Source organism: Erpetoichthys calabaricus, chromosome 13 (genome assembly GCF_900747795.2).
Source record: "Erpetoichthys calabaricus chromosome 13, fErpCal1.3, whole genome shotgun sequence".
Taxonomy (NCBI): domain Eukaryota; kingdom Metazoa; phylum Chordata; class Cladistia; order Polypteriformes; family Polypteridae; genus Erpetoichthys; species Erpetoichthys calabaricus.
The window spans coordinates 83,673,279-83,961,636 of NC_041406.2; the positions used below are offsets into that span (position 1 = coordinate 83,673,279).

Consider the following 288,358-nt stretch of genomic DNA (forward strand, 5'->3'; position numbering starts at 1 on the left):
AGTAGAAAAAAAGTTTTCCTTATGAGGAAGGGCACAGATCTTTTTCAAAATTTGAAAACAATGTAATTTTGAATTAGCCCGTTGGCTTATACAACAACAACAACAACATTTATTTATATAGCACATTTTCATACAAAAAGTAGCTCAAAGTGCTTTACATAATGAAGAAAAGAAGAATAAAAGACAAATAAGAAATTAAAATAAGACAACCTTAGTTAACATAAAAAGGAGTAAGGTCCGATGGCCAGGGTGGACAGAAAAAACAAAAAAAAACTCCAGAAGGCTGGAGAAAAAAATAAAATCTGTAGGGGTTCCAGGCCACGAGACCACCCAGTCCCCTTTGGGCATTCTACCTAACATAAATGAAATAGTCCTCTTTGTAGTTAGGGTTCTCATGGAGTCACTTGATGCTGATGGTCTTACAGACTTCTGGCTTTTAATCCATCCATTATTGTTGGAACATCATGGTGCTTTGGGTAGATGGTGGTGGCACAAGCCACCACCAATAGGACACCGGAAAAGGAAACAGAAGAGAGAGTAGGGGTTAGTACAAATTTTGAATGAATAGTTATTATAATGAATTGGATATACAGAGTGTCAGGATTAAATTACAGTGAAGTTATGAGAAAGCCATGTTAAAGTAATGTGTTTTCAGTAGTTTTTTAAAGTGCTCCACTGTATTAGCCTGGCGAATTCCTACTGGCAGGCTATTCCAGATTTTAGGTGCATAACAGCAGAAGGCCGCCTCACCACTTCTTTTAAGTTTTGCTCTTGGAATTCTAAGGAGACACTCAGTTGAGGATCTGAGGTTGTGATTTGGAATATAAGGTGTCAGACATTCCGATATATAAGACGGGGCAAGATTATTTAAAGCTTTATAAACCATAAGCAGAATTTTAAAGTCAATTCTGAATGACACAGGTAACCAGTGTAGTGACATCAAAACTGGAGAAATGTGTTCGGATTTTCTTTTCCTGGTAAGGATTCTAGCAGCTGCATTCTGCACTAACTGCAAACGATTGATGTCTTTTTTGGGTAGTCCTGAGAGGAGTGCATTACAGTAATCTAGCCGACTAAAGACAAACGCATGAACTAATTTCTCTGCATCTTTCGATGATATAAGAGGTCTAACTTTTGCTATGTTCCTTAGGTGAAAAAATGCTGTCCTAGTGATCTTATTAATATGCGATTTAAAATTCAGATTACAATTAACGGTTACCCCTAAGCTTTTTACCTCCGATTTGACTTTTAATCCTAATGCATCCAGTTTATTTCTAATAGCCTCATTGTATCCATTATTGCCAATCACTAAGATTTCGGTTTTTTCTTTATTTAATTTGAGAAAGTTACTATTCATCCATTCTGAGATACAGGTTAGACATTGTGTTAGCGAATCAAGAGATTTGGGGTCATCAGGTGCTATTGATAAATACAGCTGTGTGTCATCAGCATAGCTGTGGTAGCTCACGTTATGTCCCGAGATAATCTGACCTAATGGAAGCATGTAGATTGAGAAGAGCAGCGGACCCAGGATAGAGCCTTGTGGAACACCATATAGAATATCATGTGTCTTTGAGTTATAATTACCACAACTAACAAAGAATTTTCTCCCTGCCAGGTAGGATTCAAACCAGTTTAAGACACTGCCAGAGAGACCCACCCATTGACTAAGGCGATTCTTAAGAATATTATGATCAATGGTGTCAAATGCGGCACTCAAATCTAAGAGGATGAGAACAGATAAATGGCCTCTGTCTGCATTTACCCGCAAGTCATTTACTACTTTAACGAGTGCAGTTTCTGTGCTGTGATTTGTTCTAAAACCTGACTGAAATTTATCAAGAATAGCATGTTTATTGAGGTGCTCATTTAACTGCATAATGACTGCCTTCTCTAGAATTTTACTTAAGAAAGGCAGGTTAGAGATGGGTCTATAATTTTCAAGAGCAGAGGGGTCGAGATTATTTTTCTTAAGTAGGGGTTTAACTACCGCAGTCTTAAGACAGTCTGGGAAGTCCCCCGTATCTAATGACGAATTACCACTGTTTTGTTATCTCTTTGGTGTGTTAATAAAATGGTTTCTGGTCTATTGCGTTCTCTGAGCTGGGTTGGATGGAGTTTAAAATGTTTCTGATGTTTCATAGTATGTTAACTGTCTGGAATCCTGCATTATCTACACTTGTAACTCATTGTTATAGAAGAAAAAACACAAGAGGCAAGGAACTGGTTTTAGAGACACTGATCTCCTTGTTTATTACACAACTGGTTTGTGTGGAGGGTAACAGAAATTCAATCACTTTACTGAATGTACCACCTTTATGGGAAACTCTCTCTTTAGAAGACAGCTAATACAATGAAGCACTATTTAGTTTTGTTTTCTTTCTCTCTTTCCCTTAAGCTACACGTGACCATCTTCACCCTGGTCATTTGTGACAATGGCAGAATGCCCCTTTATGTGTGGGGTTATTCATCATGGGATAGGCATTTCTGTTAAGTGACCCTGCTCCCTTTCGTACCCAAATTAAATGTTTTCCTTTAACAATATCCTTATGAACCCAACTATAACAACACATTTAAATATTATAAGGCTGTCTGCACTGGTCCTTCTTTTACATTAAGGCACTTATAATGAGGGCTGTATAGCAACTTTCAATTATCTGTTACCACGTGATTATTTGTAGTACTAGGGTGTTGTACTGTGTTAGTCATTATGAATGTAGTGAAAAGTCAAGCAAAATGACACCTTTTATTGGCTAACTAAAAAGATTACAATATGCAAGCTTTCGAGGCAACTCAGGTCACTTCTTCAGAATGATTACATCTTGCCTGAAGAAGGAGCCTGAGTTGCCTCGAAAGCTTGCATATTGTAATCTTTTCAGTTAGCCAATAAAAGGTGTCATTTTGCTTGCCTTTTCACTACACGTGACTACTGTATTGGAAATATTTCAGAACAAAAAAAAAAATCACATTTACAGATAATAAAAGACTGATCAGTTCTTCCAGTAAATTGTTTTACAAAGGTAAACATTTTGTATGGTTTCCATTCTCATTGTGTTTTACCCCATTATTATTGTTTTTAACCCCCGTTCCTAAATAACAGTTATATTTCATGTAATTTCTGATTTGTTTCCTTTCCACACTGATCCTCTACAGATCATCTAAAGCATGCCATCATAAAGCATATTCATTTTTACTAAGACCCAGTACTTATGAAAAAAATGTAATGTGTAGAAAATTTAACACAAAATACAAGTGAAGTGATATCTACAATGATTTACTGTAAAGTAATCTTAGCATTCTAGGTAAGAACTGACATCTTTTTAATTCATATTGATTAACAACAGTATCAGTTTTTATACTGTTTACGTAAGTTGACACATACCCTTTTATTACACAGTACATGTTTTAATAGCAAGTACATGCAGGGCAACTGAAAGGTGGATTCCCTTTGTCATGTATCCCAAGCGTACCATATATATTAAAAGTTTTTTCAATGATGTGTACAAATTTATGAACTTTTTCAACACAGAGCTAAGTAACGGTCAATTTACCACATCCTGCTCATATAAACAGTCAACACCCACTCTCCCTCATACACACTGCCTCTAAAAGACTTCCTAAAACAAAATGGAGGCTATTACATATAATTTAAGAACAACCCTTTTTTTTTTTGTTTCTTTTATTTTGTAGGGTAAGTTAAATAAGACAGAAATAACAGAAGAATAGAAGTCTGATGAACCAGTCACATTGTCTTGGTTGATGTTTACTTTGACATTACTTGGAACTGTGATACATAGCAGTGCACATAATATTTAATTTAAAGCATACTGTTATTACGGAATGATGCCAGGGAGGCCAAAATGGAATTAAAAACAAGTGAGCTTGTTACATAAGAAAAACAGAAGTAAGGCATGTACACTTCAAGAATACAAAACGCCAGAGTAAAGAAACAAAGCAACAAATATGCAGCTTCTATGGGCTACTTCAGTTGTGGCTGAACTGATTTGCCCATCACGAAAGTGAACTTCCCTCTGTCCCCGTATGAGTTTTGTATATGTAGTGTAACAACATTTATTTCTGAAACATATATTCATACAGAGGATGTAGTTCAAAGTGCTTTACAAGAAGTCATTAAAAAGTTGCAAGAAAAAAGAAAAACAGAATAAGAATAAATAACCTACCGAAAAAAATAAATAAGAATAAATCGGTATGTAAGTACATAACATAAATAAGAATAAATCGATATGTAAGTACATAACATAAATATGTCTCTCTATGATAATAAAAAAATCCTGGGAGGAGACGAGACTTTTTAGCCTCGGACGAGACGTGACTTTTTCAGAGAGATACTTTCACGTCCGGCGAGACAAAACTTTCTGCCAAGAGATTTAACCATGCCCGGGGCCGGAAATAAAATACAAAGAGTAGATGACAAAATAGAACGTCGTAAAGAATTCAAAAACGTTGGTGCAATAAACATGCAGAGCAGGTTAGAGATAATGAAAGTACTAAAATTCAAAAGTCTCAAAAAAATTATAGTAAAGATCGCATTAGAGCAAACAAACGGAAATTATTACTCAATGAAATAGCGAAAAGAGATCAAATATATTGTTCGGATTTAATCTTTAAGTCGGAGACTTGTAGATCGCCTAATTCGTGTTGCCATCAGGGAAAAGTAGTGTTTCTTCCCAATGAAGAGGCGTATCCGTGAGAATTAAAAGATTTGTTGTTTGGTGAAAGTGAAATCCACATACGCGAGTGGCAGAGATGCAAAGTGGCTGGTGTGTAGCAAATGCCAGGGGGGTTGGCGAGCGAAGTGAGCAGGGGGCAAAGCCCCCTAGTAACTTTAAAAAGATATAAGATATAAAAGATAATTTTTACCTTCAGCAACTAGGTTGTTTAATGAGAACAAGAAACTGGAATACACGTCCATCATTGACATGGCAGATTTATATAAGCCACTATATAGATGAGTTTAATATATGCATACATGTTGATGCTCATACATACGTGGTTCCTTATACTTTATTTTTTCTTCCTTGTCTTTTTATATTTAATATATTTTATATATGTGTTAATTATCATTAATGCACAAACCAAATGAATTTCCCTATATGGGCTAGTAAAGTTAAAGTTAAGTTGAGTTGAATAGAAAGTGTTAAGTCCTTATATAGAAATTAGTTTTTAAATCTCTAATGATAAGTCCAATGTTACGGTCAGAAGGCAGAGATGGACTGACATCCCAGTTGGGATACTGTAGATGTTGTTCCCTTACTTGGCCAATATAATAGGTGAACAGTGGGATTCTGTGTCCCACCCGGTATGCCTGGTGGTAGCATCCCTCCGGTGGACCACCTATTTGGACACCTACCCAAATGCATGCGAGTTGTTAGGGTTCTTTGATGCCAGAGAAGTGAGTTGCTGGGCGGAGGTTCTCCTATCACACAAATTTTCCTTTTAACTTGGAAATGCTTAATGGATCCAATGCTGTCGTATCAGAAAGAGCTCCCCACCTAATAATGTGTTCAGCAGCAGTCAGGCAGATGGGAAATACGAGTTTCCAAGTCAGAAAACCCACATGAACATCCTACGAAGTTGGACAAGAAGAAAACAAAGCTACCTGAATACTCTGAGATGCGGTAATGTAATGCTAACCTTTCACTTTGATTGTATAAAATAAAAAATATATAGCCTGGTCAGACAGAGATGCCATTTTTCGTGGTCAATTTGCATTTGGAGTGAAGTGATACACATTTCCTATTTTAGTTTGCTTCTTATTTTCATGAAAAAATACTTTATTTATCTTGAATTATTTTTTAGCAGACCAAGTAATAAATCAAATTCTACCTCACATTTCTTGGAAAAGTCCTGCCAAAAATCCACATGAATGCACTCAAGTGTGAAAGTAAAACATCATTAGTTGGATATCTGTGAACTCCTGAGCAGTGGACTGCAGCAGCAGCCAGGGAGCTTAGAGTCGAGAGTTTAGGAGCACAATGTTAGGGTTAGGGTTACAAGCACCAACCAAGGGGTACCTGTCACTGGATAATGGTACTGCACTTAAAAGAAAAAACAGGCCTTTTTGGGACTAAAATGTGTGTCACGGTCAGTTGTTTGGGGTGTAGTACACCCCCTACCTGCCACTAAAAAAAATATAAATACTAGGGGGCTTAAACCCCTGCTCGTGACTTAAAGTTTAAATCCAGACAATATATTCGATCTCTTTTCACTGTTCCATTATTTCACCGAGTAATAATTTCCGTTTGTTTGCGCTAATGCAATCTTACTATTGTTTTTTTTGAGACTTTCGAATTTTCATACTTCCATTACCTCTAACCTGCTCTGCATGTGTATCACGCCAACGTTTTTGAATTCTTTACGATGTTCTACTTTGTCATCTACTCTTTGTCTTTTATTTCCGGCCCCGGGCATGGTTCATCTCTTGGCGCAAAGTATCGTCTTGTGGGACGTGAAAGTGTCTCTCTGAGAAAGTCACGTCTCGTCTCTCTTTCCAAGCTTTTTTTATTATAATAGAGAGAAATAAATAAGTAGATGCTTACCAACATGCATAAAAAGATAAGCAAGTAACACTGGTGTGAATACAAAGCTGCTACTTACACCCCACCTAACATCAAGCCAACATAAAAATGAACACGCTACTGGTGTATCCTTCCCAGTATACAGCAGGACTACATAAATAATACATTGTAACAGATTGAGAAACCTAACTGTAGTTGGCAGTTGACCCCTCTGCTGTTGTGGAAAACATCCAGAAAACACACGGCACATAAAATAAAAGCACATCAATATATATAGAAAGTGATTAATCAATATCACTAACATAAAAAATGTATAAAACAGACATAAATGAGAAATTTGAATCCCAGCTCATATCCCTGGCTGAAACACAACACACATAACCTAACTGACACCAGGAACAGGCGATGACTCTAAGGATACACAAAACGATTGGTTTGCAAATGTGTCATCAGGTTATCTGATTTTTTGTTCTCTGCTAATTCAATTGAAATTTTATATTTTGATAATTATTGTTTATCATGGTGCTGTAGAGGGGCGATGAGTTACACATTGGTTGGACATGCAAGTAAGAATTGAGAGTACAGTTACTACTACTACAGCTGAAAGTAGCACCTTCAGGACCATCAGATCTTGTCTTGGTCTTTTGTGGACTCTAGGTTGATCTAAGTTGAACTATTTTGGGCTGAATGACCTAAAAATGTTCATATATCCCTGTGTTCTCCATTTCCCTAAATGGTTTGCCACAATTGTAGCCTTTTGACTCCATCCGAGTAATTTCCAGTACATATTTTATATTTTTTCATTTTATGATGTTTCCACACTGCCATTTTGTGTTTCATTTGGACTGCAGTTGCCACCATTTTGTAGCATTTCCTGTGACTGTGGCAGTTTTGTTGTTAGCAATGCTGTAGCGTCACTGCCACATGACAGCTGGAACTGGCAACACAAGTCATCACACTTATTGAGGTTTTTAAGATGTATAAAAAACAAACCTTGCAGAGCTAACTTATTTAGATTGTTTAGGGATCTGTAACTTTTGCATGTTTTATGACAATGAGTTTTTGGTTAACAGTTTGGTTTTGGTATTTTTGTGTACCTTTTGATCTTTGCTTGTTTTATTTTTCCATTTATTTCCTTGTCCTGGACTTTGCTTTCTTTGTGTCCTGCCATTTTACTTAAAGCAGAACAATCACAGCTTTCTAACAGTGATAACAATTAAATCTCAAGCACTGGTGTCTATGTGGAATTTTGTGTTACACTGTGAACTACAAGAGTTCCCCACAGCAGGGTTTTTAAAACCATTATAAATAAATAGATTACTATAATGAGCAGACTTAATTTATCCACTAACAAGTAAGTTCATCCCAAACAAATTGTTTGCCGAAGTAGGGCAGAATTATGTTAACACTCGAACATAATGATGGGCAATTCAGAATTGAAGCTCATCCATGCATCCATTTATACATTTTCAATCCTGCTTATTGAGTTCAGGGTCACGGGCAGCTGTTTTCTAGCCTGACTGCTAGTCCTAAATAGGTCAGGAACATGGAGAATCTTTTTCCAGAATAATTTCCTAGTGCTTGACAGTCAGAAAGGCTCCAAGACTACACAAAACTTGAAGGTCAAGTACTCTCCTAAAAAGAGCCTCAATCAGCATTTGAGGTCAGCAGCTAAACAGTTGCTAGGTAACAGGCCACCATTTTATAGAAAACAATTGGAGCAGGACATCACTCCCAAGATATTTTTTTTTTGTATTCGCCTCCACACTAAGGTCCTTTCTGTCTGGAGCACCAGAGCATTGCTTGTCCATTTGATTTATTATCACGGATTCATCATAATATCTAGACCCACTAGACACCAAGTTACAATACAGTCCTTGGGCTTCTGGGGTTAACTTATGATGGTGGTGACTTGAATAGCCACAATGCTAATCACTACCTCACAGCTCCAGCAGCTAGTTTCAGTCTGGGTGAACTCACCCACTTGGATATATAAATCATGCATCCGACTCCACCTACAGGCCCAGCAGTCAAAGCCCACCCTGGAACAAGCATGGTAGTCTGATCAAAAGTGCAGTGGTAGGAAGAGATTTGTCATGAGAGAGACAGAAAGGAGAGAAGGGATCCATGTTGCATGTACACTTACTTCAACATTTTTGCCATCTAGTATTTTTTTTAAGTCGGTTAAAAATAAATGGGATCCCACCTCGATGCCCTATTATTTGAGCACTGCTTGACCATCAAATTCTTTTAAAGTACTAGGGGGTTCCACCCCCTGCTCACTTCACTCGCCCACCCCCGGGTTTGGTTAACCGGATATTACATTTTAAGAGATTGTTATTTTCATGGGAATTGTTACATATGCATTATTTTCACTTTTACTTTAAAACTTTAGTAAAAGCAATATTTGGAATTATCTTTTCTTCCAGATTGCACTGAATTTTGATTCCGTGTTTGGACTTACAACGTATAACTGCCTGTGAGTGAATATCGTTTCTTTCTCTCTAATAAATAAAATGACTTTCTCAAATGTTTGTTCATGCTCTTTTTTCTTCGCTTAGTCATCTAGAACGTATCATCTAGAACGTATAACATTATTGTCGTGATAAAATTTGTAAGAGCAGAGAGCGCGGGAAGTGTGTCTGCCAAAAGCATTCACACAACTGAGGTTAGATGACTATGGTCTTGTTTGAAAATAGTTGTAAGTAGGGTGTGACTTGGAAGAATCTCGTGTTAAAAGTCTCCGTCTCATGGGACTTCATACCGCGCCAACTTTTTTGGAATCTTTTAATTCTTGCTGGCAACATGAATTAGACGATCTACAAGTCTCCGACTTAAAGTTTAAATCTGATGTAGCAGTAGAGGTATTGATCCACCTCTTGAACCCTCAGGCACCACTCCAAACACCAGGTAGAAGTACAAGACTCTTATTGTACTGTAATCACACAAAGCACCCTCCACTCCACACTACTCATATACTCAATATTCCCTATAACAAGCACAATTCTCTCTCCTCCTCGCCCAGACACTTAGCCACCCTACCTCCCAGCTCAGCTCAGTGTACTGGGCTTTCCCAGAGTCTTTTATACCCCCTGACCCGGAGGTGTTCCTGTTCCATTACCCACAAGTCCTTATTCCTTCCGGGTCAGGATAGAAGTCCTTTTCTTCAACCTGGAAGTATGTCATCTCTCCTGTTCACGTGACCAGGACGTACTTCCAGGTTATAGGACACATATAAGTCCACGGGCCTCCCGACAGCGACTCCCAGTGGTCCCCAAGGTATCCAGCAGGGCTGTGTATAAAAACTACATAGTCCATGAGGCCCTGCTGGAATTCGGGGCACGTCCATGATGTCGGGAGAGCTCCTCCTGGCGGCCTGGGGGTGAGGGCCGGAATAGAAAGCCGGCAATCCATCACACTGAACGATATTATTTCACTGAGTAATAATTTCAGTTTGTTTGCGCCAATACGATCTTTCCTATCCTTTTTTTTGAGACTTTCGATTTTTTGTACTTCCATTATCTCTAACCTGCCCTGCATGTGTACCGTGCCAACATTTTTGAATTCTTTATGACGTTCTACTTTGTCATCTACTCTTTGTCCTTTATTTCCGGACCCGGGCGTGGACTCGTCTCGCAGGACGTATAAGTGCCTCTCTGAGAAAATCACATCTCGTCTTCTTCCAAGATTTTTTTTTTATAATAGAGAGACAGGTTTACACATACTCTACATGGAAAACTCCATTAAACGGGTTTTCTTTTTTTAAAATATGTGGACATGCCAAGATTTGATGTTCGTTTAAACAGTATCTTTAAATAAAGGTGATAAAAAATAATAAATATCGGGCCACGTTTACATTTTGGAGACCCTCTCTATCTATCTATCTATCTATCTATCTATCTATCTATCTATCTATCTATCTATCTATCTATCTATCTATCTATCTATCTATCTATCTATCATTTCATAGCTTAAAAAAATAAATGCAAATTGTGAATGAAATACGCTGCTACATTTATTTCTAGCTCAAATACATAAAATTAAAATCAGGTACATATGACTAGAACTTCATTAAAGAGAATTTTGGAGGTGCCTGACTTATTTAAATCTCAGACATTTAGTTTGGTTTGCATGACCATGCGCAGACTGAAACATCTCCTTGAGGTCTTCAGAAAGAAAGTTATAGATGCTGTGGGATATGGCTGGCCATTCATCCCGGCCAATACCCCCAGGCCGCTAGATGGAGCCCTCCTTGTAATGTGGAGATGTCCCGAATTCCAGCAGGGCATCATGGACTGTGGAGTTTTAATACACAGCCCTGCTGGATAACGTCGGGGCCGTCAGGGGATGCTGCAGGGAGACACAGACAAGTTTATTTTCCATACAGCCCAGAAGTAAATCCTAGTCACATGGTTGGAAGAAATAAAGTGCTTCTGGGCTGATGAAGAAAAGTTGTTTTCATTTGACCCGGAAGTGCTGGGTAATCACATGGACTGAGGGCTTAGAAGCACTTCCGGGTCACGGACTATAAAAGGATTGTGGGAGATCTCAGACGGCGAGCTGAGCTGGGAGGAAGAGTGGCTAAGTGTCTGGGAGTGAAGGATTGTGTATTGATTATTGATTGTATTGTATTATTGTAGTGTTTGAGTATAGTGGAGTGGAGGGTGCTTGGTGCACATTATTATTATAAAATAAATAATAATTGGACTTTATTCTGGTGTCTGGAACAAGGGTTCAAGAGGACGATTGTGCCCCTATCTGTTACAATGCCTAAGAGTCTGGGCATGGGTTTAAAAAGATTTCTAATAATTGGAAATCAGCCATTCCACTGTACAGTAGATCATCATCAACAAGTACAAAACATCTCAAACAACTTTAAACTTATCCAGGACAAGTTGTCACAGCACGTTCAGCCCAAAAGCAAAATGCAAGATGATGAAAGGAGTCTACAAGAACCACAGAATTTCATCACCGGACTGACAGGTCGTTCTTGCCACGGTTGATGTCAAAGTGCAGGAGTCTACCATTAGAAAGCGGCAAGTGTGTAAGGAGGAAACATATGGTGTCTTTAGAGTACATCAGGGTAAGACTAAAGCTTGCCATGAACACCTACACAAACAAGAGAAGTTCTGGAGCAATGTGCTTTAGACAGACGAGGCAAAGACAGAGTTACTTGACCACAGTACCAGAAGACATATATGCTGAAAATCAAAGACAGCATTACACCAGAAGATCCTGATATGAAATATAAATCATTGGGGTGGGAATGCTATGGTTTGGGGATGCTTTGCTGCACCAGGGCCTGGGCAGTTCACAATTGTAGAATCCATTGTGATTTCTTCATTGTACCAAAGACTGCTGGAAGATAATGTGAGACCATCTGTCAGAAGATTAAAGCTCAGTTGAACATGGACCTTGCAAAAAGACAATGACATGAAACATACCAGTAAATCCAGCAACAAATGACAGAAAACAAACAAGCGGAGAGTTCTGGAATGGCCAAAGCAAAGCCCAGATCTGAATCCCACCAAGATGCTGTGCAGGGATTTAAAATGGGCTGTGCACATAAGACACCCTTCAAACATCACACAGCTGAAAGAATTCTGCATAGAGGAGTGGGAAAAACTTTCTCTCAGCCAATGCCAGAGGCTGCTAGATAGAGGAGGCACAGACTTGAGAGGGAAATACCAGCTATTAGAACCAAGGAGGGGAATGACTTTTTCCATAGCCAGAAATGGCATATCTGTTCATTTTTCATTGAATAAATTATTGCACAGTAAAATTTTCAAATTACATAACCTTCACCTAAAGATAATGTTTAAATGAAGTTCAAAACTTGATACATCTACCTATGTAAAAACAGAAAAAAACATTTTATGCGGTGTACGTACATGTTTATATGACTAGATGTATATACATACTGTACATAAACAGCATGCATACATTACGCAAATATAATGCATTTAAATACTATGTCATAATACATATGGCTAGGGTATACCATTCAGTGTATTACAGTTTATATACAGCAGTGCTAATCCATTTTACTAAGCACTTGTTGTGAAAGTTAACAGTAAATGCCTGTGGGGCACAAAAAAAGTGGAGCAAATGTCGTGCTTTGGCAGTTATAAATGTCTACTGGAACACTGTGGCCTAAATACAGTATGCATAATTCTACAAACAAATGCATTGGTTGGTTTATTTAAATTAACTTTTTTATGAGTAGATCAATGCATTATTCGATTAGGTGAGAATTGGGAAAAAAAAAAAAAAACAAACCACACAAGGTTGAAAGAACAAATGGAAAAAATTCTGTTTATCACACCCAACTGTTCATCAGTCACTGGTTTAGTAGACATAGGAAGGTGTTAAAAATCTTTAAGTCCAGACACCTGGGCAGAACGCTTACTAGGGCTGTGCTAATCACTCAGCACCCCCCGTTCTACTTAATGGGCATACCAGGCTTGAGCACCACCTCTGTAGTGTTCTCAGATTTTCAGTCTTTTCCACTGAGGCACCACCCCCCCCCCCCCCATTATAAACTCATCGGTATCTAATAGCACATACAGTGCCAAAAACAATAAAAATGTAGCTGGTAGATCTTAATTAGCTGAACTTCACCCAGAAAACTTGAAACAAGATATATTTAACTAAAATTCATGTTTTTCAGCTCTAACATAACAGGCCATCTACTATATTGTCATTACGACACCTGAGATCCTCCGGTACTATTCTAAGGTCTTGACATTAAGCTCTTTGTCACTGCTCATTTACCTATTTATTTCTTGTTCTCTGGAATTCTCCACAGGTCACTGATGGTCTCCTTTCAAGAAGCCACTCGTTCACATTAAGATGCCACTATTGGGCTTTTGGATTACAGAAAGGTCTTTCAAGCCACATGCACTAAAGAAGCATACCTTCTACTCTAATAGGTAGGTGGGCTTCTGACATCTAAACTGCATCTGCAAGAGTTACACAGTGGGAAGCGCTCATTCTGTTTCATCCTTTATGTAAAGTAGAAATGGAAATTGGTCAATCCTGACATAATTAACATCACCTTACTGCGCAAAAGTCTACTCGTTTACTTTGTGATTGAGAACCCTGAATAGTCTGTCTGGCAAACTAAAGACACACTTGATAGAAAATTTGAGAAAATAACAGTTAATTGGCATACAACAGTGGAACAGTGGTGCTGCAGTATGTGCCCCTTCCTCACAATTTCTGGACAGTCTATGGAGAGATGCAGTTTTATATTTTATTACAACTGGGCTGTATTGTCAGGTTGTCTTCTCAATTTCCTGTTTCTGTACCAATCATGTGACTTTAGCGTCAACTAGAGGTATACACTGATGAGCCAAAACATTATGACCACCTGCCTAATATGCTATTCCTCCTCTCACTGCCACATAAAAACAGCTCAGACTCACTGAGGCATTGACTCTACAAAACCTGTGAAGATATCTTGTGGTACCTGGCACCAGGACTTTAGCAGCTGATCCTTTAACACCTATAAGGTGCAGCTGCTGCTGAAAGAGGACACTTCTGTCAGGAAATACCATTGCCATGAAAGGGTGCGCCTGATCTGCAGTGATGTTTACGTAGGAGGTATGCATTAAATTAATCTCCACATGAATTGTCAGAGGGCGGCACGGTGACGCAGTGGTAGCTCTGCTGCCTCGCAGTAAGGAGACCCGGGTTTGCTTCCCAGGTCCTCCCTGCGTGGAGTTTGCATGTTCTCCCCGTGTCTGCATGGGTTTCCTCTGGGCGCTCCGGTTTCCTCCCACAGTCCAAAGACATGCAGGTTAAGTCGATTGGAGATTCTAAATTGGCCCTAGTGTGTGCTTGGTGTCTGGGTGTTTGTGTGTGTGTCCTGCGGTGGGTTGGCACCCTGCCCAGGATTGGTTCCCTGCCCTGCGCCCTGTGTTGGCTGGGATTGGCTCCAGCAGACCCCCGTGACCGTGTTCGGATTCAGCATGTTGGAAAATGGATGGATGGATGGTTGAATTGTCAGATATCAGGGTTTCCAAGCAGACCATTACATTCCTTCCATCTCTTTTCTTCCCACAGTAAACCATGATGCAGTCTCTTCTCACACACATACCCAGCCATCCACATTAGGCAACAGATTCATTGGACCATACGGTCTTCTTCCATTCACCAGTTAACAGCTCTAACTGGCTGTTGGGTATGCAGTCACATGTGTGGCAAGGTCAGATGCACGGTTTGCCGTTATATTAAAACTTGCTGTAAATCGTGCCACAGTAGCCATTCTCTTGGTTTCTACCAGAAGAGACAGCCTTCATTAACCCCTTGCATCAATGATTCTTGGCAGCACAACAACTTGTTGGTGGATTGCGGTCCGTTCGCCAATCCTAAACCTTGAACCACTGTCGGTAGGTATAAATCACGGCTGACAGTGAGCACCCCACAAGCCTTGCTGCTGGCCCAGTCTTCTTGCTGTAACAATTTGGCCCTTATCAAAGTCACTCAAGTCTTTACACCTGTCCCTATCTTCTGCATTCAACACATCAATTATGAGTACCTAATATCAAGTTAACATCTAACAGATCACAAGCACCGTTGTCATGAGGTAGTCAATGCCGTCAGCTTCGTATGGGACTGGTGATAATGTTTAAGCTCATCAGTGTAAAGTTGTAGAATAATTGCTGTAACTGGATGGAGGACCTAATCAGGGTCTTCAAAATTCTCAAGACATCTATAAAGTGGATCCAGCAGAATTCTTTCAGTTACGTTGTGTATCATACAGGAGGTATTCACATCCTAATCATTCAGTTGAATTGTCAGATGTCCCTCCTAAAGAGAAAATATATGTAGCATATCCTGAGTAGACAGGTATTTAATGAGAGCAGCAAGAACTTCCAGTTATCTGAAACTGAGGGAAGCCTTGCCAGTTCAGACAAGTGGAGGTTCCAGTCTTGGGTTGGATTCTCATTTGTCAACCATGGGTGATCTTCACCTAGTCAGGGTCAGTTAGTCTTCTTTATGCAAAATCCAACAACTAATCATTATCAATACAATTGTTTTTCTCACGCTGCTTGGCTCATACAAAGGTAATCAGCTGTCAATCTTTTGTTTATAATCACAGTTTGGTGCGGTCTTTTGGAGTTTTTTTTCATGTCATTTTGCAATGCCATTTTGGGAAGAGTCCACCAGATTCAAAATTCAGTGTCCACACCATGTCACATGACACAAAATTGCTACCAATGAACAGAAAGCCACATAGCACAGCAAACTCCACAGTGCAGAATTTGATACAAACATTTGGGTGAATTTTGTTCTTCACACATTTATATGGAAAAAAAGTTTAATATTGAACACGCAATCTGAAAAAAACTGGGAACATTAAAATCTACAGCTGTCACATTCATATTCAAAAATTCAAATATATTTAGATGTGATCTTCATCTATTACTAAGCAAGGTGTCTGTCTTTAATAATAAAAACTTAACTGGAGATTTTTCACAGTACTGCAGATAATGACCTGTGTTCAAATCCTGTGTCCCATCCGGTCTTTGTGCAGCCAACCCATTCCCCCTGTGCCTGCCCGAGTTTTTATTTTACAACTCAAAGACATGAAGACTAGTTCGACCAGCCATTCTAAGTCTGCTTGGTGTGAATGTGGCCTGTGATGACCCCTTTTAGTGTTGGTTCCCATTTTGCTCCTGCTCCCATAACCCTGAGGTAGGTTATACAGATTTGTAAAGTTTTCGTATTTTTGCTCTCACGATAACACCCATTTCTAGAAATGGGGCCATATTGCGTTAAATCAAACATTAACAACATGTATGATTTAAGTTTTTTTTTTTTTTTAAAGCCATAACTGTCAGAAGTCCGTTATTCATCAAGTCTGAAATGTTATAGCACTCCCCAGAGTTACATTTGCCAGGGGGCTGCGACAGTTTTATAGACGATGCCTTATTATTGATTGTTAATTGTGTCTAATAGTACCCCCAAGTGTGTAATTAATCTAATAGTTGACTGACTGTGTATGTTGTCAGAAATGAATTACACCCAAACTGGAGGGGGCAAGCAGCATATTGTTGATTTTTTCCTGTATTAGTATTATTAATAATAATAAAATAGTGTAGAACGTCTTAGTGTAGGTTTAGTGCCGTGGTCAGTAATATCTACAGTAGTCTCTATTATCTTAAATTCAAGTCAGGCCAAGAGGTTTTTTATACAACACATTTAAGGTGATATATACTCACTGACCAAATTATACAAAACCCCACACACCTGCTTATCCATGCAATTACCTAGCCAGCCAATCATATGGCAGCAGAGTAATACATAAAATCCTGCAGGTACTCGTCAGAAGCCTCAGTTAATATTCACATGAAACGATCTTTGTGGTTTTGATTGTGGCAGGATTGTTGGTGCTATACAGGCTGGTTTGAGTATTTCTTTAATTGACGATCTCCTGGGATTTTCACACACAACAGTCTCTCAGAATGGTGCAAAAAAAGATCCAGTGAGCAGCAGTTCTGCATGATAGAAACACCTTGTTGATTGGAAAGGTCAGAGGAGAATGGCCAGACTGGTTAAAGCTGACATAAAAGCTACAGTAACTCAGATAACCACTCTGTACAGCGGTGGTGAGCAGAAAATCATCTCAGCATACAGAATGAGTTGACCCTTGATGTGGATGGGCTACAACAGCTGAAGATCATGTTGGGTTCCAGTGATGTCAGCCAAGAACAGAAAGCTGAGTCTGCAGTGGGCACAGGCTCACTGGACAGCTGAAGACTGTACAAATGTATCCTTGTGTGACATAGGTGTGTCGAGAATTTTGAAAAAGTATAGGTAAACAATTGTTGGCAACTGTAAATAACAGTAATATCCGAGGAACAAGGAGTGAACAGTTTAACTAAAGAAACTAGACACTGGTAAAAGATTTGACTATACTCTGTCTACTGGTAAAAGGTTAATGTTTAAAACAAAAAAAAAATTAGACATAAGTAAACATTAACTACAGTCATATGGTCACAAAGGTTATGAATATCCTCTTGTGGAATGTCAGTCAATGCCCATTCGATCTGGAGGTGCAACTGGTCATGGTTCATTGCCGGCAGGTAGGTCTAGTGCGTGCGTAGGTCAGATGACTTAATGATCATCCTCCAGATAGAACACGTTGAATTACAAAGGCAGAATATGGGCAGGCATTATCTTGCTGGAAGAACATCTCCCATTTCATACAGGGATGGGATCAGGACCAGCTGGATGATGTTCCCTCCACAAAAACCAGAAAAGTTTGAGCACTGATAAGCACTATAACTGTTGCAACCTGCGTCATGATGACTGGTGTGGGCCCTTTGCATTTCAGGCATATAGTTGATGAATGAGGCTGTCCATGAGGTCACCTTCGTACTAAAACTGTCTGCCATTCCTACCTCCAATCAGCCTATTCAAAATACCACTGCAGGTGTGTATGGCAGTCATCCCAGAGGAACGTGTGACTGCAGTCCTACTGTTTGAACACAATTTCATGTGGCCCAACTGGAAAATTCTGGTGCTACAGTAGCTCTGATGCATGACACAGCCTTTCTTGTGTTGCACCACTCCAGACAGGCATTTGTAAGCTTGGTATGTCCACAACCAAGTATCAGGCTGTGGGTGTTCTATTTATTGTCAACACAGATACATCAGACAGTTTCTGCAGTTTGACGGAAAGACTATCCTGCTTTGATAGGCTCTGCACATTTAGGTTTACTAGGCATGAAGAACACTTCACACATTATTATGCAGCACATGACAACACAAACATCAGCTTTTGTAATGCTGTTAGCGCCACCTACTGAAGGCAGAGATGGGACCTTTGCTATACTCTATACAGCCACAGGATCGGTCACCGACGCTGGGACTTTCATCACAACACCACCTTCCATCTCTAGTATATTGTATTACAGTATTTTACACTATTGCTCCTCACCGTTTTGTGATCCACAAATGTATAGTATACTGTGTTATGTTGGGTTGTGTTTTTTGGGGGCACAATGCAGGTAGAAAAATCAAACTGATTCATACAATGTCACATGGTGGTATTTTTACTTCTGAGATTAAAAATAATAAAAATAAATTTAAAAAACTGGCATAAGTCTGAAGCAACACAATCTGAAAAAAGTGAGGGAGTCTGAATACTTTCGGAATGCACTGTACTTTAAAAAAAAAAAAAAAATAAAAATAAAAATAAAAAAAGCATGGTCCCTTCATAAAGGTAGTGGGAACCTTAAAAGTATATTTTTTTCCTCATGGTGCTAAAAATTTCACTTAAACACTTAAATCATGCACATCCTGTATAATATTTGAATACTTTCCAGTTGGACTGGTCATCTAATTGACTATTGCTTGCTTTAGGCACAGTAATCTAAGAAACACTTTCTTCACAACAATACAAGATATATGCAACAGCCCAATCAACACCCAAATTCCTAAAGCACTACTTAAATATTACAGAAATGTTCAATGATTTAACACTAGTATGCAGTTGTGTTACTCAGCTATTTAAGAGGTTAATGGATCAAAAAACAAAAAGTGTCTTTAATGCCATGCCTTGCCTTTGCCCTGCAACTAGTAGTTTTAAAACGTCAACAGGAGTAAATTAAACGAACATGATGAACTAATCTTTCAGTCAGAATGCAACTCACTGCCAATTCCATGATACTGTGCTTAGAAAAGTGACAAGCACTGAACTATTTTAAAACAGCATCCAACTAGAGCAGTTACAATCAGCCAAAGCAGGGCGCCACCTAAAAAGCTTTATAATTGTTTATATGCGGTGCACACACACACACACATACACACAGAGAAACTGATGACATACAAATATAAAAAGGAGAACTAACTTTGGAAAAGACCGAAACTGCCCTATTCCTTTTATTACTTGTGCTCCTTTTTGGGCCAAATACAAGATAGGAAAATGGTAATCACAAAGAATCTTCAAGGCACTAACTACAAATGAAACACTCTTTCATAAGATGATTTTTTAAACAAAATTTATGCTTTTAATAAATTTTGTAACAAAAATATTCTTCTAAATGAGCATGCACTATATGTAATAAGACTTAAAGACTAACAGGACACAAAAATGTTTTAATACTTATTTCTACATAGCATCTTTACATAAAACATTTACCCAAAATTATGAAGAGACAATCTGAACATATCATTAGTGCAAATCCATTTGCTGTTAACATTCTTTAGATGAAACAGCTGATGAAAACCCATGACAGGATCATTATCCACCTAAAAATAAAAAGCAAAATAAAGTGAGCGTTACTCATAATGTAGGTTAAGACACTTTCTTGTAGCTACATGTGAAAATGTAGGGAAAAAATAAGCATAGGTACAGAAGACCTGACAAATCAAAGTGATGGACTTCGCATGAATAAGAAACAGTAGTTCTGTAAAAATAAAACATATGCAGCATTTTCATTGACACTTTCATTAATATGATGTAATTGTTTCAAGAATTAATCACAGAAATTAAACAAGAATTACACTCACAGATTTTGTAAAATATCTTGATGGTAAGCTTCAAAATATCATTTACATTGTACATATTTGCTGTTTTAATACTGCAGAAAACTGTAATGTGCACAAGTAACATTTAAAATAAAAAGTAGGTTTACAGTTGTGAGCACACAAAACAGTTTATTGTTGTATTATTATTTACTTATTAATTATTGTATTATATGCCTTCTTAGTCATCATCTTATTATCACTGTACCATTTGACATTGTTTGAGTTAATAAAATTAATAAAGCTACTGTAACAACAACAGCCTGCATTTCTTTTTCCATACAAACTGTAAACCTACTTTTGCCCAGCCCTGTATAATTAAATGCAAGCCAATATTAAAACATACACAAAAAAACACACAACTCCTGAAACAGGTAGCTCTGTATAGCAAGTAAGGTTGGGAGAGCTACCTTGATTTTTTTAGGTACTGACATCATAATAAAGAGAAAATCTTTAAGCTGGTGCTGGGCGGTATACCGGTTCATACCGAAAACCGTTTTTTTTTTTATTTTATGATATGGATTTTTCTTATACCGCAACACCGGTTTAAATTGCCTAAACGACGTTTGGAACTTGGCGCAGCGGGAAACTGTTCAAGTGGGGACCTTTTTCACTGCTACACCGCTAAACACAGATTTGTTGCACTAGGGCTCTTTTTCACTGCTACACCACCAAATAGTGGGCGGTAGCATAGGAATGCTGCGTGGTGAAAATGGACAGAGAGCCTGGAGATACTTTAGTTTTAAAAGGTCAGATGTGTAAATACTGTTTCTATACTACTGGCTAATACTGCAAGCCAAGTTGTACTTGTTTCATTTGTTTTCAATACAGTGTAATGTACCTGGGTACTGTGTAATAGTGTGACGACATGTTTTCAAACCCCGTCATAAGTTATATAGCACATTAAATGATTTGTGTTAAGTGATTCTTAAACTGACTTCGTCTTGCACTAACAGGAGGCGCCTGCAGCGATCGCCGCACAGAATACATTCACTTCACGATCTTCCTTCTCTCTGAACATTTAGAATGCTAAAATAAATACTTAATATAATTTTCATGGTGAAATGCATTAAAGCATACATTAATCATATGGGGGCACGGCGGCGTGCCTGCCTTGCATTTGCATGTTTTTCTGGTGGGTTTACTCGGCGCTTCAGTTTCCTTTCAAAGTCATTTAGGATGTGGGGTTTTGTTGTGCTATATTGACCCTGCTAGTGTATGTTTTGCTTGTATTTATCCTTCGATGTGCTGGCGACTCGTTCAGAGATGGGCGCAACTCTGAATGGATGGCATAATTAAACATGCATAACGAAGATATTTTTAAAGTTCTGAACACTCCGTGGGCTAAGTTTATAACTAGTTTTAATTTCACAAAGACGTTTATCGTGTGGTGATTGGTTATGTGGAGAAAGAAAAAGGACGGATAGGAACTGGGGTTTTAGTACGTCAGATAGAGACAGCACGCGTGCAATAAAGAAAGCCCGCTCAGAAGAACATGCATTGAATTCTGTGTTCGTGTCTCCGACCACCAGATCACAAACCCAACATTTACACAATATTTAAGTTAAACCTGTGCGATACCCATTCATACATCCAGTTTTTTGGAGCCTCGTCACACCTGCCATAAAGGTCTCTACACTGAACGTACACCTGGGGACCCCTTACTGCCAGGGAGCAGCACTACCGCCTCACTGCCATGCTTGTTTAATACCTGCTTTAATGCATTTCATCATGAAAATGATATCAAGTATTTATCTTAGCATTCTAAATTTTGAGAGAGCAGGAATACCATGAAATGAATGGATTCTGTGCGGTGATTGCTGCCTCCTCTTAGTGCATAGGAAGTCAGTTTAAGAAGCATAGTGATTAACAACTGGGTCGGGGAACACAACACAAAGCATTTAATGTGCTGCATTAACTTATGACGGGGTTTGAGAAAATCAAGTAAATTAAACATTGATTTTAGGATGAAGTTTAGTTTATGACATTCTACTTTAATTATCCCTATAACGCCGAGCGCGACGTTTTAGTAACATTTAATTAAAACGTATCTGGTACAGAAATTCTAAAGCTTTTGGAGCCGACGACGATGTCAACGAAATCGGCGCACTTTGCTATTACAAATGCATACCGCTAGTCAGGCATTTTAGCGGCCAAATGCTTGAATAGTGGCACATGTTTCGACCGATTGTGCGTGTGTGGTTAGGTGCTCGTTGGCGTTCAGTGCATTTCACGATAATTTTCAATCTAGTGAAGTTTTAGTGTTGATATTTTTTGTATATGTTCATAAAACTGTAGTTTTTATGTCAAAGGTGTAATACTCATAAAAAACATTATATTTATTATATATTTCCGCTTTTTCAAAACGTAACGAATTCGTTACGTTCGTCTTTTGATTCGACGGTGACAAAAATTACCACAGCATGGATTGTGGTTTGTTTTATGGAAAACGGCGAATTTATGACCTAGATGGAAGCGGTACAGACTCAGACAAGGAACCAGATGGTAATACGGATGACACTGGTAAATAAAATGTGTATTATATTTAAAAATTTTCATTTTACAATATACAATTTGGGCAGCACGGTGGCACAGTGGGTAGCGCTGCTGCCTTGCAGTTGGGAGACCTGGGGACCTGGGTTTGCTTCTCAGGTCCTCCCTGCGTGGAGTTTGCATGTTCTCCTCATGTCTGCTTGGGTTTCCTCCCACAGTCCAAAGACATGCAGGTTAGATGCATTGGCAATTCTAAATTGTCCCTAGTGTGTGCCCTGCGGTGGGCTGGCACCCTGCCCGGGGTTTGTTTCCTGCCTTGTGCCCTGTGTTGACTGGGATTGGCTCCAGCAGACCCCCGTGATCCTGTGTTCAGATTCAGCGGGTTGAAAAATGGATGGATGGATATAAAATTTTAATTATATTGCTATTCAAACTATTTTGATAACTATTTATTTTTTCCCATGATAGGAAGTGAATATGCGCCCGATTATTTTGATTTGGATGAATTAGAAGACCTCGTAGTTAGTAATGATAATACTAGTGAAGATGAGTTAGAAACTTCAGTTGTTGAAGTTGAAGAATCAATTCCAATAACTACAAGTTCAAAGCCATCTACATCAAGAAATTTCCAATCAAAAAGAATTCCTCTTTGGCGGCACATTTCTGGAGACGGTACAGCTAGACCTATGCCTGAATGGTTAGGACAAATAGATTCTTCTGGGGTAATAAAACGTCCTGTTGAATATTTTAGACATTTTTTCTCGAAGGATATCATTACTCATATTGTCGACCAATCAAATCTTTATGCAATCCAGCAAAATCCTAATAAACCTCTTGCACTGAGTAGGCAGGAACTTGAGCAATTTTTGGGTACACTGCTTGCTATGTCTATGGTGAAGCTCTCAAATTCACGTTTATATTGGAAGAGCAAACTAAACTGTCCTATTGTATCGGAAGTGATAAGTAGAGATAGATGGGAAGAAATAAAGTCCAAGATTCACTTCAATGATAATTCACAAATTCCCTTACCTAATGAGAAAACAGATAAATTATTCAAGATCCGGCCTTTGATAGACCATTTACAAAAAAAGTTTCGGGAAATACCAATGCCCCAAATGCTATGCGTGGATGAACAGATAGTTCCATTCAAAGGTATATCAAGCATGAAACAATATATACCCAGCAAACCACACAAGTGGGGATACAAATTGTTTGTTCTTTGCGATGACAAAGGCATCATGTATGATTTTTTCATATATTCAGAGAAAATTGAACCGGTATTAGGAGAACCCGACTTGGGAGCTAGTTCAAATGTAGTACTGAAATTGGCCCAATCAATTCCTGTTGGATTGAACCATTTATTATATTTTGATAACTGGTTTACGTCACTTCCTTTGATGACAACTTTAGCAAAGAAAAAAATATTTAGCTTGGGAACTGTTAGAATCAATCGTTTGCCTGGCATCAAACTAATCAAGGACAAAGATTTGATGAAAAGAGGCAAAGGGTCCCATCAAGAAGTGACTGCTCTAGTTGAAGATACTGAAGTACGTGTAGTGAAATGGGCAGATAATAGAGTTGTAAACCTTATGTCAACTTTTGCCTCGGCAGAACCAAAGGCCAACTGTAAGCGATATGACAAAAAGACAAAACAAACCATCACAATCGATTGCCCCGCTATTGTGAAAACCTACAATCAGTTTATGGGAGGTGTTGATTTGATGGACTCGCTAATTGCACTGTACAGAATTCACATCAGATCGAAAAAATATTATCACAAATTATTTTTTCATTTTATAGATGTGACTGTTGTGAACTCTTGGCTACTTTATCGTAGAGACTGTGAGAGCCTTCAGTTACCAAAAAAAAAAGATCCAAAGTCTGCAAGAGTTCAAAATGAGCATCACCGAAGCTCTTCTTCTTGAAGAAAAAAGTAATAGACCAACAAAAAGAGGCAGACCTTCAACTAGTTCTACTGATGTTGAGTTTGCTAACAAAAAGAGAAGAGGTCCTGCCACCAAAAGTATCCCTGGAAGTGATATCCGTTTGGATGGTCTTCACCATTACCCTGAGGTCACAAACAGAGGAAGATGCAAAAATGTAAATTGCAAGAGTGCACCAGTATTTTTCTGCAGCAAATGCAAAGTTCATCTTTGTATCACAAAAGAAAAAAATTGTTTTGTTCAATTTCACACTAACTAAAATTATAAACAAATACATTTTGTATTATACTTTATAAATAAAATAAGCTTTCAGTTTGTTTTTTTTATTTAATAATAAAATAAGATGAAAAACAATATAGAAATGAAGGTGCATTTTTTATTCTTGTATTATAGATCCATGGACGAATGTGACAATTTGGTTACATTTAAAAAACATTGCAAATTTTATATTTTTTTAATATATTTTGGTTGTTTTATATATTGATAACTATGAAAGTAAAGAATAAAAACAAAAAAATTTTTTTTTCCTGAAATTAAAAATTCAGGCGTTATAGGGTTATGAAGTAAACTATGAAAATAAAGTGGAAATGTTGACTTTAATCTTGACATAAGCGTCAAAATTAAAGTGGAAATGTCGAGAATAAAGTCAGCATGTCGACTTTATTCTTGACATATACCGGTAGTTTGTTTTTTTTCTTCCCTCTTTACTGTATTTTTTTTTTCTTCACCGTGGCCCTAATGCACTTCTGTAGGGCTATACCACAAATAGCATTATACAGTAAATGCAAGTTGCAGTTATTTTATTTATGTATATAACTTAGCTTGAAGCAAGGCCCATATTAATGCAGTTTGCCTAAATGATGGTACAATTGGTAAGGATGTCATCACAAAGTTGTACTTGTTTTATTTTATTTTAATTTGGTGAATGCTGTGTAATGCACCTGGGCTTGAAGTCTTGAAGTAATAGTGCAGCTATCAGTAATAATACTATTATTTATTTTATTGTTATTATTTATTAGTTTAAATATTATGCAGTTTATTGATGGTAAAGTTGTTTAAAAAGTCACTTTAATGTGTCAGTGGACAGAGATTGTTAACATTAACAGAAAGTGTAGTTGGTTCACAAAAAATATTTACTATTTATTACTTTTCTAAGACATGTTCAGTGCAATACAAGTTTTGACAAGCACCTCTGGATATTTTACTAAGTCTAAATGCCTCTTTGGATGGTTGAAAATATGTTGTCAAAATCATAGTTTAAGTTTTTGCAAAATTTGTTCAATAAAAAGGTTCTATATTTTGACTGCAACTGTCATGCAATGTGATTCCTTCTCTTCATTAGTGTCACCCCCTTGAAAACTATCACTTTATGGGGCCATGCAAACCTGTATTAATACTTGTGTGCACATTAAAATGTTTTTTTGTACAATGTACAATTCTCATAACAGTGGAATAAGTTATTCTTAGCCAGTCTACTGCAGTAATTGCAGTGCAAAATGTGGTTAACATTCACTCATGCATGGGGAAAAAAAATACCGTCCAATACCGTGAAACCGGGATAATTTAGAAAAATACTGTGATATAGAATTTTGGTCATACCGCCCACCCCTACTTTAAGCACTTACAATATTTTATGTCAATGCTATTACATATGAATACTAAACTATAAAATGTATCTGCTTCGTTTTTCTCTCTCTGGAATTTTGTAAACGCAGCCAAGGAACACATTCTGTTACTATTTTAAAATCTTTTGATCAGTAGGCAGTACAAAGACAAGTAACACCTTGGAGCTTGGAGAATAGCTGTGTCAATGTGATATTTCAGTTTTCTATCTACTATTTAATAAAACACCAAGGTTTGTGTGACCAGTCCCTCCGAGCAATCTGATATGTCAGTTTGGTTTTGGTGATGCAACGAAAGAGTAAGTCACATGAGGAGAAGTAAAAGGATATAAGGCACGCTGAGAGAGTTATCTTTAAAGACAGCAAGGATAAAACAAGACAGGAGGCAAGAAAGGTGCCTACAAGATAACGACAGAGTCTGAGAAGCAGGCTTTACAGGAAGACACTCGAGACAGAGTGGCAGTGAAAAGACGTTCACACAAACACAAATATAGAATAAAGGCACTGAAAGTACACATAAGGCAAAAGATATATAATTTCTTTTTTAATTATTCTGTTACCTGTTTCTAATTTCTAATACCATGTTTTTGCTTTCTCATTCTGGGGTACTGAGTATTGCTTGATGTAGGGAAAAACAACTTTAGAAGATTTTATCAAAGGCTAACAAAATGTAACAAAATGTGAAAAAAGTGACTGTCAAGGTGTATTATCACTTTGTGTGTTTTTATAATAATTACTCAACATTATAAACAACAACTTTACCTACATTTACCCTACTGTTTTACAAGGGCAATACTGGTTCTTTCATTGCTTGTATGTTTGGACACATAAAATACACTTCAGTAATACGTCATATAAAATAAAGTCATCAAACTGAAGACAGTTACACCAAAACTGATGCTTTATAGTTCTCTAAATGCACCCTTCCTCTAAAAAACAAAATCTGTAATCTATCTATAAAGCATAACCTTTTAATTTTCCTTTATGCAAAGCTTTGTTTTTCAAAGCGCACATTTCTCACATATAACTGTTGTCATTGACCTTAACATCCCCCAAATCCTGTTTGTAGCTCATGGCCTGACCAAGTGGCCAGAAACACTACCGAGTGAGCTGTTGACAGACAAAACGGCGCCAGAGTGATTCAATGGTTAGCACACCAAGAAATTCTGGATCAATCCCTGCCCATTACATTTAACTGTTTCTTCAAGCAAGCATTTCCCTCACTTTTTTGTCTCATGGAAATGCCAGGTAATTCAGTTAGCATAAAATAAAAAGTCTTCTTCAGAAAGTGTGATGTACTTTAAGTTCAAGGTGGTTTACCAGACCTCCCTTGTTCACTCCATCTAAAAATGTTGTTTAACATATTGTACACTTACTTTAACCTGTCCGACCACCATGCTGATAACACAACTGTCAGGTGTGGGCTGATGATCTTCCGCAGTGATGCTGTGTTGAACTTTCTCAAACGGTAATTGCTACGAAAAAGGCAACTTTTCATTAGTATATCATTATAAAATATTTTTAATAAAAAGCCTAATGGACATGAAAAATATTTAATATACAATATTAATAATCTTTCTCAATTTCAAGTAATTTAAACATTCCGTTAATAAAATGAGAAAAAAAGAAGGCTGAGAAAAAATAGTTTCCTAGCATTTTCATATCAAAAGCACATTCTATTTAATTGAACATGAAATTATTTTAATAATTGCTTACAGCATCAAAAAAAGCACAATTTAAGTTAACATGCTTACTTATTTTGTAAGAATGTCTAAAAGGTAATTCAAATAAGAGCAATTTGTTGTTGTGGGTTAGTTTGCTAAATCATCCAATAAAGCAACAGACCTGTGTCATTACTTTATCCAACAAAACTACAACAATATTTGCACAGGAATCATCATTAAATTTAAAATATGGTAGATTATGTAAACTTTAAAGATGAATTTAAAATGACTTAACTAATGATAATGATACAGTCATCATTACCCACCCTAAAGAATGGCACAATAATGCCAACCTGCAAACGTTGCAATCAAGCTCCGGTCTCACTGGGTCACATGTTTTGGGCCTGCACCAAATTAACATGATTTTGGGCCAAAATCGTTAAATGCCTTTCAGACAGCTTGGTGTCACAATCCCTCCTAATCCACTAACAGCTGTGTTTGGTGTACTTCTAGATGGGCTTAAAGTGGAGAAGGACAAACACTCTGTAATTGCCTTTACTTCATTATTGGTGCATAGACTTATCTTGCTCATTTGGAAGAATCCTAACTCTCCCATTCTAAGTCAGTGGGTAACTGATGTTGTATATTATTTGAAACTGGAAAAAATCCAATTTGCACTTAGAGAATCTGTACAAAACTTTTTCAAAACCTGGCAGGATCTAATCAATAACATTTTAGAATAAGCATTTAAATTGAGGAAGCAGGTACTCTCCCCTCTTTTACTCCATTTATCTTTACTCATTTATTATTTTATCTATTTATTTGTCTTTACTAGCATAATGTTTACACTGCTGGCCTAGCCCTCTTTCTCAGGGGTGGGGGTTGATTTGTTTTGAACCTTTTTCTTTTTTTTTGTAAAACTCAAGTTGTGTATGGAGTGTTATTTGATTTTAATAAAAAAAGAAAATGTACTTATTGGACCTAAATGTAAATTGCACTAAGCAGGCTAGTTTTCTTTTAGTTATTTGTTAGACAACTTTAAATCAACATATGGAGGGCATGGTTTATTTGTCGAATGTGTGTAAGAATACTGATGTCCTAAAAATTTAGGCGTTCTGTAGAAAGTATGAAGCTCAGCAACTTAGGTGACATGATGGATGTGGACAGAGGCCTAAGAACATCAGTGATCACCAGGATGAGAGATGCACAGAAGGAATTCCGAGTGCTGTTTTTCCTTCTAACTTCTAAAGGAACCTCTGGCATTGAAGACAGAAATTTATGAATTTGTACTTACAGTTAACTTTTGAAGTATTGCATTCTTTCCACAAAAACCTTCGCCTTCCCATGTTAAGCAAGAGGAATCAGTCTAAAGGAAAAATCAAAGAATGCTGAAATTGAGGTTTGTGGGCCACAAGCATAGGCTTTGCAATTTATGACAAGGTTTGCTCATTTCAACCTGCAATACAAAAGAAAGACTAGAAGGAGACCCCATCACTTACACAGTGAATCTGTGCCACACACATACACCCAAACATATAGCTTACAAAATGTTGCTGAAACAAAAAATCTTAAAATATAAATGTTAAGAGAGAAAAGTTTGATGTTTGGAGGTCAAATGGCAAGAACATGGAGGAGAACCAGTGCCTTTTTAACATGCGTGACATGCATCTTACTTAAGATCTAGTGGTATCAGAGCTGGTCTGCCAGATTCCAACCTTTGTTGAAAGTAAACTTTTATTGGCAATGACGCTTTTCCGAAGAAAATAAGGATGTTCTGCAGTTTCGGCAAAATACTAAATGCGGATAGGAACATAGGCAAGATATACATTAATCTATCTCCAGCAGCTGTCCACTATCCTGAAATCTAAACATCTTTTCTGGCATAAAAGTTAAGTCTAAGCATATTGTAAGGTGTATAGGAATGCATCGTGACTCACAGAATGAGGCACAAATCACATTTAGAGAGGACTAAGGGCAAAAGGATGAAGTGAAGGATTTGCTTAAAATGGCATGACTGTATTGTCATCAATGACTAGAGAATGGCTAATGTTAAATTGTAATTGCTTAGTAACTGCTCTGAAGTTATGAGGAAAGATCAGTTTAAAACATTTTCAGTGAAAACACTCACACAGGCAATTCAAATGTAAAAAGAGTTCATATCCTAAGTATTAGATGGATTTTGTTTTTAAATGGCTTTAGCCATCATACAAGAGTAAAACACAGAAAATGCATAAAACTTGTATAAAAACCAGAAACTGTTTTCAAGAGTTACTCTTTCTTTCATTGTACAAGCAGACAGCTGTAACCTTTACATGGACTTTTGGGCAACATATCACGATGAAAACCATTTCCACCTACAAAACAGTAGCAGAGTGTCATGTGCAAGTATAGCATGCACTAGAATAGGATGAACGCTTATTTGGTTCAAAACCAAATGAAAAACACATTTTCTAAATTCACTCTGTGTGAATGCTTCATGACTTCCTATCATTAATCAACTAGTCATAAACATACCTCATTTAAACAGGATATGCAAACACGACCAGTTCATCAGTAAAAATGTTTTCGCTAAAACGCAACAACACATTAAAAAGTCAAAAACACATTGTGGGTGAGCTACCCCATGTAAGTTACACGTTAAATAAAAGATTAAGTAACTGATAAGCCCTTATGTATGTAAAACAGTTAAAACAAATGTTTAAAAAAATAAATAGTACCAGTCAAATGTTTAGATAGGCCTACTCATAGAAATGGAAAATAGTAAGAAAAGCCTATCATATATAAACGCCTACATGTAGAAGTGTGTCTGTCTGTCCGGCCCGGAAGTGCGAGGCTACAGCATGAAACTGAAAGAAAGCAACTCTGTTGCCAAAGTGAAACTGCCGAGGAAAGACAAATAAGAGGGAAACTCGCTTAGCCGCTGATAGACAAGGGGTGCCGAGCACATCCACAAAACAAAACCGCCAACTCTGCATTTCAATTTTTTTCTGACGATTTCAATAATTTCTAGGAGCCCGGGCATTTTACAGCTACTTTTACAATAACAGTGAAGAGATCAAAATTAAACACACACAAAATTATGCAGTGAAAAAACTTCTATTTTAGACTCTTCAAAACAGACCCCCTTTACCTTGATGCCAGCTTTGCACACTCTAATCAGACTCTATGCCACCTTAATGGAACAGCCACACAAGATGCTTTTCCAACAGTTATGAATGAAGTTACACAAGGGGTGTGGGGGTGTGCTGGTAGGCTGTCCATCTTATTCAGATAAATAATAAAAATATAGAGGATTTGTAATGTGGATATTTATAACATAGGCGGCACAGTTGTGCTGCTGCTTCATAGTAAGGAGACCCGGGTTTGCTTCCCGAGTCCTCCCTGCGTGGAGTTTGCATGTTCTCCCCATGTCTGCATGGGTTTCCTCCCACAGTCCAAAGACATGCAGGTGAGGTGCACTGGCGATCCTAAATTGTCCCTAGTGTGTGTATGGGTGTGTGTGTGTACGTGCCCTGTGGTGGGCTGGCGCCCTGCCCGGGGTTTGTTTTCTGCCTTGCGCCCTGTGTTGGCTGGGATTGGCTCCAGTGGACCCCACCGTGACCCTGTAGTTGGGATATAGCATGTTGGATAATGGATGGATATTTATAACATATTACTGTGGTAATTTTTTAAAGTAACACCTAATTTAAAAACAGCACTTTTTTTTTTTTTTTTTATAAAATCATAGAAAACATTCGCTACCCATCCCAGACGAGCACAGATATACGGTACTTCTTGCCATTTAAACAGCTTGAACTTTCTATTTAGACAAACTGTTCAACTTTATATGTAAAAAACATCACTGCAAATTGCAGCCTATAAAAACAAACAAAAAGGCTACAAATTATAACTGCTTATAAATATGAAACAAACATTACGCCAAAGATGTGGAAGATGAGTTCATTAACTGAGCAAAAACATTGAGGTGATTGCATTTTAAGTGTGTGCAAATTATTCACACTTGTGAATTTAACTACTTTTTTGAAGCGATGCTGACAAATAGCATCTTATAAATAGTCACTCCTTTATCATTTGGCTTGAAACAGAAATGAGCTTGACTTGCAGAAGTTACAGTTAGCTTTAAAATAATATCCATCTTAACTGTCACCTTTTTTTTTTTTTAATTATTCTTACCTACAGGGCAGTGTCATTTGTTTCAAAAGAACAAAAGGAACAAAGGGTGTAAACTGTCCCATTTTTACTCAGAAGTAGTTACCTAATGAAATACATTTTGAAAAGGTTGCAAGACATGGACACAACTTTGTAGGTACTGACTAGTTCACCTAGATAGCATTTTTAGTACGGCATTTGTGTCCCTTACACATGTACTTTGAAATTAACAATTTAATCACTACTTGCTGTGATTGCTCTGATTCATTATTATTACTAAAAATATGTCAAACCACTTGTAAGACAGACTTTATACAAATAAGGGGTTTGCCTCCATGGAGGGCTTGTTAACAGTTTACTACTACATACATAGTTCCCACATATACCGAGTACATTTTGGCTGGCTGCCTGCCTTTCTTTGACTCTCCAGATAAACACAACCTAAACTATTTCAACTGAGTTTAGGTCTGGCAACTGTTGAGGCCAGATCATGCGCTGCAACACTCCACCACTCTCCATCTTTGCCAAATAGCTCCTACACAGCCAGTGGGTGTGGTTTTAGTTATAATCCTGTTGATAAACAAAGAACAGTCCAGCCACATAAGATGAAATACTGCTGTGGTAGCCGTGCTGATTAAGTTAGTCATTAATTCTAAATAAGTCAATGACAATGTCACCAGCAAAGCGCTAGGCTGTCAGATAGAATGTGCCTATTCAAGTATAATACAAAATTAAAAAAAAAAAAAAAAAAAGTTTGATATTGCTCAAAGGCAAAAACTGAAAATGTTTGTGTTAACCTTTCTTGAGGTATTATCTGATTAAACTCATTGAAACATTTATCATCATCATGATGGGTTGTAACCCAAGTTGAATTAATTGTCAGTTTGTGAGGCTGGTGACTCTAATAAGCTTATCCTCAGCAGAGTTAGCCCTTGATCCACACCTTTGATGAGGCAGTGCTTATAAGACTTGGTTTTATCATAGAGCTTCATGGTTTATATGACTGCACATGGTTCAAGGTTCTTAAAATTTTTCATACTGACTGACCTTGCTTTTGATTTAATCGTCTTTTCTCTTTGGTAAGATGTGCTGTTTTCACCAACACTATGGACTACTACAACAAGGAATAATGGCCTTCTATTACTTCTAAATACAGATATTTATACCTACACTTATTTGTCACAATACAATTAACTATTTAACTTTTCAAGAGTCACACATAATAAATACAGTGCATCCGGAAAGTATTCACAGCGCATCACTTTTTCCACATTTTGTTATGTAACAGCCTTATTCCAAAATGGATTAAATTCATTTTTTTCCTCAGAATTCTACACACAACACCCCATAATGACAACATGAAAAAAGTTTACTTGAGATTTTTGCAAATTTATTAAAAATAAAAAAATTGAGAAAGCACATGTACATAAGTATTCACAGCCTTTACCATGAAGCTCGAAATTGAGCTCAGGTGGATCCGGTTTCCCCTGATCATCCTTGAGATGTTTCTGCAGCTTCATTGGAGTCCACCTGTGGTAAATTACAGTTGGTTGCACATGATTTGGAAAGGCACACACCTGTCTATATAAGGTCCCACAATTGACAGATCATGTCAGAGCACAAACCAAGCATGAAGTCAAAGGAATTGTCTGTAGACCTCCGAGACAGGATTGTCTCGAGGCACAAATCTGGAGAAGGTTACAGAAAAATTTCTGCTGCTTTGATGGTCCCAGTGAGCACAGTGGCCTCCATCATCCATAAGTGGAAGAAGTTTGAAACCACCAGGACTCTTCCTAGAGCTGGCCGGCCATCTAAACTGAGCGATCAGGGGAAAAGGGCCTTAGTCAGGGAGGTGACCAAGAACCCGATGGTCACTCTGTCAGAGCTCCAGAGGTCCTCTGTGGAGAGAGGAGAACCTTCCAGAAGGACAACCATCTCTGCAGCAATCCACCAATCAGGCCTGTATGGTAGAGTGGCCAGACGGAAGCCACTCCTTAGTAAAAGGCACATGGCAGCCTGCCTGGAGTTTACCAAAAGGCACCTGAAGGACTCTCAGACCACGAGAAAGAAAATTCTCTGGTCTGATGAGACAAAGATTGAACTCTTTGGTGTGAATGCCAGGCGTCACGTTTGGAGGAAACCTGGCACCATCCCTACAGCGAAGCATGGTGGTGGCAGCATCATGCTGTGGGGATGTTTTGCAGTGGCAGGAACTGGGAGACTAGTCGGGATAAAGGGAAAGATGACTGCAGCAATGTACAGAGACATCCTGGATGAAAACCTGCTCCAGAGTGCTCTTGACCTCAGACTGGGGTGACAGTTCATCTTTTAGCAGGACAACGACCCTAAGCACACAGCCAAGATATCAAAGGAGTGGCTTCAGGACAACTCTGTGAATGTCCTTGAGTGGCCCAGCCAGAGCCCAGACTTGAATCCGATTGAACATCTCTGGAGAGATCTTAAAATGGCTGTGCACTGACGCTTCCCATCCAACCTGATGGAGCTTGAGAGGTGCTGCAAAGAGGAATGGGCGAAACTGGCCAAGGATAGGTGTGCCAAGCTTGTGGCATCATATCCAAAAAGACTTGAAGCTGTAATTGCTGCCAAAGGTGCATCGACAAAGTATTGAGCAAAGGCTGTGAATACTTATGAACATGGGATTTCTCAGTTTTTTTATTTTTAATAAATTTGCAAAAACCTCAAGTAAACTTTTTTCACGTTGTCATTACGGGGTGTTGTGTGTAGAATTCTGAGGAAAAAAATGAATTTAATCCATTTTGGAATAAGGCTGTAACATAACAAAATGTGGAAAAAGTGATGCGCTGTGAATACTTTCTGGATGCACTGTATGTTAATAACAGCAGCAAAATTTCCAGTTATAAAACCACAAACTTTTTAAATTAAAGCTACTTGTTTCTGGGGGTGTTCTAAAATTGTAAAAGTAAAATATTGGGTTCAAAAGAAATTCATACACGTTTGTCTCAGAAACAAACTTCAAGTATTTAGGCAAAAGCTTTGATATAAAAATATATCTAACACACACACAATCAGATATGGGTGGTATGGCAGTAGCGCTGCAACTAGGAACTACAAATAAACAAGAGTCTGAATTGAGATTTGATGGCAAGATGAGGACTTGTCACCAGATAGTGTTCATCACCAGATCTGAGTGGTTGAGAAGGAGCTTTGGACCTCACACGCGTCTCTTCATACATGGGTAATGAGCCACTGACTAGACTGTAGACATCATCAAGAACTTGAACTTAATACATACTACTCCAGGGTGACAGTGTAATGATCAAAAAAGGGGAATGGCAGGTGCTTGCTTTGGCTAGATGAATGCCAGATGGGCCACTGCATTCTGAATCATCTTCAGTGGCTTGGTAACATATATTGGTACTCCTCAACAGAGAGATGCAGTAGACCAAAGCCTGGACCAGGAGTTATGCTGCTTACTGTCAGATACAGTTTGATCTTGCAAATGTTGTATGGACTGAATATCTCTCTATTAAATATAAAAAAAACTTGGAACGAGACCTGTTCAGGGAGACGAGATGTGACCTTCTCAGAAAGACATTTTCACGTTCCACGAGACTAGACTTAGTGCCAAGAGATTTAACCACAGTCCGTGGTCAGAAAAAGACAAAGAGTAGATGACAAAGTAGAACATCGTAAAGAATTCAAAAACATCAGCGTGATACACATGCAGTGCAGGTTAGAGATTATGAAAGAAAGTACTACAATTTGAAAGTCTCAAAAAATGATAAAGATCGCATCAGCGCAAACAAATGGAAAATATTACTCAGTGAAATAACGGAACAGCGAAAAGAGATCGAATAGAGTTTGTGGACGTCTGGGGGAGAAGAGAGACAAGGCAGTGAGACAAAGGGACAGCTGCTGTACAGGCTTTTAAACATTTGAAGCGCCGCACGAGATGCAGATCACGCGACATGGCAGCAGCCGCCAGAGAGCAGGTTAAAAAAAAAATATATATATATATATATTTATTTCCCATTGTGTCACCGTTGAAGAGGGGTTATGGAGGAATGATTGCATCCCCTTGGGGTGCGTTCAGCCCTCCTATTCACAATGGCGCATAGCTTGATGGGGCAAAGTAGTATAATATATAATACACAGTACCCTAATAAGGCAAATAGGATTATTCGAGACCTCTGGCTGTCTGCACAGTCGCTTTTCCTACTCCTCTGTTCTAGCAAACAGTACAATATTATTGACACTCACAGCAGTGGATTCTATGCACAGGTTAAAAAGTTACTGAACAGTCAATCATGAAAAACAAATACTTGACATCAGGGGTGTCCAACTCCGATCCCGGAGTGCTGGACATTCATTCAAACCCTTTTTTAAGTAGTGACCACTTTCTGTTGCCAATTACCTGCTTTTGCATTATTTGTAATTGACTTGCTATTTAAGACTCAGACCCCTTAATTAGTAGTTAAACATTAAAGAGACACAAACCAGCTAACCTATGTCCACCATACAATATCTGAAAAAAGAGGAGAAGGGCTCTGTAATGTTGATCTGCTCAGGTCTATTATACATTTTTGTGGTTCTCTTACAGAAAAAGAAAAAAACATTCTGGAAATATATGCTGTGGCAGAACGACAGTACCAGCAAGCTATGGCGGTAAGTAATGGGTTTAATTAACAACAAGAATAGTCTTCTACAAGCAATTAAGAAATTGGGTGGAGACAAATAGGGCGAAGTAAGCTGGTCATCTCATCTTCACACCTCATTTTTGTCTGGCTGCTGTGTAAGGGGGGGAAAAAACAATTCAGAGGATGGAGTCTTTAAAAACACTGCAATTAAAACGAAGGGAACTGAAGTGAAAGAACAGCACAAATTAGTCCCTGATGAAGAAAATGTCAGGAAGGAGAATCAACAGCCAGTGTAGTCGTCTAGGGTCAGAGGTGGACACTCCAGCTTTACATACTCCTTCAAAGACATACTGTAATATTATGTGTAATTGTGTATGTATGTTGCATTCTACTTTGGCTGTTGTATCTTTGAGTATTTTATGGTTGTTGTATTACTATTACTTGTCTGATGAATCGGTCAAGAAAGAGTTTTATTATACAACTGTCTAAGGATTTCGCAAGAACTAATTTTTTCGGTACCAATGTCATGAAAAATTTTTTTTTTTTTTTAACCAGTATCGGCAATACAGAGAAAGTTGGTATCATACTCATATGTGACTGCACTTACACAAATTAGTTGGGGCACCACAATAATCTGTGCGAAAATCATAAGTAAAACTTCACATGGAAATTGCCCAGTGGTTGATGATACACCATCACCATCAACACATGTCGAATAGTAAAACAAAAGAACAGTATCTCTGGAAGTACTTTGAGTTTCAGGCAGCAGAATTTCAAGAATCACAGTTTAAAAGAGGCAAGACACACAAAAACTGGCTCATGTTATTGACACTTTTATCCTTTAACATTATTCACTTCTACAACTGAGGTACTTTTAATAAAAAGCCACTGGATGGGATTTCTGTTTCTACCGTGTTGTCGGAAAGTACCGAGTGTTGCAAAAATGTCACCAGGTATTAGTATCGAATACACTTCTTGTCTACCTAGATCCCTACAATAAATATATGACAAAACTGAATTTGAACTTGAGACAGCTGTCGTAAAACTGAAAGATTGAGTGCATAAAGGCTTTTACAGATGTATTTGTTCATCAAACTGTAGGCAAAAGGTACCCTGAAATTGAACATTTCGGATGATCATCAGCCGCACTGCACACGTCAAACGTGAGTGTGTACCTGTCATAACACATGACCCACCGGCAGGGCAGTCTGAGCGCGCGCACACCCACGTGTCAGTCTCTTGGGTGACTGGGCCAAAATGCGCGCGCCCGTGCTGTCCTCTTTCTCGGCTTTTACTGTAGCGATCGTGAACGAGTATACTTACGTAAAGGTCTCCCAGAAGTAATCGGTTCGTGTCGAAACACCGATAGTAGTGCTGCACAAAGCTGGAACCGATCTGCTGCCACACTGGCCCGGTGCCGTCCATCCTCCTCGTGTTTAAACCTGAAAAGGGCACCAGAAAAACGTGTGCACAAACACAAGGACATCCGAGTGCAAAAACGTGACTTCGGCGTAAACAGCATGTCTTAACAAATTTACTCCAATGTATTTCAAACTAATCCTTAACAGCAGACATGCCCTGGGCCGGCCAGCATTTCAACTACGTAACGTCTATCACTTGAATTTCTCCACGCGTTTATCTCGCATATTCCCGTACTTTGGCCACCTCTCGCTTTCACTCCTTACTTTCCCAGAGTGCCGTACGCTCATATCGCACTATGTTCATACCATTCAATCCTTAACCAACACTTTTGGAAAACGATTAACTAAAACGCGGAGGCGGCGTCAGCGTGTCCGTTGTTTTTACCCGTGCACTTTTTCCTGAGTACACACAAATACGACTGGCTTACCTTTCGAAAACTGCAGCCAAACGCTGAAGATAACGTGAATACACCGACTAAATTGACTTTACTTTTCTTCGGGGTGATGCTGCAAATCGCGCTTTCCTTGAACGGAAAGACAAACTGGATGACGCCGTTTTCAAAACTCGCTGAGAGAAACAGCCAATGGGATAGAAGCGGGTTGCACGTGACCATGTCCGTCATCCGTAAAAGACCGAACATTAACGAAATCCTGCGACTTTACGACTGGGTTATAGTGTTGAAACACTCCCCTTTTGCACACGTGGTAAAAGGCAAGCAGCTGTATTCCCTGCTTTTCAGATCTCAATTTTATTTTTTTAATAAAATGTTCGAGTAAATAGTAAGTGCGTTTAGCACTACAAAATCTTAGTTTCGAACGTCGTAGTGGAGTTTTCCTCGTTTATACCTGCATTTACAAGTGAAGTCGCTTTATTGGAATACCATCTATACACGGGGTTGCAGCCTACAGTGGCACGAAATAACGTTCTCTAGGGCCGTGGTGCAACATATACACAAGTGGTACATACCCAACATAATTAGGGTCAGGTTGGGGAGCATGCTGTGGTACACACCCACACCCACCACACAACGAAACAGCTTGGGATCCTGGTTGGCAACCCAAAGGTCCAGTCCAACACCCTGGAGATGACCATCTAATCTGCTCCAGCCAGGTGTTACATGGGAGTCTCCTACGTGACTAGCTTGTTATAGGACCAACCCCGGGACACATCCATTCCTTCCCAGGCCAAAAAAGTTAAAAGCAATAATAAATATATTGTTATGAATTATTATTTTATTAAAATACAAATATAACAAATAAATGTATTAACAAAATATTGGAAATGTATATATTGTTTTGTATTGTTTTTACTTTTTGTTACATACATTTTTTTAAGCAATGGAATAATGGAACCAATCAACAATGGCATATATAGTACAACTAACTTACATTGACTTATTTAGCTGACATCTTTATCCAAGGAGACTTACAACATTCAAGAGACATAATTAGTTACATTTGTTTTGTTTTTCTAAATGGAGCAGAGGCAGGTGAGGTGACTTACTCAGGGTCACACAGTGTTAGTAGTGCGATTGGAACTCACAACCTCATGGGTTGAAGTCCAAGGCCTTCACCACTCTACCACATAATTAATAACATGTTTATGGAAAACAAATATTTTTCTGTGCTCAGATGATACTTCTTAAGTATCAAATATTAGCTCTTGAATTAGTAGATTTTATTCATTATCAATTTTTATTTCAGCCCTTATACTCACACTACATGAGAATGATTCTCTAAAGTAAAATTTAGATAGATAGATAGATAGATAGATAGATAGATAGATAGATAGATAGATAGATATGAAAGGCACTATATACAAAGCATAGATAGAACTTTATTTGGCCCAAGAGGAACTTCGGCTTTTTACAGAAGATCTTCATATAAATAAATAATTAGACAGATATATTACATCTACTAAGGGGGCTTCACTTGCCAGCCACCCCGGTCTGCGCTGGTCTGCTTTATGGTTAATTTTGGAGGCTTCATGTTTGTGACATTTCTGTGCCAACTTGCTCCCTGTCCTGGTAGCTTCTTGAGAAGTGTGCACCCTCCATTTTCAGTGATGTTAAAAGCACTCTAATCCCTGTCACATTTTTGTGTTCTTAAGAACTAGGGGGCTTTGCCCCCTAATCGCTTCGCTTGCGCCAGCCACTTCACATCTCTGCCCCTCGCGTATGTGGATTTCACTTTCACCAAACAACAAATCTTTTAATTCTTGTGGATACGCCTCTTCATTGAGAAGAAACACTACTTTTCCCTGATGGCAACACAAATTAGACGATCTACAAGTCTCCGACTTAAAGTTTAAATCCAAACAATATATTCAATCTCTTTTCACTGTTCCGTTATTTCACAGAGTAATAGTTTCAGTTTTTTTGCACTAATGCGATCTTTACTATCATTTTTTTGAGACCTTCAAATTTTAGTACTTTCATTATCTCTAACCTCTTTACGACGTTCTACTTTGTCATCTACTCTTTGTCTTTTATTTCCAGCCCTGGGTGTGGTTAGATCTCTTGGCACAAAGTCTTGTCTCGTTGGACTTGAAAGTATCTCTCTGAAAAAGTCACAGCTCGTCCCAGGCTAAAAAGTCTTGTCTCAGGATTTTTTATTCTAATAGATAGATAGATAGATAGATAGATAGATAGATAGATAGATAGATAATCTATATACCTATATCTATATATGATAGATAGATAGATACCTCATCAGCAAGAGTGAAAGGAAAGGACTACGGGACGGTAGTGAGACCAGCTATGTTATATGGGTTGAAGACGGTGGCACTGACCAGAAAGCAGGAGACAGAGCTGGAGGTGGCAGAGTTAAATATGCTAAGATTGGCATTGGGTGTGACGAGGATGGACAGGATTAGACATGAGTACATTAGAGGGTCAGCTCAAGTTGGATGGTTGGGAGACAAAGTCAGAGAGGCGAGATTGTGTTGGTTTGAATATGTGCAGTGAAGAGATGCTGAGTATATTGGGAGAAGGATGCTAAGGATAGAGCTGCCAGGGAAGAGGAAAAGAGGAAGGCCAAAGAGAAGGTTTATGGATGTGCTGAGAGAGGACATGCAGGTGATGGGTGTAACAGAACAAAATAATGAGGACAGAAAAATATGGAACAAGATGATCCTCTGTGGCGACCCCTAACGGGAGCAGTCGAAAGAAGAAGATATAGTTACACACCTACTATTGTCTGAATGCACACTAGAATGACTGAAAAGAAAGGAAATTAAAAAGAAAGAAAATGTCTGACTTGGCAGTCCCAGTCCCAGTGACGTGCTTTGCAGGCGTATTGCTGTTGATATAAAGCAGCCCCCCGTTGCTTTTCTTCACACAATTCTGCTGAATTATTCGTTGGCTTAATGTCCTCAGTGTTACGGTGTCAGGGAGAGGATGTGCAGCATTATTCATGATGGCAATCACTTGTGTTTTAATTTCACATTTAAAAATGTCATTTTATGTTTTCAAAAACCATTTTTTGTGTAATATTTGATAAATATACAAGGTGTACTTTTGTATTTACCCATTCTATGAAAAACCTGCATATACCGTAATATTACATTCAAACAACATTCCTGTTTATAAATCCAAAGGTGTTCTCAGCAAAAGTGATCAGAAAGAAATTGTGCATGGAGTGACTGCAGGAGTTCATCCTCTCATGAGACACGAGGGGTCAAAGTTACTCCTTTTCACAATACTTAAAAAAAAAAAAAAATGGGGATCATCCTTTGCTTTTTCGAGGTTGCTGATCACGAATACAATAATATTTTTGATACTGGATTCTTTATTGGACAGTCAAAAATGTCCCATCGGTACTGATTGTGTCTTAGTGCGTCTAGCAGGGAATAATATCTGGCATAGCGCTACACGTTAGCCTCTTTGTGGTTCTGCTGCTCGCGTATGGGGATGCTGGTATACAATTTTAACAGATTTTTATTTTCATGGGAATTGTTACATTTGCATCAACGCAACGTATAACTGCCCATGATTGAATTTTGTTTCTTTCTATTAAATAAAACGATTTTTTTGAATGTTTGGCTCTGAGATTTGTTCATTGTCTTTGCAAAAGCTATTCTAATGGGAAAGTGTGAACTTTTTAATACGAATGGCATATCAAGATCTCCTTTGGTGTTTAATGTTATACCCTGAAGATGGACTACATTACCTTTCTTGGATACATCCTTCTTTCTCCAGTAATTCGTGTGGTGGAAGACCAGATGGTGGGAACAGTTGTAGATATTCTTCGGGATAGTGTAAGTTGATGTATTCATCTTCCGCAGTACAAACTGTTTCAGCATAGTCTATTGAAATTAACCAATTTGCTGTGTAACTGATTGTCATTTTTGGCGTTAATTCATTTGACTTCATCGTTTCTCAGTGCTAGAGGGCCATGGTCTTGTTTGAAAATGTTTGAGAGGAGGGCGTGACTTGAAAAAAGTCTCAAGGCAAAAGTCTTGTCTCGCGGGACTTGAAAAAATCTCTCTTCCAAAAAGTCTCGTCGTGTTGAAGGATTTTTTAATATAATAGATATACAGTATATGTATCTGTCAGATATATCTGTCACAAGGTGTGCAGGGACACTTTACATTCTGTGTGGCTTCCAGAACTGGAAAGGACTAGTAAATGTATGACTCGGAATGAGAAGCAGGTTTGAGGAAGCAGTCCACGATGTACATAATTAACTGTACTGTATATCCTTTTTTTTCTTGTTTGTCTAAAACTACATTTGTGCATCCTTTGAAACTACAGAAAATGTGTGACATGACATGAACAGACCACAACTGGACTGGAATGGAGCATAGATAGATAGATAGATAGATAGATAGATAGATAGATAGATAGATAGATAGATAGATACTTTATTAATCCCACTTAGTCTACCTGACCAAAAAATGTGTGTCAAGGACAACAAGACAGGACTTAAGTTCAGGGCTGAGAGAAAGGCAAAATGTCCTGGTTTCATCAATGTAGAGGGCTATGCTTTCACTACCATTTTCAATCCTGAGGATTTCTGCTGCCTTATGCAGACAGTGTGGTGGGTCAAGCCAGACCAGAAACTAAGACTGAGAGCCAGCAATTAAATGAAGCCTGGCAAGTTAAAGCAAACAATTTGTACAGGTGTCCCAACTTCTGTCAATTACTTAAAAACCCTCTGTCTGTCTTAGAGAACAAAAAACTGGAAAAAATGGAGGTGTTCTAAAACTTTGGACTAATCATGCATATGAACCACCTTTATTTGAGGACTGGAGGTCCACATGTTTGCTAACACATGAATAAATGTGTACGTTTTTCTATTGCCCGTTTTGGTGCTCTGTCTAATTGTCTGGGTTACAGAACATAAACGAAATGGAGAGGTGTTTAACTACAGTGACCAGGCTAGTAAGAATAAAAACATACAAAAGGCTATGGATAGAATTTGAGGCATTTGAGGATTTGAGCGGAGAACAGGGTCACCCTCGGACCCTACCATGACAAAACAGGGCATTAATGTGTTGTCTGAATAGGCTATGCCCACCATAATCATGTAATGTGTTAACAACACGTTAAACAAGAATTCTAACAAACGCTGCATAGAATGAAGGCTTAAATCAAGACCGCAAAAAAAATAAAATAAATAAATAATATGAAAAATCAACTTTTAATAGAAAACCCCTTTGCCGAGCCATTAAATATCATGGTATAGAAATCTCCAAGTGCCACATCAGTTAAATCTTGTTCTAAAAATATTACAGAGCTCAAAGTGAGCAGCTAATTATTCTTTTGCTCTTCCTCCAGCATGTTTTGGATTTCCAGTTCATTGGTTTGGTCAGGCACGTGGACATTCTCTTCATGGAGAAATTCTTTGCTGCTTTTTTGGAACAAGTACTCCTGAGGGGAGATGTCATTATCATCCTTGTAGCCCGACTTGGACTTCTTTTTTTTGTCCCTCTTCTGTTTCCGCAGATCTGCCAACAAATTATTTTGCTGCTCCATTAACTTCAGCCCATTAAGCTCTGGACTTTTTTCTTTGCCCCATTTTTTGTATTCTAAAACCTGTCTTTTCAAAGTCTCATGGTCAGTATCAAACACGTTAAAAGATTTTGAAGGTTTATTCTTTTTAGATTGCACAGGCTGAGGTGGAGATTCCCTGTTAGAATGAAGAATACAAAACCTTTATATAAGTGGTGCTCAAAAATGTTTACAATGTGATCTCATTTTCAATAATACTAAACATAAATAAATTTATACATAAATAAATGGAAACTGGGTGGCACGGTGGCGCAGTGTTAGCGCTGTTGCCTTGCAGTAAGGAGACCTGGGTTCGCTTCCTGGGTCTTCCCTGTGTGGAGTTTGCATGTTCTCCCCGTGCCTGCGTGGGTTTCCCCCGGGTGCCCTGGTTTCCTCCCACCGTCCAAAGACATGCAGGTTAGGTGTATTGGCGATTGTCCCTAGTGTGTGCTAGGTGTGTGTGTGTGTGTGCCCTGCGGTGGGCTGGTGCCCTGCCCAGGATTTGTTCCTGCCTTGCGCCCTGTGTTGTCTGGGATTGGCTCCAGCAGAACCCCATGACCCTGTGTTAGGATATAGTGGGTTGGATAATGACCGACTGACTAAATGGAAACTCCCATTTATAGGTTACTTTCTACTGATAGACTTCCAAATGGATTTCTTTCATATTCTGCAATACTACAAACAAACATTACGAATACCAACAATGACATACCCAACCTGTACATAGAAAAACTGAACATTGTAACAGAAAAGGAGATGGATTCTTTCTCAATAAGACTTTACCATGATATCTACAACTTAACCTGTCCATCAGTCCATGCAGGAGCTCAATGATGTTAACTGAAATCAACACACAGACAAGAACTGGGAGTACAGTATGTAGTTACAAGAAAACATCTGCCCATCCATTTCCTAACCTGCTTATCCAGGGCTGGCTCACGGGGAAGCTGGAGTCTATCCCAGCAAGCACTGGGTGCAAGTCAATCCCTGAAATGGGTGCCAGTCCATCAAAGGGTGGTGTGCCAGTTTAACATGACCACTTCACCTATGCTGCATGTCTTTAGACTGTGGGAGAAAAGAGGAGCACCCAGAGGAAACCGATACGGATATGGATGGGCAAACTACTTGGAAGGAGCCTCAGGAATGTGAACGCTGGTTCCTTTGTAGTGAGACAGCAGCGCTACCATTGCACCACAGGAATACAATTACGGTAATATTAACACTTTAAACATTAATAATATGAAACAAAAACAATGGCACTCTCATACCGACACGGCATAAACAACTGTCTCAGTCTCACTTCTCATGGCCATTTTCTGTCACTAACTCTAAAGTACCCATTTGTGTTGAAATATAAACAGATATGCAGACATATGCAGATATTTCTGAAGAAAGACAAATGTTGTGTTTTTCAAAGTATTCACATGTCTCACTAGACTTTTGCAGCCTTCTTATGGGAAATCTGTTTAGGATGTCGTCTTCAGGTCAAATTTGACCAGGTTTTGGTTTTGAAATCAGTAAAAGAACCCTACATTGCATCTGTTCAGAGTGAAACTGTGACTTTTTCTACATTGTCTCCCAAAAAAATCTAAAGACCCCATAATTTACACAGTCTTTTATTTATTTATTTAACGTGCCATGTCTTATGCATCAGTTTTGACCTACCATCGATTTATTTTTAAACATTTCACTCTTCATTTAGGGTAGTTTGTTTTTTTTTACCACCTATAAACAAATCCTGAAGGGAATCTTTTTAGCTCAGAAATGTGAAAGCTTTTAGTAAAGAACCTCAACTTTACAAAAGGCAAAAAAGTTTCCGGATGTTAACATTTTTGTACAGCCGATACACATTTTGAACACTGCCATGTCTTTTGGGTCAGTTTTGACCCACCACTGACTTTTATAGATTTTACTCTTCACTTATGCTGATTTGTTTATACGCCACTTATCAAAACATTCTGAAAAGAACCTTTTTAGCTCTGAAATGTGAAGTCTTATTGTAAAGTGCCCTAACTTTACAAAAAGCAAAGTTTTCAAATGTCACATCTTGGTACACTATATCTTCCGAGTTCTTTTTTGTGTCATTCGGGTGAATTTTGATCCACCATATGCTTTAGGAGACTTTACACTTCATTTAAGGTTGTCAATAATCCATACAGACATCCTAAATGTAATTTGTTCTTAAAGTTATCAGTGCTATAGGTTAATATGGATAATCAATATAGATGGTTTTGGGATAAAAAAAAAAAATTGATTTCCCGGGTACCTAAAAGAATTAGGTGAAAAAAGACCCATAAGTAGGGTTGCCAGATGTCCCTTATATACAGGACATGTCCCGTATTTGACCATTTTGTCCCCTGTCCCATACTGACCTTTCAGGGACACCCAAATGTCCTGTATTTAGTTCATTTTCAAATTTCGTAATAAAAATATATTTTTACTACCTTCTTACGGTACTCAGTTGTAACTTTTGTAAGTAATTAGACTTTCTTTTCTCAGATTCTCTTGATGAAAATAACCCAAATGTAACAAGGAAACTCGTGTTTGCGGCCTGTTTGCAACTTGTTCAGTTACTATGGTTGGCTGAGGACATGCTGCAACAATCTTACCGTTTTGCTCTCCAGCTGCGCTGCTGTACTGTTCTGGATCAGCATTGCAACATACAGCGTCGACAAAGTGTGTTGTTACTACTTGCCACGGCCCACTTTTTTTCTAACTGCCTGTATTAAATAATAATAATATTTCTCTGTTGTCTGAATTAAATAAATATTTTCAAATGATTTCACTTTTACAGAAATTTTTTTTAGCTTGTATTAAATAATTTTCAAATGATTTTACTTTTGTTTTCCGCATAACCCATTAAAATCCTTGCTTTAGGTTTTTAACTTATGTCTCTACTTTTACAGTATATAATAGTGTATATTGGTCTGGGTGTGTTGGGGGCATGTATAAATTTATATGGATAGTAAAACAGAGAGAGAGATTTTAAGAGTGTCCCGTATTTCTAATTTTCTAATCTGGCAACCTTACCCATAAGGCACTGCATTGAGTCAGCAAAGGAAGACATTGTAAGGGTTAAACAGCTATGCATTACAGCTTGTGTTTCCTCTCATAACCCATATATTTCCACTTGGGGGTGGATCATGTGCTAAAATTCATATTCTTGCTTACTTTTTAAACAATATGAAAAACTCTCACCTCTCACTATTCACAGTTTGTTCACAGTCATCCGTGTCATCTTTTGGGCCGAAGTCCGCATTCTCCAAGAGCCTTTCCACCTATGAAAGCAATCATTGGTAGTCAAGTTACAATTCAGAATATTTATTTCAATTCAGTTTAGCTGTGTATTTCCAGAACCCATTTATTCCATTGATGCACTGAAATCAAAATTCTTGACTGACACCAAAGTTGATAAAACCCTGGCCCAAATGCCAAATAACTTTCTTTGTTTTCTTGCACGTTTGTTTTGCGCCACTGCATATGGCCTAAATTAAATCTATTTCAATTCTGATGTATGCCTTTCAACATAATTAAAGTATAAAACCGCAGGTTGATGAAAAATTTGTTTATTACTGAAGTCCGTGTTTTCAAAGAGGACTTATTAAAAATGAACTGAAATTAAATATAGTAATAAAAGTTCAGTTTTATAATAAACCAGCTGTCCCCCGCAGCTCCGTCCATGTAGTAGTGAAACAGGACAAACTTTAAAAATCAATAAACAAACCGGTATGGCTAGCTAAGTGGAGGCAAGATACGCTCCAAAATGTGGCGACAGGTTAGACCGACTCGAATAGAGGCTGGCATGTGAGTGAGGAGCCCCCAGTCTCCCGGCCCCCCAGCCTTGATTGTCTAAGAAGACAAGTAAAAACTCCCCCAAAAAAATGGAAGAAACCTTGGGAAAGGCAGTTCAAAGAGAGACCCCTTTCCAGGTAGGTTGGGTGTGCAGTGGGTGTCAAATGGAGGGGGGGGGGGGGGGGGGTCAATACAATACAATACACAGAACAGAACACAAGTAATCCTCAATACAATATAATAATAGTAAAATAAAAATATTACAAGTACAGAGCAGAATTCAACAGTAGATGATATCACATAATAGGATTTGGATTTGTTCAGAGTCCTGGAGACCTCGGCCATCAAGCTGCCTCCCCCTATTGGCCAGTTTATCAATGACTCACAACTACAGTCCAAACAATTTCTGTGGACTAAGCTCATTATGTTAAAGTGCTGTCAAATTCACTTCTATATGATGGCGAGTCAATCATTATCCACACTTTTGTGTTTATTTTGCTTGGATTGGCTGTATAAGTGTAAACGAGATATGTCTGTGGCGAAAGCGATAATGTTTCAACATTGATCACTCAGTTTCTTTTATTGTTTTCTAGGACAAACCATGGCTGCCCTGTTCTCTGTTTGCACCAAACAAGAGCATCGAGCAGTAATTTACTTTTCATGGGCTGAAGGTGTACCTTGGGCTGAAGTCTTCGTTGGTTTGTCATAATTAAGGTACACACTTACTTAGTTGCAGTGGATGAGCATCCGGCTACTTCTTGTTGCTGAACACACTTGTCTGACCATTTTTGAATTGATCAGTCTATTTATAAACTCTCCACTGTGGTAAAACACCTCTGAAGGATTTCGACTCCAGGTACACCTTCAGCCCATAGAAACATGAATCAATACTTGGTGTTCTTCTTTGGTGCAAATGGAGAGTGGAGTGGCCATATTTAATCCTATAAAACAATAAGAGAAACTGATTGATCAATGTCAGAACTTTACCACTCTGACCATGCCAGTGGAGAAAGCTGTACAGCCAACCGATAAAAGTCACCACAAAAGTGTGGATAATTATTGACTTCCCCTTATTAAAGGAAATTATAATCATTCAATTAATCGATCTATCTATAAGGTGGAGTGGTGGCTCTGAGGTAGGGATCTGCATTGGTAATCGGAAGGTTGCCAGTTCAAATCCCATTAATGCCCAAAGTGACTGTACTTCGTTGGGCCCTTGATCAAGGCCCTTAACCTGCAATTGCTCCGTCCTGGGTGTGACGTTAATCTGCATCCAGCCCTGCATGTGGGCCCTAAAACCTGCAGGGAAAACCTAGGGGTTGGTGGCAGAATTGGCACTCCAGCCACCATAAAAAACCTCACACTGGTTCCATTCCATCTGAACTGGTGTGGTGCGGAGGTGTCACCTGTTGCATGGCTGCATTTGGGTCCTAGTCTGGGATCCTGAGCTGGTTTGTAATGTGGTAGGTGCGGCAATGCGCCGTATCAGCACGAGCACCTAACTTCTCTCTCCTCTATCTATCTATATATATAATTCACTAAGTCCATGACAAGCAAGACACATGCAAGACAGAGCCACCAACAATTCACTAAGCAGCTGACCATGGCACGCACGACAGAGCCCCGCCTGCCAACTCTAACACTCCTCCCACGTCCATTACCTTCACATTGTTTTCTTTTATTTCTGATCCCATTCAACAACTATATGGAGACATCGACTTCTCAACTGTCACTCTGGAACAACTCAGTACGTGAGCTATATTAAGCATCACCAATGAAGACTCGCTACACCTTAATGAACAAGTACTGAAACTTATCCCTACCGACGAAGTAACTTTCACCAGCGTTGACTCCATCGTCACAGACGATCCCGCATATCAACTTTCATTCCCCAAAGAATTTCTTAGCAGTCTTACTCCCACTGGCATGCCTCCGCATAAACTCATAATTAAAATAGGTTCAGTTGTCATGCTTCTCAGAAACCTCATGCCAGCAAGAAGTCTCTGTGATGGCACTAGACTAACTGTTGCCAGCATTCACCACAATGTACTGGAGTGTAAAACTATCGCAGCTCCTACCTCACAAACTGTCCTTATTCCCCGGATATCCCTGACCCCATCAGATTCAAATTTGCCTTTTACTTTTACACGCAGACAATTTCCTGTTAGATTTGCCTGTGCGATGACAATTAATAAGGCGCAGGGACAAACTTTCAAAACGATATGCCTGTATCTGCCAAAACCAGTTTTCAGTCACAGACAATTGTATATTGCTCTCTCCAGAGTTTCATCTTTTCATTCACTTACTGGTATGCTTGCAGGAACACGTGCAGCGAGCGAGAGAGAGCGAGCGACACACACACGCATACAGGCACGCTAGAGAGAGAGCGCTGAACGCATAAGAATAATAATACTTCATTACATTGATATACCAGTGTTTTCAGTATTCAAAGCGCTATCCACACAGGGAGAAACCGGGAAGCGAACCCAAAATCTTCCACAGTCTCCTTACTGCAAAACAGCAGCACTACCATTGCGCTGCAAGGCAGTTAAAGAATGCACCGGCCTCGATTTTGTTTTCACTGCTGTTTACAGCGATCGGATCGTAGCGTGCATTGTTGCAATGTTAGTTTTCTTGGTGGCTTATTACATTACGGATGTTTCAAATGTTAATTTTTTTCCCTGTGCTTAAAAGACATTAAAAAAGTGTTTCTCAACTGTGACTCCGGAACAACTCAGTACGCAAGCTATATTAAGCGTCAACAACGAAGACTCGCTACACCTTAATGAACAAGTGCTGAAACTTATCCCTACCGACGAAGTAACTTTCACCAGCGTGGCCTCCATCGTCACAGACGATCCCGCTTTCAGTCACGGACAATTGTATGTTGCTCTCTCCAGAGTTCCATCTTTTCATTCACTCATAGTCGTATCCTCAAACCGACCCCATATGGACAACTGTGTCGTTCAGGAAGTGTTCACCCATCAATAAATAATTATGGCGGGTTGACTAGTATTATATAAATAAGTAAAATGTGAACTACTAGGTTTAGAACCTTGATCTCCGTCTTAATCAAAAGATTATCATGAGATACATCCTGGTAATGGAAAAAAAATTGGGTTGTGGTAACTTCCACAAAGTTATCTGGGTTTGCATCTTTTTTATGGCAAACGCCTCGAGGGGGTGACTTGGCAGAAAGGAAAACAGCAGCAGCGACATCTGCCGAGTGTGAAGCTCAATGCTGAGGCTGCTCACAAGAAGTAGAGGAACAGCCGAGTGTTAAGTACAGGAAAGACCAAGAGTGTGAGAGAGGAAATTTTGGGGTAACAGAATTATTGTGTGTTGGTTTGGTTTGCATAAACCCCAACTTTTACATCTTGCCAGTAAGAATGTTAAAGGGAGAGTGAGACACAAGTTTGCATTTTCGATTAGAGAGTCTGTAATAAAAGTCATGCGTGCAGTGAAATATTGAAGTTCAGTGGGAGAAGAGATGGGATTCAGAAAAACACAAAATGTGCTGTTAGGGCCGATCAATGTTTGGGAGGAAGAGAAGCAGATGCAAGACTAGGAGACAGACAATCTTGTGAAATATAGAGATCACTGTACAGGGGCCCAATACAAACGCACTGCAATGGCTCAGGAGGGATGGCTGCAAACGGAGCTATAAAATACACGTGAAGGATAAAGTACAATGTGAGCATTCCATGCACACACAAAAGTACCATGACTGACATTTATAATTCTGCTGTTCATATCACCTTCACCATTGCTTGACGCAAGTTAAAGAAAATAACCAGCGAGTTTGTTTGGAGCGCTCTCTTTGGACTACTGCACAACAATACAACCGTAGGCTATTTCTGGGAATAATTTTTTAACCTACCTCTAGCACGGCTGCATATTCTTTGTCTTTAATAAAAACTATCGGTGGGACACCCCTCAGGACTTGACGAGTTAGAAGAAGATGCCTGCAAGACAAAATTAAAAAAAGAAAACAGTCATACTAGACACAAATGTATTGTCTAACCGTGCAATGACTATTTTCAGAAAGGATGTTTATCCATTTTAAAGGTTGCAGAAGTGCAAAATTTTGGTCAAGATTGATCTACATCAGATGAAACATTTTTCATAATTAATGGAAAATAGTTAATTATACTGTACATCAGGTTCAGTAGCCTATATTTGCATAGCGCAAACAGCTTGTATGTATGTTCTACTTAGAGGAATAATCTGTCCAAAAGTGATTTTAAAAAAAAATACTGTATATTACTTACCTCAGGGGTTTCCAATCAAGGGTAAATACTTAGGGGGTAAATTTAAAAGCTGGAGTTGTGAAGACCTCGATTAGTTCCCTAGGATGAGACTTGCTTTTTCAACAACTGCACCAAGAATATCCAAAGTCGTAGGTGAAAATCAAGAACAAGCGTCACACTGATTGGTGTGCTCTAATCGACTCAACTGTACGTCGTTGTGGTATTGCGGTATCTGCTCATCATTGGTTGTTTTTAAATAAGTGAAATAGCGTTATTATATGCTATTGTTATTTGAATTTAAAACAAAAGTGTTAAAAAAACGGTATCTTAAAAATTTCCCTTTTGTTGATCATAGTAGTATAAACTGAAATTATTGAACAAAACAGGATGCGGGAAAATTTACTTACGAAAAGTTGCCACGGGGTAAACAGAGTGGAAATCCGTAATTACACTGTGGAGTTTGTAGTGATGGCCGAGGCAACATTTTAACTCGCATTTTCATGCAGAATAAAGATAAAGTTTCTGATATAATTGGGATCTATGCTGACCAACGTTTGACAATAGCAAAAAATATCAAAAATATCTCGCACTATTGTGTCACATAATGCACATGTCAAGTCATCCAGTCGTATGCTCACAACATCCCAAACGCATTTATTTTTACTAAAATATTGCTAAATAAACCACCTCTGGGAAGCGATCTTGTGAACGAAAATGGAATACGCTCAGACGCAAAAGGGAATTTGAATTGGGTGGAGTATTCTTTTAAAGATGGATTACTGTGCAAAAACATGGAATGCTTCCTGAGAACCAGTTAAAGACCTTTGCTTTCTCAAATATATTTATCTCAAAGCCTATTCAGACCGGATTAGTTTTACACCAGCAGATGTTGTACAGTATTTATTACCGGGGGACCTCTGTAATTTTAGTACCACCTGAATGGCTCAAATGACAGAATTTTACCTGACATATCAATTTGCACTGTGGCGGGCTGGCGCCCTGCCCGGGGTTTGTTTCCTTCCTTGCGCCCTGTGTTGGCTGGGATTGGCTCCAGCAGACCCCTGTGACCCTGTAGTTGGGATATAGCGGGTTGGATAATGGATGGATATCAATTTGGATAGGACTAATATAGCCTGAGGTTACTTGAATGGGGCATAATCATCAAAAATGTTTCAGGAATGTTTTAACTCAACAAAAACATTTTTTATTGCAGTCACGGCTGTAATTGTTCTTGTACAGCAACGGTTCTCAAGTTTAGCTCATGCAGACTCAATTCCCCCAGTGTAGCATTTTCTGTAGTGTCTAACAAATAAGCAAGGAAGAAAACAATTAAGCCATAAACCTGGCCCAGAAGGTGCTTTACCTTATCAATGAAACTCTGGGGGTAGAAAACAGGTTTGCCAGGCTTCCTGACTCTTAAACGTTACAAATAAAAGACTTACAAAATATTTAGTCAACTTATATGGTAGATCTCACTCATTTTACAGTGGTGTGAAAAACTATTTGCCCCCTTCCTGATTTCTTATTCTTTTGCATGTTTGTCACACAAAATGTTTCTGATCATCAAACACATTTAACCATTAGTCAAATATAACACAAGTAAACACAAAATGCAGTTTTTAAATGATGGTTTTTATTATTTAGGGAGAAAAAAATCCAAACCTACATGGCCCTGTGTGAAAAAGTAATTGCCCCCTTGTTAAAAAATAACCTAACTGTGGTGTATCACACCTGAGTTCAATTTCCGTAGCCACCCCCAGGCCTGATTACTGCCACACCTGTTTCAATCAAGAAATCACTTAAATAGGAGCTGCCTGACACAGAGAAGTAGACCAAAAGCACCTCAAAAGCTAGACATCATGCCAAGATCCAAAGAAATTCAGGAACAAATGAGAACAGAAGTAATTGAGATCTATCAGTCTGGTAAAGGTTATAAAGCCATTTCTAAAGCTTTGGGACTCCAGCGAACCACAGTGAGAGCCATTATCCACAAATGGCAAAAACATGGAACAGTGGTGAACCTTCCCAGGAGTGGCCGGCCGACCAAAATTACCCCAAGAGCGCAGAGACGACTCATCCGAGAGGTCACAAAAGACCCCAGGACAACGTCTAAAGAACTGCAGGCCTCACTTGCCTCAATTAAGGTCAGTGTTCACGACTCCACCATAAGAAAGAGACTGGCAAAAACGGCCTGCATGGCAGATTTCCAAGACGCAAACCACTGTTAAGCAAAAAGAACATTAGGGCTCGTCTCAATTTTGCTAAGAAACATCTCAATGATTGCCAAGACTTTTGGGAAAATACCTTGTGGACTGATGAGACAAAAGTTGAACTTTTTGGAAGGCAAATGTCCCGTTACATCTGGCGTAAAAGGAACACAGCATTTCAGAAAAAGAACATCATACCAACAGTAAAATATGGTGGTGGTAGTGTGATGGTCTGGGGTTGTTTTGCTGCTTCAGGACCTGGAAGGCTTGCTGTGATAGATGGAACCATGAATTCTACTGTCTACCAAAAAATCCTGAAGGAGAATGTCCGGCCATCTGTTCGTCAACTCAAGCTGAAGCGATCTTGGGTGCTGCAACAGGACAATGACCCAAAACACACCAGCAAATCCACCTCTGAATGGCTGAAGAAAAACAAAATGAAGACTTTGGAGTGGCCTAGTCAAAGTCCTGACCTGAATCCAATTGAGATGCTATGGCATGACCTTAAAAAGGCGGTTCATGCTAGAAAACCCTCAAATAAAGCTGAATTACAACAATTTTGCAAAGATGAGTGGGCCAAAATTCCTCCAGAGCGCTGTAATAGACTCATTGCAAGTTATCGCAAACGCTTGATTGCAGTTATTGCTGCTAAGGGTGGCCCAACCAGTTATTAGGTTCAGGGGGCAATTACTTTTTCACACAGGGCCATGTAGGTTTGGATTTTTTTTTCTCCCTAAATAATAAAAACCACCATTTACAAACTGCATTTTGTGTTTACTTGTGTTATATTTGACTAATGGTTAAATGTGTTTGATGATCAGAAACATTTTGTGTGACAAACATGCAAAAGAATAAGAAATCAGGAAGGGGGCAAATAGTTTTTCACACCACTGTACATTCCACTGAAAGGGGAAAAACAAACATAGAATGCTACCTCATACGGGGGGCAGATTTTTTCAATGTATCCTCAATTTCCTGATCCTTATTCTCTAGGCCACTTATTTTCCAGTAGACACGACAACAAGAGAAATCCGACGTTAGTGACACCTGAAAAATAAGAAACACCTCGTTTTAGCACAACACTTTAAAAGGCGGCTTTGTTTTGTTTACATTACCCACGAAGTAAACTAATTTATTTCACACCTAAAAAAGAAAATCTGCTTTGAGACATTCATTGGAGTAATATATGCTTAACAATATCATAAACCATTTTATAAAATTGTTAAAATGAGGCTACGCGACCAGCTTAGTGTTCTTCAAGTGTCAGAAAATGATCTGGAAAGATACCTGACAAAAAAAGATGTGTTAACAGTAGACAAGAAAACTCCACTGACATCATCAGAATAGGGGCCCCTAACAGCCACAGTCAGAAAAGTCAGAGACCTTCAAAGTGCAATTCTTTATTGACGGAAGCACATCAGTACAATGATATTCATGGTCACTATTCAAGGAGTGAATGTAGAGGTGGTCCACATTAATGACAGGCTGGACTGGTCTCGGAACACAGAGCAATTAGAGAAAGAAGGGCAGAGCGGGCTCTCTTTTTCTTAGGAGATAGCGTTCCTTTAATATGGGAGTTCTTCACATTTTCTACAACTCAGTGATGGCCAGCACGATGTGCTAGGCTGGTGTCATCACTTCAAAAGAGGCCCACCGGATCAAATGGCAAATTTAAAGGGCAAGCTCAGTTATGGGATGAACTCTGGACCCCCTGGAGGTTGTAGCAAAGTAGACAGACAGACAGACAGACACTTTATTAATCCCCAAGGGGAAATTCACATACTCCAGCAGCAGCATACTGATAAAAAACAATATTAAAGAGTGATAAAAACACAGTGCAAGTTAAAAAGTGCGAGGCAGGTATAACAGACAGTAACTTTGTATAATGTTAACGTTTACCCCTCCGGGTGGAACTGAAGAGTCGCATAGTGTGGGGAGGAACGATCTCCTCAGTCTGTCAGTGGAGCAGGACGGTGACAGCAGTCTGTCGCTGAAGCTGCTCCTCTGTCTGGAGATGATCCTGTTCAGTGGATTCTCCATGATTGACAGGAGCCTGCTCAGTGCCCGTCGCTCTGCCACAGATGTCAAACTGTTCAGCTCCGTGCCTACAATAGAGCCTGCCTTCCTCACCAGTTTGTCCAGGCATGAGGTGTCCCTCTTCTTTATGCTGCCTCCCCAGCACACCACCGCGTAGAAGAGGGCGCTCGCCACAACCATCTGATAGATCATCTGCAGGATCTTATTGCAAATGTTGAAGGACGCCAGCCTTCTAAGAAAGTATAGTCGGCTCTGTCCTTTCTTACACAGAGCATAAGTATTGGCAGTCCAGTCCAGTTTATCATCCAGCTGCACTTCCAGGTATTTATAGGTCTGCACCCTCTGCACACAGTCACCTCTGATAATCAAGGGGTCCGGGAGGGAGTAGAGAATCAAAATAAAACCGAGTGCCATTATGAACAATGCTGCACATCCTCTCTCTGACACACCAACATTGAGGACTTTCAGCCAACGAATCATTCAGCAGAAGTGTGTCAAGAAAGTACGAGGGGGGTCTCCTTTATACCAACAGCAATACAGCTGTATAGGCCCTCACTGGGACTGGGACAGACAAGTCAGAAGTTTTCTTTCTTTTAAATTTTCTTGCTTTATAGTCATTCTGGGGTGTGTTCAGACCAAAGTAGGTATTTATTTATATATATATATATATATATATATATATATATATATATATATATATATATATATATATATATACATATATAGATATTATATATATATATATATATATACATATATAGATATATATATATATACATATATAGATATATATATATATATATATATATACATATATAGATATATATATATTACATATATAGATATATATATATATATATATATATATATATATATATATATATATATATATATATATATATATATACACATATATAGATATATATATATATATATATATATATATATTATATATATATCTATACTAATAAAAGGCAAAGCCCTCACTGACTGACTGACTCACTCACTCACTGACTCACTCATCACTAATTCTCCAACTTCCCGTGTAGGTATAAGGCTGAAATTTGGCAGGCTCATTCCTTACAGCTTACTTATAAAAGTTAGGCAGGTTTCATTTCGAAATTCAAAGCGTAATGGTCATAACTGGAACATATTTTTTGTCCATACACTGTAATGGAGGAGGCGGAGTCACGTATCGCGTCATCACGCCTCCTACGTAATCACGTGAACTAAAAACAAGGAAGACATTTACAGCACGAGTCACACGCGGGAACGAAGGTAAATGACGTTAATTTTTGACTGTCTTTTAATACTGTGTAAGCATACATATTAACACATGTGCAATTAAACGTGTGCATTTACGGGGTGATTTCTCAGGCTTAAAAGCTCACCTTTTATCAAACGCGGGAAGAAAGGTAACTGACGTTGTTCACTGTCTTTTAATACTGTGTAACCATACATATTAACACATGTCCAATTAAACGTGTGCATTTACGGGGTGATTTCTCAGGCTTAAAAGCTCGCCTTTTACTAAAAAGGTAAATGCAAAACTATTTTCAATCAGTTTATTGAAACGCTCCCGTTAAGGATTGCAATAACATATTCGCGAGATAAAAGAACGAAGTAGGGGGAAATGGAGGAACAGCCGCAAACAGCGAAGAGCAAAAAATTAATTAAAACAATTGAGAACGGAGCGAGTTAAGCATACAAGCATGTTCATAAGGGAAACAAAGCACGGTGTAAAACGTAAGTTTAAATTAAGTTTATAGAAACGCTCCCGCTGCGGATTGCAATAACATATTCGCGAGATAAAAGTTTAATGAGAAGACACGAGGTATAAACGAACCACACGCCGTGGCGCAACGTTAGGGGCAACAGTTTCAACCATTCTATGATCTGCTTCTCGCAACTGAAAGACGGCACATGGCGAATGTTAGCCGACTTGCTGACCGCAACGTTAGGGGCTTCAACTATGGCGCTGACGCCACATCTCAGTGCCAACACTTTGCAGACTGTACTTAAAAGACACGCCCTCCTCACTGGACAGTTAAAAACACCAATCAAACTAACGATGACATCAAGTATTACCCAATCAAAAGTAGGAAAGGAGGCATCTTCATAAAATGCGTGTGGGATGATTTGCATGAGACGCTGCTTTAAAAAAAAAATGATAAAAAAAATACGGGATAAATCCCGTCCAGTATTGATTCAAAACGGGACGCGCAATTTCATTCTCAAACGCGGCACGATTCCGTATTTTAAAGGACGGGTGGCAACCCTACAGTGCCAGGTAACCACCCATACAATCAGATTGTGATTCAGACTAGGAATGCAATGAATGTAATTACCCCGATCTACATACAAGGCGAAAGTCTTGCAACATTCAAAGATGATGGTTTGGGATAAGTACACCATACAACATAAAAGAGCTTATGAAGCCTTGAACCGAAAAAAGCAAGATCTCAGAGATCGTAAAAAAAAAAAAAAAGGAGGTAATGTCGTTTTACTCGCTGTAGATTTTAGTCAAACATTACCAGTTATTCCACGAGGGAGACCAGCAGATGAACTCAACGCGTGTTTAAAATCCATGCTTCTCCCACGCTCGGTTATATGTCGCGTGTTCTCGGGTAGGTGCACCAAAAAATGTATACATTTAAGCATGTAATGGGCAAACAAAAAATGAGGTATACCCGAAGGCACTGCAGTAGTACTTAATGTAACTTTACTTCTTAAATGTTAATGTTTTACTGTTTAATAATTTATACGCTTCTTATATGTTGTTCAAATTCTTTTATCAAAATACCACTGACAGCGCAATGCACGATAACATGGAGTGAATACACCATACGCATCCGCCCACGGCTGCCCTGTTGTGCGCAGATAGGAGTTGATTCTACAATAAAATAAAATAAAGATAAAAAGAGTAAAACAATCATCACCCATAAAGCGTGTGTGTGTGTATATATGTGTATATATATATGTTGATATGTGGAAGTGTATATATATATATATATATATATATATATATATATATATATATATATATATATATGTAGATATGTATATATATGTGTATATGTATATATATGTTTATATGTGTGTGTGTGTATTTTATATATATAAAACACAGCAACACTCATAACAATGACAACACAATTACATTGACAATCATGTTACGTTATTTTTAAAATGTTCCCTTTTTTTTTCATAACCTCTTTAACACACTACTTCTCCGCTGCGAAGCGCGGGTATTTTGCTAGTATTATATATATATATATATATATATATATATATATTAGATAGATAGATAGATAGATAGATAGATAGATAGATAGATAGATAGATAGATAGATAGATAGATATTTTGTTTATTTCCGTACTTACTTATCTACCTGGTTATTTATTTAAAAAGCTTCTGTAAAAAGCCAAATTTCCCCCTAGGGACAAAGACAGCTTGCCTGAAGAAGGGGCCTGAGTTGCCTCGAAAGCTTGCATATTGCAATCTTTTTAGTTACCCAATAAAAGGTGTCATTTTGCTTGGCTTTTCTCTACATTCATAATGGCTAACACGGTACAACACCCTAGTACTTCCCCTAGGGACAAATAAAGTTCACTCTGCTTATCTAATATTTAGACACAGCATGAGTAGCAAAGCGCAATGCAAGGCTGTAGTGGTTAACACCTGGGCTTGAATTGTCCAGCACCGTGAGTTTGATTCCTGTGTCAGGCCACAATGGTTTCCTGTCCTCAGCACAAACTGGTGTGTCAAAGCTGCTGCTGTGTGAGCCCCGTGGACCATTGGTGCTCTCTACATTGTGCCTTATGCTGTCATGTGAGTTTCAGCCCCTTGCAACCCTAAGCGGCAATAGAAGAGTCTGATAATGTTAGGCTATGCATAATGAAGTTGTAACAATCCTTGCAATCTACCGGGCAGCACACCGATTTATCACACTTTTCTTGGTATTCCATTTTCCTTCTATTGGGGTCCTTTGCAAACACTAAAGTAATCAGTTTGCATGCATTTCTGCAGAGTGTTTTATCAAGATTAGATTAGATAAACTTTATTAATCCCATGATACCTACAGATTCTAAAGTAGTGAAGTGTGATTTAAAAAACATTTGCACTGCCCTCAAAAGGAGACTTCCTGAAATGCATAGGCATTGACAACACAGTCTTTGCAGGATTTACTCCTTCATTTTAATGAAAATAGTTTCACTACACAGTACATCAGTTCAGTGGTCTAGATTTGCATTGTAGAGTGCAAACAGCTCTTATTTGAGGGATACTCCGCCCAAAATTTATTTTTTTTATGTATATTACTTTGCCCATGTCAGCATGGTTGGCGCTGTGGTAGCGCTGCTGCCTCGCAGTTTGGAGACCCGGGTTCACTTCCTGGGTCCTCCCTGCATGGAGTTTGCATGTTCTCCCTGTGTCTGTATGGGTTTTCTCCCACAGTCCAAAGACATGCAGGTTAGGTGCATTGGCGATAAGAAATTGTCCCTAGTGTGTGCTTGGTGTGTGGGTGTGTGTGCCCTGCGTTGACTGGGATTGGCTCCAGCAGACCCCCGTGACCCCGTGTTAGGATACAGCGGGTTGGACACTGACTGACCGACTGACTTAGCCCATGTGCTTTGTAGTGATGGCCGAGACCAAGCTTTAACTCAAGTTTTCATGCAGAGCTAAGATAACAATGTTTCTGACATAACAGGGGTCTGTGGTGTCCAACACAGGACAACAACAAACAATATCAAAAATGTACATGATAAAGAGAGTCATGTTACTGTGTGTCACATAATTAATTTGTCAATTCATCCAGTTGTATGTTCACAGCCTCCGAAACACGTGTTATTTTTATTAAAATACTGTTAAATAAACCACTTCTGGGAAACACTCGTGAGCGAAATGTGCTCAGACTCGAATGAGCATTTAAATTGGGTAGAGAACTCTTTTAAAGATGGATTATTGAACCAAGATTTTGCTAAAATATTGCTAAATAAACCACCTCTGGAAACGTTCTGGCGAATGAAAATAGCATGCAGCCATACCAGCTGTGCTGCACAAGATGTCATCTACCTGAAGCTAAGCCTGTTCGGGCCCAGCCAGTACTTGGATGGGAGACCATCTAGGACAGGGGTGGGCAGTGTCAGTCCTGAAGAGCCGCAGTGGCTGCAGGTTTTTGTTCCAGCCCAGTTTCATAATGAGAACTCAATTATTGCTGATGATGCACTTATTGCTTAAGTGACATTTTGATGCTTCATTTTAGTGGTCTCGCTTGTTAAGGTTCTCCACTGCTTATTTCAATCTTAAACTGCTGCATTCAGTGTTTTAATGGCTCCTTATTAGCAATAAAATGTAAAAGACAAAGCAGCCAGCAGTTCTCCAGCTAACGTTTTTCCAATTACATCTGTATGTCTTCATTGTAGACTGTTTGATTTAATACAACACTTAACAGAAAAATGTGACAGACTGAAAAGTATCCTTTTTAGGCTTCAAATCATTTGGATGATATCTTTGGAAAGGAAAAAATCTACGATATAACAGCCTTACATGGCGCAGACTAACAAGCCATAAAATTAAATAAGGTCTGAGATTGGCAAGGATTGGTTTCTAATTAAGCAATTGGGTTGGAATGAAAACCTGCAGCCACTGCGGCTCTCCAGGACCGACATTACCCACCCTTCATCTAGGAAAAGCTTGGGGTACTGCTGGAAGAGGTGTTGGTGAGGCCAGCAGGGGGCGCTTAAACCGGTGGTCTAAATGTGGATCCCAATGGCTTAGTGCTGTGACAGGGGGAGACATTGTGCTGTAAAAAATGGCACCATCCTTCAAATCAGACATAAAACTGAGGAGCGGACCCTCTGTGGTCATAAAAGATCCCTGGGCATCCTTCATAAAGAAGCAGGGTGTTTCCCGATGTCCTGGCTAAATTGCCCACCACGGTCTAGTCATTCCGACCCCCTAATCATCCCCCATTTTTAATTGGCCCCCCTCTCTCACCTCATCACCACCTAATAGCTAATGTGCATTGAGCCTACTGGTGCAAAAATGGCTGCCGTCGCAACATCCAGGTGAATGTTACACTGAAGTGCTTTTGAGTAGTAAAAAAAGTGCTATATAAATATAAAAAAATATTATTCTAATGAGCTGACACAAATGAGCATGTGAACTGGGTGGGAAAAAAAAAAAAAAAAAAAAAACAGAAATAAAACACGAAACACGCCTGCCGGTCCATGAATTATCTGTGTAAGCCATGGCAATGAACAACTTCCAGTTATTCTTTCATTTCTATTCTATTTTATTGTTCCAAGACTGAAGTTTGGTTGGTCAAACAGGTTTTACAGAGAGACCACAACATAACTTTAAAAACACATCACAAAGAACACGGCCATCACACCTGATCTCTGTACAAATAAATAAAATACAATAAATACAACAACATCTATATATATATATAAAATTCTTTTCGTGTTTGAAATAGAAATTACGTATGACCACGCGATATGGAAATTACGTATGAAACGGAAATTATGTATGACCACGTGATATGGAAATTACGTATGAAACGGAAATTACATATGACCACGTGATATAGAAATTACGTATGACCACAGAACATAATATAATACAGGAACTAATCACTTCGTTTGTGGACGCCATTTTTACTTCGCCTTTACGAACTGTTATTATTTGTAGGAGAGTTATTTTACCGATATTGAAAAGAAGTAAACACAAACACGCCGATCTATCCCATAGAAGTGCGCCCCGCGTCGCCCTCTCCCAGCCCTCCTCTCTGCTACAGCGCCGAGCTGTCCGCCGCCAGGCGCATTCTGACAGAGAAGTTTTATTTATTCGTCCACGTGACTGTCGCGGAAACTGCCACATTGTAACTTTTTTTTAGTTGGCAGTACTTGATAGTAGAAGAGATGAGGAAAACAGCTTTGCGTCTTTCTACTTTTTAACTGCGCCGAGCTGTAAACAATGTGAAGACGAGACCGCCTTCAGCTGCGAGGCGTCGTGAGAACAAAGTGGATGCTGGGAGGTGGGAATGTCTGGCTGCTCCGTGGGGTTGAGAGCTTCGCAGTTTCGGGCAGCGTCCTCTCTTCTCGCACTGTTTGTGACACTTCAAGTTCCCCGTCAGCTCCTGGGAGAGTGGAAATCTTTGCGAATGAGTGTAATCGGCACCATCGAAGCAGGACTCTGTTTGTAAATTGCCCTGCACGACTACTTACGGTCTCTTAAGGTGAGTTTGGGTAACTAAAACCCCGCAACATTCAAGGTTGCTTTTGTGATCAATTATTTTAAGAAGATGGAGAGTTTGCATCTAAGACCTCTTCATGTAAAGTGTTGGACATGGGAATTGTTTGGACCTTCTGCCCGTTAAGCACGGAAGGGCAGCGTCCACATTTATCAGAATTATTTTTCTCTTAAATCACAGGCACGTAGTGCAAGGTTCCATCCATCCATCCATTGTCTCCCGCTTATCCGAGGTCGGGTCGCGGGGGCAGCAGCTTGAGCAGAGATGCCCAGACTTCCCTCTCCCCCGGCCACTTCTTCTAGCTCTTCCGGGAGAATCCCAAGGCGTTCCCAGGCCAGTCGAGAGACATAGTCCCTCCAACGTGTCCTGGGTCTTCCCTGGGGCCTCCTCCCGGTTGGACGTGCCCGGAACACCTCACCAGGGAGGCGTCCAGGAGGCATCCTGATCAGATGCCCAAGCCACCTCATCTGACTCCTCTCGATGCGGAGGAGCAGCGGCTCTACTCTGAGCCCCTCCCGGATGACTGAGCTTCTCACCCTATCTTTAAGGGAAAGCCCAGACACCCTGCGGAGGAAACTCATTTCAGCCACTTGTATTCGCGATCTCGTTCTTTCGGTCACTACCCATAGTTCATGACCATAGGTGAGGGTAGGAACATAGATTGACTGGTAAATTGAGAGCTTCGCCTTGCGGCTCAGCTCCTTTTTCACCACGACAGACCGATGCAGCGCCCGCATTACTGCAGATGCCGCACCGATCCGCCTGTCGATCTCACGCTCCATTCTTCCCTCACTCGTGAACAAGATCCCGAGATACTTGAACTCCTCCACTTGAGGCAGGATCTCGCTACCAACCCTGAGAGGGCACTCCACCCTTTTCCGGCTGAGGACCATAGTCTCGGATTTGGAGGTGCTGATTCTCATCCCAGCCGCTTCACACTCAGCTGCGAACCGATCCAGAGAGAGCTGAAGATCACGGTCTGATGAAGCAAACAGGACAACATCATCTGCAAAAAGCAGTGACCCAATCCTGAGCCCACCAAACCGGACCCCCTCAACGCCCTGGCTGCGCCTAGAAATTCTGTCCATAAAAGTTATGAACAGAATCGGTGACAAAGGGCAGCCCTGGCGGAGTCCAACTCTCACTGGAAACGGGTTCGACTTACTGCCGGCAATGCGGACCAAGCTCTGGCACCGATCGTACAGGGACCGAACAGCCCTTATCAGGGGGGCCGGTACCCCATACTCTCGGAGTACCCCCCACAGGATTCCCCGAGGGACACGGTCGAATGCCTTTTCCAAGTCCACAAAACACATGTAGACTGGTTGGGCAAACTCCCATGCACCCTCCAGGACCCTGCTAAGGGTATAGAGCTGGTCCACTGTTCCGCGACCAGGACGAAAACCACACTGTTCCTCCTGAATCCGAGGCTCGACTATCCGATGGACCCTCCTCTCCAGGACCCCTGAATAGACTTTTCCAGGGAGGCTGAGGAGTGTGATCCCTCTGTAGTTGGAACACACCCTCCGATCCCCCTTCTTAAAGAGGGGGATCACCACCCCGGTCTGCCAATCCAGAGGCACTGTCCCTGATGTCCATGTGATGTTGCAGAGGCGTGTCAACCAAGACAGTCCTACAACATCCAGAGCCTTGAGGAACTCCGGGCGTATCTCATCCACCCCCGGGGCCCTGCCACCAAGGAGTTTTTTGACCACCTCGGTGACCTCAGTCCCAGAGATGGGGGAGCCCACCTCTGAGTCCCCAGGCTCTGCTTCCTCATTGGAAGGCATGTTAATGGGATTGAGGAGGTCTTCGAAGTACTCCCCCCACCGACCCACAACGTCCCAAGTCGAGGTCAGCAGCGCACCATCCCCACCATATACAGTGTTGACACTGCACTGCTTCCCCTTCCTGAGACGCCGGATGGTGGACCAGAATCTCCTCGAAGCCGTCCGAAAGTCGTTCTCCATGGCCTCCCCAAACTCCTCCCACGCCCGAGTTTTTGCCTCAGCAACCACCAAAGCCGCATTCCGCTTGGCCTGCCGGTACCTATCAGCTGCCTCCAGGGTCCCACAGGACAAAAGGGTCCTGTAGGACTCCTTCTTCAGCTTGACGGCATCCTTCACCACCGGTGTCCACCAACGGGTTCGGGGATTGCCGCCATGACAGGCACCGACCACCTTACGGCCACAGCTCCAGTCAGCCGCCTCAACAATAGAGGCACGGAACATGGCCCATTCGGACTCAATGTCCCCCACCTCCCTCGGGACATGGTCGAAGTTCTGTCGGAGGTGGGAGTTGAAGCTACTTCTGACAGGGGGCTCTGCCAGACGTTCCCAGCAGACCCTCACAACACGTTTGGGCCTACCACGCCTGACCGGCATCCTCCCCCACCATCGAAGCCAACTCACCACCAGGTGGTGATCAGTTGATAGCTCCGCCCCTCTCTTCACCCGAGTGTCCAAGACATGTGGCCGCAAGTCCGACGACACGACCACAAAGTCGATCATCGAACTGAGGCCTAGGGTGTCCTGGTGCCAAGTGCACATATGAACACCCCTATGCTTGAACATGGTGTTCGTTATGGACAATCCGTGACGAGCACAGAAGTCCAATAACAAAACACCGATCGGGGGGGCCATTCCTCCCAATCACGCCCTTCCAGGTCTCACTGTCATTGCCCACGTGAGCATTGAAGTCTCCCAGCAGAACGAGGGAGTCCCCAGAAGGTATGCCCTCTAGCACCCCCTCCAGGGACTCCAAAATGGGTGGGTACTCCGAACTGCTGTTCGGTGCATACGCACAAACAACAGTTAGGACCCATCCCCCCACCCGAAGGCGAAGGGAGGCTACCCTCTCGTCCACCGGGGTAAACCCCAATGTACAGGCTCCAAGTCGGGGGGCAATAAGTATACCCACACCCGCTCGGCGCCTCTCACCGGGGGCAACTCCAGAGTGGTACAGAGTCCAGCCCCTCTCAAGGAGATTGGTTCCAGAGTCCAAGCTGTGCGTCGAGGTGAGTCCGACTATATCTAGCCGGAACCTCTCAACTTCGCGCACTAGCTCAGGCTCCTTCCCCTTCAGAGAGGTGACATTCCACGTCCCAAGAGCCAGCTTCTGTAGCCGAGGATCGGACCGCCAAGGTCCCCGCCTTCGGCCACCACCCAACTCACACTGCACCCGACCTCCTTGGCCCCTCCCATAGGTGGTGAGCCCATGGGAAGGGGGACCCACGTTGCCTCTTCGGGCTGTGCCCGGCCGAGCCCCATGGGTGCAGGCCCAGCCACCAGGCGCTCGCCATCGAGCCCCACCTCCAGGCCTGGCTCCAGAGTGGGGCCCCGGTGACCCGCGTCCGGGCAAGGGAAAACGGCGTCCAAAGTTTTCATTCATCATAGAAGGTTTGAACCGCTCTTTGTCTCATCCCTCACCTAGGACCAGTTTGCCTTGGGTGGCCCTACCAGGGGCATAAAGCCCCGGACAACAGAGCTCCTAGGATCATTGGGACACGCAAACCCCTCCACCACGATAAGGTGGCGGTTAAAGGAGGGGTAGTGCAAGGTTGTCAGGCAGAAATTTGGACGATCACATAGAAAATGTAACTTCTATACCACAGCGGTCGTGTAGAGCCTTCCACAAGGGATCTACTACTGAGAGATGATCCAAATACATTTTAGCTGCTGTTAGTACAACTTACTTGTTGTGTTATACCGCCCTTAAAATGTAGTTTACTCGAAACCACTCCAGTGGTGCTCAATGTATCTTTACTTCTTAAATGTTAATGTTTTACTGTTTAATAATTTACAGACTACACTTTATTTTTTTCCCTTGCACTCAGTGAGCGAAGCCACTGGGTAATCAGCTAGTCATCTATAAAAAAATTAAACCATCATTAAGGCTTGAATCGCAAAGCACAAATTACAAAAACAAATCTGACAAATAAGCTGGTGTCCTGGAAAGTCTTCACATATAAGGCTGTTCCAGATACTTGTATAGTGTCATTTAGAATCATGTGTCCTGTTCCTCAAAGGCTGTAAACGGTTAATAATAACTCTTTTGAAATAAACAATTAATAGGATAATATTTACATCATCTAAAACGTAAAGAACCTATCCATAAAACGTTGGAAGTCCAGACTGTAAACAGACAGGCCACAAGTTCAAGTACAACACCAGCGCCTTTCTATGAATACACTGACCTTTGAAATCTCAATGCCCAGGTCGCAGATCTGTGGACTGATGTCGTGCGAATTCAGCAGCTCCCAGATGCCTCGATACAGAATTCTGTTCAGAGTCCTCATTTGAAGGCTTTCCTCTCTGCTGCTTTTCTGTGGAGATGATACCCCCCACTTCATGACTTTTTCAAGGCTGGACGGCTTGTGCATCTACCAATAAAAAGAAAAGATGACACTGAGGCCACAAATAAATAATAACGAAAACGTTAAAAACAAAACAAAAAAAAAAATGCAAGAACTTACCAGTTTCGAGCCAACTGTCGGACTTTCATACCAAAGCTTCTTTCTGTAAATTTGGAAAATTTGAAAACAAGAGACAGAAGTTTTGAAACATCAATACAAAGCATAAACACATCCACTCTCTCTCTATATAAAATCCTAAGCCTAAAAGTGCAACGATTTTAGGTGACGTTTTGAACAGGGCTGTGGAGTCGGGAGTCGAGGAGTCGGAGACAATTTTGGGTACCTGGAGTCGGGGTCGGCAAAAATGTACCAACTCCGACTCCTAATAAATTTAAATTGTAATGAAAAAAAAATACAGCAAGTTCAAATGTTCCATTTCACAAACAACAGTCCTAATGAAGTACTTCTCTGATGTAAGAATAAAGCTCAGTGCATAGTTGTGTGTGAAGTTCAGATGAGCGATTATACAACCTGCCATTCACATATCGTAATCTGGATTATGGTACATTACAAAAAGTGTTTTCATGTTATTTCAGATATAATGTGATAAACAAGTTCATATGAGTGTGAATAAGTGTGATGATGTAGGTGGAGGTGTGTGCTGTGGCCTGATGTCTTTTGTTTAAACTGGCCAATACGGTGGAGAGTCAGCTTCCTAGCCAGTAGTTCTGTGGTTAAATGACGACGTGTATGTTGCCTTCCTTCAATCAAAATGGAAAATACATTAGAATATTAAATACAGAGGAGTCGGAGTCAGAAGTATCGGAAACTAAGGAGTTAGAGTCAAAGGATTTATCTACCGACTCCACAGCCCTGGTTTTTATGTCATTTTTTTGTCAAGCTTTAAATCAGGCTTATTTTAAAACCTACATATATATTTTTGGTATCATTCTTGTCAGAATTTATCAAACTTTAATGTGATTTTGTTAGATTTTCAGATTCTTATTCTGTTTTTAAATTAAAAACTAAAAAAATATCAAGAACTCATGTCTTGTGAGACGAGACTTTGTGCCAAGAGATTTAACCACACTCGGGGCTGGAAATAAAAGACAAAGAGTAGGACAGCTGCTGTACAGGCTTTTAAATGTTTGGAGCGCTGCGTGAGATGCAGATCACACGGCACGGCAGCAGCAGCTGATCGAGCAGAGAGGAAGTTAAAAAAAAAAAAAAACAACTATTTGTTTCCCATTGTATCATCATTTAAGAGGGGGTTTCAGAGCAGTGACCGCATCTCCTTGGAGTGCGTTCAGCCCTCCTCTTCACAATGCCAGCGGCAGAGACGCAAAGTGGCTGGCACGTAGTGCAGAAAAGGGGGGTTGGCTAGCGAAACGAGCAGGGGTAGGCCCCCCCTAGTACATTCTATACAATGAAAACTGCTTGAACAAAGTCACCTGCATTGACCCATTGTGGACAGTTGGGTATTCCTCAGGTACACCTTGCGAGTCTAGCAGGTCTCCATGTCTGTCAGCACCGACTTCAACACTAATTTTGATTGATGTAATTGTTCATGCTGCCCATGTTTAGATAAAGCGACAAATTATGTCTTCACTTGAACTTATTAAAAAAAAAACTAGCTGTACTACCCAACTAAGACATGATGAAATCCAAGTGATTAACATGGACCTCAGTGTTAACGTTTGCAGTGCGCCATCTACTGGAAGACATTTTGTAACGCATGTAGTAATAACATGGATTTAGTATGGGACTTGTAAAAGCAATGTTAATATTTGCGATTCGCTTTCTGTTGGAATTACAAATGCAATGAAGTTTATTACTGCAAATGTGTGTGATGTGCCATCTGTTGGAATTACAAAATACAATACATTTTAGTGGTACAAATGTTTGTAATGTTCTCTCAGTTGGAGTGACAGAGACATAGCAGCCAGACGGTCACACAGATACTTATCCTTTTATTAAGGGTGTGCTATCCGTGTCAGATGTGTTGAAATCTAAGAAATCAACATAGATCTCATTGTTAACACTTACGATGTACAACACAATGAGTGTGTCTCTGTTATATGTCATTTGGTATGGGATTTGTAAAAGCAGTGCTATTGCTTGTGATGCACCAACTGTTGGAATTAAAGTCCAACTGAGAGTAACTGTTAGAGGAGCAGAAATCAGCATCTTAGATTTCAGCTCATCCTTAGACAGGTAGCACTGCTTATATCTTTACTTAATACTTTTGTTATATTTTACCCAAGGTTCCTTCCCTGACTGGAGTTCAAATCCATGGTTTATAACATAAAATATATCAACTGGACGGACACACAGATAAACGGATACTTCTCCTTTTATTAAGATGGGCCATAACTATTCTTAGCACTAACTTTTTAGTATTTGGCCTTTTTTGCTCTGACTGCACTTTAAAATTAGTTTGCCAAGAGCGCAGTTAACCGAGCAGTGTGGTAATTTCTCAGTGACTACAGGCTGCCTGCGTATAAACGTCAGGGTCTCCATTGTTATTGGTTTTGATAGAATGGACAGAAGAGGTGGACGGACGTCTGGCAAAGGTTCGCCCTTACCTGGCTTTGGCAGCAAATTTCCTCAAGAGATTTTTGCCACGGAGTTGCGTTGCAGTATGAAAACTGCTGGTCCGAAGTCGCTCGATTTGGCACATTGGGGGACAATCAGGTATTCCTCTTCCGCAAACGATGGCTGCGCTGACACCATGGGGGTCCAGCAGAAATCTGCATATGTTAGCACCGACTCGGCTAAGCAGCATCGTTCTGACTGATAACGCATTCAACTACCGCAACCCGCATTAAATTGAAATGAATCAATGTGCTCCGGCGGCGTAAACGGCGACTGCTACTGTCTGTCTGAAGGAAGACTGAAATAATCGAGCGCGAGCGAATCCATCTGTCTAGACTGCTTTCATACAGCGGGCGTTATAAAGATTGCCGCTGTCGCTTGTCCTCATTCCGGTGTCGCAACTACATTAACGCCGCTGGGACACACTTGAGACTTATGAGGTTGAAAAAAAAAGTATTTTGATGTTGTAAAACATATTAGAAGCCAGTCTCTTCATTTTAAGTCACCTTCCTTCTTCACCACCTGGTACTGAATAATTTATGAACGAAGTCACAGTAAAACATTAATGTACATGTTAACGCGTACTTAGTCATTAGAAGTTTAAATGACATGATGGTTGGCATTTATGGAATGGCATAATATATATGAAATCAGGAATATAAGATTACACAGTGGCAATCAGATTTTCATGTTTTGTTTACGAATGGGTACATTTTTTATCAAGATACCATTAAATTGATTTTAAATACAACCAAGACATTACTAGTGTTGCAAATGGCTATTACTGCTCGAAATGACTGATTTTTAATTCATTATTCAAATATGGCTGCAACCCCCATTTTCAGCAGCCATTCGCTTCAGTTTCTTAATGGTCAACTCCAGGAGCTTATCGTTAATTACTCCTGTTTAAATGCTAATGGATTTAGAGAAACCTTTGTGATCGCATTAGCACTGCTGAAACCTGTTATTCTGGTCACCTGCTTTGCAAGGTCCTGGCATTCTTAAAGTTTTTTTCTGGGTTCAAAAATGGCCAAAATGAAGCGACTTTCTCAAAAAATAGGTTAGTCTGTTGGTTTCTTGCAGGTTATCTATCTATTTGACAGATTACTAAAAAACTGAAGATTTCATACAAAACTTTCTAGAGCAGGGGTAGGCAACGTCGGTCCTGGTGAGCCGCAGTATGTGCAGGTTTTTGTTCCAACCCAGTTCCTTAACGAGAACTCAATTATTGCTGATGAAGCACATATTGCTTAAGTGACATTTTGATGCTTCATTTTAGTGGTCTTGCTTGTTAAGGTTCTCCAACCTTAATTGCTTATTTCAATCTTAAACTGCTGCATTCAGTGTTTTAATTGCTCCTTATTAGCAATAAGATGTAAAAGACAAAGCAGCCAGCAGTTCTCCAGCTAGCTTTTTTCCAATTACATCTGTGTGTGTTCATCATGCACTGTTTGATTTAATAAAACACTTAATAGAAAAATGTGACAGACTGAAAATGATCTGTTTTAGGCTTCATATCATTTGGATGATATCCTTGGAAAGGAAAAAAAATCTACGATATAAGAGCCTTACATTGCACAGACTAACAAGCCATAAAATTAAATAAGGTCTGAGATTGGCAATGATTGGTTTCTAATTAAGCAATTGGGTTGGAATGAAAACCTGTAGCCACTGCGGCTCACCAGGACCGACGTTGCCTACCCCTGGTCTAGAGAGAGGAGGGCAAACTGGATCTAATCAGGGTAGAAAAATAAGGGAAAGGCCCAGGTGCACAACTCCTTATGTGGAGAAGGATATGAGAGTTCGTAGTGTGAAAAACAAACGCCTTACAGGTCCTCAATTGGCTTCTTCATTAAATAAACACAAAATCCCAGTGTCTTCAGCAACAGAGAAAAGACGACTCTATTGATGCCGTCGAATGCCAATATATAATGTGACGTTACATAAAGTTTTTTTCACCCACTTTTAAGCGATATTCACTCTTGGTTGTTTCCGGACGACATATAGATTATACGTCTGACTTCAGCGAGACTCGTCAAACAGAGAAAGGTAATGTCAAAAGTAAAAGTAAGACGGCTCTTGTACCTGATTGCTTGTTTTTTCCACACCCTTCAGCGATGTAATTAGTTTGGTCAAAAAATGTGTTTGACAGATTCTCCGCCCAGATGCTACTACTCCCGGACTAGAATGAATCCATGCTGCCATCTGTTGACAATAATGTGTACTACAGCAGGCTTGTCGCTCCCGAGTGTTCCTATTGCGGTTTGCACACACGAGTCGTTACTCCTACAGTCTGCTGCTAGAAGAACAGGAGCTGAAGAGGTTCATTCAGCGGGTGTCGCGTGTTCTGTGTAAGCAGAACGCTCGTTCGGTTCTGTTTGAAAAAGGTAAGTCCCTTCTCTGTTGATAATGTTGAACTTTACGTTTGTTTTAAAATAGTTAACATGTATCAAGGTTGGTAGTTTTAAAATAAATTCACCCATTGTGAACTCAACGACAACTTCAGCGTTATTGCTATTCAAAAATAAACCGAAGATGTGAAAAGCTGAGAAAGTTCGGCCATGTAGCTGATGTTTTTCTCCACGTTTGCTGTTTTGTTTAGTATTCGGTGAATGACCGTTTATAGTACTAAACGCAGGCCGCCACAAAGCCTCGGCCTGGATTTAAAACATACACGGGCCTAAACTGTAACGAAGAGAGGGGTGAATTCTAAAATTGTTTCCATGCATCGGTGAAGGATACGATTTGCCTCACGACGTCTTCTGTTAAACGTTGAATGAAACGTTTTAAAGTGCACTTTTTAAAAAGGTGTCGATTTGATGTGGGGTAGTTTATTGTGATTATTTGGTGTCTCGTATAGTAAATAAAAATGTGAACTAGAAATGCTGGCACCGGTCGTGAGGGCACAGTGTCATTTAGCGGGTGTCTGCCTCGACGAACTTTCTAGATTTTTCCAGTTCTCGCTTACGACCGGACAGTCCATTTTATTTTCTTTTGTAGGTTACATTTAAGAAATGGATTTATTCTGAAGAAAGCGTTTAATCGACACAATGTACAGATAAAGTTAAAGAGCGCTTGATTTATTAACTGCTCCAATGGGCTACATTGCTGCTGCTGAGATCGGCACTCCGACTGGGCTCCTGCAGTTCACTCTCTTTTTTTCCTCATTTTAATTAAATATTTGGTCCCTCCATCGGGTTCTTTTCAGTCAATTGCACATTATTTCTTGAAAATCGGAACGCTTTCTGCAGTTGGGACAGTTGCAAGACTCAACAATTCACCCCGCGATGGGCTGACAACGTCCCGGCTAGGGAATAGCGGGGTTTTGGTAAATGGCTGGCTGGAATATTCTGGAAAGGTGTGGAGAATCAGGAAAATGAATTAATTTCATGGCCTTTATTTGAAAAGTGATACACATTTTTGCAAGGAAGTTTCAGCAAATATTTCCATACTATTTAGTATTTCCTCTCACAGATTATATGAAGTTTATAACTTAATGTGCACTTCCACCCCCTTGCTAGAATTAGGCAGTCACGTGCTATTCGTTATACCAGCACCCTAATAAAATGAAAAATGCCAATTTTGTTGCCGTTGAGTGAAAAAAACCCAAGTGAATAAAATGAAGACATCTCTATTGAACATTTTTAAGTATTATCTGCACCTGTATAGCATGTTAATATTACTTTGTTTTTATTAAGGAAAATGAGCCCACAGTCCAAAATAGGTGCAGGTTAGGTGGATTGGGGAAGCTAAGCGTGTCTGTAGATTGGTGTCCTGTCCAGAGACTGTTCCTGCTTTATGCCCTGTGCGCCCCCATGACGTTGCTGCTCTGGATAAAGTGGGCACCACACCCATCATGTGTGGTACATGCTGCTTTAAATACTGTGAGGATGTTTCTGTGGAGCGGTGTCTTATTAGATGAGTAGCCTGTTAAAATAGGGACAGTTATTTAGCTTGAAATGGGACTGTCCCTGTCGCCTGGACCACTGGCCACCCTAGTGAATCGTTATAATCTGCAGATGATGGAGCTGCAAGCTTGGTTTTGTGTAAGTTAAAGAGGACTCTGTCAGTGTTTATTTGCTCGGTGCACAGCTTCCTTCATATCTGGATAACCCTTTGCTTTTCTTGGATGCATTTTAGACTTTTACACTTGGTAAGATCATTATGACTTTTGTATGGGGAGGAGGGAAGATGCATGCAGAGGTTTCCCCGTGCCCTCAGCTGGACACATATAGGCAGTTGACTGGTGACTGGGAGTTCCTAACCCCCGCACAGTGTCTGCTGGCGTTTCATTAACTTGTATCGGGGATCTATTTGCCTTCAGCTATCAGAGGAGAAATCTACAAAATATACAAGTTGGCGTAACCACCGTGAAGGTAATTTTTGAAACCGCAAACAAATTTGTAGTTGAATTGCACGAAACGTGTCTCTGTTCGCAAATTTGCCAACGCTTTGCAATAGAAGATTTTGAAATTTTAAAACTTGTACAGGTTGAAGTGTTTTAAGATATCTTGATGGAAATCGAATTGTCTTGAGAAATTCCTTGAAGAATAAGTCTGCTACTTTTCAACAAAATTGCTTCCTGGGGGGGCTGAGTTGTTTCATGCAGACAGACAGATCTATATGGCTATCGCAATACATGCTTTGCACATTATATGGGAACACACCCCAAAAAATAATAAACCACGGGCCGCCCCGGCTCCATCAGGCAGCACACTATTTGTTATCACAAAAAGGGGTGAGCACAAGTTTGCAGGAAGGTCACCATGTAGTCACCAAATTTGACAAATTTCAGTTGTGTACTCGACATGGTCTGGCAATGAGATTGGCTACTGCAGTCAGCAAGCCTCACGACTAGACGTCATGTAATGTGTCTTTGGTTTAGTTTTAATTCACAATTTCAAGGAGATGTAGAGCAGTTGCATTCTGAAATTGATGTGGTTTTAGACTTTTTAAATCCTTGACTGTATCTTTTTGTTTATCCCATATTGTAGGATATTCTGATCTTGGTTATTGTACAACTTCCCCAATAAAATTTAAACATGTCTTGATAAATTCAAATGTCCTATTGATGTACTAGTTACTTTCCACATGCCTGTAACTTATTGTGATTTGTGTTTAATCTGTTTACTTTTTTCATTTAGGACACGCTCTATTTTTCAAGATGTCGTATATGCTTCCTCATCTACACAATGGTTGGCAGGTGGACCAAGCAATTCTATCAGAAGAGGACAGAGTAGTGGTGATTCGATTTGGCCATGATTGGGATCCTACCTGCATGAAAATGGATGAGGTGTTGTATAATATTGCAGAGAAGGTAGGTGTCTCTAGTGATCAAGCTCCATTCTATTTTCTCGTGTGCGCAGTACAATGAGATTCTTACTTGCATATCTCCCACACACCATTGAGAGAAGTGTAATACAGTCGACTCCACTTAAGTGCATGTTTCCGCTTAGCTGCATGTGATTTGTATAAAGTCAAGTAAATGGGCAATAACTTTGGATAACTGCACAATCCACTTAACTCTTTGAGGGCTGAATATTTTTTCCAAAAAACAGTTTCTGAAAAGCAATGGTTGCACACAGAAATCAACAAAAAACATCTGTTGCTGCATGCTGTGCCTGCCAGTTTGCCAAGAATGTGCTGCAGGCTTGCTGCCAGGCTGTCTTCGCATGGCTGGGGCAGCTGCAGCAGCGATCATGGTCGCAGTGTATTGCAATGTGGTTTCTACTTCCTATCATTGCTAAGTGGCAGTCCTACCTGGCGAAACATTGTCAGTGCCACGATCAGCTGGGGACCAATCAGCTGAACCTGAAACCTCACATTCGTTTTCGATCACTTGTATCAAAATCGGAGTCCAACAAGTCATAGTCCAGTTCAGAGATAATAGGCAAAATGTCGTCTGCGGAGTATTTTGATTTACGCATCCGCTTTGATCTCTTGCCAGATGTCAGTCCCATTTTTACCATTGTTTGTGCCTTGCTACTCACACGAGTGCAAGAAATCTCAGTCAAACCAATGAATCTAACTTTCCTTCAGGCAACGAGAGTCCAACTAAAACATAACAGTTGTTTTTTTCACAATTTACAGTTGACTACCATTGTCAACTCCTCCTTTTGACAAAAGTCAACATCAGCCTTGAAAGAGTTAAGCGTGCGTACATTTTTAATCCCTTTGCTATTCTCTCCAGCGAAATTCACTCCTGTTAACTGCACGGTCTCTTCACGTCCTCTAGTCAAACAACGATATTGATTGATATGCTCAAATAACGTAATCGGCATGCGACCGATGTAAGCAGCCTGGCTCTTGTGACTGGCTGAAGGTGGATCGTTCAGGACACTGCCGACAACCAAGACTCCGATGGAGACAAGGATACTACTGCTGCCAGCGCGATTAATGAGCCACCTGCAGAGACTGTTTCCTTCATGGACACGCTGAAGTCCCTACCATGCTGTGTTGTTATCTGGAGATAAACGGCTGTCCGGACTGTGGACAGTTTTACAGCCCTGTGCAAACAGGGTGCAGAAAACAATGACTAATTATTTTCGTAAAATGTAGGCCTGACTGATTGACACTTGGACACATGCAACTACTTGTATTATGAATTGCCAGTAAAGTACTGGTACAGTACGTCTGTGTGTATGTATTATACACAAGCTGAATGGTCCGCTTTCAGGACTGACATGTTGCACTCCTGTTAAGCGCACGCTCCACGTAGGCGCACATGGCGATGTCATCTGGAGGCTGTGCATTTAAACAGAGTCGACTGTAAAGCCATAAATAACAAATGCCAGTCCATCAGTGATCGAAATCAAGGAGAAATGCATTTAAGACCAAAGCCAGATGGCATTTATCTGCTCAAAAGAATTGTGGGAATGAGGAACAAACTACTGAGTCATAGGGTTGAAGTGGAGGCCTTGATACCCTTTAGGCTGACTATTTCTGGATTATGGAGCATACCAGTGACTCTTAAAGATTGTTTCAGTAAATGTCTGAATGTCTTTAACAAATATGAATCGAATTAGGTAAATTATGAAAGCTCATAGGCATCGGAGTTAATTATTTTCAGTCTGATCACTTAGCGTTTATTGGTTAACCAAATTGGTTAATTTTGATTATTTTGCACTTTTCAGGTGAAAAATTTTGCAGTTATTTATTTGGTGGATATAACAGAGGTGCCCGACTTTAACAAGATGTATGAATTGTATGACCCTTGTACAGTAATGTTTTTCTTTAGGTAAGAACTTTTTGTTACCTTGACATTTTTTGTTATCGGAAGCATTTTTATTCTCTTATGTTTGAAATTCGAGTGTAAGTATTAATCTGTTCATGTCAGGTTTTGCAAACATAAGCAGAGTTAACTATTTTTAATTTCTTTATTTCAAAAGAAACATTAATAATACATTTGTCAAATTGTATTTAATAACAGCCCACATACAGACGCAATATCAGTGGTGGATTGTTGCAGGCATGACAGATTCCAAATGACCAAGGCTGTAGACGGCTGATAAGAGTTTTTATTCGCCAATAAACCAGCAGTATGTAGTGATGAAACAAAAGGAGCAAAAAAAAATGTAATGAACTCTAAAGATTTATACTTTGTGCTTGGCACTGATGAGGATGTGGCTAACACACCATAAAACACTTGAAGTGCAGTTCCTTCATGGAGTAGCCAGACCCCTTCACTTTTTCACATTTTCTTATGCTGCAGCCTTATGCTAAAATCATTTACATTTTTTCCTTCATCTCACACACACAATACCCCAAAAATGACAAAGCGAAAAAAGAATTTTAGGATATTTTGCAAATTTATTAAAAATAAAAACTGAAATATAACTTTGGACCTTTACTCCATACTTAGTTGAAGCCCATTTGGCAGCGGTTATAGCCCTGGAGTCTTCCCGGGAATGACGTGATAAGCTTCACACGCCTGCCTGGATTTGGGAATTGTCTGCCATTCTTTTCTGCAGTTCTTCTCAAGCTTTGTCGGGCTGGATGGAGACTGTTGGTTGACAGCTGATTTTCAGGTCTCTCCAGAGATGTTCGATTGGGTTCAAGTCCTGGACATTCTCTAGGCCGTTCAGAGTTGTCCCTAAGTGATTCCTGTGTTGTATTTGTTTTATAGTCTGGGCCATTGACATGTTGGAAAGGGAACCTTTGGCCAAGTCAGAGGTCCAGAACTCTCTCCAGCAGGTTTTCGTAAAGCATCTCTCTGTACTTTGGTCTGTTTCAGCTTTTCCTCAACCCTCACTATTCTCAGAGTCCTTGATGCTGCTGTCACGGTGCTTCACTTTTTGGATTGGAAGTGCGTGGGTGATGAGTGCTAGGTTTCCCCCAGACATGATGCTTACACTTGAAGTCAAACAGTTCAGTCTTGGCTTCAGCAGACTAATTCTATTGTATTGAGATATTGTATTACAGTAATCCCTCCTCCATCGCTGGGGTTGCGTTCCAGAACCCCCCCACGAAAGGTAAAAATCCGCGAAGTAGAAACCATATGTTCATATGGTTCTTTTTATATATTTTAAGCCCTTATAAACTCTCCCACACTATTATAAACATTTCCCGCACAATTATACAGCATAAACCCTTTGTATTCTCTTAGATATTAAGTAAGATTCGTTGAAATTATGTATGTAAACACAGTTTATATACAGTAAAACCTAAAGATTATTTTAAAGATATCGAGCGTCTCCGATATCACATATGTTACAGCCATTATGACAGACAGGCAACCAGCAATAAATACGTACAATGCAAGAAAAATTGTATACAGTAAAATGTGTGTACAGTGACACTAAACTATGTACATGTAATAAGTACTGTACGTAGATAATTAATTATGGTTACTCACCAACAATGACACGATGACTTGTCCGATAACAATGAGTTTAATTTTACTGCACAACAAAGGATACGTTACAGCTCTTCTAAAGGAGCCTCTTCAGGCGACTGTGTAGCACCGCCGTTGTTCTCCTTCCGGCAGTCTTCAATCCAGATCCCTAAAGCAGATTCCATCCAGACTACTGCCTTATCACGTCCACTTGCAACTCGTTTTGCGCCCTGGTTAAAGTACACTGTGGCCGTAGATCTTATATGCTTTTCCTCCTTTTTAAATAAAAAGAATCGTGGACTCATTGATGCTGTAATGGTGTCCTGCAGCATTGTAGCTGTTCCCTTCCTTCAACATGTCGAAAAATTTTACCTTTTCTGCAATCATTTGCATCTTCTGTTGGCGCTTGGACATAGCCCCTGAAGCAGTAGCAGAAGCACGTTAATGCTGAATGAGTGAGATGAGACTTCCTGGTTAATGCAACACTCCGTTGCTGAGCCAATCAGCAGCACACAGGAATTTAACTGTGTGCTCTGATTGGGTAGCTTCTCAGTCATCCGCCAATAGCGTCCCTTGTATGAAATCAACTGGGCAAACCAACTGAGGAAGCAAGTACCAGAAGTAAAAAGACCCATTGTCCGCAGAAACTCGCGAAGCAGCGAAAAATCCGCGTTACATATTTACATATGCTTACATATAAAATCCGTGATACAGTGAAGCCGCGAAAGTCGAAGCGCGATATAGCGAGGGATTACTGTACTTCTCTTCTGTGTATTGACCCCATTTTTTTGACACCCACTGCACGTCCAACCTACCTGGAAGGGGGTCTCTCTTTGAACTGCCTTTCCCAAGGTTTCTTCCATTTTTTTTTTTCCCTACTAGGGTTTTTTTTTTTTTTTTGGGAGTTTTTCCTCTTGTCGTCTTAGAGAGTCAAGGCTGGGGGGGCTGTCAAAAGGCAGGGCCTGTTAAAGGCCATTGCGGCACTTCTTGTGTGGGCTATACAAAAATGAATTGTAATTTGCTAGATTAACCAAAGGCCGGTAATTGCTTTCTGTTAAGAGCTAGAGCTGTTACTGTACCCTGGACCAGTTACCCAAGAAGATAAAGACCAGCACTTATGTCATCAGGGTGGTTATTTTTGTTGTGACTGTAAGACAAAGGTAACTTAAGATTTCTTTTTCTGACAGCACTATGGTACAAATTAGTCTGACACACCTTGGTTGATAGAGAATTTCTCTTCCTGCTGTTGCCCTTTCAGTCTTGAATACTTTTCACCAAATATAGCTCAAAACATAAACTGTTTAAAAAAATAACTTCAGGGGTTAAACATCGATGCTGCTTAATTAATTTTCTGTAAAGACTATAATGTGGAAGACTACTGATTGTGTTGCCTTTTGAGGCTCTTTGTTTTTTGCACCGTACTCTGCTCCCCTACAATATTGTAAGTGGCCAAAACAAAAATTGAAGGTCAGTTTGTTTTTTTTTTTAAAAAAAAAAAAAAAAAAAATGCTGCCACCGATTACTGAAACTTAGTTAAATTCACCCCACAGGGTAATAATGCATGGCCAGGTCATTTCCTGGGTTGTTTTCATTCAAGCACTAAGATTTTTACTCGCATGCCTTGCTATGCATGTTAGATTAACCTGACATAAGTATGGACTCTGTGATGGACTGACATCCTGTCCAGTGTCGCTTCCTACCTCAAGCTTGATGCTACCCGGGTAGCTTTGATCCTGTCCAACTCTGAAATGGAACAAGAATAAATGGGTATATATGGTGTCAACTAGAGTGAAATGTTTGTTCAACCCCCTGTCTGTTTAGAAGTACAGTACTTTGCCTTCCTTCATTAATAACATACAAAAAGCCACATCCAAGAATCCAGGCAGAGCCCATTTTGCCAGCACTGGCTGCAAGGCAGGAGGCAGTCCTGAACATAGTGTCCGTCACTGGGACCCTTCATCAGCATACTCCATTATTTGTAGATCGTCTGCTCTGGCACAGAATCGCTAGGTTCACTTTGAGATGTAGGGATGTAAAAATCTTTAAACATTTTGGATCTTGCAGGTTTTCTTTTTGAGACCTAACTAAATTGAGTTTCTTTACTTTGATAAATTCCCTTTCAGTTAAAAAATATAGCTGGTTGCTGTTCACTGTGCCGAATGTATATTGGCCGAAATAAAAGATTTCATTTAGCCAGCTGCTCTAACCCGTATTCTCTTCTTTCTTGAGAACAGGGAAAAAATCCTGAATTTTATTTATTTTTTTTTTCCATAGGAACAAACATATCATGATTGATTTGGGCACTGGAAACAACAACAAAATTAACTGGCCAATGGAGGACAACCAAGAGATGATCGATATTGTCGAGACAGTTTACAGAGGGGCACGCAAAGGCCGAGGTCTTGTAGTGTCACCCAAGGACTACTCGACTAAATACAGATACTGAATCTCTAAGCCATCTTTGTTTAGCAGGACCTTTTTTTTTTTTGTTTCTGTGTTTTAATATTTAAGACTACAAGCCACTGTGACTGTTTTTGTACAGAAAGGAAAAAAAAAAACACTTACTTTGGAGAATCTCGGATCAGCAGAGCTTTCTTCCCATTTGTTTTTGGTTTACAATTAACGTTTGCCCCTTCAAAGCTGCCAGATTCTGCATAGTTAGTTTTGTATCCATCATTGGTGGATTTTGGACTGAAATGTCCCTGTCAGTAAATGTGTGAATGAAGTTTTGTTTTATTCATTGGTTAGTGCCCTGATCCATACATGTACTTTGGTTTTCATTGTATATTGAAATTTGCTACTCGTAGAAAATGTTTTTTTTGATTATGGATTGCTACCCTAAAACTACTGAAACTAAAATGTTGAATTAAGCATAGTTTTATACTCATCCATAGAATTCTTTATGTAAAACCTGGAGCTTTTTTATCATTGTGATATAATAGTGGTCACATTTATACCCTTGGAAGGCAATTTTATAATTAGGAATTCAAAATCAAGTTGCCAATTCAGCTGGCAATAATTACCTTTTTTGTGTATAAAATACATTTCTTTTACAAATTTTCAATTAAAAATATTTAAACTTTTACACAATATTAGTGCACTTTAAGTGTGATACTGCTGAAATCTGCTTTAATGAAATGTATAATGACTGAAAATTGCTACACTTAGACTGAAACCAGGTAAGTCATCCTTCAAAGGACCAATAATAATAACTAATAATTAACTACTGAATGATTTCAGTCCATTTCACTCTTAAACAATATTAAGTTGCAATCTTCAACAAAGCCAGTGCCCATTCTTTTTGTTTTAGTTATGTGAAATTTATTTAATTGAAAATAGGCAGTACTTTATTAAATCTAAATGTTTCTGAGTACCTACTGTGATCTCACTGTATAAATTTAAATTGCTTTGGGTCAGGATGCGGCACGTAGGCGGTAAACTTGAGGCCTTGTCCCATTACATAACTTTTCCAGCAATTCTCAGTCACAGACTTCATTTACATAATCTTGGAGTTGGTTTTGGGGTTTGCATTCGTGTAGTGTGACATACACAGCGATTCAGTCCCACCAGCCTGTGACTCACCCAGACAAGATCGAATTGGTCTCATTTTACTCAAAGTCATAGGGGTGGGCTCTCTGTGCACAAAAGCTGATGACCAATGAGTGCTCACTTAACAAAGGGGGGTGGCGGGCTGACATTGGAGCTGTGCTCTCCTTACGGGACCCAGCACCTTCAGGCAGCACGTAATGGGTTTCGGAATAAAGGGCAACCTTATTATAGTTGGAAAATGCTAAACCTCTGGAAAGCAGTGAGCTGGTCCTCAAATTTTACATACCCTGTGATTTCAGGGGCCTAATCAGCAACTGAAGTTGTGTTTCACGCCATCGTCATAATTCATTGTCAATTTAGGAAGCCTAAGAACTTTCCAATGGAGATGATGCCCAAGCATTTTTGTGGCTTCTCTAAAACACAATGGCTTAGTTTTCTTTATATACTGTGTGTGTGTGTGTGTGTGTGTGTGTGTGTGTGTGTGTGTGTGTGTGTGTATATATATATATATATATATATATATATATATATATATATATAATACAAAAACAAAAAAAAACACGCTTTCCTAATAACACGATTTCAGGATTTACAATACTTGGAGTAACAGAAAGAACCAAGGGTTGCGTTTTCTAAATGGAGCAAGACGGCTACCCTGCGCAGGATAATGGGATGGTAGCTGAGAGGATTATCAAAAGAGGGTGGCAGGGGTAGTTGTCAGTATTTTAATGCAGAAGAGCAGATGTTTGCTTAAGAATTTAGGTGACTATTCTTAAGCACCACTTGTATTTACTTTATGGGACATTTAAACAACTTTCAGCCAATTTTCTAGAAGATTGCCTCTCATAAATTTGTGGGGAGTTAACATTTACACAGTTGAACCTTAATACACCAAATATTTAAGACACACCCTTTAAATAAAATGAAATGATGTTCAAAATAAAAAAAACAAAAACATCTAAATCCATTCATCTGGGGCATGTGCTGCCTTTTCTCTTTATATAGTTCATCGGAATACTGTATATGAGGAGCCTCTTACTATAGTCAATATTATCGGTGCAGTAGTAGCCCGCCAGACTGCTGTTTGATCTGTCCCATACTGCAGATAATTCAATATGGTGAAGCTTCCCAGCCTCATTTTATGAAAAGTGAATATTGTGAAAGTTGAAGTGCATTGTTAATTTTATTCTTCTTAATGCCTGTCCCTTTAATTCTTACTTTTTCAATCAAAGATACGTCACATGTACAGAATGCCCATCATTGTTTTCTAAGAGACGGATGGTATATTAATAGCACTATGATTTCTAAATAGACCCCCCCGTCACAAAAGTTCTTAATTTATGAAGATTGTTTGTAACTGCAGAAGTGTAATTTGTGACCAGTCTTGAATAAGTGTTCTCTAATTAACAAAAAAAAACTAGGAAACGTGTTCTGTAGGAAAGTAATTTTCATTGTGTTGGTTATCCTTGACATTCAAATATAAAAGATTTTAAAAAATTAATACTTTATTCACGTTTGAAAAAATAATTCAGAAAAACAATAATGATTTGATTGTTATAAATGGCACCATCAAAGAAAACAAGAATTGCATTACAGAACGACAATTAGAATTCATAAAATTTAAGAAAAACTTAGTTGGGCCATGTTTGGATTTTTTTTTTTTTTTTAAAAAGGCCCAGTTTTAGGCTGTGCTAATATTTATTGTCTTATGTTTTGTGTAAAGTGGCTGACTAATGTTCAGCTTTTGTGAGCACATATTACAAAGACACGCATGCTCCGTAGTGGTTTAGTACCTCACTCACACGCACAGTTCACAGATTACTTGCTCTTTGTGTCTTTTTCCTGCTGCTGTTCATTCTTTTCTTTGTCCACTCCAAACCTGTCTGCACTTTCTGATTTTTGTAATTTTTTTTCCATTGCTCATTTGCTCTTCTGAAAGAAAGTCAGAATAATATAAATAGTATGGTGATTCCTGTTAATTTCTATAAAACATCTGAGGTACGAAAAGTAAAGAATTTAACTTTAATTGGAAGCATTGCTGCTTGTGAAAAGCACCATTATCAAAAAGAAGCATTAAAACAACTTCTGGGTGCGTTTAAAACATGTTGTCAGTGTGTGTGTGTTGGGTTAAGTGCTGGTATAGCGGCATCTAGTGTTACAGTACGCACATTAATAAGGTAATTGTGATATATAAAGGTAAACTGCATACAAATATATGTATGCAAGGTTTTATAAATCCAATTTTTTTTTGTATGCGTATGCTATTTGTTTTTTTTGTTTTTTTGGCATACGCATGTTTTCATGCTCGAATCCATGCAAAATCTTATAAAACGAGACTCCAGGATTTCTAGAACTGTGTGTGCTGAACAGACAAGGCAATGACAGAGTTATGTTACTTTTTTCTTTTTTGAGTTATTTTTCTTAGACACCTAGATGTTAAAATGTACATCTGCCGTGGTGAAAATAAAAATAATTCTTTAAAATATGAATGAATGTATACAGGGTGACACAGTGGCGCAGTGGGTAGCGCTGTTGCCTCACAGTTAGGAGACCCGGTTTCCTCCCACAGTCCAAAGACATGCAGGTTAGGTGCATTGGCGATTCTAAATTGTGCTTGGTGTGTGTGTGTGTGCCCTGCAGTGGGCTGGCGCCCTGCCCAGGGTTTGTTTCCTGCCTTGCGCCCTGTGTTGGCTGGGATTGGCTCCAGCAGACCCCCGTGACCCTGTAGTTAGGACTTAGCGGGTTGGATAATGGATGGATGTATTTATACAACTTCTCAAGTCCATGCTTCCTTCGCTCAGTATACCCCAAAGCAGGGCATCTATGAGGTACATTTCAAGTGCTAATGTTACAAAGCCAGTATTACAGCTTCTGACATTGATCATAATTAAGACACATTACTGTTTCAGACATAAAAAAAATGGGGGAAATGCAACTTCATTCTAACTAGTACAGAATAACTCTCTCTGTATTTGTATTAACAAACATAAATCACGTCTTCCTTATGGCTATAAGGCAGATACATGAACATCAATGTCATTTTTATTACCTTTAAATCCACCAAAGGTTCATCAACTCCAGCTTGTGACATTAGCTCAGACACATTTCTTTCTAAATCTTCAATTCGAGATCCCATTTCATTCAGTAAAATATTAAGGAAAAGTGATGTAGGAAAAATATCTTTTGACAGTATAATTTCCAGGTGTGATTAGCACACTGCTTGCCACAGTAATAAAATACGGTATTTAAATTACTGAAGATTCCAATGGCAATATTAGAATGATTCATCTTACTCCTTGTGTCTCCATCACTGCTGCAGTGCTTCTAGCATTGTATATCTGCTAAATATACAGCTGGCCCCAATATTCCTACAAAAACTTTTAATATGCTAACTCCTATCAACACCCCGATCTACCAAAATGACTGCAGTTGAATTAAAAATTGACACCCTGTACTGAGGTTATTTGTAAAAAGGATTTGTCCATTCAGACAGAGAACATACTTAGTCTGTCTGCAGTGCTTAGGTAGGCTCAAGTTCGTTTGCTAAATACACAAGCAATAAAGCCATGTATATCGAAGGACAATCTTTAAGCAGCATGGATTTCATTCTGAAAGTTAACCCCATTTGTGAGTGGGCATGAGGGTGTATACATGAGTGGGCCCTGTAAAGGACTGGCATCCTGCGGAGAGCCGTTTCCTGTCATGTCCTCGGTGCTTCCAGCCGGTTACACTCTTTGAAATGGATTAAGCAGGTTTTATTGGGTTAATCATGTGTGAGGCTCAGCATTATTATTTTTAAGTTATAAAGGATATTTCTTGAAGTTATCTGTTCTGACATTGCCTTAAACTTGCAGTGCAGGTTTTCCATTGTTTTTTCAACCTGCAAGAAATAATTACACATCAGAAAAAGAAATACTTTTTAACAACATTGCCTTAATATAAACCAGAAATTCACACAATCGTGGGTGGCATTGTGTTTTATACTAATCATTGTGTTCACTTCTATCATGTACTCTACACGTTATTCCTAATAATTTTGAATTCCTTCATTGTCTGATATCTTCTCCCAGTCCAAACACATGCAGGTTATGTGAATTGCTGTTCAAGTGGCCTGTGTGTGTGTGTGTGTGTGTGTGATGGTCTGGCACCCTGTCACTGCAATGATTGTTAGTACTTTGTGCTCGATGATTGCTGGAGTTGGCTCTAGCTGCCCTGCAACCTTGCCATGGATAAGTGGGTTAGGTAAAATTGATGGAAGGATGTAAAAGAAAGTTAACCATTTTAAATTGCAGCCATTCCACATGCATTTCCGAACAGGTCATCCACCTGAAGCTAAGCATAGTTAGGCCTGGCCAGTACTTGGATGGGAGACCATCTAGGAAAAGTTTGGGTTGTGGCTGGAAGAAGTGTTAGAGACACCAGCAAGGGGGGCTTACCCTGTGCCCTGCAATGCAGTGATGCAGACACTGTGCTGTTAAAACGGTGCCATCCTTTAGATGAGACATAAAACAGAGGTCCTCTGTGGTCACAAAAGATCCCTGGACATCTTCAAAAAAGAGTTGTTTATCCTGATATCCTGACTGAATTGTCCACCACATCCTAGTCATTCACTGTCCCCAATTGTCTCTCTCTCTCTCGCCCCATCATCATCTAAGAGCTAATGGGGAGCATTCTGGCACAAAATGGCTGCCGTCACATCATCCAGGTGGGTGCTGCACATCGGTGGTGGTTCAAGGGGCTCCCCACTCACTACGTAAAGAGCTTGGAGTAGTAAGAGAAATGCCATATAAATGTAAAGAATTATGACTATTAATATTAAAGCGTATGACTAATTCTCATCCCTTCACTTTTTTTTTTCTCTCGTCTAGATGTTTTACTAAACCAGAGAGCTCATGAAGAACACATACAAGTAAATGGAAGTAAGTTAGATAGAGAACTGCTGGTTCATTTCAAATTTGCATTTTATTGCTTACTAATACTAGGGTGTTGTACTGTGTTAGCCATTATGAATGTAGAGAAAAGCCAAGCAAAATGACCCCTTTTATTGGCTAACTAAAAAGATTACAATATGCCAGCTTTTGAGGCAACTCAGGCCCCTTCTTCAGGCGAGATGTAATCAAAAGCTGGCATATTGTAATTGCTTACTGCAAAATACCGGCTCTTCACAGTGGAGAAGTAGTGTGTTAAAGAAATTATTTTGAAAATGTTTCCTTTTCTTTTTCATAACACGGTTGTCAATGTAATTGTCGAAGGCTTATAGGTGCATCGACAAAGTATTGAGCAAAGGCTGTGAATACTTATGGACATGGGATTTCTCAGTTTTTTTATTTTTAATAAATTTGCAAAAACCTCAAGTAAACTTTTTTCATGTTGTCATTATGGGGTGTTGTGTGTAGAATTCTGAGGAAAAAAAAAGAATTTAATCCATTTTGGAATAAGGCTGTAACATAACAAAATGTGGAAAAAGTGATGCGCTGTGAATACTTTCCAGATGTGTGTGTGTGTATATATATATATATATATATATATATAATATATATATATATATATATATATATATATAGATTTTGTGCTTCTGTAAAATGCCAAATTCTTCCTTGGGAAAACAAAGTTCTGTCTGTCTACCTATTAGGCTACCGGGCCAGAGACTGGGACCCTGCACTCTTAAAAACAGAAGAGACATTTTCCTTAATTTTTCAGTTAAGTTGGCACTTAAATCATTCATGAGGCAGATTGAAGACTTGAGATATGAAGAGGTAGGCGAAGGTGATAGGGATGAGAACGGCGCCTGTACACGTGTCGCATGACCGCCCTGCAACCGAGAGTTGATTCTACAATAAAATAAAATAAGAAGAATAACCTTGGAGGTCAATCATCACCCTGAAAGCGGATTGTAGACGTCATGTAGTATATTTGTACCAAATTTTAGGTCAATATGTCAAACGGTTTGCGAGCTACAGGCGATTTAAAATCCTGGACAGACAGACAGCCACGGTAGCGCATTCTATATAAAGAATATTTCTAAATGTCTTTTAATGTAAAAATCATACTTATGTGCTTTTCTGAATGCAGAATAAGAGTGAAAGGGAAAAATAAAAAATAACTAAATGAGACCAATTATTAATTATTGTGAATCTGGATGGAACAGAAACCTGCAGCCCTGGGAAACGACACTGGGAAGCGCTGCTCTGCGCCACCTTGGAGCTCCAGACTCGGCACAGATTATTTAACACAGCAAAGTCGCCAGAGTTAAATGAACACTTCTAGTGGCGAACTAACCTTTAAAATTGTTTGACTATGGAAAGTGTGAAAACAAAGTAACCCTTAAAATACTGTACAATCACAATACAAATTTATTTTTCTATAGCCCAAAAATCACATAAGAAGTGCCGCAATGGACTTTGAAATCAGACCTAAAAAAGACAAGAAGAAAACTCCCAGAAAAAAAAAAAGGAAATCTTGGGAACGGCAATTCAACGAGAGACCCCTTTCCGGGTAGGGAAACAAAGAAGGGCACATACAGAAAGTGTGGACCTCTTGTCTGCACTTTAAAATGTGAACGGAACGCTGGCGATTTTGCTGTGTGCAGGGAGATTCGTGGCGTCCGTGATTCGCACCTCTTACCTAGCAGGTGAATAAATCCGAGCTAGCATAAGAAATGAGCACTTACTAAGTGAGCGAGCTCCTGGGCAGTCGCCGGGTTGCTGTCCGCCATCGCACCCCCGTGCCGATTCTGTGTCGTCGGCCGCCGTCCCTTTCTTTCAGGCTTGCCGGTGGCGCTCCTTTCATAAACACATGACGGGAAAGCGGGAAACCGCCCGCAAAAACCAGCGCTCTCTACCCGCAATCTCTGCGGAGCCGGTAACCGACGCTTCAGAGCGGGGGGGTTCAGCGAGATGACAACGCCTTTAGCAAGCCCCGCGTGTACTGAAGCGTCGGCGGGCTGCCTGCCGCTCCCCACAACGCGCGGATTAAAAAAGTTAAACATTAAAGGACGTCATGACTTCCTGCAGGTTTGGCAAGTGGAAGTCATACACGGGCGGTTTTCTGGGACTTTTCTTCCTTGTACTCATTTTAACCCCTGGAGAGCCGTGTCGGGACAGTCCCGGCCATTCCTGACTGGAGAGCTACGTAGCTCGCAGAAAATTAAAATGTCAGATATCTGGGTAAACACCTGGATGTTATATAAAGAGACTCTGTGCCAGATGTGTTAAACGATAAAAGTGTTAGGCAGAGCTGTCAAACTCCAGGGCAGCAGGTTATCATTCTAACTCTTTTCCTAATCAGTGACCCGTTTTCACTGCTAGTTAACTTCTTTTTCCTTCAGTTTAATAGCCCCGTTTTTAAGGATTCGGTCCTCTGAATTGATTCGTTGATTCCAAGATTAAAACAGATTTATTGTCTTGTATCCTGATGTTAAATATCTTTTTTTGTTTACCTTAACTTCAGTCTAACAAGGCTCTGTGGCTAAAATAAATGTATTGCCCCGGGCCCTGATGTCGAGAGTATCTATTTTTCTTGTGGTTATCTAGCTTAGGGTTTTTCTATTATCTATCCTTTATCTTTTTCTTGATTTTTTTAATAGAGCCCTAAGGTTAAAATAAAATTATTACCTGGGACTCTGATGTTTAGAATAACTTTCCGCTTTTTGGCGATTGGCTCTTTACAGGTTTTTGATCATCTTTCCCTCACTTCTATTCTAATCTTAACGTCAGTGGAACAAGGCCCTTATGTTAAAACAAAATTTCTATCGGGGGTCCTGAGGTTAAGAGCACTTTTTCTGGGTGTTTTTTGTCGTCTTCTTTTTTTTTCATCTTGGCTTCAGTAAGGCATTAAGGTTAAAATAGATTTATTACCGGAGGCCCTGATGTTAAGATGGTGTTATTTAAGGTGTTCACACTCTTTTTGAGGTGTTGTCCAGTGGTTCATGGCCTAAATGTTGTAATCAGAGGATTATTTGAGGATAAGATATGATAGGGCTGATTGTATAGTAACTTTAAATGCCTTTTGGAATATTTTGGAAAAGTCCTTTGATCTTGTTTTTGGTGTCCTTTCAGTATCCTGAATGAGTAGATTTTAAATATCTAATTGAATTTTGATTTAAGGCATTTATTAATTTGACCAATAGGGGGCATCATTTTTGAACCCGCTATTTGTGATCGAATCCATGACAGCAAATTAGAAAATTAATTTGATAAAATTGAAATGGATGTTTTGGATAAGTGGAGGACAGTATATGGAAGGGCTGGTAGACTATTTTATTGAGGTCTGATAGGATAAGAATAGTCCCCCTTAAAATTATTGATTTATGAATGGAATAAGTGTACCAATGCTTTTTACCTTAACCCCACTATATTGGGACCCTAAGGCTAAAATCCCTGAGGATAAGGTTTCCCTTGTTGTTGGGTATTTTGGTTGTAGTTTGTTGGATTGTCTTGTCCTCTTTTCTATTCTTGCCTTGATCCTATTATACTGGGGCCCTAAGGCTAAAATAAAAGTATTACCTTGGTCCCTAAAGTTAAGGTCTTTTTTTGTTGTTGTTTTGTGGGGATCTGATGTAGTTACCAAGAGCCCTAAAATTTGAACTTGGAGAAGGGCGTCTGATGATTATTGATTAGGCCCAATATCTCCTTGTGATTCTTGAATAAGATCTATCCATCCATCCGTTATCCAACCCACTATATCCCAACTACAGGGTCACGGGGGTCCGCTGGAGCCAATCCCAGCCAACACAGGGCGCAAGGCAGGAAACAAACCCCGGGCAGGGTGCCAGCCCACCGCAGGGCACACACACACACACACCAAGCACACACTAGGGACAATTTAGGATGTACAATGCACCTAACCTGCAGCGCTACCTACTGCGCCACCGTGCCACCCCTTGAATAAGATGCCATATTAAAATTATTTATGTACTTACAATGATGAATACCTTTTTTTTTACTAATATATGAGTATTCTATAACCCTAATTTTAAGGTCCTGCAAAGGTTATTTATAGTAGATTTTGATATTCTAACTTGTTCCAAATTTTGAGTATTTTTCAAGTTGACCAGTAGGGGGCATCATTTGTTGAACCGATACCAGAAATCAATAAAATTTGATAAAAATGAATGGAATTTTTAGGAATAATTAAAAACTAATTATTAGAGACAGACAGGACAAGAATTATGGGGTTTACAAAGATTTGCTGGACATCTTATGGAATGGGGTATATACCTTTAAAAATATTAATATATGAATGGAGCAGTGTACCCATGCTTAGGCCTTCGGGCCATTATCCCCTACCCTAAACCTAACTCTGCAATAACACAGGCTAAGTTCAGGTTTTCTTAATCTGTTAGTGTCCTGCTAGGTAGCCTACCATACATTAAAGATTTCATTTTTTTCTCTACATATTTGGAAGTTAACCTCGACTTCTGCTCATGGTTTGGTAAACTATTGGCTGAATAAAATATCATAAGTGGGTGGAACATACTGCCTAAAGCTTTGTCTTTGTTTGGTGTTGGTCTTGGTTGTGCTTTGTTTTACATATAATTTGTATCTTGCTGGTGTGTAGTCTATTTTACAACGGGGATACAGGATTAAAATAAATGTATTATCTTGTGCCCTTATGTTAAAGTAGCTTTTTGGTTATCTGGATTTGGACTTGAGAAAGCTTGGAGGTAAAAATAGATTTATTACCCGGGGTTTTGAGGCTAATAATAGTTCTTGTCAACGTCCAGACTCTGTGTTTTAGTTTTGTTCAATTAGGTGTTATTTGTGGGTGATTCCCTTAGATAGATCATCTATCCCTCACTTCTTTCTGAACTTAACCTCCGTGGATCAAGGCCCTGATGTTAAGATAGAATTAAAGGGGATGTGGCCCTGAGGTTAAAAGTTATTTCTTTTTGGGGTTGACTGTGGTGTTTTATTTATATCATCTATCTCTCACTTTATTCTAAACTTAACCTCAGTGGAATAAGTCCCTGATGTTAAGATAGTATTGAGTGGACAACCCCGAGGTTAAACGTTTTCTATGAGGTTAGACTGCAGAATTCCTTTTGATTATTATAATTTTCTTTGCATTTTGGAATCTTGATAAGAAGGTCTCGGGTTAAAATAGAGTTATTGCCAGAGGTCCTGATATTAAGATGGTGTGCTCTAGGGTATTCACTCTTTTATTGTGATGTGTTGAATACTGTAGGTTTAGGCCTGAATGTGTTAACTATGATACTATTGTAGAAAGGATAGTAGATAGGTAGGACTGGCCGATTGTGCAGTGATTTGAATGCCTTTTTGAGATGCGGTAGGATGGTCTTGATTGAGCTTGTTTATGATGTTCCTTTGATATCTGGAATGAGCAAATTTTTGAATATCACAACTAAAATTGAAATTAAGACATGTATTAATGTGATCAATAGCGGTTATCAATTTTGAACTAGCTATTGTTAAAATGTAAAATTGATGTCAAAATTCAATATTGATAGGATAAAATTAAAATTCTTGCTTGGATAGGTAGACAGTATGGAAGAGTTTTCAGGACATTATACTTAGATAGATAGATACTTTATTAAACAGACAATAACTATGTATAATGTTAAATATTAACGTTTACCCCCCCCCCCGGGTGGAACTGAAGAGTCGCATAGTGTGGTGGAGGAACGATCTCCTCAGTCTGTCAGTGGAGCAGGACGGTGACAGCAGTCTGTCGCTGAAGCTGCTCCTCTGTCTAGAGATGATCCTGTTCAGTGGATTCTCCATGATTGACAGAAGTCTGCTCAGCGCCCGTTGCTCTGCCACGGATGTCAAACTGTCCAGCTCCGTGCCTACAATAGAGCCTGCCTTCCTCACCAGTTTGTCCAGGCATGAGGCGTCCTTCTTAATGCTGCCTCCCCAGCACACCACTGCATAGAAGAGGGCGCTCACCACAACCGTCTGATAGAACATCTGCAGCATCTTATTGCAGATGTTGAAGGACGCCAGCCTTCTAAGGCAGTATAGTCGGCTCTGTCCTTTCTTACACAGAGCATCAATATTGGCAGTCCAGTCCAATTTATCATCCAGCTGCACTCCCAGGTATTTATAGGTCTGCACCATCTGCACACAGTCACCTCTGATGATCACGGGGTCCATGAGGGGCCTGGTCCTCCTAAAATCCACCACCAGCTCCTTGGTTTTGCTGGTGTTCAGTTGTAGGTGGTGTGAGTCACACCATTTAACAAAGTCCAGTCCTTGATTAGGTCCTTATACTCCTCCCCCTGCCCACTCCTGATGCAGCCCACGATAGCAGTGTCGTCAGCGAACTTTTGCACGTGGCAGGACTCCGAGTTGTATTGGAAGTCTGATGTATATAGGCTGAACAGGACCGGAGAAAGTACAGTCCCCTGCGGCGCTCCTGTGCTGCTGACCACAATGTCAGACCTGCAGTTCCCAAGACGCACATACTGAGGTCTGTCTTTAGGATAGTCCATGAAACATGCCACCAGGTATGAATCTACTCCCATCTCTGTCAGCTTGTCCCTAAGGAGCAGAGGTTGGATGGTGTTGAAGGTGCTAGAGAAGTCCAGAAACATAATTCTTACAGCACCACTGCTTCTGTCCAAGTGGGAGAGAGATCGGTGTAGCATATAGATGATGGCATCCTCCGCTCCCACCTTCTCCTGATATGCAAACTGCAGAGGGTCGAGGGCGTGTTGAACCTGTGGCCTCAGGTGGTGAAGCAGCAGCCTCTCCATGGTCTTCATCACGTGTGACGTCAGAGCAACAGGCCGGAAGTCATTCAGCTCACCAGGACGTGATACCTTCGGGACTGGGGTGATACAAGATGTTTTCCAAAGCCTCGGGACTCTCCCCTTTTCCAGGCTTAGGTTGAAGATGCGCTATAGAGGACCCCCCAGCTCCGATACACAGACCTGCAGCAGTCGTGGCGATACGCCATCTGGACCCGCTGCTTTGCTTGTACGAAGTCTCCTCAGCTCTCTGTTCACCTGCGCTGTTGTAATTGTTAGTGGGGATGTCTCTCCTATGCTGGTATCAGCATAGAATATGCCCTGCAAAATAAGTACTGTATTTTATAAATGGAATATGTGTACCAATGCTTGCCTTTGGGCTGTTATCCCCTAATCTAAACCTAACCCTACCATAACACAGGCTAAGTTCAAGTTTTCTTAATCTGTTGGTGTCCTGCTAGGTAGCCTACCATCCATTAAAGATTTCATTTTTTTTCCTCTACATATTTGGAAGTTTTTTCAAAACGCAAATTAGTAACACGTGTAAAGAACCGTGGTGTCTTTGTCAAGCTCTAGTTCTATGATGAACCACACAGCCCAGTAAAAAACCATAAAGTGCCAGTACAGAACCATGATTTTTAGGAGTGTGGGGCTGTGAGACATCAGTGCTAAAAAGCAGCTTTTGTATAAAACAGAGAGAAATACAAACACGAGCATAAGGCGACAGAACCGGGCGTACGTTAATTCCTTACCGGTTTGCCTAGCGCACCCTTAATCCAGCACCTTTTAGGACCAAGAGGACGACGGGGCCAGTCTGCGAATGACGTCATTACCAGGAAGCGCAGCATTCTACGTTTTTGAATGAAGAGGCTGCTGTGTAGAAAATCGGCTCTGGAATGGAGCGTCTGTGACACTTTGGGGAGAGGTGTTTCTCGCCACGTCTGCGCGTAGGCAGCAAACTAAATGTGGACATTAAAGTTTCGGAACGCCAAACAAGGCCACCAGTGTGCCCAAAGAGACGCTGTGCTGCTTTATGCAGATCGGGGAAGCGAAGAAAGCAACGCAAAAAGCCTTCGGTGAAGAGACAGACGCGAGTAGGGACAAAGAAGACCGAACAGGACGGCTCTCCCCGGATTACAGAGCGGTAGGTTTTAGATAAAGCTGTGCTGGAGACATTCATTAAAGTCGGGCATTGATGTGCGCGCTCGTTGTCTTCGGGTGCTTCCTGTGCCACTTCGGGTTAGAGTTGTGACTGAGCTTATGGCAAATGTTTTGCGTTGTTTTGTTCTTTATGTTGCGCTCTGTGGGCGTCACTGATTGGCCGGAGTCCTGCCCTGTTTTTTGTTTCAGGTCTGATCGATGATTGCGTGGCAGAAGATGAAGTAGCAACATCGTTGTAATTAAGCATCGTACCTTTGCAGGAAATGAAAGGCAGAGCCGCCGATCGACGTCATCCACCCAGGCTGCCATGGGTATATGAGAAAGTGTCCAAGTATTTTTGAAAACTTTTGATACTATTTGCGGTTGGAAGTTCATCTGCTAATCACCCTTATCATTTATTCCAATTGAATATGGAAGATGAAGCTTTGGATCAGATCATTTACGTGATCAATCAGCTGATATCATGGCTTGCCTCTGGTGCCATGGTCTTTGGAGGTGTTGTGCCCTACATTCCTCAGTACAGAGACATCAAGCGCACCCAGAATGCGGAGGGGTTTTCTACATATGTGTGTCTGGTGTTACTGGTGGCAAACATCTTGAGGATATTATTCTGGTAAGTTGAAGCCTTTTAATCTTTTTTTTTGATGTTTTAAGTCTTTGTCAGATAATTGAATCAATTATTATGGTCCTGTTTTATATAGGATGACATGGTGGTTAGCACTGCAGCCTTACAGACAGGGTTCAAATCATGGTCTTGTAACTGTATGTGGAGTTTGCATGGTCTCCCCATGTCTCAGTGGAGTTTTATCAACTAGTTGAAAGTTCGGACACACCCAGACATTTTCATGTTGGAGCGAAAAATACTCACTTTGAATGAAGGCACCAGGAGTCGGAGGATAGGCAAACAGAGTAATTAGTTTTATCGCAATAAACAATAATACAGACTCGACCCAATTAGGCCAAACTGAGCTGAGCCCCAAACGAGCCAAAAATCACCGTTTATATAATCATTTCTTATCATCTTGACCTCGCTTGCTCGCTCGTAACAATGCATTTGCTGTCTATTCGGACTCACTGCCCCAGCTGGCTCCTCACGGGCCTTTCTTGGCCACCACTATTTTCTGCATCTAGTCATTCTATACCATTTTCTGCTTCCCTTATTTCTTAGCCGACCTTCAAACAACAGGTGTTCCCCCTTCTCTGTCCTCGAGCAGTTTCTGTACGTCATTCTCTTCCTGCTCTGTCTTTCCGAGTTACTCAATATTGGTGGTTTTGCTCCAAGCTTAACTAAAAAAGAAATCTGGCAAATGCCTATTGTGATAGTTGCCCGGACACCACTTCTTTATAAAACACACACGTTTATTAAACATTAAATAAACAATTCCACCACTACCCACAAAGCAAAAATCACCCCAATATCTCAGGCCTTTGCCGCCTCTACTCCTCCCGGGAGCTTTGTCCTACTCCCACTCCCGACTCTGGCTCAATGACTGTAAGGAGGCGGCCCCTTTTATTCCCGCCCGGATGTGCTCCAGGTGGCTAATGACGTCCATCTGGCAGCACCTTTGCCCCGGAAACACTCCGGACTTTCCTGGCAGATTCCTCCGCCATCTTGCCGAGTGTGGCGGAAGTAAACATATCCGGGTCCCACGAGGTTTATAGCGCCCCCAGGCGGTGGCCACGGGTCCCAACAAGTCCAACAGGTCTTTCTCCTTTCCCGTGGTCCTCTCCTGCTCCATGGCGGTTGTGCCCTCGTGGCCCGGAAAACTATTTCCGCCACCTTCCGGTCCTTTCTGGCGTCCCGGCCAGGTAATCATCCTGGCCACCTGTGACACTATTTGCTTGACATATCTAATTCATACTAAGTTTTAATGCTTATAGAAGCTCTTAATAATAATAGTAATAATTCATTTTATTTATAAGGCACTTTACATTTACATTACACAAGTGACCTGAGACAGAACAATGACCACTGCTCCATTATCAAGTATGCGGATGACACCACACTCATAGGACGCATATCTGGGGAGGATGAAAGCCACCATCTAGATCGAGTGGACTGGATGGTAAACTGGTGCAATAAAAACTCTCACTCTGAATGTAAAAAAGACCAATGAAATGATTTTTGATTTTAAGAGACAGAAATCTGTATGTTCACCTATTGTATTTCTGGAAGAGGAGGTAGAAATAGTGACTGAATAAAAATACTTAGGAACTTACCTAGATAACAATCTTAACTGGAATACAAATACAAAAAACTTTATTCTCTAAATGCAACCAGCGCTTATTTCTCCTTCATAAACTCAAACTATTTAAAGTAGACAAGGACCTCATGTTGTCCTTTTATCGCAGTCTGATCCAGTCTGTGATCACTTTCAGTTTCATAGTCTGACAAACCAAAACTCAAAAAAGCTCCAGCAGATTACGAAGTATGCAGCTAAAGTTATTGGGGCTGATGTAGATGATTTGTCTAGTGTATGTGTCTCAGAGGGCAATGCTAAAGAAACTGGAAATCATCTCAACTGATGACAGACATCCATTACATGTAGAACTAAAGTTCAGTAAATCAGGAAGGAGAGTTGCTTTGAAAACCCACACAAATCGCTCCAGAAACTCCTTTCTTCGTAGTGCCATACGACTTTTCAGTAAGAAATATCGAAGATAATGATTAAGGTTTTGATGCATATCCTGTAACTTTTTAATTTTTTTTGGTGTAAACATGTAGTATCTAACTGCCTTACCTTAACCTTTCTTGTTTCTATTTGTCTTTGTTTTCTTGTGTAAACATGACTAAATAAAGAAACCTTAAACCTTAAATTAGTAGTAAATCTCAAAGTCCTACATAAAAATATTTAACAAAGGCAAAAGAAGATAAAAACTGAGATAAAACAACAATAAATAGTGGCATTCTTGTTAATATGCTTTCCTAACTAAAAAAGTCTTTAGCTATTTTTTAAAACAGCCCACAATCTGCTGTGTTCTCAAGTTCTGTGGTAGGGCATTCCAGAGTCATGGAGCAGCGGCTACAAAGGCTCGGTCACCCATTGAACAAAATTTGGTCATAGGGGGTCCTCAGGTTACGACACAGTTCCGTTCCTACACTACAGCAGTGATGTAAACCAGATTTTGGTGTAAGTCGAAACACACCCTAGCCTAACACATTTGCAAAATCATAATCTAGAACATAAAAACACAACTAACCACAGAAAAAGGAAATGGACATAAATATACTGTACTGTACACGGCACTGTAGTAACAGGAAAAAATGAGTGAAAAAAATAAAAAATTCCTTCCCTTTATTCCTTCTGATCTCTTTACAATGTCTAATTTCACTTCCATCATGATGGGTTTCCTCTTCTTCGAAGCACTACCACCTGAAGACTCTGACTTTCGTTTAGGAGCCATGATAAGGGCCAGAAAGACGCCAAACAAAACAAAACAACACAAACGGAACACTTGTGCTGCGCACAACCAAACAAATTCTCCAATCCCTCACTCATACGCCGCGTTACTGTGTATTCTTCCTCTGCGCCCAACCAAACAAATTCGCCAACTCCCTCACTCATATGCTGCGTTACTGTATATTGTTCCTCTGCGCACAACCAAACTAATTCACCAACTCCCTCACTCATACGCCGCGTTACTGTATATTGTTCCTCTGCGCACAACCAAACTAATTCACCAACTCCCTCACTCATACGCCGCGTTACTGTATATTGTTCCTCTGTGCACAACCAAACTAATTCACCAACTCCCTCACTCATATGCTGCGTTACTGTATATTGTTCCTCTGCGCACAACCAAACAAATTTGCCAACTCCCTCACTCATATGCTGCGTTACTGTATATTGTTCCTCTGTGCACAACCAAACTAATTCACCAACTCCCTCACTCATATGCTGCGTTACTGTATATTGTTCCTCTGCGCACAACCAAACAAATTCGCCAACTCCCTCACTCATATGCTGCGTTACTGTATATTGTTCCTCTGTGCACAACCAAACAAATTCGCCAACTCCCTCACTCATATGCTGCGTTACTGTATATTATTCCTCTGCGCACAATCAAACTAATTCACCAACTCCCTCACTCATACGCCGCGTTACTGCGTATTCTTCCGCTGTGCGTAACCAAACTAGTTTGCCCAGTAAGTACGACGCTAACGGCGTAAGTCGAAACACTCACATCTCAATTTTGTAAAGTTTTATTGGAGTGAGCGTTGTAAACTCGAAACTTCATATGTCGAGACGTCGTAACCCGAGGACCCCCTATATTTGCAAAACGGAGGTTTCTTGTAGTAGATTGTAATATAAGGATTTCCTTAAGATATTGTGGAGCACGTCCATGAATACACTGATGAGTGAGCAAACAGAGCTTGTATTCGATACGGAGATGGATAGGGAGCCAATGAAGTGACCGAAGGATTGGTGAAATGTGTTCATATTTCCCCACCTTCATCAGGATCCTTGCAGCACTATTTTGAATTTGATGGAGCTTTTGAAAGCTCTTGTTGGGTATCCCGATGAGGAGTGCATTACAATAGTCCAGCCTGGAGGAGACAAAGGCATGAACCAGCTTTTCAGCATCACAAAGGGAGAGGTAGGGACAGTTTGGCTATGTGTTGGAGATGAAAGAATGCAATTTTACAAAGGTGATGAACATGTGTATCAAATGACAGATGGGAGTCTAATTTGACACCTAGATTTGTAACAGAGGGGGAGAGGGTAATGGTGTGACCAGAAAAGGAAATACAATTTACAGAGGAACGAAGTTGGGTTACCAATTAAAAGAACTTCAGTTTTGTTGCTGTTCAGCTTAAGGAAGTTCTTGGACATCCAGGCCTCAATCTCATCCAAGCAGTAGGGAAGGGTTGATGGAGGTGTAAGTGAAATCAAAATCCTCTTAATTAGTTTTACGTCTGTTTATGCTGCTACATGACTTTTTATTTTCCATAGCAGCCATACCACATTCACTTCAGAACAGGTCACCCAGCTGAAAGTAAGCATAATCATGCCCAAACCATATAGGAAAAGTTTGGGTTGCTGTTGGTGAGGCTGGCAGGGGGCGCATACCCTGTAATGTGAACGTGGATCCCAATGCCCCAATGCAGTGATGGAGACACTGCTGTTTGCATGAGGCGTAAAACCAAGGTCCTGACTCTCTTGTGTTCATAAACGATTTTTGGGCATCCTTCATCAAGAGTAGAGTGCATCACAATGTCCAGGCTAAATAGCCCACCATGGCCTAGTCATTCTGGGCCCCTAATCATCCCCTGTCTCTAATTGGCTGTCTCTCTCTCTCTCTCTCTCTCTCTCTCTCTCTCTCTCTCTCTCTCTCTCTCTCTCTCTCACCCTCACCATGTCACCACCTAACAGCTAATGTGTGGTGAGCATGCTGGCACAAAAATGGCTGCCATGGCATCATCCCGGTGGATGCTACACATTAGTAGTGGCTGAAGTGTCCCCACACTCACTGAAGCGCTTTGAGTATTGTGAAATGCACTTTATAAATGTAAAGAATTGATAATAATATTATTTGATAGAAATTGGTACCCCACAACCTTGTTCAGGACTAAGCGGGTTAGAAAATGTCTGACTGAATTATTGCATTGGGTGTGACGAGGATGGACAGGATTAGAAATGAGGACATTAGAGGGTCAGCTCAAGTTGGACGGTTGGGAGACAAAGTCAGAGAGGTCAGATTGGCGTTGGTTTGGACATGTGCAGAGGAGTGATGCTGAGTACAATGAGAGAAGGGTTCTAAGGATAGAGCTGACAGGCAAGAGGAGAAGAGGAAGGCCTAAGAGGAGGTTTATGGATGTGCTGATAGAGGACATGTAGATGATGGGTGTGACAGAGCAAGATGACGAGAATAGGAAGATATGGAAGAAGATGATACAATACAATACAATTGCATAGCCCAAAATCACACAAGAAGTGCCGTAACGGGCTTTAACAGGCCCTGCCTCTTGACAGCCCCCCAGCCTCAACTCTCTAAGAAGACAAGGAAAAACTCCCAAAAAAACCCTTGTAGGGAAAAATGGAAGAAACCTTGGGAAAGGGAGTTCAAAGAGAGACCCCTTTTCAGGTAGGTTGGGTGTGCTTTGGGTGTCACTAAGAAGGGGGTCAATACAATACAATACAATACAATACACAGAACAGAACAAATCCTCAATACAGTATAAAAATCAAACTTTTACAAGTACGGAGCAGAATTTAACAGTAGAAGATATCCCATAATATGATTTGGATTTGTTTAGAGTCTTGGAGACCTCAACCATCAAGCTGCCTCCCCCATTTGGCCATTCCACAGCTGAGACATTGCTGGGCCAGCCAATCCGATGATCTGCTGTGGCGACCCCTAATGGGAGCAGCCGAAAGAAGAAGAAGAATTCACATATGACTGCACAGCCCCATTTTCAGCAGGCATTCCTTCAGTGTCCTAATGGTCCACTCCCTTAGCTTATCCTTAATTATTTCTGTATAAATGCTAATGGTTTATTAGAGAAACTTTCATAATTGCACTAGCACCACTAAAACCTGCTATTCCGTTCGCTTGGGTCGCAAGGTACTGGTATTCCAAAAGTTTGCTTCAAGGTTCAGCGATGACCAAATTGAAACCACAATCTCAAGAAACATGTCGGTTGTTGTTTATTTTAGGAGTATGAAGGTTATTCCACATGACAGATTGCCAAGAAACTCATTTCATACAAAGGTGATTACTGCTGTCTTGAGAGAGGAGGGCAAACTGGATCTAACCAGGATAGAAGGAGAAGAAGGAGGGCAAGGCCCAGATGGGCAACCTCATAACAGGAGAAGGACATCAGAGTGTGTAGTGTGAGAAACAAACGGCTCACAGGTCCTCGGTTAGTGTCTTCCTTCAATACACGCCAAATACCAGTGTCGCCCACACTAGAGAAAAGACTACGACTCCAGGATGCTGACCATAGTGCGCCCTTCCAGTCTTTTTTTCCCCAGTGTTCTTTTACCCATTTTAAACTTTTCTTTTTATTTGCGAGGTATGGCATTTTCTTTGAAACTCTGCCTGTTAGGCCACCATCCTGGAGTGTCATCTTTTCTCTGCGGCAGATTACATTGGAAATTTGGTAAGGAAGAAGCCAACTGAGGACCTGTGAGACGTTTTCAACCTCTTATGCAGTTGTTCTTTTGGGGTCCCCGTCCCCTTCTTTAGTTCTTGTTAGATCCAATTTGCCCCCCCTTCTCTGAGGACAGTAGCAGACACCTCACCTTTGTATGAAATCTTCAGTTTTTTGTCAGACGGAATAACTTTCATTCTGCAAAAATGCAATTGACTGATGTGTTTCTTGAGAAAGCTGTTTCAGTTTGGCCATTTTTTAACTCAGAAATGAAGTTTAGGAACCAAAGTGAACAGAATGAAAAGTTTCAGTGGTGCTGATGCAAGTAAAATGTTTTCTTTAATGCCAATTACCATTTAAAATAACTACTGTATATACTAACGGATAAGTCGGGACTTGATTTTACCGTATAACTTCTGGTATTTTATAATGTCGGTCCTTGCTGGGGTCGTCATCAATAGGATCCGTAATGACTTGCTCAACTACCAGCGATTGGAGCAGTCTCGTTTTACGCCTAAGAAGTCTACCATCGATCGCATCCTGGCACTGAGGGTTCTCATGGAGCGCAAACGCGAATATCGGCAGAGTTTCTTTGCAGCCTTTGTTGATTTTCACAAAGCGTTTAACTCAGTTGATCGAGCTTCCCTGTGGGACATCCCGAGGATTTGTGGAATCCCCTCGAGGTTGCTGGATATCATGGCCAGCCTGTACACTGGTACTGTGAGTGCTGTGCAGAGTGGAGGCAGGACCTCTGTGTTTTTCCCAGTTGATTCTGGGGTTAGTCAGTGGTGTGTTCTGCTCCAACTCGGTTCAATGATTGTATGGACTGGGTGTTGGGTAAGGTCGTGGAGTCCAGCGACTGTGGGTCATCTGTTGGTGAAGAAAGATTCACGGATCTTGACTTTGCTGATGATGCTGTGATCTTCGCGGAGTCAATGGAGGCTCTGATTGGGGCGCTCGAGAGACTGAGTGAGGAGTCTGAGTGTCTGGGCTTGCAAGGGTCCTGATAAAAAACAAAGATCCAGGCCTTTAATGACCTCTTGGGCACGACCATCAGCAGTGTGTCTGTCTGCGGAGAGAGTGTCGACCTTGTCGAGATGTTTACTTACCTTGGCAGTGACATTAATATCTCTGGTGACTCTCCCTGTGAAGTCATTAAACGAATTGGGAGAGCATGGGGGGTCATGGGGTCGCTGGAAAGGGGTGTGTGGCGCCCCCCATATCTATGCAAAAGGACGAAGGTCCAAGTCTTTAGAGTCCTGTTGCTTCCTATCTTGCTATATGGTTACGAGACATGGACACTATCTAGTGACCTGAAATGAAGACTGGACTCCTTTGGTACTGTGTCTCTCTGGAAAATCCTTGGGTACCGTTGGGTTGACTTTGTGTTGCTCATGGAGTCCCGAATGAGGCACATTACCTGTATTGTGAGGGAGCATCAGTTACGGCACTACGGCCATGTGGTTCGTTTCCCTGAGATGATCCGGCTCGTAAGATCCGCATTGTTGGGGACCCGAGTGGCTGGACCAGGCCTTGGGGTCGCCCACTTAACACCTGGCTGCGGCAGATAGAGGGTCATTTCCGGAGGGTGAGACTGGACCGCGTGTCTGCTTGGGGGGTTGCAAACCGGGATCCCGAGTTGTTTCGTCATGTAGTAGGTGCGGCAACGCAATGTACCAGTGCATGCTCCCCAACTTGACTTGACTTGACTTGGTCGTATAAGTCGAGTGCGAAAACTCATGCTATTGGTCCAAGAGATTCTGATATGCTAAGCCTGCCCACCTGAGAGAGTAACCATGGAGCACACGGCCTTTTCTTTTTATGTGGGTGCGGCAATGCGCTGTATCAGCGTGTGCTCCTCACCTCTTTGTCTCCCTCTCTATTGTGCCAACGTGACCACACGATAATACCCAAACTATTCCTAAGTGATGTTTGCATTGTTTTGTGTTTTTTGTATCTTGCACCCTCATACACCTTTATCGTAAGAGCGTCCCTTATCTACGATGGTGCATTCGATCTGAAGAAGATATGAAGCTGGTTTTAAATTAAACGTCGTTGAAGTAGTGAAAGAAATTGGTAACTGCGCTGCTGCAACAAAATTTGATGCGTCTGAGAATCTGTGTGGAAACTTTTTAAATGTCCCTCATACTAAATACAGACCTGCTTGTAGCACAGTTGCCTAAACACACTGGCAAAAGAGTAGTTTGAAACTGATTAACATAAATAAAACCAACAATATCTGCTCATTAATTAATTGTTGAACTATGGCCAGTTGACAACAGAGGAAACAAAAACAAAAACTCCAGTCAGCAGCTAATCTGGGGAACATAAATATCCTTGGGTCCACGATGAGTTATACTGTAACAGAGAACGTCAAAGACAAAGTCAGACACCGACAGTCACAGTCCTGGAGACTTTCTGGGCGTTCTGTAGTAGAGTCTGCGCTGGGCCGTCCCATCTGACTACAGAGTCTTTCCACCTGATGATTCTGAGGTTACCACTATCTCAAATGACCTTTCCACAGGTAGGAGAATGGTGTGGCAGTAGAGGAGTGGCACCAAGTGCCAGGACAGGATTCCTGAGAAGAGAAACAGTAAAGAGGAGGATTAATAACGATTAATAATTCTCATTAGTTGTGCTACCCGTCTAAGATGGTTTAGAACATTACAACAATCTCGACCATTCAGCCTGTCTATCTAAGTAATCGACGTAGGCCTCAGTGTTAGCATTAGAAGTGCGCCATATAGTGGATTGTATTTTGTAATTGTTGTGATGTGAGATTTTACATATAACTTGATGAATATTTTGTATGTCTTTATTTGTAATTTAGGCATAGCAATGTAATTTAGTGTTTACCCACACAGGAATGGGTCTGTTTGAATTTTACGGCAGTATTTGGGGGATGTGTCTTAAACCAGTTTGTCGAATGTTTCTTTGCTAAAGTCATTTCTACCCCCGCAAATAGGGTAAGGTGTGCTTTAACATATGGTTTGGGGGCAGGTGTTAAGATGTTCTATTCCCCCATTGGTCTGAGGTATGGCTGTTTGGAATTGGCTTGGATCAGAAGCTTTTAAGTACCATGATGTCCTATTGGCTCTAGGGTTTGGACAGAACATCTATAAATGTATGTGTTTAACCTCACAATCTCTCTCTTACTAACCAACATCTGAAAGAAGCATCTCTCTTGCTAACCTGTGATGATGAAGACAACACAATGAAGAGCACAGCTCAACAGCCATTTTGAACAGACATGTGGCTGAAAGCTGAGTACCAATGATGCCTTAACTAGAGACATTTAAGTAACTACAAGTCTGTGTGCCGCCTGAACTACATATCACCATTTAATCGGGTTGTATGGTTGCCAATATTCAAATATACTTTGCATTTTGTTATTATTTATGAATATTGTCAATAATAAATTATCTTATGTGTAACTTAACTTCTGCTTGTCTTTTTACTACATCTAATTGCCTGAGGTTATAGATATAGAAGGGAAGGTGGGGATAAGTTATATACAATAATACCTTATAAACAGTGGTAAGTCTGTGAGATTAGACATTCTAAGGCTACATATTAATAATACAATATTACTCTACCAAGATAAAACAGTAATGCATTTAATAACAATGCATTGCATTTGTCATTCCAACAGATGGTACATCACACACATTTATATTTGATGTACTATTGATGACTTTATGTACATCAACTATAGAAGTGCCATTGTGTGATCGCATCTGTCCAGGTAGGTCAATATTTACACAGGGAGTGGACGATAGTTTGTGTGTGTAGAAGCAGTCATTGTTGACACACAGACAACTGTAAAGGATCCATGGCCCATACGGTATGCTGAGTGAAGTCTCTGGCAACATTTTATAGAAGATTAAGGTTACTGCTTTCAGATGTATTTAGGGGACTTTCATATGTTTTCATGAAATTACCACTATTGGTGCAAACAATTTTGAGATTTTTTTTGTTGTTTTGTAGCGGGGCCACATAGTTAGTGTTAAATGTCAGTTCTGAGTGTGTCTCGTTTCATTGTCCCGTTTACTGTTTGTGTACCAGTTAATGCCGTCCCCGTAAAGGGGGACGGATGATGGAAGGAGACCACAGCCACAAACCTGGAAAACACCTGTTTACAATTAATCAATCCCAGCCGTCACAGGACTATTTAAGCCAGCAGGAGGAGAAGGAAGAAAGAGGAGAGAAGGAGATTTTGTTTCACAATCACGACCACGAGCAACCTGTACCTGTTTTCCATATCGCGCTTATCCATCCAGTTTGTTTTTCCATCTGCCGGATTTACTTCAAGGACCTCACCACGAGAGACCCCGGGGTAGGACTTAATCATCCACCACACACACGAGGATTCACGGTGAGGCTGTTCCATTTTTTCCTGGGAGAATCAAACAACGCAATTTCACTAATTCAGTCAACCGCTTTCAGGACAGTTTCTTTATTACCGGACTCACGTTCTCATTCATTTTCAGTTTATCAGTCATTGTTGTTATTCGTGTTGTGTGTTTATTTGTTACAGGGACAAGGGAGGGTTTTTGTTGTGTGTATATATATATATATATATATATATATATATATATATATATATATATATTTGGTGGTGTCTTGTTATTGCTGGGGTGGAGGGATATTTGTATTTATGTTTCTGTTTTTTGCATGTCGTTTCACTTAATACATATAATCCGTTTAATTTTACATCCTGTTTTTGTGTGCTTATATTTTCACCGTTGATTGTGGGGGAAAAGTTTAATTGGTAAGAAGTACGGCTTGATAGTAAGATTATTTCTCAGTAAATCATCCAAGCCACAGGTCTTGGGAGTGTAGCTGCCGGCTGGGTAAAGGGGTCGGCCGTTACAGTTTGTGTGAACAATACAGTGAATCGGAAAATCTGACGATACATGGCCCCATTCATTCTTTCCTTTACACGGATCAGTCGTCCTGGTCCCTTTGCAGAAAAACAGCCCCAAAGCATGTTTCCACCCCCATGCTTTACAGTAGGTATGGTGTTCTTTGGATGCAACTCAGCATTCTTTCTCCTCCAAACACGACGAGTAGAGTTTTTACCAAAAAGTTCTATTTTGGTTTCATCTGAACATATGACATTCTCCCAATCCTCTTCTGGATCATCCAAATGCTCTCTAGCAAATTTCAGACGGGCCTGCACATGTACTGGCTTAAGCAGGGGGACACGTCTGGCACTGCAGGATTTGAGTCCCTGGCGGCGTAGTGTGTTACTGATGGTAGCCTTTGTTACTTTGGTCCCAGCTCTCTGCAGGTCATTCACTAGGTCCCCCCGTGTGGTTTTGGGATTTTTGCTCACCGTTCTTGTGATCATTTTGACCCCACGGGGTGAGATCTTGCGTGGAGCCCCAGATCGAGGGAGATTATCAGTGGTCTTGTATGTCTTCCATTTTCTAATAATTGCTCCCACAGTTGATTTCTTCACACCAAGCTGCTTACCTATTGCAGATTCAGTCTTCCCAGCCTGGTGCAGGTCTACAATTTTGTTTCTGGTGTCCTTTGACAGCTCTTTGGTGTTGGCCATAGTGAAGTTTGGAGTGTGACTGTTTGAGGTTGTGGACAGGTGTCTTTTATATTGATAACGAGTTCAAACAGGTGCCATTAATACAGGTGACGAGTGGAGGACAGAGGAGCCTCTTACAGAAGAAGTTACAGGTCTGTGAGAGCCAGAAATCTTGCTTGTTTGTAGGTGAACAAATACTTATTTTCCACCATAATTTGCAAATAAATTCTTCAAAAATCAGACAATGTGATTTTCTGGATTTTGTTTTCTCATTTTGTCTCTCATAGTTGAGGTATACCTATGATGAAAATTACAGGCCTCTCTCATCTTTTTAGTGGGAGAACTTGCACAATTGGTGGTGGACTAAAAACTTTTTTGCCCCACTGTATCTATATATATATATATATATATATATATATATATATATATATATATATATATATAAAATCCAATGTCTGTCTGCATTTCACGAGAGAACTACTTGACAGATTTACATCAGGATTTTTCCTCTAATTTGCAAGAACATTCTGGTTGATTTTGCGACTTCTCTCATCGCACTAAGTATCAGAGTTCGCTTGTGGTTCTGAGTTATTTGCGCAAATCTGAGAGAGACACAGCGGGCCGAGGGTAGGGGGTCGGGGCCCTCCTCACTCATGCGCCAGCCTCGGGGTGTACCTTCTGCTTAGCTAGCAAACGAGAGGACTACTTAACAGATTTAGATCTGGTTTTTTTCTATAATTTGCTTGAACATTCCGGTTGATTTTGTGACTTCTTTCATCGCGCTAAGTATCAGAGTTTGTTGCAGCAGCGATATATATTCTTGCTTATCCGAGGCAGAGGCTGCGGGCCGAGGGGAGGGGGAAGCGTGATGTCAGGAGTGGGGAGCTGGGCAGGGCCCTCCTCACTCACGCACTAGCCTCCATTCGAGTCGGTCTACCTCTCATCATGTTTTGGAGTGTTCCTTGCCTCCGCTTAGCTAGCGATACCTGTTTGTTTATTGATTTTTAAAGTTTGTCCTGTTTCACTACTATACGGGTAGAGCTGCGGGGGACGGCTAGTTACTTTAAATACTTTGATATCACTTCAGTTTGGTTTTTTTTTTGTCTAGCACCTCCTCACTCACCAGTACAAGGAAACCCTCACATATGGTATAACATTCCACTTGTCTTGATGTATAGTTATGCAGGACATTAAACTTTTTGGGGTTCTGCACTATTTTTGGGCTTATAGACTTGAAAAACTGTTATGTTTATGCCATTTTGGACCCTATTTTGTGTAGGTAGTTACACCCTTACGATTAAGAGTAAACCAACTGGTGTCTACAGCTGAAGTGAAAGTTGGGCGTGCCATATTTACCGTCCCCAGGTGTTTCAGCCTTAATGGAATACAAGGGGTCAAAGTTACTCCTTTTCACAAATCTTTGAAAAAATCGGAATGAGTAATATAGGTGTATGGAGTGTCATTTTATGCTATTATCAAAGTTTCTGATTGAGAATATGATCATATTTTTGATATTTGATTCTATACTGGTGGTCCTAGCCCTTTAAGAGACATGCCCAGAACATTTAAAATGACAAATTTCAAAGATAAGCATGTGGAGTATTGATTTAGACTTTTTCAAGGGCTGTGATTACCAATATGTTACTGTTGAATTTTGATCCTTTACTAAGGATCTAGCCCTCTTATGATGTTTGCTGATGACATTGTGATCTGTAGAGAGAGTAGGGAGCAGGTCGAGGAGACCCTGGAGAGGTGGAGATATGCTCTAGAGAGGAGAGGAATGAAGGTCAGTAGGAACAAGACAGAATACATGTGTGTAAATGAGAGGGAGGTCAGTGGAGTGAGTGGTGAGGATGCAAGGAGTAGAGTTGGCGAAGGTGGATAAGTTTAAATACTTGGGATCAGCAGTACAGAGTAATGGGGATTGTGGAAGAGAGGTAAAAAAGAGAGTGCAGGCAGAGTGGAATGGGTGGAGAAGAGTGACAGGAGTGATTTGTGACATACGGGTATCAGCAAGAGTGAAAGGGAAGGTCTACAGGATGGTCCTGAGACCAGCTGTGTTATATGTATGGACTGGAGACGGTGGCAGTGACCAGAAAGCAGGAGACAGAGCTGGAGGTGGCAGAGATAAAGATGCTAAGATGTGCACTGGGTGTGACAAGGATAAACAGGATTAGACATGAGGACATTAGAGGGTCAGCCGGTCTTTTGATCAGCCTCGTTAAATATCCTCTGCTCATCAAGAAGCAGTATAGCTCCGACATCGACAATACATGAAAATATTGTCGCTATGGAGAGAATCGTAATGAAGACTCAAAGAGTTGACATTGTGTGAGTTCACGTTTTTTGGCCACAATAATTGGTCCAGCATAGTTGGAACACATTTCCCTGGCTGTCAGGGACACTTAAAAGACTACCACACCATTATAATCCACACTCCGTACAGTTTCTCCTTCCCCATTAACTTTAATGCATGTCGCTGAGTTTGGAGAAGCTCTTGAATGTTTTCACGTTTTCGCTGAACTTGAGGCGAAGTGAATTCAGTGAGGTTGGCGCAACACTAATCACGAACATAAGCCTTGTGGTTAAGCTGTGACTAGTTTATTTTTTTCAGATTTAACGATTATTCATCCATCTGTCCGTCTGTTATTTTACCCAGCCTTTTTATCTTTCAAGTATATGAAGTATAGGGAAACTATTGTAATCGTCCAAAAATTTTGACCTCGAGATTTTGATGAATCTCGACGTTATAGACCTCCCTGAGTCTGATTTTACTTTCTCGGATGGAAAGTATTATAAGCGTTCAAAAATTCAACCTCGAGATTTTGATGAATCTCAATGTTATAGACCTCCCTGAGTCTGAGTTTCCTTTCTCGGATGGAAAGTATTATAAACGTTCAAAAATTCGACCTTGAGATTTTGATGAATCTCGATGTTTTGGACCTCCCCGAGTCTGAAAGTTCCATTTTTGGAATTATGTCCATGTGTCTGTCTCTGTGTGTGTGTGTTCTAGTAAACACGATAACTTGAGTACACTTTTACTTCGGTCAACCACATTTTGCATACAAATATTAGGTACAAAACTTAGCAGAAATAGCTCAAAAGTTGATAGAAATCTAACTGGAAGTGGTACATTTTTATTTATTCAACTTTACTTTTATAATAATTGTTCAATATATTATTCATTTGATTTGATTTGTTGTTGATGGTTCATTAATGTGCATAATATAAAAATATAGTCATTTTCTCGCAGTTTACTCCTCAAATATCTATCCCCATATCTGAGTATACGAGAAAGTCGAGGGGAGATCACTCCCGATTTTTATTATAATGTTGCAGGAAACCGAAGCCTGTCCTGGCAGCAGGGGGCAGTAGACACGACCAGTGCATACACCCACACTCATTTTCACTCATACCAGGACAATAATCCATATTACTAACCGAGAATGCTAAACCGGATGATGGACGCAGGCACATCCGGCCATGGGCCGTAGCTGCAAAAAGACGTACTGCGCAGGCACAAAAAGAGTCCGCGAGAGGCGGATGAGGAGCCGCGAGAGGCGGATGAGGGGCCGCGAAAGGCGGACAAGACCACAGAAAAAAGACAAAAAAGGAGAAATGAGGCGCAACGAGCACCGAAAAAAGGAAAAGGCACATAAAAAAGTAGTCAAACGCAGGCAAAGCACGAAACACATTGCACACGAAACTAGACCCAAAAAAAAAAAAAAAAAAAAAAAAAGAGGCTCGCGCACAACAGCAAGGCAACACCCCCCCCCTACAGGCACCGGACGGGACACACACCAAGAGGGGGATTCAACAAGCCCATGGAACACAAAAAAAAGAACACAAAACCACCCCACAGACCCTACAAGCAAGGGACGGGACACACACAAAGAGGGGGATTCAACAAGACACAGGAACACACCGGCCATGGGCCGTAGCTGCAAAAAGACGTACTGCGCAGGCGCAAAAAGAGTCCGTGAGAGGCGGATGAGGAGCCGCGACAGGGGGACAAAAGAGGCCGCGAGAGACGGATGAGGGGCCGCGAAAGGAGGACAAGACCACAGAAAAAAGACAAAAAAGGAGAAATAAGTCACAACGAGCACCGAAAAAAGGAAAAGGCACATAAAAAAGTAGTCAAACGCAGGCAAAGCACGAAACACATTGCACACGAAACTAGACCCAAAAAAAAAATTTAAAAAAAGAGGCTCGCGCACAACAGCAAGGCAACCCCCCCCCCCACAGGCACGGGACGGGACACACACCAAGAGGGTGATTCAACAAGCCCATGGAACAAAAAAAAGAACACAAAACCACCCCACAGACCCTACAAGCAAGGGACGGGACACACACAAAGAGGGGGATTCAACAGGACACAGGAACACAAAAAGAAAGAAGACGCTCGCGCAACAACAATCCTCACCCAACCACACACACACACATCCATAAGAAGTGACACCCAAAGCCACATATTCTAAAGTGAACGTCAACACCTTCACACTAGACAGCATAGGTGTCAGCATAGGTGGATCTCCTTACAATAAAGCACTATTAACCGTTCAACTGCAGAAAAGGAAACATATTAACAGTGACTGCGATCCTCCTTATTACTTATCCATATTTCGCATGCTGAGAAAGAAACAAGTCATGAATACACGGTCACGGGTACAAAACGAAAAGGAAAGGATAACGGGAACAAACACACGAACACGAAAGAAACAACAAAATAGACGACTATGCAGCATAGGTGGATCTCATTACAATAAGGCACTATTAACCCCTTCACCGCCCTCTGCCGGATATATCCGGCACCGCTGTTTTAATGCTAACGCCATACTGCCGGAATTATCCGGCACATTTGCCTGTGGTTATATGAATGCCTGGCAAGTAGTATAACTGACGGTTTGGCGTGGGTATTATTACTACGTTGTATTTCGACAAGTCTGTGGTTGTTTTGGCCGGTCATGTGACGTGATTCGCATGTAACAGCTGTGAATATGGCGAAACGTAAACTGACTTCAAGTGAGGCTTTGCAGGCGATTTTGGACAGTTCTGATCATGATTGTAGCAGTTCTGAAGAAGATTTTAGTGACAGTGATGAGCAGCAACGTGCGCTGCATGATATTGTGAATGAAGACGCATCGGATGACGGCGCTGAGTGGGTGTATCCCCAGCATCTCAGCTGGGCTGCTGCCCGTGGTGAACTACCTTTTCTGCATTCGTTTGATGCAACGTGTGGCTTTATTGTTGATGTAAACAATTACACTGCTGAGCAGTTTTATGAGCTGTTTGTGTCACCTGATTTGATTAGACATTTTGTTCATCAGACAAATCTGTATGCAGCACAGTTTATTGAGAAAAATCCCAATTTACCTCCACATTCCCGTGTTCGTGCTTGGTTTGACACTGATGAAAACGAAATGAAAAAATTCATTGGGATTTTGATGTTGATGGGAATAATCAGAAAACCAGATATTGAGATGTACTGGTCTACAGATCCTATGTATGCAACACCTATTTTTGCAGCTGTCATGACACGTAACCGATTCTCTTTGCTGCTGAAATTCTTTCATTTGAATGACAACAGAAACGAGCCAGATAAGAAAGATCCAAACCGCGACCACTTGTTCAAGCTACGTCCTTTGATTGATCATTTATTTGAAGCATTTCAGTTGCCCTACATGCCAGGACCGTCAGTTGCAGTTGATGAAAGTTTATTGTCGTGGAAGGGCCGCTTACAGTTTCGACAGTATCTACCATTGAAAAGGGCACGGTTTGGTATCAAGATGTTTTGCTTAGCTGAGAATTCAGGTTACATTTATAGATTTCGTGTATACACTGGCAACTTGCACAACATTTAGTGGTCAATACTGCTTGAATAAATGTAAAAAATGTAAAAAAAATGTAAAAAAGTAAAAAAACAAAAATTGTTCAGATTTCGCCTGGCTTGGGGAATATTTAGGGAGTTGGCGGTTAAAGGGTTAACCGTTCAACCGCAGAAAAGGCTCCATATTAACAGTGAGTGCAATACTCCTTATTACTTATCCATATTTCTAAAAGAAAAAATGTCTCGACTCCAAAAACGCAAAGCTCAACTAAAGCTTCTAACTAACGATGTACCTAAAAGTAAAAAACTTTATGAACTGCATTAGATCCTACAATAGTTCATTTGCTTTTGCATCTACCGGAGTAAATATCAGGCCACCAAAAGGCAATGGCCCATACTGCTTTCGCATATGTGCACAAATACTGCATCGCATTGGAACAGTGCACCCTGAAACAAATCAACAACGCAAATATGCACAAATCTACATCCTAGATCCACATGACGCAAGCTATCAATCAAAGTGCTGCATCGCAACAGTCACGGATTCAAACGAAACACCTCCCGTCTCAGACATACGTTAACGGCAAGGAAGGCTACAACAGTCTTCTCACACAGCACAGGCAAATCGATTACAGCTCCAAAACAACACGTCTCAAATACTACACATGCAACAACGCGCCTCTCAAACGGCACAAGCAAAACATACACCAGGAAAATTCATTCGGATTAATGAATGTCATTTGCAATCATTGTCATTCAGTTCACTTCCCTGAAGAAACAACTGGCAATACAAGTAATACATTTACACGTTGTTGTCAAAAGGGTCAAATTAGACTGCCTTCTTTACATTCATATACTGAATATCTACAAAAGCTTCTAACTAACGATGTACCTGAAAGTGAAATCTTTATCAACTGCATTAGATCCTACAAATCGCTATCCACTATGAACATTAACGGTGGCAAAAAAGATACGATGTCCAGAACCAGATCATAACAATTGCTTGTTACAACTGAGAGATAGTACACTCACCAATACAGATGGACTTCAGCCACATATTATTACAATTCCTCAAGCCTTTATCTGCGACAACTTAGTTACAGAGAGATTTGGAACAGCAATCTCATTAGACCAAATGCCCCTTTTAACACAACGCACTATATTATGTCCAAAAAATATTAATGTGCAAAACATAAATACAAAAGTCATTCCATTACTTCCTGGACAGACACAACTCTTTCTAAGCTCTGACAAACTTGACTCTGATCACAACAATAACCATCTTCATTGACCTTACAAGTTCTGAGCTGAAAAAAGAAATTTTCAAATACAGTAATCCCTCGCTATATCGCGCTTCGCCTTTCGCGGCTTCACTCCATCGCGGATTTTATATGTAAGCATATTTAAATACATATCGCGGATTTTTCGCTGCTTCGCGGGTTTCTGAGGACAATGGGTCTTTTAATTTCTGGTACATGCTTCCTCAGTTGGTTTGCCCAGTTGATTTCATACAAGGGACGCTATTGGCAGATGGCTGAGAAGCTACCCAACTTACTTTTCTTTCTCTCTCTCTTGCCCTGACATTCTCTGATCCTGACGTAGGGGGTGTGAGCAGGAGGGCTGTTCGCACACCTAGACGATGACGCTCGTCTAAAAGTGCTGAAAGATTATCTTCACGTTGCTACCTTCTGTGTGCAGCTTTTAAGTATGCTGCACGGTGCTTCGCATACTTAAAAGCTCAAAGGGCACGTATTGATTTTTTTATCTGTCTCTCTCTCCCTCTCCCTGCTCCTGACGGAGGGGGTGTGAGCTGCCGCCTTCAACAGCTTTGTGCCGCGGTGCTTCGCATACTTACAAGCCAAACAGCCCTATTGATTTGTTTGCTTTACTCTCTGTTTCCTTTGAAGAGGAAGATATGTTTGCATTCTTTTAATTGTGAGACAGAACTGTCATCTCTGTCTTGTCATGGAGCACAGTTTAAACTTTTAAAAAAGAGACAAATGTTTGTTTGCAGTGTTTGAATAACGTTCCTGTCTCTCTACAACCTCCTGTGTTTCTGCGCAAATCTGTGACCCAAGCATGACAATATAAAAATAACCATATAAACATATGGTTTCTACTTCGCGGATTTTCTTATTTCGCGGGTGGCTCTGGAACGCAAACCCCCGCGATGGAGGAGGGATTACTGTAAACCTTTACACTGTGCCACACACTTTATTGTTTGCTTTCTATTTGCATCATCTACACCGTCACACTATTCTATATCTCATTCATACATCACGCTCTTTGTCATTCCCAACACCAGGGGTTGGCGAGCGAAGCGAGCAGGGGGCGGAGCCCCCTAGTATTTTTATAAAGTGGTGAAAGACGAGAGTTCCAGACAGGTTGACTTGGGGAGAATATATAAACTCTACATAGAAAGTGACCAGATTGGGAATTAGAGATTTTAGGTTATCTTTACTTAAAGCTGACTATTTGATTATTTAACTAAAAACAGTTTGTAAAGTATACAATTTATAAAATAATCAGGTGAAGTAAAATGTGTATTATAATTAATGCCTTAGGTCGTCTGTTGTCTACAGTAAGAATTTTAATTGAAACATCACCAGGTTTTTATCCTGTGAGACTCCCCTGTGATCACATGTTCTCGTTATTCTTGCCCTGTACAGGTTTGGAAGACATTTTGAAACTCCACTGCTTTGGCAAAGCATAGTCATGATTGCAACCATGCTTCTGATGCTCGGCCTTTGTACCGATGTCCGCGTGGCCAACGAAATCAACACTAAGCGGCGTGCCTTCACAGGTTAGTGCAAGTTTGATATAGTGTCACTCTTTTATTAAAAAGGAAATGAAAACAAGAAAGAAGACTGAGATCGTCTGTAGTCTGCTTGACACTCTCATGCTGGTTTTAACACAGGCATCTGTTTAGGTTCTTGACAAGGTAGCAGAACAAAATGAAAATACGGGGGCTCAGCTTCGATGTCTTTTCACAGAAGATGTGTGACTCATAATGTGATCACCTCCTGTTGTCACAGTGTCTTGGAACTTTCATACAAGTGATGACAGATTCATCTTGACACTGCAACACCTTTAAATTAAAAGAAGAATATAAGATAAAAGTTTCAATTGATTTTTTTTTGTGTTTGGATTTAGTTCAGTCATTTTCTAGTTGCTGAAGGGAAAAAGCATAAAAAGGCTTGTTCGTGTAAGTGGGCTCTGTGATGGCCAAGGGTGGGTGGGAAGGCCCTGGCACTCTTCAATCATGAATTGGAATAAAGAAATTAGATAAGGTATATTAAAAACAAAAGACAGTAAAAGACCTGTAGGTGCAAACTTATCCTCTGTAAAGCTTTCTTGTTTATCTTTTATATAGGATATAAAATTCAGTCTTTCTTCCCCAGACTCTCTTCTTATGGCAACATTTAGCAAAATGACACCTCTAGTTAGCCAATAATGGGTATCATTACATCCATAATGGCTAACACCCTTGTACTCTTTATGACGACTAAATACATGTGAAAAATTAATTTTTTTAAAGGGGTACTCCACCCAAAAATTATATATATTTATTGAAACCTTCCTTACCCCATGTGGTGTGTATTGAAATACTTCCGGAAAATGAAAGTCGTCACAAATGTGAAGTATGGTCACAGGGCATTGCACTTTTAAATTGAAGGCCTGTCTCTCCCCCTCATTCATTGTTCTAGAGTTCCTGACTTTAGTTTATTTCACAATATTTTAGCAAACAAGGTAATGTTTTGCACGTTGTGAAAATACGGATTGTTATCATAACATGTGGATCAATCGACTGAGTAACACAAAATTGTCTCCTGGATCTTTTTGATACCATTTGTTGTTGTCCAGCATTGGCCAACGTGGAACATTAGAACAATCCAGATGAGAACAGGTCATTCATCCCAGCAAAGCTCGCCAGTCCTATCTGCTGAATTCTTCCAAAATAACATCACGTCTACCTTTGAAGGTCCCTAAAGTCCTTGTCATTGACACTGCCTGGCAGCTTATTCCATGTGTCTATGGTCCTCTGTGGAAAGGAAAATGTCCAAATATTTGTAATGTTTGTAGGCTCCCAGTCAGTAAGAAACTTTATCTCCATTCTCCATGAAAACATGAATTTCAAATTTTCCTTAACTATAAATCTTTTTTGAGTGGAGTATTTCTTATAAAGTATAATAACAACCAATATTAATACATTTTAAAATATGCTATGATTACAATATTTTGCAGTATATTGAAATAAATTGGAGTGTTTGTATATTGCAGAATGTTTAATATAAAAATGTTTTTATTCATTTTTAAATATTAGAAATAACTAGGGGGCTCCCCCAAGCGCTATGCACAGTTGTGAAGAAGGGGGCTGAACGCGCCCCAAGGAGACGCGTTCACTCATCCGAAACCCCCGTTTATCAAATGGTGATAAAATGGGAAACATTGTTTTTTTTTACCTCCTCTTTGCTCAGTCAGCTGCTGGCCGGCTGCTGCTCCTGTGCCGCATGATCTGCATTTCGTATGACGCTTCAAATGTTTACAGCCACTGCCTTGTCTCTCTTCTTCCCCAGACATCCTCAAACATTATTCGATCTCTTTTCATTGTTCCGTTATTTCACCAAGTAATATTTTCCGTTTGTTTGCGCTAATGCGTTCGCTCCTCCGAAACCCCTCTTAAACAGTGATACAATGGGAAACAAATAACGGTTGTTGTTTTTCCTCCTTTTTGCTCGATCAGCTGCTGGCTTGCTGCTGCTCCCGAGCCGCGTGATTCGAACGTTTTAAAGTCCCTGCCTTGTCTCTCTTCTCCCCCAGACATCCTCAAACACTGTTCAATCTTTTTTCACTCTTCCATTATTTCACTGAGTAATATTTTCTGTTTGTTTGCGCTAATGCAGTGTTTACTATCATTTTTTTGAGTCTTTTGAATTTTCCTACTTCCATTATCTCTAACCTGCTCTGCATGTGTATAACAGGACTTGCTTCCAAAGGTTGTAAGTTTGACGTGACTTGTCCGTCTCGCGGGACATGAAAGTGTCTCTCTTCAAAAGATCACGTCTCGTTGCAGGAAAAAAGTCTTGTCCCAAGTTTTTTTTTTTTATAATAGAGAAAAATTTTAATATTAGAAAATATATTACAATATATATATTTAATATACTGTACAATACATTAGAGCAGGGGTCAGCAACCTTTTAGCGGTTTTCGTGCTGAACTTATGTTACAATATTATTCCGTGTGCCGACATGATTTTACCAATTTTGTTATACATAGTATCAAAATTGGTCGGGTTATAATGGGCTTCAAAAGTATATATTATATACTTTTGAAGCCCATTATAACTGGATCTTATATTATTGGACATTCAATATTTTAAAATACATAGGATCATATGTGAAAAGAATGTTTTGTCAAATTTTTATTTTCAACACCTTTATTAAAAATTATAAATGACAATTTATTTCAATACAAAATACATAGTTTGAATAAGGAAAAGTTATCAAGAATTCTGATATGATTAATCATTCTTTATTATTAATCAGAGCTATTAATCAGTTAATGCAAACCTTGTCCCTGTACCTCATTGTTCAATATCAGGTGTGTAATTGGACACTGTTGGCTTCACGCAGGCTTCTGAATGTTCTTTTATAGCTTCACTTTTCTTATCAGAGTTTTTAAACATGGATTGATGTTTAGTTTGATAATGTCTTTGTACACTTGACGTATGACACATGACACTTTCACAGCATAACGTACAAATTCATATTCATTCATCCAAGAGTCTTGAAAATGGCGAACATCAAGTTTTTGTCTTTTGTGAGTCATTTCAGGGCAGTATACAGTATTATTTAATAATAACAAGAGTTCTGTTTTAACGTACCACAGTCTGCACTGAACACATGGTTTCCCTTTATATGCGAGTTGCATGCGTAAAACATAGGTGAGGGCGCGAACACATGTGCTGTAATCAAAATGTAATTTTTTTTTTTTACTATATTTCAATTCAATCACAGTGCCTTTGAAAATCGTTCCGCGTGCCACAGGTTGCTGACTCCAGCATTAGAGTATGTATTTCAATATATTTTAATATATAATTGTTGTTTTAGAATATTACCCATCTTGTTATATTTATAAAATATATTGTAATACTGTATAATACATTTAAAAATATTTGTTATCTCTTGCCCTATGTGTACCTTCAGCACTTTCCCTTGGTTCCCTTGTGTCTGAAACTCTCTTGACCGGCACTCCCATGCATGTCCCCATAAAGCCTGCTTCTGCGACTCATTATTTTTAAGGTGCTTTGCTCACCTCCAGTCCACATTTTTATACTTCCCATCTTTAAACGTAACTTTCAACGTGTCTCCTATGCCTTTATTCCTGCATGTGTGTCTCACTCACTCACACATGCTACTTTCAGTCACGTCACTAAAGACAAACTAACCATCCCACCAAAGCCAAACTGGCCAATCAGATTGCTCTGATGAACTGGACAGACACACAGATCTTTTTTACAGTCCAATATATAGTAGGTAACCTGGCACTGAAAATATCTTCCAATAGATATCTTGTAAGTGTTTTTATTTTGAGATGTATCCTAGACCAAATCACATTGTAATAATTCTTTGCATTCATATAGCGCTTTTCTCACGACTCAAAGCGCTCAGCAATTGCAGGTTAAGGGCCTTGCTCAAGAGCCCAACAGAGCAGAGTCCCCATTGATAGATAGATACTTTATTAATCCCAAGGGGAAATTTACATACTCCAGCAGCACCTTACTGATACAAAAAAACAATATTAAATTAAAGAATGATAATAATGCAGGTAACAAACAGACAATATCTTTGTATAATGTTAATGTTTACCCCCCCGGGTGGAATTGAAGAGTCGCATAGTTTGGGGGAGGAACGATCTTCTCAGTCTATCAGTGGAGCAGGACAGTGACAGCAGTCTGTCACTGAAGCTGCTCTTCTGTCTGGAGATAACACTGTTTAGTGGATGCAGTGATTTTCCATAATTGATAGGAGCCTGCTGAGCGCTCGTCGCTCTGCCACAGATGTCAAACTGTCCAGCTCTGTGCCAACAATAGAGCCTGCCTTCCTCACCAGTTTATCCAGGTGTTTTACTATTTACTATTATTATTATTTATTTACTATTGGCATTTTACGGGATTCGAACTGGCAACCTTCCGATTGCCAGTGCAGATCCCTAGCCTCAGAGCCACCACTCCGCCTATTGTGACCTAGCACGAATTATAAACTGCTATTAATTCAGTACAAGTAAGTACTTTGACACCATATAATGTATTTATTTATTTTTGAATTTTACTGGCCAGTACAGTTGGTATTGTTGCCACACGACATTATTATTTGGTTCACAGGTCAAGGCAGTTTCATGCTGGAGTGCCTTCTGAATGTGGATAAGTGTGCATGTTCTTCCCAGTTCCACATGGGTTTTCTCTGAGAACTCCAGTTTGTATATGCAGACCAAAGAAACACCGGCATGTTTACTAATGTCTCTAAAGTTGTTCTGCCCTGGAGGTGTGGTTGTCCAGACTAAGATTCACTTATGCCTTTTACCCATTGTTATAATGGTTGGTTCCTTTTACCATATAATGGGAAAGTGGTGTCTGAAGATGATTGGATGGGTATATTATTTTATAATTTAATTAATTTTGTAATTGTCCTCCAGTCTGTTTGTTCTAGTGGAGTGTAAAGCATGTTTACCACACTGTTCTACCCTTTAGTTTCCGTCGCACCATATTACTATTCCTCCTTCTTCCATTATTTTAAAACCAGTAATTTAATATATTTTAGAGTTAATGATTAATGCCCGGCCATACTTCCTTAAAGTCGTTTCCCTTCTCATATTGTAGGGCTATATACAGACTTAATAAGGTGACAATTCAACATTAAAGTGATGAATTTTGAGCTAGAGTTAGGGTTAGAGAACCACTGTGTGTGTGCGTATGTATATTCATGAAATGCAAGACTTCATTTTATATACGATTCTATTTTTTGGTTTCATCCTGAAGAATTTTTTTATATTTTTGGCACATGGATGTTATAATTGGTTGTTTTATTAATCTGCTTCTCCATGATTGTTTGCATTGTGTTTATTTTAATGCTTCTTTGTACAGCACTTTGGCGCAACCTCTGTTGTTTTAAATGTGCTTTTATAAATAAATAATCTAATCAAATGTTCCTCTTAGTCATGGAGCACTTACAAAGTTTGCATCCTCAGCTGGAAATGGGGCGAGGGTGAAATCACGGCTTATTGCTATTGGATTTCTCACTTTAGACGGCTCTGAAGCTGTTGGGAATTTCTGGGACTCTGTCCAGGTGTAGTGTTGTAGAAAAATGCTCTATAAATATAAAAAGTGTACATTAAAGTGTGGTACCCCGAGACATCTCTAAATCAGACTTTCGGAGTTCAAAGAATCCTTTACAGTAGATCAGGCTGGACCTTAATGACTACTTCAAGTGCGTATTCTTGCAGGAAGGACAATTTAGTTCATTGTTGACAGAGCTAAAACAGAATTTGCTCTACAAGAAATTAATTAATGTGTCACTCTTAAATAAAAATAATGCCTGTTCAATAAACCTAATGTAGAAAGGACAAGAACAATTTCTAGGGAGTTTGTGCAAAATGAAAGCTTGTTTTGTGAACCAATCTTTGTAAAGCTGAACTTTTTGAGTTTATTTTGCGCTTTTTATCACATCTACTATAAGTAGTGAAGAAGCTGAATTCCACAAAGTAGTCTTATTAATCCCTGATAGATTTTGGGTCAAATAAATAAATATTTTTAGAAGCCAGAATTTTGTTGGTTAGGTTAACTGCATCCTCTTTTTGGTTTTCTTTTACAAATGTCTTTACAGTTGTATAATATGATTTATGTCAGCACTCATCCCCTTTTTGATAGTTGCTTCTTAGAGGTAAAAGATCATGTTTGTGTATTTTTCAACAGTACGTGCTTTTTGACACTTTGTGTATTCTGCTTATAACAATTTTCTCTTACTTGTTTATTAAATATTCATTCTTTTTCCTTCTCTTCCTCATCTTGCAGCAAATGCCGCTCAGGCTGGTTTGAAATGACTTATTCTAGCTTATGTTACTGTTGTGTGTAAAGTAAGCACTTTTCTAAAATATGTGGACATATCCAGCTTTGATAGATCTGATGATATCATATAATACCATGATAGATATGATGATCTCATATGATATCATATCATTTTTGCAGTATCTATAGATAAAGGTCAGTCCATCAGTCAGTCATGTTCCAACCCGCACAGGGTCACGGGGGGTCTGCTGGAGCCAATCCCAGCTAACACAGGGTGCAAGGCAGGAACAAAACCCCGGGCAGGGCGCCAGCCCACCGCAGCTGTAGATAAAGGTGATATAACAAATGTCATGCCATGTCTACATTTTGTAATTGTATGATTTTAAATAAACATTCATGCAAGTTTCACACATTGAAAAAGTAAGTGCACTCCTCCATTTATTTTTAATAAATTTGCAAAAACCTCAAGTAAACTTTTTTCACATTGTCATTATGGGGTGTTATGTGTAGAATTCTGAGGAAAAAAAATGAATTTAATCTATTTTGGAATAAGGCTGTAACATAACAAAATGTGGAAAAGGTGATGAGCTGTGAATACTTTCTGGATGCACTGTATATGAAGGTTCAGGTACTTCCTGCATTTCTTTAAAAAAAAAAAAAAAAATTCCCAGGAATCAAGCGCCCCCTGCTGGACACATACATGGGGCAGGGTGGATTTATTTTTTCCACAGATGGAAATGGCATATCTGTTCATTTTTTTTGTGGAAGGCTCTGCTGCAGTCTAATTTTCTTTTTTTTTTGTCTTACAATTACATCTCCTTTATCTAAAGATACTGTTTTAAATGAAGATTAAAGCTTGATATGTTCACATATTTCAAAAGAACAATCACAGGGTTTAATTACTTTTTCATATTGCTGCATTTGATTGCCTGCAAATCTTTCATGTAGAGTAGATTTACGCCAGTGAAAATTCTTTATCTGTCTCTAGTTGAATGTATCAAAAGGAAAATTTAATGAGAAAAGGCAAATTGGGAAAAGAAACTTTCAGAACTTGAAGTTGAAGTACAGAAAAATGTAGCAGTCTTCTTGTTCTCTGTTCTCACTGTGGTTTTTTGTCTATAGCAACAGATAGTAAGGATGAAGAACTCAAAGCTCCTAAGAAGTTCTTTATGGGTATGTAGCCTTTCGACAAATCTCCCTCCATTTCACACGAGGAATCTTCATCTTTCATGCTTCACTTTTTGTTTTTTCTCATCTTAGTGTTATTAGCATGTCTTTTTCAAGTGTGCAATCTAATCGTCGTTTTTTTGAAGTTACTTTTGACGTGTTCTTATCTTTTATTTTACTAGTCTTAGTCCATATCATCTTTCATTTTTAGATAATTAAAAAAAAAATCAAGTATTTTGAAATGCTTCATATCATGATATCTGAGAATATAAAATGTGTGTGTGTGTGTGCGCTGTGTTTTCCAATTTTAATCTCAAATGTATTTTATTTATTCTTTCTGACTTCTAAACATTTCAGAAACATTCAGTTTTGCTATTGTTTTTGTCACAAAGAGTATTAACTGAATTTTCCAAAGAATACATGATATTGGATGGTTAAATTAGCCATTTAGTTGCTAGACATAGTTTTGTGTGTGCAGTTTCAGGATTTTAAACTCTGGACAATTTGTGATTATTGTGTCGTCGTTTAGGAAAACTAAGATATTAAAGCAAACGGGAAATGGTAAGTTCAGGACACGAATGAAATATATTTCAAAACATATATAAAAAAAAACACACACTATATACCTTGTGGCTTGTAGGAGGGGTTTACCAGCACCGCAAACACCCAAACACAACCACGCACACAGTCACGGGTTCAAACAAAGAACATATTATTAAACAAGATAACCTTTTACAGGTTTTTATATCCTTTTCCTCTCCTTTTTTTGGTGGCCCTTCACGATGACTCTCTCTAGCTATACATCTGCCCATCTCTGTCCTACTTGGATTTATTTTTGGACTCCGCTTTGTATTAAATAGTATTTTTCGGACTTTATATAGTACCTTCAGACTCGGACATTTACATAAACAGCGGACTGATCCAATACGCAAAGTCAGAAATGTTGCAGCTAAACACAAAGACCCGGCTGCCTCCTCAGACTCGCGCGTGTTGCGTTTGTTATGGGAAGAGACACCCACGCTACGTTCACCGGGGTTCAGCTTGTGTCTGGAGCTGCTGTGGATGAGCATCTTCCGTTACTCCCATCTATTTAAAGGCTTTGTGTTCAGCTGTACTGCTGTCAGTTGATTGTGGTTCTGTTTCTTCATCTGTTAATCATTTCATTCTTTTTAAATGTGTCTTTTTACTCTTTTTTGTTTCAAATTTTGTTTTATCTTAAGTAAATTTGATTGTGTAGCGCTTTGGTTGTCTTTTAAATGTGCTATATACAATAAATAAATATGACTTGACTTTCTCACTTCCATCTCCACTTTCCTCCAAGTGAGCCTTGTCCATTTCTTCCCAAATGAGTTTCTGTATTACATCTTGCCTGAAGAAGGGGCCTGAGTTTCCTCGAAAGCTTGCATATTGTAATCTTTTTAGTTAGCCAATAAAAGGTGTCATTTTGCTTGACTTTTCTCTACATTCATAATGGCTAACACGGTACAACACCCTGTTTCCCAAATCAGACACACCTCACAAAACCCCGGATGAGGCAGAGTGGCTGCTTTTCAGCCCAAAACCCAGGAATACTTCCAAAGCAACCAGAGTACCACCTGGACGCACGTCCGGGTCCAGTGGAACCTCGCTGAAACAGGAGAGCCCACCCCCAGCAGCTCCACCTAGTGGCACCCAGGGACCAGAATAGAGCTGCCCAGCATAAGTACAACCCACATGCAGCTCTGTGGGCGTCAAAACAGTAGCCATACCAGAGGAAAACCGGCACCCAGTGTACTGGGGGAACATAATAATTCCATGAGGCAGTCTTCCTCTGTCTTCTCCTTATAATTTCCCCTTATAATTCCCCTTATAATGTGAATTTCCCCTTGGGATTAATAAAGTATCTATCTATCTATCTTATCTATCTTATTTAGAGGTGCTGACTCTCATCCCCCCCCACTTCACACTTGGCTGTGAACCGCTCCAGTGAAAGCTGGAGGTCACTGTCCGATGAAGCCAACAGAACCACGTCATCCGCAAATAGCAGAGACGAGATTCTGAGGTCACCGAACAAGAGCCCCTCCGCTCCTTGGCTGCGCCTAGAAATTCTGTCCATATAACTTAACCCCTACTTGGTCAATATTGGATTCTGTCAAAGCATCTCTTCATCCTTTTGTGAGACGCTTTCTTGTTATATTTGTATCTTGAATTATAACCTTCATGTGTTGGCTCCAGTTGGTCTTTTATTTTACCACAGTCATTCCTGGCCTTCTGCGGTGGGTTGGCACCCTGCCCAGGACTGGTTCCTGCCTTGTGCCCTGTGTTGGCTGGGATTGGCTCCAGCAGACCCCCGTGACCCTGTGTTCAGATTCAGTGGGTTGGAAAATGGATAGATGGATGGATGGATGGATTCCTGGCCTTGCCTTGTCATGCCTTAGTCGTCTCTTATCTGGATTAGTGTAATATTTGCTTCACTGAACTTCTTTCACAAAGTATCAGCATCACAGTACAAGAACTTCAGGAAGCGGTCACCAGGGCCCTGACTCGGACTTAACACATCGATCGAAATGCACCTCGACTGACATAAACTGTTGTTCATTGGCTTTCTGTCAGATACAGAACCCTGTGTAAAACTTCTTGTTGACTTCCACAGCTGTCAATACAAACAAAACTCTCAAATACCTACCCACAGTGCAGTGAAAATGTTATTGCCCCCTTCCTGTTAGCCTCCGTTTTTATTTTTTTTATATTTGTCACAGTGAATTATTCTTTGTTTAGTCGAGTCAAATCAAGTCAAACTTTATTTATCAAGCACATTTACAAAAGTCAAAACTGAGCCAAAGTGCTGTACAAGAAATGGTAAAAGAAGCAATTCAAATCTTTATACACGCATCAAAGAACTGAAAACATAGCCAACCATTGCAAAAAAAACAAATTAAAGCCAAAAATACCCACACTCATGCAGACATATTTATAATCATGAGTGTACATGAGCCAACATATGCAAACATAATGTTAGCCTTTTGCATGGTCAAATACCAGAAGAGACCAGGCTTGAATGATGTTTTAAAAATGCCAAGTATTGGGGCAGACCTAATATGATAAGGCAGGCCATCCCAAAGAAAAGGAGCAGTTTCCGCAAATGCCCAGTTCCCCCCTTTTGCTTCAACCTCGACACAACTAAGAGATTCTGACTAGTAGACCACAGTGCTCTTGTTGGCACATACAAGTGAAGAAGATCTGAGAGATAAGACTGGATGCTCCATTCTCACATTAAAAAACAAGTAATAATATTTTAAAATCGCATCTGAAGCGGACCAGAAGCCAACGGAGCAAGGTCAGTATTGATATAATATGGTCACACTTACGAGAGCCAGTCAATAAGCGAGCAGCAGCATTCTGGACTAGTTATAGGTGTCCTAACAAAGCTTGGTCAACATCTACATACAAAGAATTGCAATAGACCAAAAAAATGTTATAAAAGCGCCAATGTCCTTTTCAATATCACTAAAAGAATGAAAAGTATTTACCTTAGCTAGAAGTCTCAGGTGGAAAAAGCTGCATTTAACCTCAGAATGTATCTGTCTAGTTTGAATGAACTGTCAAAAATCACTCCTAAGTTCCTAACCGAAGCTTTCTGCTATAAGGCAAGGGGTCCATGAGCAACATCAGGGACACTTAAGGTTTCTGAGCTTTTGAACATCACCATCTCTGTTTTATTATCATTTAATTTAAGAAAATTCAATGCCCACCCAGGTTTTAATATCATTCAAGCTCACATGTAGGGTCTGTATCGTCTCGCTCTGCTTTGATTTTAGTGGCAAATAGATTTGAGTGTCATCAGCATCACTTTAGCACACACCTTTACCCAATGCAAGTTACAAGAATGATTAGAAGATGCAAACATCGAAAGCATCGGAGATCTGCAAGTCCTTTTGCAGTACAACATCAGCTATCCTGTAGAAAAGACACTATGCAGTTTCAAAATACCTAACGAAAAGGTGTGTTTTCAAAAGATGCCCAAGCACGAGGAGATATGGTGCAGTTTCAGTAGCCAAAGGGAGATCCTCCCACAACTTTGGGGCAAGAACACCGAAGCATTGTCCATTCTTGGCACATCAGGCAAGAGGAGAGACCATCCGCAGACAGGCAGAAGGGAGACTTCTTGAAGGGACATGTGAAAAGACCAAAGACTGGGGATAGTGAGGAGCAGAACCATTCAGAGAACTGTAGGTGAAGACAAGAGTTTTGAACTGGGTCCTTGCAGCAACAGGAAGCAAGTAGAGAGACAATAGAGAACATCGGTCAAGGAGATGCATTCTGGAGCAACTGGAGGGGTCTGACACCAGGTGAGTGAAGGAAGCCCCGCCAGGAGTGAGTTGCAATAGTCCAGCTGAAAGACAATCGGGCATTGTGTGGCATAATTAACCCTTAAACTGCCACATCCTTGAGGGTTAATGCACTCCTGGATGGCAAATACTTTTTTGCTTTACTTTTTAAGTAAACATCACAATTTGCCAAGAAAAAGTTAAATTTTAATTGAACACGTTTTTTTCATGCAAAAAGTATCACCATTACTGCAACACTGATCATTATACACACTGCCAATGAACTGTAAAAACTGTAAAAAAAAAACTACAACAACAATCTCTTATTATATGTTCAAGGTGCAACGGACGCCATCGATGAAATTCAGTAAATCACCAAGCCAACTGCGCTTGAACTGGCTGCACGCAGCATACAGAGGCCAATGCTGACGCTGGCAGGCTAGTCTAGTGCAGCGGCTGAATCCCAGGGACAGTGATGCTGATTCGCTAGGGGGCGCCAGTGGTCACGATCTGGCTGCTCAACGAATTTACAGCACAGACTGATCAGCTATGGCGTGTTCGGAAAATTGCACTGGGAGCCAACTATAGCCGGTTGCGGCATTCAATGAATGTATGTTCACCGAATATACTCTGCTCCGGCGTGCTGGTAAATTGTACTGGGAACTAACTATAGCTGATTCTGGCGTTTTAAGGGTTAATGAGTAAAGGTTGAATCTTCTGAATATTATGAAGAAAGTTTTAAAAACAGGACTGGAACATTGAAGAATCACATTTGATGGATGAAAGCGAGGAGTCCAGAGTCCAAGATTCGTGTCCATGACTGATGGTTGGGTGACATCTTTAAAGGCAGTGCTTAGAGAAAAATTGAATCGACTGAAGCGACTTCTGAATTTTAGACCAAATGTAATCTTTAGCTCTATCTGTCTGTCTGTCTGCTTTTCACAAGAGAACCACTTAACGGATTTAGATCAGGTTTTTTTTCTATAATTTGCTTGAACATTCCGGTTGATTTTGTAACTTCTCTCATCACGCTAAGTATCAGAGTTCGGTTGCGGTTCTGATTTATTTGCCTGAATCCGAGAGAGATGTAGTGGGGGGCAGGGCCCTCCTCACTCACACTCCAGCCTTGGGGCGTACCTTACATCCGCTTAGCTAGCAAAAAAGAGAACTACTTCATGGATTTAGATTGGGTTTTTTCCCTATAATTTGCTTGAACATTCTGGTTGATTTTGTAACTTCTCTCATTGCGCCAAGAATCATAGTTCACTTGCAGGAGTGATATATTCACGCTAATCCGAGACAGAGGCTGCGGGCCAAGGGAAGGGGGAAGCATGACGTCAGGAGTGGGGAGCCAGGCAGGGCCCTCCTCACTGTCCTGTTTCACTATTACATGGGTGGAGCCGTGGGGGACGGCTAGTATTAGATAAATAGGACCTGAGTAAGCATTTAATGGCATTTCTAAATTGCTACTGAAGTTGTTGATCTTACTGCCTGAGAATGTCAAAGTATATGACTAGATTTGATTTTGTCAGGGCCAGTCGCAGACTGATTAGACAGAGTCGCTGGGTTTGTCAGACTACACGACCGGTGGTCACGGGAGCCCACCTTAACTATCTCTGACTTGATAAAATTGCATAAATAAAAGTCCGGGACTGAAAAGTCTGCCACAGTGGCCAGGAGCTGCGCATGCAGCAGCGTCTTACAGATGTTCTGTGTTCTCTCTTTGTAGTAACTAGTTTTTGATAACTGTTAGTAATGTTAAGATTAGATGTGCCCTGGCATGTCCATAGCAATGTATTCATTGATTTTTAAATTGATGATATGCTGCCGTCATCTCAATCCTGTGTGTCGGCTCAACTTAAGTGCCTTTTGGACAAGCTGCTAACTTGAGAGAAGCGCCAGAGAGAGCAAAGGGGATGTGAAGGCTACCGTACCTCTGTAATTTCTGAAAATGGATGAGACTCTTGGGATCATAAAGTGAGGTTTATTAAATATTATTTATATTAGTCAGCTGGCAGCACTGCATTCACTAGCGCCTACGGAGCTCTGCTACACTTTATTGGTGTAGCTCATCTGAAAAGATGGAAAGGGTAAAAGTACAATTATGAAATACTCGCTTCCTTTCCTTTGACATCAAAACCCTTTAATAAAAATATCTTTTTCCAGCTTTTTTTACACATTTTGCCTTACAACATTTGAGTAACGAAAAAAAAGGCGACAGTTCAGAGGGGGAATGACGGGTCTTCAATTCAAAAAGTTATTCTCATGAGGCTTTCGCATAATCTTTATGATGTGCGCAGATTATTCTGGAGTTTTATATATTTAACCATGTTTTAGCAAAAGAGCACACATTTGTATGTTTTGAGCATAGGACGGGATTACTGCCGTGCAGATTGTGTGACACGAGTAACGTCAGATTTTCCTTTTTTCCACATCGTTTGCCATTTTACAGCATTTGTCACTATTAGCCTCTCGTTTTTTTATCTCCATTTTAAAAATATGAGCCTAAAAAATTTTCTCGGCCATTACTACAAACTCTATAGGGTAAGAAACATTATTCCAACAGCCTTATTCCAAAATGGATTAAATTCATTTTTTTCCTCAGAACTCTACACACAACACCCCATAATGACAATGTGAAAAAAGTTTACTTGAGATTTTTGCAGATTTATTAAAAATAAAAAAATTGAGAAAGCACATGTCCATAAGTATTCACAGCCTTTGTCATGAAGCTCAAAACTGAGCTCAGGTGCATCCTGTTTCCCCTGATCATCCTTGAGATGTTTCTGCAGCTTCATTGGAGTCCACCTGTGGTAAATTCAGTTGGTTGGACATGATTTGGAAAGGCACACACCTGTCTATATAAGGTCCCACAGTTGACAGTTCATGTCAGAGCACAAACCAAGCATGAAGTCAAAGGAATTGTCTGTAGACATCCGAGACAGGATTGTCTCGAGGTACAAATCTGGGGAAGGTTACAGAAACATTTCTACTGCTTTGAAGGTCCCAATGAGCACAGTGGCCTCCATCATCCATAAGTGGAAGAAGTTCGAAACCACCAGGACTCTTCCTAGAGCTGGCCAGCCATCTAAACTGAGCGATCGGGGGAGAAGGGCCTTAGTCAAGGAGGTGACCAAGAACCCGATGGTCACTCTGTCAGAGGTCCTCTGTGGAGAGAGGAGAACCTTCCAGAAGGACAACCATCTCTGCAGCAATCCACCAATCAGGCCTGTATTGTAGAGTGGCCAGACAGAAGCCACTCCTTAGTAAAAGGCACATGGCAGCCCGCCTGGAGTTTGCCAAAAGGCACCTGAAGGACTCTCAGACCATGAGAAAGAAAATGCTCTTGACCTCAGACTGGGGTGACGGTTCATCTTTCAGCAGGACAACGACCCTAAGCACACAGCCAAGATATCAAAGGAGTGGCTTCAGGACAACTCTGTGAATGTCCTTGAGTGGCCCAGCCAGAGCCCAGACTTGAATCCCATTGAACATCTCTGGAGAGATTTTAAAATGGCTGTGCACCGATGCTTCCCATCCAACCTGACGGAGCTTGAGAGGTGCTGCAAAGAGTAATGGGCCAAACTGGCCAAGGATAGGTGTGCCAAGCTTGTGGCATCATATTCAAAAAGACTTGAGGCTGGAATTGCTGCCAAAGGTGCATCGACAAAGTATTGAGCAAAGGCTGTGAATATTTATGTACATGGGATTTCTCAGTTTTTTTTTTTTTTTTTTTTATAAATTTGCAAAAACCTAAAGTAAACTTTTTTCACGTTGTCATTATGGGGTGTTGTGTGTAGAATTCTGAGGAAAAAAATTAATTTAATCCATTTTGGAATAAGGCTGTATGTAACATAACAAAATGTGGAAAAAGTGATGCTCTGTGAATACTTTCCGGATGCACTGTATACAGTACATTGTGGTGGGTGGCCGGGTCCCATGCCCGGCTGGGACGCCCCTTCTACATATGTTCCGGGGGAGCAACCATGGGCTTCTCAGTACCTCCTCTTGGACGCTTGGTGGCAGCCTCCCTGGCTGACGATGGTGCCTCAGTTTCCTGCAGGGCTCCATGGGAGATGGAGTCCATCTCAGCCCTGTTGGGATCTGGGGTGGCCGCCAGGGAGTGCTACATGGGTCCCTGAGCCAGCCTGGACAACTCAGCAGCCCTGCCCAGAAGTGCAATCGGAAACAGGTGATCAAGCACCTGGAGCACTTCTGGGTGGGCTATTAAAAGGGGCCAGCAACCACCACTCAGGAGGTGGAGGACGAAGCTAGACGGGAGGAGTAGTGGTTCCAGAAGAGTGTGCTTACTTGGACTGTATTGTGGCTGGGGGGGTTCACGGGGAAGACATGCCCTCCAGCTGAAGAAAAATAAAGTTTTGTTGTGTTTTTACACGTGCCTCAGTGTGAGTCTGTGCCGGGTCGGGCGCAATGTAGCGCCTTTTATCACAACATGTATAGGATGGTCCAGATCTAATTATGCAACTTTTAATGCAATGCAGGAAAACAATGCAAGACAAAAGAATTGTTCGAAATATCTTGTAATAAACAAATGCAGGGTAGGTGCTGCCATCTATCGGCAAAAAAATATTTTTTTGTGAATTCTCTATGTAATAGCGTAATGAAAATTGCATAATTAGATCTGGACCACCCTATACATGTTGTGATAAAAGGCGCTATATTATTAGCAGAATTTGTGCTTATAATTGTACTTAGAAAGAAATACTCTAAATATGAATATACCATCATCAGAACACTTTCACATTGACTCTAGCATTATAGAATTGTTTGTCTAAGAGGAAACATGGATTATGTATACAGGTATAGATCTGATACATATTTATAATGTGCCATCATACATTTGTTATCATGCTTTGTGTTCTGTACTAGATTTTTGTCCATTAAAGTTTCCTGTGAATTAAAGAAGAAAAGACTCCTAGGAAAATAACAATGAGTTTTTTTTTTCTTCTATTCCATGGATGTAAAGTATTTGTGTCTTCATATTACGGGAGACATGCTTCAACTTCCACAATGTGTATTATTAGACTTCAAAAATAGAAATCTTTCCAGGCCACAAGAGGGCGCTGACAATTTGTATTTCATTTGCAGAGGCCTTTTTAAAGAGTGTTGTAGTCACCTTCCCTCAGTCTCTGCTAGATGGAGCCAGCACTCTACTACAGCTTGGCAAAATGAAGGATTCAGCAAATTCTGTGTATTTCCATTTATGTATTGATAGAGCATACAGCTATAATGAACCTAGAAAAAAATGTGCTAGATAATACCTTTAACAAAAAACTGTTTACAAAAAAAAGTAACGCTGTTGATTATTACTGTACATCCAATGTGTTTTATAATAAGGCAAATTGAATTAGAGCTGTGGTGGTTCATTATGTGAAAGCAATTACCTTCCAGTTTTAAGTTTGTTTTTTTTAGTAATTTACTTTCTGTTTCATAAATCACATTAGCTTAGGCCTTTATTTTGTTTATAGTCTTTATTCAGGTTATTCAGATGAATACATTTAACCAAATATTAAGACCTTTTAAGATCCTACCCACTTCTGATTATTTTGTGCAATGCTGCAAAGCATCGACCTTCTTTACATTTATTACATAAAACTAACCAATAAGACTGCACAACAATTTTTTTTTGAAAAGTCTTGCTTTCTGAAATGTTTTTGCTGATTGTGACAGGTACCTACTGGGTATACACAAATATAGTTTTGGTTTTACTGCACCACGTAGGAACTCTGAGAAATAGACATTTATATATTTACTGACAATAACGTATTTGCAGTAATCCCTCCTCCATCGCGGGGGTTGCGTTCCAGAGCCACTCGCGAAATAAGAAAATCCGCGAAGTAGAAACCATATGTTTATATGGTTATTTTTATATTGTCATGCTTGGGTCACAGATTTGCGCAGAAACACAGGAGGTTGTAGAGAGACAGGAACGTTATTCAAACACTGCAAACAAACATTTGTCTCTTTTTCAAAAGTTTAAACTGTGCTCCATGACAAGACAGAGATGACAGTTCTGTCTCACAATTAAAAGAATGCAAACATATCTTCCTCTTCAAAGGAGTGCGCATCAGGAGCACAGAATTCCAGAAAGAGAGAGGAAAGCAAACAAATCAATAGGGCTCTTTGGCTTTTAAGTATGCGAAGCACCACCGGTACAAAGCTGTTGAAGGCGGCAGCTCACATCCCCTCCGTCAGGAGCAGGGAGAGAGAGCGAGAGAGACAGAGAAAAACAAACAGTCAAAAATCAATACGTGCCCTTCAAGCTTTTAAGTATGCACAGAAAGTAGCAACGTGAAGATAATCTTTCAGCATTTTTAGACGAGCGTCCGTATCGTCTAGGTGTGCGAACGGCCCCCCTGCTCACACCCCCTACGTCAGGATCAGAGAAAGTCAGCACAAGAGAGAGAGAGAGAGAGAAAAGCAAGTTGGGTAGCTTCTCAGCCATCTGCCAATAGCGTCCCTTGTATGAAATCAACTGGGCAAACCAACTGAGGAAGCATGTACCAGAAATTAAAAGACCCATTGTCTGCAGAAATCCGCGAACCAGCAAAAAATCCGCGATATATATTTAAATATGGTTACATATAAAATCCGCGATAGAGTGAAGCCGCGAAAGGCGGAGCGCGATATAGCGAGGGATCACTGTAGTCACGTTTATGTTTCGCATAAGCTATTAAATTCAACAGAATTGAAAGTGTTTTGCTCCTGATTTTCTTTTGTATTCAATGTCTGGTGCATCACGTTGCAGTTGTCCAACAGTAGTCAGCAACCATTGACGGATTCCAGTTGCCCTGGTATCGTCTCTCCATCGTAGCAATGTCCTGGTGAAACTGGTATGTCATTTTAAAATTTTTGATGTGTTATATTTGTGATCAGCACCCAAAAATCTATAAGAAACACCCAACAGTGTTCAAGAAGCAAAAACTTTGTTGTGCAGTGTAATCATTTAATATGCTTGCAGCCATTATGTGTGTGAATGAAGAGTTCCACAGTCTTTTCCAGTAATTGTTTTATTTTTTTTCTTCTACACATTGTTAGTTGCCCCTTATACACTGCACTCGTGTCTGTTACATCCCTAGCTGTGCAGCTGGTTCTGCTTCTTCTTCTTCTTCTGTCGTCTCCTGGTTCTGTTTCTGTATCTTTGTCCTCTGGACTTTCTTTAGCACTCGTAGCACCACCTTGGTCCTGGTTGTCATACGCTTCTTACTGTACACCATTTTTTTTGTTGCTGTTACTATGGCATGTTCTCCACATGTTTCTTTGCTTCCTGTGACAGTGCTCAGTCCCTTAGGGTTCGTATTCCACTATTTGTTCATTTTAAGTATGGCTTCTTGTCCTCTATAGTGTTGACAGACTGAACTCGGTCTACCTTGCTTCATATTCCACAATTTTGTAAATTTTAACTGTGACTTCTTATCCTCCACATTGTTGATACATAATTTCTTCCATAGCTTAGGGTCAGACGTTCCTATTCATACTGTAGATGTGACGGTGATGTGAGGGCTAGAGAGATGCTAACATAAAGACATTCCACAAACAGCCTTGGGAAGGATTGAATTTGTTGAGTGGTGAGGAATATAATGGAACGGCTCCACAAAGAATTAAGATCATATACTTTATAAACAAGCAGAGGACCTTCAGTTGCACTTGAGTAATTGGTTTTATCAGTAGATAATTGATCAAATTTCTGTTATCTGTCTATCCATTGTGTAACCCACGTAACCATTTCAGAGATCAGAGCACACTCTGTAGATGGGTACAAAATTTGCTTAAACACAGGAAGCAAAGGGTTATGGTTAGGAGAGCTTTTTCAGAATTGGGTGATGTTAAAAGTGGTGTCCAGCAGTGGTCAGTCCTGGGTCCGCTGCTATTTTTAATACACATATATGATCTGGACAGAAATATAGTCATTAAACTGGTTAAGTTTGCAGGTGATACCAAAACAGGTAGAAGGGCAGATAATGTAGAATCGGCTAAATTGTTACAGAAGGACTTGGACAGCATGCGGGTTTGAGCAGATATATGGCAGGTTAAGTTTAAAGGAAATACATTTAAAGTATTACATGTAGAAGTGGTAGATTTGAATACCCAATGGGATGTCTGAAAGTACAAATCTTTGAGAAGGACCTAGGAGTCATAGCTGGACTCATTAGAACAGTCTAGACGAGAACAGGCCATTGAGCCCAACAAAGCTCACCGATCCTATCCACTTAATTCAAGTTGAGTTTTGAAGGTCCCTAAAGTCCTACTGTGTACCACACTACTTGGTCACTTATTCCATGTGTCTGTTATTCTCTGTGTGAAGAAAAACCTTGTAATGTTTGTGTGAAATTTACCCTTAACAAGTTTCCAATTGTGGCCCAGTGTTCTTGCTGAACTCATTTTAAAGTCACAGCCTTGATTCACTAGAATTATCCCCTTCATCATTTTAAACCATTCAATCATTAGAACAATCTAGATGAGAACAGGGGCGGCACGGTGGCGCAGTGGTAGTGTTGCTGCCTTGCAGTAAATAGACCCGGGTAAGTAAGGAAGGACCTCCTTCCTGGGTCCTCCCTGCGTGGAATTTGCATGTTCTCCCAGTGTCTGCGTGGGTTTCCTCTGGGTGCTCCGGTTCCCTCCCACAGTCCAAAGACATGCTGGTTAGGTGGATTGGCGATTCTGAAAATTGTCCCTAGTGTGTGTATACATGTGTCCTGCTGTGGGCTGACGCCCTGCCCGGGGATTTGTTCCTGCCTTGCACCCAGTGTTGGGTGGGATTGGCTCCAGCAGACCCCCGTGACCCTATGTTAGGATTCAGCAGATTGGAAAATGGATGGATGGATGGATAGATGAGAACAGGCCCAACAAAACTCGCCAGTCCTATCCACTTATTTCTTCTAAAAAAAACACCAAGTTGTGTTTTGAAAGTCCCTAAAGTCTTACTGTCTACCACACTATTTGGTCTCTTATTTCAAGTGTCTGTCGTTCTTTGTGTAAAGAAAAAGTTCCAATGTTTGTGCAGAATTTACCCTTAACAAGTTTCCAACTGTGTCCCCGTGTTCTTGATGAAATCATGTCACTTCTTAGCTCTTTTAATCTCTCCTCATAATTCATCCCCTGTAGCCCTTTAACTCTAGTTGCTCATCTCTGGACTTTTTTCTTGTGCTGCTATGTCTTTTTTGTATCCTGGAGACCAAAACTGCACATGGTACTCCAGATGAGACCTCACCTGTGCATTATAAAGCTTGGGCAGAACCTCCTTAGACTTGTACTCCACACATCAGGGTGCTATATAAGCTCACGTTCTTTTACCTTCTAAATGGCCTCTGGACACCGTCTGGCAGTTGATAGTGTCAAGTCCACTACGACTTTCTATATTCAGACCTTCCTTTGTGTATTCAAACCTCACATTTTTACTTCCTACATGTAACACTTTTACATTTACTGACATTAATTTTCTCATGCTACAAATCTGCCCAAGCCTGTATGCTGTCCAAGTCCTTTTGTGATGATTCAATGGATTCTCAATTATCTGCCAATCCATTGAGCTTGGCATCATCTGCAGACTTCAACAGCTTGTTATTTAAGTTCCTATCCAAGTCGTTTTCCATCCATTATCCAACCCACGATATCCTAACTACAGGGTCACGGGGGTCTGCTGGAGCCAATCCCAGCCAACACAGGGCAGAAGGCAGGAAACCGGGCAGGGTGCCAGCCCACCGTAGGGCACACACACCCACACACCAAGCACACACTAGGAACAATTTAGAATCGCCAATGCACCCATCCTGCATGTCTTTAGACTGTGGGAGAAAACCAGAGCACCCAGAGGAAACCCAGGCAGACAATGGGAGAACATGCAAACTCCATGCAGAGAGGACCTGGGAAGCGATCCCAAGGCTCCTTACTGCGAGGCAGCAGCACTACCACTGCACCACCATGCTGCCCTCCAAGTCATTTTTATATATTAAAAATAGTAGCAGCCCTAGCACTGACCCCTGCTGGACACCACTCTTAAAGCCCAATAATTCTGACAGGGGTCCTTATACCATCACCCTCTGATATTCCCCATCTACACACTGCACCCTGAACTCCCACCTCTAGTTTGACGCCCTTTCTTCTTATGTGTGACTTTATCATTTGTTTTCTGAAAGTCAAGATACATAATATTGTATGCACCACACTGGTGGTATCTTTTTGTTTGTTCCTCATGGAATTCCAGCATGATAGTAAAAGACAACCTCTCCTCGTCTGAACCCGTCACTATCTACGTCACGACAGTGTACCGAAACGACCTAAAAACTGATGTTAGGTTCTGTATCACGATGTGTGGAATATAAGTTAAGGGAGGTTATGCCAAAAAGGCTCAATGTTGGTCTCATCAGACTCCAGCTGATTTTGGAGTCTACCATGCACCTTCTGGAAAACTCTAGCTGAGATGTCTTGTGTGTTTTCCCCCTTTCTTCTACAAGTGGCTTTCCCTTTGCCATACTCCCATAAATCTACCACAAGTGAAGTACTTGGACACCATTGTTTTCTGTGCAATCTCACACGCTATAGCTGGTAACTCCTTCAGAGTTCTCAGCAGCCTCTTGATGACCTCCCTCACTCATCTTCTTGAGTTTATGAGGACGGCCTACTCTAGCAGACTTACACCTCGGCCATCATTATTATTAATCCTCTTGATGATTTGCCTCCATCTGGCCCTGTCTTGGGCTTCACCCCATGTTAGGTCCATACCCTTCAGCTCATTTATCACAGTTCACTGCCAGGTTGTTTTAGGCTGGCCTTGTTTGTTCTTCCCAGGTGGTGTCCATCTCAGAGCAACCTTAGGTATACCGTTCTGGTCCATTCTAAAGATGGGGCCAAGCTGTCTTGAGTGCTGGTACTTGATCTCCAGCACCACACTCTGGCTCCTAGATATTTTGTTTTTGTAAAGGTGCTTATGGGTAATTTCAAGACCGAACAGGAGCGGAGAGAATGGGAATGCAAACTTATGCTTAAATTCAATACTCTACAAAATGGTCTGAATAGAGACAAGAGTTTTATGACCAGATATGTGGACTAACAGACTGATTGACCACAGGACTACACCAGAGGCCTATCTTACAGGTAATGCACTTCAGAAAAAACCTTACAGGACTTTCTGTAGTGATGATGAACTTATCTCTACATTTTATTAGTTCATTGTTCTCTTCTTTCAGGGTTAATTCATCTAAGGATTATTAATTTTGCTAACATTTGATCAAAAAGGTTGTTGCTGTCCCAATATACGCTAGAGTATTTTTCAGTTTCTTTGTTACACCTTGCCTGATGAAGGGGCCTTAGCTGCCTCGAAAGCTTGCATTTGTAATCTATTTAGTTAGCCAATAAAAGGTGTCATTTCACCTTACTTTCTCCTGTATCAATCTATGGCTAACATGGTACAACGCTGTACTGCTGAAGGTCTTCGTTAGAGATCTTCTTGGACCAGAAGATACGACAGATCGTCATGAGACATCCATTATGCAAGGCGTCGATCTTATTGACCTTTGCCACACTCCTTGATTTATCTGGATATTCAGTGACTTGAATATTTTCTGGTCTCCATATAATTACTGGAAATGCCAGATAGGCGATCTCCATTGAAGTAATTCAATGGCTGCTAAAACCAGTAGGCCATACCAGTGATGATTTACGAGTGTTGTATGAAATGGGGTGAATACTTACGGGATTGATTATGTTGTGTTTTATACAGGGTGAGTCAGAATTATGTTAACATTTGAATGGCGGAAACAATTTATTCACAAAACATACATCATATGTGCAAGATGATTTACAGGAATGTCTCAACCTGTTCGCCATCATGTTCAGCACATATACCATATGTGGCACACAAATTGTCCACAAAAATTGTACAGCAGTAGCAGTACCATTAGTGTTAACATAGTTTTGACTCACCCTGTATTTGTAATTAATTTAGAGCACCTTGCAGAGACCTGTTTTCACTTTTACATTAAAAAAACAGATTAAATTCACTGTAAAATAAATATTGTATAACAGGAAAATGTCAAAAATTCCAAGGAGGTGAACAGTTTTTATAGGCGCTTAGTGGCAGGTGTAAATGCTTCCAATATTGTAGTTTCCAATATCTGAGGCTGTGCTTTGTGAATGTTATTAAATAATTTATTTCCTTGTAATTTCTTGAGCCAGATATTGAACTCTTGACTTCATAGCCGTTATAGTTTTCATTTACTTATTTTATTTTCTGTTAACAGAAACCCTTTCCTGCAGTGATGACAAAAATGATTTCTTATACTTCAACTGTAGACTCAAATAATGCACAGGCGCTCGCGTGAACATATCAATCTAAGGATGAACTATTGCAAGTAAATTAAAATTGATTCTTTTGGAGAAAAGCTGACTCGTATTTATTCTAAAATTCAGGGAAGTGTGTTTTGATGAGTTGAGCCTTCTGCTGTGATTACACACTTCATATTTCTTGGTTTAAAAATAGAATTTTTGCAGTAGTAGGACACTTGTCTTACTTTATTAATTTGCCTTCCTTGCACATGACCAAAATTATGCCTTTCTGATGTTTCCCCTTCTCTGTAGCGGACATTTATTGTGCATTGGGTGCAAAAGGGGTTTGGCGTCACATTTATCATTGCGCTCCCTTGGCAGATTGTTACAGAACAGCAGCAATGACAAAAAAAGGACAAATTAAAACATCATTCTGTCACAAGATGCTTTAGGCTTCTCTGTGTATTTAGTTAACATCTTGTCTGTGTTCAGAATTGTACTCAATAATAAATCCTATTTTCTTTCTTTATTGCTGACTTAGCTTTTAAAAATATTGGTATTTTTAGGGAAGTAGTTGTTAAGCGAGAAGATGCCTGAGGAGTGAAGAAGAAGTATATTAGTACCAGTTTTCAAGCATAAGTGAGATGTGCAGATCTATAGTAACTACAGGGGGATAAAGCTGATCAACCACACCATGAAGATATGAGAAAGAGTGATGGATGCTCGGCTGAGTGGAGAAGTGGTAACTCTATTTTTGCAGCATAGCACACCCATTTCCAGGGACTCAAAAGTATTTGGACATTTCACTGACAAGCTGTTCCATAGCCACGTGGGAGCAGGTCCCTCATTATTTCATTAACCATTTAGCAGGTAAAAAGTCTGGAATTCATTCCAAGAGTGGAATTTGCATTTGGAAGCTGTCACAGTGAGCTCTCAATATGAGGCCCAAAGAGCTGTCCATGCAAGTAAAAACAGGTCATCATTAGGCTGAGAACACAAACCCATCAGAGAGACAGCAGAAACACCAGGAGTGGTCAACTCAACCATCTGGTAGATTTGTAAAGAGAAGGAACACGCTGGTGAGCTCAGTGACTGGAAAATCAGAGAAGACGACTGTGCTGGGTGATCACAGAATTCTGTTCTTGGTGAAGAAGAACCCCTTCATGACATTTAGCCAAACCAAGAACTCTCTCCGGGAGGTAGGCCTGTCATTGCCAAAGTCTACAATCAAGTGAAGATTTCATGAAAGTAAATACAGAGGGTTTACCAGAAGGTGCAAACCACTGGTAAACCTCAAGTGCATGAAATACAGATTAGACTTTGCAAGAATATATTTTCTGAAAGCCTGTCCATTTCTGGAACACTTTCCTTTGGACAAATGAATGTTGGAAAGAGAAGATCATGGGGAAAAGAAGAAATGGCTCATGATCTGATGAATATCACATCATTGGTGAAACATGGTGGAGGCCGTGTTAGGCCTGATCATGCATGGCTGCTAATGGAAGTCAGTCACTGTTGTGACTGCTGGCAGAAGTCGCAGGATGAATTCTGAAGTGTACAGGACGCTGTACAGTCTGCTCAGATACAGACAAATGCTGCAAAACTGTCCAAGGAGGTTCTGCTCAAGCTTTATAACGCACTGGTGAGGCCTCATCTGGAGTACTGTGGGCAGCTTTGGTCTCCTGGCTACAAAAAAAAAAAGGATGACGCTTCACAGTACAGATGGACAATGAGCCCAAACATACTGGGACAGCAAACCAAGTGCTCTTCAAGGCCAAGAAGTGGAATATTCTTCAATGGCCAAGTTAATCAACTGACCTCAACCCAACTGGACATGCAGTTCACTTGCTGAAGACAAAACTGAGGGCAGAAAGTTCAACGAACAAGCAGCACCTGACGACAGCAAGTAGTAAAGGCCTGGCAATGCATCAGCAGGGTGGAAACTCAGCACTTGCAGATAACAATGGGGTCAAACTTCAGGCAATCATTGACTGGAAAGGAGTTTCAACCAAGTATTGAAAATGATCATTATATTCATGATTATGTTAGTTTGTCCAAATACTTTTGAGCCCCTGAAAATAGGAGGACCATGTGTGAAAATGTCTGTCTTTTCCAAACAGCATGTACAATATTTTTTGTTAAACCCCATAAATTACAATTGAAAGTCTACACTTCCTCTTCACATCTGGATTGCTTTATTTCAGTTCCATTGTGGTGGTGTGCAGAGCCAAATTTATAAAAAATGTGTCACTGTCCAAATGCTTATGGACCTAACTCTCTCTCTGTCTGTCTGTGTTTCCGCAGATGCACACTTGCCCAGTGCAGGCGGACGGCTTCGTTGTGTGTTGTATTATTGAGAGTGGAGATGCTTTCAAACTTTTGCCTAAACTTATGCAAATGCTACATTTAGTTTTTCAGTTCATCAAATAAATCACAACTATACATACAATTTTCATAAAAAGTCCATTGTTTTAGCTGGTTGCCTATTCAAAGCTGTATTTAATATTTTTCACATTAACAGCATATGTAATTTGGCCAGGGGTGTCCAAACCTTTGCATGAAACTTTTTAAATGATTTTGTTATCATTATACTTGTTTCTGTTTGGAAAACGTCTCTTTAACCTTCACCTGCTGATCTGGGGCCTCATGTATAATGCCGTGCGTAGAATTCACACTATAACATGGCGTATGGGCAAAAGCGGAAATGTTCGTACGCACAAAAAAATCCAGATGCATAAATCTGTGCATACGCCAACTTCCACGTTCTTCCGCTACATAAATCCCAGTCAGCGTGAAAAGTAATGCACATGCACGTGCCTGTTTTCCCACCCCAACTCCTCCCAGAATTATGCCTCTCTGAATATGTAAATCAATATAAATAAGCTCCGCCTTCTGTGAAAAGACAATGGCAAAAGCACAGGGGAAAAATAGAAGAATATCAGCGAATACCAAGTGGAGGCAAAGAAAACGTACTATTTGTTGGTTTAAACAGAGATATAAAGAACAAAAGGAAGTTGATTGAGTGACATAGAGTGTTGGAGAAACTCGTAAGTTCAAGTTCACAAAGTCGCACAGTGCTCGAAATAAAAAAAGTTGTCAGATATCAAAGTCGCCGTGAAAAGGCGAGTCGTAGCCCACCGTTTGAGTGTCATATGAAAGCTTATTAGGGTACAGAGAAAAAAAAAATTAGGCACACAGTGGGCAAAAAGCTTGAAATGCCAACTTTAATCTCGAAATTTCCACTTTAATCACACAGTTTATTTTGTCATTAAAGTAGAACATCATGAACTTCATCTTTAAATCTTTTAATTTACTAGTTTCTCAAATACCATCATAACTAAAGTAGCACATTACATGCTTTGTTTTGTATGTGTTCTTCTGTGTGCTCTAAGAAGAAGCACATAGTGATTCACACACATAAACGGGCTTTCTCTTCCTCCGACAGGACACAGAATCCATTACATTCGTGATATTACAGCTCTCTGAATAATTAAAATACTGAGATGTATACTTGATATCATTTTCATGATGATAGGCGTTAAAGCATGTTGTTAAACATGGGAGCGCGCAGTGATAGTAATAAGCAGGCGCCTCGTCCACAGATTGTTCCTGTCTCACGCAAGATGCTTGCTGCGCCGTGTGCGACCTTCGGTGAAATAATTTACTGCAGCAGTACTGTCTCTTTCAAACGTACTAACCCCAAATTCCTGTCCTTCCTTTTCTTTCTCCAAGTAACCAGTCGCCACACAATCAGCTCTATAATAGACGTTAAGCCATCTGTAAGCTTAGAACGCAGATTCTTCAAAACTTTTAAGAAACATTGAAATATCTCCATAGTACATGTTTAATTATTCTATCCTTCCAGTGTCACGGCCGCCCCAGCAAGAATACAGAGCAAGGCAGGAACAATCCCTGAACAGAGCGCCAGCTTCTCAATAGCGCTGCGGCACCGCGTCCTCACATGTTTAATTATTAACAATATAGATTATTTAAATGACGTTACATTTTATCTGTATAATGTAATAAACATATTTTGCTGCATTTCATCTTAAAAATGATATCGTCATCATATGTAAATACACACTTTATAAAGTGGCTCAGGTTGTGCAATATTATAACTATCACAAGTTTATAGTGAGGTGATTGTACTTATAAGTACAAACAGTTCTACAAGGAGCACTTGATGGACTGATTGAGTGCGTTTAGAGTTCTTGAGATGAAACTGTTTATGAACCGCGAGGTCCGTACAGGAAAGCTCTGAAGCTTTTGACGGATGAGAGCAGTTCAAATAACGAATGGCTGAGGCAGCGTGTGCTTGATGCTGTATATCGATAATTCTCTTTCTGATCAGCTGCTCTGAGTGGTGCAGTGAGAGTAATATGGAAAAAGATGATCCGCTGTGGCAACCCCTAACAGGAGCAGCTGAAAGTAGAAAAAGAAGGTGCAGTGAGAGTAACCACGCTAAAGCAGCTGTGGTATTTGGAATAGTTTGGCCATTCCGTGGACCATTATAGTGGACCCTTGACTTACGAACTCAATTCGTTCGTGAGGGCTGGTTGTAACTCAAGTTGGTTGTAAGTCAAGAGTATTTTTCCCATAAGAAATAATGGAAATACCCATAATGCGTTCTGAACCTCCCACAGCAACACTTACTTAACCTTTTCATAATAAAAAAGGGTTGTATAATGTGCATAATTTACCAAAACACCAATAATGTTTCTAATGTACTAACCAAAAAGTGCCTAGCCTACCAGAAACAACAATTTCATACTGTACTCACCATTTAATTTGACATCTTTGGGCTGCAGGAAGGGAGGAGAAGGAGAATGAAATGGAAGGTGGTTATTGTTTGGAAGGAGCCTCCTTATACAAATCTTTTCTTTGTAAAATTGTCGAGATTGTGGATTTCGACATGCTGTACATATTAGCGAGATTGGTCACACGAACACCACTCTCATATTTCCGCACAATTTCCTTCTCAGTTTCGATTGTTTCTTTACCTTCGTTACCTTCTTATCCTTCCTTAGCAATTATCGAAAAAAATGATATAAATCACTGCGCTGACCGAAATTACGTCCACAAACACATGTATCTGGGCTCCGACTGACGCTTACAAATGCTCTTGGCTGTTTGTTTACAATCGCGCAAGCGGATACACGTGACCGCATTCAGGTCATAACGCAAGATGTTGGTCGTAAATCAAGTTGTTCGCATGTCAGGCCGGTCGTATATCAAGGGTCGACTGTATATTGTTATAGGGATGTGGATCCAAAAAAGAAAAGGAAACTACACTGGAACAGTAGCACTGCTTTGACGCTGGTTGCCGAGTGAGTAAAACCGAGTGGAGAACATGCGTACGGCAGGGTTTGAGCTACCGTGAAAATGTGCGTGGCTTTAAAGTTTAGGTTTTATACATTGCAATTTGAGCATGGAAACGGGCTTACGCAACATTTTTGTGCGTACGAACCATTTATACATGAGGCCCCAGGAGTGTGCAGTTTGCAGGATTCACTCTTCAGGCTGACTATATATTTTTTTTTTTCTTTCTTTCTTTGTTTTTCCTATATGCCTATCACCCGAAGTCCCCCAACAGGCTGGGGGCCACCTGCCTGTCACTAACAGGAACTGCCCTCTGCACTGTAAATCTCCCATAATTCTTGCCAGTTCATTGTGAATGCGCTCTGAAGTTGGTGAGTTTACTTGTGTAATGCTGCGCTTGGGTCTTTTGTACGTTTGGAATTTTAACCCTCAGTCTGTCAGTTCTGTTTCGGGACTTTGTTCAGCTTGGATTGCCTTTGGCAGCAACTCCTTTACACCTTTTGTGCTTGCTCTTCGGAGTTTTACATGGTAACAGAGCATTTCTATGAAAATAAACCTTTTTAATTTTATGAAGATCCTGCGTTTGCATTCGTATGTAGCCAGGGTTGTGATGATAAATCCCCCCACTCCTCTGTTGGGACCATTTAGTGATTTAGGACTCCTAGTTCATCACACCTACTAACTTCCTTAATTATTTGTTGAGCTGTGATCATCTATATTTTTGTCATGTTTTTTTCTGTAACACTTGAAACAGGATTTTATGTCCTCCCACTTTTTTAGAATCCCCTTTAAGTCTTTCTTCTCTGTTTTATGTATTGGCAGAGTACCCATTGTAGAGCAAATCCTTATTATTAAGCAGCCAGACTTTAACAATCCTGGCTACAAACTCAACAATAACTCCAAAGAAGACAACCAATTCATAAGGATGCAGTGCCTCAGGCACATTTTTTGTCACCTGTACGAGTAAATGTATTTTTTGAACACCATTCCTCACATTTATCGCATGAGTGTTCTGAGCCATTTTCTGCCTCTTCATTCATCAAAGTCTGTTTTTATATACAGAAGCTTAGTTCTTTCGAATGATACGGCATATGACACTGACATCCTGATCGGGGATGAAAACTAAAGATAGCTCTGTGTCATAATAGAAAAGTCTTGTCATAAATTCTGTCATTTAATTATGTGCATGATGAAAGCAACAGAACCCGGCACACTTTGATTTACAGTGATAGATTTTTTTTTAAATATATGGAGATTAAAGGCTGTCACAGGACTTTAATGCAGCAATTTTAAGGTTGCTTATAGAAATAACCTATTAAGCTGTGCACACGTCTTTGAAATATATGAATCATTAGTGTTGGAAAAGCAAGATTTGTAATGTTTTACAAAATGTAGGCACTCACGGTGTAAGATTAAAAAATTAAAGTTGCGTGGTAAAAGTTTATTAAAGTAGCTACTGTTGTTGAAATGAAAAAAATGACTTCTGTAATGTGATAAATGGGACACTCATTGCAGCTCTTTTCACTTAGAGGCAAAATATCCATCCTTTCATCCATCCTTCTTTCTTCTCTAGCAGAAAACCATTCTTAACACTTTTAACCTATTTGTCTTTTCAGTTATATTTCTTTTTATTTCACTACTTAAAGTAAGATGAGATCCAGCTGGAATGCAGACCCTATGGTAGCCCATGTTATAATATGTTTTATTATTAAGTTTTATGTCACTGTTCTCTGTGCCCACTGTTATGGACTCATTCATACTGGCAGACCAAGTATGGTACACAGGATCAGCATTTAGAATTGCCGAGCCAAAGACAACTGGAGAATTGAATAGTCAGCCTAAAGACAGACTAGTATATTTCTGTCTCCTGTCAGTACACCATCCTCTTTCCTTGTTGGGAGAATGAGAACTGTATGTAGGCATTGTGCTATTCCTGTATTTTTTAAGGTGGGGTTTGAGTCCTTTCCTGTCCTTGTTTGGATCCATAGAAGGAGCCTGCACATGGAGCAACCAGGATATAAGGATGGACCTACGGCCAACACTTTGAAGCTGCCAGGCGGAAGATTATGTCTTCCGTCCGGTTAAAATCCTTTCAGCGTGGTGACGAAAGATGGCAGACTGTGTATGTCAAGATACCCACATTGCTTGACATGTCTGTCATAAGCTTCCCGTTTGTAATACCGCGTGAACCCGTCAATAAAGCGCTAAATTATCCTTATACTTCTCGTGTAAATCTTGTAACCGTCTTATTGCATACTGGGGGGGGGGGGGGGATAATACCTTTTTATTTATAATTATTTAAATTCAGGTTAATTAAAATGCTGCAATTGAAAAGAACACATTTCCAGAGAGCTAATGCCTCTTAAGGAAACAGCCTCTGATCTTGAAGTAAAGCTCTGTGTGTCTCTTCATGAAAACTAAGGGCAGGGATATATTTTTGACGCTCAGAACGCTTATGTGCACACATCATGGCTGCCACACAGTCCCAGCGCCCTTTTGACGCGTCCTCTGAGAATGTCATTGGAAATTAAGGTGACGCATGCGTGAATTACAATTCCAGGAAAAATTTGGGAGCCGTGTGTGTTTTGGTACGTGATGTCGGCATCATTATTTACTATTAACATCTCCATAGTGACAAACATGCATGTCGGAACGTCTGACATCAAATCAGCAGAAAGTGGATGTGGAAACGTGGAAGATGAAATGGAAGCAAATTTGAGACAGATACACCTGTGCAAAGCGGAAAATGTCTGAGAAACAAAGTGGGGATTCGGCTGTTGCAAGATGACACAGTGTGATGGCAAGCAGCATTGCAGCTCCAATGGGATCAATGTGTGTACTTCGATGTTTGATGAATGGATCGACACGGTGAGGCAAATCATTAAACTTCATTGCTGACATACAAAAGTATTCCTGGTGCTTTTCTTCATCCACTTCTCGCATAGGCAATACAAGTGTCACATATTCCCCATCATAATGATGTAATACATTTAAAGTTCTTACATATCACCTTCTGTGTATCTGTTTTCATATTTTTTTTACACCTTCACAACAGCAGCAGAATGCAAAGAATTTTTATCTTCATCTTTCTTCCCTCAACACACAACACAGCGAGTTTTCTCTACCGTGATGATTTCTCACACTGCCACCTGGTGGAATCCTCCAGATTTACATAAAGTACATGCGCAAGTATAGTCTGTACACTGCTTGCATATGCAAACGTTTGTGTCATGTAGCGTCAAGTATATCCTGGTCCTAAGCCAGGATGATGTACCTTCCCATTGTGGCGAGCGGCTGGGGGCAGTACCCAGCTGGGACGCCCGGAAGGACCGGAAGAGGGATTACACCTCCTCCGGACCATGAAGGGTCAGCCGCCCTGGTTGGTATGAGGACCATGGGAACAGAGCATGGAAGCTCAACCCTATAGGGGCCCATGGTAACCGCCAGGGGGTGTCCAAATGCCTGAAGAGCCCTGGACATCAGCACTGAATACCAGGGACACCCGAAGTGCTTCCGGGTGCTCAGCCGGCACTTCCGCCAGACAAGGAAGTACCAGCAGAAGTTCATCGGGAGGCACCTGGAGCACGTCTGGGTGAACATAAAAGGGGCCACCTCCCTCCATTCGATAGTTGGAGTCGGGTGGAAGTGGATGTAGCTCAGAGGAGAGAAGGGGAGGCGGTCAGGAGAAGAGGCATTATTGTGAAAGGCCTGGACTGAGGGTGATTTGGTGCAGGGGCACTGGGTTGTGCGATACACTTGTAAATAAGAAAATGTACAATAAATGTGTGGTTGGGTTTGAGCCATCGGTGTCTGCCTGTCTGTGTCCGGGCTGCTTTCCACACCATATACAGACTTACTTTTTTTTAGATAAGCATGGTATCATCTATGATGCTAAAGGATGATTTTGTAAATTTATAACTATGAAGACTTTGTCTGAGCAAAGGATTGTTTTAGTATGTTTGTGATTGCAATGCATGAGTAACTTCTTGAATGGTGTGCTACATAGGCACCTTTGTTTAATCAATTTCTTATGCTTATATATTGCCAGTGTCCAAGGGACCTTTTGCTTGTAAGTGCTAAAGTGAACTGAGGATCAAGATTTTTCCTTAACACTTCTTAACCTGTTTATCCAGGTCAGATTGTGGGACAGCTAGAGCCTTTCTCATCAATCATAGACCGCAACAATTCCTCAACAAAGCACCAGTCCATCACACGGCAAACACACACATACAGTGCATCCGGAAAGTATTCACAGCGCATCATTTTTTCCACATTTTGTTATGTTACAGCCTTATTCCAAAATGGATTAAATTCATTTTTTCCCTCAGAATTCCACACACCACCACATAATGACAACATGAAAAAGGTTTACTTGAGATTTTTGCAAATTTATTAAAAATAAAAACATTGAGAAAGCACATGTACATAAGTATTCACAGCCTTTGCCGTGAAGCTCAAAATTGAGCTCAGGTGCATCCTGTTTCCCCTGATCATCCTTGAGATGTTTCTGCAGCTTCATTGGAGTCCACCTGTGGTAAATTCAGTTGACTGGACATGATTTGGAAAGGCACACACCTGTCTATATAAGGTCCCACAGTTGACAGTTCATGTCAGAGCACAAACCAAGCATGAAGTCAAAGGAATTGTCTGTAGACCTTCGAGACAGGATTGTCTCGAGACACAAATCTGGGGAAGGTTACAGAAAAATTTCTGCTGCTTTGAAGGTCCCATTGAGCACAATGGCCTCCATCATCCGTAAGTGGAAGAAGTTCAAAACCACCAGGACTCTTCCTAGAGCTGGCCGGCCATCTAAACTAAGTGATCGGGGGAGAAGGGCCTTAGTCAGGGAGGTGACCAAGAACCCAATGGTCACTCTGTCAGAGCTCCAGAGGTCCTCTGTGGAGAGAGGAGAACCTTCCAGAAAGACAACCATCTCTGCAGCAATCCACCAATCAGGCCTGTATGGTAGAGTGGCCAGACGGAAGCCACTCCTTAGTAAAAGGCACATGGCAGCCCACCTGGAGTTTGCCAAAAGGCACCTGAAGGACTCTTAGACCATGAGAAAGAAAATTCTCTGGTCTGATGAGACAAAGATTGAACTCTTTGTGTGAATGCCAGGCGTCACGTTTGGAGGAAACCAGACACCGCTCATCACCAGGCCAATACCATCCCTACAGTGAAGCATGGTGGTGGGCAGCATCATGCTGTGGGGATGTTTTTCAGCGGCAGGGACTGGGAGACTAGTCAGGATAAAGGGAAAGATGACTGCAGCAATGTACAGAGACATCCTGGATGAAAACCTGCTCCAGAGCGCTCTTGACCTCAGACTGGGGCGACGGTTCTTCTTTCAGCAGGACAACGACCCTAAGCACGCAGCCAAGATATCAAAGGAGTGGCTTCAGGACAACTCTGTGAATGTCCTTGAGTGGCCCAGACTTGAATCTGGTTGAACATCCCTGGAGAGATCTTAAAATGGTTGTGCACCGACGCTTCCCATCCAACCTGATGGAGCTTGAGTGGTGCTGCAAAGAGGAATGGGCGAAACTGGCCAAGGATAGGTGTGCCAAGCTTGTGGCATCATATTCAAAAAGACTTGAGGCTGGAATTGCTGCCAAAGGTGCAGTGACAAAGTATTGAGCAAAGGCTGTGAATACTTATGGACATGGGATTTCTCAGTTTTTTTATTTTTAATAAATTTGCAAAAACCTCAAGTAAACTTTTTTCACGTTGTCATTATGGGGTGTTGTGTGTAGAATTCTGAGGAAAAAAATGAATTTAATCCATTTTGGAATAAGGCTGTAACATAACAAAAGGTGGAAAAAGTGATGCGCTGTGAATACTTTCCGGATGCACTGTACACAAGGGGCCAGTTAAGTATCAGAAATTTGTCTAACCTGCATGACTTTGGACTATGGGAGGCAAAATATAGTAAAATAAATGATCATAGCAGGGGATACACCAGAGGGAGAACTCCTAATACTAACAAATGGGTACAAATCAAAACACCAACAGCCTGTTTGTGCCTCTCTTAAAGGCTATTGAATGCCTGTCTATTGTTTGGGTTGGCTTGGACACTTGCCCACAATATCAACTTTATAATAAAACACTTAAGGTGGCTGGGTGTGTATGTAGTTCCAACAAGTAATCTGATTGTCAGTTTGGCTTTTGTGATACAATTGGAAGAAGAAGGGTGAGTTGTAGCCAGTATGAGACACACAAGGAAGAGTAAAGTAGGAGTAGGAGGCACGCTGAGAGTCACCTTCAATGATGGGAAGTATAAAAGTGCCTTGAAATGACTGTTTCAGAAGCAGGATTTATGGGAACATGCTAGAGAGAAGGTGCATCGGTCAGGAGAGGTTCTGAAACCAAGGAAAGTAGGTGAAGGTAGTTGTAGGGATATCAAATCATTAATTTTTTTTTCTATCACCTGTCTTTGACAGGCAGCATGGCTAGTTGTTCAATAAATGCTCCTGGAAAAATCAATATGCATCATAAGTGGGGTACAAGAATCGCATGGGCCTGGATTTTTGGATTAACGATCTGCCTCTTCCTTGAATTCTTTGGTCAAGGGCTCGCTCATCAATTCAAAAATGCAGTCCTATGTGATTTGCGTATCCTGTTTATGATGCACACTGGTCTTTTTTGGATGCGTTTATTTAGCAATATTTCAGCAAAAAATGCATGCATTTTGCACTTTGTGAGCAAAAGAATGGATAACTGACATTTGAATTATGTGACACGAGTAGCATGACTGTGTGTGTGTTTTTTTTTTTTTTTTCTGGCATGGATACTTTTAATTTCGTTTGCAGTTCTACAGCATTGGTCACATTTGTCTGATATTTTATCATAAAGTTGTTTTTTTTAATCTGTGTTCTCCATGAAAACTTGAGATTGAACATTTTTCTCAATTATCACTAAGCAAGCGATTAAAGTAAATCACTAAGTGCGTAAGTAACGTGTCATTTTTGGACAGAGTATTCCGATAGCTTTATAAATAAAAAATGATTAGACATTTGCTGACTCTGAATCTTTTTTTCTGCTTTCAGATTTTGACTTGAATTACTTCTGGCTGTGGAGCAGATTTGTTGACTATGTGCAGTGTGTCCTGGCATTCACGGCAGTAGCTGCTTACATTACCTACCTCTTCCTGGACTCTGCTCTTTTTGTTGAAACACTGGGCTTCCTTGCTGTGTTCACTGAAGCCATGCTTGGTACTCCACAGTTATACCGAAACTATCAGAACAAGTCTACCGAAGGCATGAGGTGAGTCTTGAGACAAGCCTGGCTAGAGGCATTTTGAAAATGGATTCACTTGTCCTGTGCAGGCTAATCTAACACTTGTCTGTAACTGGCAGGTCAGTTGACACTTGTCAATAAATATGTTGGGAGAATCTGTGCTAGCTGGATTCACAAGGCAAACTATTACATTTAGGAAAGCGCATCACATGTATTTGTTTATGGCTGTGAACAGAAGAGAAACCGTATTTTCAAGTTTTTAACTGTTTGAGTGTTTAACCGACATTTGAACTAAGAATTCAGAATGTCTGAGTTCCTTGTCAGAATTTTCAAGTGGAATGCCCTCCACAATTCGGATTTCCTAGTTGAAAATTCAGCCCTGATCTGTCAAATCCAAGGTTCCTCAACTTCAGATTATGACATCAATCCAAAATGGTGATGTACACTGCAAACTTTGGTGAAAACTGTAATATTATACTGTTTAGTTAGTTAGATAGATAGATAGATACAGTAGATAGATAGATAGATAGATACTTTATTAATCCCAAGGGGAAATTCACATACTCCAGCAGCAGCAGCATACCGACAAAGAACAATACCAAATTAAAGAGTGACAACAATGCAGGTATACAGACAGACAATAACTTTGTATAATTTTAACATTTACCCCCCTGGGTGGAATTGAAGAGTCGCATAGTGTGGGGGAGGAACGATCTCCTCAGTCTGTCAGTGGAGCAGGACGGTGACAGCAGTCTGTCGCTGAAGCTGCTCCTCTGTCTGGAGATGATACTATTAAGTGGATGCAGTGGATTCTCCATGATTGACAGGAGTCTGCTCAGCGCCCGTCGCTCTGCCACAGATGTCAAACTGTCCAGCCTACAATAGAGCCTGCCTTCCTCACCAGTTTGTTCAGGCGTGAGGTGTCCCTCTTTTTTATGCTGCCTCCCCAGCACACCACTGCGTAGAAGAGGGTGCTCACTACAACTGTCTGATAGAACATCTGCAGCATCTTATTACAGATGTTGAAGGACGCCAGCCTTCTAAGGAAGTATAGTCGGCTCTGTCCTTTCTTACACAGAGCATCAGTATTGGCAGTCCAGTCCAATTTATCATGCAGCTGCACTCCCAGGTATTTCTAGGTCTGCACCCTCTGCACACAGTCACCTCTGATGATCACGGGTCCATGAGGGGCCTGGACCTCCTAAAATCCACCACAAGCTCCTTGGTTTTGCTGGTGTTCAGTTGTAGGTGGTTTGAGTCACACCATTTAACAAAGTCCTTGATTAGGTTCCTATACTCCTCTTTACTGCCCATTCCTGATGCAGCCCACAATTGTTTATTAGCAATTCTGTTTGTGTCTCATTAGAATCAGTTGTACACACAGTACTGTCCAGCTTCTATCTATGGACATGTTGCTACAGTGTTTGGATGTGCGAAAATTCTGTGTAATGTGTTGCTATCAACTGGAATTTATTCCAGAAAAGCAAGCATAACAAAGGTTTTCCTGGAGGTGTCCATATTGGTTTTCCAAAACTTTTACTTTTAATGCAGCAACTTGGGTGTGAGTGTTGCTTGATGTGGGGGAAAAAAAATAATTTAAATGATTTTAGCACATGGCTGCAACACAGCAAAATATAAATAATAATAATACATTTTATTTATACAAGGCGCCTTTCTGAGAACTCAAGGACACTGAACAAACAATAAATAAATAAATAAAAGACACATTATAAACAACTTAAAACATTAGAAAATATAAAAAATAAAACCAAACAAAGCCACTGTAATCATAAAGAAAAAGCCATTCTAAACAGATGTGTTTTAAGTTTACATTTGAGGGATGAAAATGATTTGGTATTTCTAAGCTCGGTAGGTAATGAATTCCAGAGCATGGGAGCAGAACGGCTGAATGCTGTGCTCCCAGTGGTGGTTAGACGGGCGAGAGGGATGGTCAGATGGATGGAGGGAGAGGATCTAAGGCTATGGGAGGGAATGGCAACATGAAGAAGGTTGGACAGATTATGAATGGCCTTAAATGTTAACAGCAGAATTTTAAAATCAATTTGAAACTTAATCGGGAGCCAATGAAGCTGCTGCAAGACCGGAGTAATATGGTGAATAGATGTGGTTCGAGTAATGATGCGTACTGCAGAATTCTGGACTAGCTGAAGCTTTTTTTAATTAGAGAGACCAAAGAGGAGTGAATTGTAATACTCCAGAGGAGAAGTAACAAGACTGTGAACAAGAATGGCAGTGGTATGGGTAGTGAGGGAGGGGCGGATGCGATTAATGTTACGTAGGTGGAAGTAAGCAGACTGGGTGATGTTATTAATGTGAGATTGGAAAGACAGAGTACTGTTGAGGATGACACCCAGACTCTTCACCTGAGGTGAAGGGGAAACAACGGACTTATCAATAACAAGAGAAAGATAATTGGCTTTGGATAATGATGATTTTGAGCCACTGAGGAGAACCTCAGTTTTGTCACTGTTTAATTTAAGAAACTTCAAAGAAAACCAGGATTTAATTTCAGCAATGCAGTTAACAAGCGAAGATGGTGGAAAAGAAGAGGTGGGTTAACTAGCAAGGTAGAGCTGGGTTGCATCAGCATAACAGTAAAAATGAATGTTATATTTACGAAAAATATTGCCAAGGGGAAGAAGGTAAATAATAAAAAGAAGAGGCCTCAGGACAGAGCCCTTGGGCACACCTGAAGTAACAGCGGTGGGTTGGGATGTGAAGGTTTTAAGCTGAATGAACTGAGTGCGGCCTGAAAGATAGGATCTAAACCAATCAAGTAGAGTATGGGTAATGCCAATCAAAGATAAATAAATAAAGTGAAAGGATCTAAATACTTTCTGAATCCACTATAAGTTCAACTTTAACTTCAGTTAAATTAAAAGTGAGTAATATATTGCAATATTACCTTATTTTGTTTCAACTATCAAGATGTATCCCGCAATAGGCGTACGCTCCCTGGGAATAACTTCATTAGAGATTGCAGCCTTTACTAAACCAAAAGTGTGTGCGTATGTGTTCGTATGTGGGTGTGTGTGTGCGTATGTTTTTGTATGTAGGTGTGTGTGCGTGTATATATATCTATTATATAAATACATCTTGGGTCGAAATGTGATCATCTTGGAGAAACACCTTGACGTCACGCGAGACTAGACATTACAACCTTAGGAAGCAAGACTCATGAGACAGTGTCTTTTGCACGTCACACCCTACTTACAAACAATTTAAAACAAGTTCACGGACATCTAACCTTGCAGTTGGTGGAATGCTTTTGGCAGACACACTTCATGTGCTCCCAGCTCTTCAAAATGTTATATATTCTAGATGGCACGTGAACGACTAAGCGAAGAAGAAAGAGCAGCACATTGAAAAGGGACACGAAAGCGTTAGAGAGAAAAGAAGGCAAAAAAGGATGCACAAGAGAACAATAATAATCGATGTGCAAATTCAGAAAATAAGGAACGTAATAATCAGCCCGGACGTCCCGCGAGAGACACTGTCGTTCTGCAAGACAAAACAGTGACACCAAAGGACAGCTGCTGTACAGATTTTTAAATGATTGACGCGCAGCGTGACAAGCAGAACATGCAGCTCAACAGTAGGAGCAGAAAGACAGCAGCTGATCAAACCGCATCTCCTTCGTGTGCATTCAAACCCCTCCTTCACTACACGACCAGCGGAGACGCGAAGTGACAGGCGCTTAGCACGCTTGGGGGGCATTTGGGTAAGTGAGCGAAGTGAGGACAGCTGCTGTACAGGCCTTGAAATGATCGACGCGCAGCGCAAGAAGCAGAACATGCAGTGAGGAGCAGTGAGCAAGCAGGTGATCCATCTGCATATCCAAATCGTGCGTTAAACCACCCCCTTCACAACGCGAGCGGCAGAGACATGAAGTGGCTGGTGCGTGGTGCACCCCGGGGTGGGGGGGAGGTGGTGGTCTCGCGAAGCAGGGGGCAAGACATAATATATGTCTCCAACATCTGTCTGTCTCCGCTTTTCATGAGAGAACTACTTAACAGATTGAGGTCGGATTTTTTTCTATAAGTTGCTTGAACATTCCGGTTGATTTTGCGACTTCTGTAATTGCACTAAGAGTTTGCTTACAGGAGTGATTTATTTGCACTAATCCGAGACAGAGGCTGCAGGCTGAGGTTAAGGGGAAGCATGACGTCAGGAGTGGGGAGCCAGGCGGGACCCTCCTCACCCACACGCCAGCCTACATTTAAGTCACTCTATCTCTTTTATATATATATATATATATATATATATATATATATATAAATAAGAGATAATTTTTTTTTTTTATATGTAATATGTAATAACATATCTTTCCCTAGTGGTTTGGCGGTGATTCTAAAAGGAAGTAGGAATCAGTCACACTAATGGAAAACATATACTAGCTTCTTTTTAATATGAGCTTAACATTCACAGTAATATAATATATTCAGAGGAGAGCTACTGGCGTAAGCGTGATGCAGTCGGGGGTCCCTGCAGTCGGCGAGTGTGTGGAAGGCATATTCTCCCAGGTACAGGCAGGAGCGATGTCTTCTGTTCGTCCATAGTTGAGTACTGAGGTTCTGTGCAGTTGTCCAAGCTTTTATGTCTTCTCTGCAGTTCATGGTTCTCCAAACATGGGTGCAATTTTTTGCTGGCATAGCATGAATAGAGAATAGCGCATGATTTCTGCAAAGCAGTATCAGTTTAAGATACCTCTAAATAGCTGACAGTGGCCCTAGGCCATATATGGATCATCACTATCACCAAACAGGGCACATCAGCACTTGCCTTGTTTCTTCTCATCTCTCTGTCAGGTACTCTCTGTCAGATGATTTGTGTGGTTTCAGCTGTATTTATTTATAGCCTAATTCCCCATCTTTAATAAAATAATGTGTTTGGAATAAACTTCACAGATCACAATGGCACACTTCAAACCATTGGCTACACACGATGATATCATATTTAATTCCATTCAAACCTCTACTTCATGTTGTTCTTGAATCACTTGACTTCATATATGAGAGCAGATTCCATGCTCATCATGTGCCCAAGCATTCTTACCAGTTATTTACTTCAACATGTTTCCTATCCTACCCTACTCTGTTGTAAAGTTCCATGCCATTTCCTTGACACCATATCGAAGATTAGCGAAGAAAACTCATTTGCAGAGGTAGAAGTCCAGAGGAAAAAAGTTTCCTTCTGGCAAGATTTACAGTCTGGAATGAAACATGTCGCATGCTGTTTTCAATTAAGAATGGCTATGGGATTCTGAGAAGAGTGCATGTGGTAGTATGTGTTCAGTAATTGGGTTTCAGTGACAAGCTCAATGGAGAACCAAGAGGTGGATGACTTACTAAAAAAATGCAGAAGAAAATCGCATATAATTTAAACAAGATTGAAATATGTGCATGCATACTTTACTACAAATTTGTATTTTTGTTTGTTGTGATAAATCCTTTCATCTCTCACCTTATTATATATTTTCTGGATTAACCCTTTTGTGATCCTGTTATTTTTGTGTACTCTGATAAATTGTCAGTTTGTTGCGCACCCCCAACTTCTGGAGGTTGCCATCAGATTTAGGTAGCAAAGAAGCCGCTAAGCTTTTAAAATGAGGGACAGGTAGAACACCTAAAGCACTAAAGTATTTCCACCCTGACACCCGAATATTAACAACACCCCAAGAAGATAGCTGTATAGATGCAACAAACAAATATATACCAGTAAATATTCCTTATTTACTACTAGCTGTCCCCCGCGGCTCCACCCGCGAAGCAGTGAAAAAGGACAAACTTTAAAAATCAATGAACAAACAGGTGCGCTCCAACATGTGGCGATAGGTAGACCGACTCGAATGGAGTCTGGCGCGTGAGGAGGGCCCTGCCTGGCTCCCCACTCCCTGACTTCACACTTTACCATCCCCTCGGCCCGCAGCCTCTCTCTCTCGGATTAGCACAAATAAATCACTTCTGCAAGTGAACTATGATACTTAGTGCGATTATAGAAGTCGTAAAATCAACTGAAATTTTCAAGCAAATTACAGGAAAAAAAAAAATATCTAAATCCGTTAAGTAGTTCTCTTGTGAAAAGCAGACAAACAGACGTTGGATTATATATAGAGAGAAAATAACTGCTTACAAACACGGTAAAGGAAAATAATGAGAAAAAGTACCAAACAAACACCACGAACAAACTCGCATACGACATATTTAGGTCCTGGAAAAAGTCTTTACTGCAGGTGATGCAAGGGATTCTGGAAACATAAACTCTGGTTACAGGATGGAAAGATGTAGCGAAATACTCTCTTTTAATAACCTGCTTCCCGGAACTTGGATAGTGAATACGGTCCTACCACCAGAGTCCAGAAGAATACTCTTCAGAGGTGCGCCCTTCATGAAGAGCATCAATGGACTGGATTGGAAGGAAAAAGAACCCACCGCCATACTTAAATCGGGTGGCCTTGCACCATCCTTCTCTGCTAAGAATGCCCACTTAACAAAAGGTTTAGGGGCTGATGATGATGAAGTCAATCGCAAAATGGTACAATCAAAAAGTCCCGCGACATCCTTCTGTTCCGGTTTTATCGGTACAGTGCATACAAACTACAAATCCCACCAGCCCCTTCATGTCCGTGCAAACCTGTTTAAGGGCACAGACCCCAATTTACAAACAGGAACTGGCGTGACTAGTGTTGTTATTCACATTTAAAAATCACTCAACAGAACATACGTACACACAAATAAAACCCCGTATGTGACCCTGCTACAAGCTTTGCCCATATGGTCAATTGTATTTGTACCAGCTAGTCAAAAAGGGGAGACTTGCACCTGATTTTGGCTTTTATTTTTAATGACCACACTGGCCTTGCATTGTTTTTCCTCTGGTATGAAGTCTACCAAAATGATTGAAGGCACTGGGCTTGATCAAGTTTTATGCATCGCTTGCATCCGCCTATTCATTTATTAAACCACTTTGTTCATTTCAGGGTTGTAAGGACCTTAGCCTAGCAGCCCTGGGACCAAAGCAGGGACCAACTCTGTACGGGGTGCAGAGCACTGGTTTTGATTGGTGAAATTTGCCAAAGTGATTTTTCCAGCAAATTTGCTGGGTTTGCCAGTGGACCTTGTTCGCTCAATTTTCACTCTGGAAAGTCTCTTTGCGGCTGGCTTAGATAAACGTTTTCTTTCCTAGCGCTCCGTGATGCTTTGTAAGTGTGTGACATCACAAAACTGTTGCAGCCATGTTGGATGAGACTTTCACTGCCTACTTGATTTGTGTCACGCATGTGTACTAGAAATTTACTCCTCCCGATCTACTCTGCGCTTGCTTGAATAATACAGTATATGGGGTATAGATGCATGTGTGTCACTGTTCATTTGGTACTCCAGATGGATTGGCACCCCACTTGCAGTATTTTCATCTAAGGGATACATTAGCTGACCATAATGAGAATATTTTGAAAATAGTTAATTGTTGTGCATAGATTCATTGTACGTTGCGTGGTCACTGCTGGATTAAGCATGTCATGCTCCATGCTAGCACAGATTGGGTAGTGACAAGGACAGCCGAGATGGATTGGCACCCCACTTGCAGTATTTTCATCTAAGGGGTACATTAGCTGACCATAATGAGAATATTTTGAAAATAGTTAATTGTTGTGCATAGATTCATTGTACGTTGCGTGTTCACTGCTGGATTAAGCATGTCATGCTCCATGCTAGCACAGATTGGGTAGTGACAAGGACAGCCCCCTAAAAAATAAACAGTAGCACTGATTCATTGCACGACTGGCTCTACGGGTGTGTGTTAGTCGTAGCGATGGGAGTTTGGTAGCAAAGAGAGAGTTACAGGACCCCTAGTGTTGTGGACTTGGAGTATAATTTTACCCTGGGTAGGCACGATGGTTGACACTGCTCATTCACAGCTTAGGTCACCTGTTTGGCCTCAATTATCGGTCCAGCATCGGTGGCAGATGCTGTCCTGTCCCTCAGGGACATTTAAAAGATCATAGTACTGTTATATAATCCACTCAAAGCTAGTTCAGTCTCTCCTTCTCCATTGACGTCAAGGCATTTTGCAGAGTTCGCAAAAATACTCAACCATTTCCACGTTTTCTCCAAAGTCGAGGCGAAGTGAATTGAAAGGGTTTTGCTCATAACTACAGAGCCAGTCAAGAATGTGAGGCAACAACTTGTAATTTCAGGATACGTTATGGAAAGTGCACTAAATCTTGGGCATTCTTGTCCTGTGGTGTAATAACAAATAGTTGGATTTCTTATTTCTTTCTGATGTCTTTTAGTATAAAATATCTAAGCTTGTATTTGGTGTACTCTTGTCATTCTTACTCTGCAAATTCAGATCTGAATATGTTATAACGGTATAAATTAAAAAATAACATTTCTGTTTATTTGTTCTTTTTTTTTTTTATACAGTATGTCATTAATACTAACTCATGCAGTTCTCACTGCCAGCTCATTTTATGATATTAAACAGGCAAGACATTTTCACTTTTCCGTCATCAGCTGAATCCCCGGTTGTTTTATTTTTCCCTTAGTTTTTTTTCTCTCAAATAGATATCCTGAATAATTAAAAGTCATATTTCTTCAGAGTTGGAAGTCGATTTTATGAAATGGTGACAGTTTCAGTAACTCAACCAATGTTTATTAGCTCATTTTCTTGTACTTTTTAGCAAAATGGAAGGGGAGAGGAATTTATAGTTTATGGGTTAGATTTTTTTTTTTTACTCATTTGGCTTTCATTTTATGTTCATTTGGGAACCAAATGGCTCTTGTTTTGTAGAGATTGTTCAATTATCAGCACTGTTACAGAGTTTAGATTCCAGGTGGGCTTTTCTTTAGCCTTATTTGCCTACAACTCCTTAGATTTACCATGAAAAAATGATTCTCACGGATAAGGGAGGAAGGAGTCTGTTTGTGTAGGCCTGCCAAGGTCTTTATTATCCTGTTGGCCTTTCTAAGGAAGCGAATATTCTGTGCTGCTTTCACCACCCTCTGCAGAGCTTTATGCACTCTACTCCGATTGGCTAGAAGAACAAAGTTCCCTTGTTGCTTTCCCTCTCAGGTCATTTTGGCAGTGATGGTGCGCAAGAGTAAGGCCAAAAATCACGTGACCAAAACCTTTGCTAAACGAGTCGCACAGTGTGCTGCATGCGCTTGTGAAACGTGTCGCACACTTAGAAAATGCGTGGTGCTCACATAGACTTTTGGCAGTAACGCTGCGCAAGGACACCACTAAAAATCACGTCACAGCAAAACACTTGGCAAGTGTATCACTCATGCTTAAAAATGTAACTCGTGCTTACGGAATGCAAGCAAAATGTAACTCGCTTTTCTAAAATGTGCTCAGAATCAAGATCCAACCTGCGAACGCTGCAACCAAGCTCCTGCCTCACTGGGTCACATGTTTTGGGCCTGCACCAAACTAACATCATTTTGGACCAAAATTTTTAAGTGCCTTTCAGACAGCCTTGGGGTCACAATCCCTCCTAACCCACTAACAGCTGTGTTCGGTGTTCTTCCAGATGGACTTGTAGTGGGGAAGGACAAACAAACGGTGTTTGCATTCACTACACTTTTGACACGCAGACTTATTTTGTTAAATTGGAAGAATCCTAACTCTCCTCTGATAAGTCAGTGGGAAACCGATGTTTTATATTATTTGAAATTGGAAAAACATCAAATTCTCAGTTAGAGGATCTGTATAGAATTTTTTTTAAAACCTGGCAGGATCTAATCAATATTATTTTAGAATAAGAGAAATAACTATTACCGCATTTAATTCCCTTCTCCATTTTTTATTTACCTATATACAGTATATTTCTTCCTTTCTTTTGTTTATTGTTGCCTTATTAAAAAGCCCTAAGCAATTCTCCTTTGGCTAAGCTCGCCTTCTCATGGGTGGGGTTTGATTTGTCTTCAATTTTTTTTGTTATAAATTGATCTATTTGTATGGAATGATTACAATAAAATTAATAAATTAAAATTTAAAAACTAAATAAATGTGCTCAGAATGTAACTTGTCTGTGCAAAATGTGTGTCCTATCTATCTATCTATCTATCTATCTATCTATCTATCTATCTATCTATCTATCTATCTATCTATCTATCTATCTATCTATCTATCTATCTATCTATCTATCTATCTATCTATCTATCTATCTATCTATCTATCGTATGCAGTGCCTTTCATATGTATCTGTCTGTGTTGTTTTCTTAGAATAAAAGTTAAAATATTGGTAAGCATTAATTGATACATTTTTAGATTGAGTTGATTCTGATAAAATATCCCTTGTTCCTGATGAGATTTTCATCCACGTGTCTTTGTGACATCCCTTGGTGCAGGTTATGCCGTCAGTGCAGCAGTGGTGTTCTGCTAAAGCTGTAACTCAGTATTTCCAAGACATTGATCCATCTAAATTTTGCAAGTTTCATAAAAAACAAAATGCCATCTTCAGTTTATTCAGCGTAATTTAACTTGTATGTTTATGATTGTTAAGCTTGCTTTCACTGATGCATGCTGTTTTATGAAATACTATTTGCTGCTATTAGAGACATGTTTATTACTGGAGAAAGATGAGAGTAGGAAAGAAAGGTTGTACTTAGTACTGAGCATGCAGAGGGGTACAGTGCTTAGTTAAATAATATACAGCAGTCATCAAATCTAGTAAAAAAGTACTCTAAAATATTAAAACCAGTCTGTGACCAGGAATAATAATATATATAAAAATCATAAATGTGCCCTTTTTTGAGAATATCTTATTTACGGAACCATTGCCACATATTCCATTTTTTCTCTATTTAAGGATATTTTTCTCCCCGTACTCTTGTGAATGATTTATGAGGACATTTTCAATACCCTAAAACAATTATAGAATTGTCTGCAATAATATTCTTGTTAATGATTTTTTAATGGCAATCTATTTCTACTTAAGGCACTGCATGACGGATATTTTATTTAAGAGCTTTTTGACCATTGTTAACTTGGTGTGTGTGTCGTTCTCTTTTAAATTGAAATTTTAAAAATCTTTTTCCTTCCACCTCCACACTGAGTGTCATCCTCTTCCTCCTGACTCTTTCTCACTTAAATGAGGCAACATGGCTCCTTTTATGTTGGGCCTGGGAGTAGTTCCGATGTCACAACATAGCACGGCAGAAGCTCCCTAAAGCAGGAAGACCTTCTCCCAGCAGCGCCCCCTGGTGGTACTCGGGGATCCTGAGAGGGTTGCCATTCTGAACTACAGGTCCCATTGGAAACCCTGCGGGACTCCAAATTGGAACCACACCAGAGTAGCACTGCCACCTTTTGCCCTGGGGGGTAAACACTCCCCAAATACCAGTCTCACCCAGGTCATCCATTACATGTCTACCCCAACTGGTATAGGAACCCAGTGCCATCCTCGACCAGGTGGCAGCTCCACTTATGCAGTCCTTCCATTATGGAGTCCAGGCTTGGTAAGGTATTATTCCTCATCAGAGACAAAATGCCTGTTCATCCATTTTGGCATCTACAGTGGCCACATAATCAGGTTATTTGCGGAGAATCTACATGTATTAATCGGGTTTCTCATAGGCCAAAACCTGATTTCTCTATTTGGAATAATGGTTTACATGGCAATCTAGAAATCAGGTTTCTGTCAATATTTGGGTTATTGACGCGCATGTAAACTGATCTGTATACAGTATGAGGTTAAAAAGAGGCAGCATTGGACTAAGTAGCCTTGGTAATATTATGTTATATTTTTCCATCCATTTTCTAAATCTTTTTTTACATTATTAGGGTATCGTGGCAATATTGGGCACAACTACATTGTATTGCCCAGTTTTTGTAATGGCAAATGAAGTAAAAGGAGCTTTTTTTTCTGTAGTATACAGTATGCCAAGACAATTCAAGCTTTTAGGATGTGGCCCACCGCAACCCTGAATTGCATTAGCGGGGTTGAGTGGATCTAATTAAAGCCACACTTCATAAATATAATGGAAGTATTCTAAGATCCTTCATCATTCTATCAAGTACATTTATCTAAGTACTGACAACCATCCCGCTGACGCAGACATAAATTATATTTAGAGTGCAAAGCATTAATAGGAAATGTTTAGCTTTTAAAAAAAGAAAAAAAAAGAAACCGGAATTATTGATGATGTCAATAACGTGTGGAAAGCAGGGCAGTGAGTTACACGGAAAAATGCAATATAGATTTCATGAAGTATTTTACAGTACATGCTGGTAATTACAAGTAAAGATATGGAAAAGTACCAAATAAGGAGTGGTGGGTTTACATTTAAATGACTAGACATCTACTTAAAATGTAGATGTTCATACATCCATTTCTGTCTCGGTTATCCGGCTCTGGGTTACAGAAGACTGGTGGTTATTCTGGAATCACTGGCTACAATGTAGGAAGCGGCCATTGTGCGGCGCAGTGTCACACACACACACACAAACAGTCCTTCATACTGGGCTAGTGGTTTCTGAAGGGGATGTGAAGCGTAAAACCCCCTCAATTTATTCTGTCATTCTTTCTTTTTTGTCATTTTCATGTCATTCACATTTTTTCATCTTTTAAATTGCAAAAACATTTCCTACAAAGTTGGGCCACTGTGTAAAATGTAAATTAAAACAGAATGCGATGATTGTACCCATATTTAATTGAAAATAGAACAAAGATAACATCAAATATTGAAACTGTGAAATTATATTGGTTTTTTTGGAAAAATATCTGCTCATTTTGAAATGGAAGCCAGAAGCACAATTCGAAAAAGTTGGGATGGGGCAACAAAAGATTGCAAAAGTTGTTTAATGCTAAAAAATTAAACAAACTGTTGGAACAGATAGATAGATAGATACTTTATTAATCCCAAGGGGAAATTCACATACTCAGGCAGCAGCATACTGATAAAAATAATATTAATTAAAGAGTGATAACAATGCAGGTATAACAGACAATAACTTTGTATAATGTTAACATTTACCCCCCCGGGTGGAATTGAAGAGTCGCATAGTGTGGTGGAGGAACGATCTCCTCAGTCTGTCAGTGGAGCAGGACGGTGACCGCAGTCTGTCGCTGAAGCTGCTCCTCTGTCAGGAGATGATCCTGTTCAGTGGATGCAGTGGATTCTCCATGATTGACAGGAGTCTGCTCAGCGCCTGTCACTCCACCACAGATGTCAGACTGTCCAGCTCCATGCCTACAATAGAGCCTGCCTTCCTCACCAGTTTGTCCAGTCGTAAGGCGTCCCTCTTCTTTATGCTGCCTCCCCAGCACACCACTGCGTAGAAGAGGGCGCTTGCCACAACCGTCTGATATAACATCTGTAGCATCTTATTGTAGATGTTGAAAGATGCCAGCCTTCTAAGGAAGTATATAGTTGGCTCTGTCCTCTCTTGCATCCATCCATTATCCAACCCGCTATATCCTAACTACAGGGTCATGGGGGTCTGCAGGAGCCAAAAAGACGGAGTGGTGGCTCTGAGGGTAGGGATCTGCACTGGCAATCGGAAGGTTGCCGGTTCAAATCCCGTAAAATGCCAAAAGGGACTCTGCTCCCAGAGAGGCAGAGTCACTTAAAAGTAATGATGGGGAAGGGATTCACCACTCTGTAAAAGACGGCGCTGGAAATTAGAGCAGCAATTTCAGAATGACATTCTGCAACGTAAAATTGCAAAGAATTTGGGGATTTCTTATTATTTAACAGAATACCTGGCATAGGCTTCATCTTCAGAGTTACACAAGCACAACAATCCCTCTTTTCCTTACACTCCTCTCGGGCAAGACTCGTCTTCCAAATCCCGACTTTGACCCTCAATTGAAGTGAGGTGGCCTCTTTTATCTTGGACCCGGGAGTACTTCTGGACCATGGGATACGACGACAACTCACAGAGCCACGCCCACCAACTCTAAGAATTCAATAAGAATTGAATTCAATAAGTCCATGGCAAGCAAGATGCACGCAAGACAGAGCCCCGCCCGCCAACAATTCACTAAGCAGCCGACCATGGCACACGCACGACAGAGCCACACCCGCCAACTCACAGAGCTCTGCCCACCAACAATTCGAGCGAGAGCGAAAGCATTTGCCAAGAATGTTTTCATTAATCAAGAACGAAAGTCGGAGGTTCGAAGACGATCACATACCGTCGTAGTTCCGACCATAAACGATGCCGACTGGCGACTTTGGTTATCCGGTCGGCTGCCCGGCAGGTCATGGGAATAACGCCGCCGACCGGATAACCAAAGTCTTTGGGTTCTGGGGGGAGTATGGTTGCAAAGCTGAAACTTAAAGGAATTGACGGAAGGGCACCGCCAGGTGTGGTGCCTTTCACTTAATTTGACTCAACACGGGAAACCTCCCTGCGTGGAGTTTGCATGTTCTCCCCGTGTCTGCGTGGGTTTCCTCCGGGGGCTCCGGTTTCCTCCCACAGTCCAAAGACATGCAGGTTAGGTGGATTGGCGATTCTAAATTGGCCCTAGTGTGTGCTTGGTGTGTGGGTGTGTTTGTGTGTGTCCTGCGGTGGGTTGGCACCCTGCCCAGGATTGGTTCCTGCCTTGTGCCCTGTGTTGGCTGGGATTGGCTCCAGCAGACCCCCGTGACCCTGTGTTCGGATTCAGCGGGTTGGAAAATGGATGGAAAATGGACGGGAAACCTCACCCGGCCCGGACACGGAGAGGATTGACAGATTGATAGATCTTTCTCGATTCTGTGGGTGGTGATGCATGGCCGTTCTTAGTTGGTGGAGTGATTTGTCTGGTTAATTCCGATAACGAACGAGACTCCCTCCTGCTAAATAGTTACGCGACAAAAGAGCGGTCGGCGTCCAACTTCTTAGAGGGACAAGTGGCTTTCAGCCACGTGTGATTGAGCATTAACAGGTCTGTGATGCCCTTAGATGTCCGGTGCTGCACGCACGCTACACTGAATGGATCAACGTGTGTGTATCCGGCGCCGAGAGGAGTGGCTAAGCCGTTGAACCCCATTCGTGATGGAGACCCTGCCCTTTGTACACACCCCCCCTTCGCTACTACCCATGGTCGGGTGACTTGGTGGATTATATATAGAAAAGCAACCGGAGAGGTGACATTCCATGTCCCAAGAGCCAGCTTCTGTAGCTGAGGATCGGACCGCCAAGGTCCCTGCCTTCGGCCACCCAACTCACACTGCACCCGACCTCCTTGGCCCCTCCCGCCCGCAAGGCGAAGCTCTCAGTTTACCAGTCGATCTATGTTCCTACCCTCACCTATGATCATGAACTATGGGTAGTGACCGAAAGAACGAGATCGCGAATACAAGCAGCTGAAATGAGTTTCCTCTGCAGGGTGTCTGGGCTCTCCCTTAAAGATAGGGTGAGAAGCTAAATCATCCGGGAGGGGCTCAGAGTAGAGCTGCTGCTCCTCTGCATCAAGAGGAGTCAGATGAGGTGGCTCGGGCATCCTGATCAGATGCCTCCTGGACGCCTCCCTGGTGAGGTGTTCCGGGCACGTCTAACCGGGAGGAGGCCCTGGGGAAGACCCAGGAGATACGCTGGAGGGACTATGTCTGTCGGCTGGCCTGGGAACGCCTTGGGATTCCCCCGTAAGAGCTAGAAGAAGTGGCCGGGGAGAGGGAAGTCTGGGCATCTCTGCTCAAGCTGCTGCCCCAGCAACCTGACCTCGGATAAGCGGAAGAGGATGGATGGATGGAAAGCAGCCGGAACCACAAAGAACAATGATAAGTCAACGTGGCTCAGAGGTGCATGTGGACTGTAGCAGAGACGAAAGCGACTGAGGCTCTGTTTGGAAAATGAACTGTCAACGTGACTCACAGGTGTATGTGGACTGTACACAGACGAAAGCGACTCCGGTGAGGAGTTGGGGGCGGGCACATGAGCAGGTAGTGCGTACTGAATGATGACTAAGAAATCAGCATTCTTCCCCTCTCCCCCCGTTCCGCCCTCCGCGCCCGAGCGCCGTCCAGCCCGGTCCCTCGCTCTGGGAAATGGAGGCGCGACGGCGGTCCTTCAGTTTTCAGTCACGGACAATTGTATGTTACCCTCTCCAGAGTTCCATCTTTTCATTCACCTACAGTCGTATCCTCAAACTCACCCAATTTGGACAACTGTGTCTTTCAGGAAGTGTTCACCCATCAATACATAATTATGCGGCGTGCTAGTATGACTATATAACACTAGGGTGTTGTACCATGTTAGCCATTATGACTGTAGTGAGAACATCTTGCCTGAAGAAGTGGCCTGAGTTACCTCGAAAGCTTGCATATTGTAATCTTTTCTAGTTAGCCAATAAAAGGGGTCATTTTACTTGACGTCTCTTTATAAGATAAAATAGCTCTCTGTGTTTCAATTCTTCAGACGTGCCATCCCAGAATAAAAGATTACACTGGTCAATAAGCATTTTGCTACTGGGATTCTTTCACCTGTACTGTAACAAATTTCACTTGCCGACTCCAAATCTGAAAACCGTTTTCGTCCAGCAGCACGTCCCATTTTTTCGTTATGATGTTCCAGGTCTTGGACAACTAGGGTGACTGGACAGTAAAGGTGATGCGTTTCATCATTTAAGAAATAAGTTTTGTCTCGAGAAAAGTGAAGCCAAAATTAAGGAAGGTGTTTTTGTTGGCCCTGAAATCCGTGAACTGATGCTTGCCGATGAGTTCAAAAAGAAACTGAAGCCCACTGAATCAGCACCCTCATTCGTGCAGGTTGTCCAGAATTTTCTTGGCCGTCACAGAGCAGAGAATTATGCTGAGCTTGTGGAGAACCTGCTGAAAGTGCATCTGCTTACGGGAGCCAGATTGTCACTGAAGACGCATTTTTTACATTCTCATCTCGACTTTTTTTCCACCAAATCTAAGCGATGTCAGAGATGAGCATGGGGAAAGATTTCATTAAGATATAAAGGTGATGGAAAACTGATATCGGGGAAAATTCACTCCAAGCATGATGGGTGACTACTGTTGGTTCTTTGCAAAGAGAGACGGATGTGCAGTACAAGCGCAAAAGCCAGAGCCTCCAACATTTTTGGGCACACTGACCTCACTTTTATATTGAGGTAAATTGACATAAATATACTTTAACGTGTCTCTGGTATCGTCTTCTGGTTTGTTTTCAGAATAAACACATCAAAACAATTTTGGAGGGACACAGTCCAAACTCCAGATATCGCGTTGATATATTATATTGATATTCAAAAGTGTCAAAACGTCAATGATGTCCATCCATCCATCCATTTTCCAACCCGCTGAATCCGAACACAGGGTCACGGGGGTCCGCTAGAGCCAATCCCAGCCAACACAGGGCACAAGGCAGGGAACCAATCCCGGGCAGGGTGCCAACCCACCGCAGGACACACATAAACACACCCACACACCAAGCACACACTAGGGCCAATTTAGAATCGCCAATCCACCTAACCTGCATGTCTTTGGACTGTGGGATGAAACCGGAGCGCCCGGAGGAAACCCACGCAGACACGGGGAGAACATGCAAACTCCACGCAGGGTGGACCCGGGAAGCGAACCCGGGTCTCCTAACTGCGAGGCAGCAGCGCTACCACTGCGCCACCGTGCCGCCCACGTCAATGATGTGGATTTCAAAAACCTGACGTGCTAGCTTAATTCAAATTTCATATATGAAGTCAGTGTAAAAAACTTAATAAAGAGCTGCTCTGAAGTTTCCAGCAGCAAACAAAAAATATTTTTTTGTAGACCAATGATATTAATTGCTCACTCTGATCTCGATCCTTTCAACTGTCCAGTCCTCTTCCTTCAGTGTATCGTTGGAGGTGGCCACCACTAAACTGTAATCAGACTTTGGTGCTCCTCCAGAAACAATCTCTTTCCTGGCTTCAGATAGGTCACGCCTTTCCCCTCCACCATAAAGCTCGGCTGTTTTTCTTCTTCTCTTCTTGCCTTTTCGCACTCTTTTTTAAAAGTATATCTGCATCTGTTTCCATGGCACCCTCCCGGATATCGCGGCAACAGACCCACACCTCACAGAGGTCCTCCCTATTTACATTTATCCAACCCGTCCATCTTACACTATACTGTAGATGTGCTCAGACGGAAGCAGGGTTCACATAGAGGGACGAAAGACAAACCAGCAAATAAATTTATGTGGCAGTGCTACAGCGTCAGACGGATGAGCTTCTCTTCTGTTTGTGAAGCCCCCACATTACTTATTCCTCATTGTTGCATTCTAGGCATTACACTTCTGGATGAGCATTCATTGGTTGTCATCTCTCATGCACACACAGCCCACCACTACACCTAAAGACAAAATGAACCCAGTTTGATTTAGTTGGGGCGAGCGGCACACTAGTTGGAATGACTCACGGTGTATGTGAGACTACGTGACAGACCTTCACAAGCGCACACTGCCGAATGCCACCAACTCCCTCAGATTATGTAAACCAGGAGTTGCCAACTCCAGTCCTGGAGGACCAGCATGGCTGCAGATTTTCATTCTAACCCTTTTTTAATAATGTGAATTCATTTTAATTGACTTGCTTTGTTAAGATTTGTTCCTCTAAATTGCTTCATTCCTTTCCTTATATGGCACCCAAAGAGAAATGAAATATGAAGTGAGGGAACCAAGAGAAGACCAACTAAGTCAGGGCCTCAAACTCCAACCAGTTGCTCAATTCGGTGCTGATTCCTGTCGTTCATTAAACTCGTTCTTTAATTCTGTGGCTTGTTGCTGCTCTCATTGTGCAATAGCAGACATTTAGGAAACTGTTGATCTTCTCTTTTCTAAGACCTCATTTGAAATGTTTTGTGGACCTGAGCAGATGAACATTTCTGAGACCGTCATCTTTCTTTATTTTCAGATACTGTGTGATGAACACCGGTTGTTTTGGCTCATTTTGTATCTCATTATTGTTTGGTTGCTAATTAAGGAGAAAGAAACAATTAAGGGGTCTGAGTGTTCAAGAGCAAGTCATTTAAAATGAGTTCAAAAGACGTTAATTAGCAGCAAAAACAGGTCACTCATTAAGAAAAGGGTTAGCATGAAAACCTGCAGCCACGTTGGTCCTCCAGGACTGGAGCTGGCAGACCCCTGATGTAAACGAAGGCTATGACTGAAAATCACTGGAAAAATCATCTAATTAGACATGGCCATTACAAATTGAATTTTTATTCATTTTTAACTTAAGTAAATTAATACTTTTTTGTACTTTGTATCCTCTTTGCTAATATATTGGCACAGCTTTTAGTTCCAACCATCCATCTATCCCTTTACTGTAGCTGCTTAATCCAGTTTTTATATTTGTGCTGGGGCCTATCCCAGAGTAATGTAGGAATTATTCAAGGACAGGACGGCAGTCCATCGGTGGGCACACTCAGACACACACCTAACGCTCACTCTTAGATTCAGCCAGTCAACACTCACTAGTTAGCCACAACATGCATGTCTTTGGGGTATGGTAGAGAAAACTAGAACACCCAGAGAAAAACTACCAACATGAGGAGAATATGCAAACAGCAGACAGGCATAGATTCAAACTAACACCCTTTGCCCCAATACAGATCTCTAAATCTGTGACTTGAACCACCAGAGTTACACAGAATCCGTTAGGGGGAAAAATAAGCAGCTACACACAATATTAAATTAAAAACCTTGTCTTACCGTAGCCTTCATAGTTTGTCCGTGTTCCTTTACTTTACCAGATTTAATAGCCAGATCTTTTCCGGGATAACAAAAATCTACTTGCTTGTCCACACTATATGGGCCTAATGTACTTTGTCCACACTGAACAGCAAACTTGCCTTTTGCCCGAGTTCAGTTCATGGTGTCTCATACCTGACTGATTACCATGCTGCTGATAAGCTGTTTTCTTCCCAGCCTCTTATCAGAACATTGCACTCTGTCAGAGTAAAAAAATGATTTCTCTGATTTCTCAGAGGTGGTACAGTTATCGAGAAGAGTGGTTGTTAGAGCTGTTTACTACCTGAATCAATGTTCTCATCTTTACGGTGGTTATTGATTTGAGTTATTTTTGTTACAGACTTTTGCCCTCTTGAAGGACGGATTGGAAAGAGTGAATTTCTGGACAGACGTTGGGCAGTTATTATTTTGATAGCAATTCAATCAAAATTTTAAAATAGTGGCACTCCAGTATGGAAGATTATTTATGCCAAAAATTAAATGCAGTCCAACACATTGCAGTGCAGTGGATTTGCACATAGGGCATTTAAGTTTGGCACTATTTTATTATGTTTTTGTTAAAAACGTATCGCACAAATGATCATTTGCTTTTCAGTACGGCATGCACTCTGTTACCGTCATTAAGAACTGGATGTCTTGTAATTTCCCTCAATTAAATTCAGATGAAACAGAAGTGCTAATAATGGGTGATCGACAAAATGCTAATCTGGTTAAAGCTTCCTTAGGAAAACCTAACTCCAAACTTTCAAAACATTGGCCAGATAGTTAGGGGTTCTATTCGACTCTAGGTTACACTTTGAGCTTCATGTCAAAAAACTGGTTCAGTCTTGTTTGCTAAAATCAGATCCATGCTGGGCTTCAGGGACACTGAGAAATTAATTCATGCTTTTATTACCTCAAGGGTGGATTATTGTAACTCCTTGCCCTCGACGGTCTGTTTAGGCCGCAACTGGTGCAAAATGCTGCTACAGAACTCCTCACCAGGTCTAAGTCCTCTGGTCATATCACCCCTATTTTAGCCACTAGTTCATTATAGGATCCAGTTTAAGCTCCTTCTTCAAACCTTTAAAGCTCTGAATGGTCTGGTTCCAATATATGTTAAAGACATGCTGAACTTTTATTATACAGGTAGAGCTCGTATGATTTACTTGTTATTACACGCACTAGATTAAAAAACAAAAGGCAACAGAGCCTTCTCTGTTATGACCCACCAACTCTGGAACTTCCTTCCCTTTAATATTAGAGCATCTAATTCCGTAAACAGTTATTTTAGACAAGCATTTCTTTCTAGTTAGGTTGTTTTTATTTATCTATTATGTATTTCATCTGTTTATTTGTTTTTAGTCTTGATGGCTTGTTTTATAGTTTTATATGAAACCAGTAACAGCGCACTGCATGATAATGTGCATTGAATCCACTTGACTTGAGCATTCCTAGTTGTCTTCCTCTGTACGTTTACCATTCGTTTGCTCAGAGGTTGATGCGCTTGTTCCTTCCTGAGCAGTTCTTCTTCTCTCCACCCTAGCGCTCTGCTTCTTCTCTTCTTTCGTTGGCATCTTTTCACGTTAAAACTGATTAAGTCCGTGTTTGTGTTGCAATTACTTAGTAAGTTTTCCTTAATTTTTCACTTAAGCTGGCACTTATGTCTTCAATCTGGCTCAAGAATGATTTAAGATATGAAAAAGTAGGGGAATTGACGGTGTAGGTGGTAGGGATGAGAACAGCGTCCATACGCATGTGCCACACGGCTGCCCTGCTGACCGCTGCCGAGAGTTGATTCTACAATAAAATAAAAATAAAAAGAGGAATAACCTTGGAGAGGTCAATCATCACCCCAAAAGCGGACAGTAGACGTCACATAGTATATGTGTACCAAATTTCAGGTCTAGCGGTCAAACGGTTTGCGAGCTACAGGTGATTTAAAATTCTGGACAGACAAATGGACAGCCACGGTAGTGTATTATATATAAAGAAGATATTGCAATGGTTCTTTATTTCATTTTTGTTATTCTTTTTTTATGCCTTTTTGTTTCGATGTTGGAAAGCACTTTGTCCACATGGCTTGAAAGTGCTCTATCCATATTACTAACCGAGAATGCTAAACCGGATGGACGCAGGGACATCCGGCCAGGGGCTGTAGCCGCAAAAAGACGTACTGCGCAGGCGCCCCAAGAAATGAGGGGCCGCGAGAGGCGGACAAGACCACAGAAAAAAGGAGTCAAAGAAATGAGGCGACGCGAGCACAGAAAAAAGGAAAAGGCACAGAAAAAAGTAATCAAACGCAGGCGCCGCACGAAACCCATTGCACACGAAACTAGCACACAAAAAAAAAGAAGACGCTCGCGCACAACAGCAAGGCTCCCCCCCCCACCACAGGTACCGGACGGGACACACACCAAGAGGGGGATTCAACAAGCCCCTGGAACACAAAAAGAAAGAAGACGCTCGCGCAACAACAATCCTCACCCCCCCCAGACACACATCAATAAGAAGTGACACCCAAAGCCACATATCTAAAGGAAACGTCCATATTAAACATACGTCATCTCAACACCTTCACACTAGGCAGCATAGGTGGATCTCCTTACAATAAAGCACTATTAACCGTTCAACTGCAGAAAAGGCTCCATATTAACAGTGAGTGCGATCCTCCTTATTACTTATCCATATTTCGCACGCTGAGGAACAAACAAGTCATGAATACACACTCACGGGTACAAAACGATTCGGATCGGATAACGGGACAAAACACACGAACACGAATGAAACAACAAAATACACGGCGGAGCATACAACGCGCTTTGGAAACTCCGGGAGAAAAAATGTCTCAGATCAAAAAAAGCAAAGCTCAAGTAACCCCGTTACAGAGACTTGCCCAAATGGACAGACACAATGAACGTAGATGCATACAGCGTGCGTCTCAAAGTGCTGCATCGAAACAAGCACGATTTCAAACCGAAAGAGCTCGCGTCTCAGACATACAAAAAAGGGAGCGAAGAGACAGAATAAATGAACGCAGACGTGTACAACGCGCATATGACCTGCCAAAAATAATGCATCCGGCGCCGCCGTGAGTGGCAGCCTTTTCAGCAGCTCCGTGTATGACTGTATATGTATGTGTACTTTTCTACTTTTATTTTTCTATTTTTATTTATTGATCACTCCTACCACTTTATTTTATGTGGATTCCTTCCCTGGACACACTTACTTTTACAACGTGGGCATGGATTTTAACACGCCGAGACTCGCCTATTCAAGTACTCAACTTCGGGCGCTGAGAACAAATGCCAGTGCCGGTGTGGTTCCATATTTACCCGACGAGGTAAGAAGGCGGTATCGTGGCAGCAGAGCCGGCACTAAGCTAAAAAAGAAGCGGCTTGCAAGAAAGTGGCGTTTCAAGCCTTCGGTGCCTTCTGTGATTCTGGGGAATGTAAACTCAATCTCAAATAAGATCGACGAACTGGCTGCGCTGGTGAAAAATGTAAGGACCTACAGAGAATGCAGTTTGTTGTGTTTCTACGAAACGTGGCTAAATAACACCATCCCAGATGCCAACGTGGAGCTACCCGGGTTTAGCACAGTTAGAGCGGACAGAGATGCAAGTACCTGTGGTAAGCACAAAGGAGGAGGACTCGCTCTCTATGTTAATACACGGTGGTGTCACTCTGGACATGTTAACGTCAAAATCTCCACTTGCTGCAGGGATATCGAACTGTTGGCCGTAAGTTTACGTCCCTACTATTTGCCCAGAGAGTTTGGACATGTCATTGTTGTTATTGTATACATTCCTCCTCGGGCAGACGTGGAGTCAGCGAGTGACATCATCCATTCCGCTGTTGCTAAGTTACAAATGCAGCACCCTGAGGCGCTTGTGCTAATCGCTGGAGACTTTAACCATGTGACGCTGGACAAAACATTACCTGCATTCTCCCAGTATGTGGACTGTAACACCCGGGGAAATAAGACTATTGATTTACTGTATGCAAACGTTAAAGACGCATACAGCGCCACCCCGCTGCCTGCGCTTGGGAAAGGAGATCATAACCTGGTTCAGCTTCAGCCTCACTATAAACCAAAAGTTAGAGTCCTACCTGTAACCACACGATCATTCAGGAAGTGGACCCCGGAGGCTGAGAATACTCTGAGAGAACTTTTTGGAACTACAGACTGGGATATCCTGCAGGGATCTCATAATGAGAACATTGAGGAAGTTGTTGACTGCACTACTGATTACATCAACTTCTGTATGGACATTGTAGTTCCAGTAAGAACAGTACGCTGCTATGCTAACAACAAGCCATGGATTACAAGTGACATCAAGGGCCTTTTGAATCAGAAGAAAAGGGCTTTTAAAGACGGTGATCAGCATGAGCTCAAGCGCGTGCAGAAGGAACTCCGAGTCCAACTCAGGGCGGCGAAGGAGCAGTACAGGAGAAAGCTGGAGCAGAAGTTGCAGAATAACAGCATGAAGGAAGTGTGGGATGGGATGAAGATCATCACTGGCTGCAGCTCGAAGCGGGGTACCACCATTGAGAGAGACGTGAAGAGAGCAAACCAAATGAACAACTTTTTTAACAGGTTTGACCACCCTAACCCACTCTCACTCTCACCTCGGAGTACTGCACCCTCCACACATCCTTCTGCTGATACCAGCATAGGAAAAACATCCCCACCCATAATAACAACAGCGCAAGTGAGCAGAGAGCTGAGGAGACTTCGTGCCAGCAAAGCAGCGGGTCCAGATGGAGTATCGCCACGACTGCTGAAGGTCTGTGCATCGGAGCTGGGGGGTCCTCTACAGCGCATCTTCAACCTGAGCCTGGAACAGGGGAGAGTCCCGAGGCTTTGGAAAACATCTTGTATCACCCCAGTCCCAAAGGTATCACGTCCTAGTGAGCTGAATGACTTTCGGCCTGTTGCTCTGACATCACATGTGATGAAGACCATGGAGAGGCTGCTGCTTCACCACCTTAGGCCACAGGTTCAACACGCCCTTGACCCTCTGCAGTTTGCATATCAGGAAAAGGTGGGAGCGGAAGATGCCATCATCTATATGCTACACCGATCCCTCTCTCACTTGGACAGAGGCAGTGGTGCTGTAAGAATTATGTTTCTAGACTTCTCTAGCGCCTTCAACACAATCCAACCTCTGCTCCTTAGGGACAAGCTGACAGAGATGGGATTAGATTCATACCTAGTGGCATGGATCGTGGACTATCTTAAAGACAGACCTCAGTATGTGCGTCTTGGGAACTACACGTCTGACATTGTGGTCAGCAACACAGGAGCGCCACAAGGGACTGTACTTTCTCCGGTCCTGTTCAGCCTATATACATCGGACTTCCAATACAACTCGGAGTCCTGCCATGTGCAAAAGTTCGCTGATGACACTGCTATCGTGGGCTGTATCAGGAATGGGCTGGAGGAGGAGTATAGGGACCTAATCAATGACTTTGTTAAATGGTCCGACTCAAACCACCTACACCTGAACACCAGCAAAACCAAGGAGCTGGTGGTGGATTTTAGGAGGCCCAGACCCCTCATAGACCCAGTGATCATCAAAGGTGACTGTGTGCAGATGGTGCAGACCTATAAATATCTGGGAGTGCAGCTGGATGATAAATTAGACTGGACTGCCAATACTGATGCGCTGTGCAAGAAAGGACAAAGCCGGTTATACTTCCTTAGAAGGCTGGCTTCCTTCAACATCTGCAATAAGATGCTGCAGATGTTCTATCAAACAGTTGTGGCGAGCGCCCTCTTCTACGCAGTGGTGTGCTGGGGAGGCAGCATTAAGAGGAAAGACGCCTCACGCCTGGACAAACTGGTGAGGAAGGCAGGCTCTATTGTTGGCATGGAGCTGGACAGTTTAACATCTGTGGCAGAGCGAAGGGCGCTCAGCAGGCTCCTATCAATTATGGAGAATCCACTGCATCCACTAAATAATGTCATCTCCAGACAGAAGAGCAGCTTCAGCGACAGACTGCTGTCACTGTCCTGCTCCACAGACAGATTGAGGAGATCGTTCCTCCCCCAAACTATGCGACTCTTTAATTCCACCAGGGGGGGTAAACGTTAATATTTAACATTATACATAGTTATTGTCTGTTTTTTTTTCACCTGTATTATTATCATTCTTTAATTTAATATTATTTATTGTATCGGTATGCTGCTGCTGAAGAATGTGAATTTCCCATTGGGATTAATAAAGTATCTATCTATCTATCTATCTATCTATCTATCTATCTATCTATCTATCTATCTATCTATCTATCTATCTATCTATCTATCTATCTATCTATCTATCTATCTATCTATCTATCTATCAGAAAAAAAGCAAGCAAGACTCCAAAAGCAGAAAGCTCAACTGACCGACATACAAAAACGGACAAGGCTCGATACAAACAATGCACGACGTAGACTGAAACGGACTTTTCGCAAAGCGGAGGCGAATTAATTAAAACTACAAAATAGCGCGTCACAAATAATGGACATGCAACAACGCGGCACTCAAACGCCACAAGAAAAACATGCCCGTCGCGGACATCAACGCCAGACACCTGCTAAACGCTTACGCCAGTTGGCTGACAACGCCTTCAATAATGAGTCCACTATTGAGGAAAATTCATTGGGATTAATGAATGTCATTTGCAATCATTGTCATTCACTTAACTTCCCAGAAGAAACAACTGGCAATACAAATAATGAATTTACACGTTGTTGTCAAAAGGGGCAGATTAGACTGCCTCCTTTACATTCATATCCTGAATATCTACAGAAGCTTATAACTAACGATGTTCCTGAAAGTAAAAACTTTATGAACTGCATTAGATCCTACAATAGTTCATTTGCTTTTGCATCTACCGGAGTACATATCAGGCCACCAAAAGGCAATGGCCCATACTGCTTTCGCATATGTGGTTAACACAACGCACTATATTATGTCCAAAAAATATTAATGTTAATCACATTAATAACCAGGTCATTTCATTACTTCCTGGAGAGACACGGCTCTGTCTAAGCTCTGACAAAGTTGACTCTGATGACGACAATGAACATCTGAATTTCCCCATAGAATATTTGAACACTATTAACCCAGACGGATGACCACAACACAACCTTACCCTTAAAAACGGAACAATAATCATGCTATTAAGAAACCTTAACACTAAACAGGGTTTATGCAATGGCACACGGTTAGTCGTCAACACCATGACACACAATGTTATTCAAGCAACAGTTCTTTCAGATTCACATGCTAACAATACTGTTCTCATTCCTAGAATTGACCTTACGAGTTCTGACCTAGAATTACCTTTTACATTGAAACGCTGACAGTTCCCCATTAAACCTGCATTTGCCATGACCATCAACAAATCACAAGGACAAACCATGGATAAGGTTGGCATCTACCTCTCTGAGCCCGTTTTTGGACATGGACAACTTTATGTTGCCTTCTCACGTGTTCGACGTTCATCTGACGTTAAAGTTAAATTTATAAATGATCCATGCCAAGGAAGACTCATTCAAAGACAAGACACCATCTTTACTACTAATGTTGTATACAAAGAAATATTCCAATAAAACATTACTCTATGCCAAACACTCTATTTTTTATTTATATAGGCATCATCCAAACCTGCACACTATTCTATATCTAATTCATACATCTCACTCTTTGTCATGCCCCAACGCCAGGGGTTGGCGAGCGAAGCGAGCAGGGGGCGGAGCCCCCTAGTAAATAAAATAAAACGAATGAAAAAATGAAAGAAATGCAATTTTCATGTCAGTTTAAAATTCAATACAATTGTAATTCATGTCTGTCGATCAGGGGTCACCAAGTCCAGTCCTGGAGGACCACCGTGGCTGCAGGTTTTCATTCTAACAATTTTTTTAATGAGTGCCCTATTTGTGCTGCTAATTAACTTCTTGTAAATTCATTTTAATTGAATTGCTTTTTTAAGATTTGCTCCCCTGAATTTCTCTATCGTTCCTCTGATTTGCTTCACTTCTTTCCTTAAATGGCACCCAAAGAGAAATGAAATGTGAAGTGAGGGAGCCAATAGAAGGCCAACTAAGTCAGGGCCTCAAACTCCAATCAATTTCACTCCAACCAGCTGCTTAATGAGGTGTCGATTCTTGTTGAAAATTAAACTCGTTCTTTAATTCCATGGCTTGTTGCTGCTACTCTCGTGGTGCATTAGCAGACATTTCCGAAATTGTTGATTTTCTCTTTCTAAGAGCACTGGGGACCTGAGCAGATCGACATTCCAGAGACCTTCATCTTTCTTTATTTTCAGATACTATATGATGGACACCAGTTTTTTTGGCTCATTTTGTATCTCATTATTGTTTGGCTGCTAATTAAGGAAAAAGAAGTAAGAGTCTTCAAGAACAAGTCAATTAAAATGAATTCAAAAGAAGTTAATTAGCAGCAACACTCGTTAAGAAAAGGGTTAGAATGAAAACCTGCAGCCACGGTTGGCGACCCCTGCTATAGATCACCTGTCTATATAGAATTTGTGTTCTATAATTTAACTGTTCATGTTAACCATCAACTTTAAAGACTTCCCTTAATTATATTTTTCATGAGTAATCTTGAATGCTACAGGCCCATTTCACCATGACTAGATACTGTATAATGCTGTTGCAAGTATGGTAAGGCAAAGTGAGAAAATACCAAAGTCTGGCTGATGGTGTCACTTCTGAGCGATCCTCGCCTTGCACATCTCTCTGTGTGTTGCATTCTGCAACAATAAGATTTGACTGAACATCTAGTAATTACTAAAGCAGAGAAGAGGCAGTAGTTTGACTGGTGTGTTCCGAAGACATCCAGCATGCATTACGCTGTCTCCTAAATATGCGCAGGCTGTGACAAGCTTGTAGTGCTGGAAAGGACATTGTCATACTGAAGTGTTGCTCACTTTGTTACATGTAAACACAAACCTACACATAAATGGAGAAGACATCTTGCTACAGCAGTCGCACAGATCGCCGAGCAAATTTTGATTGCAGCAAACCCAGGGTCATTTTCACTGCTAAAATATTGAGGGGGCTCACAGAAGCATTATGATCACGGCTCAGTGCTCTTTGAGCTTTGTATCACACTGGGACACGGCATTACAGCAATGGCAGCTGCCACATACAGCGGCTAACCGCCTAAATGAATGATCGGCCCACTCTGCTGTAACATTCTGTGCTGTTGCTAGTGGAGTGAAATGCTGTGATCATTGCAGAAATCCAGGGTAGGGACACAGGAGCTCATTGAAATACCACAATGGCTTCTCAGACACATGCTACCTGTGTTTTAAGTGTTGTTGAAATGAAGTCACTTTATTAGACACTGAGGAGACAGCTGCCACATGCAGTATCCAAAAGCTGAAAATAATGTCTAGTCCACCCTGCCATAATAAGTCCTTTCAATGACTTTTTTTTCCTACTTTAGACAGGCATATTGCAGAAGTTTCAGTTGCATTTTAGTTCAGTTTATTCTTCCAGATGCTCTTTTTCACTTTAAAGCCGGGTGTGCTATAAACCAGCTATACATCCATCCTTTATCAAGCTCATCAAAGATGAAAAGGGGCTGAGGAATATCCTAGAAACATCCAATGCAAGGTATGAACCAACCCAGGATGTTGTGCCCATCTGTTTTATGGTACACTTAGGGTTGGGAGCGAGATCCTGCCCCAAGTGGAGGAGTTCCAAGTATCTCGGGGTCTTGTTCACGAGTGAGGGAAGAATAGAGCAGGAGATCGACAGGCGGATCAGTGTGGCATCGGTCTGTCGTGGTGAAAAAGGAGCTGAGCCGAAAGGCAAAGCTCTCAATTTACTGGTCGATCTACGTTCCTACCCTCACCTATGGTCATGAGCTATGGGTAGTGACCGAAAGAACGAGATCGCGAATACAAGAGGCTGAAATAGTTTCCTCCGCAGGGTGTCTGGGCTTTCCCTTAAAGACAGGGTGAGAGGCTCGGTCATCCTGGAGGAGCTCAGAGTAGAGCCACTGCTCCTCCGCATCAAGAGGAGTCCAATGAGGTGGCTCGGGCATCAGATCAGGATGCCTCCTGGACACCTCCCTGATATGGAGTTCCGGACACGTCTAACCGGGAGGAGGCCCCGGGAAAGACCCAGGACATGCTGGAGGGACTATGTCTGTCGGCTGGCCTGGGAACGCATCGGGATTCCTCCGGAAGAGCTAGAAGAAGTGGCCAGGGAGAGGGAAGTCTCGGCATCTCTGCTCAAGCTGCTGCCCCCGCGACCCGATCTCGGAAAAGTGGAAGAGGATGGATAGATCTGTGAGGCAGCAGGGCTAACCACTTAGCTTTCCATGGATTTTCCTGCAATTTTTTTTTTACCCTCACAAGCCTTGCAGAGCCTGCTACAGAGAAACAAACAGCCACACAACCTGATGCTGCCACCATCATGCTTCACATTGGGAATGTGGTGTTTTTCATAATGTGCAGTGTTCAAACAACCCGTTTAGTGTGATGGACGAAAAGCTTGGTGTCATCAGGCCATAGAACTGTCCTCCAGCTGATTCAGAATATCTCGTGTACTTTTTGAGAAACTCTAGCTAAGATGTTATGTGGTAGAAATTAACATATGAAATAAGGAAAGAAACTTATCCCCTGCTAGGACAAGTTTGATAAAACCTCTTTGAGTCAGAAAGCTGGCAGGAGAAAACTTGTCCACTGCATCTTTAATCATCTCATCAGCAATTGCTTGAAGAGGGCGCATTTATCACAACAGTCTGTTACAAAATAATCAGAATGATAAGGGAAGTGTTTATAAACAACTGAATTCACTTAACAGTGTCGATTAATGCCTTCATTTACTCTGATTGGTTCATTGGTTGCTGGAAAGGGCTCTGTGGCTCACCTGATATCTATGCAAAAGAGTGAAGGTCCAAGTCTTTGGAGTCCTGGTGTTTCCTGTCTTGCTATATGACTGCAAGACATGGACGCCATCCAATGACCTGAGATGAAGACTGGACTCCTTTGGTTCTGTGTCTCTTTGGAGAATCCCTGGGTATCGCTTGCTTGACTTTATGTTGCTCACGGAGTCCCGAATGAGGCACATTACTTGCATTGTGAGGGAGCAGCAGTTATGGCACTACGGCCATGTGGCCTGTTTCCCAGAGGGTGATCCGGATCACAGGATCGTCATTGTTGAGGACCTGAGTGACTGGACCAGGCCAAGGGGATGTCGGTGGGTCATTTCTAGAGGGTGGGACTGGACAGTGTGTCTGGTTGCAAACCAGGATCCGAGCTGTTTCGTCATGTGGTGGGTACGGCAACGAGCTGTACCATTGCATGCTCCCCAACCAGAGGTGACCTGTTCGTTGGTCAGCACCCAAATGACTTATTAAAAGTCTATTGTATTAGACTCTTGTTCTTCTCATATCCTGTAGGGTCAGCATTTACCCTTGAAATCTCTGTGTCTGTGACTACTGTCCAGTCTTGTTGTTTACAGGCCATCTGCTGATCTCTTAATCATCTCTTAGTACATTTTGTGTATTACATCAGTCTTTCCTGGTACATCCTGGTCTTTTGTTATTTAACCATTTCAGCAGTTCTCTTCATGACATTCCTAAAATAAATTCTTATATATATATTCAATGTGCACTACAAACCAGACTACTTAACTACTGTTACCTCTAAATTATTCTCTCACAGTTATTGTGTTAACAGTGGCCTTCTGTTTGCCAAACCCCTTAAGGCTTTGAGTGGTGCAGCTTTTACCTTCACAGTCTCTCCCATTGTAGCCACTGTAGCTTGTGACTCCTTCAGAGTTCTCACAGGTCTCCTGGTGTGGCTTCCCTCCCTGGTCTTCTTCTTGCACATTCACACAGTTGTTGAGGATGGCCTGCTCTAGACAGGTTTACGGCTGTGCCTTACCCTTTCTATTTCTTCATGATTGATTTAACTGGATATTCGGCAACTTGAAGATTTTCTTGTTTCCATCACCTGACTTGTGCTTTTCAATTACTGTGTATACCCGCATTTAAGGTCTCCTGCAGATGAGTCCAGGCTTTTAACATATAATTTCCGGTATTTTATAATGTCAGTCGTATAAATCGAATGCGGAAAACTCATGGTATTGGTCCAAGAGATTACGATATGCTGACCCCCACCTGAGAGAGTAACCACGGAGCACACGGCCTTTTTTTTCTATGTATTGTGCCTACGTGACCACAAGGTAATACCCACACTATTCTGAAGCAATGTTTACACTGATTTGTGTTTTTTGTATCTCACACCCTCATACACCTTTATCGTAAGAGCATCCCTTATCTACGATGGAACGTTCGATCAGAAGAAAATATGAAGCTGGTTTTAAATTAAAAGTCGTTGAAGTGGCGAAAGAAATTGGTAACTGCACTGCTGCAACAAAATTCGATGCGTCTTGAGAAACTGATGTGAGATTGGAGGAGGCAATAAGATGTAAAAAAATTTTTGAACAGGGGTATAAGTCGGGTCTGATTTTATGATCGATTTTTCGGGTTTCACGATCCGACTTATACGTGAGTATATACGGTACCTTTTGATGGAGTTTCTCTGAGTGTTCTCGTGTCTTCATTTTGTAGGTTAGATGTAAAAAAATTTTGAACGGGCGTATAAGTCGAGGTCTGATTTTATGATCGATTTTTTTGGGTTCCAAGACCCGACTTATACGTGAGTATATACGGTACGTTTTGATGGAGTTTCTCTGAGTGTTCTCGTGTCTTCATTTTGTAGGTTAGACCCACGGTACTGATTCACCCCAACTTAGCCCTTCCATATTCAGATGCATTTAGACTGTAATCAAGTGGAACCCCGGACAGGTGACCCCCCATTGAACTACTTCTGTAACTTCTAAAACCAGTTGGCTGCACCAGTGATTTTAATGATGTCGTAGTAAAGGGGGTGAATATTTGTGCTCTCAGTTCCATCCATCCATCCATTTTCCAACCCGCTGAATCCGAACACAGGGTCACGGGGGTCTGCTGGAGCCAATCCTAGCCAACACAGGGCACAAGGCAGGGAACCAATCCTGGGCAGGGTGCCAACCCACCACAGTGTGCTCTCAGTTAATTTGTGTTTTATGTTTGTTGTAAATTTAGGGTACTTTGCAGAGATCTGATTTCATTTTGACATTACTGAGTCCTTTTCTGTTGATTAGTGTCAAAAAGGCCAAATGAAATCCACTGGGATAGAATGTTGTGTAACCGTAAAACTTCGTAAACTCCCAGGGGGTGTGAATGCTTTTTGTAGACCCTGCCTTTCTTAGGTGTTGTCATCAGCGTGGCCTAATCAGCTAGTATAATAATGGACTAGCATAAAGGAGACTTCAGAAGGAACACAAGACTATTCTTGATATTCTCAAATCCAAAGCTGTCATTTTGCTCAGAAACCACCAACCAAAGAGAAGTCATTAGAGACCCCTTGGGAAGAAGTGCCTCCTAACTCAGATCTCCAGCAGAAGAAGGCAAACCCAGGGGGTACCTGGGAAAGATGCCCTCTGACATACAAGGAGTGAAGAATAAATTATGAAGTCTGAGAGAAGGAACATTTTTATATACTAATAAAAGCATGCTCAATGTTTTCCCTCATTTTTGTATTTCCTAACAGGATCTGTATGTCTTCTTTTCAGGGAGCAGAGTTTCTCTTAAAGGCAATTTGAACTAATAATTTTCAACATTAGCCAAGATAACTATGTAGTGTTGTCAAGATCATTGTGGTGTCATCTCTTCCATTTCTTTGCAATTTCCTCATTATTGTTGTGTTCTCAATGTGCTTTTTATGCCACATTTTCTAAGAATTAATTTTGAACCAGAATTGTCCCCAGTACATATTTAATGCTTTTGTCTCTTAGCAACAACGTCTCTTACAGAAATGATTTCGCTCAGGAAAAGTATTTTATTGTGGATTTAATTTCCTAGCTTGTTCGTCCTAATTTATTTGTTAAGCCTTTCTTATATAGGCTGAGATTTAGAAGGGTTACTTAAGGCAATATTTAAAATATGCCCATATTATGCAAATCGTATGCACCTTAATTACAATTCATTTAAAGTATATTATAGTGTTTGTCTTATTTTTTCTTCAGATGTATGGAGCTGCTTTTTTACCCCACATTTTGTATTTTCATTTCTAGTCAGTCCTGGGTTCAAATACAAGAACTTCTTTATTTTTTACATTCACCATTCTTCTAATTATCTTCCAAAATTACACAATTACTAGAACAATTCTCTTTCCTTCATCCACACCTTCCTTGAAGCCTCGTCCATACTCCTCCCAGCTCTGACTAACTCTTATAGGAAACTCGTTGTCTTTTATGCCAGACCCAAGAGTACTTCACATGCCACAGCATTGCACACTGGACGCACTTCTAGGTCAGGCAGAAGTCCATTAATGAGATCATACTGATCCCTGATAGCTCCCCCTGGTGGCACCCAAGAACCCCAACAGGGCTGTCCCATAGGACAACAATTCCCATCCTGCCCTGAAAATATTACAATAGGTGTCTCACCAGTAGGATGCTGCCGACTTGTGTATGGGGGGAGAATAGAACTTTGGGCGGCAGACGTGTCTTGTCTTTCCATTGTGGCTTTCATTTTTGGACAGAAGCCCAACCTCTATCCAGTCCCCCACAACAGTCACAATGGAAACCTTTAGACTGTCCAAAATTAAATTGGTTACTGGTTAATTCTGACCACCTCTGTTTGATTGATTTCTTAAACATATTCAAACATTTCATTTAATCAAAGGGGCAGCTTTTGTAATTTGATCATAGACATGCAGTCTAAACTATCTGTCCATTTTCTAACTCTCCTGTCAAGTTGGTGCTTGTGAGTATCCTGTGTCTTAACCCATCAGCATTACTAGTAAGGCAGGAATTAACCTGAAGAAGATTCTAGTCCAGAATTCTAGTCCACGTACAGAAACACCCATCCTTACTGACTCTGAGCCAGTTTGTAGTCATTCTGTAACCTAAATTTGTGATTTTAGTGTGTGGGAGGAAAACTTGAGTATCTGGGGAAAAATTCATGCAGACGTGGCAGATTCCATATGGACATGAGTGGAATTCAAGCCTGTGCTCTTGGAGCTCTGCAGCAGCACTGCAGCTTTATGCTGCCCAGTTTAAATATATATAAATTTAAATACATAAAGTATATATTTATCCATCTTAATCTAGTGCTCATTTCTTGGATAGTAGCGTGGGTCTGAAGCAATAACTGTGAGGAAGCAACACTATCCACTCTGCCACCCTTCCACGCTAGCTAATTCTTTCTCTTATATTTAAGTCTATGTCTTCCAATTTGCTATCTTAATCACATGGATTATGACAAAAATCCTTTTTTATAACTTAAAATCAAAGCACAGTACTAATCCTACATGTGCCACTTGTGCAAATTAAACATCAGTGGATGAAAATTACATTTACAGGCGGACTTCACACTTGCAGCAGGTTACTTTCTGGGAAAATGTGCTGCAGGTGGAAATAATGCAAGCTGAAAATCTGATTGGAGACAAAAATACAGTGTGGTGTACATGACTCGACACATTACCTGATACATATGTTTGTTTCATTTTTTAATATTGCCATCATTGCCATAATTAGTCAGCAGTCATTAGAACATTAGAACACTCTAGATGAGAACAGGCTTTTCAGCCCAACAAAGCTCACCAGTCCAATCCACTTATTGCTTCTAAAAAAACATCATCGAGTTTTAAAAGTCCCTAAAGTACGGAAGCCGAGAGAGGAAGTGCAATATCGTTATTTTTTAAAATTGTCTCCTCGAGATAACAGACTAATTTTATCGAGATCTCATGAAAACAACGTTCATTTTCTTGAGATAACGGAATAATTTTATCGCGATGTCGAGAAAATGAAACTTAACCTTTGCTCCTGGCATCAGAATCACTTAGATTGCAACGCCTATACAGCTGAAGCCTTGCTGTCTTCTTAAATGACAGACACTAACATTATTATTTTCTAAAGTAAGGCATAAACATATTTCAGCCTGCGTCAGCCCTTGATTGAACAAAAATGTGACGGGCTGATCAGTACAGTTCTGCTCTTCTGCCATTTCAAACAGGACATGGCTTCAATAAGCTAAACACTAAACATTAGATACAGTTATTTCATAATTTTGAGAAAACAAGATCTTTTGTTTTCTCGAGATCTCGATAAAATTATAGTCCGTTATCTTGAGGAAACAATTTAAAAAAATAATGATATTGCACGTCCTCTCTCGGCTTCCGTACTAAAGTCTTATTGTCTACCACAATATTTGGTAACTTATTCCAAATGTCTATTGTTCTTTGTATAAAGAAAAACTTCCTAATGTTTGTGTAAAATTTACCCTTAACAAGTTTCCAACTGTGTCCCCGTATTCTTGATGAACTCATTTTAAAGTCAACGTCTCAATCCACTGGACTAATTCCCTTCATCATTTCAAACACTTCAGTCAGGTCTCCTCCTAGTTTTCTTTTGTTTAAACTGTAAAGGCTCAGCTCTTTTAATCTTTCATCATAACTCATCCCCTGTAGCCCTGGAATCAGCCTAGTTGCTCTTCTCAGGACTTTTTCCAGTGCTGCTATGTCCTTTTTGTAGCCTGGAGACCAAAACCGCACACTTGTATATTGTATATTGTTGCCATAGCCTTTTAGCATTGTAACATTTCTTTATTGTTCATATTTTTAATATTTTCTTTATATTGTTGAAATTCAATTTCTTAGGAATTTGATTCCTAACTTGTCATAAAAAAAGTTCCTTTAAACCTTATGATCTGATGGGCAAAGAGCAAACACCAGAATCCAATGTGTCTTAAGCGGGTGCAACACATTCTGTTTCTGTGGACCCAAATGTTTCCATCATAGAATATTTATTTTCATTCTTAATATAATATACTGTATGTGTATTGTCAAACATAAATTCAACAAGCTATTCTTGGAATGAAAGGAGAACCTTTATTTCATGCATGTACCCATAACAGTACTACTAAGTTTACAGTTGCTGATTAGCTTCTTAAATTAGCTTACAGTTAATTGCAGATGGATGTGACTAACTTTCATGGAGCTGGCTCATTTTCTTCATTTCATCCATTAATTTACCAAAGGGAGATGACTATGGCAGTCCCTTGTCCTCTTAATCCATAGTATGGACACAAGGCTGTTTTCCCTCAACACCTTTCTCCTCTACCCTAGATGATGGCATCAGTTTCTTTACCTTATGCTGCGACATGCTTTATGCATTCTCTCCTCCTCTTCCTTACAATACATACTGTTTCCATCTTCCATGCATTGCTTTATCTTTCCCCTTCTTCTCTATCAGGGCACCATCTGTAGTTTTTGGGCTGATTTTCTCCATCTTCGTTACGCTTATGCCATTTATTTGTATATATTTTACCAAAGTTTGCTTCCTATCATTGCAAACGGGACTCAAGTCAAAAAAGACTGGCACTGTCCCTTGCCACACAAAATTAACAAAAATACTGTCGTTTCCTTACCTGATGCCATAGGTGAATGGGTGAGCCAGGACCCTACTCGCAGCGCATAGCTGTCAGGTAAATTCAGAAAGTCCCAAACCCACTAGAGAGGGGTATATAGAATCTTTATTAAAAAATATAGATATTTTCCTAAAAAATGCTATGTCACACAATGAAGTTCCAAAGAGCGTAAAAGGTATAAAGGGTTACCAGCAAGGAAATCCAAGGTGAACAAAGTCCCACTACAGAGTCCAAAGAAAGGTCAAAAAACAGATCAGAAGGCTGAACATCCAGAGATCCAATAAATCAAAAACAACAGTAAATACAAGTAAACTCACTGGCTCCCTAGCTCATTCACAGTGAACCCCCAGGGACTGTGGGAGAAACTTCGGATTTATAGGGCAGAGGGCATTTGCTAGCAGTGGCTGACAGGTGGCCCAACCAATGGGGGACCTCCCATAAAACACATGGAACATAACACAGGTAGCCAATATACTACACAGACAAAATATCAACCAAAGTAACATTAGCATAAATAAAAGAATCAAGAATTAACAAAATATGAACCCCGGCGAGTTGGGGGTTGGTGGAATCCCAGCAGAAATATAACGATCCAATTGTAATGCAGGACACATCTGCCTTGAAGACATATTGTTCAATGGAGCAGACAGAAACATTTCAAAATCTAGCTGAGTTCTGGACAGTGGTAAAAGTTCTTTTGATTATTTTATTTGATTTTTGATATACAGTATTAATCCCCAAGGGGCAATCGTCTTTTTGTTTGACCTTTGGGTATCAGAGCTCAGGGTCAGCCATTGTACAGTGCCCCGGCACAATTTTCAAGTTAAAGACTTTGCTGATGAACCCAATGGAGTAGTATCCCTTCTAGCAATAACAGGATTTGAACCTTCAGCCTTCTAGGTACGAGCACAGATCCTTAGCCACAGTTTTGGCCAAATCAAAAGCAAAACCCTAAACGTTAGTTGAAGTTCACAGCCGACTTTTTAACCAGAATGAACAAGAAAAGCAACAGAACACTTAAGGTTCACTGTTGCTGTTGTTGTCCTAATCTTGGATGACATGAGATGTCCAGGGTGACCTGTCCTGATTATTTATACGTGAAAATTATCCCAGAAAATAGAATAAGAATTAAAAGTGAAATAAGATCATATAAATAAACCTTTACATAAAGACTTTGAACCTTGCCCACACTGTTGCTTTGTTCTGTCAGAAAGACAGAGAGATTTGGCCTAAGAGGTGCCAAAGCTCACAAAGACATTCAGTGCTCGGTGGATTCTAAAGCCACAGAAAGGAGTCCTTTTTCCATCTTAACTACTAATTGCACATAATGCTTAATAACAGTAGATTTTCTGAGATGGCTACACATTTGCTTGAATCAATTAATTTGTCATTTTCATCAACACTTTACACAGTAGGGTGCCATAGTTTCAGGTACTTAGTGATTTTAGTTTGCAGCAATCCAGTCACTCTCACCAAGTGTATTCAAAGCCTAACATAATTGCTTTTCTACTGACACAGTTCCTAGGTCATATTTTTGTTCCTTTGAATAGGAAATTTTGAGATTACAATAAAAAATATGTATATAAAGTACACCATCTTTCAATTCTAAGGTTTTATATTTCAGGACATAATAAAAAAAATCATCTGGTCCTTAGCAGGTCATAAAATTAGGTAAATACAACCTCATGATGAACAACACATGACATATTACACTGTGTCATTATTTATTTAACAAAAACTAAGCCATAATGCAGAAGCAGTGTGTGAAAAACTAAGTACACCCTTAATGCTTCCATAGGAATTAAGAGGGTAAGTAGCAGCAAGGTGCTGCTCATCAGATGCACTTGATGAATTGATCATCAGCAAGTGTGAGCACCTCAGCAAAACCAGCAGCAGTTGGTCTAGAGCATTCAGGTGTGAGAAAACACAATGCTAAGGAGGAAAGCCATCAGCAATGATCTCGGAGAAGCAAGTGTTACTGCCTGTCAGCCTGGGAAGGGTTATGAGGCCATTTCCAAACAATTTGAAGTTCATCATTCTGCAGTGAGAAAGTTTTTTCACAAGTGGGAAAATATTCAAGACCGTTGCCAATCTTCCCAGGATTGGATGTCCCAGCAAATTTGAGCTAAGGCCAGAGAAATTGCAAAAAACATAAGAGCTACATCTCAGACTTTACAGGCCTCAGTTAGCATGTTAAAGTTTATGATAGTACAATTAGAAAAAGGCTGAACAAGTATGGCTTGTTTGGTACAATTTTCTTTAAAAAGAATATGGCAGCATGGTTTAGGTTTACAGAGTTGCATCTGAATAAATCACAAGATTTCTGGAGCAATGTCCTTTGGATAGACGACACCAAAGTGGAGATGTCTGGCCATAATGCATAGTGCCATGTTTGCCGAAAACCAAACACACAACATATCAACACAAACACCTCATACCAACTGTCAAGCATGGTGGGTGGAGGGCTGATGATTTGGGCTTGTTTTGCAGTCACAGGACCCGGGCATCTTGCAGTCCTTGAGTCAACCGTGAATATCTATGTATACCAAAGTATTCTAGAGTCAAATGTGAGGCCGTCTGTCCATCTGATAGCTAAAGCCTGGCTGAAATTGTGTCATGTAGCAGGAACATTATCTCAAACACACCAGCAAATCTACAAGGGACGTTCAAAATGTTTGCACACTTTTTTTTTTTAACTCTATAGAGAATTTAAAAAACAAATTGCATCAATTTTCTACATAGTCACCTTCGTTTGCGATGCAATTTTCCCAGGCGTCGTACCAACTTTTTAATGCCCAATTACTACTCCCGACACCACAAAACCCCCAAAGCATCTTCACCGTTTCCAACGAAAAATGTAAAAGTGCGGAAACTTTTTGAACGTCCCTCGTACATGTGAAATACTTTGTGACTTTATGTCTGTGAAAGGTGCTATATAAATAAAGTTTGCTTACTTTGTTAAAATAGTACAGTATTTAAATCTTATTCTAAAGTATATTCCTTTAGTGGTTGTTTTGTTTGACTACCGTGGATAAGTTCTCCCGCAGATAAGTCGGAACTTGATTTTACCGTGTAGTTTCTGTTATTTTATAATGTCGGCCGTATAAATCGAATGCGGAAAACTGACGCTATTGGTCCAAGAGATTACGATATGCTAACGCCCACCTGAGAGAGTAACAAAGGAGCACACTGCCTTGTTTTGTGCCTACGTGACCACACGGTAATACCCAAACTATCCCGAAGCGACGTTTGCACTGTTTTGTGTTTTTTGTATCTCACACCCTCATACACCTTTATCGTAAGAGCATCCCTTATCTACGATGGAGCGTTCGATCAGAAGTAAATATGAAGCTGGTTTTGAATTAAACATCATTGAAGTAATGAAAGACGCTGGTAACTTTGATGTGTCTGAGAAACTGATGCAAGATTGGAGGCTGCAAGAAGATGTAAAAAAAATAAATAAAATTAAGTGTTGCATTTTTGAACGGCTGTATAAGTCGGGGTCTGATTTTATCATCGATTTTACTTATACGTGAGTATATACGGTAAATGAGAATAAAAAGGTAAGAAGTAATATAGAATCCATTTACACAAAAATTACCAGATTGGTAAAAAAATATATATATTTATTGATGAATTCCAGCTTTCTAAACCTTGTCGCCTTCTCTATACTCCCCCTCCCGATCTCTACACCGCTCCATACGTATCTTCCATTGATAGAAACAGTGCTGGAAGTCTTCCTGCTTGAGGCTCTTCAACAGGCTTGCCGTTTCTGTCTCCACATCATCCATTGAAGAAAAATGTGTTCCCTTCAGGTCACTTTTGATTTTTGGGAACAAATAAAAATCACAGGGAGCTAAATCGGGTGAATAGGGAGGATGATCGAGGACAGGAATGTTTTTGTCAGTCAAAAACTGCTTTACGGAAAAAGCAGTATGATCATGTCGAACAATCTGATCCACCATTTTGATGTTTTCATCCGTCCGAGACGAGCGTGGGCGACTTGGGCATTGAACGTCTTCCACATTTTCTTGTCCTTCCTTGAAACGTTTGTACCACTCAAAAACTTGTGCGCGAGACAAACTGTTATCACCGTACACTTTTTATCATTTAATAAGTTTTCTGTGGCCGTTTTGTTCAATTTCGTGAGAAATTTGACGTGGATTCGCTCTTCGATTGTTTTTTTTTTTTTTTGTTTTTTTTCACTTTATGACATTATAATGGCAACTCGTGTTCCATTGTTGTGCAAATACTGACTGGGCAATTCACAGGATATACCTAGCCGGTCGGCGGTTTGAGAGGTCGTGGAGGAAGGGATACAGTTCTATGATTCACGTCTGGCTGACCTCCAGACGGTTTTCCAGGAAAGCCTCAAGCCCAGTCCGGTTATTTTTGTGTCTCACCTCGTATTGCCTTTGCCCATCTTATATTTCTGCTTTTATTTCATTTGTCGTCCAATCCACTCAATCTTCTTCATCTTAGTGTCAGACTGTAGCCTATCCTGGTAGCATCCCACATAAAGCAGGAACCATCCCTGGACAGGGCGATCTTAAGAACAAACCCAGACTCTCCTACACCAAATCAATGTATAGCTGCTAGTTGATCTAACACGTACATTTTGGGGAGCAGAGACCAATAATACTGGAGTTCCTGTGCCGATACAAGGGAGAACAGGCACAACACAGAGAGAGGGCCCAGACTGGGAGGCAACCAGACTAGGCTTTGCGCCATCATTCCACTTTAAAACAGCATTATAAAACCTTTTCTTTTAGCTTGCTGTTTATGCCAAGCCCTGTCTGCTTTTGTTTTACGCTTGTCAGCTACCTGTTTGATTTTTTTTTTTTTTTACTGGCTGTGTGTATTTATTAAGCCGAATATTTTCCCAGGTTTATTGTATCCATTGCTTTATTTCTTCTTTATGTAATCAGTGATTGTTTTGTAGCAGGCTTTGCAACATCATTCACTTTGAAAGGAGCAATAAAGTACACTGAAGGCTGAGCTGTGCTGCTCAAAGGAAAAAAGAATCAAACAATCCCACTCAATCTGAGGTAGCGCATTAAGAACAAGCACTGGAGAATCTACTGTATATTGGACTTTTAACATTTAATGCTTTACTCTTGGTTTTATTTTTGCTAATGAATATTCTAAAATATACATTAAACCAAATAAAAAAAAACAAACAATGGATTTCAAACACTCCCAGTTTCGATATGTATCCATACATTCCAGCTCATTTTAAAAGCCATTGTCTGGTCTTCCTGGGCTGGCTTGTTTGAGCTTATACCTACCAGAGGTTTGCTTTCTCCACTTCCTGGAATGTTGAATATCCTCAGGGGTGAGACCAATCCTTCTCAGTTCTATTCTCATCTTTTCTGCCTGCCTCTTGTCTTCATACTGTGCCTGTCTGTTTCACTACATACGTCTGTTTCTCTGTTTTATAGCCACATAACTTATTATTTCCTCACCAATCCTTTCTCTCAACTCTGCACTTGTCTGCCTTTCCCATACATTGAAAAACATTCTGAGCACTCCCATATGAAGTAACTGACGTTGAATATCTCGTAACAAAAACAACACGTCACGGTCAGGGATCTATTAGATGGTAAGCTGACATGAGGTATTTCATAGTCAAATGTGTTGAATGCAGAAGATAATGAGTAGATGTAAAGACTTGTCGTAATATGTAATATCATCTACTGTTGAATTGTTCTCTGTACTTGTAATACTGTATTTGTATTGCAGTATTATATTGTACCAGTAACGGCGCATTAAATTAAATTAAACTGAAATTTAGTGAATTTCCCCTATCTATCTATCTATCTATCTATCTATCTATCTATCTATCTATCTATCTATCTATCTATCTATCTATCTATCTATCTATCTATTATACTCAAATTAGTATCTATCTATCTATCTATCTATCTATCTATCTATCTATCTATCTATCTATCTATCTATCTATCTATCTATCTATTATACTCAAATTAGTATCTATCTATCTATCTATCTATCTATCTATCTATCTATCTATCTATCTATCTATCTATCTATCTATCTATCTATCTATCTATCTATCTATCTATCTATCTATCTATCTATCTATCTATCTATCTATCTATCTATCTATCTATCTATCTATCTATCCACTTGACTTGAGCATTCCTAGTTTCATCCTCTTGCTCTGTACGTTTAGCACTCGTTTGCTTAAAGGCTGATGCACTTGTTCCTTCCTGAGCAGCTCTTCTTTTCTCCACTCTAGTGCAGGGACGTTCTTAGGCATACACGAACTATGCATGTGAGGGGGGCCCCTGACCCGGCCCCGACTTACTATTTTTTTTTTTTTTTGTTGTCGGTCTGTGGGCCTGGGGCCCCTGTCATGCCCCTGGCACTGCAGCCGTCTGTGCCAGTCCCAGGAAATTCAGTTCAGTGCATCTCAGTCTTATTAACAATGGTAATTTATTATCCAAATTGCAATCTTCACCTAAATCCCTAATAATGTCATGCCGTCATAACTTTGCCAAATGCACTGTAGCAAACGTTAATTTTAGAGATTCGTTTCAGATTCATTCAGAGAGATCCCCATAAAATCATGAAATATCCCTATATTACCGGCCTTTACCAGATCCAGAACAAAATCAATATTTCACCACTCTGCATACACACAAAGCGTACATGTAGGCCTACTGGTCATCTAAGGCCTTTTCCGGATGTTTTATTAGGCTCTGCCCCACCGGCCACCCCCATCCGGGGCCAGCACATCCAGGGCCTGCACAGTTCTGAATCGCATAGGGCCCCCAAACTGTTCAGAATGGCCCTGCCTAGCGGCCCGCTTCATCTCTTCTTCCATCGGCATCTTTTCGCGTTCAAACTGATTAAGTCCGTGTTTGTGTTGCAGTTACTTAATACGTTTTCCTTAATTTTCCACTTAAGCTGGCACTTAAGTCTTCAATCTGCCTCAAGAATGATTTAAGATATGAAGAGTAGGGGAAGTGACAGCGAAGGTGGTAGGGATGAGAATGGCGCCCGTACATGTGCACCGCACGGCCACCCAGCTGGCCACTGCCAAGAGTTGATTCTACAATAAGATAAAATAAAAATAAAAAGAGGAATAACCTTGGAGGTCAATCATCACCCCGAAAGTGGATAGTAGACGTCACGTAGTATTATGTGTACCAAATTTCAGGTCAATAGGCCAAACGGTTTGCGAGCTACAGGTGATTTAAAATCCTGGACAGACAAATGGACAGCCACAGTATAGTATTATAGAAGAAGATTGAGGATTATTTGTGTTCTGTTCTGTGTATTATATTGTATTGACCCCCACTGTACACCCAACAAACCCGGAAAGGGGTCTTTCTTTGAGCTGACATTCCCAAGGTTTCTTCCATTTTTTTTTCCCTACTAGGGTTTTTTTTAGGAGTTTTTCATTGTCTTCTTAGAGAGTCAAGGCTGGGGGGCTTTCAAGAGGCAGGGCCTGTTAAAGCCCATTGTGGCACTTCTTGTGTGATTCTGGGCTATACACAAATAAATTGTATTGTATTGTACTTGAATGATTTTGATAAGGGCTACATTGTAAACAGTTAGGCTTGTGGAGTGTTTATGGTCACAGGTGGACTCCCATCAAGTTCTACACATCCATCCATCCATTTTCCAACCCGCTGAATCCGAACACAGGGTCACGGGGGTCTGCTGGAGCCAATCCCAGCCAGCACAAGGCAGGAACCAATCCCAGGCAGGGTGCCAACCCACCACAAGTTCTACACACATTAAGGATAATGAAAGCAAAGATGATGCGCTTGACCACAATTTGGAATGCCACAGTAAGGGGTCTAAATACTTAGAGTTTTTGATTTTTAATAAATTAGGAAAGCTTTCTGACAGGTGTTCACTTTGCCGTAGTGGGTCATTAAGTGTAAATTGTTGGGCAATAATGGCAAATGTATACACTGCAGGTCAAAAGTTTTAGAACACCTCAATTTTTTTAGTTTTTATGGAAATGCACACAGTTTAATGTCTTCAGATTTCATGAAATCAAGGTATAGAACAAAGAAACAATGGCAAATAAAAACAATAAATCAAGTAATCATTAAGCGTACACAATTTTATTCAAATTTTTGATTCATCAAAGTAGCCTCCTTTTGCTAATATAACAGCCAAAATATGTTAACCCTTTTGATTCAGAATGCCAGTCACTCTGTGCAAGTCACCAACTCTGTCTCCAGCAAAAGAACCCCAGACCATCACAATTCCTCCTCCATGTTTGACAGTTGGTGTTACACACTGAGGAACCATCACCATCACCATCTCAACGGCGTACAAACATGCTGTGTGATAAATCAAAGATTTCAAATTTGGATTCGTCGGTCCAGAAGACTTTCTTCCAGTCTGGAGGAGTCCACAGCCGGTATTTCAAGGCCCTGTTTTGTCGTTTAAGGAATGACTTCCTTATGTCCATTCACCCTGTCAAACCTGCAGCACAAAGTCTCCTCTTCATGGTACAAACTGACACTCTGCATTGTTAAGTTGTGCTTGAAGCTGTTGTGCTGTGAGACCCCTGTGATCACGCAAGCTGGGGGCCCTCAGAAACTTGTCTTCTGATTGACTTGTGACTTTAGGTCTGCCAGATCTCTTCCTATCAGAGTTCTTCCAGTTTCCAGTTGCTTTTGTATTGTGTCAGACACCACTGGACTCACTTTTTGTTGCTGTGTCTCTAAATGAAAGGCCTAACACTGCTAGAGTAATAACGCTCGGCCTCATTTCATTTGTTAATTGCCATTTTCTTGTCATTATCACTGGAATTTACAGCTTTGTAATTTTGTCCAAGTCGTACTTCAGAGGGTGTAGTAACACAGTGTGCTCAAACTCTGCTCTAAGACACACAGAGGGTTTTTAAATAATCAACAGAAGTTGGGACACCCGTGCAAATTGTTTGCTTCAACTTGCAGGGCTTCATTTACTTTAATTGCTGCAGAACATCAGTAGTTGTTCCCTGAAGAAGGTCCATTTGTAATATTCTGAAATTTCCTTTTTTTCTTCAGTTTTTGCTAACCTAATCTTTTAAATTTAAACCTCTGGCAGTTTGACCTTCACAGGGCCCAGAGCCTATTCCAGCAGCACTGGGAGCAAAGCATGTCCCAGTCCCTAAATGAGGAGCCATCCCATTGTGACTTGTATCTTACAGAGGACAATTAGGAAGCACCAATTAACGGAACACATGTCTCTAGGGATGTGGAATATAATACCACAGAGACTGAAGAAAGCTTAGCAAAGACAATGCTCTGAACCTTATATTTTATTTCATTATAATAAATTAGCCAGATATAAAGGGATCTGTGATAGATAGATATAAAGCACCATAATATAAAGATAGATGTAAGGTCAGTGATAGTCGTTAGTCGGTTAGTACTGTCCGTTCATACTTACTTACTTACTTGCTTTATGGATCCCTAGTGGAAATTCACTCGCTCTAGCAGCAACATAAAGATCGTAAATAAAGTTATAATACAAGTCAGTGGAATGCCGGGGTCTTTAAATCAAGGTCATCGAGAGTTATGAAACCGAGGAAGGATTAGTGAAATGAGGACATATAATAACAAGATTGGTGCCTCAGAGTGTGTTGTGCGTTTCATTTTACCAAGCAGTGTCAGAAGAAATAAAGTGCAGTGCAGTGGAGTTGATCCTCTTTAAATAAATAAATAGTTCTCGATAAAAAAAACAAGTGCTCGTGGGAGAAAAGTCAGTTATTAAATTAATAATCCAAAAGGAATGTTAAAATCAATTTTTAAAACGCAGTTGAAATCAGGAGGCTTCTTCTCAGTTCTCTAAGCCTTGGTGCCTTTCTTTTTTTTCCTGCTCACCCATCAGGTCTACGCAGCGGGGCTGAGACACCTGCATACTGGGCCAACCTTCAGATCGGCTTGCATCCCAGCCACCTCAGCTGGTGACCGCTCCATCGTCCCACTACCGTCTCTCACAGGTGTCTGCAGGGTGATCTTCTAAGTCCTTCAGTCACTCTTTCACCCTGGATGCTAAACTGGAGCGACCCTACTCCATGAACATCGTACCCCTCGCTCATGGTGGGGCCAAGCCTCCTGTCCACAGCACCTGCTTGTACTCCCAATTCACACTTGTACGTATGCCCACCAACCCATCTCTCTTGATTTTTAGTGTCTCCCCTCTCTCTCTTTCTCTTTTTCTTCCCCCTTTTGAGTCTCGGTTCCCTTTTCAAATCTTTAATTTATCTACTCAGGCTCCATTTACACTTTTGTGGCTGCAGGGGCTTTGCCTGACATCCCATGGAGTGCCAATGAGGAAACCGGGCAAACTGATCGTGTTTGCATGTTAACGAGCGGTCAGCCAATTTCCCCATTACATTTTTTGAGGGCTACACAGCTTTACAGTGGCGTGCACCTCCACCCACTAGCACGAGCCACACTGTGCACTGCCATGGACCCCATATTCTACCACAACAACAACATTTATTTATATAGCACATTTTCATACACATGATGTAGCTCTAAGTGCTTTACGTGATGAAGAAAGAGAAAAAAGACAAAATAAATATGAATTAAAAATTAAAATAAGGGAACATCAAATAAAAGTAAGGTCCGATGGCCAGGGAGGACAAAAAAAAAACTCCAGACGGCTGGAGAAAAAAACTAAAATCTGCAGGGGTTCTGAGGCCACAAGACCACCCAGCCCCCTCTAGGCATTCTACATAACATCAATGACCTCAATCAATTCTCATGGAAGGACTTGATGATGATGGTCATGTGGACATCTGCCCTTTAATCCATCAATGTAAGGACATCACGGTGCTTTGATCAGATGGTGGGAGCGCAGATCGCCACCAAAGAAAACTGGAAAAAGAACAGAAGAGAGAGTAGGGGTTAGTATGGATTTTGGAGCCACCATGAATAGTAATGATAAATTAATTGAATATACAGAGCATCAGGATTAAATTAAAATGAAGTTATGAGAAAGCCATGTTACAGTAATGGTTTTTAGCTGTTTTTTAAAGTGCTCCACTGTATCAGCCTGGTGAATTCCTATTGGTAAGCTATTCCAAGATTTTAGGTGCATAACAGCAGAAGGCCGCCTCACCACTTCTTTTAAGTTTAGCTCTTGGAATTCTAAGCAGACACTCATTTGAGGATCTAAGGTTACGATTTGGAGTGTAAGACATTCCGAAATATAAGATGGAGTGTGATGATTTAAGGCTTTGTAAACCATCAGCAGTATTTTAAAGTCAGTTCTAAATGACACAGGTAACCAGTGTAGTGACATTAAAACTGGTGTAATGTGTTCGGATTTTCTTTTCCTAGTTAAAATTCTAGCAGCTGCATTCTGCACTCGTTGTAATTGATTGATGTCTTTTTTTGGGTGGTTCTGAGAGAAGTGCGTTACAGTAATCTAGTCGACTGAAAACAAAAGCGTGAACTCATTTCTCAGCATCTTGCAATGTTATAAGAGGTCTAACTTTTGTTATATTTAAGTGAAAAAATGCTGTCCTAGTAATCTGATTAATATGTGATTTAAAATTCAGGTCAGTCAATAGTTACCCCTAAATTCTTTACCTCCGTCTTGACTTTTAATCCTAATGTGTCAAGTTTATTTCTAATAACCTCATTATATCCATTTTTTCCAGTCACTAAAATTTCTGTTTTCTCTTTATTTAGTTTGAGAAAATTACTACTCATCCATTCAGAACACAAGTGAGATATTGTGTCAGTGAATCAAGAGAGTTGGGGTCATCAGGTGCTATTGATAAATACAGTTATGTATGACGAAATGACGAATAATAAAACTAAAACAGCATTAAATAGCCATAACTCTACGGGTACATGCTATACCTGATTAATGTTTTCTCATTTTCTGTTTTCCATAAACAGGTAATGCTTGTTTTTAATCTTAATTTGGTTCCTTCCATGTAGACCAGTTAGGGAGTTCATAGCAGGCGTGTATCTAAATCATTTTTTCAAAACCATCTTTCTAATTAATTTCCAAGACCGTTTTACTACTGAACTCATACAGAGCCAATTATTCTGCTTTCTTCAGTGCAGATGGTTTTCCCAAGGGCATGTGTAGCCATTTCTTTTCTGCTGAAGTGGATGGAGCATCAGATTGAGAAAGCCAGTACTGTTTTTATTTCAAACGGATAAAGTAGCTTCATTTTTCCACATGTTTATTGTTTCACAGATAATATGCTAATAGTTTTGCTGATGAAAGTTTTTTTTAATGACAAAGTAGCATTGCGGTTAGAATGGAGATTAGTAAATATGCAAACGTCAGAGTGTTAGGTGTTGGGTTTAACAAGAAAGCAGATAGAGCTACAATAAAATCCGCAGTTGATAAGGAATACACACTTAATTATGGGGTTTAATAATTTACTGACCTCACTGATTTTATTACCACAAGTACAGCATATCACGATTGATCTATCTAGACTTGGGTTGTCATGGTCTGTGGGGTCAGTATACTTCGTCGCTGTTTATGTGAGCTGTACGCTGTCCTTTTTTTGTGCTAATAGTGGTTTATGTGGTGTGTATGTTGTCTTTCGCTGTGCTTATTGCGTTTTTCTGTACATCCCAAACACATGCATTATATTGGTCACTGTAAATGGTCTCTTTATGCCATGGCATCTAAAATCGCACCTGATGGAGAGACACTTCTCGGATGGACTCTGAACTTCAAGAAACCATCAAGAAAGCAGGTTTAGAAAATAAAAGATGTGAGAGATTTATGCAATTCTCTCTGCATCATGTGATACATTTATTTGTAAATTAATTCTTTCTGTAGAAGTCTATATGTGAAAATCAGAAAATGGCAATAGTTACTTTAATTATCTCCCTTGCATACAGGAACGGCCATGTCCAGCTAATGGATCATCTTCAGCATTAGCTGATTTGTAAATTTGCTAATTGAAAGTTTAAATTTAATTGATATTTAAATTTATTTCTGAGGCCCTTTTAGCTCTGCAAGAGTTGGGATTAAGCCCATTGGGCTGAGACCTTTTCCAGTCAGGCAAAGGAGGCCTGGCCTGGCCAGAGAAGTCTTTTGGAAGCCTGACGTTCGCTTTGTCTTTATGGTCCTCGGTTTTACAACACTTGACAGGAAAGGAAACCAGGGATAGAGGGTCTCCTTTTGAGCTAAGCCATAAACAAAAACACGTCCTCTGCTCGGGAGTTCGTATTGGCTATAGTGAATTGCCATCTTACCGCCATCTTACTTAAACTTCAAAAAGATCAATAGCCAGAAAGCCAGCTGTCTGGTAACCTGAGGATAAGGTCAAGCTAGCATCCTCCGAGAAAGGAGAAGCGTAGAAAATGATTAAAGAAGTAAAGCACAGTGACAGACTCATAAGTGAGAGTGAGCTAGAGTATGAAAACTTATAAATCTGTGCGAGGAGGTCAGGTTTATTCGGTTTTGCACTGTGTTAATAAATTGTGCTGACAGAATGCACAACTGTTTACTGTGTTTTACCGACTCTTTCAGTTGAGTCACTTTAGCTTTGTCATCTCGCTTCTTGTCCTTCTGATCCAGACCTGATTGAAGATTTTGTAAAACAAGACAAGGGAGGGTGAAATATTTTATGGCTGGTTTATTATTGCAGCACAGTGTTTTAGGGACCACCATTGAAATGACATATGGTATTTTACTCCGTGATCACACCTCTGCTCATAAGAACACAGGATATTTCGTGAACAATAGAAGACCATTTAAACATCTAGCCTGTTTGGTTAGCGATAGAAACCTGTCATGAATTCCTCTTACTTTACAACTCAGTAGCTTGTTCCAGATTTCTGTGACATTCTGTGTGTAAAGAAAGGCTTCCTGGATTCAATTTTATCTTGCATTTCCACTTCCCCTTTACCTGAAAGAATTCCTCTCGATCAGTGTTTCTCAACCCATGGGTCGCAGGATGCCCTAGATAGGTCGGTGGCTTACGTTTATAAAGAAAATACATAAATCAGCCATCACTTTAATGTTTTAGGGGGCTGCTGATTGCAGATCTCAGTTGTGCATCCATTCAAAGAGACTTTTGCTCCTGCATACTGAGGAACTGCAAAGACTGACGTTAAGTCCAGTCACGAGCAGACAACCTGTTGTAGCAGTCCAGTGCCGCTAAGATTCACACTGTTGAAGAAATGGTGATTTGTTTATTTTTTTGGTGGAGATTCCAGGGGTGCACCCAGCCTTAGATGGGAAGGATGTCCAGGTTGCGAACACTACCCAGCAAAGACGCCTTATAATTCTTGTCCTGGCTGGGATGCTGGAAGGAAGGATGGACTTGTGAGAGCTGGAAGCCAGGAGCAGTTCATCCCCCAGATTAATAGGTGGTAGTGTTCCTCACAAGTAGTCTCAGTTTGGACACCTGCAGGGCTGCATGGGAATTGAAGTCCAGAAGTACAGCATTATAGAGGTCCTTGGTTGATGGTAGAGGGCACCTGCTGGGGGAGGACATCCCCGGTTTCTGAATGACCCGGAAGTGCTTCCACCAAGCTACGACATTCCACCTGAAGTACTCCTGGGTCCAGTTATGAGCAGGCAACCCGTTGTAGCGGTCCAGTGCTGCTAAGATTCACACCGTCGAAGAGACGGCGATTTATTTGATTTTTTGGTGAAGATTCTAGGAACGCACCCAGCCTTGGCCTGACCCACACCCATTCACAAGCAGAAACACAAAACTAACGAATGAATAAAAAATATATTAAATGAAAACCCAATACAAAATAACAACAGACAAACCTCGCCTTTCCCCTATGGCAATACAATTTTAACATAACAATGAACAACAGCAATAAACACTCACAACAACGTCTTTATCCAGTCCAATACAGCAAAAACAGGTGAAATGGTATGGTTTGATGAGGAAAATCCTGAGGACAGCTTACGTAAAAAATAAGTGAAACAGTCCTACCGGTAGTCCTGAGGGGTGAGGGGTGAGATTTGCTGGAGCGCTCCTTTTGAAGACGCACAACGATAAATCCACCACTACACATGCAACAGGCTGGCACAAGACAGTCCATTCATCTTAATGGGAACCCATCCAGGGCACAATTGACTTTTTAGACAATATGTTGGACAGGATACACAAAAACACTGATCTCCTGTTGTTCCGTCAGGTCCCCCTTTTCAACTTTCCCACTGGCCTCTTTCGTCCCCAGCAGCCCCTATACTTCCGTTCCAGTCATCCTATGTGGGTAATCACCCTTGGGGCTGCTGGGAAATGGAGTTCTTCCCACACACTTCCTTAAGAAAGCCAATGGAGAAATGCCCTGTAGCATCACCTACTCCAGCCCTTCTAGCTCCATATCAACCTCTCAAGATTCTTTCCAAAAAATCTGAACCAAACAGGAATGCTGAAAGAACATACAACAACCCAGATTTTGTGAGATAAAGATTGTGAGTTCCCAGGAAGGTGAATGGGCATGCTGGCCAGGATAAAGGGGAATTTCTTGGCCAGCCAGGAAACCACAATGGACGGAAGGCTAAGTTAATAGGTGGTAGTGTTCCTCACAAGTAGTCTCAGTTTGGACACCTGTAGGGCTGCATGGGAATTGAAGTCCAGAGGCACAGCCCTGTACAACAACAACAACAACATTTATTTCTGTAGCACATTTTCATACAAACAATGTAGCTCAAAGTGCTTTACAGGATGAAGAAAGAGAAAAAGAACAAAATATATGAAAAATAAAATTAGGCAATACTAATTAACTCTTTTAGGGCTAATTTTTTTTTTGTTTCTTTTCTCCCAGGGCTGAATATTTTTCCAAAAACTAACATTTTTTAAAAAAGAACACAAAGCAATTGTTTAACATATCAAATCAACAAAAAATATTTACTTTTGACAAATGTTACTGTCTTGCATGTTGTATGAGCCTGCATACTCTATGATTTCACAAACATATCACATACATTTTACACAGCAAAGTCTGATCTCGCTCAAAGCAGCCAATTTCAGTCATTGCCACATTGCACTCCTTACAATATGTGTTGTTTTGATGCCTACTTTTCAATTGTCTGTTGCTGCATTTTCTAACATATATTGTTAGTGTGTACTGTAGAGAGACAAGTCACCCATTTGCCATCGTGCCATGCCACTGCCACCAAGTTTTCTGCCTGCATGAAAACCGTATTGTCACCTCTTTTCATCTTCTGAAACTTTATGAACTTTATGTATGGCATTATAGCCTGGCTCACCCCATGGGATTTGCTTCTGTTTATTACAGAAGTGAATAAAACTTTGCAGCAGCACGTACCTAAGCCACCAGGGGACAAAACACGTTTGGACCAATGCTCCCTGAAGTTATATCACCAGTTCTGTCCCATCTCTATTTGTAATGCCACAGCGCGCTTCATCTCGTCTTTCGTTGTGGGTTTCCACTTTGAAAAACGAGAATGCGATGCAAACGCAGCCCGTGATTCAAAAAAAATCTCTGCCTACCTGTTTGTCTCGTCTGACAGTAGCTGAAAAGCAGCATCAGGAGAGAGCAGCCTGAAGTACAGCAGCTGGTGATCTGTCGTGTCCAAAAGCAAGCCATGCCGTCTTGTAAACTCCGGTAGCCAGATCGGCTCTCACCGGATCAATGTATGTGTATTTATCCCATGCGAACCTTGCCGTAGATGCATTGGCTGCGCGAAGGCACTCAACTGGCAGCAGATCCGCTGGCGCGGCATCGGCTGGTGTCTGATCAGCTGATGCCTGCTTCTAACTCTCTTGCTCGATCTCCTGATCACTGCCAATAAAGTCCGATTCTGAAAAATCAAGAGTCCGACTCCGCGATAATGCGCAAAACAACGTCTGCCAAGTATTTTCTTTTCTGCACTTGCTTCGCTGCCTTTTCACATGTCGGTGCCATCTTGCCTTTGTTTACATTTCGCAACTCACACACACGCAATGTTTATTTGCCGAGTCAACAAGTCTAGCATTCCTCCAAGCACAGAGGGAATGCCTGTGACGTGACAGTGAGATTTGTCGCCATTAACAGCTGATTGTCGCCCTCTATCCCTGGATGTCGACTTTTGTCGACATTCGCCTTCAACCCCTCCTGTCGACAAAAGTCGACATCCGCCCTAAAAGAGTTAATATAGAATAAAAGTAAGGTCCGATGGCCAGGGAGGACAGAAAAAACAAAAAAAACTCCAGACGTCTGGAGAAAAAAATAAAATCTGCAGGGGTTCCGAGGCTATGAGACCACCCAACCTCCTCTAGGCATTCTACCTAACATCTAATGACCTCGATCAGTCCTCATGGTATTCAGGATTCACATGGAAGAACCTGATGATGATGATGGTCATGTGGACTTCTGGCCTTTAATCCATCAATGTAGGGACATCATGGTGCTTTGATCGCCACCACAGAAAACCGGAAAAAGAAGAGCAGAGAAAGTAGGGCTTAGTACGGATTTCGAGGCCACCATGAATGATAATGATAATTAAATGCATGTACAGAGTATCAGGTTAAACTAAAATGAAGCTATGAGAAAGCCATGTTACAGTAATGTGTTTTTAGCAGTTTTTTAAACTGCTCCACTATATTAGCCTGGCGAACTTCTATCGGTAAACTCGTATTCCAGATTTTAGGTGCCTAACAGCAGAAGGCCACCTCACCACTTCTTTTAAGTTTAGCTCTTGGAATTCTGAGCAGACCCTCATTTGAAGATCTAAGGTTACGATTTGGAGTCTAAGGTGAAAGACATTCTAAAATATAGGATGGAGCGAGATGATTTAAGGCTTTGTAAACCATCAGCAGTATCTGTAGAGATCCTTGGGTGACGGTAGTAGGAGCCTGCTGGGGGAGGACCTCCCCGTTTTCCGTTTGACCAGGAAGTGCTTCCACCAAGCTAAAACATGCCACTGAGAGTACTCCTGGGTCCTGTTTAAAAGGAGCCCACCGCCATACCTCATGGAGTCAAGAGTCGGAGGTGGGGGCAGCAGGCGAAACTCACTTCGAGGACGGAAGGAGGTAAGAGAAAGCATCGGTTTTGGAAATGTCTTTGGCTTGTACTTATTGTATTATTGCAGATGGTTGGATTAAAGATTTGTTTATTGAACCCGGTGTTGTGTTGGGTCTTGTGTGTCTGTGGTTTGGAGGCTCAGTGGCACCCCCTACTGCTCACAATATTTACTTTAACAGGGAAGCAGTGTTGTTATCTGCGGTGTGGTACTACCAAACGAAATCACAAAGCCTCATTTGGAAACAAAACCTGCTCCTTACACAAGAAAATCACTTGACGTTTTTTAAATGAAAACCATGCGGCTTCACAGAAACATTCTAGCGTGTTTGTACAACAAGCCTGTAGGCACTTGGGGCATCATGTCGTTGTACATTGAGTTGCCAAATATAAGAAAGCACACATTAGCTGCCAAGCAGCTCGTCTTGGCTTATGCACCGAAATTCTAGACGAGTCCACCGTCTGCAAACTAAAACGTATTCCGTCTCTGCACTCTCTTCACTTACCCCTGATATCGAGAAACTTGTGAAAATCAGACAAGCTCAGGTTACCCATTAAAACGCCAAATGGACACTAAATTTGATTCAGTATTAAATGCCTGGGTGTCGAGTTATTTTTGGATGAGTACCATGCGTATTTCATACATTACATACCCAGTATTTAAATATTGAACACACATGCCACTCGGGGAAATACTGGGTAGTTTACATTACAGTAACTGCTAATAAGGGGTCATCACTGAACTAAATTGGGTAAAACTGGGCCCTGAGGCCAACAATTATTGAGAACCACTGCTCTAGGTCTCCCACCTTCTCTCTGGAAGAACATTACAGTAACTGCTAATAAGGGGTCATCACTGAACTAAATTGGGTAAAACTGGGCCCTGAGGCCAACAATTATTGAGAACCACTGCTCTAGGTCTCCCACCTTCTCTCTGGAAGAACCTGTTTCTCCTTCTTCCTGGTCACTGGACTACCAGCCATTGATCTTGTTAGATCTTTTGTGTGGTAGCTTGAGGCACAGCTTCTTTCTGTTAAGTTCAGACTTTTGCCACCACTCAGGAGAAGCACCTTTCCTGACCTGGTTATTGAAGAAAGGTTTGACTCTTCTGATTTTCCAGTTCATTTATTTAGTGTTAAGAGTGTGCTGAAATGTCATTTTTGTGACGCACATTACATTTCATTGCTTTAATAGTTTGCTTCTAACAGAAGAACTAATTGGTGTGACTGCTTGAAGAGGTCATATGACCAGCCATGTGCTTCAGAAGAGCTCATCCACCTGAAGCTAAGCCTGTTTGGGCCCGGCCAGTACTTGGGGGAAAAAAACTTGGGTTGCTTCTGGAACAGGTGCTGGTGAGCCCAGAGGGGTTGGGGGCTTACTCTGTGGTCAGAATGTGGAATCTGATACTTCAGTGGCGTGTTGTGAATCTGACACTGTCCTTCAGAGGAGACGTAAAAACCGAGGTCCTGCCTCTCTATGGTCATTAAAGATTTCTGGGCGTCTTTTGAAAAGAGCGGGGTGTATCTCAGTGTCCTGGATAAATTGCCTATCATTGTCCCGTCCATTCTGGGCCCCCTAAATCCTCCCCTGTCTGTAATTGGCTATCTCTCTCACCCCTTCACCTCCTAATGGCTAACTTGTGGTGAGTGTACTGGTGCAGGAATGGCTGCCATCGCATCATCCAGGTAGGTGCTACACATTGGTGGTGGCTAAAGTGGTTCCCCTCTGTCTATGTAAAGCACTATATAAATGTAAAGAATTATTATTATTAATAAAATAATATATAGCATTTTGCTGTTGGTCAATACTAGGCAGGCTTACATAGACTGAATAGTCAGGTAGATTTCTTTTTTCTCATTTATGTTGTTGATGACTATTTTCTTATTTTATAACTTAGGTCATAACACATTATATTAATTTTTATTGCTGAATAGTTCTTGTATTATTGTAAGATTATTACATAACCTGTCTGTGCCACAAGTTTAACATTATTCATTTTATCTTAAACGTAGCACTTTAGAGAAGTTTGCCTTAGACCTGATGTCGAGTCCCATGGGTGGTCTCTTTGGCATTTGTCAGGGTGGGTTTTTTCTCTAGGTTAATTACTTCTTCTATCAAGTTTGGCTAACTGATAGTTCAGCCCTTATCCATGTTTGATCCCTAGTCTTGTGCCCAGATACTTCTGGGATTGGCACGGACTCCTTCCATCCATCCATTTTCCAACCCGCTGAATCTGAACACAGGGTCACGGGGGTCTGCTGGAGCCAATCCCAGCCAACACAGGGCACAAGGCAGGAAACAATCCTGGGCAGGGTGCCAACCCACTGCAGGACACACACAAACACACCCACACACCAAGCACAAACTAGGGCCAATTTAGAATCGCCAATCCACCTGACCTGCATGTCTTTGGACTGTGGGAGGAAACCGGAGCACCCGGAGGAAACCCACGCAGACATGGGGAGAACATGCAAACTCCACGCTGGGAGGACCCGGGAAGCGAACCCAGGTCTCCCAACTGAGAGGCAGCAGCGCTACCCACTGCGCCACGGCACGGACTCCTTGCCACTCTGAATTGGATAAGATTTAGGAAATGAATGGATAAAGATGTGAAACAAAAATGTGACATTGTAGCTAATGAAAACCTTTATTTAGGTTATTTAGTTTAGGATTTTATTAAATGTTTTTCTTTGTTTTGTCAGCATCAAGATGGTGTGCATGTGGACGAGTGGAGACACCTTTAAGACCGGCTACTTCATTGTGAACCAGGCGCCAGTTCAGTTCTGGATCTGCGGCCTCCTTCAGGTCTTTGTGGACTTTGCCATCCTCTTCCAGGTCTATTACTATAGCCGTTACCCACAGAAGCCTGCCTCTCACACTGTGCACGCGGGCAGTGCCAAGGCCCTCTGAACATTGCGACGTGATGCCACTTGGCCTGTGCTCACTCCTGTAGGTCACTTTAGTCTTAAGATAAGCATTTGTTACAAAGAAATCTGTGTGAGAACATTTTTTGAGAAGAACTTTGTTAATGAAGTCTTTTCAGCTGCTTATATTTTTGTATTTTGCTATTTAACTGAAGATTGTTGTACAATATTTTTGCCTTAGAGATAAAAGGGCTGGACAGTTCCAAATGTGCAGGAACTGAAAATGATTACAGGGAGATGGTCTATCGTGGTATTTTGTATCTTTTATTTTTTTAGGGTGGAAATTTTTAGTTTGATGGCATTGTCCTTAAAATACGATCATTGACATTTATTTTCTTTTTTATTCTTGTGTATTTTGTGTTTCACAGCTTCCAATATCTAAAGCAGTTATAAAAAAAAATATCAGTATTTATTCAACCGGGCAAAACAATCCAATGTGAATTTTGAAAGCTCCACAGTCTTTCATTTGCCCTTCTTCCACACATTAACTGAAAAAGCCAAATTAAGGATTTTGATGATTGAGTATTTACCTTTTAGCGCTAATCTGTTTAAACCCCTTATGTATTTTTATGTGCTTTTGGGACTGCATTTTTTCCAAAAAATTAAGCACAGGTATCTTTTTCGCATATGTTCATAAACTACTTGTGAATTAGCTGAGCCGCAAATTACTTGCTTTGACAATTAGTCCAGATGGAAAACTCCAGAAATGCATTTTGGTGGCTGCGTAACACAGATTGGGCAGCAGTTACTCTTTAAAAAAAGTTTGTTTTCTGCTTTATTTATTCATTTATTTTATACTTTGGTTAAAAAAGTAAATAATTGCAAACAAAACGTAATTCATACAAGGTGTTGGTCATTTATACTTTTTACCATGCTTATATTAACGTCACCTGTATGTTGTCTGGTACAAATCTTATAATCGATATTTAACCCACTTCCTATTGTCCAAATGACTTGAAATTTTGCACACTTACTCACTTCCGATAACAATACATGAATCAATAATCAGTTTCACTAATCGATCAATTAATCCATGTTAATTAAGAAATGAAATTTTCATATGAAGAATATTTCAAAATTTCACCAATAGATGGCGCTAGTAACGGATAGAAATATTAAAGGAAGTGTTAAAATATTGCTTACAAAATTATACTAAATCAAACCCAAGACTGAAAAGTGGAAAATAATATATATATAAAAAAGTTCTTTTTAAAACGCACGCTTATATTAAATTAAAAAGTGTACTAAAAAGTGAAAAATAAGTCTCTTATACATCACTCATAAAATAAAAGCATGGGCGCTTTTCATCAATCAACATTCAAAAAGCGCCCACACTTTTATTTTACGAGTGATGTATGAGAGACTTATTTTTCACTTTTTAGTACACTTTTTAACTTAATATAAGCGTGCTTTTTAAAAAGTATTTATTTATATATATATATATATTATTTTACATTTTTCTTTTAGTAGCTGAATGTACAGTAAATATTTCACATTCTTTTAACAGTTGTGAATGGTTGGTCAGAGTTACATAAGAATTGTTTCACATTTTATAAATATACTTTTTTAAAAAATGAGGGAACACAGATGAGGTGCTGGGGTTCGTGGCAGAGCCCTGTTTAATCGTGAATCCACATAGGTGAGAGTAGGATACAAATGAACTGTAATAATGGCTTCCACAGCCAAGGAAGTGCGTCTCCAAGGGGCACAGCTCCATCTTTCTTAGATGCCGGTTGAAGTCTGAACCAACAAACCCCCCCGACTTCTAGCCTGCAACATCTTTAAGTAGCGCTGATAGTGGGAGGGGCGGGGCTTCTGATAGTACACTCCATCGTGGTTCATCACGGTTTTCCTCCTCTGTTCTAAAGGTGGAACAGGAAAGGCTATTAGCACTGGTATTGATCCACTGTCCACCCTTATGACCTCCTTGGTTAGGACCCCCAAGGTGCTTGCCATGCACTCATGCCTGACACTATGCAGATCGGGTATAGGGGTGCCCAACTTCGATCCTGGAGGGCCGCAGTAGTCGCAGGTTTTCCTTCCTGCCACTTTCTTAATCGGTAACCCATTTCTGTCTTCTTAATTGTTTTTTGAAAAGGCTCAGTCCTTTGAATTGCTTCATTTTTCACTTAAATGGCCACCAAACAAAAATGAGATGTGAACTGAGCCAACTGTGGACCAGCTAAATCAGGGCCTCAAACCTCCAACCAGTTTCTCGTTTAATAGCCAGTTCTTGTTAATTAATTCCACGACTTGCTTGGTGCGCTCATTCTGCCACGGCAGACTCTTCCAAAACGGTTAACTTTCTTTTTTTAAGAGCTCCACCAAAATGTTTGGTAGACTCGCACAGATCAACATTACTGAGGCCTTTCACCTTTCTTCGTTTTCAGATATTGTGTGATGGACACAGGTCAGCTGGCCATTTTTTTGGTTAATTTTATATCTCGTTTATATTTGCCTCTGTGAAATGAATAGCCTCGACACACGAAAAAGGTTTGGGGCAGCTAACATATACTTGAACCTGGCTGGAAAAAGGCAGAGTTTAAGCAAAAGTGAATACAGTGTTGAGTCCAAAACAGAACTGATCGATGGAGGGAAGATGCATGACATTGTTAAGGCCCAGGACCAGAAACAATGTCTTTGGCCTCGGGCAGAATTTCCCGTATCTGGTCTGCAGGGATAAAAGAGGGAGGTTTAGTGCACCCCGCCACCCCATGGCCTGGCATGGAATTACCTTCTCCTGGTCCTTTTGGCTGCCTCCCATGCACATGTGTGTGACACCTGCTAATTAAGGAAAAAAGAAACGAAAGGGTCTGAGTCTTAAATAGCAAGTAAATTAAAATAAAGACAAAAGTTAATTAACAGCAAAAACAGGTCACTGATTGAGAAAATGGAACAAAGTTGGACACCTCTGATCTAGTATCTGATCAGAAGAGCAGGGGGACATTGACATCGTCTGTTATTTGGGGCAAATGGTTAAGTGATGTTTTTGATATTGTTTGCTGTTGTCCAGCATTGGCCACCACAGACCCTATTATAACAGTCACAGCGAGCAGCCAGTGCATTTAAAGGCATAAGCAGCCTTGCTCTGTTCCATGGTTTGCAGGAAGCCGTTACTTACTTGCCGTTTGTGTGTCCTGCTGTGTTGAAGAAAGCAGAAGGACTACTTGGTTTCAGGCCAGTCACCCAACTCTTCTCCCCATATTCACCAGCTTACATAATTTATGACTGGATTATTAAGTCATGTAGCTACATATGGCTTTCTAGAAATGGATCCTTTTGCTTGCGCCATACCATCCTGCCATCAGACACCTTTTTCCCCACTCGGTGTTCCTTTTTTTAGTTGGTTACCCAGCCTTCATATTTCAGGTGTCCTGTGTAGCTAGATGCCGGCAAGCAGAATTAGTGGAATCCGTGCAGCAGTCTTTATGTTGAGAAGAAAGTCTTATTTGTGTCATGAACTAGGAGTCCCAAAAGCACACAAGTCCCATGAATACTTGCAGAATTGCTCTCGAAGGGGGGATTACCATCAAAACCCCGACTAGAAACAAAAAGGCCATTGAAGAATTTTTACAAAATAAAAGATTTATTTTTAACAAGAAATGCTCAGTGGTACAATAAGCAGGAAGGAATTGCCTGAGAAAGCAAAGCCATCCCCAGCAAACACGGTCCCAGTCCAGAATCCCAAGGCGAAGTCAAAAACAGCACAGGTTCAAAATGGAAATCACAATAAGCACAAAAGAAACACAAGTAAACACTCCACTCCCTAGTGCATTCAAAATGAACCACCAGGAATTATGGGAGACCCTCTGGATTTATAGGGTGGAGTTGGCAGGTGTCCCTGCCTCTTTGGGACCACCCACAGAACACATGGGATATAACCGAGACATTTTATAGTCACAGACTAAAAACAAAGAATAATGCACATCATAAACAGAAGAAGCATTAACATGAAATGCATGGCACAAAAATGGACAAAACACGACTTTATACGCCAGCCTGGGGAGAAACGCTGCTCTGGAACAGGACAATTTGAGCAGGGTAACTTTAGTTTATGTCCACACTACTATGTTCTTGTTTAAAAATGCCAACGTTAGTCTCCGCTTGTGTCTTTTGTGCATACTGCTTCGGCATTTTTAAACCCAGAAAAATGGAGACTTTTGAAAATGCTCTCCTCTACCGTATAGTTCTAAAAAGGTCGGCTTAGCATTGCAGTGTGGATGGGTAAAAATCTGGAGTTTTGAAAACACTGACTGTAATCACGATATTATTGGTTTATGCTTATTATGTGACCCTTCCCTGATTGGATCCTGCTCATTACAATGCCTTGATCACACTTCATGGATGAAAACTATATTCCGGCATAGCAGAGGAACTTATTTTCAATGGCACTTGTTGTGTTGCTTACCTGTATGCATTTAAGTGACATTAGCATTTGTTTAATTGCTGTATAAATGCACAACAGGCAAATCATTTACTGATCACTACACTTTTGCCATAAATCCCATTGCCAGCAGCGTAACCATCCCTTCAAGGAGGACACTGCCTTTTCCAAATTACGCCGATTCATTCATGTTCAGCATAGGTGCAACTTCCAAGTCACGTACAATGCAATACAATTATTTTCTTTTTTTTGTGTAGTGCAAGCACAGAGCGCTGTTAACAAACTCTCAGGTGAGGTACAAGTATAGATTATACTAATTAATAAGTACAGAATTAGTACTTCTAAGGAGACAGATTTGTTAAAACACACAGAAATGGAAAACAACAATATCTGTCCATTAATTGATGAACATTGGCCAGTAGACCACAGAAGAGTTTAAAATAGTAATTAAGAGAAAGTCCAATACAGCCACCGTCCCGGAGACCTCAGCCAGCTAGCCACCTACACCCACCTGGGCATTCTATAATGGAGTCTGTGCTGGCCATCCAATCTGATGAGAGAAACTTTACATTCGATGATTCCGTTATCTGAGATGACAGGAGAGTAACGTGGCAGTAGAGCATGGCACCAATCACCAGGATAGCAAACAAACAGAATAGAGGAGTGACTGTTATATAGCAAAAATGCAGTATACACAGCCAGTCAGCAGCTCTAGTCAGGGTATGCCAGACTAAAATTGTGAGTCTTGGATTTAAAACTCAAGACTTATATTAGTAGGTGTTTTAACTCAGCTTAGTGCGGCGGAAATACTTTAATAAAAACAATGTGAAACGCTACTGCAGACGGAGATCATTTTCATTGAAAAATGCTGCTTTGAAATGAAAACATGATAGTGTGAATATAGCATTAGTGTTCCTGAACAAAAGGAAGAAATGGCTGAAAGGATATTTCATCTTCCAAAAAATAAATACATAAATAAATAAAAATAAAATTTTAGCTGTTGAACCTTCATGAAGTCTCAAATCAACAATTGTTGTTAAAGTAGGGCAGCGCGTATCATCCACGGTTTGCCTCCAATTTTAAACTACTCCTTAGCTTAACTGATTTCATTTTTCCTTTAATTTTCAAAACAATTAACTGCCAACTTAAAACCATTTTGGCATGTATTAAGTATTTTTAATTTGCAGCGCTGCCAATGATTAAACTTTCAAGGTTGATGAAATTATTAGTGGAACTTAATTATATGTTCACTGATTTGAATTGTCTACCATTATGATGTCAAGTCCTAAATTAAATACTGATAATCTTCTTGTGTTAAATTATAAGCACAACCAGATGTGTTTACATCGGCCTGTCACTGTGGGGGTTTTAATGTGGTTCACCAGTGGTCCTCGGGGTCAGGTCTGCAGGTTTTTTGTTTGTTTGGACTTTTAACTGGACGAACATTAATTCAGTATTCCAGCTTGAAATGGTTTCAGTCTTTTTCTGTCATTAAACAATTGCCGGTGTTACTTAGGTTTGATGTTATTAATCTGTTTCTAACCTTCTTAAAGGGGTTAGTGTATATGCCATTGGTCCTGGCTTTACATGATTTTGGGGTTTTATGGCGCCTCTCCACACTGACCCCAGACATCGGGACAGCTCTATCCATAGTAATGGCAGCAAGAATATCCATCCATCCATCCATTTTCCAACCCGCTGAATCCGAACACAGGGTCACGGGGGTCTGCTGGAGCCAATCCCAGCCAACACAGGGCACAAGGCAGGAACCAATCCCGGGCAGGGTGCCAACCCACCGCAGGACACACACAAACACACTCACACACCAAGCACACACTAGGGCCAATTTAGAATCGCCAATCCACCTAACCTGCATATCTTTGGACTGTGGGAGGAAACCGGAGCGCCCGGAGGAAACCCACGCAGACACGGGGAGAACATGCAAACTCCACACAGGGAGGACCCGGGAAGCGAACCCAGGTCCCCAGGTCTCCCAACTGTGAGGCAGCAGCGCTACCCACTGTGCCACCGTGCCGCCCCCAGCAAGAATATCACAACACTTTTTAGTAACCAACAGGTAGCATCATTTATTATTCACACAGATGAAGGGGCTTTTTATTTGCTAATTAAAAAACACATTATTTTCTATCCTGTTTAAATTTGGGCACTGTGATATACTGAAATGCTATACCCTTAGCACAGTCCTACATCTGTGTGGCATTTCGGATCGTATCGTGTATTATTCTCAAACCCCTCCATACACTGGGCACAAAGCCCAGAATTTGATTTTTTTAATCCAAATGTAACTATTTATAAACAGAGCTTTACTAAGATATAATGTGCTTTTATAGGCAGCACGTTAATACATCTCTCTCTCTCTCTCTCTCTCTCTCATTAAACCCACTTAGTCCAGTTTAGGATCGTGCGTCAAGGTCCCATCTTGTCACCACTGGGCACAAAGTCCATCACCGACTTCCACTCATGTGCACATTGACCCACACTTTCTCACACAAAGTCACCAATAGGGAATCCATTCCCGGGAATTCGGGAATCCTGTGCTCCCGGGGATGACCCAGTGCACGGGTATCTCATGTGAACGGTTTTAGAATAACCGACACTTATTTTTAATAAAACTACTGCAATATGTCGACACCAATAAAAGACTAACCTTATCTACAAGCAGTTCATGCTGTCATTTAAGTACATGTATCTAGCTAGTTGCGGTATAAGAGCGTAGAAAGCACAACGTGTCGAGCATGCGGTTGTCCAGACAAGAGCGCACCTTCGTGCAGAAGTACGCCAGCCGCTGAGAAAGCACGCTCTTCCTCCACTGAAGTAGGCGGCACAGTCATCAGATACTGATAGACTTGTTCTAAACAACGCCCACGCTTGCCGTTGCTCTGAAACACCGCCGTTTCAGCTTTTACTGATGCATCCAGTTTCTTGTCATCATTCTGTGATGGCAAGTTTCTTGGCACAGATAATGCGGATGCAGCAGACTGACACATTGCAATTTCAAGTTCCTGTTCAAAGCTGTTGTCTGATGAAGTGCAAGATGCAGCAATGGCGCGTTTCTTTTCTCAATCGATTTCTTGATCGATTTTTACACTTTTACACGCTGTATATGTGAGCTTGGCCGTTCCTGTTGTCCCAGGAATTACAGCAGTTTCATTCCCGGGAATGAAAAATGTCTGGGAATGGATTCCCTAGTCACCAACTAGTCTGGCGTTCATTCATAGGGTTAAGGTCAGGAGTCATTTGTCATGTAGATAGGTCTGAAGTAGTCTAAAAAGAGAACTTTAAATGCTAAGAACAATAGATGCTCTGAGGCCATCTTGCTGTGTTTGAATACGACAAATGGTGCGTCCCATCGGATGCGTTCCACAGTTATTGGCACCCCTGGTAAAGATGAGTTCAAAGGGTTCTGAAAACATCACTTTTTGAGGAGTGTGTGTATATGTGTGTGTTCAGCCTGTGATGGACTTGGCACCCTGTCCAGGGTTTATTCCTGCCTTGCTCCCTGTACTAGCTAGGATAGGCTCCAGCAACCATGACCTTGGATTAAGCAGGTTAGAAAATGGCATAACCTTTTCCCTAATAAGTTTGTTGCTCAGGCACAAGTACCTCGCAGAGTCTGTGCTTTAATTGCTTAATGTCTGGACGCCATTTAATGAGCCATCTTAAATATGAGGGGGAGTCAAGCTAAAGTTAGAAAATGGAACCAACCTTAACAAAACTGACCATGTCATTTCTCAATGGAGTCTCTATCCTTCTCAATGCACTTGCGCCACCTGCCTGGAAGTGCCAGCAGAATAAAAGGTTTTGTCTCATCCTTGCAATCACTTGTGCTCCAGAGTTATTGTCAAACACTACATGCCGAGGGGTACTCCAGTCACTAGTGCAAGTTACTGTGACTCGCTGGAGACCAACATGAAGCCTGCTATCTGATCCAAGCAGCGGGGACTGCTGTCTCAAGGAGTCCTTTTACTGCAAGACAATGACACACACACTGCTACTAGGAACACCAAGGCTTGTCTGAAGAAACTGACTTTTGAGGTATTGCCACATCCTCCTTATCCGCCAGATTTGGCACCATGTGAGTTCCACCTTTTTGGACCGCTAAAAAATAAAAAACATCTGGGTGGTCGTTGATTCAAGACATATGACGACGTGAAGAAAGTGGTGCATGAGTGGTGGTGAGGACAAGACAAAACCTTTTATTCTGCTGGCACTTCCAGGCAGGTGGCGTAAGTGCATTGAGAAGGGTGGAGAGTCCATTGAGAAATGACATGATCCGTTTTGTTAAGGCTGGCTCCATTTTCTAACTTTAGCTTGACTCCCCCTCGTATAATGGCTGATGTAATGATACGAACTACACGGCAAGCAACCACACCACATCATAGTGGCCAGATGCCCAACCACAGGAAGAAAATGAACTCTGTGCCGGGTAGTATTGTTCCCTCAGACAGATGTCTGCCACCTGAGGAGCATGTCCCTCTCACGTCCAGACCCAGGGCGCCACAACATTTATAAAACCACAGGAGAGTCATCAAGTTTAGCTGTGTTTCTGGCCTGTTTTGCAAGGGTTCATGCATTCTGGGAAGGGATGGCCAACTCCAGTCCTGGAGGGCTGCAGTGGCTGCAGGTTTTTGTTTCAACCCAGTTGCTTAATTAGAAGCCAATCTTCAGATCTTCTCTAATTCTTAGTGTTTTAACTGTACCATGTCAGTTCATGGATGGCACGGTGGCGCAGCGGTAGCGCTGTTGCCTTGCAGTTAGGAGACCTGTGGTTCGCTTCCCGGGTCCTCCCTGCTTGGAGTTTGCATGTTCTCCCCGTGTCTGTGTGGGTTTCCTTCCACAGTCCAAAGACATGCAGGTTAGGTGCATTGGTGATCCGAAATTGGCCCTAGTGTGTGTGGGTGTGTGTGTGTGTGTGTGGGTGTGCCCTGCAGTACGCTGAAGCCCTGCCCGGGGATTGTTTCCTGCCTTGCGCCCTAGGATTGGCTCCAGCAGACCCCCATGACCCTGTATTTAGGATATAGCGGGTTGGATGATGGATGGATGTCAGTTCATTCTCAAGTCATAGATTTTATTTTCCTTTCTAATGATACATGTATCATCCAAGTGATCTGAAGCCTATAACGGATGAGTAATTCTTACTTTTACACTTTCTCTTCAGTTTCCTTCTGAGTATTTAATTAACCCAAATAGTGAATGATGAATACACACCGGCGGAAATGGAGACAAGCTAGATGTAGAACTGCTGGTTCCTTTGTCATTTGCATCTTATTGCTAACAAAGAGCAGTTAAAACAATGAATGCAGCTGTTTAAGACTAAAGTAAGAAATTAAGGGTACAAAATCTTAACAAACGAGGCAACTAAAATGTCACTTGAGCAATAAGAGCTTTGTCAGCAATGAATAATTTCTCACGAAGCAATTGAGTTGGAACAAAAACATGAAGGCACTGCGGCACCTCCAGGACCGATGTTGCTCAGCCCTGATTTAAAGGGTCTAAGTCTTAAATAGCAGAAAAATTAAATGAAGTTAATTAGTAGCAAAAACTAGTCACTAATTAAGAAAATAGAACGAAAACCTGTAGCCACTGTGGCTCTGCAGGATTGGAGTTGGTCAATCCTGGTCTAGGATTTAATAAAAAAAAAAAATCAGGAGTGGTCTCCCCTCGACTTTCTCGTGTACTCCGGTATGGGGATGGATATTCGAGGAGTAAACTGCAAGACAATGATTATATTTTTATATTATGTACATTAAAGAATCATCAACAACAAAACAAATCAAATTAATAATGTATTGAACGATTATTAAAAAAGTAAAGTTGAATAAATCGGACTCTGCAGCTGCATGAATAAAAGGTTAAGTACCACTTTCGTTTAGCGGAGATGGAGCAAAAGTTGATAGAAATCTACGTTTTGTACTTGTATGCAAAATGTGGTTGACCTAAGTGAAAGCGTACTCAAGTTATCATGTTTACACACACAACACAGAGATAATTCCACAAATGGTATTTTCAGACTCGGGGAGGTCTAAAACGGTCAAAATCTCTAAATGGAATTTTATACTTCATATACGAGAAAGTCAGGGAGGTCGAGATTCATCAAGATCTCAACATCAAATTTTTGGACGATTCCAATACGTTCCTTATACTGTTCTTTGTATACGAGAAAGTAAAAAAGTGCCTGCTAGTGAAATGTGTAGTTTTTCATACAAAGCAAGAAAAGTAACAAACGGTTTAATAATTTAGTTTGATTTTGGATCTCCAAGACCTCTGGTGTTTGTTTGTGTCGTTAGGTCTGCTTGCAGCGTCGCTAGGGGTGTGGCCTCTGAGGTCAGGACCCCTTGTGTAATCAATGCAACGAGATAATAGGACGGCCGTGAGCGCCCATCCTTATCCCATCTCCGGGTACCAAATCTCTGAAGTATTCATTGTGTTTCTTTGTGCTCTTTTCTCGTGTGTACTTTCTTGTTCTCTCGACTATGGTTATTTTCTCTCGTATTGGACTTCAATTTCGTTTCGCCTTTTTTTTGTGTTGTTGTTTTTATACACATCTCCTGGCTTTTGCTCAAAAGTTTATCTGCCAGTTCGCTATAGAAACAGTTTGTAGCACATTATATTTTATAGTAAGTATCTGTGTAACACATTTAGCTAATTATTGTTGTCAAAAAGAACAAAAAAATCCCAATTGGCTAATTTGGTGTTTTCTGTTGCATTTCTACATTTTTTATAAGTAATGTTAAAGTAGCAGGATAAAAATGAAATGGACTTTTGGTTGACATGGATAATGTTTGTTTTTATTGTCTTATTCTTTAACATTTCTTTCTATATGATAATAAGCAAGTAAGACTAAGGTTGCAAACTAAAATCGCAAGAGCAAGGAACGTGTTAATCACAGTCTTAAAGGATGTAATTAATTTAGGTTCTACTTCAGCCTCTACTGCTGAAACACTGTTTAATTTTGGATTTGCTTTTTTGGCCTATAGATCAGTTAATAATTCTTTTTTTTTCTAATTAGGATAATTTGATTTCCTTTTTCAAGCCAATGTAATTATCTTAAAATATTTTCCATTTGCATGCAGCTTATTTTAGAATGTCTCCAAACAGGACTTTCTTTTTCCGCCTTCTAAATTCTTGATGGCAGTGTTCAAATATGGAGCCACTCTTCCTGTGTTCTGTCACTGATTTTGCCCCATTCATATGACTCAGCACCGGTGTAAGTTACTAAGGACACTGGACAAATTGTAGGCACTCGTGCAGTTAGCTCATGAATCTGGGGTGTATTGAGAAAGTCTTCAGACCTCCATCGCTTTCTGCACACTTTATTGTGTTGAACATTGCATTTTAAATGGATCAATTTGCCTTTCTCAGAAAGGTTTGCAAATTTATTAAAAATCAAAAACTGAAATCTTTTTCTCTTAGAAGTATTCAGACCCTTAATTCAGTAATTTGTAGAAAGCCCCTCTGGCAGGAATTCCAGCTTTGCGTCTTCTTTGTAAGTCTCGTGCAAGCTTTGCAAATTTGAGCAGTTTATGCCGTCCTTCCTGGCAGATCCTCTTGAGCCCCGTTAGATTGGATTGGAAGCGTCTGTGAACTGCCATCTTCAGGCCTCTCCACACATATTCTGTGGGCCATTCAAGAACACTCGGAGAGTTGTTCTGAAGCCACTCCAGTGTTCTCCTGACTGTATCCTTTGGGTCATCATCGTGTGGAACGGTGAACTGTCTGAGGTGGCATACACTCTGGAGCAGGTTAATATCTTCAAAGACATCTGTGTATTACGACTTATGAAGGGGATGTGAGCACGTGACAATTAACGCACAGACTTTGAAAAACTGACTGAATGTGTCCACGTTACTGCCTAGGAACAGTGGCATCATCCTGTTGATATTTATTTTTAAACTCGACAACACAATGATGAATAATTCTGAACCAGCTTCTATTGGCAGGTTCCTTTTCTCAAACACAACATGCTGGACCTTCTTTATTCAAATGTTAACGAATTCAAATGAACATCTGGACATCTTTACTGCCACCTATAGCCCTGTCATTGATTGCAGCACTTCTCCAGTATCAAAGCCAGAAGGTTCTTTTGTGTGTTTAGGGGGTCGTTGTTTGTTTTATTATTTATGCATCTTAGATATAAAGCAGAATGTAACAGTCTTGCTGTCTTGTATGTATGTTATCATCCAGTTGACGCTCGGAACGTTTACTGAAGCGCCATCTGCTGGCTGATTAGGAAGTTGATGTGTAACTCTCTCTCTCTCTCTCTCTCTCTCTCTCTCTCTCTCTCTCTCTCTCTCTCTCTCTCTATATATATATATATATATATATATACAGTTATCCCTCGCTATATCACGCTTCAACTTTTGCGGCTTCACTCTATCACAGATTTTATATGTAGGCATATTTAAATATATAACGCGGGTTTCTGCGGACAATGGGTCTTTTTACTTCTGGTAAATTCTTCCTCAGTTGGTTTGCACAGTTGATTTCATACAAGGGACGCTATTGGCGGATAGCTGAGAAGCTACCCAATCAGAGCACGCAGTTAAATTCCTGTGTACTGATTGGCTCAGCGACGGTGCACCGAATTCGATTCCGCTGCGTTAGCCAGGAAGTCTCATCTCGCGCATTCAGCATCAACGTGTTTCGCTGTGTAAAGAGTTAACTTTTGTGCTCTTTTGTGTTTATCTTTGTGCATAGTCAAGCCCTTCATTATGGCTCCAAAGCGATCTGCTCCTGCTACTGCTTCAGGGGCCGTGCCCAAGCGGCAACGAAAGATGCTAACGATTGCCGAAAAGGGAAAAGTTTTAGATATGTTTTATTTAAAAAAGAGGAAAAGAATTTAAGATCTACGGCCGCAGTGCCCTTGAACCAGGGCGCAAAACGAGTTGTAAGTGGACATAATAAGGCGGTAAGGTTTATAAGAGTGAGGGAAGGGTTTATAAAGCCTTAAAATATATATAAATAATAAAATAAATATAAGGTTGCTACTTCGCGGATTTTCACCTGTCGCAGGGGGCTCTGGAACGTAACCCCCGCGATAGGTGAGGGATGACTGTATATAAAATCCAACATCTGTCTGTCTGTCTCCGCTTTTCATGAGAGAACTACTTAACGGATTTAGATCGGGTGTTTTGAATATTCCGGCTGATTTTTTGACTTCTGTCATCGCGCTAAGAATCAAAGTTCGCTTGCAGGAGTGATTTATATGCGCTAATCTGAGACAGAGGCTGCGGGCTGAGGGGAGGTGAGGGGGTTGGAGCCCTCTTCACTCACTCATGTGCCAACCTCGGGGCATGTACCTTACCTCCGCTTAGGTAGCGAACGAGAGAACTACTTAACGGATTTAAATGTTGTTTTTTCTATAAATTGCCTGAATGTTTCGGTTGATTTTGCGACTTCTCTCATTGCGCTATGAATCATAGTTCACTTGCAGGAGCGATATATTTGCGCTAATCCAAGAGAGAGGCTGTGGGCCGAGGGGAGTTGGAAGTGTGACGTCAGGAGTGGGGAGCCAGGCAGGACCCTCCTCACTCACATGCCAGGCTCAATTCGAGTCGGTCTACTTCTCGCCATGTGTTGGAGCGCATCTTGCCTCTGCTTAGCTAGCGATACCTGTTTGTTTATTGATTTTTAAAGTTTGTCCTGCTTCACTACTACACGGGCAGGGCCGTGGGAAACAGCTAGTTAGTTATATATTTTTCTCTCTCTTGAGCTTCTGCAGAGCTCTAATTTCTCCTTGGAGACAAGTAACGTACATCTTTTTGACTTCATTCATCCTTCCCTCAATTCTGACTGATCTCCCTGTCCCTGCCATTGACATACACCCCCTATAGCATGATGCTGCCTCCACCATGCTTCACCATAGTGATGGTATTAGGCAGGTGACGAGCAGTGCTTGGAGTTCCACCCAAAGAGTTCAGTTTCTGTCATGTCAGACCAAAGAATCTCCATCCTCATGCTGCCAGTGTTCAAACAGGGCTGTCACTCTGCCATAACTGCCTGATTGATGGAGTGCTGCCGAGATGGTCGTCATTCCGACAGGTTCTCCCATCTCTGCAAAGGACTTCTGAAGTTCTGTTTGAGTCTCATCTGAGTTCCTGGTCACCTCCCTGACCCCATGCCTTTCTTGTCCAGTTACTCAGTTTGGCCGGACAGCCAACTCTAGGAAGTGGTTTCAAACTTCTTCCATCTCACAATTATTGAGGCTGCAGTGCTGCAGGGAACACTCAGAGCTTTAGAAATGGTTTTATCCCATTGTCCTGCTCTGTGCCTTGCCACAAATAGATCATGGAGGCCTACAGGGAGATCCTTGGATTTCATGGTTTGTTTTTGTTTTTTTTTTTGTCCTGACACGCAGTGTGAATTGTGGGACCACAGGTGCGCCTTTCTAAACGATGTCCAAATGATTCATTTTGCCGCAGGTGGACTCCAGTCAAGTTCTGGAAACATCTCAAAGAGAATTAAAATAATCTGGATACACCTGAGCACAATTTGGAGTCAGAATGCCTTTATGAATGAGAAATTTCCCGTTTATGAATTTGCAAACCTTTCTGAGAACACGTTTTCACTTTGTCATTATGGGTTATTGAGTGTAGACTGATGGGCAACAATAGCAAAGTTATCCACTTAAAATGAGATCTACAACGCAATAAAGTGTGCAGAAGGTGAAGGACTCGGATTTCTTTCTGAATCCGTAGCATGTCTGGACCTTGTTGGATTGATTTCACTTCATTTTTGTAATTTTGACATGTGCGTTTCTTATTGTTAATTTGTTTTAACATTTTTCGCCAGGGCCGGTGTGTTAAATTGTTCCAATCTGAGGCAAGGCCACAACCTTAACAGCATTCCTTTAACAAAATTTTACAAAATGATAATCAATATAAACACAATATTATAGTTGGAAAAAAAGTTAGGAAAATGAATGCCAGTTTCTAACATGTAGATCAGGGGTGTCAAACGTTTGTGAAGAGCACAATTCTGTTTAAACATTTTCTTTTATGCTCTAAACTGAAGGTCCACCAAAGAGCCAGTCAGGCAGCGCCAGACTCCCCAAGTGGGATTCGGGGGGATTTTTCCAATTATGGAATCATATCAGTTTGTAAGAAAGAGCGCCCTCCAGTGGTGAGCAGTTTAAACTAGCATTACACAGCCTCTAGACCACAGGTGTTGAACTCCAAGCCTGGAGGGCCGCAGTGGCTGCAGGTTTTCATTCTCACCCTTTTCCTAATCAGTGACCAGTTTTCACTGCTAATTAACTCCTTTTCCCTTCATTTTAATAGCCCTGTTTTCAAGGATTCAGTCCTCTGAATTGATCTGTTTCTTCATGAAATGGCAGCCAAACAGAAATGAGACATGAAACGACGAGCCAACAGATGAGCAGCTAAACTGGGATTTCAAACTCCAACCAATTTCACTCCAGTCAATCTTAAATGAGAAGCTGATTCTTGCTGTTAATTAAGCCTGCTATTTAATTTTGTGGCCTGTTGCTGCTCTCATTCTGCCACAGCAGACATTTCCAAAACTGTTGATTTTCTGTTCGTCAAAATGTTTTGGTGAAATGAGAGATCAACCTTACCAAGACCTTCACTTTTCTTAATTTTCAGATACTGTGTGAACGGGCACAAGTGAGCTGGTCGTGTGGCGGCTCGTTGTGTCTCATTATTGTTTGGCTGCTAATTAAAAAAAGAGACAACTAAGTGGCCTAGTCAAGTTAATTAAAACTAAAGTAAAAGATGTTAATTAGCATTAAAAACTGGTCACTAATGAAGAAGATGGTTAGAATGAAAGCCTACAGCCACTGTGGCCCTCCAGGCCTGGAGTTCAACACCCATGATGTAGATTTGTTGCTGCTATTGCTGCCATTTTTACGTGACCCATGGCGAAGTTGGGTGTCGTCGTTATGCTCAAGACACCCCAAGCTTTTGATCCTTTCCGACTAAAAACAATATTTGCATTGGTGTTACTTAGTACTAACCAGCCCAGGCAGGGTTTGGATTTCTGGCATATTTTCTTTTCTCGTTTTTGACTGGGATTCCAATTTGTTGCTCCTGTTTTGTTGCGTTTCTTCGTTTCTGGTGTTCGGACTCTCACTAGTTTCTTGGTCATATATTTGGTTTTCCCTTCACAATGCTTTCCATGCCTTCAAATTTTTCTGATTCTCCATATGCCCTGTTGGAACACCTCAGCCTTTCTGTGGAGTGTGCAGGTTACATAGTACACCCGCTTATGTTACACCATTGATGAGTTGAGAACAGGCCATTCAGACCCACAAGCTCGTCCATCCTCTTCACCGAGATCGTCTAAAATAAAGATTTGAAGGTCCCTAAAGCCGATGTCATGTTACGTGATTTCTAGTCATTGGGTATGTCAGACTTGCCAGCTGTGGTTGCCGGTCTCGTCGCCAGAGCCTGTCAGTTTACACGACTGATAATCACTTAGCACTCCAAATTTAGCGACTGCTTGCTGACTTTTCGGCACAGATGTGGTCGCCCCTTTTGATGACAGCCAATAGAGTGCCACCTGACGGAGCCAGTGCTGTATGAAGGGTTACCAAGTACGGCAAGTTCTTTTTTTGCCCCTTTTTTTCTGTCAAGTAAGTTAGAGAGGTTTACTTACCTCAGCAGTGACATTCATATCTCTGGTGACTCATGGGGGGTCATGAGGTCGCTGGAAAGGGGGGTGTGGTGCTCCCGATATCTATGCAAAAGGACGAAGGTCCAAGTCTTTAGAGTCCTGGTGCTTCCTGTCTTGCTATATGGTTGTGAGACATGGACGCTATCCAGTGACCTGAGATGAAGACTGGACTCCTTTGGTACTGTGTCTCTCCGGAAAGTCCTTGGGTACTGCTGGTTTGACTTTGTGTTGCTCACGGAGTCCCGAATGAGGCACATTACCTGCATTGTGAGGAGGGAGCGTCAGTTACGGCACTTCGGCAATGTGGCGCTTTTCCCTGAGGGTGATCCGACTCGTAAGATCCTCATTGTTGGGGACCCGAGTGGCTGGACCAGGCCAAGGGGTCGCCCACGTAACACCTGGCTGCGGCAGATAAGAGGGCCTTTTCTGGAGGGTGGGACTGGACCGCGTGTCTGCCTGGGGAGTTGCCAACCATGATCCTGAGTTGTTTCGTCGTGTAGTGGGTGCGGCAACACGCTTTACCAGTGCATGCTCCCCAACTTGACTTGTATGTAAAACACGAGACTTCAGAGAGACGAGCTTCCCTTCTGTGTGCGAGTCCCAAAACACCCGCATTCCTGAATCCTCGTTGCTGAATTCTGTGCATCGTAACTTCTGGGTGAGCGTTCATTGGTTGTCGGCTCTCATGCACACAGAGCCCACTCCTCTGCGACTAAAGACCAAATCAAACCTGCTGGGTTGGTCACATTATGCAGTTTGCCCTCACGGAAGCGTTGCCCCCAACTTGTTAAAATGAAGTCTACAACCGAATTTTTCTGGAACGGTTGTCTAATGTGACAAAGCTTTAACGTTCTACTCTCCGCCACACTACTTGGTCATTTTTTCCATATGTCTGCGGACGTTTTCTAACATTTGTGCGATTTCTGTTCTTAACATGTTTCTAACTGTCCAACATGTTGCAAAATGTATTTGAAAGTAATGACAGGGGATCCACTGTACTAATATGTAAGCTTGGATCGTGCCGCTTCTGTTTCTTCCATGTCCAAATTCAGCCTTTGATAGTTTTGAGAAGTTTGATAAAGAACCATCTCTGGAAGTGAATACTTTAGGGCTTTTTTGGTGCCTCTGGGGTTGGTGGCTTCTGCCTAAATGAAGAATTGCTGTAGAAATCTTTAAATAATTGTGGGGGGTATTGAACATAAAAAACTCGCATGCAGACCACAAATCATTCATGAACATTTGTGCGCACAGTATAAATTTTATAACTATGCTTGAGGAGCTTCCTGTGTGTCACCTGCTTGTTATATTGCTTACTTCACCGCGAAAAGTTGTAAATTAATAACTGAACGTCTCAGCAGACTTACAAGCTCGTGGATTGATTTGAGGTGGTGTTTCATTGATTGTTATTTCCACGATTGATTCTTCTCACCCAGCTTACCAGCCCAAGTGACCTTACAGGGGGCGAGAAGTGGGGGGGGGGGGAATGTCCGTCCTGTAAAAAGCTGCAGAATGTCCTCTGTATTATTCCCCTTAAATGATGCGCTAGTTCCACCGAAAAAGGGACGAGGTCGAGAACATCATCGAGTTGTTTAACCCTGCCGGGGACGCCACACAGAGCTGAGCAGATTGTAACGCCACATACTCTCTTGTGTTTGATTTTGTACGGTCATTTCATTTTTACGTATTCACTTTTTATAATGTGTTATTTTACTGTTACATTTTATAACAATCCTGATTTTTTTTTTATTTGTTATATTTAAAGGTTATCACAGCAAAAGTATTGTGCAATCTAATAGCCAACACGTTGTAAGGCGATTGTCACTGTTTTAAGTGTTTTTATGCCAAAAAACAATACAGATGTATTTATAAGAAATGTACAAGCTATTAATCCATACAATAAAGTCACAAAAATTACAGTTTAAGATTCCTGTTGATGCTTTAGTTATAGAATGAAATCGAGTAGCAAAAACGTATTTTATAAACGCATTGAGGTGACTGTAAAAGATGTGAATGCTTTTGAAAAAGATGTACGCAGATTTGTATGAAAAAAGAAGAAGCCACAATTGTCTCTGAAATAAGTTGAAACTGTCCAAAGTCGTTGGCACCCGTCATCGTTTATTCCGTATTTAACCCAAATCAGACTTTCCTTTAGCGTTTTGACTCCACAGAATATTTCAAATCATAGCACAAAACACAAATGTTGGGACTCTTCACCAAACCTTTACAGTTTGAAGTCACTGCCAACAAGTGGTTCCTGCAGCTCTCCATGACACTTCACCTGCACCTGTTCTCGGGTCGTTTGGCCCACTCGTCCTGAGCAAACTGCTCCAGCCATGTCACGTTTGAAGGGGGTCTTCGCCAGACGGCATGCTTTGGTTCTTTCTATGGATGTTCAATGAGACTCAAATCAGGGCTCATGGAAAGCCACTTTTGTTCTTGGCCATTCTCAGGTGCTTTTCACTGCGCTTTTTGGCTCATTTATCCTGTTGGAGGATCCTTAACATGCAATCAAGACTGAGCTTTCTGACACTGGGCAGGACATCTCGCTCCAGAATGTCCTCATGGTCCTTGAGACTTCATTGTTCCCTGCATGGACTCGAGGCACCCCATATCAGATGCAGCAAAGCAGCCCCAAATCAAACCCGGGCCTCCTTGAAGTTTCGCAGTACGTCTGCTGTTCTTTTCTTTGAATGCTTCATATATTTTTTTTATCTGTGGACATAGAGCTGATGTGACTTGACAAAAAGCTGCAGTTTGGTCTCACCTGTCCAAATGGACATTCTCCCAGAGGCATTGTGGCTTGTTAGATACACTTTATTTATTTTTAAGATACACTTTAGCCAATTCTGGTAGGGCTTTTTAATGTGGAGTCCTCCTTCCATTGAGGCTACTGTCACTCAAAAAGCGATCAGACACTGATGGACCTTGACCTTGGAGTTCAGTTTGTATTTCTTTGAAGGTTGTCCTCAGCTTTTTGTTGCCCATTTTCACTATCCTTCTGCCTGTTTTAGAGTCGATTTTCTTCTTGCAGCTGCATCTGGGGAGGTTGACTACAGTCCCATGGGCTTTAAACCTCTTCATAACATTTGCAACTTTGGTCACAGATGTAGCGGGTGCCACATATACTATTGGCCTTGTGTTTGTTTGCCTCTCCTTAATGTATACTGGAAAAAATGGATTGTTGTGGGTTTGCCCGGTGATGGGGATCTGCACCTTTAAGGAGGAGACACGACGGAGATAGGACTGTTAGCCTAAAGGGGATTAAACCTGGAGAGAAAGAAAGACATCGGGCGGTGAAGTGAGGAGCAACAGCATATTGGCACAGCAAATCTACAGCAGGAGACATCTTCTTGAAGATGGGTTTTGTTTCTTCAGAATTACAATTGAGATGCGTCTCAGAAGATGAACTTTTTTGTATTTATTCTGGAGCAACCAACTTATTGACCATGTCATACACGTGCTGTATGGACCACACCAGGCCCAGGGGGGTGGCGGAGTGCACTAAACCTTCTTCTGTTACCTCTGCAGACCAAACACAGGATTCATCCTTGAAAACGTCACTTCCAGTTCCGGCGCCCAGAAGCACATCATTTCCAGGTTTGGCATTTAAAGCCGCCATCTTTACAACAGTGATTCAGTACTTGTTTGGACTCCATCGAATGCACATCACTGTTTTGATTTTCAAACCCATTGTAGCCATGGATATTATACGTGTGGCTGCCCCAAACCTTTTTAAGTTTGTTGAGTCTGATCGTTTCACAACCGGCAGGACTGAACGTTATTAGTGTTGGCATCGGCTGTCTGTGTATTCCATTTTGCTTCCAGCATTTCACAAACAGTTTACTGTGATTTGGTCTTTTGCGAGGAAGTCATGCCCGGGTTGGGTGGGGGGGGGGGGGGGAGAGGTGAAAGGTTATTGCAGAAGATGACAAGTGCTGAGGTAACGTACACAGCTGGTCTTCTTTTAAAAACGGCTAAATCTCTTAATATCTGTGTTTTGGTTTTTTTTGCTCAGAAATGACATGTATAAACTATTTTATAATGTGTGTGTAATCGCAAGATGTGGATCAATACTCAACAACTGTCTTGACTTGGAAAATTGACGTATTCGGTAAGTTTTTAAGCTTTTATCTTTTGGTGGTGCCCCATAGTCTAATCCCCCAACCCCTGGACTTCCTTCTATCCATCAACTGTGCAATATCCATTATCTAAATGGTACTGATAATAACTGTGTAATCTATCTTACTAAACCACAGTTAATTTATGTACGGCGGACACACCGAGGCGCATGCGTACTGCGCCGTGGCGCCCGCCCCAGAGTCAAACGCAGCGGCTTCCCAGAGTCAGTAGATGGTGCCCAAACAACACAACCTGTAGGGTCAAACGCAGCGGCTTCCCAAAACGCGGTGGATTCCCAGAGTCAGTGGGTGGCGCCCAAACAACACCACCTGTGAACTAGACTTAATGAACGAAGGCGCCCACACAAAGAAACCACTTTAGTTCAAATAGGGTTATTGAATTAAATGGAAACTTTACAATGCCTACGACCTGTGAACTAAACCTGAGGTAAAGCGTGCACACCAGGTTGTACAGCCGCCCGGACGCGACCGCCCACACCACCGCATATACCCTCCATTATATTTCATCACGCAGCGGCTTCCCAACGAGGCGCATATTGTGCCGTGGCGCACGCCCCAGAGTCAAACGCAACGGCTTCCCAGAGTCAGTAGGTGGCGCACAAACAACACAACCTCTTCACTACACTTGCTCTAATCCACTGTGCCAGTAATATAGATCACATAATGGTCACAGACTTAAACCCAGCGGCTTCCCTGACTCAGTGGCCGGCACACGACCACCACAACCTGTACACTAAACTTGCTGTGCTCCACTGTGCAAGCAGTCAGTGTCAGCAAAGGCAACAGAATCACGTCTCCACAAAACGAAACCGCTTTAGTACAGATATGCTTATGTAATTAAATGACATTTCCCCAGACGCACCCACCCTCCATGATATGTCATCCATCCAAATATCGGACGGAACAGAAACTGATTGCCATTCTTGGATTTCCGATTCGCTAGAGAATCGCGGGCTTACTTGTAACTGTATACTGTACAATATCATTACTCTCAGGGTCCAACATCCACTACTCACTGCACATGATCATCATTATTGTGCAATATTTAAATTATGTGCAATAACCCAATAGTGCAATAGTTATTTATTCTTTCCAGTATTTAAATAATGTACAATAACCCAATAGTGCAATAGTTATTTATTCTTTCCATATGTATACAGTGATCCCTCGCTATATCGCGCTTCGCCTTTCGCGGCTTCACTCCATCGCGGATTTTATATGTAAGCATATTTAAATATATATCGCGGATTTTTCGCTGCTTCGCGGGTTTCTGCGGACAATAGGTCTTTTAATTTCTGGTACATGCTTCCTCAGTTGGTTTGCCCAGTTGATTTCATACAAGGGACGCTATTGGCAGATGGCTGAGAAGCTATCCAGCTTACTTTCTCTCTCTCTCTCTCTCTCTCTTGCGCTGACGTAGGGGGGTGTGAGCAGGGGGGCTGTGTGCAGCTGCTTCCTGAAGGCCATGCTGCACGGAGCTTCGCATACTTAAAAGCTCAAAGGGCACGTATTGATTTTTTTTATCTGTCTCTCTCTATCTCTCTCTCTCTCTCTCTCTGTCTCTTCCTGCTCCTGACAGAGGGGGTGTGAGCTGCCGCCTTCAACAGCTTTGTACCGGCGGTGCTTCGCATACTTAAAAGCCAAAAAGCCCTATTGATTTTTTTTTTGACTGCTTGCTTTGCACTCCTTTGAAAAGGAAGATATGTTTGCATTCTTTTAATTGTGAGACAGAACTGTCATCTCTGTCTTGTCATGGAGCACAGTTTAAACTTTTGAAAAAGAGACAAATGTTTGTTTGCAGTGTTTGAATAACGTTCCTGTCTCTCTACAACCTCCTGTGTTTCTGCGCAAATCTGTGACCCAAGCATGACATTCTAAAAATAACCATATAAACATATGGTTTCTACTTCGCGGATTTTCCTATTTCGCGGGTGGCTCTGGAACGCAACCCCCGCGATGGAGGAGGGATTACTGTATAGCGTCGCAGAACTTTTTTGCAACATCTTTGCAACTCTTTGCACCATTTGTTTATTAACTTGTCGTGTTCTACATACATGTCTGCACTGAAGGAGCTGCTTTTAATCTCATTGTACATATGTATAGTGACAATAAAAGGCATTCTATTCTATTCTCTAGCCTCCTTTTGTAAAACTCCAGTGCGTCAATTTTTAAAATTATTGGAAACACTTAAGGAAACTTTAGGAATAATCCCTCGACTTTAGTGCCTCCGCACACACACACACACACGCAAGTTTTTATTTATTGTCTTGATTGTTCTACCAAGCCGGTTTTACTCTTGAGCACAATTTAGCAGCATTTGTTGGATTTATCACGTACACAAGACAGGATTCATTATTTCCTCCTATTTCTTCCAAATGATGTTTTATGAAAATAGTGGTCTGATCCTAACCTATTAGGCACAAATGAAGCGGAGCTGATGATGTTCCTGCTCAGTTTAGCATTTGCAACCTGTGGCCGCCATTTGTGGTACGGCGGCAATTAAGGAAGCAAACCTGTGACAACAAATCGAATTTTTCAAAGAGGAAAACAAAATGAACAACAACGGCAAAGAGACTGGAGCATTAAAAGCTCTGACAGCTTTCATCTTTTTAAATTACTTGTCGAACGAGCAGCTCCTATGGTTCACTCCATTGCGGAATAAAAATGCTAAATCAAAAATCAAGCAATTTATTGCATCAAATAAAAAGAAAGAAATCAACGGAGGGGGGAATTTGCAGTAGCATCAACTTACAGAAGGCAAACAAAACTCCCAAGCCTACTGTGAAGCATACCGTGATTACAGAGCCGTCCTGGAAGGAGTTTGGCACCCATTAGGGATGCCGAGGGGAAGGTCTTCTCAGACCGGAATGTACAAATAATAAAAAGATGGTGTTTCAAACCATTCTACCAATAGAGGCAACACAAAGGTCTTCTTCATCTTCATCTTTTTCTGCTTCTATGGTGGATGGATGTGTTTGACCAAACGTCTCCATACAGCTCAGTCCGGCACCTCCTCCCCATCAGACCCTTTTCCTTCAGATCGTCTTTTACTTTATCCATTGTCGCGCACGAGGAGCGGCTTAAGGACCCGACGGCGCCGGGGGACAATGTCGGGTACTAACCTCTCTTTTCTTGTTCCTTCAGAAAGACCAAAGCACCGCTGCCATAAACAAACCCGGAAGTCTTCTGGTACCGCCCACTTCCGGGGTCCTTTCTAACCTCCGGTCCCCCAATGATGACATCACTCTCCCATCATCCATCACGACTTTCCCCATAATCATTTCATCACTTCCTGTTCCCTGTTATAAATTGTCCGACCTGCTTTAATTTAATGTCTGTTGTACTGGGAAGAAAACACTGAAGCTCTTTTTCATTTTGCTTTACAGTATATGGGGACTAAAAACCCCAAACCTTTATACTTGTGTGTGTTTCTTTATTACACCATCTTACTTCACTTTGGCCTTCCCAGCTTTTTCTGTTCTCCTGGACTTCCATTCCCGTCACTCTTTTGCCCACACCTTCATTGTCTCTCCTCATCTCATGTCCACACCATTTCAGCCTACTTTCCTGTACTACCTTAGATGTCTCCCACTTTGGTTGTACCTCTGATGGTCTCATTTCTTATTCTGTCCTTTTTTTGTAATTCCACACATCCATCTCCGCATTCTCACTTCTGCCACATCTAACGACTTCTCCTGAACTCCCTTTACTTCCCATGTCTCAGATTCATACGTTGTTGCCGGTCTGACCACTGTCTTCAAAACCTGACCTTTAAACTTTGACTTAATCCTTCGATCACACAACACTCCTGATACCTTCTTCCAACTGTTCCATCCACACTGCACTCTATGGGGTATCTCAGCGTCTCATTTTCCATCTTGGCCTACCACTGATCATCAATATTTAACCTTCTCCACTCTTCAGTAGCTCTCCCATTAAACCTCAGATATTCCGTCTTCTTACTATTTATCTTCAATCCATTGTCTTCCAACGCCATATTCCATTCTTCCAGCTTCCTCCCTTCTGGTGCTACACAACACAATGTCATCAGTTAAAAAGCCTACACCAGGGGGATTGGTCCTTCATCCCATGACTCAATACATCCATAAGAAGATCCTTGGTGCAGACCTCCTCAAACTGGGATCTTGTCTTTTACCACAAAACTACTTCTAACCCAGGTTCTCAATCCTCACATCCTTCTCTGGTCCTCCTTTGTCTCTCATGCACCTCCAGACCTCCCTCTTGACGTGGCACTCTATCATAGGCCTTCTCCAAATCAATGAACACCCTGTGGAAGCCTTTCTGTTTTTCTTGATGCTTCTCATTGAGGTGTCTCAATGCAAAGACTCCATCACTTGTTCTTCTACCTGGCATAAAACCAAACGTCTCCATCCATAAGTGTTCTCATTATAAGCTGTTCCCAGATTTTCATCATGTGTGACATCCATTTAATCCTTTTATAGTTTCCACAAACCTAAGTATCTCCTTTTTCCTTATAAATGGGTACAATCCACTGTTTCTCCACTCCTTAGAGCTTTAGATCCCACATGCTCCACTCTTCTCCTAAACTCTTCCACACTTCTGCTGGTATTTCATCCTGTCCAGTTACCTTCCCATTCTTCATTCTTTTCAGTGTATCCTTTAGTTCCTCCCTCCTTATTCTTGGTCCTTGCCCTTCGTTTGGGACTCAAACCCCAAGTACTACCCTTCGATTTTCTTCTTTCAACAGCTTTTCAAAGTATCTCTTCATGATCCTATCATGTGCCCTCAAGACCACACCTTGCTCATCTTTCATCTTCTTTATCTTTCCCAGCTGTGTTCCTATTCTAAAAAAAATCTCTCTCCCTCTTTTGTCTCCCAACTTTTCATACTCCTCCTCCAAAGTGTGTCCCTTGGTTCCTGCCACTGCCCTCTTTGCCTCCTTTGTTTGTCTTCCTAGACGTCTGTCTATCTTCCTCTCTCCTTGATTGGTACCATGTCTTCTTTGCCTCCTTCCTCGCCTTTATCACATCCCGCACCTCTCTGTTCTACCTCCATGACCTCAGATGGTCTCCTTCCTCTTGTTCAACCCAACACCTCTTCATCTGCTCTTAATACAACTTTGCTCTTCTTCTCCCACCCTTCATCTTCACTCTTTAATGACTGTACGACATTCCAGGCCTTCTCCCTAAACCTTTTATGGAGGCCTTCTCTTCCCCTTTTCATCTCCACCACGTTATCGTTGGTGCTGTCTTCTCTGCTTGAGTTCTCTTGCTGACTCTGATCTCCCAAGTCCATCACCGCCACTTTATGCTGTACTGTCCCCATTTATATGACCTTACAATTCTTTTATCTCTCAAGTGTGATCTTCCACACATTAGAAAGGTTGATCAAATTTATTAAAAATCAAAAACTGAAATCTTTGATGTATGTAAGCTGACAGTTGATGGCGCTATACCGGAGGCACACTGATCGAAGTGTACTTGCACACAACACAGTGCCCACAACAGTAACTCAGTCCTTTTATTTTCCTTTGACTTTCCATCTTTCTTTCTTCTCTTCTGCCGCCTCCACTCCTCTCTCGCAGGTTCCGTCCTCTGCCACCCGACTCCGGCTCCCTGAATGGAGTGAGGTGGCTCCTTTTATAAGGCACCCGGATGTGCTCCCTGTTGACCTTCCTTGTGTGGTGGAAGTGGTGCGTGGGCACCCGGAAGCAGGGTGAGGCAAACGAGGCACTTGCCTCGGGTGAACAATGGGAAAGGGCGCCAAATTGATGAAAAATGAAAATGAATAAATTGCAAAATAAAAAAAAAGAAAAAAGCCAAACGTATGTTGCAATGTTCGTCAAATTCCTTAAGCAAACTGACGATTTGCATCGGACGCTCTCGCTCCATACACTCATTTTTGGCTTCAGAAATGGAATTGTCTACAATTGAAGAAAAATCATTAAATTCGATGAACAATCTCAGCAATCAGTTTCTTGTAATGATAAATATTTATTTACAGTAGAAATGAAAGGAGAAATAGATATTTTAATATCACAACAAAACTATATGGGATTTCGTCTGATTTCGAATTTGTAACAGCTGAAAAATCGAAGTCAATGAATACTGAAAATTTTAAAAAAGCAGCTTGTGATTTATCCCTTAAATATCCAAACGACTTAAATTCTGTAGAATTCTTATCAGAAATGATCAGTTTCCAAAATCAGGCAATGACGTTAATACCAGACCATAAAGCAGCTACAAGTTTAGATCTTTTAAAAACGATTTGTGAATAGAGTTTAGTTCAGTCCTATCTATCCACATCTAGAAGCTGCATTGAGAATATTCCTAACACTACCTGTTACTGTAGCTTCTGGTGAAAGAAGTTAAACTAAAAGTGATCACAACATATTTAAGATCGAAAAATGGTCAAATATGGCAGTTTTACCAATCGAACAGGAATTGACAAAACAAATGAATTTTGATAAAATAATTGATGAATCTGCTTCACTAAAAGCAAGAAAAGTACAACTTTAAAAAAAGATTTTATATTGGGCATTGATTTAATTATTTATTCATTGTAATTATATTAAATTTTGTTTTGTCTAAAGTATTATGGATATTATTTTGTCTCTATTATTAAATTACTGAAAAATGTGCAATATTCTAATTCATCTCATGTGTAATACTCCTTTTGTTTTTCTTTTGTTAAGGTTGGTGTGATTTTATTTTTAATATTTTGCAATCTTATGTTCCTATTACCATTACTGCGTTGTGATTTTTTTATTTAATAATTAATACATTTATTTTGTTCTCAGAATCATTTATTTATTTTTATTTAATACTTATTATTAATAAAAAACTCTGTACATAGCGGTGCAAATTTATCCTCCTGCCTCGGGTGAAAATACCTCTAGGTCCGGCTCTGCCCAGAAGCACTCTGGGTGTACCTGCTTCCTGGTGTGGCGGAAGTGCTGCATACCATGGCTTCTGAACCATCCAGTCGCCCCCTGGTGGTGGCCATGGGTCCCTACAGGGTCGAGTTTCCCAGTTCCGTGGTTCCCATGCAATCCCGGAGGGCTGCCCTCTTGCGTCACGGGGTAGGAATTGCCCTTTTCCCGGTCCCCCTGCTTCTCCAAGCCTTTCGGTAGGGCATGGTCTCCGGCCGTCTATCACAGTAAGTATTTATGTATGCTATTTGCTTTAATTCTTTTTGAGATGTTTCTAGAACTTGATTGGAGTCCACCTGTGGCAAAGTGAATTGATTGGACATCATCGAGAAAAACACATGTGGATCTGTGTATAGAGGGTCCCTCAATTCAAGCTGCATGTCAAGACAAAAACCACACCATGAAGTCCAAGGAACACTCTGTAGACCTCCGCAATCAAATTTACGGTGATGGGATTAAACCATTTCTAAAGCTTTGAGTGTCCCCAGGAGCACTGCAGCCTCAATAACTGAGAGATGGAAGAAGTTTGAAACCACCAGGACTCTTCCTAGAGTTGACTGTCCGGCCAAACTGAGTAAAAAGGCCTTGGGTCAGGGAGGTGGCCAGCAACCCACCAGAGACTCAAACAGAACTTCAGAAGACCTTTGCCAAGATGGAAGAACCTGTCGGAATGATGGCCATATCAGCAACACCCCATCAATCAGGTACTTATGGCAGAGTGGCAGCCCTGTTGAACACTGACAGCATGAGGAAGGAGATACTTTGGTGCGACATGACAGAAATTCAACTCTTTGGCTGGAACTCCAAGCACTGCTCATCAACTGCCTACTACCATCTCTACAGTGAAGCATGATCAGCAACCCAATAGTGGATCAGAAGTCCTCTCCTGGGATGGGAGAATCCGAAACATCTCAGGAACTCCCCATCAGGTAGGCACACTTGTGACGGCACCACTTACATGTTTGCCAAATGACATTTAAAGGACACTGAGATTCTGAAGAAAAAAATAACATCCTTCTGGTCTGGTGCAAGAGACTGGCAATTATTGGTGGACCTCGGACGGCAGCTGAAATTCCCCCAGCCACCACCGTGTGACGGGATATAGTCCTTGTGTCTGAATCCACCAAGCAAGTCATGCTGCTGAAGCTAACAGTCCCGTGGGAAGACTGCTTGGACGAAGCCTTCGAAAAGAAGTACATGGAATTGGTCAGCATCTGTCGGGATGGAGAGCTAGGTGTGCCCAAGTGGAGGTCGGGTGCAGGGGATTTTGCGGCCTGTTCTCTGGTCAGAGCCTTTAGTAGTCTGGCCATCGAAGGAGAGAGGAAGAGGAGAGCCATCCGCAGCGGCAGAGAGAGCCTCAAGATGGCTGCAAGTCAGCAGAGAAGAGCCACGGGGTCAGGGTCGCTAGCCGTCTGGACGTACGCTGGGGTCTTATCAACCCACGTGGAGGAGGGTGTGTGTGACATCAAAACACCTGATGATCCCAGGGACATCAATCAAATCAATCAATTAATTAAAATCTTTATTGTCATTGAAGCAATGAGACAATGCAAAAATAAAATTGTATAAAATTGAGTTGTAGGACTCTGGAACAATTACTCAAGTTAAAACTAAAATGTTCCATTCATTCATACGTCATATTGCACTTGTCCCATCGCCAATGTGGACTTAGAGCTGTATTGTAAACATGAAGGTGCACTCGGTCAGACTGACCACTTAGCAGCAATCGGCATGGTGATGGCTGAAGGACAGAAACTGTTTCACAGTCTATTTGTCTTTATGGATCTGAAACGTCTGTCTGAATGTCCTGGGTGTGATGGGTCCTGAAGAATTTTCTTGACGTTCCTGAGACAACAGGAACTATGTAGTTCTTCTAGTGAGGGGAGAGGACAGCCGACAGCCGACCCTGTGGAGCTCTTTCTACTGTGCTACTGTGCAGCTGGAGAGCCACACACAGAGACAGTAGACCAGGATGCTCTCTACTGTCCAGCGGTAAAAGGACACCAGCAGTTTCTCTGGGATATTGTTCTTCTTGAGAACCCTCAGGAAGTAGAGTCTCTTTTGGGCCTTCTTCACTACCTCAACAGTGTGTGTGTGTGTGTGTGTGTGTTCCTCAGGTCAAGTCCTCCCTAATGGTGACTCCCAAGAAGCAGAAGTCTGAGACCCTCTCCACACAGTCCCCGTTGATGATGAGTGGCTGGATGTTGTCTGCCTTCTTCCTGAAGTCCACAATGAGCTCCTTGGTCTTGGCTATATTTAGGAGCAAGTTGTTATTCCTACACCACGTTGTGAACATCCATCCATCCATTTTCCAACCAGCTGAATCCAAACACAGGGTCACGGGGGTCTGCTGGAGCCAATCCCAGCCAACACAGGGCACAAGGCAGGAACCAGTCCAGGGCAGGGTGCCAACCCACCGCAGGACACACACAAACACACCAAGCACACACTAGGGCCAATTTAGAATCGCCAATCCACCTAACCAGCATGTTTTTGGACTGTGGGAGGAAACCGGAGCGCCCGGAGGAAATCCACACAGACACGGGGAGAACATGCAAACTCCACGCGGGAGGACCCGAGAAGCGAACCCAGGTCCCCAGATCTCCCAACTGCGAGGCAGCTGTGCTACCCACTGCGCCACCGTGCCGCCCACGTTGTGAACATCAGTGATGAAATGTCCAGACTGACCCAGCAGGTGCGTATTCATAGATGAGAAGAGGAACAAACTCTTTGGGCAGAAGCACTCTGTCTGGTGAAGATCAAGCACTGCTCATCAGCTGCCTAATACCATCCCTATGGTAAAACATGGTGGTGGCAGCGTCATGCTTTTGGGTGCAGGAACAGGGAGACCGGTCAGAATTGAGGGAAGGAGGAATGCAGCCAAATACAGAGAATTCCTTTTAGAAAACCTGCTCCAGAGTGCTCTGCGAAGGTGGTTCACCTTCCAGCATGATGATGACCTGAAGCACACAGCCATGACAACGCCAGAGTGGCTTCAGCACACTTTTTGGTGTGTCCTTCAGTGGTCGAGCCAAAGATGCCAGTTTACTGACACTACTACTACTAATGGAAGAATGGAATAAACTTCCCAAATCCAGAGCAAGATGCGCAAAGCTACTAGAGACTTGGCAAGAAGACTCAGAGTTGGAGTCGATGCCTAAGAAGCTTTTACAAAGTACTGAATATTGGACTGCGAAGGAGAGGTTTCAGTTTTTGATTTTTGAATACATCTGCAAACTTTTCTTAAATCACCTTTTCACTTTGTCATTATGGATTGTTGAGCGTAGATTGATGGACAAAATGGAAAATGTATCAATAAAGTGTGTGCAGAAAGTGAAGGTGTCTGAAGACTTTCTGACTACACTGTAGGTGGGATTTAGGGCACTCAAATGCAGTAAAAGAGTCTAAAAGAGAAGATGGGGTCACCCTAGGACCCTAAAACAACAGAACACTACTATTTGTATTTCTGGTTAGATTCTTTTGTGCATTTTGTGGCCGTGGTGCTCGCACTTCACTTAAAGACGATAAATAATCAAACTGAAGTTCTGTAAGTCTTGTCGACCTGGCAATTCATTTGGACGAGATCTTCTAACCTGCTTGATGGGCCGAAGGTGTTCTTGTCTTACTGGTGAATTCCTGGTGTGATGGGGGACTTCAAATTAAAAGTCCCTTAGAAGTTTATTGGAGGCAGAGAGAGACCTCCCGAAGGGTACAAGTGCATCAAAGAAACGAAATCGGAGGACGGCACACGTTGTCAATTAAACGAGCAGGTGAGGCCTTTTGAATTCTCTTTTATTGTTAAATGATGACGTGATGGGGTCATTTGACATACTTGTTGGATTTTCTTTCTGTGCTGGGGTCCTCATCTGGAGCAGAAGTTGCAGAATAACAGCATGAAGGAAGTGTGGGTTGGGATGAAGATCATCACTGGCTGCAGCTTGAAGCGGGGTGTCACCATCGAGAGAGACGTGGAGAGAGCAAACCAGATGAACAACTTCTTTAGCAGGTTTGACCACCCTAACCCATTCTCACCTCGGAGTACTTCACCCATTCTTCTGCTGATACCAGGATAGGAAAGAGTTTCACCCCCCACCCACAATTACAGCAGCCCAGGTAAGCAGAGAGCTGAGGAGACTTTGTGCCAGCAAAGCAGTGGGTCCAGATGGAGTATCGCCACAACTGCTGAAGGTCTGTGTGTTGGAGCTGGGGAGTCCTCTACAGCGCACCTTCAACCTGAGCCTGGAACAGGGGAGATTCCTGAGGCTTTGGAAAACATCTTGCATCACCCCAGTCCCAAAGGTATCACGTCCTAGTGAGCTGAACGACTTCTGGCCTGTCGCCCTGACATTACATGTGATGAAGACCATGGAGCGGCTGCTGCTTCACCACCTGAGGCCACAGGTCCGTCACGCCCTCGACCCTCTGCAGTTCACATACCAGGAGAAGGTGGGAGCGGAGGATGCCATCATCTATATGTTACACCAATCCCTCTCCCACTTGGACAGAAGCAGTGGTGCTGTAAGAATTATGTTTCTGGACTTCTCTAGCGCCTTCAGCACCATCCAACCTCTGCTCCTTAGGGACAAGCTGACAGAGATGAGATTAGATTCATACCTAGTGGCATGGCTCGTGGACTATCTTACAAACATACCTCAGTATGTGCGTCTCGGGAACTGCAGGTCTGACATTGTGGTCAGCTACACAGGAGCGCCGCAGGGGACTGTACTTTACATACATCAGACTTCCTATACAACTCGGAGTCCTGCCACGTGCAAAAGTTCGCTGACGACACTGCTATCATGGGCTGCATCAGGAGTGGGCAGGAGGAGGAGTATAGGAACCTAATCAAGAACTTTTATAAATGGTGTGACTCAAACCACCTACACCTGAACACCAGCAAAACCAAGGAGCTGGTGGTGGATTTTAGGAGGCCCAGGCCCCTCATAGACCCCGTGATCATCAGAGGTGACTGTGTGCAGAGGGTGTAGACCTATAAATACCTGGGAGTGCAGCTGGATGATAAATTAGACTGGACTGCCAATACTGATGCTCTGTGTAAGAAAGGACAGAGCCGACTATACTGCCTTAGAAGGCTGGCGTCCTTCAACATCTGCAATAAGATGCTGCAGATGTCCTACCAGACGGTTGTGGCAAATGCCCTCTTCTACGCGGTGGTGTGCTGGGGAGGCAGCATAAAGAAGAAGGACGCCTCACGCCTGGACAAACTGGTGAGGAAGGCAGGCTCTATTGTAGGCACGGAGCTGGACAGTCTGACATCTGTGGCAGAGCAACAGGCGCTGAGCAGACTCCTGTCAATCATGGAGAATCCACTGCATCCACTAAACAGGATCATCTCCAGACAGAGGAGCAGCTTCAGCGACAGACTGCTGTCACCGTCCTGCTCCACTGACAGACTGAGGAGATCGTTCATACACCACACTATGAGACTCTTCAATTCCACCCGGGGGGGTAAACGTTAACATTATACAAAGTTATTGTCTGTCTGTATACCTGCATTGTTATCACTGTTTAATTTAATATTGTTATTATCAGTATGCTGCTGCTGGAGTATGGGAATTTCCCCTTGGGATTAATAAAGTATCTATCTATCTATCTATCTATCTATCTATCTATCTATCTATCTATCTATCTATCTATCTATCTATCTATCTATCTATCTATCTATCTATCTATCTATCTATCTATCTATCTATCTATCTATCTATCTATCTATCTATCTATCTATCTATCTATCTATCTATCTAATGTTCCATTATAGACCAGAACTGGCTCGACGTTTGACAGGTTCATGTCTGGTTCTACTTGCCATTAATCGATCTTTGGCGGAAATCATTAGACGGAAATATTGGCCCTCCCAGGGGGGCTGCCGCAGAGGCCGGCTTCTGTCTTTAACAGCTGCTGCGTAGTCACGTGTGACTTTATACATTGAGATGGGGCAGCTCTATTAATTTAAAGGGGGCTGCTGTACCAGTAATACTGATATTGAACTGTGGCCCTCTCGAGATCACAGCTGGTCATTAGAAGTTTTGCAATTGTTTTATTAGGCAATGCAGACTTATAGAGTCGCTGAGCAAATTCTTAGGACCACCACGTCAATACTGGGCAGACCCTCCATTTGTTCTTAAGACAGACTCAGTTGTTTGTGGCGCGGATTCCACAAGATGTTGGAAACCTTCCTTTGAGATTCTGGTCCGTGTTCACCTGATTGTGTCACATCATTCCTTCAGATTTGTGCAAATCCCCCATTCTCCCACATCCAGAGGTGTTCTGTTGGGGTCCGATCCAGTGACTGGGAAGCCCACCGAAACACACTGAACTCATTGTCACGTTCGTGACACCAATTTGAGGTGACTTATTTTTTTGTGATTTATTTCATTATCACGCTGGAAGTAGCCCACCCAAGTCTCCGTGTACCACCGAGGTAGCAGGTGAGGGTCCCTCCTTGGGGAATTGAGTGTAGTTGTCAAGGGGGGGGGGGTTGAGATGGCAGCTCCTGGCTGAGGTTCTTGTTTCAGGTCTTTTTTGTGCAATTTATTTATTACTTATTGTGTTACTTTCATGGATTGTGTGTGTTATTCTTTGTTTTTGGTTTTCTCTCTATGCAGGCTGCTTGTGTTACCTTGTATATGTTTTGTGGCTCCCCCCCCCCCCCCCCAATAAGGGGGAGCCACTTGCCAGTCACCATCAGGAACTTCCCTTCGCCCTATAAATCCAGAGGGTCTCCCACAGTTGCTGGTGGTTCATGTTGAAGGTGCTATGGAGTTGGTGAGTTTTCTTGTGTTTTCAGCTGTGCTTTGTGATTTATTGGATTTTTTAAGCTTATTGCTGCATCTTTTGCCCCCTCTTTGGATTCTGTATTGGGATGTTGTGTACTTTTGAATTTGCATTTAACAGACATTTTATGCCTTTTGTGCTCTTTGGAGCTTCTCAGTATTACAGAACATTTTGCTTGTAAAGAAGAAATTTTTTTATGTATAAAGATTCTTTGTTTGCTCTTGTTACCTGACAGTGGTGGTTACCCCCTCTAGTGCGCATTTTTGAGGTTATTTGTTTTTAAACTCTTAAGCGCTGGGAGTCTCAGATCATAATATAGTGTAGAAAGATGAGCAACACAAAAGGAAGTGTCTGGATACCTCCGGGGTATTCCTCGGAAAATGAAGAAGAAGAAAAAGAAGGGAAAGAATTAATAATAAAATAACAATCAGTTACCATATAGGCTGTTGTGATCACAGATCTGCAAAATAACACACTTGGAGAGCAGACACACGCCTTTGGATGTCGGCTCCACAATTGAGCACCAACTTCCGGATTTGTCCTTCTTTATATTTCATCTGAGATGGAAGGTGCAGAACTTCTGGGTTGGCGGTAGAGGAAGTGACGTCAGAAGTGCTGTGGCTGGTCAGTCCTGGAGGTGAAAGTGGAGATTGGAGTTACCAACAGCGCCCCCTCACACTCGGAGGAGGAGTTACTCACTTTGACATAGCTTTGTGATTGGTCCCTAATGATGTGTGTCTGAAGACAGACAGATAGATAGATAGAAAGATATGAGAGGCACTGTGCAAAATTGGAGAGATAGATAGGAAAGGCACTTTAAGATTGATAGGTAGAAAGATATGAAAGACACTATATAATAGAGAGATGTAAAAGGTAGTATATGATAGATAGATAGATAGATAGATAGATAGATAGATAGATAGATAGATAGATGGGAAAGGCACTGTATAATAGATATGAAAGGCACTATATAATAGAGATATGTAAAAGGCAGTATAGATAGATAGATGGGAAAGGCACTGTATAATAGATATGAAAGGCACTATATAATAGAGATATGTAAAAGGCAGTATAGATAGATAGATGGGAAAGGCACTGTATAATAGATATGAAAGGCACTATATGATAGATAGGTAGATGTGAAAGGCACTATATAATTTATATGAGAGGCACCATATGATAGATAGGTAGATGTGAAAGGCACTATACGAGGGGGGACCCAAAAATAACCAGAATTTTGTTGTTGTTGTTAGGTTATTTATTTATTTCCGGTTATTTTTGGGTCCCCCTCATATAATAGATAGATATGAAAGGCACTATATGATAGATAGATAGGTAGATGTGAAAGGCACTATATAATATATATGAGAGGCACTATACAGTGGTGTGAAAAACTATTTGCCCCCTTCCTGATTTCTTATTCTTTTGCATGTTTGTCACACAAAATGTTTCTGATCATCAAACACATTTAACCATTAGTCAAATATAACACAAGTAAACACAAAATGCAGTTTTTAAATGATGGTTTTTATTATTTAGGGAGAAAAAAAATCCAAACCTACATGGCCCTGTGTGAAAAAGTAATTGCCCCCTTGTTAAAAAATAACCTAACTGTGGTGTATCACACCTGAGTTCAATTTCCGTAGCCACCCCCAGGCCTGATTACTGCCACACCTGTTTCAATCAAGAAATCACTTAAATAGGAGCTGCCTGACACAGAGAAGTAGACCAAAAGCACCTCAAAAGCTAGACATCATGCCAAGATCCAAAGAAATTCAGGAACAAATGAGAACAGAAGTAATTGAGATCTATCAGTCTGGTAAAGGTTATAAAGCCATTTCTAAAGCTTTGGGACTCCAGCAAACCACAGTGAGAGCCATTATCCACAAATGGCAAAAACATGGAACAGTGGTGAACCTTCCCAGGAGTGGCCGGCCGACCAAAATTACCCCAAGAGCGCAGAGACGACTCATCCGAGAGGTCACAAAAGACCCCAGGACAACGTCTAAAGAACTGCAGGCCTCACTTGCCTCAATTAAGGTCAGTGTTCACGACTCCACCATAAGAAAGAGACTGGGCAAAAACGGCCTGCATGGCAGATTTCCAAGACGCAAACCACTCTTAAGCAAAAAGAACATTAGGGCTCGTCTCAATTTTGCTAAGAAACATCTCAATGATTGCCAAGACTTTTGGGAAAATACCTTGTGGACTGATGAGACAAAAGGTGAACTTTTTGGAAGGCAAATGTCCCGTTACATCTGGCGTAAAAGGAACACAGCATTTCAGAAAAAGAACATCATACCAAAAGTAAAATATGGTGGTGGTAGTGTGATGGTCTGGGGTTGTTTTGCTGCTTCAGGACCTGGAAGGCTTGCTGTGATAGATGGAACCATGAATTCTACTGTCTACCAAAAAATCCTGAAGGAGAATGTCCGGCCATCTGTTCGTCAACTCAAGCTGAAGCGATCTTGGGTGCTGCAACAGGACAATGACCCAAAACACACCAGCAAATCCACCTCTGAATGGCTGAAGAAAAACAAAATGAAGACTTTGGAGTGGCCTAGTCAAAGTCCTGACCTGAATCCAATTGAGATGCTATGGCATGACCTTAAAAAGGCGGTTCATGCTAGAAAACCCTCAAATAAAGCTGAATTACAACAATTTTGCAAAGATGAGTGGGCCAAAATTCCTCCAGAGCGCTGTAAAAGACTCATTGCAAGTTTTCGCAAACGCTTGATTGCAGTTATTGCTGCTAAGGGTGGCCCAACCAGTTATTAGGTTCAGGGGGCAATTACTTTTTCACACAGGGCCATGTAGGTTTGGATTTTTTTTTCTCCCTAAATAATAAAAACCACCATTTACAAACTGCATTTTGTGTTTACTTGTGTTATATTTGACTAATGGTTAAATGTGTTTGATGATCAGAAACATTTTGTGTGACAAACATGCAAAAGAATAAGAAATCAGGAAGGGGGCAAATAGTTTTTCACACCACTGTATGATAGATAGGTAGATGTGAAAGGCACTATATAATATATATGAGAGGCACTATATGATAGATAGGTAGATGTGAAAGGCACTATATAATAGATAGATATGAAAGGCACTATATGATAGATAGGTAGATGTGAAAGGCACTATATAATATATATGAGAGGCACCATATGATAGATAGGTAGATGTGAAAGGCACTATATAATAGATAGATATGAAAGGCACTATATGATAGATAGATAGGTAGATGTGAAAGGCACTACATAATAGATAGATAGATAGATAGATAGATAGATAGATAGATAGATAGGTAGATGTGAAAGGCACTATATAATGTATATGAGAGGCACCATATGATAGATAGGTAGATGTGAAAAGCACTATATAATAGATAGATATGAAAGGCACTATATGATTGATAGATAGGTAGATGTGAAAGGCACTATATAATATATATGAGAGGCACTATATGATAGGTAGGTAGATGTGAAAGGCACTATATAATAGAGAAATATGAAAGGCACTATATGATAGATAGATAGATGTGAATGCACTATATAATAGAGATATAGATATGAAAGGCACTATATGATAGACAGATAGATAGATGGGAAAGGCACTTTATGATAGATAGATAGATCCTACTGTAATTTTAGTATAGTAGATAGGATAGATCATTGGGAAAGGCACTATATGATGCTTAGAAAGGCAGTACAAGATAGATAGTGTAAATGCTAGGGGTCGCTGTTGCCCCTTTAACCCCTACAGGCAGACGCTGGACACAGGTTTTAAGCACCAAGATGATTTTTATTGCCTTCTTTCTTAATAAACAGTGCCCTCCAGGCACCACAAACACAAGAACAGGCCATAAACACAGTAATCTTCCCAATAATAATTCTCTCCTCCACATCTCCCAGCTAGCTCTGTCCTACTCCTGCTGACTCCGGCTCGCTTGTGCTTCTGTCCTTCCGCCCATGTGACTTGCTAGCGCCTCCGGGTCAGATGGAGAACTGTTCTTTTCTTCAGCCTGGAAGTACTTTGGAGCTTCCATCCTCATGACCTGGGAGTACTTCCGGGCTATAGATGAGGCACGACTCTTCCCTTTACAGCTCCCCCTGGCAGCACCCACAGCACCCAACAGGGCTAAGCAACCGGACTCCAAGTCCCAGGATGCCCTGCGGGAACCAAGGGCACCACTATATTCCAGGGACGCTGCCATCTAGCTTTCTGGGGGAGGCAGTGTCCAATGGTATCTGCCTTCCCCCGTCCTTCCATCCTTTGGGCGTCCCTCATAATAGATAGAAAAATAGAAAACCAACAAAAACAACAACAATCATCCCCCTCATCAGCTGTGTTCTTCCAGAACTTTAGCCCCTGATCTTTAAGAAAACCCTACCACCCTATGTCATGGACTCAATCATCCAGCCCTTGATCTTCGATGTGTGCAATAACCCAAAGGGGACCCCCACTCTTATAGATTTCCCAGAGGGGGTGCTACACCCCATATAAATGTTGAAGCCAGCGATGCTCTGCCCCTCAGACACACACACACGGATCACGAAAGAGAAGAGCCAGAGGTCAGAGGTGGCAGTCCCAGTGGGGTGTTAGAACAGCGCCACACCATAGGAGTGAAGGAGACCCCCGCTAGCATCCGTTGACACACTAAAAGTTCTCAATTTTATAAAACATTTCATCATTTTTGTGCTTTATATTTGTCATTAATTTACGGAGATCTCTTTCACTTTGTTAAGACTTGTTTTCTGTTGTTTAGTTGTCAAAAAAGGCAAATTCAATTCACTCGGATTCAGTGTTGTCTAACAATAAAAGGGGGCGAATACTCTTTATAGGCTACAATGGACAAGTGCCCCCCCCCCCCCCCCCCAATCCACAGCTGGTTCCTACCTGCTCATCCGTGCTGCTGGGATGCACTCCTCGCCCAGCCAAACCAGAACTGTACTGAACAGCTGTGAGCGGGATGCGTTGCGCTGTGTCGTGAATGCTGGAAGTCGGGGTCCTCTAGGTAGAGTCGGATTTTGTTGCCAGTTTATTAAAGTCTGCAGATCCTCACAAAGGCACACAAGCCCGAGCTTCACACACACACACACATGCTGAGAATAAAAACTCCTGACAGCTGCCGCCAAACTCCACAACAGAAGGATTTATTGAGTCTGACTACGTTGCGATCTCCTGTGTGGCGGCGTGCGGAAGGCACACGCAGTCGGCCTCCTCATCTGAAAGAGAAACAGAATGCGTGCCTGATGCGTCCTTCAGGGAACGTTGAAAGGGCCGTCTGTGCTAATTGAACAGATGTGCTTTAGACTGGTTCCTTATTGTCGGGGAGATGGTTATTCCCCATTAGACGAATGGCCGCGAACCGTTAAACAACACAGAAATAATAATAATAATAATAATAAAAAAAAAGATTTGTTCCAGTTGTCATTGTTCATCAGGCCGTCCTGTGAAGAAGGCCACTTGCCAAATTACTATTTAGTGAAGCCCTCTGAGGTCTGATTATCACGCTGAATACCCAAACAGACGGCCAAGAATGGAAGTAAACTTCTCACAGTCAAAGAATCGTTCATTTATTTAGTAATAAATTGAATTAAATAAATGTTAGTAGTTAATTCTCTTTTTATTTGTTTACATCGTGTTTTTTTGTGTACTTTACGTCTGACGTTATTGAATATGGATTTACTTTTCTTTCTGGTATCATTTTCACTTTTTCATTTAAGTGTTATGTATGTTTATTTTCACTTCTTTTGTTATTTTAATTGAGTGAATTTAGTTAATGTGTTCCCTTAATTATTTAGTTACTGTATACTTTGTGAGTTCTCCTGTGTTGCTTGTGCTGTGTGGGTGGAACCCCCTCTCCCAAGAGGCGGGGCCACCCTGATGTCACCACTGAAGGACCGCCCACAAGTCTTTACATTTCAGCAGGGGGTCATTGACTGTGGGGGAGTGCTCTTCTATCATGAGCAGTGGTGTTCTGCTCTACTGAACTGGGAGTCCCAGAAAGCACATTTAGGAATGGCCACCAGTAATGGGGCAGATAGGTAGGTAGATCAAGTTCAAGTTCAAAGTTTGTCGTCATGTGCACAGTAATGAAACGTTTCCCTGTACACTGAAATTCTTTCTTTGCTGTCCGCACCAAATGACAAAACCAACGTATAAAGATAAACATCTATATATACTGTATAAAATTCTTTTCGCGTTTGAAACAGAAATTACGTATGACCATGTGATATGGAAATTACGTATGAAACATAAATTACGTATGACCATGTGATATGGAAATTATGTATGAAACGTAAATTACGTATGACCACACGATATGGAAATTATGTATGACCACGTGATATGGAAATTCTGTATGAAACGTAAATTACGTATGACCACGTGATATGGAAATTACATATGAAACGTAAATTACGTATGACCACACGATATGGAAATTATGTATGACCACGTGATATGGAAATTACGTATGACCATGTGATATGGAAATTACCTATGACCACAGAACATATTATAATACAGGAACTAATCACTTTGTTTGTGGACGCCATTTTTATATCGTCTTTACGAATTGTTATTATTTGTGTGCGCCCCACGTCGCCCTCTCCCACCCCTCCTGTCTGGACTACAGTGCTGAGCCATCCGCCGCCAGGCGCGTTCTGACAGAGAAGTTTTATTTATTCGTCTACGTGACTGTCGCTGAAACTGCCACATTGTAACTTTTTTTTTAGTTGGCAGTACTTGATAGTAGAAGAGATGAGGAAAACAGCTTTGCGTCTTTCTACTTTTTAACTGCGCCAAGCTGTAAACAATGTGAAGACAAGACCGCCTTCAGCGGCGAGGGGTCGTGAGAACAAAGTGGACGCTGGGAGGCACGGAATGTCTGGCTGCTCCGCGGGGTCGAGAGCTTCACAGTTTCGGACAGCATCCTCTCTTCTCGCTCTATTTGTGTCACTTCAAGTCCCCCGTCGGCTCCTGGGAGAGTGGAAATCTTTGCGAATGAGTGTAATCGGCGCCATTGAAGCAGGACTCTGTTTGTAAATTGCCCTGCACAACTAACTACTGTCCCTTAAGGTAAGTTCGGGTCACTAAAACCCCACAACATTCAAGGTTGCTTTTGTGATTAATTATTTTAACAAGTAAATCACAGGCATGTAGTGCAAGGTTGTCAGGCAAAAATTTGGACGATCACATAGAAAATGTAATTTCTATACCACAGCGGTCGTGTAGCGCCTTTCACAAGGGATCTACTATTTACCTGTTGTGTTATAGCGCCTTTTAAAATGTAGTTTACCCGAAACCACTCCAGTAGTGCTCAATGTATCTTTACTTCTTAAATGTTAATGTTTTACTGTTTAATAACTTATAGACTACATTTTATTTTTTTCCCTTGCACTCCGTGAGCGAAGCCACTGGGTAATCAACTAGTAAATAATAAATAGCAGATAGATAATAAGTAACAGAGGCAGCATAAAATATAAAAACAGAATAGAAGTGTAAAATGTAAATGTGCAGGTAGCTGTGTGATGGACAAGTCCAATACTGTTGTGTGAGGTTGATAGAATGAGGGGATCCACGGTTATCAACTCCAGCAGAGTCGGCCTTAGGGCAAAGCGAACGAAGCGACCGCTTTGGGCCCACGGCTGGAGGAGGCCCACTGCGCCCAACAAGGTTTTTTTTTTCCTGTGATGCGACGCTGCTGCCGAGGGCCCAATGGAGCAACAAACTCCTTCACTCCAACCTCTATTACTAATTTTTTTTATATATATAATTCATGGGCAACATATTCCATCACTTAATTACTCCACATGGACATCTCCACTCGGCACTCCAATCTTCATTACGCTTCAGTCAGGGCCGCTCTGCCGCACTGCATTCTCGACAGAGCATAAAAGGGGCCCTTCTCTTCGTAAAGCCATCACTTTCCTTCATATCAATATATTTCCATTTCGTTAGAAAGAACGTCTTGTAGATGGTAGTTAGGCCTTGCTGAATTTCCACAGTTTGAAATTATTGTATTCCAAATGTCTTCAGTTCCACCGCCAAAGAAATATAAATCAGATGCTCAAAAACGTAAAGAAAAAGCAGCGAAAGATGAATTCTTCGCTACCCAAAAAGGCGCTTTGCAACGCTCCCTAACGAAAACGGTTAGCTCTAGCAGCAGCAGCAGCACTAGCACCAGGACTGAACTTCCATTAGTCGAAGATACCGCAACGCCGTCCAAGCCCCACAAACCTGTATCCGGCTCCGAGGAGTCAGAAGCTGATGACGTTAAGAATGACATGGACATGGGTTTTTCGTCAGGTTCAGCAACGTTGCCAGCCGTTTCGGTTTCTAACCAGAAAGATGAAGATCACGACGAGGCTGATAATAATTTCAATTCCTTTACTTGGGGAGATCCAAAATGTAAAGCTGGCTAAAATGTAGCTTTATCTGTTAGTGTATCGTAACTAAAGACATTTATGCGGGCCCACTCCGACCTCCATCACTCATACCCTTCACTCAGGGCCTTGTACGACAGTCTGCGCTGACAGCCTGCAAATCTGGCTCCTGTCAGTGTGTTACGGTTACGGTTGTCCGTGTCAAACGGAAATCGTCAAAAAGTGATGGTTGTAGATGCCGGGAAAACGCATTTCTGCAGGTCAGAATGCAGGAAATCGCTTGGCGGCCGGAGCTGTGCCCCGGACCCTCTAGCTGCAGGGGTTGGGCCCGAAATTGTCTAGGGCCGACTCTGACTCCAGTCAGTAATTTAGGAGTCTAATGGCCTTGGGAAAGAAAGAGTTCTTTAGCCTGGAAGTCCTGCATTTCATACGTCTGTACCTCCTGCCTGAGGGTAGAAGTGTGAACAGTTCGTGTTGGGGGGGTCTGTGGGGTCCCCGAGGATCAAGGCAGTTCTACTGCGGGGCAGTGAGGTCCTGGTGATCTTCTCAGCAGTCTTTCCCACTCTCTGCAGGCGTTTTGCGGTCCACAGCAGTAGTGTTGCCGTACCACACGGTGATGCAGCTGGTCAAGATGTTCTCAACAATGCAGCTGTAAAAGTTGCCGAGGATCTTAGTCGACATACAAAACTTCCTCAGCCTCCTCAGAAAGTCCAGCCGCTGTTGAGCCCACTTGACCAGCTGTGTGGTGTTATGTGTCCAAGTGAGGTCCTCACTGATGTAGATGGCCAGGTATTTAATGCTGCTCACCCTCTCCACTTCAAGCCCTCGGAAGGAACAGTGGCCGGTGAGGTCTCCTCTCCTTCCTCATGTCCACAATCATCTCCTTCGTCTTGTCTGTGTTGAGGGTGAGGTTGTTGTCCTCACACCATGACGCCAGACTGTCCACCTCCCTCCTGTAGGCCGCCTCGTCCCCACCAGTGATGGGAGTCATCTGCAAACTTTAGGATGATGTTATCTTTGTGGGAGGCCTCACAGTTGTGGGTGAACGGGGTGTAGATGATGGGGTTGAGGACACATCCCAGCGGGGTGCCTGTGTTTGTGATAATGGTGGCTGAAATCTTATTACCAATCCTGGCAGACTGGGGCCTGCCAGTCAGAAAGTCTAGGAGCCAGTCACAGAGGGTGGGGTGCAGGCCAAGGGCAGACAGTTTATGGGGGATGACCAGCAGTAGTCAACAAGAGCATCCTGATGTAGAAGTCTTTGTTCTCCAGAATGATGTAGTGCGGCCGCGATGGCCTCTGAGGTGGACCTGTTGGGCCGGTAGGCATACTGCAGGGGGGTCCAGAGTGCCTGGTATGCTGTTCTGAATGTGGGCCAGCACCACTGTCTCAAAACACTTCATGATGATTGGAGTGAGTGCTACCAGCCTGTAATCATTCAGGCAGGGGGGGTGGGATTTTTATTTTAGCAAGAGGGACGATGATCGTAGTCTTAAAGCAGGACGGAACGATGCTGTGACTGAGGGAAAGGTTGAAGATGGAGCAGAGAACATCAGCCAGCTCGTTGGCACATGCTCCGAGAGCCCGCCCAGGGATGTTGTCTGGTCCTGCTGCCTTATGGGGGTTGATCTTCCTTAGTGCTTTGTGTACCTGACCTGAAGAGACCACTACGAGATAAACAATGTAAGTGCCCCGATTGGATGGACTGGCGTCCCGACGGGTCAGGAATGAACACCTGCCCGGCTGGGTGGCCGTAATGGAAGGAGTGGAGTCACAAACCGGCCACATCCACAGCCACTTCAGCCTCCATTCCTGTTCTTCCTTCGCTGTCTCTCCCACTTTTATTACACCCCTGATTGTTGGTACTGAAATATTTCAATGGCAGCCAAGTGCAGTCATTTACTGCCGGTATGCAGTGGTGAGAAATGGAATGCTGCTGCTATGTCGATGAAACCCGTCACACGCGTGTGCAATGGAGACCGCATGAGGGCTCGTCTCGTCGTAATTCCACCCCGAGTCGAGGGTTGGCACTGGTGCCCAATGCTTCTCGTAATTTTTGTTACCTCACATTGGATGTCTGCCAGTCTCCATGATGCCACTTCCAGGTTGTCCTTCTGGGATGGCTTCCTCTTCAGGAGCAGCACCGCCATCTTTGCTTCAGTCAGCAATCTGACTTGCAGTCTGAGAAGAATTCCTACCTTTTGCTTCTTTGCCTTGATGTTTTACCAACTAATCTACGGGGTTGCCATTGAGGTGCCCCATCGTTCTCTAACTGCCCCTTTGTTTTATTACAAACCTCAGTTTCTATGCATGTAATACACGAATAATCGTTCACATGTAACCTCAGAGGCTAAGTGCTAGTCCTTAGCGTGTATTTCAGAATTAAAACACTTAAAGCCCTGCGCGAGAAAACCTTACAAAATGACGGTTCAAATATCTGTCACAAAAAATTTACACACAAAACACCACATCATGATGGAGACCTCCGAGTCCAAAAGCAGCCGCTCACTCAACTGGGCTTAAGGGAATTTCTGACTTTCTAAATGGAACTGCGGGGATGTCCTGTTACTCAGTGGTGGGCTCTCACTGCCCCTCGCTACACTTGTCCCTTTCTTGAGTGATCGAGTCCCCAAATGTCACCAGATCTGTCTCCAATGGCTGAAAAGGTTGCTCATTTTTCTTAAGGCTCTGGTTAATAGAAGCTGAAAGGTGAGGAGGCATCAACCAGAATGAATTCTTCAGCAGAGACGCAAAGGAAGGCGCGGAGTGAGATTAGTCCAATAAGTCATGGGAAGGCCGTGGCGCTTTGTCATTTACAGCCTTCTTATTACCTCACCATGCCGCTTATTTATAAGTACGGCAGCAGAATGTAAAACAATGTACTTGGGCTGTCCATCTATCAGAACTCTCTGGGTGGTACATCTGTGCAAAAAAAATGACATGGACTCCAAAAACTGAAAAGCCTCGGAAGAAATGTCCCACAATATAGATCTTGTGACCGAGACTTTAATCGCAGGCGTGCAGTTTTATATCTCACGGTGATAAGTTATCGTCCTGTTTGTGTGGCTCACTCGCCCCGGGGCTCGATTTATTATCTCTCACGCCGCATGTAATCACCTCGTGTCAACAACACGCTACGGCGGTGCAGATGAGATAATCCTGGAAATTCAGGCTCGAGTCGTTCATTTATCGCCCCCTGCATTGTGACCCCCAACAGCCAGGGCTCTTACTCTAGAGCAGGGGGCCTTAAATGTTTTAATCTGAGGGCCCAAATAAAAAAATTGCCACTTTACTGGGACCTGTGAGGACGATTATTACCATAATGACGGCAGAGTCTTACATAGACAAATAGCAATGGCCTATATAATTAGGATCTATCTATCTATCATGTAGTACCTTTTACATCTATCTATTGGAGGAGACTAGACAGACTACAATAAAGAGTTGGGACACCTCCTGGTGACCCCATATAACTGAAAATCAGAAAACACGCAGTAATTGAAAGGAACATCTTTTCAGACAGGAGTTCCAAAATGAACTGATTTCATGATGACCGAACCTCCAGTTATATGTCCTTCTGGCAGGAAGAGGTGGGTCCAGGCAAGTGATGTCAGATGTTAGAGCTTTAAATCATCTGGTCTGCAGAGGGAGGAAGAAACCAGGCATCAGAACACAATGCCAACCCCTAGAGTGGTGAGTATTTATAATTGTGAGCCCTTAAGATGCCCCCTATGCACATACATGTGACACTATCTATCTATCTATTAGATAGATAGATATGAAAGACACTATATATATCTATTATTTAGCACCTTTCATATCTATTATATAGCGCCTTTCATATCTATCATATAGTGCCTTTCATATCTATCTATCTATCTTATAGTGTCTTTCATATCTATCTATCCATCCATTTTCCAACCCGCTGAATCCAAACACAGGGTCACGGGGGTCCGCTGGAGCCAATCCCAGTCAACACAGGGCACAATCTGTCTGTCTATCTATCTATCTATCTATCATATAGTGCCTTTCATATCTATCTATCTATTATATAGTCTTTCATATCTATCTATCTATTATTTAGCACCTTTCATATCTATCATATAGTGCCTTTCATATCTATCTATCTGTTTATCTATATCTATCCATTATATAGTGTCTTTCATATCTATCTATCTGTCATATAGTGCCTTTCATATCTATCTATTATATAGTCTTTCATATCTATCTGTCTATCTATTATTTAGCACCTTTCATATCTATTATATAGCGCCTTTCATATCTATCTGTCTGTCTATATCTATTATAGAGTGTCTTTCATATCTATCTATCTATCTATCTATCATATAGTGCCTTTCATATCTATCTATCTGTCTATCTATATCTATCTATTATATAGTGCCTTTCATATCTATCTATTATATAGTCTTTCATATCTATCTGTCTATCTATCTACTATATAGCACCTTTCATATCTGTTATATAGTGCCTTTCATATCTATCTATTATATAGTCTTTCATATCTATCTGTCTATTATTTAGCACCTTTCATATCTATCATATAGTGCCTTTCATATCTATTATATAGCACCTTTCATATCTATCTATTATATAGTGTCTTTCACATCTATCTATCTATCTATCTATCTATCTATCTATCTATCTGGCATATAGTGCCTTTCATATCTATCTATTATATAGTCTTTCATATCTATCTGTCTATCTATTATTTAGCACCTTTCATATCTATTATATAGCACCTTTCATATCTATTATATAGCGCCTTTCATATCTATCTATCTATATCTATTATATAATGTCTTTCATATCTATCTATGTCTATCTATATCTATCTATTATATTGTGCCTTTCATATCTATCTATTATATAGTCTTTCATATCTATCTGTCTATTATTTAGCACCTTTCATATCTATCATATAGTGCCTTTCATATCTATTATATAGCACCTTTCATATCTATCTATTATATAGTGTCTTTCACATCTATCTATCTATCTATCTATCTATCTATCTATCTATCTATCTATCTGGCATATAGTGCCTTTCATATCTATCTATTATATAGTCTTTCATATCTATCTGTCTATTATTTAGCACCTTTCATATCTATCATATAGTGCCTTTCATATCTATTATATAGCACCTTTCATATCTATCTATTATATAGTGTCTTTCACATCTATCTATCTATCTATCTATCTATCTATCTATCTATCTATCTATCTGGCATATAGTGCCTTTCATATCTATCTATTATATAGTCTTTCATATCTATCTATCTGTTTATCTATATCTATCCATTATATAGTGTCTTTCATATCTATCTATCTGTCATATAGTGCCTTTCATATCTATCTATTATATAGTCTTTCATATCTATCTGTCTATCTATTATTTAGCACCTTTCATATCTATTATATAGCGCCTTTCATATCTATCTGTCTGTCTATATCTATTATAGAGTGTCTTTCATATCTATCTATCTATCTATCTATCTATCATATAGTGCCTTTCATATCTATCTATCTGTCTATCTATATCTATCTATTATATAGTGCCTTTCATATCTATCTATTATATAGTCTTTCATATCTATCTGTCTATCTATCTACTATATAGCACCTTTCATATCTGTTATATAGTGCCTTTCATATCTATCTATTATATAGTCTTTCATATCTATCTGTCTATTATTTAGCACCTTTCATATCTATCATATAGTGCCTTTCATATCTATTATATAGCACCTTTCATATCTATCTATTATATAGTGTCTTTCACATCTATCTATCTATCTATCTATCTATCTATCTATCTATCTATCTATCTGGCATATAGTGCCTTTCATATCTATCTATTATATAGTCTTTCATATCTATCTGTCTATCTATTATTTAGCACCTTTCATATCTATTATATAGCACCTTTCATATCTATTATATAGCGCCTTTCATATCTATCTATCTATATCTATTATATAATGTCTTTCATATCTATCTATGTCTATCTATATCTATCTATTATATTGTGCCTTTCATATCTATCTATTATATAGTCTTTCATATCTATCTGTCTATTATTTAGCACCTTTCATATCTATCATATAGTGCCTTTCATATCTATTATATAGCACCTTTCATATCTATCTATTATATAGTGTCTTTCACATCTATCTATCTATCTATCTATCTATCTATCTATCTATCTATCTATCTGGCATATAGTGCCTTTCATATCTATCTATTATATAGTCTTTCATATCTATCTGTCTATCTATTATTTAGCACCTTTCATATCTATTATATAGCACCTTTCATATCTATTATATAGCGCCTTTCATATCTATCTATCTATATCTATTATATAATGTCTTTCATATCTATCTATGTCTATCTATATCTATCTATTATATTGTGCCTTTCATATCTATCTATTATATAGTCTTTCATATCTATCTGTCTATTATTTAGCACCTTTCATATCTATCATATAGTGCCTTTCATATCTATTATATAGCACCTTTCATATCTATCTATTATATAGTGTCTTTCACATCTATCTATCTATCTATCTATCTATCTATCTATCTATCTATCTATCTGGCATATAGTGCCTTTCATATCTATCTATTATATAGTCTTTCATATCTATCTGTCTATCTATTATTTAGCACCTTTCATATCTATTATATAGCACCTTTCATATCTATTATATAGCGCCTTTCATATCTATCTATCTATATCTATTATATAATGTCTTTCATATCTATCTATCTGTCTATCTATATCTATCTATTATATTGTGCCTTTCATATCTATCTATTATATAGTCTTTCATATCTATCTGTCTATTATTTAGCACCTTTCATATCTATCATATAGTGCCTTTCATATCTATTATATAGCACCTTTCATATCTATCTATTATATAGTGTCTTTCACATCTATCTATCTATCTATCTATCTATCTATCTATCTATCTATCTATCTATCTATCTATCTGTCATATAGTGCCTTTCATATTTATCTATTATATAGTCTTTCATATCTATCTGTCTATCTATATCTATTATATAATGTCTTTCATATCTATCTATCTATCTATCTATCTATCTATCTATCTATCTATCTATCTATCTATCTATCTATCTATCATATAGTGCCTTATCTCCACCAGTACACCTTTCTTGTTTTCCTCAGTTATTTTGGATTTATGGTCTCCATGTTGTTTTTCAGAACTTGGGGTCTACTTGGCATCCCACTTGCATCACAAAGTCGGTGACGTCGCCCCAGGTCCTGCTCTTTTCTTTCCCCTTGTAGGTCTTTTCAGGCACACAGTTGATAAAGGTTGTATTTTGAAACCTACTTATTATTTTTTAATGTGGACACAGTCACCGTTACCTAATGCTCATTTCCTTTTGTAGATGCTCATTGGTGCAGCTCTGTTGAATGCATGGCCTCCTACTTGCCTTCATTTTATAACTAAAATAAAGCAAAGCCAAAACACCACCAATTCTTAACCTTTAATGCGCTTGCAGCCTCCAGGAAGACCTCATCCCAACAGCTCTAACCTCACACCGTTGTCCTTTAAGTCTCACTTTGACTCATGAGACCCAATGTCACACCACCCACCACACCAAGCGCCTACTGCCACCTTGTGGTCCCCCGGGGTCACTGCGTTCCAAACTCCACTTGGCCAGAGGTGAAGCAGGCAGTCTGAGTTTCTAAATCCCAGCACCGTCCTGCTGCCTTCTCTTTCTCCTTCCTCCGTCTTTCTGTTGCCAGTCCTCCAGCTTGAGAGCCGTCCAGTTTCAGGTCATCTCTTTGGTTTGGCCTACACATGATGCCATTGATCATTAACCTCTAAAATGCATGAGCCGTTTGAACTGAAGTCCTCCATTACTAGGTGAGTTTCTTTATCTTATTGTATTGATTCAGTTTTGCCCTAAGACATGTTTGGAACATAAAACAGACGTCGTGACTTTTTGTTGTGTGCCATGTCAGGTTTGCCAACTGCAGTTGCTGATCTCATCGCAGGACTCTGACAGTTTGATAGTCACTAGCTATGTCTACTTCACCGACTGAGCACAGTTATTCCCGCCCCTTTTTTTGACAGCCAATCGCGTGCTGCCTGACGGAGCCCATGCTGTATGAAGGGTTAACACCTGCGGTGAGTTCAGCAGCAATCTCAGCTGTTCGTTTGTTTGTTTTTTTCCATTCTGGTATGTAAAACGCAAGACGTCAGACAAGTCGAGCTCCTCTTCTGTTAGCGAGGTTGGTCCAAAGCACCCGCGCTGCCCGACGGAGTGGAGCCGACGCCGTATGAAGGGTCGACAGCTATGCTGAGTTGAGTCGCAGTCTTAGCCCTCCTTTTAGTTGTTTTTCATCTGTTTTGGTACATAAAACACAAGACATCAGAAAGACAGGCCTTGTTTGTTTGTGAGGTTCAAAACACACGTGGATGCTAAATTCTATGCATTGTACTTCAGGGGTCAAGGGCCGTTATACTTTGATACTGGCAAATGTTCCAGATATCAGCCATTTCATAAAGGGTGATGAAGTATGGCCGTCACATCTCTTTTGTAGGCTGACTAGTTGTGCTGAGATGGGTTTGAAATCTAAATCATCAATGTAGATCTCAGTGTTAACATCTGCAATGTGCCATGCAATGCGTATGTCTCGGTTAGATCGATAAATATTTTTTTCCTAATCCCAGAGGGGAAATTGTCTTTTTGCATGACCTTGGTGGGGATCACAGCAAAGGGTCAGCCATTGGTACGGCACCTCTGGAGCAATTTTCAGGTTAAGGGCCTGGAGTAGGATCCCTTCTGGCAGTAATGGGATTTGAACCGGCAACCTCCCAGATGCCACCACTCATTTAGTATTGCAAAAGTCTTGGGTTATATGCCATTTGGTATGTGATTCATAGAAACGGTGTTCATGTTTGTGATGTGCCATCTGTTGAAATGACAAATGCAATGCACACATTTCTAGTATATGCCATTTGATTTGATATGGGATTCATGAAGCAGTCTCAACGTTTGTGGTGTGCCATCTGTTTCAGTGATAAACGCCATGCATCCGTTTCTGTTATATGCCATTTGGTATGGGATTCATTAAAGCAGTGTTAATGTTTGTGATGCACCATCTGTTGGAATGACAAATGCAATGCACACATTTCTGGTATATGCCATTTGGTATGGAATTCATGAAAGCAGTCTCAATGTTTGTGGTGTGCCATCTGTTTGAGTTATAAATGCAATGCATACGTTTCTGTTATATGCTATTTGGTATGGGATTTGTAAAAGCAGTGTTAATGTTTGTGATGTGCCATCTGTTGGAAATGACAAATGCAATGCATTTTATTACTACAAATGTTTGTGATGTGCCATCTTTTGGCATCACAGAGAAAAAGCAACCAGACAGACACTTGTCATTTTATTAAGGTGGATTGTTACAAAACAGCAGCAAAACGCTTTGTGTTGTAGGTGTGTGAAAAAACATCCACGCATTCAGAGGGAGAACAAGCAAACTCCACACCAACAGTGAGCAGGTGTAGGACCCTGGATCTGTGCGTGCTAACCACTGCGTCACCGTGCCACCTCCTGATAATCCTAATAATCAGGTGTCTCTGTCTATCAGGCAGTCATGATTTTGTCTAGGATAGCATCTCGGTGACATGCCTGGGAATAAAACAAAACCCAAGCAGGCCTGCGGAGTGTCTGAGTCTGCAATTAGAACTCGGGACTCTTAAACTGGGAGCTGGCAGTGTCAGTTGCTGTGCTACTTTACCCTTTTTTAAATACAGCTACGTGCGGCATGATGTCGGTTCAGGCAACATCTGACCACAAATATTGTATGTCTGTGGTTCTGTTAGGTTATAATAAAGTTCAGGAATCCTGATCAGAGAACGGGACGTAGCGGGCGTAACTGAACGTAGTGAACACCCCAGCTTGTGTATCTTGTATACCAAGTGATTGTGCTGTCAGTACTGTACTGTTCTTTCTAATGTTATTTTAATGTGAACTTCCATCCATCTTCCAACCCGCTGAATCTGAACACAGGGTCACGGGGGTCTGCTGGAGCCAATCCCAGCCAACACAGGGCACAAGGCAGGAACCAATCCCGGGCAGGGTGCCAACCCACCGCAGGACACACACAAACACCAAGCACACACTAGGGACAATTTAGAATCGCCAATCCATCTAACCAGCATGTTTGTGGACTGTGGGAGGAAACCCACGCAGACACGGGGAGAACATGGAAACTCCACGCAGGGAGGACCCGGGAAGCGTACCACAGGTCTCCTAACTGCGAGGCTAATGTGAACTTTCTCTACTAAATAAAAAGTTTACTGTATAACCGTACAGGCAGCAGGACCCAAAACCGAGTGTCGCTGGAGTGTCGTAGTGTTATCTCTCTATTTAGTCCAAACATGTACACCCCAATATCCCACCTCGCTTTGCTAAGCACTCTAAATAATATGGTGCTCACACAACGTCCGATGTCACAGAACAGATCGTGGGCATTAAGCGCCACCTGTACTGTCCACTCTGCCTTGTCTGGCATTTGTACCACTACCATTGTAGTGTCATCTCCAGACAGAGGAGCAGCTTCAGTGACAGACTGCTGTCACCGTCCTGCTCCACTGACAGATTGAGGAGATCGTTCCTCCCCCAAACTATGCGACTCTTCAATTCCACCCGGGGGGGTAAACGTTAACATTATAAAAAGTTATTGTCTGTTTTTACCTGCATTATTATCAATCTTTAATTTAATATTGTTTTTTGTATCAGTATGCTGCTGCTGGAGTGTGTGAATTTCCCCTTGGGATTAATAAAGTATCATCTATCTGTACCCGATGCTACTGGGATAGGCTCCAGCTCCCTGAATAAGAATACGTGTGTTCACAAATAAACGTGTGAGAGTTGTACCTTCAGCCAGTACAGTGACACACTGGTTAGTACGTACGCCTCCGGGGACCTGGTTGGATCACTGTATGTGTGTGAAGTTTGCCCGTTGTACCCGTAGGCCACAAGGTTTCATCGCACATCCCAATGGCATGCACTTCACACCGAGTGGCCCCACAGTGGACTGGCATCTCAGCCAAGATTGAGTCCTGCCTTGTACCCGCTGTTGTCAGGATTGGCTTCGGCTCCCTTGCAACACTGTAATGGAAAGCACAGATAGAAAAGATGGGCGGGTTTCATTTTTGTAAATCCAGCTGGTACTGGGACAGTACGCGTGGCACAGGGCTGAGGCCTAACATCTCAAGAAACCTGGGCTCAATTCCTTCCCGGCCCAGAGAGTGAAATGAAATTTTGAAAATCCTTTTTCCAATTTTTATTTGACAGCACATGAAAGACAACAAAAGAATACAAGTCCGGTTACTAATCAGCTGTATGAACTTGAGCCTGCCGCATTAAATATGTGCTCTCCGGTGATGAATATCATTTAAAAAAACAAAACTAAACAAAACAAAAACCCCTACTCCGTGAATGAAAAGGCAAAAGTTTTCATGTTTCCCTTGTGTCCTTGAAAGTCTTCAGTAAGCAGCTCCCCCCATCCTTCTAGAATGTTCTAGGAGGTGGCGTAGTCGGTAGGATTCACACACACGAGAGTCGCTTTCCTCACTCATCCCGTCATGTTCTTTGGTAAAGGCTTAGTTTCCGTGCTCTTCAACAAAGCTGCTGTCACAGACTTCCTGTGTAGCGAAGATTCCGGCACCCCCACTGGGAAAGAGCTGTCCGTTTCCTGGGAATCGTCGCTGTTCTGGGACTTGGAATTGTCTTGCGAGTCGGGTTTTTGCCTGGCGGCTCTTTGATGCTGCTCTTTTAATTCCAGGTAGGATCGGGAAAAGGTGTGAAAGATGGAGGTGACGGGGAAGGCCATGAGCAAGATGCCGCTCAGGATACTGCTGAGCGCAACCACCTGACCTGGGATGCTTCGGGGCACCATGTCACCGTAGCCAACCGTGGTCATGGAAATTACCGCCCACCAGTAGCAGCCGGGGATGCTGGTAAACTCCTGCTTGGCTCCCATCTCACTTTCGGCCAGGAACACCAATGGGGAGAAGAGGGCCATCGCAACACAGAGGAAGAGCAAGAGCAGCCCAAACTCCCGTGTGCATCTACGGACTGTCAGACCAAGGGTCTGGAGGCCCAGGGAATGGCGGGCCAGCCTCATGACATAAAGAATCCGCAGGGCTCGCAGCACTCGGAGGACAAGGCCCACTTTCTCCAGATAGTTGTTTCCCGACCCGACGGTCTTCTTTCGGATAGACAAGGAGTCCACGATCAGGGTGATGTAGTACGGCAGAATCGCCATGATATCGATGATATTCAGCGGAGTCCTCAGAAAGACGCACTTGCTTTGTGTTTGGATAAACCGCAGGAAGAACTCGAGGGAGAACCATCCCACGCAAACCGTCTCCAGGACGAAAATGTTGTGACACCTCTGAGAGCATTCTCCCTGAAAAGAAGGAGAGAAAAAACAAAACCCATTAAGGGGAGAGCTTGCAAAATGAAACAGACATTGCTAAGATGAACTGACCGTGTCCAGGATCTGCTCCTAAGATTCATCGGCGACTGTCCTCTCATCCAATCGCGGCTCCCATTCGATATTTTCAGTGTTAATATAGTGTAGTAAATAATCAAGCCTTGACACACCAAGATGTAACAATTGCATAATACGGGACGCGATTCCTACTTTCTCCATCCTTCTAGCTAGAATTTTTGAGAGTATCTTAACATCATTATTCAGGAGTGAAATTGGTCTGTATGATGCACATTGTAACAAGTCCTTATTTGGTTTAGGAAAGACGGTGATTAATGCTTGACGAAATGTTTGAGGTAGTATTTGGTTGTCTCTAGCTTCTGTAAATTGGTTAAGTGTATTTGTAATCCGGCGTTGATACATTTGTGCTCATTAGTGATCCCTTTTCCCCCCTGGATGCCCTCCCCAGCCTCCCTACCACCAGCGGCCAAATCTTAATCCTCGGTTTGAAACATACGTAAAGAAAAAAAGATCTCAGAAAGATTTAACGCAGTCCATGAAACGGCGAAGAATCCTGCAGTTCAGTTCTTACTGTATGATAGGAGTGGGGGGGGAACAAACAGTCCTCGGGCGAAAACGGCTTCCTGGCTGGCTATCCATATTACTAACCGAGAATGGTAAACCGGATATGGACGCAGGGACCTGCCCGTGGACGCTGGAGACATAGTGCGCAGGTGCCACACAAAGCCCCCCCCCACCCCAGAGCGAAACGGGAGAGACTATGAACCGTCTGACATGCAGCAAACAGGATAAAGCGAGGTCAGAAATAAAAGACAGAGTAGGAAACAAAGTAAAACGTCATAAAGAGGTTAAAGAACGGGGCCAAACACATGGAGAGCAGGTTACAGATGATGAAAACTGGAATGCAACAGCTTCAAAAAAACCTAGGCATGAAACACATGCACAGCGAGATACAGAATATAAAAGCAGAAAAAACGACAGTTAAACGTCCACACAACACAGCGGAGGCAGACCCGGAAGGTGCAGGCGCCTACATCGCGCGTCAGAAGGCGCAGGAAAGTACGAAAGGCAAAGGCGCCTACACAGCATGGTATAACCCGACATAATACGGAAGGCGCAGGCGTTGCCACCATATTGTGAGTGGCACTACTGCATAGTGAAAGCACAGGCGTCACTGCCATATTGTACGTGGCACTACGGCGGAGTGAAGTTAGGAATAATGTGCTGCTTGGGATCGTACAAAACGCCGAACGCGACCCACCGTCTGAAACTGCGGAGGCAAAGCAGGCACGGGTTCAAACCGAACGAGCTTGACTGACGGATATACGCCTACAACGCGCGTCTCAAATTGCAGAAGCAGGGCAACAACGGGTTCAAAACAACGCAAGCTCCTACAACGCGCATCTGAAACTACGGCTGCCCAGCGGTCACGGGTTCAAAACGCCAGGGGTAGGCGAGCGAAGCGAGCAGGGGGCGAAGCCCCCTTGTCCCACAGAAATGAGTCCGACTCACCAAACGGGAGTGGCCGGAGAACCTCAGGTCCACATATCACAACCCCTGGTCTCTTTTCGGGGATTCACTGCACTGTTTCAACTTTGGGGTGGCCACCCATAAATGGCAGACGTCCCTGGGTGAAGTCTGATCATCAGATATTCTTTTAAGCGTAGACAGTCGCCTTCCTTGCCTTCCTGCTGTTTTTTTTCTCCCCCTCCTCGATCCGCCATTCCCCTTAAAAAGAAAAAAAGTTTCCCACCGAAACATCCTTTCCCTGCTTAGATGTCGTAGCAACTGGCAGCTGGAATCCTTACCGGGCGGGGTCCTCCCAGCACTTGGTCATCCACAATCGTGCCTGAAGAGATCTTCCTTAGATACCCTCCCGGCCACATAATAAATACAGTGATGGCCAGTCCAGGAAAGCCAACCCACTTGACGTGTTACGTAGCCTTACTACAAAGAGGTTTGGGGCAGCCCTCCCGTCTACTGGAACATTGGCTGCAAAATTTGAAAAGAGGTTGTGAAAATGGGCCAAAACAGACGGATATACAGTCCTATGAAAAAGTTTGGGAGCCCCTCTTAATTCTTTGGATTTTTGTTTCTCCTTGGCTGAACTTCCTTTTAATATCTGACATGCCTGATGGAAACAGTAGGATTTCAGCAGTGACATTAAGTGTATTGGATTAACAGAAAATATGCAATATGCATCATAACGAAATTAGACAGGTGCATAAATGTGGGCACCCCAACAGAGATATGACATCAATACTTAGTTGAGCCTCCTTTTGGCCTCCAGACGCTGTCCTCCTATAGCCTCTGATGAGTGTCTGGATTCTGGATGGAGGTACAGTGGAACCTCGGTTTGCGAGTAACTTGGTTTACGAGTTTTGCAAGACGAGCTAAAATTTATAGTGAATTTTGACTTGATAAACGAGCGAGGTCTTGCAATACGAGTAGTATGTATACGCTTTGTCTGCTGAGGGTCATGTGATCACAACTGAGCTGATGGTTCTTCTCTCTCTCTCTCGCTACGGGATTGTGGGCAATCGTCTCCTATTCTCCGTGTGAGTCGGCGTGCCTCACTCATATAGTCAACATCCGTATGAGCATATACTGTTTACTACAGCATTATACTGTATTCAGCTTGAAACAGCAACAGCGCGGTTATTTATTGTAGTGGGATCTGCCGCTCTCCTATACACAGACACAGCAGTCAGGCAGGGCCCTGCCCATTTATAATGTTCCTTGTTCCTTGTATCACCCATCGACGGCAGGCACTTATAGCATGTCCGCGATCTTTTCGGATTCGCTTTTACGGTGAACTGCTACAGCACTGGGAGACTGCGATTGCTTTGGGACGCTCTTCCACGTGTCGTCCCGTTGGGTGGAATCCCACAAGAGTTTAGAAACTCATTCACACCAGCCATGATTCTTTATAAAGGTAAAGTGCAGGTTAATTTGTTTTATGTATTTTTACTTTATATTTTGTATTAATCATTTTTATATGAATAGTTTTGGGTTGTGGAACGAATCATCTGAGTTTACATTATTTCTTATGGGGAAATTCGCTTTGATACACAAGTGCTTTGGACTGCGAGCACGTTTCTGTAACGAAACTGAGGTTCCACTGTATTTTTGACCATTCTAAAAACCTTTGTTTGGAAAACACCGCAGTACTCAGATGTTCCTAGGAAATGAGAGACGTACCACTGTTATCTTTATTGTTGAAAGGAGAGTCAATTATAATGCAGGCTGAGAGGGGGTCCATAACTTTTTCATATGACTGTATAGTGGAATGCCAGGAAGAGGAAGGATCTTGGGGTGAGGTCATCGGTTGTGACTTCTTGGAAGGTGGAACTGGACGTAATGTTTTCTCGGGCAGAACCAGGCAGAATTTCACGCATTTGGGCTGCAGGTGAGATAAGAGAAAGGATTACTGAACGCTGCCTACCCTTCTTGGTCTGATTGGGAATTACCTTCTTTGGAGCCCTTTAGCTGCCTCCCATGTGCACATTTGTGACAATAGAAATAGAGCTGCTATACTTAATCCCAATGGGGACCCTCAAGTTTTGTGATTTTTCCCCGCTCTCAAACTCGAAAAAGACTTAGAAACAAAAGGAGCCGAGTCCCAAACTGAACAAGCAGATTACCGTATATACTCAGACCCCGACTTATACGCCCGTTCAAAAATACAGCTTCTTGCCTCCTCCAATCTCACACCAGTTTCTCAGACACATCGAATTTTGTTGCAGCAGCGCAGTTACCAATTTCTTTTGCCACTTCAACGACTTTTAATTTAAAACCAGCTTCATGTTTTCTTCTGATTGAATATTTTGTAGATAAGGGATGCTCTTACGATAAAGGTGTATGAGGGTGTGAGACACCAAAAAACACAAATCAGTGCAAACGTCACTTCGGAATAGTTTGGGTATTACCGTGTGGTCACGTAGGCACAATACATAGAAAGAAAAGGCCGTGTGCTGCATGGTTACTCTCTCAGGTACGGAAGCGTATTTGGTTCCACGGAGAAGGAAAAAAAAAATACGGACACAGTGAAGAAAAAAAAGTATATGTCGAGAATAAAGTCGAGGAGAGGAAGAGAGGAAGTCAGTTTAAGGAGGATGTACCCAGTAACATGGGTCAGGAAACACAAAGCATTTAATGTGCTACATTACTGATGGGGTTAGAGAAAATCTAGTAAATTAAACATTGATTTTAAGATGAAGTTATACTTTACTGACAAAATAAACTACGAGAATAAAGTCAACCTTATTCTCGACATAAGCATCAAGATTAAATTGGAAATGGCGCGAATTAGATAGATCTTTATTGTCATTTTAGGTCGGCATGTCAACTTTATTCTTGACATTCACTTTTTTTTTTCTTCTCCGTGGCCCTAATATGCTTCCATACTCAGGTGGGTGTTAGCATATCGTAATCTCTTGGACCAATACCGTGAGTTTTCTGCATTCGACTTATACAACCGACATTATAAAACACCAGAAATTAGCCGGTAAAATCAAGCCCCGACTTATCCGCGGGAGAACTTAAACACGAGTATATACGATATCTTGTTTCAAGGATTCACACAAGCCATGAGGCCTAGTTTGGGCAGGATTAACATTCACAAAACTGAGAACGGGGACAGGGGAGCCGTGAAAAGCTTGAAACCCAAAGATCAGAAAGGGAGAAAGGAATGACTAAGAGAGTTAAGAGGTGAAGTGTTTACAATTCTGAAAGGTGAAGAGTCCAGTGGATCCCCTGGCTGTTACTTTAAAACGGATTCCTCATCAAGAACATGCAGATGCACATGGAAGCGTTTTAAGAGTCAGCACAACGTTTTTCCTTCACGCAATGCGCTACAGACATGCGATAAACGGTGGAGACCTTCAGAACCCGACTTGATGGAAAATTAGCTGGATGGGATTGGCGAGCTTGCTGGGTTGAATGCTGGTATTCATTGGAGGAAAACCCATTGCAGGCACTGGGGTCAGGTTTTGTTGTTGGGGTTCACAGAGGAATCCCACTTTCTGTATTGTTCCAAATGAGCTGAATAATCTGGGGTGGTCAAGTGACGCTTATCACAGACTCACCAGATCAGGGTGGACTGTACCCGTTATTTATCTTTAACGCACTCTGAAACAATAAACCACCATTTTCTTTACTCATTATAAAGTATTAACGTTAAATGTCCTTAATTCATTTTTTTTAGATTTTAGGAGGATTTTAGGAGGCCCAGGCCCCTCATGGACCCCGTGATCATCAGAGGTGACTGTGTGCAGAGGGTGCAGACCTATAAATACCTGGGAGTGCAGCTGGATGATAAATTGGACTGGACTGCCAATACTGATGCTCTGTGCAAGACAGGACAGAGCCAACTGTACTTCCTCAGAAGGCTGGCGTCCTTCAACATCTGCAATAAGATGCTGCAGATGTTCTAACAGACGGTTGTGGCGAGCGCCCTCTTCTACGCAGTGGTGTGCTGGGGAGACAGCATAAAGAAGAAGGACGCCTCATGCCTGGACAAACTGGTGAGGAAGGCAGGCTCTATTGTAGGCACGGAGCTGGACAGTTTGACATCTGTGGCAGAGCGACGGGCGCTGAGCAGGCTCCTGTCAATCATGGAGAATCCACTGCATCCACTGAACAGGATCATCTCCAGACAGAGGAGCAGCTTCAGCGACAGACTGCTGTCACCATCCTGCTCCACTGACAGACTGAGGAGATCGTTCATACACCACACTATGAGACTCTTCAATTCCACCCGGGGGATAAATGTTAACATTATACAAAGTTATTGTCTGTTTGTTATACCTGAATTTTTATCACTCTTTAATCAATATGTTGCTGCTGGAGTGTTATACTATGTGTTTTTTTTTTTTTTACTAAGTTTAATGTCACTGTTCCCTTGTGCCCACTGTTATGGATTCATTCATACAGGCCAACCAAGTATGGCACACAGGGCACAGCATCAGTATTTAGAATTGCCGAGCCAAGCACAGGACTATAGAGAGCTACAGACAGCTGGAGAATTGAACAGTCAGCCTAAAGACAGACTAGTATATTTCTGTCTTCTGTCAGCACAAAAAACCTTTCCTTGTTGGGAGGATAAGAACTGTATGTAGGCATTGTGCTATTCCTGTATGTTTGAAGGTGGCGTTTGAGTCCTGTCCTGTCCTTGTTTGGATCGGAGCCAAGAGCCTGCACATGGAGCAACCAGTATTTAAGAATGGACACCTACGGCCAACACTTTGAAGCTTCCGGGCAGAAGAGTACGTCTTCTGTCCGGCTAAAATCCTTTCAGCGTGGCAACGAAAGATGACGGACTGCACAGATCAAGAGTCCCACGGCTTGATATGTCTGTCATAAGCTTCCCGTTTGTAATGCCGCGTAAAACCGTCAATAAAGAGCTAGAATTATCCTAACTTGTCATGTAAGTTTGTAACCGTCATTTTGCATGCTGGGTGGGATAATACCTTTTTAATTTATAATAATTTATAATTCAGGTTAATTAAAATGCCGCAATATAAAAGAACACATTTCCAGAGAGCTAATGCCTCTTAAGGAAACAGATGTACCCACAGGAAAAAAAAAAAAACACAAACAGTGACATCTGGGGATCTCGGAGGCCATGGAATGTCACCGCTGCGTGTAATGATGCGCCTTCCGAAACAATCGTCAAATAGCTGCCATTGATTGTCGGGCAGTATGTGATAGTGGCTCCACTTGGGGACTTTTCTTTTAAGGCTGAACCTGTTTCTTCGTAATCACGCACCCATGTTGTAGTCGTATGAGCAGACGGGAAAAGATCGTGACGTCCTAACTGGTAATGACGCCGAAATTCCCTTTGTGCAGCAGTCACGCTATCACCATTCTTATAAAAGGTTTTTACAGTGAATACTCGTTGAACACCACTCCACTGCTCCATTATAACTAATGGCAAGGGGTTCTAAACAAGGTCGCCAACACTTGGTTCCAAAATTTCCCATTTCCCTGCGCCACCCTGTATTATATGCCTTCTCACTACATGCATAAACGATAGAAAACCACACAGTACTGTACGTTGTTGCTTAAAGTCCATTCCCACATCAGGAGACTGGAGCTCGGATAAAGCGGGTTTAGTAAATGGATGGATAAATGGATTAATAATTCACACACAACAACAACCTGGCTAGGCCTGGAAACACCGGACACGGGGAGAACATGCAACCACCACACAGATGATGACAGGACTTGGGGATTCTAACCCAGGAGGCTGGGCCTGAGAGGCAGCGACGTCCAAGTATGGTGCAAGACGAGAGACGGTATCACTTTTGAACGTCTCCATACAGCCATTTGGCTTTCAGGTGTCAGACATTTCTCGGCTGTCTCCAGGCTTTCTGTCGTAAACCCATTACGAGTAATTCCCTCATTTGGGTTTTGGCAGGCTGTCATCTGTGGAAACCCTCTGTATCATTCATTTTCTGCACTGGAGAACACCTTCACAAATATTTGAAGATAACATTTATGGCCGATTATTTTTCTATTAGTCTCGACAGAGCTGCCGGCGGCTTAGCCGTCACAGTGACGTTAATGCTTCATGTTTGTGTGACCCATTCTGCGTCAGCATATGTTGGGGATAGATAGATAGATAGATAGATAGATATGATGAATTCGCTCACTTTTTGCTTCAATTGTGCCAGTAATCGTCTTTACGCAGTCGATAAGATAAATTATAAGTCACGTTAGGCTGGCGAAATGTGCCACTTATTATCATGGCAGAGAAGGTTATCTCATAACCAATCTGAGGATCAGAGATCACGAGGGGGGATTTCACTTTTTACATGGCAGTACAGGTAGGGTGTGACGATGTGGGTTCTCTCCATGCTCCCAACACCTTCCGGGAGCTCTAAACCCAACACTGTCGGTAATGTCACTGATATAAGCTGACATATGAGGACACATCTCACATGAAGCCAGGGGATATATCCAAAAAGTGCCAAAGTGCTTTTACAGTGCATCCGGAAAGTTTTCACAGCGCATCATCACTTTTTCCACATTTTGTTATGTTACAGCCTTATTCCAAAATGGATTAAATTCATTTTTTTCCTCAGAATTCTACACACAACACCCCATAATGACAACGTGAAAAAAAGTTTACTTGAGGTTTTTGAAAATTTATTAAAAATAAAAAAATTGAGAAAGCACATGTACATAAGTATTCACAGCCTTTGCCATGAAGCTCAAAATTGAGCTCAGGTGCCTCCTGTTTCTCCTGATCATCCTTGAGATGTTTCTGCAGCTTAATTGGAGTCCACCTGTGGTAAATTCAGTTGACTGGACATGATTTGGAAAGGCACACACCTGTCTATAGAAGGTCCCACAGTTGACAGTTCATGTCAGAGCACAAACCAAGCATGAAGTCAAAGGAATTGTCTGTAGACCTCCGAGACAGGATTGTCTCGAGGCACAAATCTGGGGAAGGTTACAGAAAAATTTCTGCTGCTTTGAAGGTCCCAGTGAGCACAGTGGCCTCCATCATCCGTAAGTGGAAGAAGTTCGAAACCACCAGGACTCTTCCTAGAGTTGGCCGGCCATCTAAACTGAGCGATTGGGGGAGAAGGGCCTTAGTCAGGGAGGTGACCAAGAACCCGATGGTCACTCTGTCAGAGCTCCAGAGGTCCTCTGTGAAGAGAGGAGAACCTTCCAGAAGGACAACCATCTCTGCAGCAATCCACCAATCTGGCCTGTATGGTAGAGTGGCCAGATGGAAGCCTCTCCTTAGTAAAAGGCACATGGCAGCCCGCCTGGAGTTTGCCAAAAGGCACCTGAAGGACTCTCAGACCACGAGAAAGAAAATTCTCTGGTCTGATGAGACAAAGATTGAACTCTTTGGTGTGAATGCCAGGCATCACGTTTGGAGGAAACCAGGCACTGCTCATCACCAGGCCAATACCATCCCTACAGTGAAGCATGGAGGTGGCAGCATCATGCTGTGGGGATGTTTTTCAGCGGCAGGAACTGGGAGACTAGTCAGGATAAAGGGAAAGATGACTGCAGCAATGTACAGAGACATCCTGGATGAAAACCTGCTCCAGAGTGATCTTGACCTCAGACTGGGGCGACGGTTCATCTTTCAGCAGGACAACGACCCTAAGCACACAGCCAAGATATCAAAGGAGTGGCTTCAGGACAACTCTGTGAATGTCCTTGCGTGGCCCAGCCAGAGCCCAGACTTGAATCCGATTGAAAATATATGGAGAGATCTTAAAATGGCTGTGCACCGACGCTTCCCATCCAACCTGATGGAGCTTGAGAGGTGCTGCAAAGAGGAATGGGCGAAACTGGCCAAGGATAGGTGTGCCAAGCTTGTGGCATCATATTCAACAAGACTTGAGGCTGGAATTGCTGCCAAAGGTGCATCGACAAAGTATTGAGCAAAGGCTGTGAATACTTATGTACATGGGATTTCTCAGTTTTTTTTATTTTTAATAAATTTGCAAAAACCTCAAGTAAACTTTTTTCATGTTGTCATTATGGGGTGTTGTGTGTAGAATTCTGAGGAAAAAAATGAATTTAATCCATTTTGGAATAAGGCTGTAACATAACAAAAGGTGGAAAAAGTGATGTGCTGTGAATACTTTCTGGATGCGCTGTATTTAAAACAACAAACAGTGTCCACACCAAAGTGCAGAGCCTCAGTTTGTATAAATAAATCCATCAAAACAAGAGTCCCGTGGGGATAAAATCAAATAAATCCTTTAAAATACGAGGTTAAAAATACGGTAGTTAAAATGCAGTCTCTGTCTCTCTTTATTCTCCGGCTCACCCATTGCACCCTCAGCTGGCAGAGACCCTACAGCCATGAGCTCCTTCAGCCAACCTCCGTCTTGGCCTCCTTACGGTGAAGCTCTTTTATTTCGTCTATCCTTTTGCGTTGAAGTGAGTTATAAAATCATAGAGATTTATTTTATTTTAAAAAGTCTCTCATTATTGCTGAATCCCTATAAGGTTTAGGATGAGCTCCACATACTGAGCCTTCCACTTCCAGTCTGAAACTGGATTAACTGCTTATGGTTTATAAAGCCTTAAATCATCTTGTTCCATCTTATATATCGGAATGTCTTACACCTTACACTCCAAATCATAACCTTAGGTCCTCAAATGAGTGTCTGCTTAGAATTCCAAGAGCTAAACTTAAAAGAAGTGGTGAGGCGGCCTTCTGCTGTTATGCACCTAAAATCTGGAATAGCCTGCTAGTAGGAATTCGCCAGGCTAATACAGTGGAGCACTTTAAAAAACTACTGACAACACATTACTTTAACATGGCTTTCTCATAACTTCAATTTAGTTTAATCCTGATGCTCCGTATATTCAATTAATTATCATAACTATTCATGGTGGCTCTAAAATCCATACTAACCCCTACTCTCTCTTCTGTTTCTTTTCCCGGTTTTCTGTGGTGGTGACCTGCGCCCCCACCACCTAATCAAAGCACCGTGATGTTCCTACATTGATGGATTAAAAGCCAGAAGTCTACATGACCATCATCATCAAGTCCTTCCATGAGAACCCTAAATACAAAGGGGACTGATCATTTATGTGAGGTAGAATGCCTAGAGGGGGCTGGGTGGTCTCATGGTCTGGTACACCTGCAGATTTTATTTTTTTTCTTCAGCCGTCTAGAGTTTTTTTTGTTTTTTCTGTCCTCCCTGGCCATCGGACCTTACTCTTATTCTATGTTAATTAGTGTTGTCTTATTTTAATTCTTACTTTGTCTTTTTTGTCATCATGTAAAGCACTTTGAGCTACATTATTTGTATGAAAATGTGCTATAGAAATAAATGTTGTTGTTAAGTGGGTTAACGAAATGGGTGAATGAACGTTTCTGGATCATTTCCGTCCAGCGTATCCGACGCACCTCCTGTATACAGTATGTACTCCACCAATGTGGTTTCGATTTTTCATTTAATTTGCAAAATACAGGAATACTATTATAAAGCTTTAAACCCAGGATTTCTAGTTTGAGAAATAAATGAAGATCTCTTTGAAATGATCAAGAGACTCCCAAGGATGGAAATTTTAAAGTCTACGGGGAAAAACTTCTGGAAGCCAACGACAATCAGGTGGCTGTCTAATCTGTGAGTTAATCGCCGTCTCGGCTGCCGGAATGCCAGAAGCTGCATTAATGAGACGCGGGACTTTTATCAGCAGGGTGAGACTCACAAAATGCCGCCATTAATGTGCACAGTCGAGATGGTGAGCTGAAGATGTACGGTGGAGGATGGTGACACATCTTTAAATGAAGTTATAAAAATACAATGATGGGAAATTCACTCATCAGGCGACGATTGTGGCGAGGCAGGAAATTTGTCAAAAAAATGATAACATCAACTGAAAGGCCGATGACAGCGGGGTCATGCTGTGCAGACAGACACTCGTGGTGTTTTGGTTTTGTTCTGTTTTTACTTTGACGTATTTAAATGAAAACTCCACCAAAAATGTGATATTTTTATATGTTACTTCGTGATAGCTGAGAAAATAAATTCACTGTCATGTTTTCATAAAGAACGGAGATAATAAAGTGTCTGATTTAACAGAAGTCATTGTTGACCAACACTGCACATCAGCAAACAACAACAAAAATAACATGAAAAAGCCTCAGACACTCATGTCATGTAATCCACGTGTCCCGTCATCGAGTCATATGCTCACAATGTCACAAACACACAGATAGATAAGAAAAGCAGTATGTGGTAGACAAATAAGCAACTACAGAGATAGACAGACATAATAAAAGGCACTATATAGATATATAGGTAGGTGCTATATGATAGATAGATAGACTTTAGTATAGTAGGCAGGATAAGATAGATAGATAGATAGATAGATAGATAGATAGATAGATAGATAGATAGATAGATAGATAGATAGATAGATAGATAGATAGATAGATAGATAGATAGATAGATAGATAGGAAAAGCAGTATGTGGTAGACAAATAAGAAACTATAGAGATAGACAGACATAATAAAAGGCACTATATCGATATATAGGTAGGTGCTATATGATAGATAGATCCTAATTTTAGTATAGTAGGCAGGATAGATAGATAGATAAGAAAAGCAGTATGTGGTAGACAAATAAGGAACTATAGAGATAGACATAATAAAAGGCACTATATCAATATATAGGTAGGTGCTATATGATAGATAGATAGATCCTAATTTTAGTATAGGAGGCAGGATAGATAGATAGATAGATAGATATACTGTACATGAAAGGCACTGTATAATAGACCAGTAACAGCGCACTGCTATAATGATAACGTGTAGTGAATCCACTTGACTTGAGCATTCCTAGTTTTCATTCTCTTTCTCTGTACATTTATCATTCGTTTGCTCAGAGGTTGATGCGCTTGCTGTTTCCTGAGCAGCTCTTCTTCTCTCCACCCTAGCACTCCACTTCTTCTCTTCTTTCGTCGGCATCTTGTCACGTTAAAACTGATTAAGTCCGTGTTTGTGTTGCAATTACTTAGTAAGTTTACCTTCATTTTTCACTTAAGCTGGCACTTAAGTCATCAATCTGCCTCAAGAATGATTTAAGATATGAAGAGGTAGGGGAGTGACGGCGAAGGTGGTAGGGAATGAGAACGGCGCTCATACACAAGGCCCTGCTGGCCACTGCCGAGAGTTGATTCTACAATAAAGTAAAATAAAAATAAAAAGAGGAATAACCTTGGAAGTGAATCATCACCCTGAAAGCGGATAGCAGAGGTCACGTAGTATATGTGTAACAAATTTCAGGTCAATCGGTTAAACGGTTTGCAAACTACAGGTGATTTAAAATCCTGGACAGACAAACGAACAGCCATGGTAGCGTATCATATAAGAAGATAGATAGAAAAGTCATTGTATAGTAGATAGATAGATAGATAGATAGATAGATAGATAGATAGATAGATAGATAGATAGATAGATAGATAGATAGATAGATAGAAAAGACACTATGATAGATAGATAGATAGATAGATAGATAGATAGATAGATAGATAGATAGATAGATAGATAGATAGATAGATAGATAGATAGATATGAAATGCACTATATGATAGATGGATACTTTATTTTTACCCAAAGGGAAATTAAAACTTTAGAGAAGCTGAATAAAAATCTAAATATTATACAGTAACAAACCAGTAACTCCACCAAACGCACACAAGAACTTCTGACTTGGCTAATGGGAGAGCTGCTGCTGTCTGATAACAGGCTTGAAGGTGGCAGTAAGATGTGGTCTGACCTGCCCAGTTGTGCCACAGGTTTAAATGTATAGGCACTGAAATTTGAAATCGAGCAGGTTCAGCTTGTTGAATCCACATATGGAACATGCTGATAGATGTCTGCTCCTGTCCAAAGTTCCCCTGGTTGAACTCCACAGCATTCTAGTGTCAGAATGATTCATCATTACAGTGCTGGTAACAGAGTCATCAGCCATACCACATGCACTTCAGAACAGGCCAACCACCTGAAGCTAAGCGTGTTCAGGCCCGGCCAGTATTTGAATGGAAGACCAAAAGCTTGGGTTGCTGCTGGAAGAGGTGTTGGCGAGGCCAGCAGGGGCTGCTTACCCTGTGGTGTGTGTGTGGATGTCAATGCCCCAGTGCAGCGAGGGGGATACTGTGCTGTAAAAATGGTAACATCCTTTGCACAAGACATAAAACTGGGTGTACCCAACATCCTGGCTAAGTAGCCCAATACAGCTTGGTCAATGCGGCCCACTAATCATCTCCTGTCTCTAATCTCTCACAACTTCACCACCTAATAGCTAATGTGTGGTGAGTGTACTGGCATAACGATGGCTGCCATTGCATCATCCTGGTGGGTGCTACAGTGTAGCAGTGTCCACTCAGTATCATCCGAGGTTAACGACCAGGTCCCCTAAGTGTCTGGAGTGCACACCCCTTAACTTTCATAAACAGAGACCCTCAGATGGCGGCACCCTAAGCAGCTGCTTATGTTGCCTAATGGATTGACCGGCTTGGATCGCATCAGATCAATAAAGGAGGTCACCTGTGAGGTCCCACTTGTGTTAAAGCAATAAGGGCTGGGGAGGGTTGGGGTCCCTGTGCTTGAGGTGCCCTGCGTTACAACGTGAATGCCCACCCTGAGCTTTCTCTGTTATGAAGGACAATGGGGTGAACTTTGGAAGGCCGCTGTGAATGCTTGGTGTCGGTGGCAGAAAATCTGCAGCAGAAGACTTGCAATAAAAAAAAAAAAAAGCAAGGAGGCTGGTTATAAATATGCAGGAGTTAATAATGTCAGACCTGTCATTGTCCTCCAGACTGTGACAAACACACAGCCCCCAGATGGAAGGAGGAGGACTTTCTTCTTCTTCTCTGAAGACAGGCAGCCCAGATGCTTAACGGCTACAGTGGAGTCGGGGTGTTAAGTACACTTAGGGCCAGCAGGGGGAGTGCCAGCTAGCTGAGGACTTGCCCTGTGTGTCACCCTCACATTGAGGAGAGGAGGTCCAGGGGCACTGGGAGCTGCTGGGGGGGGGGGGGGCACTCTACCCTGATGCTGTATTTAATCCGTCTTTGGCTGTAGTACCAAGTCCATCACTGGGCACACTTCAAGTGCCCACTCCCAAACTCCAGGAAATGATCCAAGGACCTTCTCCTCTCATTTTGTCTTCCCTGAATAAAAGGCTGCGACTCGCGTCAGGGATGTGCTGTCGGCTTACGCCGCTAAAGAGAGTTGTGCTTTAGGCTTTGTCACACAGTAGCACTGCCTATAAACGGAAGGCAGATATCATAATCAACAGTCGCTTTCAAACAAAAGCACCGCACGCCATCGGATCACCTGATTTATGTGTAAAGCTGCAGAACGCACTCACTTTCAGCCAACTCAGCAACATTTTAATTGCTTCTGGTTCAGCGCTGTCACTCGGTGCCACCGCTCAGTTGTCCTACACCTGCATTAACATAACTGAAGAGGAAATGAGAAGTAGGGTACCACCACCCAAGTGATTTGAGAGGATGACAGCCCATAAATCAGGAAGGTAATTAATAAGCAGGCAGCCATGTCATTCCGGCAAAGGCGTTCATTCCAAAAATAGTTACGTGACGGTCTTGATGCCGGTAAGCCAGTCACACTCTGGGGGTGACGTTTACTGTTTCAAGTTTAGCCCCTCGGCAAGAGGAAAAAATAAATAAATAAACACTGTATCCAATCTGGAAAATTTACAAAAACTATTTGGGCACATAAAGGAGCCGTTAGATATCAGCACTAAGCAGGTAGCCAGCGAAACATCGCACTTGATTTGTACGAACAAAATGGCGGAGCGGAACTCCGGAGGTGGGTGGGATACGGAGGGGGGAGGAGTAAAAAGGACTTTAAGAGCGTCGCTGCTCGTTCTAAGACCACCAGCAAGAGGAGCACGACAAACAGAGTCCCGCGTTATGTGATGCCGGCTTATGATCATATTGTATCAAGTTCATTGAATTTTCATAACAGTTTTAATTCAGTTTTAACGTTTTTTTGAAACCCTAGTAAAATTTATTCCTATATTTTTTGCTGCTGATACACCACTACAAGTTTAAACTTTCCTTACAAATAGCGAAATTACGCCATATATGGCAACATTCGCGCCCCCTTTTTTGTTACTTCGTGCCCCCCGCCCCACAGTTTGAGAACCGCTGCATTATGGACATATTTATTCAATTGTTTATAGATTTTTTTTCTATATCTGATTTATTTTAGTATGTATTGGCTGCTGTAACAATGCATTTTCACCTGGTGATCAAACAAGTATTTATCTGTTATAAAGTGCCTTTCAAATCAATTAATATCATTTTATTGAGTGCTTTTCACATCAGTTATATAGTGCCTTCCCTATGTAGCTATCTAATGTAATATATTGCCTTTCATTTAGGTGGATATCATTTTATATAGTGCCTTTCATATCTATCTATCTGATGAAGTGTCTTTTTATATCTACTTACATACCTGTTGTATAATACCCTTCACATCTACCAGTCTATTTCTCACTCAATCTACTACATATAGTGCCTTTCACATGCATTTATCTATCTGTTATATAGTGCCTTTCATTATCTGTGTGTCTCTTATGCATATTATACTGTATAGCTCCTTTCAAAATGTATCAGTCTATTCATCGATTTATCTGTTCATTCTATGCACCATTCAAACTCTATTATAATTTATAGTGCCTTTCATCATTTATCGATCCCTATGTATTATTTAGCTCCTTCCCATCTATTTAGCCTTTCATTATGTATCTCTCTCTCTCTCTGTCTGTTACATAGCTTCTTTCAAAATCTCTCTTTTATATAGTGCCTTTCATTATCTGTATGACTCTTCTATATTGCATACTGTATAACTCCTTTCAAAATCTATCTACTGTATCTATTCATCTATTCAATCTATGCACCTTTCAAATTCGATCTATTATTAAATAGTGCCTTTCATCATTTATCTGTCTCTATGTATTATATAGCTCCTTTCATAATCTATTATATAGTGCCCTTCATATCTATATATATGTTAATATAATTTTATATTGTGCCTTTCGTATCTCCCTCTCAGATGTATAGTGTGTTTTTATATATACTTACTTATCTATTGTATGGTACTTTTCATATCTACTAGTCTATCAATTACTCAGTTATTTTCATCTTTCACTCTGTCTTTTACATTATAGTGTATGTCTGTTACATTATCTGTATGTCTCTCTATATGTTAGACTGTACAGCTGCTTTCATTATGTATCCATCTATTCATCCTATGCACTTTTCAAATTCCATCTATTATTACATAGTGCCTTTCATTACTTATCTATCCCTATGTATTATTTAGCTCCTTTCATAATCTCTCTTTTATATAGTGCCTTTTATTATCTGTATGTCTCTCTCTATGTTATACTGTACAGCTCTTTTCAAAATGTATCTACTGTATTTATTCATCTATTTATTCTATGCACCTTTCAAATTCCATCTATTACTATACAGTGCCTTTCATCACTTATCTATGTCTATGTATTATATAGCTCCTTTCATAATCTATCTATTATATAGTGCCTTTTATTATCTGTATGTCTCTCTATATGTTATACTGTACAACTGCTTTCATTATGTATCCATCTATTCATCCTATGCACTTTTCAAATTCCATCTATTATATAGTGCCTTTCATCACTTATCTATTCCTATGTATTATATAGTGCCTTTCATATCTACCTATCCTCTTTAATAAAACCCCTGTGTGCGTCCAGTGTCCGTGTGTGTCTTCTGGTGAAGTACCCATGCGCGGGGCACGGTGCGCTGCTTCAAAGGCCGCCTGACGCGTCACACAAGACAGAGAGGGCGGGACCTATAAAATATCGTGCGGCAGATCCAATCGGATTTCGGTAAATGAGGTAAGACCTAAAACATAACACACGAAAAATCCAATCGGGTACTGAGACGCGGAGACTAGCTTCCCCGTTGTTGTGCAAGTGTTCACTCTGAGGATGTCAGATTTGCGATTAAGAAAGCTTGGCCCGGTAAAGTGTAAAGTGTCAGTCGTTGAAGGGGTTTTCCTAAATATACGAATTTTCATGATATTACAATACAATGACTTTCAAAAATAGATTTATTTTCGCGCACATTACATCAGTTGCAGGGGAGAATCGGCAGATTGCCCACCGTTGTGATAGAAAATTAAATGCATATTATGGACAGCAAAGCCAGTATTACTGTCAGAGAATATTACAGGCATTTTACGGAAAAAATTTACTGAGGTCAAGGTCCCTTGCCATTTAATATAGACTGTTCCTACTAATGTTTATGGACTACTGTTCTAGCGCCCGTTAATGTCTAGTATATATATAATTCTATATTGTGCCTTTCATGTCTATCTCTCAGATGTATAGTGTATTTTTATATTTACTTACTTATCTATTGTAAGGTACCTTTCATATCTACCAGTCTATCCATCACTCAGAGCTTTTCATCTTTCACATTATAGTGCCTTTCATGTGTATCTGCCTTTTATATAGTGCCTTTCATTATCTGTATGTCTCTCTCTATATGTTATACTGTACAGCTCCTTTCATTAAGTATCTTTTCACCTTTCAAATTCTATTATTTTATAGTGTCTTTCATCAGTTTTCACTCTCTGTGTATTATATAGCTCCTTTCTAACTGTATCTCTGTTGCTTTTCTTATCTCTATTTGTTTCTTTCATAATCTATCTAGGACACAGTATCTTTCATATTCTGTCTATTTATCTGTTATATAAGGGTTTTAAAATCTATCTCTTATTGTATAGTGCCTGTCATGGTCTAGCTCTTCCTCTGATATAGTCCCTTTCATAATCCATCCATCGATCTAATAGTAAACGTTACCTGACAAGGGGCTCGGCGTTACGGCCTCACTCCTTTGTGGCGGATTGCACGACGCGGCACATCGCGAGTCCCACCGCAGAAGCTTCGGAGGGTCACTGGGTTCAGAGCAGAGGGCGACAGCACAATTCGCGCAACGGGCCCCGGTCACACATACTGCAGCCTCGGGTTCAAGTGCAATGCAACAATGAACTGCACACCCCTAAAAGTCAGTAAGTGTGCGAATAGCAGAACGGGAGCAGAGACCGAAGTGTCGTCTACACAAACAGACTCCATTCTTTTGATACAAAGGGGATTTCACATTTTCGGGAAAGGTGCACAAACGGCTTCCCACGATAACACAAAGAGCAGGGGACCAAGCAGAAACAAATTTCAAAACCTCTCAAATCGTCACACAAGACCCTGTATTGAAAACGAAAATGTATGGAAGAATAGGTGAGCTACTGGGGGCTGAAACAGACCACGCAGTACCCCACGTCACCTCGTCCACGTCTACAACCTCCCTTTGTAAAGGACGGATGTGCAAACGGTAAAGGTGGGCGACGCACAGTCGTTGAATTTATCAAAAACGGAGCGTTTGCACGTGTCTATGCGATGGAATCAGAGTTAAATGGAGGTAACCAGCCTGCACTTTCCCTGAACTTTGAAATGAAGTGTGAAAGATGACAGCAGTGATGAGTGCTTCGACCGGGATTGGGGGGGGGGGGGGGGGGGGGGGGGGGGGCAGCAGGATAATCAGCTCCAGTGTGTTGTCTGACCGAGATAACAAACACCAGGAGAGAAAGAAATGGCTCAGCTCCATTCAAAAGGAATGAGCGCTTCATCATCGAATTGAAAGAAATAAATAAATTTACGAGATAAGATGAAAGCCTGGCCTGGTGGGGGCGATGATGTGTGTCATATGAGATCTGGGGTGGTCTGAGGCTTCAATAAGCTGGTAGGCCTCAATTTTCAAAGTGCCTAAGGGGGCTCGATAGATGAGTGCTGGAATGGGAATAACCGCAAACGCACTCCTCCTGAACAGCCTTTGGTGTGACGAATGGAAAAAGTGAACTTTTCAGGGGGGAGAAATCAGGAGGCTTTGAATCTAAATACACATTTGTTTTTAGTTTTATTTTAAGAAATGTACACTGAATCAAAGAGTAGAATTGGGAAAGGCGATTTTCTGGGTCAGCTGGGACTTCGATAAAATGTAGTCATGAACACCAAAACAAAGTCTGAATTAGCATCAGCCGGCCTAATTTGAAGCGTTCGTAAGAAATGTACTGAGCCTCTTCATGAGGCACAAAATAAATAAGAGTAGTAGTGCCAGAATAGTTGAAATATTAAAATGTTTAAACTTGAAATATTCTCAATTAACATAGAAATGTGTCATTTTTCACCTTCTGGTGGAGGTCCATAGAAGGCTAGAGCCCAATTAAAGGATCAAAAATCAAAAATAACTTCATATTCATAACCGCAGACCCTGAAATAGTCTAAAATGATACCCAACATGCTTATGTTTAAAATCGGTCATTTCTCACCTCTGATGGAGGTCCACGGGGGGCTAGATCCCAGGTAAAGGGTCATAAAATAATCAAAAACAACTACATATTCATAACTGTAGACCGTGAAATTGTCTAAAATGATACCCAACATGCTTATATTTGAAATTGGTCATTTTTCCAATGGACTCCAACTATGGACCTTAGAGCTCCACGCTATTGAGGAGGTTGTCACTTTATACGAGATGTTATGAAAAGACTGATGATTATTAGGGGAAAGGAGTTTACAAGACGAGGTAATTGGTATGACAACAGGTACAGCCAGTGGCGTAGCTCGAGTTCGTGCTGCTTGGAGCGGGGTGGTGCTTCAATCTGCTGCCCTTCAACATATCTGAATAAGTTAACCTATTTAAATAGAAAATTAAAATGATGTATAGAGAAAAAATTCAGATACATTTTGCATTTGCATAGATTTATTCATATATGGAGAAAAAGCAATCATTTTTCACATACAATCTGCTCTATATATATATGTTACGGCCAAAACCCAAAAATCGGCCAAATCGTGAAATGGCCAATGTCTCTGTAAATTGATCGGCTAATGTCCAATCTTTTCCTTGATTTCGGGATTTGGCCAGCCAGTTTGTGAAACAGCATGCGGCGATCGGCCAAAGTCTGAAGAAAAAAAACATGAGCAGCGATTTGTTACGCACTTAGTAGTGCAATTGCATCGAGTGTAGCCTTGGCGGCTCTTGTTCAGAAAGTGGACGCCACTTGGTTGTTTCACAATTATTAAGATTAGGTATACAACTAGGTTTCACATTTCTGTTATCATTTTAGCCCTAAAATAGTGACTTAACATCAGGGACCTATTTTATCGACCTTAAGGTTAGTGTTTGGGCGAGGGGAAGGCCGTCTCAAGTGGCGCCCACTTTCTAATTCGGACTTTGGCCACACCTCTCGGCCAAAATGCGAAATGGCCGGCCAATTCGGGAACTGGCAGAACTTCGGGTTTTGGCCGTAACATATATACATATATACATTATATATATAT

The 288,358-nt window shown here is 41.2% G+C and overlaps 5 protein-coding genes and 1 long non-coding RNA gene across 15 annotated transcripts in view; 2 read left to right on the forward strand and 4 right to left on the reverse strand.

The window, feature by feature from the left end:
• Window positions 1-19,398: 19,398 nt before the first annotated feature.
• nutf2l (nuclear transport factor 2, like) lies at window positions 19,399-38,627 on the reverse strand. Of its 2 annotated transcripts, XM_028817184.2 has the most exons (5): window positions 38,418-38,573; window positions 37,892-38,010; window positions 29,095-29,166; window positions 27,513-27,611; window positions 19,399-19,802 (listed from the first exon to the last, which is right to left on the reverse strand). In XM_028817184.2, exons 2-5 carry the CDS (start codon window positions 37,991-37,993, stop codon window positions 19,689-19,691), a joined length of 387 nt encoding a protein of 128 aa, XP_028673017.1. In that variant the 5' UTR covers window positions 37,994-38,010; window positions 38,418-38,573; the 3' UTR covers window positions 19,399-19,688. The 2 variants fall into 2 exon arrangements, with proteins under 2 accessions (XP_028673017.1, XP_051791682.1); XM_051935722.1 differs by lacking the exon at window positions 37,892-38,010 and having other exon boundaries at window positions 38,418-38,627.
• A 4,984-nt stretch (window positions 38,628-43,611) lies between these two features.
• rbfa (ribosome binding factor A) lies at window positions 43,612-70,790 on the reverse strand. Its single transcript, XM_028817185.2, has 7 exons — window positions 70,464-70,790; window positions 67,999-68,041; window positions 67,720-67,905; window positions 55,166-55,278; window positions 51,655-51,739; window positions 47,181-47,260; window positions 43,612-44,121 (listed from the first exon to the last, which is right to left on the reverse strand). The coding sequence occupies exons 1-7, from the start codon at window positions 70,661-70,663 to the stop codon at window positions 43,743-43,745; spliced, it is 1,086 nt and encodes a 361-aa protein (XP_028673018.1). The 5' UTR covers window positions 70,664-70,790; the 3' UTR covers window positions 43,612-43,742.
• Window positions 70,791-72,180: 1,390 nt separating this feature from the next.
• Window positions 72,181-82,396, forward strand: txnl4a (thioredoxin-like 4A). The gene is made up of 5 exons (XM_028817188.2): window positions 72,181-72,522; window positions 72,626-72,860; window positions 75,618-75,790; window positions 77,607-77,710; window positions 81,581-82,396. Exons 3-5 carry the CDS (start codon window positions 75,638-75,640, stop codon window positions 81,750-81,752), a joined length of 429 nt encoding a protein of 142 aa, XP_028673021.1. The 5' UTR covers window positions 72,181-72,522; window positions 72,626-72,860; window positions 75,618-75,637; the 3' UTR covers window positions 81,753-82,396.
• Window positions 82,397-95,337: 12,941 nt separating this feature from the next.
• slc66a2 (solute carrier family 66 member 2) lies at window positions 95,338-212,756 on the forward strand. 2 transcript variants are annotated; one of them, XM_028817186.2, is made up of 6 exons: window positions 95,338-95,709; window positions 95,916-96,339; window positions 116,861-116,994; window positions 124,378-124,428; window positions 153,380-153,596; window positions 211,412-212,756. In XM_028817186.2, exons 2-6 carry the CDS (start codon window positions 96,137-96,139, stop codon window positions 211,617-211,619), a joined length of 813 nt encoding a protein of 270 aa, XP_028673019.1. In that variant the 5' UTR covers window positions 95,338-95,709; window positions 95,916-96,136; the 3' UTR covers window positions 211,620-212,756. The 2 variants fall into 2 exon arrangements, with proteins under 2 accessions (XP_028673019.1, XP_028673020.1); XM_028817187.2 differs by lacking the exon at window positions 124,378-124,428 and having other exon boundaries at window positions 95,340-95,709; window positions 211,412-212,755.
• Window positions 105,066-173,505, reverse strand: LOC127530056 (uncharacterized). The gene is made up of 2 exons (XR_007936591.1): window positions 173,220-173,505; window positions 105,066-105,400 (listed from the first exon to the last, which is right to left on the reverse strand). It is a non-coding gene; the product is annotated as an uncharacterized LOC127530056 (long non-coding RNA).
• Window positions 212,757-266,237: 53,481 nt separating the features above from the next.
• The window catches only part of kcng2 (potassium voltage-gated channel, subfamily G, member 2), a 154,759-nt gene continuing 132,638 nt past the window's right edge, over window positions 266,238-288,358 (reverse strand). For all 8 annotated transcript variants that reach the window (XM_028817192.2, XM_028817189.2, XM_051935711.1 and 5 more), the window contains exon 3: window positions 266,238-267,400. In XM_028817192.2, the coding sequence (XP_028673025.1) occupies window positions 266,564-267,400 (837 nt within the window). In that variant the 3' untranslated portion in view covers window positions 266,238-266,563. The remainder of the gene's footprint in view (window positions 267,401-288,358) is intronic.

Coding starts and splice junctions, on each gene's coding strand:
- nutf2l (XM_051935722.1), bottom strand. CDS start 38,612: ATGACGGACATGGTCACGTGCAACCCGCTTCTATCCCATTGGCTGTTT. Junction 29,167..38,417: donor TTGGCTGCAGTTTTCGAAAG/GTAAGCCAGTCG, acceptor TTTTTCCTTTAG/ACTGATTCCTCTTGCTTAAC. Junction 19,803..27,512: donor TGGTGGTCGGACAGGTTAAA/GTAAGTGTACAA, acceptor TTTTATTTTTAG/GTGGATAATGATCCTGTCAT.
- rbfa (XM_028817185.2), bottom strand. CDS start 70,663: ATGCTGCTTAGCCGAGTCGGTGCTAACATATGCAGATTTCTGCTGGAC. Junction 55,279..67,719: donor TGGGCATTGAGATTTCAAAG/GTCAGTGTATTC, acceptor CTTATTTTTCAG/GTGTCACTAACGTCGGATTT. Junction 44,122..47,180: donor CAAACTGTGAATAGTGAGAG/GTGAGAGTTTTT, acceptor TCATTCTAACAG/GGAATCTCCACCTCAGCCTG.
- txnl4a (XM_028817188.2), top strand. CDS start 75,638: ATGTCGTATATGCTTCCTCATCTACACAATGGTTGGCAGGTGGACCAA. Junction 75,791..77,606: donor TGTATAATATTGCAGAGAAG/GTAGGTGTCTCT, acceptor TGCACTTTTCAG/GTGAAAAATTTTGCAGTTAT. Junction 77,711..81,580: donor ACAGTAATGTTTTTCTTTAG/GTAAGAACTTTT, acceptor TTTTTTCCATAG/GAACAAACATATCATGATTG.
- slc66a2 (XM_028817186.2), top strand. CDS start 96,137: ATGGAAGATGAAGCTTTGGATCAGATCATTTACGTGATCAATCAGCTG. Junction 116,995..124,377: donor TAAGCGGCGTGCCTTCACAG/GTTAGTGCAAGT, acceptor TTTTGTCTATAG/CAACAGATAGTAAGGATGAA. Junction 124,429..153,379: donor TCCTAAGAAGTTCTTTATGG/GTATGTAGCCTT, acceptor TTCTGCTTTCAG/ATTTTGACTTGAATTACTTC.